This window comes from Hemicordylus capensis, chromosome 6 (genome assembly GCF_027244095.1).
Source record: "Hemicordylus capensis ecotype Gifberg chromosome 6, rHemCap1.1.pri, whole genome shotgun sequence".
Lineage (NCBI taxonomy): Eukaryota > Metazoa > Chordata > Lepidosauria > Squamata > Cordylidae > Hemicordylus > Hemicordylus capensis.
The window spans coordinates 64,156,826-64,445,183 of NC_069662.1; the positions used below are offsets into that span (position 1 = coordinate 64,156,826).

A 288,358-nucleotide genomic window follows, 5' to 3' on the forward strand; every position below is an offset into this window, starting at 1 on the left:
CCTTGGGAAGCACTAGGAGAGTGAGGAAGGGTGGAAGCAAAGGGCACCCCAAAAAGTTCAGCGGCTGAGGGAAGGAAGAATCAGTCCAAAGGACTAGTAGAGCCCTTCCTCTCTGGGCGGAGGAGAGCTGGTCTTGTGGTAGCAAGCATGAATTGTCCCCTTTGCCAAGCAGGGTCTGACCTGGTTTGCATTTGAATGGGAGACGTGTGAGCACTATAAGCTATTTCCTCAGGGAATGGGGCTGCTTTGGGAAGAGCACCTGCATGCTTGCATGCAGAACATTTCAAGTTATCTCCCTGGCATCTCCAAATAGGGCTGAGAGAGACTCATGCCTCTGTTCTTGGAGAAGCCACTACCAGTCTGTGTAGACAATCCTGAGCTAGATGGACTTGGTAGAAGGCAGCTTCCTATGTTCCTATAGAGATGTGGGAGAGATGACAGAAAGGATCTGAGTGAGTTCAGCTAGGAAAGGAAGGCCTGGTAAAAAAGAACCAGCAGGAGAATGAGGATAGGCGCAAAAGGCACTTAAGCTAGTTTGGGTGATGAGAGGAGGAGTAGTCAGTCCAAAGTTCTGGAGGAGAAGCAGGAAAGATGAGAGAAAAGACCAAGTGAGTTTGGGTAGGGGCAGAGGCGGATTAACGTAGTAGCAAATGTAGCATTTGCTACAGGCCCCGCGTTTTTGAGGGCCCCACACACCCGGCTTCCAACTAGGAATTAAAGTTAGAACTTTACCTGTTTTATTTGGTCCATGTTAGATAAAATATCCCTTTTCTGCTAAGTGTGTGTTTTAAGAGAAGGCCCAGCACAGAATCTGTCCAGTGGTTGTTGCTGGTGCCTACCACATTTTTCTTTTTAGAGTGTGAGCCTTTTGGAGACAGAGAAGCATCTATCCACTCTTTATTTTTCTATGTAAACCACTTTGAGAATTTTGATTGAAAAACAGTATATAAATGTTCACTGTTGTTGTAGTAGTGTGAGTTTGTGGCTTGGTCTCCCATACTCCAAAATATAGCAAATAAAAAAATTAAATTACTATGCAAGTAAATAATTTACGTTTTAATATTTATGTGCATTTTTTAAAAAAAGTTTAGGGCCCCTTTATAACATATGCTACAGGCCCCGCACTGGCTTAATCCGGCCCTGGGTAAGGGAGGAGGAACTGGCCAAAGAACCAGCCAGAGAGTGGAGGATGAGAGTGAAGGGCACCCAAGCAAGCTGGGATAGTAGGAAGAGGATGGCCCACTCTGGAGAACTAGCCAAGCATGAAACAGAGGGAGATGGGAGGAAAGGGTAATGAGGAAATTGAAAAGGAGGAAACTGAAAGGAGGAAATTGAGTAGAGGAGAAAGTTTCTTTTGCTAAACTGGGAAAACTGGCTAACTGTTATGTGCTGGAAGAGTGGAACTTAGGGTTTGGGCTATGCAAATAGCAGGGGAATGGTGGGAACCAGGAAATGGAGGTTGAGAAATCAGCAATAGCCAGGCTTGCAGGAGGTGAGGGCAGGACTCTTGCTGTCAGGGGAAGAGAGGGTGGGTGTGATGTGGTGGGTGTTCAGGCTGACAGAGGCAACAGAAGGGAACTTGTGGCTAGAGTCACCTGTACCAAAAGGGGGAACCGGGTGGGTACCCTTGGATGGGAAAAAATGGGAAAAATTCACTGCAACTCAGGTGATAAAAGCTTGAGTACAGCCCTGTGGTTGTGGCTTGCATTCTCCTGAGAGGATTGTCCACTCCCAATAGCAATGTTCTGCACACCAGCTTGTCTTACTCTGACAGCAGATCATGCTTATCATTAGTCCTTGTTTTTGGACTGCCATCTGCAGGTGCTGCCCTTTTAACCCAAGTGGAGGAGTTCACCACCCTCCCCACTTTCTTTGGTAAAAGATAGATCTTAAACAAACAAACCTTCTAGCCTAGCTGGCTGGTACTTCAAGTACACACACATACTTAGGAATGGGAAGGGGAGAAATGGTGAAGACTCCTGGGAACAAGAAAGGAAAGGTTCTCCCTATATTTAACTGTTCAGTGTGAAGGGAAGAGAAGCTGGGTTCTCAAGGATGAAACTAGGGTACAATGTTGGGGATGCAGAGGGGCTAACAGTCATCAAATGGGTCCCAAAGACTGTTCCCATTGGGGGCTTTAGGAGAGCTATTTTGTAGAGTAAAAATACACTAAATTGCCCCTCCAGCTTAAAGAATCATTTAATCTTTAATTCCATGGACAGCAATAGAACAATGGATTCAAAGGAACTAGAGATAAAAATGGGATTATTTGGGGAGTCAAATGTTGGCTTTAGAGATTTTACTGTGTTGGTCCTCAGGCTTAGAAGGATCCAAGGAGGATGACTGAGTGGCTTTAATGCCTCAGTGAGGAATGTAAGTACATGCTGGAAATGGAAACAAAGCCATGACTGCCTGGTTTGGAAGTCTCAGGAGTGCTTAATAGTGGTCATGAAGGAAGCCTGTTTTGGGGTGTTGGGGAGCCCTGTGTGGACTCCTGTGGGGATAGGACATGGTGGCCATGCTTCCTCCCTTCCCTTACTCCTTAGACTATTCTCTGCTTCAGTGGTAAAAACTCTTCCTTTCCTTGACTCTCTCTCAAACAGGACAGAATATGCTAGGCACCTCTGTAAGGATGCCAGGGAGTGTGTGCAAGGAATCCCACTTCTGAACCCTGTATCAACCTATTAAATAATGAACAAACAAAAAAAAGACTTGGGCTCAGTATGTTTATGAACCAGACATAGCAATAGCAATAGCAATAGCACTTACATTTATATACCGCTTTATAGCCAGAGCTCTCTAAGCGGTTTACAATGATTTAGCATATTGCCCCCAACATTCTGGGTACTCATTTTACCGACCTCGGAAGGATGGAAGGCTGAGTCAACCTTGAGCCCCTGGTCAGGATCGAACTTGTAACCTTCTGGTTACAGGGCGGCAGTTTTTTACCACTGCGCCACCAGGGGCTCTTAAAATTTTTAAAGAGTCCACATTTAATTAAACTTGAAAGCAGACACAGGGGACAAACATTCAGCACCTGGGGCAGGAGAGGGCTCTATTTCGGAACGGAAGGCCTGGTTTTGATCAGCTGCATCAAGCGCTGCAGCGACGCGTCTGGCTCCTGCTTTGGCAGCTCCTCTGTCATTTGCAGAACCTTCAGCCCAAGTTCGTGAGCCTTGGGTATGTTCTGACACAGGTAATGGAGCATGGCCAGAGTGTGGAGCACCTTGGCGATCTTATCCAGCTGCGGCCTGGCTGCCTGCTCTCGGATATCCAAGATGGCGCTCAGCACCTGAGACGCTTCCGTGCGCTGGCCTTCATCAAGCGTCTCTTCAGTGGGCTCCACTTCTTCAGACAGCACATCCACTTCGGGCGGAATTGTGAGCGTCTGGAATTGAGTGTCGATCAAGCGGCTGAAGTGCTTGTGCCAAATGTCCACCACCTCAGCAAACAGAGAGTGGGCCACATCCATTCTTTTCTGATGGAAGAAAATGTTGGCCATGTGGAAATAGCCTCCCGAGGCAGCAATGCCATTGGTCCTAAAGGCACAGCAGGCATTGTAAACGTCATTCGCCAGGTGGTACAAGGCGTCCTCGAAGTTCCCCCTGGCCGCGTGGAGGAGTCCCAGGTTGCGGTGCAGCTTTGACTGAATGGCGCTGCTGCAGCTGGCGTTCTTCAAGACGATCCACTGCGCTTGGGACAGGTACTCCTCTCCTTGGGCGACATGCCCGAGGCCCAGGCTCGCCTCGGCCAAAATAAGGAATGCCGGCACCAGTTCTGGAGAATGCAAGCCGTAAACGTTAATGTTGAATTTCAGCAAATGCAGTGCTGCCGGGATTTCAAATTTCAGACAGCCCAAGGAATGAGCAGTAACCTGCTCCATAGTATTGTTGCCACTGTAAAACAGCTTTCACAGAGGAAGCTACATGTGTTAATAACAATAACCATATAAATAAGACATATGAGCGAGGTAGATAAAAGTCTTGACCGCAGGTATTTCTAGCCATCTCTGCCTTTCATCACATGAGCACTACATCTCATCTTTTCCTCCTCTTATTTGAAATTTACAGCCTACAGTTGGCAAACAGAAAGAGGGGTTATTTCACTGCAGTTCCCATTAGGGGCTCTTCCTTGTAGGCTGCAGGTTTCTTGATGCCAAGGATAATTACACAAAAAGAAAAAATGCTGGAGCACAAGATGTACAGATCCAATTTCCCCAGGGCTATGCCCATCAAGAGTCAAATATTGAAGACAATCCGGCATCCAAGGTTTCTATGATTTAAAAATGTGTAGAATTATGGATAAAGTCACATGTAAGTGTCTTCTGATTTGAAAGGATTATGACAGAGTATGTTTTAACAAGTTTTTCTAGGAAGAATTAATCAGCCTACTTTCCTTTCACTGTCTTTATAACTGGACTAAGTTTGGTTCAGATTGAGGCCCACAAGTTAGATCTTTTGTGCCTCAAATGTTCATGTGTCCACCATCTTGGATCGGGGTGGATGATATTATTACAAACGACACCATTGAGGTGTCCCTATGTGTCACTCACTACAACTGTACCAAATTTGGTTCAAATCAGTTACAGTCCTCAAGTTAGTGCACTTGTGCCTCAAATGTTCACACACTCACCATCTTGGATCAGGGTGGATGACATCATCACAAACTACAGCATTGGGGCATCCTTATGTGTCCATACAGTTGTAGCAAATTTGGTTCAACTTGGTTAGACTGTCCGCAAGTTAGTGCACTTGTGCCCGAGAAGTTTACACATCCACCATCTTGAATCGGTGTGGATGACATCATCATGTGACAGCTGTAACAAATTTGGTACAAATTTGGTTCAAATTTGTAAAGCAGTTTACAAGTTAGGCCACTTGCACCTCAAAAGTTTACATGTCTGCCATCTTGAATTGGGGTGGATGACATCATCACAAATAACACCATTGAGGTATCTGTATGTGCCCCTACAGCTGCAGCAATTTTGGTTCAAATTGGTTAAGCGGTTCACAAGTTAGCCCACTTGCACCTCAAAGGTTTACCATCTTGAATCAGTATGGATGACATCATCACAAACTATGCCATTGAGGTGTCCCTGTGTGTCACTCACTGCAACTGCACCCTATTTGGTTCAAATGGGTTAGGCATCCACAAATTAGCCCACTTGCACCTCAGATGTTCACATGCTGCCATCTTGAATTTGAGTGGATGACATAATCATACACAATGCCATTTGGGTATCCCTATGTGTCCCTACAGCTGTAGCAAATTTGTTTCAAATCGGTTAGGCAGTTCATAAGTAAGCCCACTTGCGCCTCAAAATTTCACACGTCCGCCGTCCTGGATCGGGGTAGATGACATCATCACAAACTATGTCGTTGAGGTGTCCCTACAACTGTACCCGATTTGGTTCATATTGGTCTAGGCGTTGAAAAGTTGATGGGGGGGGGCACACGGATGGAAACATGGACACACAAACACATGGACACACACACACACACAGAAAGCTGGGTGATCTCATAAGCCTACTGGAAAGTCAGCTAAAAAAGCAAGTAATAAGCACTTTGGCTGAGATTGAACTGATGGAACTGAACCAGTCCCAGTTTGGGCAAACCGCTTCAGCAACAAATGCGTGGACGGGCAGGCGTAGTGAGAGAGGTAGAAAGCTTCTTACCTGTCTGATGAAGCTGCCAGTGCTGCTGCTACTCACCGCTGTTCACCCATTCTTGGCTTGCCTGCTGCTCACCCTCCCTTTCTTATTTAGGAAGCTGCCCATGCAGCAGCAGAGTGGCTCTGGCGCCCATGCATGCACAGACACCAGGCAAATAGTCTCTGCTCATCCATGGAGGCTGGAACCACTCCTCCACCATGTGGGTGGCTTCTTAAACAAGGAAGGGAGGGCGAACAGTGGGTGAGCCAGGGAGGGCAAGTGGTGGCAAGCATAAATGCCGGCAGACTTGCTGGTCCGCTAGGGAGTTTTCTACCTTTCTCACCACCCCCATCCAGCTGCCCCTTACCATTGCCACGGTCCCGCACCCCTGTACTTGTAAAGAGGAAACCTTACCGGATTTCCCTTTACAAGTTTAGCCACCCAAACCGCTTTGATCAAATGGACATGGACCAGCAGCACACAGTTTGGTTCAAATTTGAACCACAAGTTCTGGACCACAAGTTCTGGTTCATGCACCTGTAGAAAGTCATTGTGAATGGATTGTGGACATGTTGAATTTCTGCCTGGACCTAATTTATTACTTTAGGTGACATTTTAGAGAAGCACTGTGCCTTGAGCTTGTCCAGGCAGAAATTAATCAGATACATCTCTAGCACATAACTGGGGAATCTGCAACTTTCTGCCTGGACACATTGCTCTTGTACCCAATGTTAACTGAATGACCAAGTCAAAATGTGGGTGTATGGAGCTTAATTTGGGAAGCCAGCATAATATACACACTGTACAAAGTGTTTACTGCCTACATCACATGGAAGTTAACTCAAGCACCTCATTTTGCAATTTCCATAACTTTTGGAATATGTGTTAAAATGGTAAACACCTTAGCTCTCTTCTTAAACTGAAGTGTGTGTGAGAGAGATAATTGTATTAGTATTGCCTCAAAAGTGCTTCATGTTTAAAGTATTATTTGTTCACCTTGGGCCAATCTGACACTGACAAATGGTTCATATATCAGGAAATACCCTGAGAGGGAGAGGTTAGGCTATCGCACTTTGTATACATAGTGTCCTACAGAGGTGGCTGTAATGATGGCAATATATCAAGAGGCAATGCTGCTGTGGAAAACCAGAGCATTCCAAATTCCATGAACAAAGGTTATTTATTTCTGCTGTTTTGATAGGAGCTGCTGGAAGCATTTCCCCCCCAATGGGCCTAATGTGTCTCTGAAGGTTTTGGTTCTTGTCATATTTCTTACTCCAGCTAAAAATAAAAGTTGGTATTCATGTAGCTATACAGATAAATAGATTTCTTGTGAAGTCAATCAACTACTTTGGAACACTTATTTTTCCTCTGAATGGACTATAATGTGTCCTAAAATATTGTCAGAAGTTATCCTGTTAGTAAAGTGCCTTCGAGTCGGTGTCGACTCCTGGCGACCACAGAGCCATGTGGATTTCTTTGGTAGACTACAGGTGGGGTTCACCATTGCCATCTCTCGCACAGTATGAGATGAAGCCTTTCAGCATTTTCCTATATTACTCCCACCCTATATAGGTGTTTCCCTATAGTCTGGGAAACATACCAGTGGAGATTTGAACCAGCAACCTCTTGCTCCCTAGGCAAGTTACTTCCCCGCTGTGCCACTAGTAAACTGTGCTATTGGCTTAGCTCTTATTGAGGAGATAAGCCTTGGAGTTGTACCACTTCAGACCAAACATGAGGGCTCAGATGCTTCAATGCTTTTGCATACAAAAAAGAATAACCCTCTACATTAGGGGTGTGCACGAAATGATTTTTTGTGATTTGATTTGTACCCGAATCGAAACACCCCCGTTTCGATTTGTGTACGAATCTGACCCTTCCGAATCAGCCCAGATTAGATTTGGATCCGAATCCGAATCGATTTGGATCTGAAAAATGGGTCGTGGGGTCAAAAGAGTGGGGTGGGGTGGTAGTGCCTAATGGGTGGAGGCTACCACCTCAATTTAAAAAAAAATGGGCAAAGGGTTGATTTAATTTTTTTTCTTGAAGTTTATGTGTCTAAGATTTTTTTGATTTATTTATTTATTTATTTATTTTGCTATTAGGAGTAGCAAATGAGAGTGGATTCATGGTTTCTCATTGAAAATCTCATATGCAAACAGAGAATCTACACTCAGAACACTTCCAAAACAACAGAACCCAGTACACCATGGGTTATCAAGCCATGGGGGTGGTTGGCACCCTATGTTCACTATGCCACCACTCTCTCTGGGCCACCCAAGTGCCCCACATGTGCAATTCTGGGGCTGCTGAAACCTCCATTGTTCACTATGGGGGAAAAGAGTAAACTTCACTTCAAAAATCAAATAATATTGAGCCCTTTGCCCAATCACTCTGAAACATAGGTGGTAGCAGGCACCCATTGGGGCACTACCACCCAACCCACTCTTCCCTCTCCAAAATAACATCAACATCACACATCTACAACACCCGCAGAGCTTTGCAAAGAACAAGTTTTGGTCATGCATATTCACATCCCCCCCAGAAATGCAATTTATCCACACACAAAGTGTGAAACAACTAACAACAAACACCACACATAAGTTTTTAAACTCAATTGCTGCAACCCCAAAGCCCATGCTCCACTGCTGCAACCCCAGACCCTGTGCTCCACTGCTGCAACCCCAAAGCCCCACGCCCCTGCTGCCACCCCAGACCCCACACTGTGCTCCCCAACCCCAGACCCCGCGCTCCCCTGCTGGCCAATCTGCAGGCTGGAAGGGCCGGAAATTCAAACAGATGTCAAAACTCAAAATGAAGACTTAAGGAGAAAGATTTTTTTGTGATTGCAAAATGGAGTTCCAAAACAGCCGAAACAACAAAACGTTTTGTATCCAAAACAGGGATGTTTTGTTTTGGCTACAAAATTTTCTGTTTTAAGCATTGGGTGTTTTGTTTTTGCTACAAAACAGCCGAAACGGCCTGTTTTGTGCACAAAACATTTTGTATCTGAAACGAAACGCACATCCCTACTCTACATAGGGCAGGTTCAGATGAAACTTGGACCACTTGTGTAAATGCACGGGGAAGAGTGTGTCTTCCTCTGCACCAATCAAGTGCATGTACCATCCTCCAGTTGTCCAAATTGCCCCACCCACACAAATAGGCAATGTACTGGGCTGGTGGGGATAGACATGTGCACATGGTGGGGATAGACATGTGCACATGGTGGGGATAGACATGTGCACATCTCCTAGTCCCCTATGCTTTTACACCTGTTAATTTATGTCCAGACCAGACCAAAGAAAACTCAGGGAGAAAGCTGGGCTCAGCGATGCCATAGCTGATTCGTGCAAAGAGCAGGGGGCTGCATTAGAAGACCTACAAGGTCCCTTCCAGCTCTATGGTGCAGTTCTCTAAGTGCAGTAGCAGCTAGTGAGGCCTGCTCTAGCAGGGCTGGAGTGTTGAAGATGATGGGAAATAACTTTAAAACAGCTGAACTTACCCACTGACAGCACCCAGTATTCTCTGGGAACCAATGGTGGCTGACCCATCATCCCACGGGGAGGGTGCCCCAATCCTGCCATTTAGCTGGTGTCATTATGGCATACTGGCCTCTCAAATGGTCACCATGCATGCATGGAGGCCAGTTGAATAATGAAGGCAGGGCACCAGTCACATAGAAACAATGGAGCATGAGGGACAGTTGCTCCATGGTTGTGGGGCTTTGGCAGAGTGCCCACAGTCCACCCCCAACCTTGCAGTCTGCCCCTTCTAATGCTGCAGCCTGACCCCCATTGAGAGCCAGTGTTGTGTAGTGGTTAGAGTGCTGGACTAGGACGGGGAGACCCAAGTTCAAATCCCCATTCAGCCATGATACTAGCTGGGTGACTCTGGGCCAGTCACTTCTCTCTCAGCCTAACCTACTTCACAGGGTTGTTGTGAAAGAGAAACTCAAGTATGTAGTACACCGCTCTGGGCTCCTTGGAGGAAGAGCGGGATATAAAATGTAAATTAAAAAAAAAATTCTTGAAGCACCCAGGGGAAAATCTCACTGTGCCACTTTTTTCCCCTTCGGAGTACTCAGTCTCTTCCCTGCTGTGGGGTGGGGAAGGGTGGTGTGGGCTGACCAGTCAGAATGGCTCACAGCACATCTTTTGTTTGCCGTGATTTAGCCAAAAGCAGCCGTGATTTAGCCAAAAGCAGACTCATTCTAAAGAGAATGAAAAGCATGGAAAAAGGTGCTGGTGAGCAAAGGAAGGGATTGGATGGGAGTCGTGGTGGCAGTGGGTGAGTGGCTGCTCTTTGGAAAGGGAGTGGGTAGATCCTTCAGCTATGCTATGTGGCATTCTTAGCCAAGCTATCAATGTGATCTTTCTAATTCAAGTCTTTCCAGCACCACAAACTGATTCCAGGTTTGCCCAAGTTGGCCAGTCCTGCCAAGTACAACTCCTGGACCCAGCATTTTAAAGGAAAATAATGAAAAACATTGGCTTCTTCTAGGGGCGCTCTGCGAAATCCAGTAGATTTCCTATTTTGAAAAGGCAGGGCATATAGACCTATTACATAATGATCTTAATGAATCACTGATGGGGCATAGCAAGGTTGGAGTGGGCCTGGAGATGAGATTTTAAAATGGGCCCCTCACTGGTGATTAACAAAGGAGACTTTCAACCATGCAACGTGATCCTATGTATGTTTTCTCATAAATCCTTACAATTTGTCCAATCCACTTCAGTTTAAATATACATATTCCTCCCACATCTCTCTGCTCAAAACCAAAGCCCTATGCCCACTCATTCCAGGTGATCTAAAGGCTGGGGCTGAAATAAGGGTTTTTTAAAATGAAGGCAAAGGGCAGATTTTCCATATCGGGGTAGAACTAATCTTTTAAAAATAGTTTTTTTTTTAAATTAAAAAATCAAAATATATTTAAAACCAGCAAATTCCTCAATTTCTGAATTAAATATTCAGAGTAATTTCAATCTGCCCTAACCACCACCACCACCCATCTTATATTAAAGCTCTATGGCAAGCAATCCCTAAATATCCAAGGGGGGATAACCACAAAAGGAAATCACATCCTACCTCCACTACTAAGCCTGAGGTGTCAGAAGCTGAGCAGAGCTGTGGTGGGGAAGGGCAGCCAGCTCTGGCTTCCCTGCCCCCCGCCCTCCCTCCTTCCCTCCTTGCTGCCCGCCTGCTTGCCTGCACTCGAGTTCAAGCTTCAGGGAGGCCTGCACGGAGGCCTCTCTGGAAGCCCTGCCCACCTGCCGAATAGCTGATAGGTGGAGACTGAAGGGGCTGCAGCGGCTTGCAGGCTGCTTCACTCGCCTGGCCAGAGCAGGAGGGCTAGCAGGAAAGGGGGGCAGCAGACAAGGCAAGGGGGACTGGCTAAGGGGCCTTGGGGGGTCCTCCAGGCCCTGTGGGCCTAGAGACATTTGTCTCCCCTTGCCACTAATTATAACGTTTTGAGATATGTGATAAGTAAGTACACCTGCTTAGTAGAGTGTTCTGTGTAATTCAGAGGCTTGAATTCTTACAAATCAGCAAACAGTGGGCTCAGTTAGCATGTGTTCTGAGTTATCTATATTATTAATTCTTGGAATGTGTGTCCCAGCGCCCAGCTGATTGGCTGGGCGGCAGATGGGCCTGATTGGCTGAGGCGCACCCAGGAGGATTGGTCACCGCGGTGGCAGCAGGCCTGGCCACAGAGGCCAGAGGCAGCAGCAGGCCCAGCCCAGCTGCGGAGGCAAGGCCGGGGGGGGGGAGAAAGGGGGGCAGAAATGGCAGTGGGGAGGAGAGGCGGCTGGGCCTGGAAGTGGAGACAGGCAGAAGGTGGGGGGGGGGGAGAGGTAACTGCCAGCCCCAAAGAGCACACAGATGCTCTGTGAGGGGTTGGCTAGTTTTATTTATCTTGCCTAGACATGAAACTATTCTGTGGCTGAAGTTTCAAAAATCACTAGCTACATACACATTTATTAGCCTTTTTATTTACTTATTTACTTCATCTATATCATGCTCTGCCTCCAAGGATCTCAGAGAACCACACATGGTTATGTTTATCCTCACAAAACCCCTGTGAGGTACGTTAGGCTGAGAGATAAGTGACTAGCCCAGAGTCACCCAGTCAGTTTCGTGGCTGAAAGGGGAATTGAACTCAGGGCTCCCCTGATCCTAGTCCAATACTGTAAGCTTTTAAAAGGCTGAATGTATGTGTTTATCATAAATACACTTTTCTTTAAAAGTATTTATTCTTGTACCTGTGTCAGGTACAAGACCACAGGCACACAATATTGCACATGTCCTTAAAGATCTTCTGTGGCAAAGACATGGGGAGACACTGAGGCAGGGGAAGGGAAGGAAGGAAGGCAGGCAGGGGGCATGAACACTTTTCCAATCTTGTTCCTGGGTTCACTCCAACCTTGCTACACCCTTGCAGGGCACCCTCCCTGTGGGATGCTGAGTAGATCACTGCTGGTTCCCAGAAGATGTCAGGTGATCGGCAGCAGGTAGTTTTGACTGTTTTTAAAATTTTATTCCTCCACCCTCACAGCCTCCACTACAGCAGGTCTAACCAGACTGTTTTGTAAGGATGAACATTCAGTGGTAGAGCCCGGACACAAGTTTGACATCAGTGAGAAGTAGGCCACAGACTGTAGCAATGCCCAGACTTCGTATTCCAGTGCTTTATCAGCACATAGTCAAGGGCAAATTAAGGGCGCAGTTCAATTAAATCTGCAGGCAAAACCTCCAGCAAATCTAACGGTTGTGGGCTCCCAAACAGCATGCCAAGGCATATTAGTGTAAGGTATACTACTGAACAACAACAACCTCACTTTGGAAGGAACAGGTGATGTGGGTGTGTGGGAGAAGAAATGTGGTGGGAACCAGCTCCAGAGCAGGAGGGATGAATGCCACCGCTTCAGCAGATGGCCAGGGGTGTGGGGAGGCAGACTCAATGGTGGTAACAGCAACTAGTGATTCTCCTCCCATCCCTGTATCCAGGCTCAGGCACCAGTGTGCAGTCTTCTTGCTGCCCTCTCCTGCTGAAGCGGCAGCATTCCTCTTTGCTGGGCCTGAAAGGAGGAAGAAACACAGTGGAGGGGCTGGGGACCATGCAGTGTGTGTGAAGGAATGCCACCGCTTTGCCTGCTGCATGCAGGCAGCTGGGGAGAAAAAAACAATGTCATAGCAGGAAGGTAGGGAATCCTCTCCATTTGCTGAGGCTGGCTCCTGCCATTACTGATGTCTTCCTCTTGCCCTCTGGCCTGCACCTACTAAAGCAGCAGCATTCCTTTCCATTTCTTGGAGCTGGAAGGAACCAGTCCCCAGCAAGGCAGGGATGGGGGCGGTAGCAGGATTGGACTCCACTTTGGTGGTGGTGGGCTAAGTGCAGCAGCGGCACAAACCAGCCCTGGGAAATAGAGAGGAATGCCACAGTTTTGGTTAGTGCTGCTGCTGGAAGAAGCGTGGGCAGGGGAAGAAACACATTGGGAACCATCCCCATCTCCTTGTCCCATCCAGCACAAGTTGTGGTTGGCATCCACCATCCACTCACTGCCAGGGACTTGGGGTCAAAAGTGCTAGGCAGCAGGGGGCCTGATAGAGTGTACAGGTGCCAATGCCACCTGGATTTGTGCCCTGAAGTCTGGTAAGGAATATATATAAAATTAGATGTAGCAGTTCCACTTTCACTAGGTAAGAAATACTTTATCAGATAACACTTTCTGGCAGTATTACTTCAGTAGGGGGGAAATCATTTTTAAAATTATAGGACTGACCAATTTTCTTGAAATAAAAACACACAGTCTTGCCACCTTGTACTGCATGTGTGTCCAATTTCAGAATAGCCCAGCTATTCTGGAAATGTAAAGGTCTCAGCAAAAGTTGGGGTCATGTTGCACTTTTTTAATGAAGGCAAATGGCAGATTCCCTCACATGGGGGGGTGGAATGATGGTTTGGGTTGTGGGGTTCGGTTCTAGAAGTTTTTGTGATTTTTCTGCCATGAAACAAGCTGCTTATAGGACTTGGACTTTTAAAAAGCTTTCTTCCTGAGCTTGGGACAAGCTCCAGATAGTACATTTGTAATGTCACCATAAAACCACCTTTCTGTTGAGTCAAGATAAGGATGATGAAGGGTGCTAATAGAGGGCCCCCTCCCAAATGCTTCACTAAAAATCAATGCTTCAAAAATCAGTGCTTCAATGATCTGCTTCAATGTCAACACACAGAGTCCAGCTAACCTGTCCTACATCTGTGCCAAATTTCAGGATTCTAGGCCAAGCTATTATGGAAATATAAATGGGGACATCTTTTCCCTTGGGGAGAATCATGGGGCCCTCTTGGAGAGTGACCACACAGACCTGGGCCCCCAGGTCTGTGCCTAATGGGACCTCTGCTCATTAGTGGGTCATCCCTCTTACTTGATATATATTTTCATGAGTTTCTGCTCTGTGGTTGCCGGTTTTCTATTAGGAGGCAAAGCTATTATAGCCAAGCAGAAACTCAAGAAGGGGGTAACTATCTGAAAGTAGGTAGTTCTTACTCTTATATACTCTAAAAATCAACCTAATGGTAAGAGTAAAATATGTTTCCAGTTTTAAATAATAAAAAGTGTTCTACCATTATCAGAGCATTGAGAAACATGGTTATAGACGTAGTGGGGTGGTGAAGGGTGAATTACAAGTTTAGGTGAACTGTGAGCCAAGAAATCATAAGATTCAATAGCAAACAGATGATCTGTACATGCTTTCCTTTTAGAGTGCTGAACTAGAGTGCTGGAGACCCAACTTCAAATCCCCATTTAGCCATGATATTTGCTGGGTGACGCTGGGCCAGTCACTTCTCTCTCAGCCTAACCTACTTCACAGGGTTGTTGTGAGGAGAAACTTAAGTATGTAGTACACTGCTCTGGGCTTCTTGGAGGACGAGCGGGATATAAAATGTACATAATAATAATAATAATAATAGGTCCTTTATCAAAATTATTTCCTGTTGAGATGAAAGGAATTCTACACATGCATTCTGGCATAGATGTACAAACATTTGTTATAAAGATAGCATCCCTAACCTTTAATGGATTAGTCCATCCTGGCTTCAGCTTGTTCCAGAATAGGATCTGTTCAGTCCAAAGTTGCTTCTGGCACAAGGAGAAAGGCAGGCAAGGTGCAAGAATGATTTCATTATTTAATGGTCAGAAAACCTTCTGATTTAAGGCCAGAGTTAAAGCTATCTCAATATGGCTCAGGATCCACAAAGCAGGAAATTGGAACCTAACTCTCATGGCTTAACAGTTGTGCCACATGATCAGTAAAGATGTTGTGCAGTGTCACAAATTGTGCTCGCTTACAACGTGCCCTCCATGCACCTACACTTTTCCTTGGTCTTTGAGGTCCAAATCATGATGGGAGGGATGGAGTGCCTGGCACCAGCAAAGATGTCCTGCATGTTCCTTCTCCTGTACTGCCTTAGGAAGCATCTTTTTTGCTAGAGGAATTTTCTTTAGAGTTGCCCCATGGCATTTACTTCATTAGCTTGCAGGACAGGTTCTGCAGTTGGGAGGGGGCCCTCTATTAGCACCCTTCATAATCCACATCCTGACTCCTGAGGCTTTTGGAAGGGCAGTATAAACGTTAAAATCATCATCATCATCATCATCATCATCATCATCATCATCATCCCCCAGTGAGGCACTACCTTGGCATGGTTGTGGGGCTTGTGTGCTCTGAGGAAGGTGAGAGCTATGCCAGAGGTCCAACCATACTGAACAGGTCTCACCAGAGGAGCCAGACAAAGAGTGCCTCTCCCATCAACAATATGGTGAGACGTAACTTTAATAAATCTATAACGGATCGTTCATCGCCCAGGTCAACAAGGACCGCGCCAGTTGCTATAGTCCCTTTCATCTGGTGGCAAGTGGGCAACAGGACTCAGGATCTTCAGTTGAGCAACCAGGGCTGGAGACTGCAAGGTTACTGGAAGAAATGTCGCTTAACCAAAAAAAAAATATGAAAAATGCGAACAAGGAAATAATGATCTGCTATTACAAGTTTAGTCCAACTAGAAGAGGTTATTTAAAAAAAATGTACCACATTTGGAAAGAGAAGCATACAGATACAGAAATAACAGAACAAAGGCTAGCAGACCAGAGAAGATACATAATAAGAAATAAAGTATTCACAGGAGTTGAGCTAGAAGAACTGCAAAGAGCAACACAGGCTCAAGATATGGAAGAAGAATTAACACCAATTGAAGAAGTTGCTCAGGCACAGGTGGAGGAGCTGTTGGAAATAGAGGATGCCACTGTTACTGAACTGTTTCAAAATCAAAACCAGGCAACCGCCCCTTTGCCTTCACCTCAAAAACCCAAATGCCGTTTAAAAGAAAAGCAACAAGAACTAAAGCAAAAAATAACTGAGCACATGAACCAAACAACCACCAGGGTTCGACGTCCAGCTCTATAAACAGTTGCCAATAAACAACTTGCTCAGGCATTAAAAGATGTCAATGCTGCACTTGCAGAAATAACAAGCAATAATTTGCAAGAAACAAACCAACTAATGTACAGTGCAGCAACAATAACAACACAAGAGCTCGGATATAAGATCAGTGGACCTGTAAAAAAGAAAGCAGTACATCACCTAAATGGAAGATTAGATTAGAAAATAAAATCTCCAGGCTTCGATCAGATGCTAGTAAACTGAAAGATATGAAAGACACGAAGCTGAAGAATGAAAACACAAAACAGTATCTGATCCAAAAATACCACCTAGATTCAAGGAAAATTAGAGAAGTCCTGGAAATAATAAAGCAGCAAATAACAGCAGTGTCAAACAAGATTAGCAGGTATGAAGCCAGAATTACACAACACAGGCAGAATCTCCAATTTCAGTCGAATCAGAGACGTTTCTACCAAAGCATAGAAGAAGAAACTGCAAGAAACCTAGAAACACCAAATAAAGAAGAAACAGTGCAATTCTGGGGGAAATTATGGGACAATCGAATAGATTATAATAAAAAAGCAGGCTGGATGAAGGAGGTCAAAAATGTAACCAACAAATGCAAGATCTAATAATAACACCAGAATAAGTGAAAGAGCAAAGAAAATTAAAAATTAGACTGCAGGCGACGATGAACTGCATGGCTTTTGGCTTAAACACCTAACAAGCCTTCATAAACAACTATCAAAACAGTTCAATCACATTTTGCAAGGAGGTGATATTGAACAATGGCTAACAACTGGGAAAACTCATCTCATCATGAAAGACCCAGCAAAAGGTGCAGTTCCAAGTAATTATAGACCGATAACCTGCCTGCCAACCATGTTCCAATTATTAACTGGAATAATAGCAGATGAAGTCATACAACACTTATTAACTAACAAACAGCTTCCAGTTGAACAGAAAGGAAATTGCCCGAACACCAGAGGCACAAAAGACCAGCTGCTGATTGACAAAATGATTTTAGAAAATTGCAAGAGAAGAAAAACAAATCTAAGTATTGCATGGATTGACTACAAGAAAGCCTTTGATTCATTGCCTCACACATGGATACTAAAATGTTTAGAAACAACTGGTGTCAGCAAAAACATTCAGATATTTATTTTAAAAAGCAATGAGCATGTGGAGTACACAGTTAACACTCAATGGCGAGTTAGCATTGGCGAGTTAGCAGAGTTAGGTTAGCATTAGAAGAGGCATTTTCCAAGGAGACTCACTATGCCCCTGTTGTTTGTAATCGCCATGACCCCACTTTCACAAATATTAAACAAAACAGGCCTCGGATACCAAACATCTAAAACATCAAGTAAAATCAACCATCTGCTGTACATGGACGATCTGAAGTTGTATGGAAAGTCCCAGTCAGAAATCGAATCACTGCTAAGCACTGTCAGTACATTCAGTAGCGATATAGCAATGGAGTTTGGACTAGACAAGTGTGCTGCATTAATAATGAACAGAGGAAAAATAAGAAAAACAGAAGGAATAGAACTACCCAGTGGAAGCAAGATCAAGAACCTGGAAGAGAAAGCACATTACAAATACTTGGGCATTCTCCAGGCTGATAACATTGCACAGACTGCAGTTAAATGAAAAATAGGAAGTGAATACATCAGGAGAGTTAGAAAAATCCTAAAGTCCAAACTCAATGGCGGGAACACCATACAAGCCATAAGCACCTGGGCTATACCTGTGATCAGATACACTGCAGGGATAATAGACTGGACCCAGGCAGAGCTAGAGACTCTGGATCGTAAGACCAGGAAAATCATGACCATCAATCATGCTGTGCACCCCCGCAGTGATGTCGATACGCTATACCTCCCTCGCAGCTCAGGTGGAAGAGGAATGCTGCAAGTCCATCAAACAGTAGAGGAGGAGAAACGAGGCCTTGAAGAATACATAAAGGACAGTGAAGAAGATGCACTTCAAATGGTCAATAACGCGAAACTATTCAACACCAATGAAAGAAAGCAGGCCTACAGGAAAGAACAAGTCAAGAACCGAGCAGAAAAATGGAGAAATAAGCCCCTGCATGGTCAATATTTGCACAATATAAGTGGAAAATCAGACATCACCAAGACCTGGCAATGGCTTAAGAATGGCAACTTAAAGAGAGAAACAGAGGGTTTAATACTGGCTGCGTGAGAACAGGCACTAAGAACAAATGCAATAAGAGCAAAAGTAGAAAAGTCAACAACAAACAGCACGTGCCGCCTTTGTAAAGAAGCAGATGAAACAGTGGACCACCTAATCAGCTGTTGTAAAAAGATCGCACAGACTGACTACAAACAAAGGCATGACAAAGTAGCAGGGATGATACACTGGAACATCTGCAAAAAATACAAGCTACCTGTAGCCAGTATGAATTCATTCATTCATTCATTCATACTGTAGCCAAAAGTTGGTGGGACCATAAAATTGAAAAAGTGGTAGAAAATGAAGATGTAAAAATATTATGGGACTTCCGACTACAAACAGACAAACATCTGCCACACAATACACCAGATATAACTGTAGTGGAGAAGAAAGAAAAACAAGTCAAAATAATCGACATAGCAATACCAGGGGATAGTAGAATAGAAGAAAAAGAAATAGAAAAAATCACAAAATACAAAGATCTACAAATTGAAATTGAAAGGCTGTGGCAGAAAAAGACTAAAATAATCCCAGTGGTAATTGGCGCCCTGCTTGTAGTTCCAAAAGACCTTGACGAGCACCTCAACACCATAGGGGCTACAGAAATCACCATCAGCCAATTACAAAAAGCAATTTTACTGGGAACAGCCTATATTCTGCGACGATATCTGTAACAACTGACAATAAAATTCAGCCATCCCAGGTCCTTGGGAAGGACTTGATGTCTGGATAAAACAAACCAGTCAATAACACCTGTCTGACTGTGTAAACAAGAAATAATAATATATCTATATCTATATCTATATCTACACACACACACACACACATTTTTATATCCCGCTCCTAATCCAAGGAGCCCAGAGCAGCACACCACATCCTTAAGTTTCTCCTCCCAACCCTGTGAAGCAGGTCAGGCTGAGAGAGAAATTTCTACTGGCCCAGAGTCACCCAGCCAACATCATAGCTGTATGGGGATTTGAACCCGGGGCTCCCTGGTCCTAGTCCAGCACTCTAACCCCTACTCAAAATGCTTCATGGAGCTGACGTGAATGGACGTTAGTTACTGTCCTGTATCCTCCCATGTAAGCCCCCTCACAAAAGGAGATACATTTTTTACAAACATCACCCCTGAATAAATATTAGAAGCAGTGACTCGGGATTGAGGCTGCCTTAATGTGGGACCAAAAGTACTTCATAGCTGACTAAACAATTAGTTCATATATTCCCTCCAAAATGCCCCCAAAACTATTACATTTCATAGTATGACAGAGACCTGTTCACACACTTCACGCAGTATAAGTGTACAGGTGTTAAACATACATGATTATATTACGTGTGTGTGTGTGTGTGTGTGTGTGTGTGTGTGTGTGTGTATGCCGCACATGCGTGCAGTTAAAGTTGAGCTTGGCGACTGAACCCCTCAAAAGTTGGGTACCGTTTGTTTGCATTGACAAATTTGTGTTCCCTGACCGTGGAACAGGGTCCACACACATGTATCTTTGTGCATGAACAACCGGCGGGAACAACTCACGCAGCCGAGGCCGCCCACCAAACCTCCCAGCTGCCGCTGCTGCACAATGCCTCACAGCCCGCCAGAACGCAGGCCGGTACCCCCGCGGCCGAAGCTGCCGATCAAAGCTCCGCCTGCCGCTGGCCAGCAAGGACGGATGTGGCAGCTCCATTTCCACCACCGCCACTGCTGCCTCCAAGCCCACGGGCCTCCGAAAAACCATGCCGCTGTGGTCCTTTCTCTCGGCAGCCCGCTGCTCCGGCTCTATGTGGAACTGCTGCCGCCAGCAGACTCCCACAGCCCGAGGCCTGCTGGCCCAAAGAGGCTGCCAGGGTTGTCTTTGGAGGAGCCGCTCTAGCAAGCTCCTCCCTACTAGGAATCCAACGTTGAACTGAGCATTCAGGATGGGGAGCCACAGGAGCAGCAGCCTTAGCCCCTCCCCTCCAAACTCGGAGGCCCAATCATGGGCCTCCTGGGGCCATGCTAGGGGGCTGGGACAAATAGCCCTCCCCTCAGCATGAGGCCAGGAGAGGAGGCATTCTCTAACTTCTCATCTGGCTTTCCCAATATGTCCCACCCCCCGCTGCACACCCTGAGAGTTCACTTTCCATTACTAAAGAGACATTGCACTTCCAATAAAATTCAATGGCTGATATCACTGCTGATGTCACACTAGTGTCAAATTTCCCATAGGCTTTAATAGGGCAGAGAAACCTTAATAACCTTTGAACCACTGGTCAAAACTTCACCAGCAAACGAGTTCCTTCCTCGACAAGCTTGTCAGAGTACGTCAGTCTCCTCCCCGCCTCAAATTTGCAAGCATATTATGGTATGCTGTTCTAAAGTTTGGGGGCAAAGGGCCACAGTGTCAATTTTCAGTGCTTTTTTATCTGCTATGGCTGTGACATTTTAAAATCAGCTCTCCTTGAAATCCTGCACATTTGTAGATCTCATCAAGTAGATCTCACATGCCAAGTTTCAAATGATTATTTCAACATTTTTCATATTTATAGAATTATAGCAATAGAATTTTGATGCTTATAATGGCAGAGTCTTTCTTTTTTCTTTTTGCTACGTCTTAACTGAAGGGGCACTCCTGTACCCCCTTAATTAATTATTTCATACCTTTCCCCATCCTCCATGACCCCTGCCAAGTCAATGTGACTTCTCCAGTGTGACTTGGAGAAAAGACTGTACTCACTCCAGTGTCTGAAAAGACTGCACTCATCCAATGTCTGAATGCAAGTAGTAATAGATACGTACCTAGGAGCACCGTAAGCAAGGGTAAAGTGAAGCCATAGCCTAGTAAGGGCAAGGAACTATGGGCAAGGTGAAGCCAGAGCCTAGTAAGGGCAAGTTGAAGCCCTGCCCTTTGAAGGGCATGATGACATCACAGCAGGAAGGAGCCGAAAGCTTCTAACTAAGGGCAGGTTGAAGCCACAGCCTCGTAAGGGTATAGTGAGACCCTGTGGAGAGCCTCCACAGAACATGCCCAGGCAGACCCCCATGGCCAGGCATGTTCAGGCATGCCCAAAGCAGATGCAGAACAAACACCCATGTTTGGACATCCGCCCCCCACACACCCCAAACAGGTCTGTGTATGTTCAGACATGCACAGAGCAAGGGTTAGGCCAGGCCTGCACAACATAAGGCCCGGGGACCAGGGCCTCCTCAGGGACTTTTTTGTGGGTCCACTGATTGGCACAACTTGCAACAACAGCTGCATAAGTAAGTATGACTAGGATTGCAACATGAAATCAACAGCAATTGAGAGAGAGGAGAGGATTTTGCATTTGTTTGGGGCTGGCATTTTTTAAGGGAGATCTCACTAGATGCCCCAGTGACTGAGCAAGGACACAGGCTCTATTTTCTGGCCATGATCCTTAGTTAAAATTGTGGGTCCCTTGCCAAAGGGGGAAAGATCCACAACTACCTAATAATTGCTTGCATTAATATTTTTAATAATTAATTTTAATTCAATAATGTGCTGAAAATTGACCTTGACCCCTGAACACCATTGTGGTTGGTTCCAGCCCATCAAAACATTTGAATTGTGCACCCTCGGGTTAGCCCCAGAGCAGGTTTTTGTTGTTTTTTTAGAGAGAAAATAAAATGCTCTTCAGATTAACTAAATAGGGTATATTCTGGATTTTAAGAACCCATACACATTAACTTTGTACTATGGATTCAGAAGTTGAAAGTTTTCCCCCTTTTAAAAAGAAAAGTTGCCCTGCAATTAATGCTGGATCATCTTTTCTTTGTCTCTGTGATGAGGCTAGCCTGGAGTTTTATCCTGAGAGGCCCCTGAAACATCAGCCCTATCCATCCTCAGCACTGTACCTCAGCACTGAGGATAGAGAAAGCAATACAGACCCCAGCTTGATCTGATGACTGCCTCTATTTAATTGGGAGTTCTCAGTGAACTATTAATGCAATGTACATTATCTCTTAGTGCTAGACACTCTTACAGGTGTCTTTGTAGCGCAAGCATATCTTTAAAAACCACAGTTCTGTAGAGTGTGGTATCTCAAACTTTCTTTGAGTCTACTTCATCTACAAAGCCTAGACCTGTCCCCTAACTAGGATCTCTCTCCCTCCCCTTTCCATCTCTGACACAGTTTTGCACCTAGTCCTTGTCACTGTTTCTTTGCTTCCGTTTTTAACAAATCTCTCTCCCCCCCCCCCCGCTTCTTCCTACATCTCTAATATGAATTAGCCTGGATTAGGAATTAGCCCGAATAAGGACAATTATACTGACTCTGCTTCCTCTTACTAACCTCAACCTGGCCCATAGTTAACTAGGCTCTCCCCACCCCCACCCTGTGTTCTTGTCACTTTTAAACCATCTATATTTCCTTTGCCTCAGACCCTGTTTTTCACTCAATCCTTGTCAATGTCCCTTCTCCTCCGACACAGTTTCACAACTAGTCTTTGTCACTGTTTCTTTGCTTCTGTTTTTAACAAATCTGCCCCCCCCCTTCTTCCTACATCTCTAATATGAATTAGTCTGGATTAGGAATTAACTTGAATAAGGACAATTATACTGACTCTGCTTCCTCTTACTAGCCTCAACCTGGCCCATAGCTAACTAGGCTCTCCCTTCCCCCACCCTGTGTTCTTGTCACTTCTTAACCATCTAGATTTCCTTTGCCTCAGACACTGTTTTTCACTCAATCCTTGTCAATGTCCCTTCTCCTCTGACACAGTTTCACAACTAGTCCTTGTCACTGCTCTTAATCTTTCATTCTTGCTTGCTTGCTTGCTTTCTCTATCCTCAATAGGACTTAGTCTTGGTCAGTAATTTTGATGCATTTAATTAGAGTGCGTTAGTTGATTGCTAAAGAACCAGAACTCTCATTTCCTAGTGAATACACAAAATACAAACTTCGCCCCCCCAAGCGTCAGATAAACAGAAATTGCATCTGTCAGCCCACCTGTGCATGCACGCGCGCGCGCACACACACACACACATCAAAAGCCTCTAGTGGTCATAGATCTGATGAACACTTAACGGTTAGACCACACCATTTGAAGGGCCCAGTCCTTCCAGTTTTTTGGAGAACTGGTTAAAAAAAAAAAGCCTTGTTTCTTAGACAGCAAGGCATTGTCACTGCATAACGAAAGAGATCATGATTTTAGTGTTTTTAAGAAGCTGTACTTATCAGAATGTATGAAATTTTCCTACTTATACATCACACACAAAAAGCCTCAGACACTGTTTTTCACTCGATCCTTGTCAATGTCCCTTCTCCTCTGACACAGTTTCACAACTAGTCCTTGTCACTGTTTCTTTGCTTCCGTTTTTGACGGATGAATGAATGTATGAAATTGTCCTACTTGTACATCACACACAAAAGGCATTATTTATTTATTTATTTATTCATTCATTCATTCATCCGTCAAATATTCATTCATTCATTAAATTCCTATACCACCCTTCCAAAAATGGCACAGGGAGGTTTACACAGAGAAATAATAAATAAATGAGATGGATCCCTGTCCCCAAAGGGATCACAATCTAAAAAGAAACATAAGACACACACCAGCAACAGTCACCGAAGGTACAGTGCTGAGGATGGATAGGGCTGATGTTTCAGGGGCCTCTCAGGATAAAACTCCAGGCTAGCCTCATCACAGAGACAAAGAAAAGATGATCCAGCATTAATTGCAGGGCAACTTTTCTTTTTAAAAGGGGGAAAACTTTCAACTTCTGAATCCATAGTACAAAGTTAATGTGTATGGGTTCTTAAAATCCAGAATATACCCTATTTAATTAATCTGAAGAGCATTTTATTTTCTCTCTAAAAAAACAACAAAAACCTGCTCTGGGGCTAACCCGAGGGTGCACAATTCAAATGTTTTGATGGGCTGGAACCAACCACAATGGTGTTCAGGGGTCAAGGTCAATTTTCAGCACATTATTGAATTAAAATTAATTATTAAAAATATTAATGCAAGCAATTATTAGGTAGTTGTGGATCTTTCCCCCTTTGGCAAGGGACCCACAATTTTAACTAAGGATCATGGCCAGAAAATAGAGCCTGTGTCCTTGCTCAGTCACTGGGGCATCTAGTGAGATCTCCCTTAAAAAATGCCAGCCCCAAACAAATGCAAAATCCTCTCCTCTCTCTCAATTGCTGTTGATTTCATGTTGCAATCCTAGTCATACTTACTTATGCAGCTGTTGTTGCAAGTTGTGCCAATCAGTGGACCCACAAAAAAGTCCCTGAGGAGGCCCTGGTCCCCGGGCCTTATGTTGTGCAGGCCTGGCCTAACCCTTGCTCTGTGCATGTCTGAACATACACAGACCTGTTTGGGGTGTGTGGGGGGCGGATGTCCAAACATGGGTGTTTGTTCTGCATCTGCTTTGGGCATGCCTGAACATGCCTGGCCATGGGGGTCTGCCTGGGCATGTTCTGTGGAGGCTCTCCACAGGGTCTCACTATACCCTTACGAGGCTGTGGCTTCAACCTGCCCTTAGTTAGAAGCTTTCGGCTCCTTCCTGCTGTGATGTCATCATGCCCTTCAAAGGGCAGGGCTTCACTTTGCCCTTACTTAGGCTCCACCCAGGTAGTATAGGGCTCTTCATTGATATTCAAGCCCAAGAATTTCTGCATTGCTATGCGAGAGGGTTTCAGAGCTTGCACAAGTGCTGAATTCTAAAGGGAGAAAAGAAAAGACTATTAGTTTAATGCCATTTTTCACTCACACACACACACACACACAGAGAACCTCAAAACCTAGAATGTTAAATATACTTACCTGTAGCTCAGCTGCCATGGTTGCCAGGATATCTTGCCATATTTCCCTTGTCTCAGCTTGTTCTTCAGCATAGGTTTTGACAGGCAGTCCTTCTGGCTCATCATCTGAACTGGTGCTAATATAGCATTTTCTTTGCTTAGGTGTAGAATCTGGTTGATTTGTTGCCAAATTAGGGTTCTGAGGAGATTCCATAATCAAACCCACAAGCAAACAGTAGAATTGTTACCTTTATGCAATGGGGGCTATGCTGCAACCCTTGTAGGATGCTCAATGCAACAGCAACACTATAAGCATTGAACATCAGGGTAGGACCTACTTCCTAAAGGTCCTCACATGTCAGGTGGGTAGGCCTCATGGTACAGGAGGAGGGATGCTCTGGGCATGTTCTCTGGAGGGCTTTCAACTCCTCCCTGCTGTGATGTCATCATGCCCTTCAATGGGCGGGGCTTCAACTTGCCCTTACTAGACTCTGGCTTCACCTTGCCCATAGTTCCTTGCCCTTACTAGGCTATGGCTTCACTTTGCCCTTACTTAGGCTTCTCCTAGGTATGTATTTATTACTACTAATGCAGTCTTACGAGAGAATTAGGCAAACACAAGTAAACCAAGGAAAAGAGCAACCACCTGTCCCCTGTCTTCTTCTGATTTGTATGATTGCACCTGGTAATTAATTTCAGCAGAAATTCATTCTACTAAAGGAATGCCTGGAATCTGAATGGGAGAACAATATGCTAGATTTGTTGTGGTGTATGATAGTATAATTGTCTGTTACAGCAGCAAACAACACAGTCTAATTTCATCTCATTTTGTTCAAATACAGTGATTTTAAAAAATGCAGAGAAAAATACTAGGCAAAATAATTATATTTGATTTCCTGATCTGAGTTAAATACAGAGTATTAGCATCTATTATCTTATAAAGCTGACTGTAAAAAGTGAAGACGCTCATTATGAATACATGTGATTTCCCCCCTCGTTTTTACATGCAAATCTTCTTGCTATTGATGTATCTAAATCACTTATCAAGCCAACATTGCTTCAGCCTTGGATTTGCCTACATTGTCTGTAATGTGTGTCATTTCTGTTGTTTTTATAACCATTTTATTTATTTATTTATTTATTTATTATTGTTTATTTATTAGATTTATATACCGCCATTCCAAAATGGCTCAGGGCGGTTCACAACATGATAAAAACAAAACAAATTAACAATTAAAATCAAACTATTAAAACACAATAAAACCAATAAAACAGCTAAAAGCCCTGAAAATCAGGGCAACAGTTGAAAACAGTTGAAAACAGTTAATTTTTAATCAGGTTTGTTTAATGTCTTTTTTACCATCTTGTGTTTAAATTTTTGCTGTAAAGCGCCTTGGGATTGTTTTAATGAAAGGCGGTATATAAATTTAACTAACAAACAAACAATCACTCAATAATCAAGTGATGTATGCATGCATGCATCTGCACCAACTGCACATTAGTCAAATGTAGAGGAAAATACCTTTGTAGCTACCTCATGTTAATCTCAGGCTCCCAACTCCTCCCTCTCACCATTTAATGGTGAGAGGTTTTAAAAGGCTCTTGAGTAAACTTAGCAGTCACAGGATAAGGGGACAGGTTCATGTGTGGATTGGTAACTGGTTGAAGGACAGTAAAAAGAGGGCTGGAATAAACTGACATTTTTCACAATGGAGGGAATTAGGCAGCGGAGTCCCCCACAGTACTGGGACTAGTGCTCTTTAACTTATTCAGAAAATACCTAGAAGTTGGGGTAAACAGCAAAGTGACCAAATTTGCAGATGATACTAAACTATTGTTGTAAACTGCCCAGAGACGTAAGTTTAGGGTGGTATAGAAGTGTGTTAAATAAAATAAAATAAAAAATTTAGGATAGTGAAATCCATAATAGATTGTGAGGAGCTCCAAAAAGATCTCTCCAAACTGGGGGAGTGGGAGACAAAATGGCAAATGTGGTTCAATGTAAAGTGATGCATATGGGGGGGGACCCCAACTTCACATATATGCTAATGGGTTCTGAGCTTTCAGTGACTGACCAGGAGAGAGATCTTGGGGTTGTGGTGGACAGCTCAATGAAAGTGTCGACTCTGTGTGGCAGCTGTGAAAAAGGCCAATTCCATGCCAGGGATAATTAGGAAAGGGATTGAAAATAAAAATGCTAGTATTATAATGCCTTTGTACAAATCTGTGGTGTGACCACATCTGGAGTACTGTGTACAGTTTTGATCACTGTATCTTAAGGATATTGTAGAACTGGAAAAGTTACAGAAGAGGGCAACCAAGATTATCAGGGGCATGGAGCACCTTCCTTATGAGGCTAGGCTACATCATCTGGGACTATTCATTCATCCATTCATCATTGTTAAATTTCTATACCGCCTTTCTTTAAAATAATCTCTTTAGTTTGGAAAAGAGGGAACTAAGGGGAGACATGATCGAGGTATATAAAATTATGCATGGAGTGGAGAGGGTGGACAGAGAGAAATCTTTCTCCCTCTCTCACAACACTAGAACCAGGGGTCATCCCATGAAGGTCATGAAATTTAGGACTGACAAGAGGAAGTACTTCTTTACACAACACATAATTAATCTATGGAATTCTTTGCTATGGGATGTGCTGATGGCCACCAGCTTGGACAGCTTTAAAAGGGGCTTAGACAAATTCATGGAGAACTGGTCTATCAATGGCTACTAGTCTGGTGGCTGTGGGCCACCTCCAGCCTCAGAGGCACGATCCCTCTCAATACCAGTTGCAGGGGAGCAACAGCAGGAAAAAGGGCATGCCCTCATCTCTTGCCTGTGGGCTGCCCAGAGGTATCTGGTGGGCTACTGTGTGCAATAGGGTGCTGAACTAGATAGGCCTTGGGTCTGTTCCAGCAGGGCTGTTGTTATGTTCTTATGAAAAAAAACCACTCCAAAAATGAATTGCATTTCGATGGTGGGATGGTTTCCAATCCATTCCCATGTTAAGTCATTTGGGATAGGAGAGAACACCCTGTTTCTCAATGGAAACTTCAGATTTATTCCCCTTTGCAAACTCAAATGATCTTGAAAGATGATAGTGTCTGAAAATAGTCTGAGGCACTATATAGTAAGGCTGTGTACTTATAAAAAAAATCAGACCCAAAGCAAATCTGATCTGATCTTGAAAATTTCAGAATCAAGTTCCTGGGCCTCTGGATGTCAGGCTGAAGTCGGATTTTCTGGTTGGAAATCTGACTTAGCATTAGATTATTCCCCTTTGAGATCGATGGGAAAATGGAAAAAAAAATCATAAAAATAATGGGTTGGGCCAAGGACTTTGAAATTCAGCACAGATAAAGTAAAGGATGGAAGAACTCTGTGTAGTTAATTTGAAGTGAATCAGGAAATCCTACAAATTTTAATAGTTTAAAAAAACACACACACAAGGTGTTCTTGCACAAGAGCATAATTCTGACTATGGAAAAATTGTGTTCTTGCACAAGAAAAAATGTCTGCCATTTCCAACATAGTTCCACGCTCCTGAGTTAGGCCAAATGAAACCAGCTTCTCCCACAATCTCAGACATGGTCTTTGGAAGAAGTAGATCATTCAGAAGCACCTGATGTTACCAGGGTCTGTTGGGCATGTATTTACTACCATGGTCCATTTCTATGCGCCCATTCAGACATAACATGAAACTTTGGGTAGATAAACCTGTGGTTAATTTGTGAAGCTGGGAATCATCCCACAGACTATTGTCCAAGTCACACAGCCCCTGGATTCTGGGAAGAGGAACCCCCCTTCTTCCCAAGTCACCCAGGCTGCATCCCAGCAAGCTCCATTCCACTCACATCACCCCACTGTCTCCAAGGCATCAGCACCCTAGTGAAGCTGCAACCATTGGCCACAATGTTGGAGGGGCATGCCTGGTGTGATTGTGCCTTTTCACAATAGCTCCCCCACCTTTGGCAGGGCAAAGACATATTAAATAATTTTAATGAATCCTGGATCATTTGTACTTTTATTGGGGGAGGGAATCCCTTTCATATTTTTCATATCAGTGCTTATAATTCTGCTTCATATGGAGGTTTTTAATGTTAACCTATTGCCAAAATTTTCTGAAGGCAAAATACTGAGGTTTGAAAATTTGGACATGTATCTTTGTTGAAGATAATTTGTTTGAAGAGGCAGCTTGAAATTTGGCATTTTGTAGGCTAGGTTTGTAAAACACTTGGCACAAGAAGTAAGGACAGATTTTTCCAAATAACTTCATTGGGAATTACTTATGAGTCATTCATTAATTTTTAGTGTAGAACAAGAAATTTTACTGGCAAGATGATGACCTGCCAATATATGTTCTACAGCACCATCTATGGGTGTCATCTCTGTCCATTATATACTAACACTGATTTAAAATCACATCCCAGAATGTTCTTGATTGCTTTCCCTGCCTCTTCTAATAATTTTGAAATAGAATGTGGATGAGCATCACCCTGCTAGAATCCACCCCCTCATTAAGCACATATCCTCATCGTCATTTCCTTTCCATGGGGAACTGTAGTTATCTGAGAGAAAATCATAGCACTGTACCGAACTTCTGAGTGAAGAACTGTCACCTTCTATTGACTTGAGTAAAGGTTGTAAACTCTTCAGTCCAAGGAATGCTTTACCTCCATATTCTTCCAGAAAGTGGATTCCTTCCCTTTCTGATTTCTGCAGTTGAGATTTTGAAGTATTTAGCATTGTGACCCTACACACGTTACTTAGGCTGTGCCCTGAATCCTGAACTGAAGCAGGGCTGAGACAGACACACATAGCCACACTTGCCACAGGAGGTGCTTCCAGAAGAATGCTGTCCCCATTGCCAGGTGAGACAGACACAATCCTCAACTTGCAAGTTATAGCAGTCAGGAGATAGCTGGGGCGGAAACAGGATGTGGGTTTCAGCTGGGAGTAGGAGATGGGCAGAAAAGTAGGAGATGTTCAAAGTCAAAAGGTTTTTACTTGAAACAGGCCATTTTGAGTGTTTGAAGTGCAGAACAAAACCCCATTTTGTTGTTTCAATGTTTCGAGTGCCATTTTGGAGGCCTGTTTTTCTCTTGCGGGAGGTTTTTCACACATGGCTCTATGCCTTGGGGTATCTGAAGGGCGAATCTGCTTCACAGCAGATTCAAGGCATTTTAATTCGAGGGATTAGATGGACCATTCACATAGCCATCAGCACCTCCTTTGCATAGCCATCAGCACCTCCATCAACACCTTCAGAGAAAGCAGAAGCCCTGGAGTTTTTTTTCAAAAGCTTCTGGAAATAGAGGATTTTTTTACCCTGGGCATAACTCAGGCTAAGCCAGAAATTGCAGCCCCCCTTCGGAGAAAAACAAAGTCCTCTCTGTCCTGGTCCCTGATAGCCCACAAGGAGGTCAGGTTAAATCCAGCGAATATGTGGACTGGCACACTCCAATCAGGAATGGATTGGAGGTGGGGACCCTGTCAGTAAAACCTCCTGATTGGTTTTCTGGCACTGGCTTCCAACTGGCTTCCAATCTCCTTGCTTATTGGTTGCCTTTTTATCATACAAATCAAATGTTGTCATGGGTAACCATGCCCCCATTTGGCTGGTGGGGGGGTGAGGAAGGGGGAGCAAAGAAGGATTTTCAAAATGTATTTAAAGGGACTGGGAGGGAGGGAGAGGGAGAAAGCATGGAACCTTATAGTGTGCCTCTCTTGAAAAGGATACATAGGAGAGGAGGAAGGATCAAGAAACTGCAGTAGCAGAGAGCAGACAGCTGGTAGTAGACCCAGTGGAGGGAGGGAGGGAGGGAGGGAGAGAGAGAGAGAGAGATATTGCTGGCTGGCGTTCTATCTATCTATCTATCCTCACTTTCTTTTTGCAGTACCAACAAACTGCTTTTTTCTTTCTTTCTTTTTAAATTGTACCAGCAGCTCCAGTGGCTTTAACTAGGTGCTGCTCTAGATGTTATCTTCTTCTGTAGATTTTTCTTCTTCTTGTAGCCAGCCCCTGGTGGCTATAATAACTGGGGTGCTGTGATGACTGTTTTTCTTTCTTGTGCAGCCCCAAGCTGCACCTTTGCTGCTACTGTGTGCCTGGATTGGACTTCATTTCTTGTTTTTCTAGGCTGGTGTGTTCTATTACTTCTGTCTGGTCCCCAGCCTGGCAAGCTCTCTCTGTTTCCCTGGTGTTTTTTCTCTCTCTCTACCACACCCAGCTTTTTCCTTTTTGATAATTTGGGTGGGTGTGGGTTTGCAGTGGCAGGCACCCCCAGCTGTTGAGTCCCAGTGTCTGCTCAGCCTGAGTGCCTCTGGCCAAACTCCAGCAGAATACACTGGGTAATAAGCCCCTTCGGTTGGTGTAGGCCTGAACCAGACCGAAGCCATGTTACCTTTGATATTATGTCTGTGTAAGGGGGGCCTAGGGGAATCCTTATAAGGAGTTGCTTTTCTGTACCAAGGAGGGCCAGGAGAGACTAGATAAGAAGGTGATGAGGTATTCACTTTAAAGTACATGCGCAGAAGTTAGCTGGAAATTTACTGAAAGTCCAGACAAAGGAAAGGGGCAGTATCTCCTAGGTTATAAATATGTCATGCTTGTAAATGAATGGCGTCTTGGACTTGAGCGAGAGCTATCCAAGACCTTTGCTACTATAGAGCAAAATAAAGCCTTTTACATCCTTCTCGGCTGGTGAAGTATTTTGGCTACTGACCCAGAAAAGAACCTCTCTTTGTTGGGGTACAACAATCTTGGTGCCGTCGCGACTCGGATTGGGGCCACGTTCCCCACAGGGAAGTGGGCACCACTGGCTCCCTCTGGGCGGAAGGATCCCCGGCGAATCCGGACCGAATCGACGCAAGCCGGCTATACCTGCATCTTGCGGGACGTCGCATCGTGTCCGGACCGCCTGAGCTCCTCCACAAGCAGTGTGCCAGACAAAAGAGAAGGAAGGCATTGATGAGGAAGAAGCGCGCAAGGGTTAGAGTCCCAAGGAACGGGTGAGTGTTGTGCAAGCCTGGACACTATAGACAGCGCAGAGTTAGGGTCCTAATATAGTCCAGGTGCACAGGGTGGGTCAAAGTCCCACTTGGTTTGAGTCCCACTCACTGGGTTAATCCCACCCGCTGGGTTAAGAGTCCCAAGTCCCACATAGTGATGGGGAGAGCTCAGAGCAAATCGGGAGGGGAGTCATGTACCCCACTGGAATGTGTTTTAAAGAACTGGCAGGTTCTTACGGGCAGCGACCCGTTGGGGAAGAAGAAAATGATTAATTTTTGTCAAAACTCCTGGCCATATGAGTTAGAAAATGGGATCCAGAAGGATCCAAGGACTACCAAAATATTTTGCAGCTGCTTTTGTTTTATAGTTATGGTCTCGAGACCAGCTGATGAAGGGGGTGGGTTCTGGAAGACCACATTGGTCGGCGTCGGCAAGGTACCTGCCAGCCCACTAAAAAAAAAAAATCCCCCACCGTATGTTTTACTATCAGAAGATTATTCAGTTCTACCTGGGAAGTTTGTTTAATATTATATGTTCAAAGGTTTATGGAATGGAATTGAAAGAGGAAGGGATGACTGTATTTTGCTAAAATCATGGTGTCTGTGTCCTGTTTCCAAGGCTGCTTGTTGCTTCAGCTGAAAGAGGGTGAAACTGCATGCCCCCTCCTCCAGTTTGTTGCTGTTGTTGCTTAATTAGCTATTTTTAAAACTTAACCTCAGCTCTTTCTTCACTTATCCTGCTGTAATTGTTACCAAGCACTGCTCGGAGAGATAAAAGGTAGGGAGGAAGGAAGGAGAGAACTTAGGAGAGAAAAGTAATTCTGAATGGAATGTATTGCAATGTGGTTTGAAATCTGAAGGACAAAAGGAAAGTTTTTAACGGAATGAAAAATATGTAGTGTGGGTTGTGAGGTAGAAGGAAAGCTGATTTAAAGGTTGGAACTGGCATGTAGGAAAGGTTCTGTTTTGGATGATGTGTCTTAAGGAATGCAATCTGAGATAGGTTGGAAAAAACGTTGATTTATAGACAATTTTGCTAATGAATGTGTTTTCTTGGGGTTTTTTGTGTTCCGCTTGACTGGTTAACTTGCTCATGGGTTACGCCCTAAACAGGCTTAAATGTTATATCACAGTTTATTTTGTTTAAATGCAGTTTAAAATATGTAGCTGTTCATTTGTTGTGGTTTTAAAATGGTGTTTAAAATGTGAACTCCCCTGCTTCCTATCAAAATGTTTGTTTAAATGCTAACTGTGCCTGATGCTAATTTCAGGGGAGCTGTGTGTGTGTGTGTTTCTCCATTCCTGAAAACCTTATTTCTGTTAAGTTCTGTGTGGGATTCCACATTCTGTTAAAATACAGAGAGTATTCTGCCACTCATCTTGGTACAGGTGGGACTTTTGTTGTATTTGTGAAAGTGTTTTAGTGGCTGGGCTACAAATGTATATGCAGAAGAAAGGGCAAGTTCTGTCCACTCCATTCTCCCGATGTCAGGTTGTATGTGTCCTTCTTGTCATTCAGATGCAATTGTTTTTGCCAAATGTGATTTTACACTGTAGTACTGGCCTTTGGTGACTTCTTTATTACAAACCTGTAATACTTTCTTGAGCTAAAGGGAGGCTGGAGACAAGCTTTGTATAAATGTATGCTTTTAATTTTCTTTACGTTTTCTGTATGGCCTATGGCTGTAATGAAATTGTTTGAGTGTAAGTGTATAGGTACACCAAGCAGGTATATCTCCTTGAAAGGGAAAAAGGGGGCTCTTAGGCTCTAACTTTGTTTAAGTTGTTTTTGTATAGACTGTACATGGAAAAGTGTCTCCAACATGGAGTCGGTCAAATTTGGTAGACTATGTAGAGTGTAGTCTCCCCACTCCAAATATTGAGTGAGAAGGAAGATCTCTGAATGACAACTTGTTATTGTGGGTGAGAAGGAAAAAGGATTTTAAGTCAAATAGTCAAATGGAGTTATTGTTTTATATTTTTGCAATATGTATGAAATATTTCTGCTAATTGATTTTGATGTAAACTAAGAGTATTATCAATGGGTCTGAGGCTTCAAAATTTATAAATTTGTCCTACCACCAGCCCTGCTTTGCTTTCACAGGGAACTTTAGGACTCCATTGTTTATACCAAGTAGCAGAGAGTTCCAAATGACTGGTTTGCATTTTACCCGGAAAACCTCCCAGTTTTAAAGGGATCAAGTTTTTGTGTGTTATCGTAAAACCCATACCCTGTTTTTACAGCTCCTGATTAGAGATTTGATAATAAATTGTGTTTATCACAGGCTTCGCTCCTCTGCAAGACATTTTTTATTAAAGAAGCCTGTTTGTTTCATGAGACTTTAGATCTCGCAAAAGAGATTTTAAAGGTATAGTATTTTTGTTTGGGGCAAGGACTATTTCTTTTATATAGGTTTTTATGAGGATATTGTTGCCCTACCAAGCTTGCTAGTGATGAGGCTGAAGACGGAGAGCTGGAACACTACACGTGGCTTAGATGGGGACAGTGAAAATCCCAAAGGCCAGATGTCACTGACGAATCATGAAGTCAGATACACTGGATGGAGATTGATTGCCCTGACAGAAGTCTGTAAGTATGTAGGCAGCCAGCGTGGTGGTTAGAGTGCTGGGCTAGGACCGGGGAGACCTGAGTCTGAATCCTCATTCGACCATGGCACTTGTGACACTGGGCCACTTAACGGCCTGGCCTGCTTCGAAGGATTGTTGTGAAAAGAAAAAACTTATGTAGTACATGCTCTGGACTTTTCGGAAGAACAGCTGGATATTCGAGCACTGGAGTTTATGTTGTGGCCTCTCGAGTGATAAGACTATGTTTGACCTGTCAGATTTTAATGCCTTTTCAGTCACAAACCCACACGGGGGTATGGATGTGAACATTATTATTATTTTCCCTTTTGATTTTATTGTTTTTGCCTCCTGCTCAGGATTGCTCATCAGGTGAAGTACAAGCCCCAAATGAGGACATTATCCCCTGTTTTGGACTTCGGGGGGAGAAAAGAGGGCAAGCAGGAAAACAAAAACATAAATTGGAAAGAAAATGCCAAAAGATCAAATTGAAAATAGCCTCAGGTTTATTTATTGTATTGGACTACTCAGGAACTCAGTTTCAGCATGTTGTCCCTACCCAGGGGAGGGAAACTGGTAATTCATGCATCTGTCGTTTATTTCTAACATAAGCAGGATTGCCTTGAACTGTCTCTCCCGAGAGAGATGTCTTTCTGTTACAGACCAAAGCAGTGGTCAAGTGAGAGAGAGAGGAGCTTTCAGAGGACAGCAGTACAGGCCGGGCTAACCATCATCAGCAACAGCTGCTGCCTGAGTGGGGTTCCCCATCTGCATTCCCAGTCCAGGCCAATGATGACGGAACATCCATCGGCTGCCCTGTCTTGTGTTCGAGGAAAAGGCCGTGATTCAGGTTTCTTGTTCCTGATCCTCCTGCATCCCAGTGTTGTAGTTAAAGATTTGATGCCAAATATCTGAGGAAGGCCTGAAGGTTAACAGGCCAGCCAGATATTGAACTGCTAAAGTATCTGTTTTGTTGTTTATTTTTCTATGAAGATATAAGACATTATTTCAAATTGCCCATGGGGGGGAGCCAAGGCTCTCAAGCACATGGACATCCGAGCTTGTCTATGAACACTAGCCAAACAAGCCAATGCCATACAAGTGGATCAGAGGATATCCAGGATAGCCAAAATCCTGTGACACTGAACAAGACCAAAGACTCTTGGTTTTTAAATTCTAGGGCTTTCCATGGTTTCCTTTGGCCATGACAAACCCTAAAAGACACAAAAGGGGGGTGAGAGTTGATTTGATCCACTTTTTCATAGCAACTATGTACTATTTAGTCCTTAAACCATGACTGATGTAGTCAGAATCAGTCTCAGCATGTGTTAAAGACTGTGGCTGGTAAGTTCAAGTTTAGTGAACAAAACAAAGTTAAGGACACGAATGCTAACCTAAAGATTTAGGTTGGTTCAAACAAGACGAGGGATTGACGTATAGCCTGGTTAGTAGAGGAGTACGGACTGTGAAAAGGGGGGCTGAGGGGGATATGGAAGCTATTTCTTGTCCTGTTGGAAATGTGAAACCTATTTTTTCTGTTTTATCTACACTGTTGGGAGAATGAGCTCATCTTTTTGAGAAACGGAACTTATTTCTCATCTTTGCTATATAAACACGCTGCCGCACTGGAGTTTGAGAGCGTCAGCAGACCAGAACCTCTGTTTACCATGCAGCAGAACCCCTGTGATATATTGGATTTGTGGACAATGGGCGAGAAAGCAGTTATCACCCCTCTAGAATGGGATCTGTATTTTTATTAACCAAGCATGTTGTTATTATTTCAATCAGAGCAGAATGATCAAACTGGATTAACAAGAACTCAGAGACTTAGCTAGTGAAATACATATGAAACCAGACCCGGATTGGAACTTGTGGGATTGGTTAACAGGATGGTTACCCAGCTTTTCCTGAATAAAAGGATTGTTTATTTCTTTTGTTTTGCCTTTGTCTGGCAAGACACATTTAGAGTGATTGAATCCAGCCCACAATACTTTTGTTGTGCACATGAACTCCTTGCCCTCCAGGGCAGGAGAAGCAATCAATACAATATGAGTCAATACTTGCCTCAGGGCTAGGGTTGCCATGTCCCCCACAGTTTAGGGTAGTCCCCGGATTTTGGCTCCTCCACCCGGCTGCTGGATTCCACCCGGATTAACGTGATTTCAAATGAACTGCCTGGATTGCACTCTGAATCCGATCACATGGGAAGGCAGAGAAGGAGGGGAAAGTATACAAATCTGTCAAATAAATAAATACATAAAATGCAAATTAGTTGTGGCATAATTTACATAATATGCAAATTAGGACACCTGGATTTGATTGCACTCTGAATCTTATCATATGGGAAGGCAGAGAAGGAGGGGAAAGTATAAAAATCTGTCAAATACATAAAATGCAAATTAGTTGTGGCATAATATGTAAATTATGGGGTATTTCTATTTTTAAAATGTGCCCTGAGTAGGGGAACCGTATTCAAACTTCCCAAATCCAGGTGTCCTAATTTGCATATTATGTAAAATATGCAAATTAGGACACCTGGATTTGGGAAGTTTGAATACGGTTCCCCTACTCAGGGCACATTTTTTAAAATAGAAATACCCCAGCCAAGCCACAATGGTATAGGATTCTATTGGATTCTGGATGCTGGAGGATTTGGTTCAAGTGCCACTTGGACTCTACAGATTCCCATAAGCGTACTGTTGTTGCTGCTGCCCCTCTTGCTCTTTCTCTCCACTTCTACCCCACACTTTGCTCCAGAGAGAGAGGCCTGAGTGCCTAGCCATCATGCACCCAACATGCCCAGGAAGGATAGTAAACTAACTTCTCACCTCTTCCTAAGCTCTCCCTTCACTTCTTTTCTCTTTCTGCTTTCTACCCCACCCTCACCCCCCATTCTTCAGGCACTTTCCTGTTGCAAGCCTCTACGCAATTTTAAAACTCTAGGCATTTACTACAAGCCTTTATCAAGACTCCCATTTAGAACCTTAGCTAAAAATAATGGAAGAGCCTAACCAAATTTTGTTTTGCTTTCTGTATCACCAATTTTACCCTTAAATAAAACTTTGAACTGTATGGATGGATGGATTACATTTCTATACTGCCTTATCCATCCAAAGGCTCTGGGAAATGTACAACAACCAAAAACAAAAACAAACAAACAACTAAAGCAATCTGCTTAAAACAATATAAAAACAAATTTAAAAACAGTTTAAAATATTTAGGAACAATTTAAAAACCTTGGAAGGCAAGGCTAAACAAATAAGATTTTATGGCTCTCTTAAAAGCCAACAATGAACCCAAACTCCAAATTTCTGCAGGAGTGCATTCCACTGCCCAGGAGCAGCTGCAGAGAAGGCCCGGTTCCGAGTTGTCACCAGACATACCGGTGGTAGCTGGAGATGGACCTCTCCAGATGATGATGATGATGATGATGATTGATGACCTTAACATGTGGTGAGGATCATACAGAAGAAGGCTCTCTTTAAGGTAACTCATACATAAACCATTGAGGGCTTTAAAGGTAATAACCATCACTTTGTATTTTGCCCAGAAACATACTGGCAGCCAGTCGAACTGTTTTAAAACAGACATAATATGGTCTCTCCAGGTTATCCTAGAAACCAGTCTGGCTGCCACATTTTGAACTAACTGACATTTCCAAGATATGTACAAAGGCCCCACATAGAGCACATTGCAATCATCAAGCCTGGAGGTTACTTGGTGAAGCACCACTGTTTTGAGATTGGTCTCTTAAAGTATTGGATGCAGCTATTGAATCAACCGAAGCTGATGCAGAGCACACCTGGCCATATCCTCCACCTGAGATATCAGGGTAAGGCCTGGATCCAAGAGTACCCCTAAGCTGCATACCTGTTCCTTCTGGGGAAGTGTAACCCCATCTAGCACAGGAAGTTCTAATTCATCCCTCAAATTCCAATTCCTTACAATGAGCACCTCCATTTTGCTTGGATTCAGCTTCAAGTTGTTGTCCCTCATCCAGCCCATTACTGCATATAGGCTGGCATTTAGGGAACGAGTGCCATTTCCTGATGATGATGATGATGATGATGATGATGATGATGATGATAAGGTGTCATCAGCATACTGATAACACCCTGCTCCAAATATCCTGATGACCTCACCCAGCCAGAGGTGCACCTAGGTAATTTTGGAGCCTGGACTTAAAGGCCTTTGGAGCCCCACTCCCCTGCTGCCAATTAAGCATCATTTTTTAAACACGTAGGTTCTTTAGGGCACAAACCACACCACCTACTGCTAGTGCACAGCTGGTCCACCATGCTGCTGGACTGGGAAGCGGTGGTGATGCTGCTGCTTGGGTGGGGGGGTCCCCAGTCCAGCAGCATGGTCAACACTGTGGCTGGGGACAATAAGAATTGTAGTCCAATGGCAGCTGGAGGGCCAAAGTTGTGCAGTCCTGTACTGTACCTTATTAACTAGTAGGGAACCTTTTGTCTCTTCCTCAACCACTAATTAATTGGCTGGGTTGAACCAGCACTGAAGCAAGACTTCTGCTAAAGAACCTCAGGCAGAATTCATTTTTTAAAAAAAATTAGAATTGCTAACCCACTTTTGCATTTCAACACATCCTGAAAGCAAGGATATGCTTCCTTTAAAAGCCTAGACAGCCATCCCTCCTCCTGGTGATCCATGGCCACTACCAGGGCCAAGGGAGCTGGTAGTTCTGCCTCAGCATTCCACCCAGTGGCTCACAGAGGGCTTCCTTGGCACCATGCCAGGGTTACGGGAGGAGCCCATCAAGCCTGCAGCAATGTTGAGCCATGTGTTCTGCAGTACCTTAAGGAGCTGATGTCAGGCTGGGAGATGGAGCTGATCCAGTTTGGGACAATGCATTCCTCTCATACCCGACAAGCAGCGACAAGAATGAGATGGTGTTCTCCATGGCCAGGGATGTGGTAACAGCCCATTGCTCATGCCTGGCACTGACTTGGTAGAGCAGCTGGTCTTCCTGAAGGCCAACCTCCCCCAAAGCTGGCCATGGAGGGTGAATGACTCATGGTCACCCCCACCCCACCCACTGTAATTCCACTGGCAGCTTGCCCCACCTTGGCCAACCCCACAACCAGATATGTTACAGTCTCCTTGTTCATGCTGCTGACACACGCAGACACACCACCACCATGACCAATGATGAAATGGTGGACTGGTGCCCTGATGCATGAGTCAGGTCATCAGCTGGGGCCCAGCATCAATCTGAGGCCGTGGTATTATCCAGACACTGGCAGGCAGGCAGGCAGGCAGCAGTGTCACGGGATATGTGCTGGAGAAGAAAAGAAAGAAGAAGAGTTCTTTTCATCATAACTAACTCAGAAGCTATTCAGACGAGCAGAAAATAGGATTACCCCCTGAAAGGAGATAGAACCCTATTTTTATCTCATAGCAAACAGACGGGCACATGCTGCAGACCCAGCACAGAGTGTGAGCAACACACAATTAACATTTTGAGGTTCCCTCCAGCCCCAGGTAGCATTGTTGGTCCTCCAGCCACGCCCATGACGAGCAGTTCCCTGAGTGGATGGGGCAAGCACATGACCCAAGGAGACCACTCAGAGGGCTCCAAGCTGCAGTCCCGCTCTGCTGCTCCCTGATTGGTAGCCTCAGTTAACCTTTTCCTGGCAACTGCAGCACTGTCAAAGGCATTGAACCCTGTCCCCATGCCCAAAACACCCTGCTCACAACAAGGCAGGAGAGAGAAGAGAACCGCTGCAGCTGCCGCTGTCACAACCAGCAGACCAAAAGCCAACATGAACACACACAAACCCCAACACACACCCCAGATCCAGGAGGGACACAGCAGATGCCCCCTGGAGCAGTTGCCAGATGCCGCTGAGAGCAGCTGCCAGATGCCCCACAACTAGCCCAGGCACTAAGCTGGTGGCAAGGGCAATGAGATGTATCTCCTACCACCCCTGTCCAGTTGCTCCCCTGATCACAGTGGATGGGTAGACAAGCAGGCAATGGGGAGTGTGCACCTGCCCTCCTTGCCACATGTGCCACCACCCCCTTCACTCTTGCTGTGGCAGCCCCCATCCCACCGTACAAAAGCATGGCTTGGGAAGGCAGAAGGGGGAACCTGCCCACCCCCTCACCCTCAATGCAGCTGTGGCCTCTGTGGCCCCCCATCCCATTGTATAGTGTGTGTAGATGGTAAGAACCCCTTGCCCCCCCCCCGCCATAGCCAAGTGGCGACTCTGCCTCCCCATCAATCTGCCACTCCCTGGCAGCCTCCCAAATCTGCAACCCATTTTGGTCCTCTGCGCGTGCACAGAGGCCACTCATGTTACCAGGCGAGTGGGTGTAGGAGCTGCTCTGCCCACTGCTGAGCCCCCTGCGGCCACCACAAGCCCCCCGCCACCGCTGCCATTGCCACCATGAGGCTGAAACACTTTGCAAGTATCCCAATCACCATGTGCGCACCGCTCCCCCCACCACCGGGGCAGTGGCAGGCAGACCAAGAGCGGCTGCTGGGCTGACCCTCCACCTCCGTGACCCTTCCGTGGACAGTCTGTCAGTCCAGCGGTCACTCCTGTTCCACCACCCCACCACCACCATGGGATCTGGCTCCAGCCCCCCCCCCCCCCCCCACACACACACACAGTGGCTAGAATACTTGCAAAGATCAGCAGTTTGGCTCAGCGGTGGGTAGGTGATGCTGATGCTGAATATCCGTTCACCCACCCCATCCACTGGCCATATGCTACAGTCCCTCATGTTCGAGGGCCCCACACACTCCCCACATGGAGCACATTTCAACATCCCCTTGCGGGGTGCGAAGGGCTCCCTCTCCCGCAGCTGCGAGGTGTGAGGGCAGGAACATGGCCAGGGAGGAGAGCCCCATCCTCCAGTGGGATGCCGCAGAACGGCCCTGGTTAGCAGTGGCCAGTTCTGTTGCCACCGCCATGGCCCAGCCTGGAAGCGAGCATGACAGCGGGCCGAACCTCTGGGAGTCTCTGGAGGTGGGATGTGCGGAGGGCCCATTGTGCTTCGAGAAGGGGCTCCCCTGCCTGCAGGAAGGTCGGCCGGCCATCCCACCCGCTCCCTGGCTGTTGGAGACGTCGGACCCACCCAGAGCAGCCGCCGCCAGCTTGGGAAGGAGGAGAGTGTTGGCCAGACTGCTGCTGCTCCCTACCCTGCCTTTCCCTGGATTCTGAGAGGGGCAGGGACTTGATTCTTGGGCTGCTCCCTCAGCACCTCTGCTGAGTGCATCTCTAGCCCGATTCCCTTTGAACTGGCTCCCAGCAGCAGCTACAGCAGCAACACTCCCCCCCCTCCCCACAGGCACCAGGAAGGGGAGAGCAGCAGCCCCAACACCAGTGCAGTTTCCGCCTGGATAGAGCAAGGGTTCTGGAGATCTGAACTCAGGTCTCCCCAGTCCTAGTCCAGCACTCCTACCACTACACCACGCTGCAGGTAAGGGCAGCTGCAGGCAAGGGCAGGGACACTCCTGCTCTTGCCCAGTGACTTGCAGGGGACAGGAAGGAGCACAAAAATCCCCATTCAGCCATGATACTTGCTGGGTGACTCTGGGCCAGTCACTTCACTCTCAGCCTGACCTACTTCACAGGGTTGTTGTGAGGAGGAACTTGAGTATATAATACAGCGCTCTGGGCTCCTTGGAGGAAGAGTGGGATATCCTATATTATTAATTCTTCTAGATGGGCCATGCGCCCTGCGGGGCAGCTGGAAAGCAGTTTGACAGTTGGATCGGGGGCGCTGTGAAACAGCAGGGAGCTCGGAGGCTGGGGGCAGCTTCGGGAGCTGGACAGTTGGCTCTGAGGGCTGCGGGCAGCAGGGAGCAGGGAACTCAGAGGCTGTCAGGCGAGCAGGCGACAGTCCCTGGCAGTGGCAGGGGGAAGCAAGGACTGCGAGACAGAGATAGAAAGACGGAGGACAGAGAGCACGAGCGTGAGACTTGCGGGGGGGGGAGAGACTAGCGAGGTGCGAGCGGGGGTGGCGAGAGTGAGCAAGAGCATTGCGGGAGTGGCGAGAGACTTGCGGGGGGCGAGCAGGGGGCGAGAGTGAGTGAGATCATTGCGGGAGTGGCGAGAGACTTGCGGGGGCGAGCAGGGGGCGAGAGTGAGCGAGAGCGTTGCGGGAGTGGCGAGAGACTTGCGAGGGCGAGCGGGGGGGCGAGAGTGAGCGAGAGCATTGTGGGGGGGTGGCAAGAGCGAGCAAGAGTGTTGTGGGGGTGCAATGCCACAGGCCCAGTGCAAGACCACACAGATGCTCTGTGCAGGGTCAGCTAGTAAAATGTAAAACTTTACAATTGTTTTTATGCTTGTTTTATATATTTTTAGCTTGATGTTTTTATTGCTTGATGTTTTTATTGCTTTTATTGTATGTTTTAATTTTTGTAAACCGCCTTGGGGTTTTCTTTTAATGAAAGGCGGTATAGAAATGTAAAAATAAATAAAATAAAAAATAAAATGAATGAATAGTATGACATGTGTCTGTGCAACTATTCCCCTTAGGGGATAGGGCTGCTATAGGAAGAAGGATTTGAGCTCCCTGCCTGGCATCTCCAGGTCGGGCTGAGCAGGAATCCTGCGTGAGAGCCTCGGGAAGCCACTGCCAGTCTGTGTATAGACAGTACTAAGCTGGATGGACCAATGGTCTGACTCAGTGGACGACAGCTTCCTATGTTCATATTTTCCCTTGGGCTCATTTGCAAGGTGCCTGTCACTTTAAGAAAGTTGGAGCGAGTGCTGCTGAGAGCTGTGGCTGGCCAGGCTTTTCCCAAACATTCTGCTTGCCTTGCAGGGCACTCTGGTATCCTGGCTCTATGGTATCCCGGTGAAGAGTGGGGAAGGGAGCCTCAAGCAGCTTCCCACAGCATCCCGTGGCTCCACACGAGCACTGGGAGCGGGTAGGCAACCTCCCCTGGTTGCTGAACCTGGTTTTAGAGGAGGGGCTGGGAACTGGGTGACCCTCTTTTGACAGAGCCATGATTGGGAGCATGCTGAAGTTCCACACGGTAGTGCTAACCCCGCCTTCAGACCTCAAGCCCTGTTTTTGCTGGTCGTGAGAATAGCTTCATTGGGTGATGATAAGCACACCTGCCAGTGCTTCCATTTGGTTCCCTATTCCCTCCCATTCAAAGGCTCTTGCATAGTATGTAGGGGGGAAACTACTGAGGAAAAGTCAGGGCTGCTCCTATAAGGAGCATGCTCATCCTCCCTCTTTCTCTTGGCAGTACAGGATGAAGAATTGGGCCCAATGGGCCCAGTCCTCACTACTGCAGACAGAAGGTCTGGAGGTGAATGAGCAAGAGAATGAGACAGCTGCTTCCTGTACAAACAATCCCTCTTCCCATTTGAACATCTGTGCTCTTCCTCCATGTTGCCCTCACCCACGGAGAGAGGCACAAAAGTGGGCAGAAGCAGCAGTTTGCTCTTTCTTTCTTGGCAGTGTCATGGAGACCTATGCCACTCAGAGACAGACCACTGGAATCCTGGCAGAGCAAAAGCAATACACACAGGACTAAGCAAACAGCAAGACAAACTTGAAAGGAGGCAGATCATGTATAAGAATGCTGAACAGAAGGGAAACATGTCATTTATTTTTCTAAGTAAACCTCTATAAGAATTTTGGTCAAAGAGTGGTATATAAATATCCATAGTAGTAGACGTAGACAACTAGACAGTAGGTGCATGTACGGAGATCCTGCAAATTTTCATGCAACTAATGCAATGTTTAGTTTTACACTATGTATGTAGATAAGCCAACAAGAGAATCAAGTAGTCTTCCTTGAATCAGAACTCAATCAGTTTTCTTTCTCTAGTCCAATTCAAAGCACTGTGCAGTAAAAAGAAAAAGAAGAAAGAAAGAAAGAACGAACAAGCTAAATTATACATATGGGAAAGAATCACAAATAGATCCACTTGGTTAAGTGCTGATCACCATCTTGTTTTATTGTTTTTACCAATTAACAAAGGCCAAGAGCCTTTGAAACATCAACCATGATTAGCTGTGTCAACACTGTCATTACCAATGGAAAATGACAGTCCTGAGATTAAACTATTATTTCTTTATGAAGATGAGGAGTCACATTTACTTATAATTAGTATGCAAACTTAGAAGGGCCAGGCATTTGTATTGCTATTGCAAATTACTGCCAGAAAAAAACTTATTAACTGCAAATTAATATTTATGAGTTGGATGGGGAACTGAATTTAGGCTTTTTAAAAAAATAAAAAATTGTTTTCATAGAGGAGGGGTGTTTGAACTTATTTGAAGAAGGAGGATTAAAAATGTGCATCCTTGTCACACACTAGAACCGGTTACATATTTCCAGAACACTATAAAACCTGAATTATTTGTACTTTTCTCTGTTCTGAGTGTAATCTCCTGGGAGCACCCCACCAGCACAGCCCCATTGCACTTCTATATAAACATTCCTTACAAGCAGACAACAGAAGGGCTAGGATCCTTCTTTCTGCTTCCCAAGTTTTTTACTTGCATGGAGTTGAAAACAAACCAACAAAAAAACCTCTTGAGGGAAGTATTCAAAAATATGGCCTGTGATACAATTCATTCCACCACCTAAGAACTCATCCAACTCATTCTGCTTCAGATATAGATCTGGACCTAAACAAGAATACCTTCTGTCTCCCAAACTCCAACTTGGCAACACTCAAATCAAGCAGTGGAAGTATATGAACAACCTTCTCTTTGTAGGACACTAGTGAGTCAAGAATTCTAACCCAAATTATCCATGATCCTGGTGTGAAGTTAGGGTTCCAAATGAGAGCAATATTGTAATGACATTTTTGCAATGCTTAGTAGGCATGCGGCAGGCCTACTTCTGCAAGCTATGTGAGCATGCTCACATAGACCACATGTGCCTCTCTCTTGGATTGACAATTCCCTGTGCACTGTATAAGCCACCCGTACTCTCTCTCTCTCAGGTTATTGTTGATTTTTTTAAAAAAACAAAAAAACAACTGCTGCTAAATATTCAGATTATGCGCTGTTGTAATTATTGTTTCTTGTTTTTACAATGTGTTTTAAAAACACATTTTAAAGCAAGCATATCCTTGCTTTGAGGATATGTTGAAATGTGGAAGTGGGTTATCAATTCTAAAAAAATTTAAAAAATGAATTCTGCCTGAGGTTCTTTAGCAGAAGTCTTGCTTCAGTGCTACCCAGACAGTTAATTAGTGGTTGAGGAAGAGACAAAAGGTTTCCTACTAGTTAATAAGCACTTACTCATTTAGTAGAAAGGTTGATGATCTAACTAGCAATAATGAAGTGGAAAACTGAGTAGGCAGCCAGACTCAAGGCATAACAAATAGCAGCAGCAAAGTGCTATGACACAGTCCCTCAGCACCACCTCCTGGAATTGACTAGTACAGGGCTGCACAACTTTAGTCCTCCAGCTGTCATTAGACTACAACTCTTATTGTCCCCAACCACAGTGTTGATCAGGACTGTACAACTTTGGCCCTCCTGCAGCTATTGAACTACAACTCCCATAATCCCTAACTATTGACTAGTCAGGGATTATGGGAGTTATAGTCCAACAACTGCAGGAGGGTCAGAGTTGTAGGGATGTGCATAAAACCGGTTCTCCCGGTTCGGTTCGGGTCCGAACCGGGTCCGGACCGGACCGGGGAGGTTCGGTTTTGGTTTTGCCGGACCACCACCCCGGTCTGGTTCGGTTTCGAACCGGTTCGGATCCGAACCAAACCGGTTCGGATCACAAAAAGTGGCTGGTTTTGAAGGGGACATTGTGTTCTACCTGCCACCCAAATTTCAAGTCGATTGGACCTTCCTCTGATTTTTTACAAATTTTTTTTAAAAAAATTAATTCTTGCCCATAACTCACAATGTGGAGCCCTTAGGGGCAAAAAAGCTGGTGTGGGGGGTGTCCTCCACCCCAAAAATCCCAAGGCAATTGGTTGCTCCTAGTATTATTGGTGAATTTTTGAAGAAAATTTTTTTTCCATTGGCTGGAATGGGGGTTTGGGGCTGCCCCAGACCCGCCTCTGTGGGGTGGCAGCACCCCCAAAGTGGGTCCGGGGCCATGGCAAAAATGCCCTCAGTCCCTCCCTGCAATCCCCGTAGAGATAGGAGTGATGGTTCTGTTGTTTTTCTGAGGTGTTCTGAGTGTAGATTCTATGATAGCTAATGAGATTTCCAATGAGACACCATGAATCCACTCTCATTTGCTATCACAGAATCCACACTCACTCAGAACACCTCAGAAAAACAACAGAACTCCTATCTCTACAGGGATTGCTGGGAGGGACTGAGGGCATTTTTTCCATGGCCCCGGACCCACTTTGGCGGTGCTGCCACCCCACAGAGGCGGGTCTGGGGCAGCCCCAAACCCCCATTCTAGCCAATGGAAAAAAAATTTTCTTCAAAAATTCACCAATAATACTAGGAGCAACCCAACAATTGCCACCCCATCTTTTTGGCCCCTCTCTCTGGGCGCCCTAACACATAACACCTAGTCAGTCCATCTTAATGCCTACCTACTACCACCACTCCTATCCAAGCAAGTAAGAGGAGGACACTCAGAGAGACAACACCCACTCTCTGATCTAACAAAAAGGCCACTGCTGTGCTGCCTGCCAGCACAGCAGCAGCAGCGGAGCAGCACACTAAGCACAAGAGCAGCACACACAGAGAAGAAGCAGGAGGCGGAGCAGAGCAGCAGACCTGCCGCTCTGCATGATGGGTGATGTGACGCCCAAAGAAACCACCGCCTCACTCAGTGCCTGCCACTGACTAGGCCCGACAGACAGAAGCCAGCCAACCTGCTCTGCTCTGCTCTGCTGCTCCCCATGGATGATGCACACACACCCTACATCTGCATCCAAATTACCAGACCAGACCAAGTGCGCAGAGTCAGCACAGGCCAGCAGCCACCAGCCCAGCAACAGCAACAGCAACTACTGCTACCACCACAACCAGTGTTGCCGCTACAATAACATTCCCAGTCCAGTCACGCGTGCCACAGCCTGAGCCTAGCACACAGCCAACAGCTGCTGCCAGCCAGTGCCTGGCAAGCCCAGCCAACATGAGGAGGAGAGAGCTAACAAGTAGATGGCGCACGCACATCACCAACCCATCACGACGGCGCAACTGCAAGGGGAGAGGGCACAATTACAGGCAGGAGGAGGAGGAGGAGGAGGAGGAGGAGGCGGGCGAGGCAATCCTAGCACAGATTTGAAAGTTTAAAATCCACCAGGACATCTTCTAGAATCTAGACTTCTGTTTTTTCTACCACCAGCTGTAGTGTCTAGTTAGTCAGTGTGCTGTGCAGCTGAGCTGAGCTGAGCTGAGCTGCGTGTGAGGAAGGGTGATTGTAGCTAGTTCTTTAGTTTCAGCAGACTGAGCATTGAGCATGGGCAGTGGCCTTGGGAAGCAACACAATTACACGACACTCACCTGCTGCTGCTGGTTCTAGAAGTTGCCTCTTCTCGTCTTTTCACCTCTTCGTGTGTGTGTGTGTGTGTGTGTGTGTGTGCAGTGAGTGCATGCCTTTTGCCTTGCTGGAAAGAAATGCTTCTCTGGTCCACCACCACATATCTGCTCAAGGACACAGAGGCCCAAGGCAGAGGTGGTGGCACCAGTGTGAGTGCATGTGTGCTGGTGGTGTTTGCCACCACAGGTGTTTTGTGTGTGTATGTGTGCGCTGCTAGCTAGGAGGGGGGAGGGAGGCAGGGAGGGAGGCAGGGAGGCAGGGGGGAGGAAAGGGGAGGGGGAAAGGGATGTAGAGGGGATTGAAGGGGGGAGGGTCCGGCTCAGAGTTGGTCAGCCACATATTTGTGCACACACGTGCTCACGTGTGTGCTTCGGTGGGAGAGACCAGACTCTCATCATCTGCCAGACCGGGGTTGGGGGCAGGTGAGGCGGTGGTGGGCTGGAAGGGAGGGAGGATGGAAGGTGGTGAAGAGGAAGGGGAGAGGATGAGAGGGGAAGGATGGAGGGAGGCATGGGGGGGAGGAAAAAAAACATGTAGACAGACACACACCACACTACACACAGAAAGCATCCACACACAGAGACAGTGCTAGGCATCCATTCACACAGACAGACACACAACAGGAAGAGACAGACTGCGCCTGCACCACACACACACACACACACAGACCCAATTCCCCCCCTGCACAGTTATCAATCAATATGTTGTGTTGGCAGCCAGTTCATTGCTATTCTGATGGTTTTGGGTTTTTTGCCATCAGCCAACATCAACAGTGACCACAATCAAGATGAACATAAGATGATAATAATTCATTCGTTTCATTTGAAAAAATCACCCAATCATTTTCTCCATGTAAACCAAGCCCCCCACACATGATTTCTGGTAACATTTTCAATAAAATCAATTCATTTGGCATTCATCATTTTGTTCTCCCTCTGTCACCTTTTTTTCTTTCTTTTGCATAATTTTGAGGCTTGATTTTGACATGGGGTTTTTAAAGAAAAAATTATTTACATGTTTATTTACATACAGTATTTACATATCTACACTGCATTTTAGAACGTATACCCGCCGCTGCCGCTAAGTCTAGTACTCCGTGGGCTGTGCTACTTTGGGGGGGTGTGCCGTGCCCACGCCAGGTCCCCAAATGCTGACAGGTGGATAGATAAAGGGCCTGTGCTGGTCAGCATTGGGTTTCTTTTTAGGTGGGCGTGGGCATTGTAAACATCTGGCCAGTCGCAGCACTACAACTACTACTACCACTGCATCTCTGTGTGGGCACACTACACGCTGCGACTGGCTGGCACGGCTCAGCATCTGTCACGTCAGCTCAGCTAGAGGTGGAAGGGGGGAGGGTAGGGATAAGCACAGAGGTAGAGCCAGGCAGGTGACCAACCATGGGGCAACCCACGGTAATCACTCGCCCGGCTCAAACTCCAGCTTGGGGTAGCCCAACAGGGGGAGGTTCACCTTAAGGAAGACCAGCTGCTCCACCAGACCAGGGTCCAAGCGGGAGCGAGAGGGTGTCACCACGTCCCCGGCACGTGAAAACACCCGCTCGCTCTGGACACTGGTTGGGGGGCAGGAGAGGAGGCGCACAGCCACCACCGCCAGGTCCGGCCAGACTTGGCGGCGGCTCGCCCAGAACTGTGCGCAGTCCACGCCGTCTCCCTCCACAGGCTCCTCCAAGTACTGCGCAACGCATTGCTCAGCACTGGAGGGGGGCCTGGAAGGTCGAGCCTCCCCCATACCAGGCATGGCGCCATAGCAGAACCGCTGAAACCACTGGGCGGATCTCGAGTCGGTAGCAAATGGCTGCTGCGATGGTGCCGCCTGGGATGCCGCGCTGCTGGACTGGGAAGAGGGAGGGGAAGGGGAAGCTGACGCCGGCTGGCCGCCCATGCTGCTGCTGGGTGCGGGTTGGGCCGCGAGGGCTGCCCCCGCACCACTACCAACACCCTGGTCTCTGCGGGCCCTAGCGGCCTCCTCCTCCCTAACCTTCTCGACCAGGATGCCCTTCCACCTGGGCAACTCGTCGGCACTCACGGCATTGCCCTTGAGGGCTGGGTGACAGAGACAAGCGAGGACATACTCCTCCCTGTCTCCCAGCACATCAACGAGCCGCTTGTCAACCCCAGACCTCAGCCTCCCAGCCAGAGCACGACCCTCTGGCGTGGTCAGAGAGATATGGAGTCCACCCATCAGCTTCTCGAGACCAACAGCTGTGGGCAGCGCCTGGCTCAAGGGAGTGGTGTCGCCACACAAGCCCTTCGTGGCAAGCTGGAAGGGCTCGAGTGCCGACACCGCCTCAGACATCTGCTTCCACTCTGCGTTCGAGAAGTCGCAGACATCCAAGGACTCGTCCCTCGCCAGGGCGACAAGGGCTCTCTCCTGCTCCAACAGGCGCTGGAACAGGAGGAAGGTGGAGTTCCACCGCGTCTCCACATCCGTAGGGATGAAATGGAGAGGAAGGCCAAGGTCATCCTGCTTCTGGCGAAGCAGTCTCCTGGACTTCTCACTGCGGTGGAAGTGGGCGGCCAGCTTGCGGGACTTATCCACAAGCGTGGCCGTGGCAGCAACAGCAGCTGGGATGGGGCGGGCCCCCTTCTCCTGGGACGCCTTCAGCTCCTTAAGGCCAAGGGCGTCCCTGACGGTCAGATGGAGCGTGTGTGCCATACACCGTATGTTCACACAGTCCATGACTGTCTCGACAGCGGCGGTAACGTTGGCTCCATTGTCGGTGACAATGAAGCCGTGGGAGAGGTGTGGACACCCGCCAATCCACTCCTCTATCTGGCGGTCGAGTATGGCCGCCACCTCCTCCGCGGTGTGCCTCGTGTCCATCGTCTCCACGTGCAGGACGGCCCACCTGTGCCGTAGTGCAGCGGGAGCCGCGCCGGACCCGGAAGCATCGCCCGCGGAGGTCCCCTCACTCTCCGGTCCCCAGCAGTGGGCAGTGAGGGCCAGGAAAGAAGCGTGCATCCCACTGACACTGGTCCAGAGGTCAGTCGTGAAATGCACGCTTGTCCCGGCCGGAGCTGCACGCAGCTCGGCCGACACGAGCTCCCTGCACCGGCGGTACAGGGAGGGGACCACGTTCCGGCTGAACGTGGTCCTTGAGGGGATGACATATTCGGGAGCCAGGTATTGGAGAATCCGGCGGAAGCCGTTGTTCTCGACCACCTGAAACGGCTGGTCATCGGTGGAAATCATCTCCCCTATGAGGCGGGTGAGGTGATGATGGTCCACGCGAACAATACGCTGGCTGCCCGAGGACTGCGTCCACCGCTGGACGGGCAGTGTAGCCTGCCTGCTGGCTGGCACACTGCCGCTGCCCGCCCTAGTGGCAGATGCACAAGGCGCACTAGCGCTGCCAGCCTGTCCCCTGAGACCTGGGTGGTGACGCTCTAGGTGTCTCCACATAGGCGTCGTACCCAGGTGCGCAGGGTCCCTTCCACGGCTGACAAGCATCCTGCAGTGGACACAGCAGGCGTGGAATGGGTCATCTTGAGGGACCTCAAAATGCACCCATGCACCACTGCCCTTGGCCTCCTGCGCCCTGGGCGCCGTCCTAGGCCGTTTCTCGCAGGGTGGCTGCAGTCCTAGGGGGGGGCGGCCGCCGCTGCCTGCCCACTGCTGCCACCCAACCCGCCCCTTCCGCCCTCCACAGCGGAGGAAGGGCCCGGCTGAACTGGCATCGGAGAGGCAGGCCTCTCCTCCACCACCTCGCCAGACCGCTCCCCACCAGAGTGTCGGGCTTCACGAGGGGGGGCCCCACTGAGCGGCGAAAGGATAGGGGGAAGGGGCCCCAGAGGGAGGGAGAACCTGGCTGCATCGCTGCCAGCCGCACGGTCCTCACCGCCCTCTACCTGCTCTTCCAACTCCACAGTCTCCTCCACCTCAACAACTGGCGGTAGCTCAGCAGCACCTAGTGCCGCCGGCGAGGAGGGACCCGCCACAGCCCTAACGGTGCCTCTGCCTCTGCCGCGATTGGCGGCAGCAGGCGTGGGGAACTGAATCCTGCGCACCAAAGATGGGGCCGGAGCAAAGAATTCTCCAATGGGGAGAACTGGGGTGTCCTCAGGCTCCCCGCGTCCTCTCCCTCCCCGTGCCGCAGGCGCACCCCGCACCTGGCCTCTCCCACCTCTGCCTGCCAGCCTTGAGCGAGCCCTGCCCGCCACACGGCGCTCAGACATGCTGCTAGGTCAGAAGGAGGGAGACTTTAGGAGGAAGGCCAGACAGGGTCAAAAAAATAATTTGGAGGGGCTTAGGGGCCAAAAAAAAGGCAGCTGATTTGGAGGCGGCGGGGGGGGAGTTTGTTTTCAAAAAAGGAAGCCAATTGGGGGGAAAGGAAGACTTTTTGATATGGGGGGGGGAAGCCAATCGAAGTGAGGGGGAGGGTGTCCTTTTTGAATTTGGGAGTCAACCACCAAGCCAATTGGGGAGATGGGTCTGGGAGGGTTTTTTTAAAAAAATAGGGGGTTAAAGGGTGGAACCCCGGTGTGGGAGGGTGGCATGGGCAGTTGGGTGGAGTAGTTGTGGTGTGGGTGGCAAGTTTTTAACTTTTTTTGGGGGGGGGGAGTGGATGGGGGGAGGGCACAGCACCTACCGGGGGTGGGGGAGGGATGCAGTCAACGCTTGGGAACCTGCAGATCAAAGGAGGAAACCCTTATTTAGTGAACTTGAACACAAAGTGTGGGTTCTGGGGGGTGGTTCTCAAGTAATGCTCCTGTGGGGGGAGCATCAAACTCAATGCAGCCTATTTAGTGACTCTAAATTGCACACAACCAAAACCAGAACCCAGTCACACCAACACAGAGGTTGAACCCACCCACTCTGTGACTCTGCCTGCCCAATGCCATGGCAAGCAAGCAGCAGCAAACACTTGATGGCAGCCTCATGGATTGAACATCATGATCATCATCATACGTGTGTATTGGCCCAGCATGTAGTGGCAGCATCAGAGCCCAGCCGGACCCCACTCAGACTGCCCCAGAGGCAAGGAAGCACTCTGGCATGGCATGGGCCCAGCATGTAGTGGCAGCATCAGAGCCCAGCCAGGACCCCACTCAGACTGCCCCAGAGGCAAGGAAGCACTCTGGCATGGCATGGGCCCAGCATGTAGTGGCAGCATCGCATCAGAACCCTGGACCCCACTCAGACTGCCCCAGAGGCAAGGAAGCACTCTGGAAGGCACCTGTTCAAAAACCACCTGCAAGACGCATGCAATGCAACGCAACACACAGCAGCAATTTCTTTATTGGGCATGGGCATGAAGACACAAGTTTTACAACAGTACATCTCCTCTCCAAGGTTCCCTCCCTCCTCCCCACACCCAAATGCATTTCAGAATAGGGGTGTCCCTATTTAAAACCGCCAGCTAGGGAGAGAAAGGGGCAACAAAAGGTGCACAATCGCACACGCACTAACCCCTCTTCTTCCGGTCCTTCTCCTGCCGCTCACTGCTGGTCACGGATTCGCCGCCGCCAGCCAGCCACCCTGGGCTGGGACACAGCAGGGCGGCTGCACGAGGCACACAGGCAACCGGGGTAGTTCAACAACGATGGAGGGGCAGAAGTGAGGAGACAACACTATTTGTGTCGCTCAACTCACCCCCAAGCAGAGACAAAATCAACCAAAAACTATAAAAAGAAAAAAAAAAACCGATGGCAGCCGCCAGGTGGGTAGGCTACTGTGTGCGGCTGCAGCTGTGGGAGAGGAGGTGGAAAGTGAAGGGGAGCAGAGAGAGAAAAGACTAAGAGAGAGAGAAAAGAGAGGGGGGGCAGGGACAAAGAGAAAGAGAGGAGAGAGAGAGAAAAGAAAGAGAGGAGAAAGAGAGATGATAGAGAGAAAGAGGAGAGAGGAGAAGCGCAGCGCAGCAGGGAGGGGGGATTCAGGTGTGGGGGGAGGACACAGCAGTAGCAGCGGTCCAAAGAGGTGGGGGGAGCAGAGAGGGTGTGTGTGGTTGGGGGCTAGTGTGTGGCAGGGGGCCTGGGGTAAGTGGAGAGAGTCAGGGGCAAGGAGAAAAAGAGGTGGGGTGGGGGGAGCAGAGAGGGTGTGTGTGGTTGGGGGCTAGTGTGTGGCAGGGGGCCTGGGGTAAGTGGAGAGAGTCAGGGGCAAGGAGAAAAAGAGGTGGGGTGGGGGGAGCAGAGAGGGTGTGTGTGGTTGGGGGCTAGTGTGTGGCAGGGGGCCTGGGGTAAGTGGAGAGAGTCGGGGGCAAGGAGAAAAAGAGGTGGGGTGGGGGGAGCAGAGAGGGTGTGTGTGGTTGGGGGCTAGTGTGTGGCAGGGGGCCTGGGGTAAGTGGAGAGAGTCGGGGGCAAGGAGAAAAAGAGGTGGGGTGGGGGGAGCAGAGAGGGTGTGTGTGGTTGGGGGCTAGTGTGTGGCAGGGGGCCTGGGGTAAGTGGAGAGAGTCGGGGGCAAGGAGAAAAAGAGGTGGAGTTGGGGGAGCAGAGAGGGTGTGTGTGGTTGGGGGCTAGTGTGTGGCAGGGGGCCTGGGGTAAGTGGAGAGAGTCGGGGGCAAGGAGAAAAAGAGGTGGGGTGGGGGGAGCAGAGAGGGTGTGTGTGGTTGGGGGCTAGTGTGTGGCAGGGGCCTGGGGTAAGTGGAGAGAGTCGGGGGCAAGGAGAAAAAGAGGTGGGGTGGGGGGAGCAGAGAGGGTGTGTGTGGTTGGGGGCTAGTGTGTGGCAGGGGGCCTGTGGTAAGTGGAGAGAGTCAGGGGCAAGGAGAAAAAGAGGTGGGGTGGGGGGAGCAGAGAGGGTGTGTGTGGTTGGGGGCTAGTGTGTGGCAGGGGGCCTGGGGTAAGTGGAGAGAGTCGGGGGCAAGGAGAAAAAGAGGTGGGGTGGGGGGAGCAGAGAGGGTTGTGTGGTTGGGGGCTAGTGTGTGGCAGGGGGCCTGGGGTAAGTGGAGAGAGTCAGGGGCAAGGAGAAAAAGAGGTGGGGTGGGGGGAGCAGAGAGGGTGTGTGTGGTTGGGGGCTAGTGTGTGGCAGGGGGCCTGGGGTAAGTGGAGAGAGTCAGGGGCAAGGAGAAAAAAGGGTTGCGGTGGGGGGAGCAGAGAGGGTGTGTGTGGTTGGGGGCTAGTGTGTGGCAGAGGGGTGTTGGGGGGAAGGGGAGGGGGCAACAACAAACAGCAAAGGAGAAACTGGAACAACTCGGGCAGCAGCAGCGATTAGGCTGGATGGGGTGGTTGGGGGAGGAGCTGGGCCTGGGCTAGGGTCTGGGAGGAGGGAGGGTGGGGGGGCAGGCAGGGGGGGGAGGAGGAGGAGGAGGGTAGCAAAATATATAAAGCAATATATATCAAGAGAACACAAGCCAGAAGTTTAAAAAAAAAAATGAAAAGAAAGACTCTAACCAGCAGAAAAAACTTGGGGGTGGGGGTGTGGGGAGGGGGAACCAAACACAGACTCTGAGGGGGGCCACTAAGTGAACAGAGACAATGAAACCACAATTGCTGCAAATTAATAATAGCAAATGAATAAGTGGAACCAAGCAAAGAAAACTGGACTCTGTTTGGCAGCAGCAAACTTGGGAGAAGGCTGGATGGGGTGGGGTTGGGGTGGGGTGTGGTTGGACTTGGAGGGGCAAGTTGGGAGCAGGGAACCAAAACTGATTATATGGGACAACAAGAAACAACAACAGAATCCTCTGGGGGTGGGGGGGAGGGATTCAGGGAACCAACTCGCAGGGCAGCAGCAGTCAGCAGAAACAAACAAAATGGTACAATTTAAGCAAAACCAGCAAGCAATATATAAATGAAACCAATGCAATGCAATGTGAAAATCAAAAAGTTGGACAAAAACAAGGCAGGACAAAGAGCAATAATTAATGGAAGAAGTTTTAAAGCAATGAGGATGCAGTGGGTGGGAGTGGGGGAGGGGGAGGGTAGGCCCAAAGGATGAGAAGGGAAAGGGGGGGAGGGGGGAGAAAAGCAGACAGACAAGGAACAGGGAAAATTGGGGGAAATTAAGAAGAAAGTAAAGTGAAGTAACACACAGTATACAGACAAGAGACAGACAGAGAGAGGAGACACACAGAGAGTCACAAAGGGCAGGTGGACAAAGGATTAGACAGAGCACACACAGAGAGACACAGGACACAGTCAGGACTCACAGAGACACCAGAGCAGCCAGCAAAGGGCAAGCAGGTCTCAGAGATGATCCCACAACTGCAGCCAAGAGAAGTTTCCAGAGAAGAGGCTTGGGTTTATATAGGTTTGAAATTCCCTCCTTTGGGAGCCCCCACCTTTGCACTCCCCCCACGGCCAACAGGGTGCCAGCTCTCAACAGTGCAACAGCCAAGCAGCCTACCAGACCAAAGGACTCATTCTGGCCAATCAAGGATCAATAGCGCAGCCAATACAATGCCTGGAAATAGCATCACAAAATGGATGCAAGGAGGAGCAAAAGTTTCGGGAAGGAGACACAAAATGGAGGACACACTTGGAACTTTAAAGAGACACTCAGAGACTCAATTTCATTCCCGAACCGGTTCGGGAAACCCGAGCCGGTTCGGTACCGAACCGGCTCGAATTCGGTCCGGCTCGGTCCCGGAAGGGCCCGATTCGGTCCGGGATCGAGCCGCCGGATCCGGACCGGTTCGGGACGAACCGGTCCAGATCCAGACCGAACCGCACATCCCTACAGAGTTGTGCAGCTCTGGTCTAGTTAGTAGGAATGGAACCACCAGAGTGCTCCCAATAACTAATCTGCACAGATGGTCCAGATGAACACTATCAGTGGTGGTATAGAAAGCTGCTGAGAAATCCAACGGAATTAGCCAGATTGAATTCCCCCTGACCTCCTGGCATAGATCACCCATCAGGCTTAGGGTTAGGCAAGGCAGTCTCAGCTCCAAACCTAGACCTAAAACCAGATTTCGATAAGCATTGTCATTCAGGAGTATCTGGAGCTGAACAGCCATAACACCTTGCCAAAAAAGGGAAGGTTTGCAAATGAAAGACAATGATAAAGCATTATCAGCAAGGGCCAAGGATGATTTCTTTATGGCAGGAAGAGAACGTTAGCCTTGTAAGCAGACTGAAAAGACAGAGATTAGAGGACTCTGGCCCATTTTCTGAATGTGTGTTGAAATATCAAGCAAGCTTTATGAATAAGGTAAATAAACTTATATTACCGTATTTACCCAAATAGAAGATGATCCTGAGTTTAAGATGGCCCCCTTTTAAAATATGGCTTAAATAAATGAAGGTTATACTGTTTACCCCAAAGGAAGAGGATCCTGAAATTAAGATGACTCCCATCCCCAAATTCTAACATCAAAGAACCTGGGTGGAAAACCTAATCTTGGATTGAGGTAAATACAGTAATTATTTTACCTCTGTAAGTATTGAATGAAAAACAAAATCCTTGCCCCCAATGATGTTTTTTGCCACCTCCTTGCTCCCCCAAACCAGCTGTTCTAGTCGCCCCTGGAGTAGTCTGTGCTTGAAACGTGGTCAAAAGAGGACTCTTGTTCTCTTTTTTTTGAAGCTTTAAATTATGAATCTGCAAAGGAAGGAAGGAAGGAAGGAAGGAAGGAAGGAAGGAAGGAAGGAAGGAAGGAAGGAAGGAAATCACCCTAGATAAATGTCAAAACTCTAAATGGACTAACAAAAAATGTATCTTTTATGATATATAAAATAATTTTGTTTGTTTTATAGTGCAACAAGACCCTTTGTTGTTTTTCAATCTTATTGAAACTCTTTTAACGTATCTCAAAATTTCTCACTCAGTTTTCCTGTGAAGGAACCTCCAAACTAATGTTGAAACCTGTTTAGGTGAATTCTGATAACTACTAGGGATGAGTGGGACCTGCCTAAGAAATACTGCTAGTCATATCAGAACTTGAAATTCTTCCAGTGTTCTGCCTTAGGGTGGCCTTCTCCCCCTTAACTCAAGCAAAATTTTGGTTGACAACACCTATCTGTAACATTCTGTATAAAGATTTCAAATCAGAATTAAAACAAATATTTAAAAATTTCATATTCAAAATTTCAAATTTGACTTTGAATTTTAAATGTGAAATTTTGCTTCAAAATTTCAGACCTGCCTCTCAGCTTTTGGCATTCATTGAATGATACAATGTGATAACATCATCTGATGCAGGTACTCATTGATTGAAAAATGGCTAACAAGGAACAGTGCTCAGGAATGAATAAAAGACATGAAACAATACAATAGGAGAGATGTTTACAACTGCCACTGGAGTCATAGAATATGGGGATGGATGCTCATACGTCTTGGAAAATTGAGTCATTTATTTAAGATGAAATTTTCTAAAGTACTTAAGTGGCTTAATGGCTCGTGTGGCATGACTTCCAATTGAAAGTGTGCTACTAAATCATCTGGATACCTGAATATGGGTGTCTATTTAATCAAGGTGTGCCTGAGATAAATATTTGTTTCTAATGAATGCCCCTTACAGGCAAGAATCAGCCAAGTGAGAAGCAGTCTACACTGATAAACAAATATTTCAAATTCAGAATGAACAGAAATAATACAATGCAACCAAGGTGACACTAGGATAGCCAAGCATCTGAATGAGAAGTCAAAGCAAAGAATGCCCTAGGCTGAAATATGGTTGCAGCAAGCATTTACTGAATAATTTACAATAATGAATAAAAATCCAGCCCAAAACCAAATGTTTGTGCACAGGACTGTGTAAAACAAATACGAGAGAATGGAAGGGAGAGTATCTGACTACATGGATCAAATACTTAACTCATTTTAAAGAATGCAACATTGCATCTTATAATTCCATTCCAGCAGCATTTTACTTGGACATTTTTTTTATCTGAGGCTTATTCACAAAGGCAAGGATGTCACTTGCTTTTTCATCATTTACCTATTTGTAATAATCTGTATGAAATATACATTGGCTCTCAGCACTTAAACGTTGTGCTTTCAAGTCGGTGTCAACTCCTGGTGCCCATAGAGCCATGTGGTTTTCTTTGGTAGAATACAGGAAGGGATTTACCATTGCCATCTCCCGTGCTGTATGAAATGATGCCTTTCAGCATCTTCCTATATTGCTGCTGGTGTTTCCCATAGTCTGGGAACATACTAGCAGGGATTCATACTAGCAACCTCTTGCTCCCTAGGCAAGTTCCTTCCCCATTGCGCCCTTAGGATGCACTTAGGCCTCATTAATATGTTGGTGCAAGTGCCACTACTGCATGTATGTGTGGTGGAGTGGGGGGTGTCCCTTCCTTCACCATGCATCTAAAAGAGCATAGGCTTTGGTGGCTGGAGCTCCCTGTACCTGGGGTTCTTATTCATGTGATCTTGCCTCACTCAAAAATACGAATACAACAAACATTTATATACTGCTTTTCAACAGAAGTTTCCCAAAGCAGATTACATAGAAATAAATAAAGTAAATCAATCAATCAATAAATCAAATGGCTAAAGTGGCTCCCTGTCCCCAAAGGACTCACAATCTTAAAAAGAAACATAAGATAGACACCAGCAACTGGAGGGATGCTGTGCTGTGGCTGGATAGGGCCAGTCACTCTCCCCCTGCTCACTAAAGAAAATCACCACTAAAGGAACAAAAAATGAGTCAAGAACCCCAGACAAACAAAAAAGGAGATTCTATACCACACTTTTTTTAAGGTATGTGGTAGAGGAGAGGGGCAATCACACATTCAGTCACATCAATTGATGTGTTTTAGAAAACCAAAGTAACTCCATTTTACTTAGAATACCAAAGCATCTCCAAGTTTGCTTAGAAAACCTAATTCTAACTTAAAGTAACCCCAGCCAAGCTCAGAGACATACGGCCAATGTCATTATCTCTCTCCACTAAAATGTATCTATGAAACTTGGTTCTCACAAGATTCTCATTGTTCTTTGCTGACAAGTTAATAAAACAGGATGTAACCAAATAAGGAGTGATCACCAGATGAACAATGAATCATTCGCATGCGTACTAGATACTTAGTCCACCATTTTACTGCCACGTATACTATGTCAGCATCATTCAGATTGTCTGTATAAATGTAAGATGCACCTATAACCAATTTGTATTCAGTGTGGAGCGTGAGCCCCATTGTCTACCTGCTTCTGCAGAGCATTAAACCAAGCCTCTAATTGATTCCCACTGTGTCTGTTTGATTGGCTTAAGGCGGACCCAGGGACGAACTGAATTCACATCAACATCACACAGTCACACACTAAATCATGGCATAGGAAGCAGCCCTGCTGCTGGTAACATATGAACAAGGGCTAGTTAAATAAGTAAACAGACTCTGTTGAAAAGCCCTGGGTTTAAAGTGCTTTCAGAGGAACATGGTTGGAAAAGACACATTCTCATTGTTTGGAGCCTTCTGGCTGCCCTGACATACATCCATGGAGTCCCCTTCATAGAAAAGGCCGACACGCAGGCAGGCATTCAATTACTTCAGATGGTATACTGTTACCAGAACCTCTCACTTCACCATTTTGTAGTAAATTTGTAGTAAACTGTAGTAAATTGGACTTGAACCGAACTGGGCATGTTCAGTTTTGTGCCTCCTGAATAGATCCCAAGCTCTGCCCGAATTCAAACTGGTTCAGGGGTTCTAAGATTAATTTAAAAACAACAACACCTGGGGGTGCTGCTATGGCCTCAGGGGGGAGACTTTTGCATCTTTCCTTCACCCGCCGATCTTTCCCAACACTTCAAAGGTCTGTTTTGGTACATTTAGGGGGCCATTCCAGCCCTTCCTCTGGTGCTGGCAGCCATTTTGGCCTGTGGGCCAGGGCACATGCACAGCAGCCTCCAAAATGATCACCACCAACAGAGGAAGGGCCAGAAAAGCCCCCAAAGAGGCTGAAATGGCCCTTTAAAGAGCGGGGGAACGCCAGAGTGGGGAGGGGGAGGTGACACAGAGATAACACAGCTGCGGCAGCACCCTCAGACCCAGCGGTGAGTTCTACTTTAAAAACAACAACCCTGAACTGGCTCTCCCCATCAGCACCCTGGATTAAAGAGTTTGGATCAAGATTGACCACTGCATCCCCCAGAGCCTGCCCCTTATCTCAAGGCTGCAGTGGAAAGTACAGCTTTGATTTAAATCGAGCGGTGGGGGCTGGGATTCATCAAGCTACACTCCTTCATCAGAAATCCAATGGACAGAAGCCGGTCTGGCATCCAATTTCTTTCAGTTTTGATTATAATTAATGGTTAAAGTTCAAGAAGCTCACCTCTCAGCGTGATTAGTGATAAATTGCTGGAATTCTACCTGCTTTTGCTGTAAAGATTGGACAGATCTCAAGCCGATGCTGTGAAGTTGTCGTAAGTCTGCCAACTATAAATTAAGGATGGGTATTCAATCTGGGTACTAAATGCTGGAATTTAAAAATTGAACTGATGGCTAAAAGTTTCAAAACTTTAAAAAGCAAAGCAGTTGGATTTATTTATTTTTTAGTACCTCCTGAGAGAGTTTAACTCAAGGAACAAGTGATTTGCTGTTTGCTGTTGAATATGTCTATCATGAAGTGCACCAATCAGAGGAAGAAGGCAGATTATTGAACCATGGGAAAAATTAAACTGGCGGTGATAAGATAGAAGGGTTGCGGTCTGGAGCTGAGTCTATTTGGAAAATAATTGCAGGCCTCTACTTTCTTGGACAACAAGGAGGCTGAATCTTGCTGTAAGAGCTGTGTTGCTGGAGAAGTTGTAAATAATGCAAAAGGCAAAGCAGCAAAGCCAAACACAGACCCAAACGCAAACTAGGAGACTTTCTGTTCCAAACCCAGGCCTGGGTGAAGGAAAAATGTCTTCAGAGTTAAATGAGACACTAGTTGCTATGCAACAGTTACTAGAAGCTTATACTGGCACCCTCCAACAAGTAAGTCAGAATATACTTACAGAAGACAACAAAGAATTTAAAAGAAGGGTGGAAAGCCTGGAGCAAGACATGGGATCACTAAGAGATGACAGGGAAAAATTATTAGATCAGATGGCTTTGTTGCAACTGAGGCAAAAAGAGAGTTTCCTGAGGTTTAGAGGAATCCCAGAAAAAAACTGGTCAAGATATCAAAAAAGTGCTTAGGGAGGAACTTGCACTACTTTTGGGAATTTCAAGTGAAGAGATGGAACACCAGATAGATGCAGCTTTTTGTGTGAATTCTGAATATGCCACAACAAACAAATTATCTAGGGATTGCATGGTTCAATTCAACTCCAAATCAATTACAGAGCAGATACTGCAAGCACATTTTGTCAAAGCCCTTACCATTGAAGCTCAACAGGTAAAAGTTCTGAAAGAAATGCCATCCAGGATTTTAAGGAAACATAAGGATTACAAATTTTTAACAGATGCTTTAAACGTCAATGGAATACGTTTTAGATGGGAAGTACCTGAAGGGGTCTCCTTTTTCTACAAGGGGAAGAGGAATAGATTCACAGAGCTCCTCAAAGTGCAAGAATTTTGGCGGAAATAAAAAAAAGTTAACTTCTGAGCACCCAGTGCCTTCAACACATAATTCTAACTAGCTAAAATGGATTATAAAATAGCTTCATGGAATGTAAATGGATTAAATAACAAAACCAAAAAGGTAAACGTTTTTCATTTTCTTGAAAAACAAAACTTGGACATTGTATGCTTACAAGAGACACATATTAGAAAACAAGACAGAAAATATTTGGTTAATAAGGCCTTGGGACAAGAATTCGTTTCCTCTGACAAGAAAAAAAAAAGAGGGGTAATGCTTTACGTGAAACAACAATTTGAACCCAAGTTGATTTTTAAAGATGAAGAAGGTAGGGTGCTAGCTTTAGAAATCTTAGTTTCCGGAATCAAAACAGTGATATTGGAATTTATGCACCCAATGAAAAAAAAGTAGAATTTTATAAATATTTAGAACAGAAGATGGCTGAGTTATCAAATGCTAATTTAGTTTTACTGGGAGTTTTTAATGGGGTTGTCTCTACATCCTTGGATAGAAAATCTGATATGTCTGAAAAGAATCTGCAAGGCAGGCTACCTAAAGCTTTTTTTAAATTTAGTAGAACATATGGATCTCTACGACTTGTGGAGAATCAAAAATTCAAATGCAAAGGAGTGTACTTATTTCTCTGAAAGATATATATCTCATTCAAGGATAGATGTGTTCTGGACATCCAAATCTATTACGCCATGTATGAAAAGAATGGATATCTTGCCCAGAACCTTTTCAGATCATAATGCAATTTGCTTTACATGGAAGAAGAAGGGAACGGTTTCCTTTCACTGGAGACTGAATTGCTGAAAAAAGCGGAAGTTGTGGAGAAAGCAAAAAGGAAGTTAAAGGATTATTTTGAACTGAATTTAAACCAAGGAATGGACAATAAAATAGTTTGGGATGCAGGAAAAGCAGTTATGAGAAGATTTTTTATACAACAAAATGCATACTTTAAAAAACAAAGGGGACTGAAAAAAGAGGGGTTATTGATGGAGATTTCTAAAAAAGAAAGAGAACTTCTATGGGCTAAGGACAAGAAGAAGACTATTCAAGTCATTAAAGTACTTCAGCAGCAGCTCTCTATGCTACTATTCAATAAAATTGAACGGAACTTAAAATATGCAAAGCAAAAGTCATTTGAATTTGCAAACAAACCAGGCAAGTTGTTGGCTTGGAAAATTAGAAGTGAGAAAAAGAATAAGTACATATCCAAGATTTCAACAAAAAATGGGTTTTCCTATGATGAAAGGGAAATAAAAAGGGAATTATTTAGATACTATTCTGAATTATATAAAGGAAACTAAGTAGAAGATATAAAAATCGACAAATTTCTCAAGACACAAAATATTCCAAAACTTTCTAAGGATCATATAGAAAATATGAATGCACTGATATCAATAATGTAAATAACAGAAGTAATAAATCAAAGCAAAGCTAATAAGGCACCAGGGCCCGATGGGTTACCAGCTTCGTACTACAAATCTTTTAAAGATCAAATATTACAGCCTTTGCAATGGATGATGAATGATATTTTGCAAAGAGGAATTATGCCGGAGTCTTGGAAGTATGCCAATATTGCAGTAATTCCAAAACCGGATCAAGATTTAATGCAAGTCAAGAACTACAGGCCAATCTCACTCTTAAATAATGATTATAAACTTTTTGCTGCCATTTTGGCAAGGAGAATGAAGGTTGTATTAAGACTTTTTATTCATGGAGATCAAGCAGGCTTTTTGCCAAAACGGCAATTAAGAGATAATGTGAGAACAGTTCTGAATGTATTGGAGTATTATGAAAAACACAATGATAAACAGATGGCTATGATCTTTCTGGATGCAGAGAAAGCATTTGATAATGTCTCCTGGCAGTTTATGTGGAGACTACTGTAGTGGTTAGAGTGCTGGACTAGGACCAGGGAGACCCAAGTTCAAATCCCCATTCAGCCATAAAACTAGGTGGGTGACTCCAGAACCAGTCACTTCTCTCTCAGCCTAACCTACTTCACAGGGTTGTTGTGAAAGAGAAACTCAAGTATGTAGTACACCGCTCTGGGCTCCTTGGAGGAAGAGCGGGATATAAATGTAATAATAATGATAATGATAATAATAATAATAATGGGAGTTGGTAATAATTTTATTAGGGCTATTAAGACAATATATTCAGAGCAATATGCTAAAATTATTATAAATGGGGAACTATCAGATAACTGTAAAACACAAAAAGGAACTAGACAAGGTTGTCCACTTTCCCCATTACTTTTTATATTAGTACTGGAAGTGCTTTGTAGAAATATTAGAGAAGATGATCAAATACAATCCCGAAAGTTGGGAAACAGGAGTATAAACTTAGAGCCTTTGCGGATGATGTGGTGTTTTTTCTAGAAAATCCATTAGAGAATATCAGAAGACTCTTGCAAAAAATACAACCATTTGGCCAGCTGGCTGGGTTTTATATACAAAGGTGTTGACAAAAAATATGGACCAGAAATCTAATGATAGATTTTTTTGAAATAAGTGAACTGAAAGTGGAGAAGAAAATTAAATACTTGGGCGTCTGGTTGACAAACAAAAACTCTTTGTTGTTTTTAAATAATTATATCAAAATATGGAATACAGTAAAAACTGACTTGCAAAGATGGACTAGAATGAACTTATCTTTAATAGGAGGAATTTCAGTTGTGAAGATGAATGTTTTACCTAAAATGTTGTTTCTTTTTCAGACTATTCCTATAATTAATATGTTAACGTTTTTCAAGCAATGGCAAAAAGACATAACCACATTTGTTTGGCAAGGGGAAAGGCCAAGAATTAAATTTTAAAATTTAACAGATGCTAAAGAAAGAGGTAGTCTTACCCTGCCCGATTTAAGGCTGTATTTTGATGCTGTTTGTTTGACATGTTTAAAAGAATAGATAACATTAAGAAATCCTAGAATACTTGATCTGGAAGGATTTGATAGACGGTTTGGATGGCATTCATATCTGTGGTACGATAAAAGTAAAGTGCATAAAGATTTTCTTAATGACTATGTAAGAAGGAGTCTAATGAGAGAGTGGGTAAAATATAAAAAATGGTTGGGATCTAAAACTCCATTATGGCTATCCCCGATTGAAGCTTTAGCACGTAAAGAGACAAATATGCAATCTGAATGGGGTACCTATAGGGATTTGTTATGTTTCCAAGAAAAGGGCTGTAAATTAAAAAACCTAATCGAAGTACAAAATTTGGTTAGTAACTGGTTTCAGTACCATCAGTTAAATGAAATTTATAAGAAGGATCTTAAAGTTGGATTTGAGGATCAAATGTCGAGATTTGAGAAGAAACTGTGTAAAAACGATGAAAAATTAGGTTCTAAGATGTATAAGCTGTTGCTTTTGGAGGAGACAAGATGAAGTGGTTAAAACGACAATGATAAAATGGGCTCAAGATGTGGGTCATAATATAGATATGGCAGCTTGGGGAAAATTATGGAAAACTGATTTAAAGTTTACTGCCTGTTATACTTTAAAAGAAAATTATTATAAGATGATGTACAGGTGGTATTTGACACCCAAAAAATTAGCATTAATGTATAAAAATGTTCCAAACAAATGTTAGAAATGTGGACATTGTGAAGGAACTTTTTTTCATATGTGGTGGTCTTGCGGGAAGGCAAAGGCCTTTTGGGATATGATATATAATGAGTTGAAGAAAATTTTTTAAATGACATTTCTTAAGAGGCCAGAATCCTTCCTGCTGGGAATAATGCAAGGAGAGTTTTCCAGAAGAAACTTAACATTTTTTATGTATGCAACCACGGCGGCCAGAATAGTATATGCACAGGAATGGAAGGACAATGAAATGCCCTCAAAAGAAGATTGGTTGATAAAAATTTTGGAATATGCTGAGATGACAAAACTTACAGTACTGATAAGGGATGAAAACTTGGAATGTTTTAAAGAAGATTGGAAACCATTCTTACTATACTTAAAGAACTATTTGTCTAATACAGTACAGACCTTTCAGCAGGGTTTGAAATTTAGTAATAATAGCAGGTTGGGTAGAGTAAAATCGAGTTTGCAATGTGTAGGGTATATGTTTTGAATTACTATAGCAATGGTTGACTTGTATAGTTAATGAATCGCGCAGATTGGTGAGCGGGAAGTCAATATTTACTTAATTAGATGTAACGGGATTGTTAAGATATTGTAAAAACCAATAAAATTTTAAAGCAAAAAAAAAAGAACCCCTGAACCGGCTCCAAACTGGCCTGAAGGGTTCGACTCGAGGTCAAGCTAAACCACGCCCTGCCCAGCATGAGGGCAAGGCCTCGAGCCGGCCTAGTTCAATGGTGAACCAGCTCAACTTCGAGCCAGTTTGCACATCCCTATTAAATGAGGCTCTTCTTTGAGTCGCCTGCCCTTTGCAGGGTAGGAGAAGGCAACCAGAGATAGGGCCTCTTCAATGGCAACATTTATTTATTGAAACACGTTTACTGAAACACTCCCAAATGCTGAGTTGAAATGGAGACTTTTATGCTTTTGATGTCAGGCTTTTTATCTTGAAAACCTTTTTCAAGCAAACAGGCACCTATATTGGGCAGTAGTGATATAGGAAAGCGCTGGAGGCGGACAAACTCTTCAGTGACAATGACAAAGGCATCATTTCAAACTGAGCGGGAGAAGGCAATGGTAAACCACTCCTGTATTTTACCAAGAAAACCACATGGATAGACAAAATGGAATGATTGTCAATGTAGTGCCAGGTGATGGTCCCCTCAGGATAGATGGTACTCAACATGCTACGGAGGAAGAGCTGAGGATCTCTCAGAGTACCGATGGTGTTTATGATATGATTAGACTAAAGCCCTTTGGACATCTAGCAGCTGATTTTGCCGTGTGGGAAAAGAAAATCTGAAGCTGCAAAGACAAAATTACATTGGGAATGTGGAACATAAGAAGCATGAATATGGGAAAGCTTGATACAGTGAAAGATGAAATGAATTGACTACAGATTGACATCTTGGGCATCAGTGAATTAAAATGGACTGGAATGGGACACTTTCAGTCAGGAAATCATACCATTTACTATTCAAGACATGAAAACCAAAGAAGGAACGATGTTGCTTTCATAATCAGGAAGGATATAGCAATGGCAGTATTTGGGTACAATGAGGTCAGTGACCAGCTAATATCAATTAGATTTCATGGACAAGCCTTTAACATGACAGTTCTTCAAGTCTATGCCACAATGACTGATGCAGAAGAAGAGGAAGTTGATGAATTTTATGCTCAAGTTCAATCTGAAATTGACAGAACATGCAAGCAAGATGTGATGCTTGTGGTTGGAGACAGGAATGCCAAAGTTGGAAAAGGTAAGGAGGAAAACACAGTCAGCCTATATGGCCCAGGAAACAGAAATGAAGCAGGAGAATGACTTATTAGTTTCTGCCAAGCCAATGATCTCTTCATTGCTAACACATTCTTCAAACAACCAAAGTGGTGCCTATACACATGGACTTCACCAGATGGAGTACACAGAAATCAAATTGATTATATTATTTGTGCAAGGAGGTGGAAGACCTCAGTTATAACAGCAAAGACATGGCCGGGGGCCGACTGTGGAACAAATCACGAACTGCTCATGTGCAAGTTCCAAGTCAAGCTAAAGCAGAAAAACCAAGCTAGCCAGTTTCCTCAATATGATCTTGAGAACGTACCCACCATTTTCAAGGAGAACATCATGAACCACTTTGAAGTTCTGCACCTCATTGATAGGGAACCAGAGGAACTGTGGAATGAAATCAAAGAAGTTAAGGATGAATGTGAAAAGAGACTGCCAAAGACCAAGAAACAGAAGAAAGCAAAATGAATGTAAGAACAGATGTCGGAAATTGCCAAAAAGAGGAGAGAAGCCAAAGTCAAAAAAGATAATGACCTCAGAAAGGAACTTAATAGGGAAATTCAGAAAGCTGTTATAAGAGACAAGGAGCAGTACTACAATGATATCTGTAAAGACCTCGTGAATGGAAATAGACATGGAAATAGAAGGCAAGTTTTCCAAAAGATCTCTGAACTCAAAGGGAGGTTCCAACCTCGAATTGGTATATTAAGGGATGCCAAAAGACAGATAGTAACTGATTCAGAGAAGATCAAGCAGAGATGGAAGGATAGAAGATGGAAGATCAAGCAGAGATGGAAGGATTCTGTATATCAGGGATGTCAACCTCCAAGATACTCTAGAGGATATTCCCTACTTGCAAGTACCTCTAGTACGGGAAGATGAAGTTAGATCAGCACTCCGGTCATTACCAAGTCGAAAGGCTACAGGAACTGATGGAATGGCTACAGAAATATGGCAGGCAACAAAAGAAGAAAAGAAGAAAAAGAAGGCTCTAACCAAACTATGCCAGCAGATTTGGAGAACGACATAGTGGTCAACAGATTGAAAGAGGTCAGTCTGCATAACCACACCAAATAAAGGAGACTTAAAAAGATTGCACAAACCATCACACAATATCCTTAATTACACATGCTAGCAAAATAATGCTCAGGATCATCCAACGCAGATTAGAGCCCTACGTGGAAAGGGAAATGCTGGATGTTCAAGCTGGTTTCAGAAAAGGCCAAGGAACAAGAGACATCATTGCCGATGCACTCTGGATAATTGAGAAAGCCAAAGAATACCAGAAAGTAGTCAATATGTGCTTTCTTGACTACAGAAAAGCCTTTGATTGTATTGACCATGTCAAGTTGTGAATATCCTTAGGAAAATGGGTGTCCCAGAACACCTCATTGTTCTCATGAAACCTATACACAGGACAGGAAGCCACAGTACAGATGGAACATTCTGAAACTGACTGGTTCCAGATCGGCAAAGGAGTAAGACAAGGCTGTATACTTTCTCCTTATTTATTCAATTTATATGCTGAACAAATACTGAGAGAAGCTGGATTGGAAGAAGATGAGCATGGTTTTAAAGTTGGAGGAAGAAATATCAATAACCTGCGCTACTCTGATGACACCACTCTGATAGCTGAGAATGCGGATGGTCTGCAAGCTCTAGTAATGTATGTCAAGGAGCACAGTGAAAAAATTGGGACTATGACTAAATGTAAAGAAGACTGAACTAATGACGACGGTTACAGCAACGAGCCCCAGAACTGACAATGAAGACACTGAAGTGGTGGATAGCTTCTGCCTTTTAGGATCGACTGTCAACAGTAAAGGATCCAGCAGTCAAGAAATATGCGACAGACTAGCACTTGGTAGGGTTGCAATGAAGGAAAGGATATTTAGGTGCTGTCTACACCTACAAAGATTAGAATTGTTCAGACAGTGGTTTTTCCTGTGACACTCTATGGATGTGGAAGCTGGACTTTGAAGAAGCAAGATTGAAAAAGCATTGACACTTTTGAACTTTGGTGCTGGAGAAGACTTTTGAGGATACCATGGACAGCCAGGAAAACAAACAAATGGATAATAGAACAAATCCATCTAGAATTTGCACTTGAGGCAAATGACCAGGCTCAAACTATCATACTTCGGACACATTATGCGAACACCCAGCTCCCTTGAGAAGTCCATAATTCTGGGAAAAGTTGAAGGAAAGAGAAGAAGAGGATGACCAGCAGCAAGGTGGATGGAACTGATTACGATAGCAATGAATACACCACTGAAAGACTTTAAAGGCCGTTGAAGACAGATCATCCTGGAGACAATCTATCTATGTGGTCGCTAAGAGTCGACACTGACTTGACAGCACAATCAAGCAATCAATCAAGCAATTTACTGGGGGGGGGGGGTTGTACTTTATGTGCCCTGTTTTGAATTGAAGAGTGAGGTATTATAATTCTAGAAACATATGACACCAGGTGAAATCTATTCACCTGACGCAAATTCCTACCAGATCCAGTAACTACATGGCTAGATAATGGATACCTAGATGCCTGTTCAGACAATTAGCTTTTACTGACCTGAAGTTAGCAGAAATTTATGTCACTCAGCAAATTATCATGTTAGCAAATGGTCATGTCAGCAAATGATCAACTCTATATTGTCAAATGACAGCCTGTTATTAAACATATACATAACAAACATGACAGTTCCATCTGTGCTGTTAACATTTATGGTGGCTTGTTCATATATGCAAGTTCAAACATAAGCAAATGACATTCACTACGGCACCTTCAAGCTGAAGCTCTTTTCCAGTAAAACCCTACTTGAACCAATCTCTGCCTGCCTTTAGAAGGCATGGACAGACCTTCTTCTTTAGATGGCCTTTCAGGCTTTGAGCTGATTTGTTCTTGTAATCCACTTTCAGTTTTTTTAAATATCTGGTTGGAAGTTGAAAAAGATCTGAAAACCAGTTCCAGGAGGTTTTATCAGTGAACCAGAAGTGAGCCTGAACTCCAGGGATAACACATTATTCTGAGAGGTGGTGAGGGTGGTTCTCTGTTCCCACTAGATTTGCAGAATATTCAGGTATTGAGACCTTCTACAGTCTCGAATATTTACTTCTTTTCCAGTGCAATATCTTAGAAGCAATAGCAGGAGAGACTGGTAGGCAGATCCTAGAACTGGCAGCCCTCCTCATACTCAGGCAGAGCCTGCTCCACCCAAGTGGTATTTTGGGTTAATCCATTCCTTGATCCAGGCTAGCTTTTTTTTTTTTCACTGTGCTCCTTGACATACATTACTAGAGCTTGCAGACCATCCGCATTCTCAGCTATCAGAGTGGTGTCATCAGAGTAGCGCAGGTTATTGATATTTCTTCCTCCAACTTTAAAACCATGCTCATCTTCTTCCAATCCAGCTTCTCTCAGTATTTGTTCAGCATATAAATTGAATAAATAAGGAGAAAGTATACAGCCTTGTCTTACTCCTTTGCCGATCTGGAACCAGTCAGTTTCAGAATGTTCCATCTGTACTGTGGCTTCCTGTCCTGTGTATAGGTTTCATGAGAACAATGAGGTGTTCTGGGACACCCATTTTCCTAAGGATGGGGCTTTATTATTTGTTTGTTATTATTTATTATTTATTTGTTTGTTTATTACATTTATATACTGCCCCATCCAAATGACTCTGGGTGGTGCACAACAAAAATAAAACCCACAAATCATCTATCTATCTATCTATCTCTCTATCTCTCTATCTATCTATTGTTAAATTTATATTGTTATATTTATATAATTTAAAAACAATCATTAAAACCATCAACAATTAAAACATTTTAAATAGGGATGTGCATGAATTGATGTTTTTAGTTTGATTTGTACCCAAATCAAATCACCACCACCTCCATTTTTTTGGTTCTAAATCTCCCACCCTGAATCACCCCAGATTAGATTTGTACCTGAATTTTCTGAATCTGAATCGATTTGGGGCAAAAAAGGGTTCCAGTGGCAAAAGAGTGGGCTAGGTGGTAGTGCCCAATGGGTGGAAACTACCACCCAAATTTCAAAGAAATTGGACAAAGGGGTGATTTTAAATTTGTTTTCTGATGTTGACGTTTTTAAAGCTTTCCCCCATAGAGAATAATGGGGATTTCTGCAGCCTTATAGCTCCACGTGGGGGGCACCAGGGTGGCCCAGAGAGGGTTGTGGTGGGTGGTAGTTCCCAATGGGTTAAAGGAAGCTACCACCCATATTTCAAAGAAATTGGGCAAAGGGTTTTTTAATTATTATTATTTTTTGAAGTTGGCATGTCTTTGTGGCAGATTTAGAGCAGAAAAGAGATTTCAGGGGAAAGGAGTGGGTCAGGTGGTAGTGCTCCAATGGGTGCCTGTTACCATCCAGATTTCAAATAAATTGGTGAAGGGGGTGATCTTAAATTTTTTTCCTGAAGTTTGTATGTCTTTAAGCTTGCTCCCCCATAGGGATTAATGGGCAATTTCAGCAGCCCCATAACTCGACTTGCAGGGCTCCAGGGTGGCCCCAAGTGGGTTGTAGTGTGGTGCACATAGGGTGCCAACCACCCCCAAAGCGACAAACCCATTGGGCACTGGGTTTTGTTGTTTTCAATGTCTGAGGTGTTCTGATTGCAGATTCTCTGGTGATTTGTCTACAAATCACCCCAGTCAGCCAGATTCGGGTACAAATCATTTTGTACCCGAATGATTTTGCACATCCCTAATTTTAAATAGTTTAAAAACCCTGGAAGGCCAGGCCAAACAGGTATGTTTTAAGAGCTCTCCTGAAGCCCAACAATGAACTCAAACTACGGATTTCTTCCGGGAGTGCATTCCACAGCCCAGGAGCAGCTACAAAGAAGGCCTGCCTTATTTATTTATTTATTTATTTATTTATTTATTTATTTATTTATTTATTTATTTATTGCATTTCTATCCTGTTCTTCCTCCAAGGAGCACAGAGCGGTGAGTTCTTGAGTCACCACCAGATGTACCAGTGGTAAATGGAGACAGACCTCCAACAGTTACTTGTATTCCAGTCCTGGAGTAGAGGTGGGACTAACAAGAGTAGAGTAGGTGGGGCTAACAGGAGTAGAGACAGGGCTAACAAACAGCAAGAGTATTTGCCTCTTTGTACATAATGAAGCTATTCACACGTACAGCAAAACCGGGCTAAGGGAGAACATCTGTGTGGTTTCCAGTGGTGGCGTGGCAGTGGGCCATCTTAAGCAGCCTGCAGCTTAACCAAGGTTTCGTGCGTGAGCGCACACAAAAACCGGGCTTCACGATTGTGTGTCTGCTGCAGCTGTGGTGGACACACTCAGGGGAAGGCGGCTCCCAGTAATGCACTGCACACTCACATGGTTCATTATTGGGGCTCCAGGGGTGGGGCGCCACGCGGCAGTGCTTCTCTATGCCTGACCCCTGGATCGCTTGATCTGGGCAGCCCACAGTAATGTTGCAGCTCATGTGGGCAGCCGATCTGCCCACCAGAGATGGGAGAGTGCTTGTCTGTGGGGAGGGTAAAGCAAACCCTCTCTCCCGGGAGACCACCAAGAAGCTCTTCTCACCGATCATGAGAAGAACTTCAATATCTGTTTCATTAAACTGTTAATATTCCTGATTCGACTCCACAACTCTTTCCCTTGGATTCTACAACCCACAAACTGTTGTCCAGCAACAAGGTCTCCATTTGGAGGATTCTTGAACTAAGGCTGGAATATTTTTATGCTTCCTTGGCACTGTAATCCCTCCATGCCGCCATTCTACCATTCATCCTAAACAGGGTATTTTCCTGATTTCCCCCTATTCAAAAATAAACGGTTAAACATGTTTCAAGTGAATTATAGGAGTTTTTATCTATCTATCTATTTATTTATTTATTTATTTATTTTTATACTGCCCAAAACTTATGTCTTATTACTATTTTGATTTCATAGAGTTGCTTTCTAAGCATAAGAGTTCTATATTACTCAGCATGAAATTCATCAAAACTGCTTTTAATTGCCTGAACTGATTACTTAACCATTTTTTAAAAGTAGTAGCCCCAAAGTTACAAAGGATTAGGAGGACAGATCAAGAGGTTCACCCTTGTAAGTAGCTGGTGAACAGGCTATGCTCAAGCTTGCCACTCAGCATGCAAACTTGCAAACGTTAGCAAATTTTTCCCTTTTCTTGAACTTGTTGCCAGTGACCTTCCATACCAGTGACCTTCCAGTGAGCCAAATTGGCCTTGTGGACAGAATCTCCACATAGGCAGAAGTGGTAGTGCCTCCTTTCTTGTGCTGCCACTTTCTGGGGCAGTGCCATATGAGAAGATTGGATTTGGAATGATTTTTACTGAATAGCCTGGATTTCAGGAGGTTGGTTTGGGGGTACCAAAGAGAGCGATTTGACACAGTGAAGAACATTTTTCACCTTCTTAGCCACCTCATTCATATTACTGTAAATTTGCCTCCAGAGTTGCTCCACTGCATCTTCTTTTAAAAAGAATGTAGCATTCAAATGGGATTAATCCTGCAAGGCTAGTTTTTAGACTATCAAATTGGCCATACCAGAAAACCCTCCCTTCACTTCTTTTGACACCAACAGGTCCTTTTTGTACCTTTCTACTAAGTCATCCCCTTGAGGATGGTACAAAGAAAGAGTCTTGGGTCCCCATGGTTATGCAAAAATTGCTCCATTTCAAATGAAGTACGCTGTGTCCCATTGTTAGTTACTACTTCTTTAGGAAGACATTCCCTCATGAAAACTGCAGCCATGAACTTGGTCACCTTGTTTGTAGTAATGTTGTCAGCACATGAAACTTCTGGCTACCTGGAACAGTAATCCACCATCACTATAACAAATCTTTGCTTTGCGGGATGGTTATCAAAAGGCCCTATTATATCCAGAGCAAGTTTTTCCCAGGGACCATTGGGATACTTTATGGGATTAAAGTGGGTGGTAAAAGTATTCTACGATTTGTCACATACAGCACAAGCCATAAAGTGCCTGATTACATCCTCAATGTGTATGTCCATACCTGGCCACCAAAAACTTTCTCTGATTCGCCTTTTAGTCAAGTCATGCTCAGGTGACCTTCATGGACAATTTTGATCACCTTTGCTTGCAAGGACCCCTGTTTCAATAACCCTTTATATGAATTTGTACTAATAATCTTTTTATTTATGTATTTTAAAATTTTATTTCTATGTTGTGCTTGATTTCATTTAATTACTTAATGACTTGAATCTTACACAGTACAAATTTGGTCTATCAAAACAATGAGGATGAAAAGCATGCAGTTGGAAAAGAATGAGGAGGTACATGCTCAATCACCCCCTACTTCTGCATCACAGTTCAGATCAGGCCCCCACACAACTGTTATTTTAAAGTAAAAATAAATTCAAACTAGACAATGACCTTTTTAACCTTGTAGCTAGTTTGGCGGTAACAAAATCCTTTTGCTGCCATCATAATTTCTCTTATGTTTTACCCAAGCAGAAACCTTCAAATTTGCATTAAAATTTCATTTTCAGAAAAATCTGAAAGCAATTCTAAGGACCATACCTAAAGATAGGCACATTTAAACCAAGGAATGCATAGAATCAGATTCCTCCTTTGTTTGTTTGGAGAGGGAGAATCAATAGGACAGTTCCATTCTACAGAACAGTTTCTTACTGAAACATAGACTAAATACAACAAAGATTTCGTCTCCCATATTTTTGTGATGCCATTCTGCACTATCCTGCACTGTGCTATCCTGCACTGTTTGACATGGTTTAGGATATTGTATGTATAAATCAGCCACAGCAAATTATTTAATGACATATTAACTGTAGATTTTCATATATATTATAGTTCTTTGGCCAATGCCAAATGCATTTTTCAATAGCTTAATACATCCCAAAAGAACTAGAGAGCAAGTTCATTCATCCATCACTGAGGCATGAAGTGCTTTTGTGTTTCCTCTTTTTATTTTTATTAAAACCTTCAATCTACATGCATAGCACTAAATAAAAATCCCCAGGAGTGTTTTTCTACACAGTATTTTCAGCCCTCAGCAGGGTTGCCTTGCAGGGTTAGTCCATTTCTCTCGCCACCCCCATTGTTTTGCAGAGAGCAGGACATTCTCTGACGATAGGAAGAATTAACACTGAGCATATATGAACCTGTCTCATACTTAGTCAGACTATTGGTTCATTTACACCAGTATTGTCTACTCTGCCTGACAGCAACTCTCTGAGGTCTCAATCAGGGTTTTTTCCCAGCTCCACAAAGCCTCAGTAATAATATCTTTATTACAGTCACTGACCCATACAAAAAGTAATACATACAAACAGAAGATCACAGAATAAAGGGAAAAAAGTTATATAGAACAAACATCAATCAACACTACAAACAGAAAAAGTAGATTGCACCCCCCAAAAAAAGACACGGGACTTATATGAATAGTGAAAAAGGGCTACAATTTATTAAATAATTCAAACGCAACTGAATGGATACTGGGATTGGCTCTCCACACCCATAGTGCAGAAGCTAAAGGCATGCCCGCTCAGGGTGTGCCTTATCTAATTCCCACGGGCAAGCCCCAGTGCTCTAGAGCAGAAGCTGCCCATCTTAGCTGACCTATGGTCAGCTCTTTGCCCATAGCGGCACCACCCCAAAGCTGCCAAGCCTTTCTGAGGGGTGTTAGCTGACGAGTAGAGTGGGTCAGACCAGAGTTCCCTGGTCTGCCAAGCCTCTAGGGAGATAATACCTGAAGGTGCTCACTAAAAGCTCAATTGTTATTCCCCTCCACACTGTATCTGCCCACCAAACACACAAAACAGCAGCCAATCCCTTCCACAGGTCTTCAGGAAAAACCCTGCTGCCTTGCAGTGAAAGATGGACCCCATTACCCCTATACAATTCTGAAGAGGAAAAAACAATGTCAGGTTATGCTAGCCTCCCAACTCAAGGCCATGTCCAAAATGGGTCAGCATTGACTCCCCCCCCCCCCCCGCCCGAGCTCTATCAATCCTCCCTGGGTTCCTAGCCCCACTCCAAACTCTGTGCTGAAGCAGGTCAGACCATATCACAATCGGACCTGGGATCCACCTCTGGACAAAACCAGTGTTCGCTCAGGCCCTGTGAATGAGGGAAACCCTGACTGCATAAGTAAGTCATTCTCCCCCCAAGTGAATCAACAGAATGTCAGGCAGAGGATTATCCTCCAAAAACTCCTGCATAACAGGCAAAAAATTGGACAAATACCATACCCCACCAAGCGATCCACAAACTTGATGCAAGGAGAAGAATAACACCAGTGAGTACTTTCAAGGATCCAAATGCACATAGCTCCTGTACATGCTCAAACACCATCAGCTGACCAGCAAAACCCAAATGGGAAGCTGCAGAGGCAGTGCCAATGTGAAAAGAGTGCAGGGATAAGCGTTCCATTACAGGCCACTGCCAGGGCTCTGTGCACCACAGCCCAGAACTGGAATTGGGACAATGGTCTTCCATCCGCATGGACAAAACAGCAACCTCCACCAGACGCTTGCAGGGTCATATAATGCTCGAGAACCCCCATGGGGCACAACACAGGGTTGTCAGTCCTGTGTAACACAATCGAATGCCCCTGACCCTTGTGGTCTGTCTTAGAGAATCTCAACTGTATCTTAACTGATTCTGACTGAAAAACTAAGTCCCCCCACCCCACAACTGACCCTGGAGGGTGTATGCTCCCACCTCTTAGGAAAAAGCTCACCTGCTCTGAAAGCACCAAAAAATGTTATCACTGTGGCTGCCTGGAAGAGTGCATAAGGAGACAGGCAAATGGTGTTAAACTACCTGGTTGGACCCTGAACCACCTGTGGGGTAAGGGACTTACACTCATCTGGCCTTGCCAGCATCTCCTGAGACCACCCCTCCAGCATACGCCAGATCCTCAAGTCCCCTGTGTGGTCCTGTATCCCCTGTGCTTTGGCAAAGAAGACAAAGGGCGCAAGATGGCCTGCCAAGACCCTGCGACCTCCAATGCACCAGGTACTGCACGAGGTGTTCAGGGGGTGTAGGTCATACCTGCTCAATGCCTACCTGCTCCCTAACATCCTGGAAAGTCCTGCACTTTCTATTGTAGGTGGCCGGCATGTTCAGAGCCAAGGATGCAAAAATAGTGCTGTGCACCAAGGTGCCACAGCCAATCGGACATCAGGTCAGGCCGCAGCACTGTTCACGGTGCCAGCTGGTGAAAATGGTGCACCTGAAAATGAGACAGGGCATCCACCAAGCCATTCTGAACTCCAGGAACATGGTGTGCTATGAATAGGATGTTATGCCTTAAATAATTAAGCAAGAAGGCCCAGATGAACTCCATAACTCTAGGGGATTTAAAGGTTAGGTGGTTAATGACCTGTACTGTGGCCTGGTTGTTGTACTAGAACCTGACTGTGGAATCCCTAAAGAGGTCAGCCCAAATGTGGACTGCCACAACAATAGATAACAACTCTAGGAAGGCCAAGTCCCTGATAATGCCTGCAGCCACCCAAAGTTCAGGCCACCGTTCCATGATCCATCAGCCTACGAAGCCCCACCAAAGCCCAAGCCACCAGTAGCATCTGACTGGATTTGCAGATCAACTTCTAACAGCTGTGTGCCCTGCCAGAAAGAAACCTCATTGTACAAATCTATGAAGGGGAGGCCCAAAGATTAATGTCCGCTTCCACGGGGGCAGTGAGTGAAAATGGAGCTCGGGTATTCCCTTCATGGCATCACAGAGGAGTCTTAAAAAGGTCCGGCTGGGTGTCACCACCTTAGAGGCAAAATTGAGTTGCCCTATCAGTTTCTGAAGCTGTTTGAGTGTGACTTTCCAGGCTTGAGAATACTCGGCCAACAAAACCTTCAAAACCACTAGCTTTTCATGAGCACTCCGCCTGCATATCAAGCTGTTTGCTCAGGAACATGAATCTAACTGAACACCTCAAACACAGCACAGGGCACAAAGCAGCTGATCAGCAGAGCACAGTCTATATAATATTGGCCTTGAAAAATGAAGAACAGGAAGTCAAAATCTTTGGGATGCACTGGAAGCAAGTGAAAAGCAGATTCAATATCATGCTTCACTAGCAAGACCCCTTGCCAAAAGGACCATTTGCACAGATTCATCGAATGAGGTATATCTCACTGAGCAAAGCTCGGCTGGAATCCCATCATTCATAGAAGCCCCATGAGGAAAAGGCAGGTGATGTATCAGTCTGTATTTCCCTGGTGCCTTCTTCGGCACTACCTCTTCCATGCCTTGGATTGACTTCAAATTCGGTACTGATCTATGTTCCCTCAGGAAAGTGCAAGGGATCCTAAAACCAAACTGAAAACCTGCAAGCAGGTACTCAGCCCTCTCCCAGTGGGGGTAGTTATGCAACCAACAGATTGTCACATGAAGCTTAATTGGGCTGGGCCTCTTTTCCATTTCCACTGCCATGTGGCCCTCCAGCCCCTTTCTTGTGCCCTGCTGACTGGTCCCTAAAGCCGCCCTTGAACCTTCTGGTGCACGGGCAGTTGTTACCTGAATGCCCCCACCCCCCAGAAGCAGCAGTCATGCCTGAATCTTCAAGGCAAGCAGGAGTACTTTCCACTGCTATTAAATTCCCAGTATAGCAGAGGGTGAAAACCCTGAGCAGCTGCCTGTGGAGTAGCAGGAGCTGCAGATGCTTTTGAAATTATATGGCCAGTGCCGGAGGCCAGTGGTCACCCTGAATGGGCCTAGATGGTATCATTATCTGTAGCCACAATTCTTGGTGCTGCTTGTTCCACGGAATGGTGAGGTCTAATGCAGTGCACATGCAATGCGAGTGGTTGTACCACTCCCATGCATTGCCCACGGAGTCCATGTAGCCCTTATGGATGATGTCAAAATTCTTGTCTATGGCCAGGCCCTTAGCTGGCTGCACTTGCAAAACAACTCCCATAGACCGTGAAGGTCCAATTATTGGTCCAATTATGCTCAATAGGTTTTCTTTTTGATTTTTTAAGGTCCCTGGTCTGCTCCCCTTCCTTAATTACTGGTTCTGGTTCTGAAAGAGAAGCTGGAACACATCAACAAATTTGCCCCTCCAGATGCGTTCCTTCACTGCCGGCAAAAGGTGATCACCTAAAGGAAGGGACGTATCACCTAGCGGGTAATGTTCTTTAGATGGGGCTGGCACTGCTGTGGCAGTGGCCATGGTTGGAAGCCAGCCAGCTATGCCTGGTGAACTCATTCCCTGCCAAACCTGGTTACATGCGCCATAAGGCACCATATGGCCAAAGGTGCTTGGGAACTAACCAAAACGATGAGCTGGGACCCCATATGGCTGCATGCCCCAAGGCCAAAACCCCTGTGCAGACTCACCCCATCCAGTATCTCCAGTCTCTTGACCTTCCTCTCCAGATGTGTTCAGTTTTGGTGTGGCTCCTTCATTCTCCTGAGTCAGGTCCACAGGCGCAGGTGTTGGTTCCAGGCTTATCTGCTTCCAAGACTGCCAGTCTATCAGATAAAGCTTGCATGACTTTGGCTTTTTTAGCACCACAAGTGAGCTTTTTAGGCCCAGGTGGAATCCTGGAATCCTCACCCCCCCCATCTTTACCATCCGGAGGTGCACACTTTTCTTTTTCCAAAGCCTCCAAGTGAGCTATAAAGGCCCCGAGTTCTACCCATATCATTGTCCTCATCGGAGGAAGACTGAGGAGTAGGCCACCAAGGTGGCCTACGGGCCATTCCCCGGTCTTTCCTTTTGCTTTCTTTATCACCACCCCCAAATCAATTGAATTAAATAGCCATGTGTACCAGGCCCCACTCCTCCTGTTCAAGCAGGCCCTGGAGGAGTCAACCTCAGCTGCTGATCCCCTGACATTCCTGCTGCCACCTCTCACAGAAAGGCCAAATAAATGCTGCTCATGATCACTGCCGCGCCCAGGAGCGAAAAACACGCTGACCCCCAAAAGGCCATTCCAACTGCCTGCTCAGGACAGACTGAGGAGAGAGGACACCCAACGTTGGCAGCATGCTGTAAGTCCTGCCCCCTGTGACCCAGGAGCCAGTGGGCTCATGCTCCTTACAGGGGTAATGGGGCAAATGGGCCGTGCTGCCCATTTGAGCAGCGAGTGGCTGGATTAAATCAAATTGTATTAAACTCCTAATGAGCTCCTGACGAACTTTGTTGGCTTAAGCTGGTCTTGTGGTAGCAAGTATGACATCCCCTTTGCAAAGCAGGGTCGACTCTGGTTGCATATGAATGGGAGACTACATGTGTGTGCACTGTAAGGTATTCCCCATAGGGGGTGGGGCTGCTCTTGGAAGAGCACCTGCTTGCATGCATGCAGAAGGTTCTGAGTTCACTCCCTGGCATCTCCAAGTTAAGGCTGAGAGAGACTACTGCCTGAAACCTTGGAGAAGCCACTGAAAATCTGTGTGGATAATATTGAGCTAGATGGATCAAGGGTCTGACTCAGTATATGATACCTTCCTATGTTCCCATGTTCCTTATCGGAGTTTGAGAGAGGATGGCAGCATCCTTTTAATGAGGGATTTGCATTATTTTAACTTTACATACCAGAAACTTAAATTGGGGCATCATGCATGCATGTTTGACCACTATAAGTAAGGCACTATAATTCCACTACCGCCTCAAGTAGTACTAGTGCCTCTACAGTATAGAGCAGCAGTTCCCAACCTATTCCTTTATGTGGACCACCACATAGTCATCAAAAGCTTTTGCAGACCAACATATAAGTAAGCCGTTTTAGACATTTGTAATACAACCTATGAGAGTCAAACTTATATATCAAGGGATGTTAAAAATACAGCTATTTCCAATAACTTATTATGTTCACTCACAACATATCACATTCATCACAGTACATTTACCTGCAGCAGGCTTACCAGTGGGGGAAAGAAAAAGAGGTACACAGGATTCTGTTATTATGTTACCTGCAGTGCTCTCACGGACCACTAGTTGCCTATGGACCACAGCTTGGGAACCACTGGCATACCAACTATAGTTATTTCAACTATAAATGAAACTATTATCGAATCTCCCATTCCCTCCAACATTTATTTTATTTATTTATTTTTGCATTTTTATACCGCCTTTCGTTAAAAGATAGCCCCAAGGCGGTTTACAAAAGTTAAAAACATACAATAAAAACACAATAAAAACATCATGCTAAAAGTATAAAAACATATAAAAACATGTCAACATATCCTCTCTAATAAAACGCTTGGTGTCCGTTCGTGCCTTGCCTGTTCTGGGCATGCGCGGAGCGCATGCCCAGAACGCGCCGAGACAGAAATGGAGACAAGGACCAGGCCGCCATCTTGGCCGCTTCGCCCAGCTGCGGCAAGGCCAGAAGCGGCCACCACGAGGCAGGAGAGAAGCTGGCAGGGGGAAATGGCCGAGGCAGCGGCAGAGCTGCCGCCTCGCCAAGAGGAGACAGACACCGGGACCGGGGGCCGAGCGGAGGCCGTAAACAGCACTAAAAAGGAAATGCAGCCGCCACCGTTGCCGCCAAACTCCCACCCCCCCCCAACTTCCGAGACCACCTTACCCCGGCGGAACTCACACCCTCCTACCCAACTTCCAAGACCACCTTACCCCGGCCCATGTCAGTTGGGCGAAAAAAGTCCTTAATAGAAGAGGGAGAGAGGAGCTCGCAAACAGATCTCCTCTCTGAGCAAAGGCTCTGCCCGAACTGACACTATGGACGCGAAGGACCCAATAGGACGCGAAGGACCCAAAGTTCCGGAAGAGGCTTTGCAGAGAGAGGAGCTCTGCTTGCGAGTTCCTCTCTCCCTCTTCAATTAAGGACTTTTTCCGCCCAACTGACATGGGCCAGGGTAAGGGGGTCTCGGAAGCTGGGAGGGAGGGTGCGAGTTCGGCCAGGGTTAGGAGGTCTCGGAAGCTGGGAGGGAGGGTGGGAGTTCGGCAGCAACGGCGGCGGCAGCATTTTCCTTTTAAAAATTTAACCCAATAGAAAGGAAGAATGCTTAAAGGGGGGGGGAGCTAGCGCCCGTTGTTATAACGGGCTTTAAAATACCAGTAAAACATAAAACATATAAAACATGTCAACAATCAGTACACAAGCTGGGGCCATCAAATAGTGAATTTCCTCACTTTCATAGGCAACCATTACTGAATTGGGGTCATCCCTTATTGAAATTCCTCACCTGAATAGGCTACCACCACTGACACAGGCGAGCACCCAGGGTAGAGGTAAATGGTACGTGATGGACTCCATTAAGGGTGGTACTACATATAGAGAGAACACGGGGCTGCCACTGAAAACAGCATTCTGGTGTCAACTTCTCCCCCTCCATAATGTGCAGGAACATATCACCTGTCATGACATTCATTTTGCATTTCCCCGCTCTACATAACTGGCTGCTGCCAAAGGGACAAGGAAATGCAGAATATCATGACACAGATAGACAGACAAAACAGAGGGGGAAATCTTAACTCTTGGCAACAGCCATGGGTTTTAATAGGTGATTGAGTATATTGATTGAGGATGGAAACATCAGTCAATTTTTGGAACTTAGGCTTCGTCCAGAACCTGAAGTACAACTGGCAGAAGGCACTGCATGGTTAATCAGGCATGGGCAGAAGGTCAGGCTCCTAATATTTATACAAGGTTTGACCTGTCTAGAGGCTTCAAGGGGCTAATGCATCACACCCCAGGCTCTTGAAAATAAATAGCTCCCTAGGTTCATGCATAGCTTCCAAAGTAAGGCTCCCAGTTCAAGCCTGGGAGTTGCTTTCTGCCATGTAGTTAGGCAGTGGGCCAGTATGGAGTCAATTTCTCTTTCATGTGACTTACAGGGATTGGTTTTCTGTATTGAGCACATGCAGTCCTTGAGAAAATATTCCATTTGTACAAATGCAGAAATGAGTTCATGCCCAACATGTTGAATCTTGTGCAATCCAATAATTTCTTAAATATGGCTGCCTCTTTGAATCATCACTTTTCATTCTGCATGTGTCGTTGCAGGAAACCCAGCCAACTTTGGCAAGTTAGAGAGAAAATAAACACAGCAATTCTTGGAACTGCGAAAAAAAATTTATTCTTCAAGATTATACAGTATCAAGTTAAGACCTGTGGATTTTCATGGAATGAGGGGAGGGCAAAGAGCTTAAGTAATCAATCTGTAGGTATGGCACATCTCTCATGTCACTGACCCCCATTAGCATCAGTGAATAGCACATGCTCAACACAACTCCCACTCCATTTTACACATTAAAAAAGCTATGGTGAGATCAGATCAAGGGTCTACTAGTCTAGCATTCTATTTCCAACAGTGGTCAGTCAAAGGGCAGTGTTCTGGGAAGCTCACAGAAAAGACACATGAATGCAAAAGTCTTCTTACCCCATGGTGTTTATCCACATAATCTGGTTGGTATTCAGGGGTGTACTGTCCTCAAATTTGGCAGTTCCACGTGACTATTTGCCATGGTAGCTATATAGTCATGGACTTGTTGGTGTTAGCATGGCTAATAGCCAAGTGGAACCTTCAGATCCAGAGGTGGACTTAGAAAGCAGATGCTCTAAAGACCAGGTGCTTGAGACAAACAAAAGAAGAGATGCTTCTGCCTTCCCTGTTTCTGAACTTCCCAGAGGCATCTGGCTGGTCACTCACACCGACACACAAAGTCAATGAAATAGCAATAGTTGATAGGACCTTTGTTTTTAAATCGTAAACTCTTCATTCTGACACCCAACATCCCATATGGTTTATCTGCAGAGTGCAATTCTATGCATTTTAAACAAAAACTCAGCCTGCTTTTTTGAATCGACTACCATTTCTAATCTGACAAACATGTTGAGGTTTGTGATTATTTAGCAGAGCAACAACTAAACTCCACACTCTGTAACTGGAGTGGTAGCACAGAGGAAGTGTACTAGGCCCATAACCCTGTTGGGGTTTGTGATTATTTAGCAGAGTGCCAAGGAAGCTACCATTCCATTTATGTTGCAGCTATTTAAAGAACACGCATGGAGATCATTGCAGAGTCTAAAATAAATTGATTTATTGGCGAAGTACACTGAGACAAGAAATACCTAATCCTATCTATCAGCTACATAATGAATAGGTAGGGAGAGAGAGAGATGTTTCCATCTTCTCTCTCAGAGGAAAGGAAGAGGCCTGACTCACTGCAGGAAGTACCTGAGGAGTCAAAGCAGAGGCCATAGAGTAGAGGCAAGCAGGGACAGGTAAGGAGATCCTCACTAACTATCAATGCCCCTACTGGTCATTAGGATAGTAAGTGCAAAAGGCCGATGCACTGGAACTCCATTTCCAAGAAAACAACCTAGTGCAAATTCATCTTCAGCACCAGCATCTAATATTTATTTATTTAGTTATTTTCTTATTTATTTAATTAATTTATATACTGCCTGACTCCAAAGGCTCTAGGCAGTTTACAAAAATAAACACAATAAAACAGAATAAAATTATTAAACAATTAAAATTGAAAACATTCAAAGATTACCACTATTTTAAAAAAATGTAAAGAGCAATTAAAAAATTTAAACATTCAGAGATTATTAAAAGCTTGGCTAAAAAAGTATGTCTTGAGGGCTCTTTTAAAGGCTGGTAAAGATGTTAAGCCATGAATGTCTACAGGAGGCACATTCCATAGCCCAGGAGCAATTATAGAGAAGCCCTGCTGTTGAGTCACCACCAGATAAACTGGCAGTATAAAGAGATGGACCTCTCTTGATGATCTTAATGTGCGGTTGGGATCATGAAGAAGAAGGTACTCTACCAGGTAATATCTTACATATCTTAACAAACCTAAGCCCAGAAAAATAATTATCCAAGAATTATCAAAATATCAGATACCTCCTCCTTTCTTTTGCTGATGTGTGTGACCTTTTTTGCTGATGTGTGTGTGAAAGGCAGATACTTTCCTCAATATGCTTGTCCGAATCCCCCCACCTGTTTTTTCCACCTATCAGCCTTGCTCCTGCTACATATGGTCTGTGATTACTAACATATTTCATTTTATCTAACCCCAAATAAAAGGAAATAGTGAAACCAGGGGTCTAGTCAATGCACCTTGATAGTAACTTCCTACTTAAGCATTACTATTGCCCCCAACCTGCAGAGGAAGATGATGCGGCCTGAAAGACCAAGAGAAAGAGTGGCTGCATAGAGACTAAGCAAGCACAGGATATGGGACTGCAGAATGTGTTTACTTCTCTCATAGTGTGAGGTGAGGACCTTAACTTACAATTTCCATTTTTGGGGGGTTCATGTATGAATTTGTAATTTAAGTACCTAACATTTCTTCAAAACCAAAAGTTTTTTTAATCTTATAATTCATATGAACAGGGTCAAGTGACTTGTTTGAATATCTTTTTCTCTGTAAGATGAGGAGTTGATATTATTTCTGATGCATTTTATCAGCTCTTGTTGTCAAAACCAGAAGCAAAAAGGCCATGATGAATATGCATTGAGTAAGTGTCCTTGCTTACCACAGCACATCACAGCCCCAGAGTTAGCATTCTTATCTTGATTTATGACTACAGTCACCAGTCTTATCAAATTCAGCCACTGGAAAGGGGAGCTGTAACAACCTTGTCTTGCCTCACTGTTTTGAAGTGCTTTTCCTTCCTTTGTTTTGGTGTGTTTGTGTGTTCCCTGAAATGTTTATTGAAAGCATTTAGATGGTCTCCAAAGCATAATGGCTACTTCAGACACTAAACTGCTTATAGCTCCTCTAGGATGCTCAATCCTAGCCACTTGACGTGTAAGTGACCTTAGCTTCATTGATATTCGGTGAGCTGTGCCTCCCTTAGCTGCCTGGCTGTTGGTGAGCAGGTGGGAAAATGACCAGCGGAAAATGAATTGTTAAGACTGTTACTGAGAAAAGATTGATGCAATTAATTTTTCATTATGTACAGTGTCTGTGGATTGTAATCAGTTTGGATTGTTCCTCCTTTGAGACACAAGTAAAATGCAAATGGTTTGGAATGAAAGGAAACAGGGTTTTTTTTATGATGCATGGCACAATTTGGGACTGTGAAAAACAGTTTCTAATCAATAGGAATTGTGACAAATATTTCATTAATATATGCAGAGGTGAGCTGGATGTAAGTTGTGCTATACTGAAGCTATGTTGGTCTCCAGGGCCACAGAGCAAATAATTTAATTATCAAACAACTGGGAGCAAGCCAGAGTGCAAAGTGGCAGATCCTGCTATATAAAAGAAGCTGCAGGTTTGGGATAAGGCAAGGGGGAAACCTATAACCTTTCCCCCCACCCACTCTTTTTTTTCATATATAATTAAAACTAATTCTGATCACATTCTATTCCTTTTTTTAAAAAAAATTGTTATGAACAGCTCGTTGGAAATCTGAAATCTCTAACACCTTGGGTTGTAAGGAGAGCTGAGCTGAAACTACTCAGTGAGGCTGTTCTTACAAGCAGCCAAGCCCCAGCTTAAACAGCCAAGCCCATGGCTGCCCATGTGAACTGCCAGGATCCACACAGATCTCGGTGCTGTGGCAGTGCTAAGCCCAAAGCTGCAGCCCAGCTCTTACCCAAGGTTAGGAGAGCAAATGTGCCCTTAACCTCGGTTCCAGTATCATGTGCAGGATGAGCTGCTTGCAGTTCACACTAACACAGAGATGGGCACCTACAGCGACCATCCCCTGGGGGAATCCCCCAGTGCACTGCACTCAGACAAGTCCCTGCCTCTAGAGAGCAGAGAAGGTAGCAGTGCAGAGAGTCATCCGCGCTGCTCTCATCAATGCTGGTTGTGTGGGCACAGAGCTTGCATGCCACGGAAGCTCAGAGCATTCTCGGGGAAGGTAGGTTGGACCTTGCCTTCCCCTCTGCCTGCCTGCCTGCCTGACTGCACGCGAGTGCTGTCATGTGAATAGTCCCACTGGCTGACATCTGGATTAATGAAGCACTTGCACAATGAACAAAGTTGCTAGTGCAAGAAGAAGATCACATCACTATGCAAAATCATGCAAAATCATGGGGAAGCCAAGAATTGTGCTGTTGCCTTTTTGTGCAAAAGGTGCTTGCAAAAGCAAAAGAAAATTGTGCCATAGGTTGTGAACCTTGTTGTGTAAGTGCAAACATGTACATGCCAATGCAACACTAGTCTGGAATGCAAGCGCCAGAGTTAGTGCAAGAGCCTTGTACCAATGTAACCTGTTTATAAAAAGCTCTTTGTTAGTCTGGGTTGCAGCTACTGTATTTGTCTTTCAACTTTTGCTAATTTCAACTTTCTTTTTCTCTTGAAATCTCAATCCAGGTTCATTCTGGTTTGAGCCTCATGGGCTTTCATTGGTCCAGGTGCATCAGCATGTGATTAAGTACTGCAGTAATGGCCCAGCACTCCACATAACTTTACGTTGTAATTCTCAGGGTAAGCCCTTCATGATCATTGTTCTGTTCTTACATGCCGACCTGTTGACTATGTTCAACCAGCACAGAAATAATTTATGGAAGTCACTACTGACTAAGGATGAGTGAACCAGCTTGCTTCAAGCCAGACTCGACATCAAGCCGGCCCAGTCCGGGCGGTCCGGTCCAACTCGGGTATACTTGTGAAAGAGACTAATTGAGGATTCCCCTTGACAATTAAAGGGCATCTGAGAAGTGGCGGAGGTTCCTCCAAGCCCCCCTCCCCCCGACTCCCAAATGACATTCCACAGTTTGGTCTCCCCCCGACCCCCGCACCCACGACTTTATAAAGGGATTTTTTGCATTCAAATAGGGAAGCTCAGACAGGCTTGATTTCTTCAGGAAAAGTCTCTTTGAGTCTGTCTTCTATGCAACATGCTTCCATGGTGTTGTCAAAATAAATATGTTTTGAATGTCTACAATTTAAGAAAATGGCTCTTATTAGATTCTGTGGTGATGTCAGATTCAGATATGCTCTGTTCAATCAGAATGCTTGTGAGGGGAGAAAAATGGGGAGTGGAGCAACTGTGCAGAGAAGGAAGGGGCAGTAAACAGTGGTACCTGGTGTCCTCTGATCTTGTTTTTAGCCCTGGAAACAACAGAGAAGGGCCTATGTTAGGGCTAGTAAAATCTTTCCCCTCTCCTAGAGGAGAAATGTTTTGAAAGTAAAGGGCAAACAACTTGAATTGTTTAACTCATGTCTCTGAGGTAGGTAGAAAGAGGAAGATAGGCCACGGCTACCCTGACTGCTTCTATATGATAGTGGACTTCTCCTTCATTTTGCTTCATTTTACTTCAGAACTGCTAGGCCTCAGTGCTCCTGCTCAGCTTTTACCACCCTCCAACTTTTGACCTCACAAGGTGGAAGGGCTGCTAAGTTCTTTGTAAGGATCATAACTATGGAAACACAATTTAGCTAGGTCCTCCATGCCCCAAACCAGGGGGTCCTCCATGCCTTCTGAAGTAGCTGCACTCACCATTTGCTCAGAGACACGTTTCCAAATTCTTCTTAAACAATGCTGTAAGACTAATCCCCAGCTTTTGCTGTTGCTACCAGTCTGTGCAGATAGTGGATTGGAGCCTTGGGGACCAAGTCAAATTGTGTTTTCATGGTTATGCTTTTGTAGGCCAGTAGAATATCTCAAACTGGACATCAGGGTCTCATGACCCCATGGTGTGAACAGCATGGGCCATTGAATTTCCTCACTTCTTGGAGCTCACTTGGAGTTGCTACACCCATAACTATCTCTATAAAAGGCTTTTTACTTTAATCAAATACTTTTTTTTTGACAAAGCAGCTAATCAAATCTGGCCATAAATCCTCACCCATCAGAAAAACATAAAAACAAAAATTCTGAGAGGAGGTCCCAGATACATTTGCATCCCTTCCTTTGTTTTAAAATAGTTGTGTCCAATTTTTTCCAATTTTGTGTCCAATTTTCAAACAACCCTTTGAGGTGCAATAGGCTGAGGGGCAGTTATTGATGCAAGTTCATCTGAGTCAAGATTTAAAACCCAGGCATCTTCATTGGTCCAACTAACACTTAGCCACTGCACCACACTAAATAGCTGTAACATAACCTGTTAATCAAACGATTAACATAATCAAACGATCAGGACTCTCTAAAAACTATAATGGATCTTGTAAGAAATATTTGATATTTCTATGCCTGTAAGGTGTATGGGGACATTTTGATGCAACTTAAAGAACAGCTGAGCAAATATAAATCATTATGATGGTTCTTCTAGGAGTGTAAACCAAAAGTGATGCCCAAGGTGCTCGGATTTTTTAAAAAAATTGATATATATCTTAAAGTGTATGGATTTATGATCTGTGCTTTCATTCTGATAAAGTCCCTTGTTAAAATTATACTTCAGTGGGAAAAGTCTGAAATACGGAAATGCAGTGAACCAAGATCTCTCTGAAGTCAAAACTAGAAAAATGACAAAATGAGACTTTGAAGGGCAAAAAGAGGGCAGCAAAGGAGGGAGAAAATGTTCAAATGAGGTGAAAGGTGTGCTTTAAAAACATTAAAATCACACCATAAAGAAAATAAGCTTTTGTAGCAATGATAGACTGATGGCTTGAAGGGCAGAGGTGAGACTGTTACACTTCACAGCCCTGGGTTGACTTAAATTGCCTAATAGCCTTTTGTCCCAATTTCCCAGTCATTAATGTTTTCATTTGGTTCACTGCTGCCCTTATTCTCCTTTGGACACCAGTTTCTTCCTACTTCACTGTATCCTGAAAGTGGTGGATGAAACCTTTTTCTAAGCATATTTTTGCAATTATATCAAGTGATCACATACCTTTCCCCCCAGTTAAATAGCTCCTAGAGATACTTCTGAAATTCTCATCCACATTTATCTCCAGATTTTGAAGTTCCAAATTAGCTGGTTCTGTTTTCCAGTGTGAAATTGATGTATTTGCCATTGTTCCATATTTTACTTCCAAATTGTGTAGAGCATTGTGCATGCATTGTTTGCTGCAGTTTTCAGTTTCTTCAATACATGATAGTTTCTCCTCACCTCTACATTATCCATGTGCATGTGCACATTTATATAACACTACAAAAAGACAATCTGAATATGATTGTACACAAAATTGCATCAAGTGCCTTTTGGAGAGGAGTTTTGCCAATGCACATGTGCACTTGAATTACCTACATCAGTAACACACTGCACAGAAATAATCTCAATATGACCGTATGTACAATAATACCATGTTTACTTTTTTTGCACTGTTTTATCAAGTGCACATGCACATCAGTAATGCAGAGGTGAAGACACAGACACATGATCTGAAGGAACAGGAAGCTGTGACAAAATGCACATTCTCTAGTTCTGAAATGAATTTGGAAATTATCAGGTCTAATTAAAATTCAGTAGCTGGATGCAGGGCACAACAAACCAGAGAAGGAATCCCTTAATCTCAGATGTAACATCAGATTAAATACCATACAGTATTTCAGAATAATTTGAAAGTTATCATCATTCTTAAATGGAACCATTTTAAAATTATATTTATCACATGTATATGTTGCAGTGGCTTTTCATATGTCTGAGCAGGCAGTTTTCATGCTTAATCTTTAAAGGCAAAATTTTAGAAGATATTATTATTCATCAATTACCTTTCAAGAGTGGAAAACCAAATAAATAACATTAAAGAACTATGATCTGGAGGTGGGGGAGTTTGATATAACTCCCTTGTTATGGACAGATCATCATCTGGTGGGGTTTAGTTTGACTGCTTGGTCTGCCCTTGGCAGGGGTGGTGGACCAATTAGAATGGTCTGCCCCCAGAGACTTATGGATCCGCTTGGTTTCCAGACAGCCCTTGGGGAGTTTCCAGTGTCCAGAGCTGGCAACCCTGTCGAGGCCTTGGTAAATCTCTGGAATGGAGAGATAGCCCAGGCTGTTGACACGGTTGCTCCTAAACGCCCTCTCTGGCTTGGTGGAGCCCAATCTGCTCCTTGGTTTTCCTCGGAGCTTAGGGCAATGAAACAACTTGGATGAGAGCTAGAACAATGCTGGAGGAAGAGTCGTGACGAATCCGACTGAACACGGGCTAGAGCCCATTTTAGGGACTATTCTGTAGCACTGGGGGCAGTGAGAAACATTTTTTCTCCGCCTCCATTGCTTCTCAGTGCAAACCAGTGGAGCTGTTTTGTGTAGCAAAGACATTGCTGCACACATCCCCCCAGGTAATGGGGGAGGAATCATCTATAGCCTGTTATGATCAGTTTGCGTGTCACTTTGCAGATAAAGTTGCTCGTATTCATGCTGATCTGGACTTCAGAGTTTTGATAGTTCTGGCAGACATGCCTCTGGTACCATCTGGTCCTATTGTGTTGGATTCTTTTCAGTTGATGTAGCCTGAGGATGTGGACAAGATCCTGGGCAGTGTGCGGATGACATCGTGTGCTCTTGACCCTTGCCCTTCATGGCTAACAAAAGCTGCAAGAGAGGGGACAGGCAGATAGTTGGAGGTTATTATTAATACCTCATTAAGGGAGGGCACGATGCCATCATGCCTCAAGGAGGCGGTGGTAAGACCATTGTTAAAAAAGCCCTGCCTTGATCCCTCCAACCTGGACAACTATAGACCTGTGTCCAACTTGCCCTATTTTGGCAAGGTGATAGAGCGCGTGGTGGCATCCCAGCTGCAGAGGGTCTTGGATGATATGGATTATCTGGACCCTTTTCAATCTGGTTTCCACCCCAGATATGGGACTGAAACTGCCTTGGTCACTCTAGTGGATGACTTATGCCAGGAACTAGACAGGGGGAGTATGTCCCTGTTGGTTCTGCTGGACCTCTTGGCGGCATTCGATACCATTGACCATGGTATCCTTATGGACCGCCTCTCGAGTATGGGAATTGGAGGTACGGCATTGGAGTGGCTGCGTTCCTTTCTTGGGAGGAGGGTCCAGAAGGTGGTCCTGGGGGACTACTGCTTGGCCCCATGGCCATTGGCCTCTAGGGTCCTGCAGGGTTTAGTTTTGTCCCCCATGCTGCTTAACATCTACATGAAACGGCTGGGAGAGGTCATCTGGGGATTTAGACTGAGCTGTCAGCAATATGCAGATGACACTCAGCTCTATCTCTCCTTGTCACCTGATCCTAGGGAGGTGGTGGATGTCCTGAATTGGGGGCTGGGGGCTGTTATGGGTTGGGTGTGGGCTAATAAACTGAGATTGAATCCGGACAAGACGGAGGTAATGTTGGTCAGTAAGAGAGCCAATGAGGAGATTCTACCGGTTCTGGATAGGGTTGCACTCCCCTTGAAGGAGCAAGTACGCAGCTTGGGGGTATTACTGGATTTGGCTCTGCTTTTGGAGGCTCAGGTGGAGGCTGTGGCCAGGGGTGAATTTGCACGGCTTCAACTAGTGCACCAGCTGTGTCCATTTATGGAGAAGTCAGATCTGGCCACATTTACCCATGCCTTAGTCACATTATAGCTGGATTACTGTAACATGCTCTACGTGGGGCTGCCTTGAAGAATATCCAGAAACTGCAGCTAGTGCAGAATGCGGCAGCCAGGGTTTTGTCTGTAGCTGCCCGGTGGGAGCATATCACTCCCCTTTTGAAAGAGCTGCACTGGCTACCAGTTTGTTTCTGGGTCCAATTCAAGGTGCTGGTTTTGACCTTTAAAGCCTTTAACAGTTTGAGCCCGGGATACCTGAGGGGACCGCCTGCTCCCAAGGGTTGCTGCCCACTTGACAAGGTCATCTGAGGGGGCTCTGCTCTGGGTGCTGACAATGAAGGAAGCTCAGTTGTCGTGCACGTGGGACAGGGCCTTCTCTGTTGCTGCCCTCAGACTTTGGAATGCTCTCCTGGTGGCTTTTCGCTCCTTGGTCTACATCATGGCTTTTAGAAAGCATGTGAAGACTTGGCTTTTTACTCAGGCTTTTATGTGATTGTCTCCATTTGCTGCTTCTTTCTATATTGTATGGTTATTTTTATGTATGTATTTTACATTTTTTAAATTAGATCTGTTTTTATATTTTAGCATAATATTTTAATTGTAATTTTTATAGTCCTGTTTTAAATTTTTCTATGTCAACCACCTTGTGATTATTTTTAATGAAAGGGGGTATATAAATTTAATAATTAATAAATTAATAAATAAATAAGACAGATGCAGCCTACTCTGCTAATATATAATTTTGCAGACAAGCTTACAATTCCTAGTGCAGGATAATAAATGATGTATAATTTATTGAACAATCTTTGAGATTTAATTAATTAATTAATATAAATAAATAATGTTGAAGGGTTTTTTTTCAGTGTGGTGAAGATTAAGCTGCCATTTTCCTTGATTAATTTTCATTTTTCAAGTTCTATTAGCATTTCTATCAACCAATAGCACAATTATTTGAGAAATCCTGTTGTCCTATGTACTTCACATATGCCTATCCAAAATTTCAAGAATATCCCAAACTCATTTGTTTAAATTAAATAATATCATAACAGTTTTCCTTAGCCTAATGTAATGGGTTACACCCTTCCCTCATGGAGAAAGACTTATCAAGCTTGTTATGAATATCAAGTGGTATTATTCCATCTGATCTCTATTAAGCATGAGGCATATTTCCCAGGCACCAGGAGAACACAAATGCCAGGCATTACTGCAAATGAATGGGGAAAGGGAGAAACGGGAAAGGAAGAAGGGAAACCCTTGTTATATCAGCAGGAGCATAATAGCATAAAGTGTTGTCCTCAGTGGGCAGATACATATAACACACACACACACAATGCAAAAGCATACCCGCTTGACCACGAAGTACTCAAGGAGTTGCAAATGACTGCTCATAAAGTGTTCACCAGCTGTGTGCCTCTACCGCCTTCCCTTTCCCCTGACCTGAAGCCTGTATCTGGCAACTGTGGTGTTTATGGTTAATCAATTCCTTGATCCAGGCCAGCTTTTGAATGGGTCTTTAATCTATATAATTAATTCACTTGGCTGGCCTTGTGTGGAGATGTGTGGCTGGCTTTTGCGGCGGAACTCTCGCAATATGCTGCCTTCCCGGCGGGAGGACACTGGAGGATGACGGCCGGGCCCAGTCGCGGTGGGGAGGCGGCAGTGGCAGTAATGGAGGCAGAAGCAGCAATGGAGGTGACCCGCCCACCTGGCCGCAGTGGGGAGGCAGCGGCGGTGGTAATGGAGGTGGCAGTGGTGGTAATGGAGGCTGTGGTAATGGAGGTGGCCAGGCCCAACCATGGTGGGGAGGTGGTGGCGGCAGGCCCGGCCACGGTAAGGGAGGCAGTGGCGGCAGCGGGGGGCTGGCCTGGCCTGGCCCAACTCAGCCACAGTGAGGAGGAGGCCCTGCCCCCAGGAAGGGCCACCAGGAAGAGGAAGAGGTGCGGGAGAGGGAGAACTGCTGGCCCTGAAGAGCACACAGATGCTCTGTGTGGGGTTGGCTAGTATATTTGTATTCCAATCCTGGAGTAGAGGCGAGTTAACAAACAGTCAGCAGCAAGAGACTGAAAAGCAGTCTGCACTTGCCTCTCTGTACATACTGTCTATTTAATTAAACTATTAATATTCCTGATTCCACTCCACTGCCTTGTTCTTGCACACCACAACTCTTTCCCTTGGATTCTACAGCGACCGTGGGACAAAGGAAATGGGGAGTGATTGCATTTTTTTGCCATCTGTTATCTTGGCTTCCCCTAAGTTGCTCCAGGGTCTTTAAATTTCTATTTTAGAGCAGACCTAGCACAGTTTCAGCTTGAAAAATGAGGACACCCTTTCCACTGCCTTTTAGACCTGTGCAGTTGGATAAATCTGATAAGCATATCAGGCCAATAATACACATATCAGTATTATCTGGCAACAATTTTAGAACTGATAGGAGAGAACCCGGAGAATCTGAACTCTGAATCTTCCATCCTCTCAGTAAGGATGTCCATGGAACTGGTTTGAACAACTGGTGGTTCCACCGGTTTGAAGGTGGGGGGGGGGCATACCTTTAAGGGCTGGGAAGGATGCCTTTACCACTCCCACCATGTTTCCACCACTGGCGCGCTATTAAAAAATTCTCTGTCAGGGTGGCAGCGTACCTCCCTGCTGCCTTGGTGTCCTCCTTGGCCAAATGTAAAAGGAAGTACTCGGTGAGTGTGCTGGGTACTTCCTAAGGAGGAGTACACCGAGCACCAGAGGCCTGCCACCTGGCAGAGCAGGTCAGCAGCAGGAGCAGTGGGACCAGTACCAGAGCTTCTGATTGAGGTGTGGTGGTGTGGAGTGGCCACCCAGGGGAGCAGGGTTTGTGGCAGCAGTGGTGGGGCCAGCAACGGAGATCTCATAGAGACACAGCAGTGCAGCCCTGAGGAGGTCATCAGGCCAGAGTAAGCAGCGGGGAAGAGCTTTGCCATGCTCCCTCCCTCAGTGTTTTAAAAAACAATTAAAGATGCATCTATTTAGAGAGGCTTTTAAATGTTTTATCAGCTTTTTAAAATCAGCTGTAGGTTTCCTAGGAACAAAGAAACATAGGAAACTGCCATCACTGAGTCAGACCATAGTTCCATCTAGCTCAGTATTGTCTACACAGACTGGCAGCAGCTTCTCCAAGGTTGCAGACAGGAATCTCTCTCAGCTCTATCTTGGAGAAGCCAGGGAGGGAACTTGGAACCTTCTGCTCTTCCCAGAGCAGCTCCATCCCCTAAGGGGAATATCTTACAGTGCTCATACATCAAGTCTCCCATTCTTATGCAGCCAGGGTGGACCTGCTTAGCTAAGGGAACAAGTCATTGCTACCACAAGACCATCTCTTCTCTGTATAGTTCTTAGTTCTCCTCTATATAGTTCTTAATTCTTAGTTTTTCGCTTTTTACTTATGACTTTTAATTTGAAATTTTAAACATTTGTAATGTTTAAATGTGATTTTAGTCTAGTCTTTTAATTTTTATTAATTTTATTTTTTATTGTTTTATACTGTATCTATTTTATTAATGTGGTAAGCTGCCTCTAGTAGTAGTGTACTGGAAGGGTGTGGTATACATAATTTAAATAAATAAAATAAATTTAAAAAAATACATTTGAGTACAGAGAAAAATATTATGAACAGTGAGGCCAAAGGGCTATACAAAGCAAGAGGCAGAAGTAGGTCTGTTAAATTTCTTTATAGAGCAAACATGCATATCAGACAAAATCAGTGCTTGATTCACAACAGAAGTCATTGGTCATAATATATTTCTAGTTATGTTATGCTAATTTACACTATAAGAAAGAAACCCACACTTCCTATTAGCTCCAAATCAAATGGGATCATTCCAGGATTAAAGGAACAGGGAGTGTGGCAGTTTCCATCTCCCCACATTGAGTGGTATTGAGTGGTATTCCTTGAGTGGTATTCTGCAGAGAGAAGGAAATGTATGGTGACCCTTGGAACCTGGAGTCTTTCCATTTGCAGTAGCCTTTGGGAGGCTCCAAATCCTAAGGGCCACTTTGGGGGAGGGGGAAAACACTCCCTGTTCCTTTATTCCTGTGTGCTGCGCCTTCCCATTCTCTGGATATTAATGCTGCAATACGGATAATTAAAGTATATTTTTGGAAGGGTGGGGTTTGGTGGGATGGAATGGGGAGAGAGGGATGCCAATCAACTTCTCTGAGCTTATTTATTCCATTTATCATCCCACTTTAAAGTTTGTGCTTAAGGCCTAGGCCTACTGGAGAAGAACTGTGGGAAGCTTAGAAATTCACATCTCCTTTAGGGTAAGCTTTTTTGAGATTCTGGAGATCTTCTCTGACTCCAAGCTTGGAAATGTTTGCCAGCATCTCTAGTTCACATTTATGTGACATAAATAGTGGTAATGGTGCAGTGAAGATGCAGGGAGCGCAGGTACAAGATCTTTGATTGTGACATGTGTGGCATGATCAGAAAAGAGGATATTATATTTGCAAGTTGTTATTTGTAACTCAGTAACTCAGCTTTGCCTGCTGTGTTTGCTGTGAGCGGATCCTTGATACTTGAGGACCTTATCTCCTTGTTTGAAGTAGCTGTTAGACATTGTGTTGAGCTCTGCATATTCTGCTGTGTGTATTGTATTGTAGGGTAGATAAGACTGCTATGCGAAAACGAATGTATTACCAAATATGGAGTGGAACTTTCCTGAACTTTCCTGAAAGTATGTGAACTTTTCTATACCATGATTGGCTAAATGTTGATACCAAGGGGTGGAGAAAAATCTTTATAAACTCTTGTTAGTCTGTAAGAGGCACGCTCCCTGGATTTTCGCCAAGAGGCACCGAGGGTCGTCCTCAGCGCTGAGAAATAAACCTTTGTCTCTTTCACTATCCGTGTCGATGGTCATTTGCTCAGGTGACATTCTGGTGCCGTGATCGACTCGGATGGTCAAGCTGGTCAGTTGACCTACCCGAAGTGGACTCGAAGTCTGTCTTCCTGCCCCGCGAGGAACGACCCCCTCGGCGCCACTTCCTTTATTTGGAAGGAGAGGCTTGAAACTCGCGGAGCGTGCAGCCAGACTCGACTTCCTGACTGGGTGCGGAACGAGACACAACACAACGCAGGAGTGTCCGGACAGGTAAGGGCTTTTCGGACACAAGGGGTTGAAGTCCCGGCTGGGCCCGAGAGGGGAGGGTTTCACCATCTGAAGTCCCTCTGGTTGAAGTCCCCCTTGGGGTAGAACGTCGTCCAGTCTACCCGGGCCACTGTGAGGGGCGGCGGACACCGTCTCGCTAACGGCAACGGCTCGCCCTGGGAGAAGGGCGTATTTGGGAGGTCGAGGGTGGAAAGTTGATGAATGTTGAGTGATTGTGGAGAGAGTTTGCGTGGGGACCCACTAGGGGAAACCTAAACTGAGTGTGGACCTTGTCACTGGCAAGGCGGGACGCCCTATTAGGTTCATGAACCCGGCGACGGGAGTGGACTGAAACAGGCGGCGCGAATCTGGTGTTGGTGTCTTCCTACAAACGTCTAGACTAATTGGACCCCTTACCAATTGGTCGACCTCCTTTTCCCTTTTGTGTCTGTGTTTGAGAGTGGTGAGAAAAGAAGGAAAAGGGTTGAAAATGGGTGGGGGAGGTTCGAAACTCACCCCGCTGAAATGTATGTTAGAAAACTTTAGTAAAGGCTTTGACAGAGATTATGGAGATCCCCGCCCCACTCCAGGGTTGTTAAAAATACACTGTACTGAGGATTGGCCAGCCCAAGAGCCTGAATGGCCAGCTGAGGGATCTTTTGATTTAAAGTTAATTATGAAAGTCCATAAGACCGTGACAGACTACCATCCAGATCAATATCCATACATCGATCAGTGGATGTTAAATGTCATGGAACAACCGTCTTGGCTTAAGAAGTGTAAAGGGTGTGCAGGAGGAGAAGCGGTAGGGACATATGTAGTGAACCGATCTAGTAAAAGAAATAGGCAAAGACAAAATGCAGCACCCAGGGGAACCGTTGTCCCACCATCGGCTCCCCCATTGCCTCAGAAGAAGAAGGAAGTAGACCCAGAACCCTGTGAGGAGGAGGAGATGCCTCCGCCCTACAGACCCCTTTACCCAGAAGTTAAACAAAAGCCAGTTGAGCCTACTCAAATGGGGCTGAGAGATCTGCCCGCGCGCCAAGCCGAAAAAGCAGAGAAGGCGAAGCAGGCAGGAGAGATACGAGGGGAGAGTTCAGGGGAAGACCCGGAAGAGGGACTCTCAGCTTTTCCCATAAGGGTGACCAGAATACTGGAAGGAAAGGTTGACCAGAAACAATACCAGTATGTCCCTTTAACCTCAAGTGACTTGATTAATTGGAAAAGAACAACTAAGTCATTGAGTGAAGAGCCAGGAGAGATGATTAGTCTGTTTGAAACCCTGTTTGCTACTCATCGGCCCACATGGGGAGATGTGCAAACCCTTTTCAAGGCCCTGCTGTCCCCAGACGAGAGAAGCCAGGTTTTGGAGAACTATAGAAAGGTGCAAGAGGCTTATGCCGAGACAGAGCAGATGAACCTGGAACAGGTTCAGAAATCGTACCCATGGTGTGCTGATCCAAAGTGGGAATTGAAAGACGAAGAGGCTCACGGAAATTATTATAGGTTGGTAATGGCAGCTTTGAAGATGGCAGGGAGGAAGACTATTAATCTGACCAAAGTGGCCGAAGTCATACAGGGACAAGATGAGACCCCTGGGGATTACATGGAATGCCTGAAAGCCGCCTACCGGCAATGGACTACCATAGACCCAGATGACGAGGCCAATAGGAGACAGATTAATATGACCTTCATTGCCCAAGCACAGAAAGACATTAGGAAGAAGTTACAGAAGAGAGAGGAGGCGGAGGACATGGACGAGTCAATGCTTCTGGGTTTGGCCCGGAAAGTCTATGCCAATCGCGATCCTCCGGAAGAAAGAACGGCTACCGCAATGGCAGTGGCATTGAGAGGAGGTTTTGGAGGATTTGGAAGTAGAGGAAGAGGACGGGGACGGGGGCAGGAGGGAAGACAGCGGCAAGGACAAGGACGCGGAATGCCACTGTTGCAAGACCAGTGTGCATTTTGTAAGGAATTTGGGCATTGGCAGAGGGAATGCCCAAAGAAGGGACGCACACCACGATATGGAGAAGAGGAGGGGATAAGAGGGACTCGGAGATGGGAAGACAGGCAGCGAGCAGCAGCCGTGTTGCACACCAGAGGCCAATTAGACTGAGGGGGGCCGGGATCGGGACCTTTGAGCCTTTCCCCCGAGCCCATGGTACAGATGAAGGTTAATGGAAAGGCCACACCATTTATGTTGGACAGCAGAGCTACAGTGTCAATAATCCAGAAACCCTTGGGCTGCGAGACTGGCTTAAAGTTACCCATTCAAGGAGCCACGGGGGTGTCAAGTCCGCGGCCGATTTTCCGGATAGATGACTGCAAAATAGAAGGGGAAACGTTCCATCATGAGTTTATTTGGCTTCCAGATTGTCCAATGAATCTATTGGGAAGGGACATCCTGTGCAAATTACAAGCAACATTAACTTTTCAGAAAGATGGCACCTGTAATTTAAAATTACCTCCTAAGTGTAATATACAAATGCCAAAGGAAAAAGCATGGAGGTGGAAAGCCTGGTGGGACAGAGGGAGAGATCCCGAACCAGCAACACCTGAGACCCAAATAATGATGGTACAGGTCTCAGAGTTCCTGCCAGATCATGAGGTATGGGCAGAGAACGGAGGGATCGGAATGGCCCGGAACCACCCACCAGTATGGATCCAAGTTAAGCCAGGAGTAGAGCCTATAAATATTCCCCAATATCCCATCCCAGCAGAAAAAAGAAGGGGAATTAAAAATACATTCGAGGAATTCTTAGACCTCGGGGTCTTAACAGAATGCCGAAGCCCGTGGAACACCCCACTGTATCCAGTGGAGAAGAGTACCCCAGGACAATATCGCCCGGTGCAAGACTTAAGGGCAGTAAACACCAGAGTAGAACCAATGGCAGCTCTAGTAGTGGACCCATATACTCTTATGAGTTCAGTACCACGAGAAGCAGTTTGTTATACGGTCCTGGATTTGAAAGATGCTTTTTTCACAATACGATTATCAGAGAAATCCATTCCCATTTTCGCCTTGGGTCGGTCCAGATACGGGGAAAAGAACTCAAATTTCCTGGACCAGGCTAGCCCAAGGGTTTGTCCACGCGCCCTCAATTTTTTCAGAAGCGCTTGAGAAGGATTTAAGATCTATCCCAGTACCCGAGGGCAGCGCCATTTTGCAGTATGTAGACGACATCTTGCTGGCTACGCCTGATGAGAAGACATGCAGGGATTTAACCCTTAGGGTCCTTAAACACCTAGGGGGATGTGGCTACAAAGTCTCTCGCAGCAAAGCGCAGCTAGTACAAAAGGCAGTAAACTACTTGGGGTTTCGGCTAGAAAATGGACAGAGATATTTGTCCCAGGATAGAGTGCAAGCCATAGTACACATTGACCAACCCCAGACGAAGAAGGGACTTAGAACATTCCTTGGAATGACCGGCTACTGTCGGGTGTGGATTCCGGGGTACGCACAAATAGCACAACCCCTGTATGATGCTGTACGAGGGGAGGGCCCTCTGGACTGGGGAGAGGAGGAAGAGAGGGCTTTTCACACTCTTAAAGAAATGCTTACAAAAGGTCCGGCACTGGGTCTACCAGATCTCAAGAGCCCATTCAAGTTATATGTAATTGAACAAGGAGGAATAGCAAAGGGAGTGTTGACCCAGAAAGTTGGTCCAGCAACTAGACCTTGTGCCTACCTGTCTAAAAGGCTCGATGCCGTGGCGAGAGGCTTCCCGCCTTGCCTCCGCACTGCAGCGGCAGCAGCACTACTCTTACAAGATTCTAAGAAGTTAACATTCGGCAGTGAAACTACCGTGGTGACAATGCATTCTGTAAAGACCTTACTCAGAGAGGGAGCCGTCAAATGGCTCACAGGGTCCAGGCTGATGAAGTATCAACTGATGTTGTTAGAAGACCCAGAAGTCAAACTAGAAACCAGCCTAAACTTAAACCCGGCAACATATTTGCCAGAGCCAAGTGAAGGAAGCGACCCAGGACATGACTGTTGGATCCTAATACGGGAAACCTGGGCAGCCAGACCAGACCTACAAGCAGTCAGGATTAGCAACCCAGATATGGAGCTCTGGACAGATGGGTCATCCTTTGTAGAAGAGGGAGTGAGGAAGGCAGGCTATGCTATTGTAAACAACCATGAAAGCCTGGAAGCTGAGGCCCTGCCAACCGGAACTTCAGCTCAACTGGCAGAGCTAATAGCTGCAACTCGAGCATGTGAATTGGCCACGGGGAAAACCTGTAATATATTCACAGATTCAAAATATGTTTTCAACACTGCTCATGCACATGCTGCACTTTACCGTGAAAGGGGAATGGTGGACTCAAAGGGAGAGCCAATCAAATATAAGAAACAGATCTTGCAGTTTTTGGAAGCAGTATTGTTACCTAAAAGATTGGCAATTATACATTGTAGAGGACATCAGAAGACAAACACTGAAGAAGCCAAGGGGAATCAAAGGGCAGATAAAGCGGCAAAGGAAGCAGCTAGGAACAAGACTTTGATCATGACTGTTCTGTTCCCACCTCTCTCAGAATTGGAGGAAGAATGGGAATATGAACCAGAAGACCAGAGAACAGCAGAGGCAATGGGAGGAAACAAGAGTGAAGGGGCCTGGGTGCTGCAAGGGGGAAAGCTGTTAATTCCGAAGAGACACATATTAGGGATGGTAAAGGCATTACATGAGGGGTCACACATGGGGGCAGAAGCCATGTATGAACTGTTGAGGAAGAAATATTATGCACCCAACCTGTCACTGTACACCAGACAGGTTGCGAGGAAATGCACAACGTGTGCAAAGGTTAACCCGCGAGCGCAAGGCTCTCGGGAACAGGGGAATGTGGCAGTAGGAATAGGACCCATGGAAATAATTCAGGTAGATTTTACTGAAATGAGTAAATGTGGACAATATAAATATTTGTTAGTGATAGTCTGTACTTTAACCGGGTGGGTGGAAGCAAAGCCGTGCAAGGCTGAGAGTGCACAAGCGGTGGTAAAGTACTTGTTGAATGACCACCTACCTTTGTATGGGTTGCCGATTCAAATCAATTCAGACAATGGGAGTGCTTTTGTGTCAAAGGTTGTACAAATGGTGTCAAAGTCTCTAGGAATAGAATGGAAAACCCACACAGGATGGAGGCCTCAGAGTTCGGGAAAAGTGGAAAGGGCAAATCGGACTCTGAAGGATCAAATGACTAAGTTGATTGAACTCACCCAACTGAATTGGGTGACGCTGTTACCTTATGTATTGTTTAAAATGAGAAACACGCCGATGGGGAAAGACAAACTTACCCCGTTTGAAGCAATGTATGGGAGGGCCTCGCCAGTACTAAAGGGGGGAAGGGACCTATATGAGACAAAAACAGCTGAATGGGCAGCAATGCTCTCTCACATGCGCAAGCATTTATTGGAAAGGGTTCCCATCCCAATTATAGATCCAATTCATGACTTTGAGGTCGGGGAATGGGTCTGGGTGAAAAGGTGGAAGAAGGAACCCCTTAGGCCCCGTTGGGAAGGCCCTCACCAGATACTGCTGGTAACACCAACTGCTTTAAAATGTGCAGGTGTCAAAACCTGGATTCACCATACCAGGGTGAAAAGAGCTGACTCCCCGGAAAATTGGGAGATAGAACCGAAGGGGGGCCTCAGGTTTAGAATCAATAGGGTCCAGAAGACATCGTGAAGTAAAGAAGAACCCCCTGCTACACCCTACCGGTAATGGGTGCACGTCATCGCACGGGGCAAGATACCCTTGCTACCTCTGACTAAGTAAACAGAGGCACGTCATCGCACGGGTCAACGAGCATCGCCATGAGAGTCATCCAGATTATCCTGTCTTGCTATTTCCTTTATCTTTTCCACGTGCCTACTGAGGCCTTGCCTTTGGCTCCTATATCACACCCCAACATGTGGGTCCGACACGCGTATTATATGTTTCATATCTATGGAACCAATGCCTCCTTGATATATGAGCACCCTTTATCTGTATCTCACCTGTCCTTTTTGCCCACCCCCATCAATAGCCCGGAAACCATTGTAGGCCATTTGCAGAACCTTAAACGGTCCATGCTATTCACTGATCCCCCAGAAGAACTAAATGCAACGACCTTCCGTCTTCTACGGTATCGTCGTGCTCTCCCCGGCCTTTGTTTCTGCTGCCATAACTCTGGCGTTTGGGATAACAGATGGAAAGATCATAAAAAGGTGGACCACTGGAGGAAAGACGCAGGCAATTACTCAGGATGTACTGACCGATTTTATTTGCATGGAGAGTATAATAATTCCTACGTGTTTAATGTAACCGCTTTAAATGGCTCCCTAGATGATTTGTATACATCCTTCCCCATGTTCACGCCCAACTTGACTGGCCTCTCCGGGGCTTCCATTTGCAGCGGATGGCAAATCAAGGACCCCAATCTATGGTTTTTCTTTAACTCCACAGCCACGAATTATCATCCTGGCCAGTATCTGTGTGCGGCACTGGGCTACCTGACGCTTCCAGCACAGGTTGTGCCACCGATAACAACCCGCCCCAGCTCGCAACGAGCCCGAAGGGATGTCATGGGGCCGCAGTGCCAAGATGAGGTCATCGTGGGGCCTCAACTCTCTGAGGGCTCTTCAGGAGGGCGGGCTATGGCAGGTTTGCTTACTGGGCTCCTGACTCTTGGCTCTTATCCAGGAATTATAGCGCAGGAAAACCGGCGGTCTATTATTGGTCTCACATGCCGTTTAGAAAAGACCATCAATGCAACAGGTCATATAGTCCAAGACCTCCAGGAGGAACTAGCAGGCCTCCACCAGGACCAAATGCAGCTTAGATTTGCAGTAGACTTTCTGTTAGCTAAAAGTGGAGGATTCTGCACCTTAGTGGGCTCCTCCGGCTGTCAGGTACACTATCATGATTTAAATCGCACGATTGAAGATGAGCTTACTCACCTAAAATCCCTAATTGCAAATAACAAGTCAGGCACCTCGAACCCTTTCGCTGGGCTTTGGAGCTGGTTACCGGGAACTGATTGGATTAAGGGAATTTTGTTGAGCCTGTTAGGTCCCCTAATAATTGTATTACTGTGCATTTGTTGTGCTCCTTTTCTGTTGCAATGCACAACTAATCACTTCCAGCGCACGATGCATGGTATAGCCCAAACGCATGCCAAAGTTATGTATATGAAAATTGCCAATGAAGAAATAAGGAGGCTTGAGGAAGAACCTCGAATTTTGTAATTAGACGGTTCTTAAGGGGGGAGATGTGACATGTGTGGCATGATCAGAAAAGAGGATATTATATTTGCAAGTTGTTATTTGTAACTCAGTAACTCAGCTTTGCCTGCTGTGTTTGCTGTGAGCGGATCCTTGATACTTGAGGACCTTATCTCCTTGTTTGAAGTAGCTGTTAGACATTGTGTTGAGCTCTGCATATTCTGCTGTGTGTATTGTATTGTAGGGTAGATAAGACTGCTATGCGAAAACGAATGTATTACCAAATATGGAGTGGAACTTTCCTGAACTTTCCTGAAAGTATGTGAACTTTTCTATACCATGATTGGCTAAATGTTGATACCAAGAGGTGGAGAAAAATCTTTATAAACTCTTGTTAGTCTGTAAGAGGCACGCTCCCTGGATTTTCACCAAGAGGCACCGGGGGTCGTCCTCAGCGCTGAGAAATAAACCTTTGTCTCTTTCACTATCCGTGTCGATGGTCATTTGCTCAGGTGACATGATGGCCCCCATCACTGTTGCTGCAGCCAGCACCTGCCACTCACTACTCACTCACACTGCACCTGGTCAGCCATCGTGCTTCCCTTGGGGCTGCAAAGACCATTGGAGCCTACAAAGGTCGCATGCCTGGTGGTGGGTGCCTGGTGTCTGGAGGACCTAAGAAACATGGGTGAGGGCAATGGGGCAAGCCCCCAGAAGTCCCACAGTCGACAGTGGCCCAGAGACATTTGTCATTCTCTACCCCATTCCATTATAGCTATATGTCTGTATAGTGGAGTTTTGGTTCACTAAATACACTACATGTATGATCACTGTCCACAGGCCAATTACCTCTACATTCAATTTTACCAGGTTACAGATATTTGTCATAGTCTGGGAGCCAGGTGGGTTTGACCCTACTGCCTCATCACACACTGAGTAGAAGTGGTTTTTAGGTAAGCATAAATAGGACCATGAGTTTAGACTGGAGCACTGACAGGCCACTGGGAACAATGCAAGAAAGAAAGGGTGCAGGGACAAAGATGAGGGAAAGGAGAAGAGGCTCATCCCTACTAGGAATCAGCCATGCAACCATTTGGTCATGTTATGACCTTTTTGTGATCATTTGTTTCTGTCTGCTGCTTGTGTGGCTCTGTTTCTGTGTCACTTATAAGTCACATAAATAATGTCAAGACACATCAAATCCAAGAGCACTGCTGCAAAGAATAAGTGCCCTATAAAGCCATTCAGGCTTCAATTAGAAAGGCAAACTGCATGGAGCAGTAATAGGTTTACAGCACTATCAGCAGAACAAAGCTGAGTATATTTTCATCCACTCCCTTCTCCCAATCTTGGAAAGATGACAATTTGTCAAGTGTCACTGTAAATAATAAAGGAAGTAACAGACTATTCAACATGAATTAGTTCTTGCACAGTTTTACAGCAATTGTTTCTGCAAAAATGAAAACAGGAGCACAAAGTTTGGGGTGAGGTTTGTTTTCAGAGTTGTAACTGCTCCCTTCACTAATACCAAATTTCTGTCAGAACCAATGTTGCTCATAGCTCTCTGGCAATTTCACAGTCAGTCTATCCCAGTTAGATGCAAATGAACCTGGGCCAGAACTGATGTGGTGTCACAATGAGCCAACACCCCAAGACGCACCAGAAGTCAAACACATCACTCTTAGTAAGAAAGAAATAGAGGGGGGAAATGAAGAAGTATAGGAACACAGGGAAGAGAGCCACCATAGAGCTCTCTCCCAGGTGTGAACCCTGTTTCAGGAAACAACTCAATGGACTCATTTGCACATAGCAAAAAAAATGGAGTTGAAGGGGCCTCCTGTTTCATTTTCTGTGCGTCCAAATGCAAGCAACCGCAGTTTCACTGAAAAATGGACCATGGTTTATCTCCCTGGACTCTACTCTGGCTCAATGAATGAATAAGGGCATACCCCAGAATGCCCTTACTGGCTGTCTCTACCCCTAATACCCCTAGTGGCCAAAAGGGTTGCTGGTGCTAAGAGTCAGTGCTGTGCAGGAGCTGCATCTCCAACATAAACTTGGTATGAAACAAAGTAGCAAGTCATGAAGAAAGTTCGAGCTTTCACCTGATGAGCAGCAATCAAAGGAGAGGGGGACTCAACACTCTTACTGAGCTATATCTGACCAGTAGCTCCCCAAGCCCCTAAGGCATGTGAGGCAGGGATGACTTTCAGCTTGCCAATTGTAGTCATATAATAGTGTGGGTCATGAAAACATGGCTTTAGTGGAGAAGTTGTGAAGAATGCAACTGGCAACATCTCACTGGAAAAAATGGAGGATGATGAACATGACATCCATGTTCAGTTGTACATCTGAATGCAATTATATCATCTATCTGCATTTCATTACTTTCAACAGTATCTGTTCAATAGTTCAACAGTTCAATCCCACTGAGTTAAACTCCCAAGCATACACCCCAGGGGCACATGCCTCAAAACAACAACTTCAACAACAACTTCTTCTTCTTCTTCTTCTTCTTCATTATTATTATTATTATTATTTACACAGTCAGACAGGTGTTATTGACTGGTTTGTTTTATCCAGACATCGAGTCCTTCCCAAGGACCTGGGATGGCTCAATTTTATTATCAATGTTGTTGCTGTTATTATTATAGATATTGTCGTAGATATTGTCGCTCTTCCCAGTAAAGTTGCTTTTTGTAATTGGCTGATGGTGATTTCTGTGGCCCCTGTGGTGTTGAGGTGCTCTTTAAGTTGCTTTAGAATTGTACCTAGGGCGCCAGTTACTACTGGGATTATTTTGATCTTCTGCCACAGCCTTTCAATTTCAATTTGTAAATCTTTGTATTTTGTTATTTTTCTATTTCTTTTTCTTCTATTCTGCATCACCTGGTATTGCTATGTCAATTAATTTAACTTGTTTTTTCTTTCTTCTCAAATACAGTTATATCTGGTGTATTGTGTGGCAGATGTTTGTCGGTTTGTAGTAGAAGTAGTAGTAGTTGTTGTTATTTCTTGTCTTATCTTCTTGTTATTACACAGTCAGACAGATGTTATTGACTGGTTTGTTTTATCCAGACATTGAGTCCTTCCCAAGGACCTGGGATGGCTGAATTTTATTATTGTTTTAATATTGTTTTATTATTGTTTTAATATTAATATTGTTTTAATATTGTTGTTATTATTGTAGATATTGTCACAAAATATAGGCTGTTCCCAGTAAAGTTGTTTTTTGTAGTTGGCTGGTGGTGATTTCTTTGGCTCCTATGATGTTGAGGTGCTCTTCAAGTTTTTTTGGATTTGCACCTAGGGCGCTAATTACTACTGGGATTATTTTGGTCTTCTTCTGCCACAGCCTTTCAATTTCAATTTGTAGATCTTTGTATTTTGTGATTTTTTCTATTTCTTTTTCTTCTATTCTGCTATCCCCTGGTATTGCTATGTCGATTATTTTGACTTGTTTTTCTTTCTTCTCGACTACAGTTATATCTGGTGTACTGTGTGGCAGATGTTTGTCTGTTTGTAGTCGGAAGCCCCATAATATTTTTACATCTTCATTTTCTACAGTTTTTTCAATTTTATGGTCCCAACTATTTTTGGCTACAAGTAGCTTGTATTTTTTGCAGATGTTGCAGTGTATCATCCCTGCTACCTTGTCATGCCTTTGTTTGTAGTCAGTCTGTGTGATCTTTTTACAACAGCTGATCAGGTGGTCCACTGTTTCATCTGCTTCTTTACAAAGGTGGCACTTACTGTTTGTTGTTGATTTATCAACTTTTGTTCTTATTGCATTTGTTCTTGGTGCCTGTTATTGTGCAGCCATCCCAGGTCCTTAAACCCTCTGTTTCTTTCTTCAAGTTGCCATTCTTAAGCCATTGCCATGGCTTGGTGATGTTTGATTTTCCAGTTATATTGTGCAAATATTGACCATTCAGTGGCTTATTTTTCCATTTTTCTGCTCAGTTCTTGACTTGTTCTTTTTTGTAGGCCTGCTTTGTTTGATTGGTGTTGAATAGTTTCTCGTTATTGACATTTGAAGTGCATCTTCTTCACTATCCTTGATATATTCTTCAGGGCCTCTTTTCTCCTCCTCTACTGTTTGATGGACTTGTAGCATTCCTCTTCCACCTGAGCTGCGAGGGATGTATAGCCTCTATACATCACTGCGGAGGTGCAGAGCAGGATGGATGGTCATTATTTTCCTAGTCTTACTATCTAGCGTCTCTAGCTCTGCCTGGGTCCATTCTATTATTCCTGCAGTGTATCTGATAACAGGTATAGCCCAGGTGTTTATGGCTTGTATGGTGTTCCCAAGATTGAGTTTGGACTTTAGACTATTTCTAACTCTCCTAATGTATTCATTTCCAATTTTTTCTTTTAACTTTATCATTTTTTATTTCTTGTTTACACAGTCAGACAGGTGTTATTGACTGGTTTGTTTTATCCAGACATCAGGTCCTTCCCAAGGACCTGGGATGGCTGAATTTTATTGTCAATTGTTATAGATATCGTCGCAGAATATAGGCTGTTCCCAGTAAAGCTGCTTTTTGTAATTGGCTGATGGTGATTTCTGTGGCCCCTATGGTGTTGAGGTGCTCTTCAAGGTCTTTTGGAACTGCACCCAGGGCGCCAATGACCACTGGGATTATTTTCGTCTTTTTCTGCCACAGCCTTTCAATTTCAATTTGTAGATCTTTGTATTTGGTGATTTTTTCTATTTCTTTTTCTTCTATTCTGCTATCCCCTGGTATTGCTATGTCGATTATTTTGACTTGTTTTTCTTTCTTCTCGACTACAGTTATATCTGGTGTATTGTGTGGCAGATGTTTGTCTGTTTGTAGTCGGAAGTCCCATAATATTTTTACATCTTCATTTTCTACAACTTTTTCAATTTTATAGTCCCACCAATTTTTGGCTACAGGTAGCTTGTATTTTTTGCAGATGTTCCAGTGTATCATCCCTGCTACTTTGTCATGCCTTTGTTTGTAGTCAATCTGTGCGATCTTTTTACAACAGCTGATTAGGTGGTCCACGGTTTCATCTGCTTCTTTACAAAGGCGGCACTTGCTGTTTGTGGTGGATTTTTCGACTTTTGCTCTTATTGCATTTGTTCTTAGTGCCTGTTCTTGTGCAGCCAGTATTAAACCCTCTGTTTCTTTCTTCAAGTTGCCATTCTTATGCCATTGCCAGGTCTTGGTCATGTCTGATTTTCCACTTATATTGTGCAAATATTGACCAGGCAGTGGCTTCTTTTTCCATTTTTCTGCTCGGTTCTTGACTTGTTCTTTTTTTGTAGGCCTGCTTTGTTTGATTGGTGTTGAATAGTTTCTCATTATTGACCATTTGAAGTGCATCTTCTTCACTGTCCTTGATATATTCTTCAAGGCCTCTTTTCTCCTCCTCTACTGCTTGATGGACTTGCAGCATTCCTCTTCCACCTGAGCTGCGAGGGAGGTATAGCGTATCGACATCACTGCGGGGGTGCAGAGCATGATTGATGGTCATGATTTTCCTGGTCTTACGATCCAGAGTCTCTAGCTCTGCCTGGGTCCAGTCTATTATCCCTGCAGTGTATCTGATCACAGGTATAGCCCAGGTGTTTATGGCTTGTATGGTGTTCCCGCACTGAGTTTGGACTTGAGGATTTTTCTAACTCTCCTGATGTACTTACTTCCAATTTTTCTTTTAACTTCAGTGTGTGCAATGTTATCAGCCTGGAGAATGCCCAAGTATTTGTAATGTTCTTTCTCTTCCAGGTTCTTGATCTTGCTTCCATTGGGCAGTTCTATTCCTTCTGTTTTTATATTTATTATTATTATTATTATTATTATTATTATTATTATTATTATAAATAATAATACCCCACCCCTCCAATACACTACTGCTTGGGGTGGCTCACAACCTTAATACAATAGATACAATGTTAAGTAAAAGATTAATAAAATTAAATAAGTTTAGCAAGACATTGCTAAAACCACATTGGTTTTTTTAAAAAAAAAATTCAAATTAAATATTATTAATAAAAAGTGAAAAACATAGAACTAAAAAACTAATAAACCTACCAGATATAAGCAGCAGACAAAAGATTAAAAATATGTGTTTTTAATAGTAAGTAAGTAATTTTATTACGTTCCTTAGCCCAGCTTAACTTTTGAAATAATACATTTATAATTTACAAAATATTCAAATTGCTAATACAAGCTCTATGAAGTTTGGATGCAACAAAACAAAACTTGGCCACATTGATAGAAATAACAGATTTAAAATTTGACAGCAAAAATTCAAATAAAATTGATCCGTATGGCCAGGATGATTCTTTAACAGAGGAGCAATAAACTTAATACAAGCATCCCTATAAAATTGACAATACAGAATAACATGAACAACTGACTCTATATCCCCTGAGCCACAAGGGTAACAACGCAATGCATATGGAACTCATTTATATTTCCCATCTAGCAGTGCAGAGGGAAGTGCATTCAAATGGGCAAGGGTCAATGCTGTCCTAAACTTAGCAAAAAACATATGATCTAAATAATCAGATGGTTTGTGGCTGAAGTTTTGAGAGCCTAGATAGATTCCCCTTGGTAGTCAAGCATACTCCTCCTGCAGATCTATGTCCAATAGTTGTTGCCTAACAAAACATATCGCCTGATCTAAACCCCTCCCCATGAGGTTTTCTTGGGACGTGCCCAGTTGATGCAATTTCATTTTCAGAGCTATTTCTCATTTAGATGTAAAGCTGTCAATTAACACTAAAGGTGATAAACTGACAGGGAAGAAAACCAAATGTGGCCAGAATTTGATTATACAAAACAAGATTTTCATTTTCAAGGTGGTAACCCCAACCTCTCTATGAAGAGCCTCTGGGGGCTTGAAGGATGGCCCTTAAGAATTTAGTTTGAACTGCTTCTAATACTGAAACATTATCAAAAGGCCCAATTTGTGTGCCATAAAGAATTTGAGGGTATATTTTGGCCTTCAATAATTTGACAGCTGCTGGGACAAAAAGAGCACCTCTCGAGAAGTAAAAAGATTTAATCACATTTGCTGTCTGTTGGGCACTGTGAGAAACAAAGCAAAGGCGAGCTTTCCAGAATCTGCTGGAATGAAATACAAGCCCTAAATACTTGAAAACCTTGACCTGCTCAATATTATGTCCATTTATGTACCATTGTATGGGTTGGGGGGCATTTTGCAAAAACCAGTCTTGGTATAGTTTACCTCCAAGGCCTCCTTCACAGTATAGACACTCAGGGAAGTTAATGCATGGCTTAACACTATCTTGGTTTGAGATAATAGGACAATATCAACAGCATAAAGCAGTAACGAAACATGCCTATTTGCAAGTTTAGGGGGATGATGTGTTTTTAATTGTTCTTTAAAAACCACTGAGGGAGGGAACATGGTGAAGCTCTTTGGGGAGGGTGTTCCAAAGCTGAGAGGCTGCAACCAAAAAGGTCCTGTCTCTAGTCCCCACCAAGCAGATCTCTGTTAGAGGTGGGGCCTGATATGCTGAGTGGAGATTCATATGGGTGGTCCAGCAGGTAACCCATCCCCAAGTTTTAAAGGTCAAGACCAGCACCTTGAATCTAGCCCAGAAGCAGAATGGTAACCAATTATACTATCAAGGATAATGACTGAAAATGATATCAAGTTATTGAAAGTTATCCCAATTTTAAGCATATCAGTCCTCCATAAAGCCAACTTATTGATCAACCCAAGAATTCACACAACACTCTATATTCCCAGAGGAAGACAGGGTTAAAATAGGAACTGCAAGGATATTTATATCTATGTAAACTGCTTTTGGAACTTTTGTTGAAAAGCGGTATATAAATATTTGTCGTATTCGTATATTTATCGCTTCTAAAAAGATCAGCATCAAAATAGCAAGCTGAGTGCATAAACATTAAAACTAAACACCAGTTTGAAATATGCAGAAGCATCAATGAAGCATTTCTGACCACGTACAGAACATACTATACTAAGGACTGACCCTTAGTGAATTTGCCCTATTAAGGACATTAACTTTCTGGCAATAAATACCGTGCAATAATGAGTGAGGTTGAGGTGTTCCAAACTGGATTAGGGATCAGGAGGACCTGTCCCTAGACTTTATATTTGGCAACCCACATTTACACTTCACTTATTTATATATATATGCAAAAGTCAGCAAGAAAAGTTCTCTTTTGTTGCTGGTGATATAATGGTGACTTTGTTCAAGAGTTGTGTCTTCACCAGACCCATCACACATAACAATTTTCATAATATATTGGACAGAAACAGATCCTGTGTCTCCCTTGCCTCTCCTCCTTAACGGATACCATTCTCTCTAATTCTCCTTGACATTTGCTCATTTACTATTGTGCTTGACTTTATTAACGGCTAAGCTTCTGTCAGCCTGTCAAAACAGTTTCTCATCAACTGTTGGGCAGCAAAGAAATTGAAAAGCAAATTGGCCAATGACAAGTATGGTGTCTCTCCAAATGCCTACTGTTTTCCTGGGTACCTGATATGACATGATGGCACATTTAGTCACAGTATTCTAGTCCGAGCATTTCCCTGCTTTTTCTGTCAAGACACAATGAAAACATAAATGAAAAGGGGTACTATACCATTTTCTCAGAGAATCATGGAAGCATTAACATAAAAGGCTGTTCTCACGAGCAGCCTAACTCCGGACACAGCAGCCGGACATCCTGGGTTAGGCTGCTCATGTGCAGCACTGGGAGCCATGTGGATCCTGGAGCTGCCTGCCTAACCTCATTTTTAAGCCCAGGCTTTAGCCGAAGTTAAGGATCATGTGTGTGCCCAGGCTGCTTCAGAGCACACACAGAGTGCACACAGAGATGGGCACCTAGAGCACTCGTCTCATAGAGGTATTCTCCAATGCACTGCATTCATTGTGGGACACATGGAGGCTGGGACACATCATCCTGGTTTCCGGAGATCCACACTGCATGCAGCAGCATGGATTGTGTGGGAATGTGGTCCGTGCTCCCAACAAGATTGCAGGATCATCACTTGTTGCCATTAAAAGCCTTCGGGGTAGCAGCGTATCTCCCTGCCCCCCCCTTCCCCTCCTCGGCCAGAAGTGGCTGGAAGTACGAGGTGCGTGTGTGCCTGTCACATGCGCGTGTGTGCATGTCAGACAGGTGCACATGCACATGCGACGTGTGCACACGCACCTGGCACTCCTGGCTGAGGAGGGGGAAGGGATGGCAGGTAATTATGCTGTCGCCGCGAAGGCTTTTAATGGCAATGAGTGCCAGTAGGGAGAAAGCGGTGGGAGGGGTAAGTGCACCCTCCCGCAGTGGCGTATCTAGGGAAAATAGCGCCCAGGGCAAGCACTGAAATTGCGCCCCCCCATCCAAACATCTGACACCCATCTTTCAGATAACTCTCTCAGCCTCATTCCCCTATTTGCAAAATGTGCACATTAACAGGATTACCTAATTCTATAACTGTAGGAAGAAGAATGTTTTCAGCGGTAATATCTCCAAATACTATAGCACTATAGTGGCCCATCTCATAAGCATATTATGGAGAAGCATTTATTTACGCATTACATTTATAACCCGCCTTTCTTCCATCATGGAATTCCAACTATATATGTGGTCAGTGTTCCCTCTAACACGGATTCCCAGATGTTGTTGACTACAACTCCCATATTCCCCAGCTGTGATGGCTTTTGCATAGGGATTATGAGACCTGTAGTCAACAACATCTGGGAACACTGCATGGGGTTCCCAAGTGATTACCCATCCAGGCACTGACTACAACTGGATCTGTTTAGCTTCAGCAAAGGGGTTGTATTATATGGCCTCAGCCCATGGGATGGAGTAGAGAATAGTGCTGCAGTACTCTGTACACTTTGCACAGAATTCACAAGGAAGATGCTAAAGGGCCAATTAGCATGTAGGAAATGACACTATCTTGGGGTACTGGGGGTGGTTTGAGTGTGTGTGTGTGTGTGTGTGTGTGTGTGTGTGTGTTTTGCTGAGTTTCTTATAGCTTGAACACATGAGAGGCAGAAATTCAATAAGTACAGCTTTTTCTAGCATGAAAGTATAGTTCCAAGAAATCTGCATCTATTGAATTTTTTACCTGTCATGAAGACACAGAATCTCTCTTAGGAAACAGGTGGCAGCCCTATTGATTTCAGGTATGGTAAAAGAAATCGTTGTTACAGATAGTCTTATATTTTAAAAAAGGATGGCTTAGTATTTCTTATATGTACATGCTCATATTCATACATGATCTCTACCTCAGACATACACATGCAATAATGATATAATCTATATAAACACAACCTCCCTGTGTTTTCCCACCACTCCTTATTTCAGAGGCTCTTCTTAACGCAATTTCAAAGACACTAACAATCCCCAAAGCAACCAGCCACATTCTATATTTCTAGAGCATCTTTACGTCCAACAACCAATCCTGAACTCTAGCAAAGCAACCTGAGCTTGTTCACTGGGTATAACTTCTCACACAAAGCTAATTCAAACCAATTTCAGGTTTAGAAACTATGGAGGTTCAGATAAAGGACTTGAAGCAAATGCTCTTCTCATCAATAGTTTTGATAATGTCTCTTGTTTGCGTGTACTTAGAAGACCTGACTACACATGCGTAAGAAATTATTTTCTGCCACTTTTCATTGTTTACTCTCTGGGTTAGTCACAAACTACTCCAAAAGGGGTAAACTGCCGAGAGAGAGTCAAGTTTGCCTGTACTCTCTGCCTAGGGGATACTAGAGTTGCAAGCTAGAAGCGTTACAGGAAAGCATAAACCCGCTCATTCTCCACCCCTTTTTCCCCCTGTTGCAAAGTTCCGGTGCTTTTGTTTAAGAGCCACACAAGCTCAACTCAGCACTGAATTTGCATTGCAAGTGCTGAGGAAAACTTCATGACTAGCTCACTCCCCCTCCCCCACGAGGAGCCAGAAATGCTCCCTCCTCCCCCCCCCCCTCCTTTCTGCCAGTTGCAGCTCCCTCGCCTCGCCTTCCCTCCCCTGCGCCCCAGCTACTGTCTGCTGGGACTCACCAGGCTGCAGCAGAAGCTCAGGGTTTCTCTGCGTCCAGCTGAGCTCTCTCAGAGGTGGCTGTTGCCGCTGCTTCTCTCCCGCCCGCCCTTGCATGCACAGACAATCACACAGACATCAACAGGGAGAGCAAAATCGAGGAAGACATCCACTTGGCGTTCACACACACATCTTGTTTTGCCAGCAACTCTATCCTTCCTTGGAAGCTGTTTACAAGCTCCCAGACTCCTCCAATCACCCTTCTTTCAGAAATAAAGCCAACCAAAAAACAGAACCAAGAATAAAGCAAAGCACCTATTTTATTTAGCTGAAAGGCAACTCTGAAATGCCCCTGCCCCAAAAGACATCAGATCTGCAGCAAGGGAAACTGGGAAAGAGAACGGGGATTAGATATTGGGGGTGAAGGGGTCCGTTTTTGGAGTGATTTTTAAAATGCAAATAAGTATAAGCATTTAATCTATAGCTAAGCTAATTTACTGGGAACCCCCACTTTAGGAACTATGAGGGCTTGCAAGGATTTAATACGGACAACGTTTTTAAAAGGAGGGAGCGGTGAAGGGATTTGCTCGCTGAGTTTGGAAAGCAGTAGGGAGCAGCTGCTTGTCTTTAGCAAAGAACAACCTTTTATAAACCAAGTCCAGGTGTGTTCCCCGCAAGCACTGGGGGTATTTCTGACTAGCAAACCAGCTACTCTGGAGAAAGGGAGGAAAGCTCAGGCTACAGTTTAAAAAGCAAGCTGATGTTGCGCACGCCTTCTGCCCTGCCCCGGCAGCAGGTCTCTCTCTGTCCCACGCTTGCTCTCCCAAAGGCCCCCCCGCCCTCTTTCATATATGATCTTTGCCGGTTATAATACATTTGAGCCTTTGGGGAAGCGGAAGGAGGAAAATGCTATCCAGGACTGGGACAGAAGTGAGCTGCAAGGCAAAGCAGCAGGGTAGGGCACCTGGCGCGACACACTGACTGAGACATTATGATTCGAGGAGTTTACTACTTACTGGAGAGTCAGTCAGTGTGTAATGCAGCCGGGACGAACGGCACTTCGGCGGCGGCAGCACAGCAGCACTCAAAGAACAGGCAGCCAGCACGCCAATTAGACATGGTGAGCAGCTACAAGGGACTGAGTCAGGCGGGCAGAGTGCAGACTGGCGGAGGCACTCAGAGCAGCCTGCAGCGGCGCAGTGGGAAGGTTCAAGTTGGAAGGAGAGGAGGAGCAGCGCCGCGAGCGGGGGAAGAAGGAAGCGGAAGTGCCGCTTGCCCAGCGGGCTTTGTCCGCCCTCTGCATGGGGCGTGCCAGTGAATAGGTGCCCCGCCCGCTGCAGCCATAACCCGCTGCGCCTGCGTGAGTGGGGGGTGGGGTGGCTGGGCACAGGTGCCGCCCGGAGCCGGACTCAGGAGAGACGCCGGTGGTGATGTGAGCAGTGGGCCCGCTAGTGCACTGGGGGTTTTGGGGGGGCGGGGAGGGGGGAGCCGCGCTGCTGCCCTGAAAATTTTTGTTGGGGAGGGAAGGAGGGGATCGGGGCGGGGGGGTCATGGCACTTTTTGGCGCCCCCCCACTTGACCCGCCAAGTGGCGCCTGGGGCACATGCCCCCCCTGCCTCCCCTATCATTACGCCCCTGCCCTCCCGCACCCTTAAAGTGGCACCCCCGCCACCTTTGAACTGCCCCGCCACGGTTCCGTGTACATCCCTACTCAGAGCAGAGCCTTTGAAGAAGATCTTAAGGTCCTAGCTGGAATATATGAGGCAAGATAGCCTCACATACAATGCATTGCAATTTACTCCCGTCATCAAGGGGCCTTTTTCAGGGCGAGACATGATGTACTGACCTCTGCTGTGCTTTCTGGGAGATTTTTGAAGGTCCCAAGGAGTGACAGACTTTGTCCTTGCAGTTTAGGGGATGTTGAAAATGTACATCATGTTATATTATGTTGCTTATTCTATAAGGACATACGGCAGACTTTATTAACTCCAATTGTATTATCTTTACCTGGTCATTCAGAAGAATTTTATGTTGCTTTCTTGCTTGCAGACAAAATTCCCTCGATTATGTATAAGGTGACTGAGTTTTGCTCTATTGCTATTAGGACTCAACAGCAACTAATTTCCTGTCCTGTCTTGGTTTGGTTTCAGATTCTTGGTTCGGTTAAGATATTGAACAACTATTTTTATATGTAAATGGGATTAGTTCTCCTTCTGATTATTACCATTGTTATTTTATGTATTCTTTTTATCCGTACTTTTCTGTAAAGTTTTAAATTGCATTTGCTGATCTTTGATTGTTGATAGCAATAAACTAAACTAAACTAAACTAAACTATGCATTGCAGTACTCTAAGCAAGAGGTTACCAGAGCATGAGTGACTGTGGTCCTAGCCAGCCCCAGCACAGCTTTCCTTTAGTGCTCCTCCTGATGTCTATCTTATGTTTCTTTTTAAATCGTGAGCCCTTGGGGGAAAGGGCAGAGGCATAACTAGGGAAAACGGCGCCCAGGGCAAGCACTGAAATTGCCCCCCCGCCGTGCCCCCCGCCGCCACCCCCCCAACATACATCTGACTGACACACATGTTTCAGAAAACTTTTATTTTAAAAATTTAAAAAATTACAAAAATTACCAAAAATTTCAAAATGCGATAAATAACCAAAAATGTGATAAATAACTAGTGGAAGTGTAGAGGAACTGATGATTCTAGCATGAAATAGTTTTCCATTGTAATGGGATACTTAGTTCTGTTTGGATCTCGAGCAGGCCTGCTCAACCTAGGCCCCCCAGCTGTTTTTGAACTTCAACTCCCATAATCCCCAGCCACAGTGGCCAATAGCCAAGGATTGTGGGAGTTGTAAGCCAACATTTGCAGGAGGACCGAAGCTGAGCAGCCCTGAAGAAGATGCACGCATTTCATGGTTGTTTGTGAGCTGTAATTCTACTTGGTCAAATAAATAAATGCATACTTTCTCTTTTTTACTCTAAAAATCTCATCAGTTTGTAATCTGGTAGAAGTTGTAACTTGGTTTTAAAAATAGTTTGCAAGATCAGTAGCCAAAGTTACTGATAGTTTCAGTTCATTCACTTTGTTGGTCAGTATTTTTGCTGGTAAGAAACCAAGGTCTGCATGTTTGTGTTGGGTTCATAAGATGCTTCAGTTTTAAAATAACTGGTCACTTCAGCAGATGCTGTACTATTTTTTTTTAATATAATTAATAATATTCCTTTTTTAAAAAATGAGTTGAAACAATTTTCTTCTGTTTTAAAGGTAAGCTGGTGGGAGCTCTGAAAAATATTGAGGTTCCGTCACTGAATTTTAATATGCAGAATTCCTTCCAAAAATATTTTAAAAACAGTACTGTTACCTGATCAAGTGACCACTACACGGATAGTGAAGGAAGCAAGTTTATTTCTCAGCGCTGAGGACGGCCCCAGTGCCTCACGGCAAAGATCCAGGGACGCGCCCTCTAACAGACTAGCAAGAGTTTATAAAGATTTCTCTCCTCCCTTTGGCATCAACATTCTGCCAATAATAAGCATCAAAGGAAATTACACACAAGTTGCATTTGGTTATACATATTTGGTAATACCTTTCCGTACATGCGTAGATCACTTGTTTTCAAGCAGATTACAGATGTTTCCTCAAAGCAAGCCAGCTAGTTCAGTTTGGTTACTCAAGTTCCTCTTTCTATAGGGTACACATGCATACAAGCTCTTGGCCTTGGCCGTCTCTAACTTGTTATTTTCCACTCTTTGTGGTTTTGTTACTAAATATGTCCCTTGCATGCTGTGAGGGTAATTTAGAGAGAGAGAAAGGCTGCAACACAAAATGGCTTTAGCATACAAAATGGAGTAATTCATGCCACAGTACTGTGCTGGTGATTGGTAAAGAAATGATTAGTGTTATGAAATACGGATAGGTTTTTTTTAAGATTTTCTTCATACAAATGCAAATTATTAGCAAAATTAAATGGGTGGTGTTCAAGCACACTTCCCAGGCATGGGAAGAGATGAGGGGTAAAGACGTTTTCCCTGTATCCACTTGGAGGCTTCCTAGAAGCCTCTACCAGCAGTCCTTTTGCCTCTGTGGAGAGAAGCTTACCTGAGCAGAGCAATACTTGTGGTGTAGTTGATACACTGATAGTCAGTCTTTGCTTTCAGTGATAGGCTACTGAGAGATTTGCAGGAGTAGGAAACTGGGAGAATGATTAGACCTCATATTTTTGTAAGATTTCTAGCGTATCAATTGTAAACACTCATAAGCAAGTCCTATTGATTTTAAGCTGAAAAGGATGCTGACAATGGAAACCTAAACAAATCCTAGAGCCACGCAGAGCTCCTTTTATAGCAACATCCTCTTATTCACCTAAGACACGACACGACAGAGAAGAGAACACACACACACACAGAGTGCCCTCTTTTTGCTACACGGAAGGTGTGGGTGGCATTCGAGGGTTGTGATTTTCTTTTTGCGCCGTGGAAACCATCTAACCAGTCCCTAGTATGCAAATGCTCTTTCCCCCCCCCACCCGTTCAGCATATCGTTAAACTTATTGGCGAGGAGGACGATCTGCGTGCATTTCTGAGCAGGTGGAGGAAAGAGCAGAAGGCGGCGGGGCGGCGGGGGGTGCGAGCGAGCAAGCGAGCGCGTTCTGCAAAGCCAGCCACATTTTGGAAACTGCCTGGGTTTACTGTAAAAACAAAACAGCCCCCCCCCAACCACCCTCCCCTGACACTTGGTATTCGGGACACACACACCTTGTCTACCGGCGGCCTCTCCACCACGCTCCGAATCCTTTCTTGTCGTCCGTGCCGCCTGCCTACGCCAGCCCCAGCAACGCTCTCCTCCGTGCCACGTGCAGAAGGCGAGCCGAGCTGGGAGGACGGACGCACGCATGCGCAGCGCGACTCGGCACGCCGGCCGAGACACGTGTGCGTGCATCGTGACTAGAAACCCTCACCCTGGCTGGAAAGCCATTAGAGGGCCTCTTTCTGGCCTGCCGATAAGTTCTGTCGAGTTTCGACAGTGAGCATTAAACTAGGCGCCCGCGGCGCCCGCCGCCAAGCCAGGCCAGTAGCAATGGGGGGGGCACCGTGCGGAAGGGACCGCTCGTGGGGGAGGGGGCGCCGGCGCTCCCTTGACTGCTGCTGCTGAGCCGGAGAAATTTTTATTTTAAAAAAAAAATTAAAAAAAAATTGGGATCGGCGGGGGTCATGGCGGTGCCCCCACGTGACCCGCAAAGATGGCGCCGGGGGCACGTGCCCCCCCACCCCCCTATCGTTACGCCTCTGGGAAAGGGAGCCATTTTATTTATTTTTATTTCTCTATGCAAACTGCTTTGGGAACTTTTGTAGAAAAGCAGTATATAAATATTCATCATCGTCTAACTGAAGAACCCCCAGCTCTCCCCAGGTTCACATCCTCATGCAGGCACATAGTTAAGCAGCTAAAAATGTACCACCAGCAAGCAGAGTAGAGCTCTTGCCCTCGTGGTTCCTGAAGGGGCCACCAAATAGGCAACCCCACTGTCTAGGTCACCATGCTATTTTATACTGCCAGCCCTGGAAATGATGCAAGGCCCAGCAGAAACTGCTGAGTCAGCACTCTGGGCCCTCCTGGAAGCTGCAGCTCTGCCACCAGCAGAGAACATAAGGACAGCCCTGCTGGATCAGGCCCAAAGCCTATCTAGTCCAACATCCTGTTTCACACAGTGGCCAATAAGATGCCTCTGGGGAGCCCACAAGCAGGAGGTGAGGGCATACCCTCTTTCCTGCTGTTGCTCCCCTGCAACTGGCTTGCAGCATTGTTGATCTCAAACAGAGAGATCAACAGAAATGTGCGAAACATTTCAGGTACACAACGATCTGTACTCAAATCTGCCTGTTTTGGGCGATGTGTATACAAAACATTGATGAATCCACTCTCAGTTGCTACCAGAGAATCTCCTCTCAGAACACCTCAAAAACAACAACCCATTGGGCACTACCACCCACCACAACCCACTCTGGTCCACCCTGGTGCCACCACACACACACCCCGGGGAGTTATAATGAAGGCTGCTGAAATCCCCATTATTCCCCATGGGGAAAAGCTTAAAGATGCATAAAATTCAAAAAATAAAAATAAAAATCACCCCTTTGCCCAATTTCTTTGAAATTTGGGTCATAGTTTCTATCCATTGGGCACTACCACCCACCCCACTCTTTTGGCCCCAGGACCCTTTTTTAAAATCCAAAATGATTCAGATTCAGAAAATTCGGGTCCAAATCGAATATGGGGTGATTGGGGGCGTGTTCAGAATCAAAACAAAAACAAAACAAAACAAATTGAGGTGTTTCAATTCAGGTACAAATCAAAACAAAAAAAAATCAATTCATGCACATCCCTAGTAGCTACTGGTACTCACTACAAGCTCTACTCACCAGGAGTAGAGTACTCACCATAACCTCTACTCACTGAAGCTCTTCTCACGATTGGTGAGAAGATCTTGTTCCAGGTCTGTGAGGAGAGTGGGCTTAGCCAAAACAACCCATCCCTGATGTTTGTGCACATTTGCCTTTGTCTTTTGTTTCCTCCCCTAACCTGCTTTTCACCCAACACACATTTTTGAAAGAGAGGAGAAAACATGTTTGTTTAAAGACACTTTTCTGCCTTCCTAAAAAACTATTAACACATCCATAATACATTTTCCCCCTTATCATGGGCCCACCCACCTCATACGCATCTAATCACATGGACGGAGTTCATCCAAACCATAATTTAATGTGCATAATGTAATATGCAGTTTGAATATTACATCTAAAATCTATAATTACTAAAATTGTTCATTGAGGGTCAGTTCAGATGAATTCCTTCATGTGGTTTGTTATAGGCGTGCGGGGGGGCTTTTTCACACTCATGCTCCCCCACCCCACCCCATGCGACACAAATTTAAGGGACTGATTTGGAGTATTGTGAGAACAAGCCCTTACTTCTTCCTGTTGGTTGCCTTCAATCTGTGGAAAAATAAACAACACATAAAATGTTATAATAGTCTGAAAGGCAAGACTATTTTATGTTTTAGTTTCATTGTTTGCAGGATTTTATAGCAGGATTTGAGCAGAAGGTCTCCTACACAACCTCCTGAGGATAATCATTCGCAATGTATAAAAGCCCTATCCAAGAAGTCTGAGAAAGCTTAGTCTCTTCCCTGTGTAATAGCAGGTTTTAAGGGAAAACCTCTTGATACAGATGTACGGTGCATCATGCAGTAAATCAGGACTCCTTATGACAGCTGCAAGGAAAGTGATAAAAAAATTAAATGGGATGACATTCATGAAGTCTGCATTTTCTGTTGCCTAGGCAAGCAGCACACTCTAATGGAATTAAGTGAAATAACATGTTTTTTGGTATAAATTCTAAATACTAAATCTTTGGTATAATAAATCCTAATTTATCTTTTTTTTTTTTTTTTTAAACCTTTTTAGGGAGTTTAAGCTAAATCTAGCATTTTTCCAGCTTTAGATTCATTCTCTTGATTACTTGGTGTTTTTGGAGGTGTTGCCAACAGATTAAAAGATTTTTATTATCTGGATAAGGCAATTGATTTAGAATTTAGAACTGAGAGCCAGCGTGGTGTAGTGGTTAGAGTGCTGAACTAGGACCGGTGAGACCCGAGTTCAGATCCCCTTTCAGCCATGATACTTGCTGGGTGACTCTGGGCCAGTCACTTCTCTCTCAGCCTAACCTACTTCACAGGGTTGTTGTGAGGATGTAATACACCACTCTGGGCTCCTTGGAGGAAGAGCGGGATATAAATGTAAAAATAATAAATAATAATAACCAATTCGGGAGAAGTTTATGAATAAGCATTACTCTTGGTTAAAATGTCTTCAGTTTCAGTCCTTTATTTTACACCCTGATATAGTAAAGCAGGCCAAAAGGAATTTGACTATGTTTGAGGAATTAATATTAAAAGCTTCAGAAGATTCTAAGGGATTTATTTCTAGATTATATGAGATTCTAATATTTCAAACATCTGATCCATTAATTGGCCTTAAGTTGGCCTGGACCTACTACAAACTATTAGCGACTCATACTGAAATGGAAGCTGATGTTTTCTACCTCTTCCCGAATTAAAGAGAATTTTGTTAAGATTTTTCACAGGTGGTATTTGACCCCTTGCAGATTATCCCACATTAATAAGAGTTTGTCCCCGCTATGCTGGAACAGCTGTGGAAATAGGGGAACATACTTCCATTTATGGTGGTCTTGTCCCAGTATTTTCTGCTTTTGGACAGAGGTATTTTTTAGAAATGGGTAAAATTACACAACAGAGGTTATATATGAGACCAGAGTTGGCTCCGTTAAATGTATTTTCGGGAGCTAATTTGGCATTATTGTCTAAGGATCTTATAGTTTTCATGTTAACTGCGGCTAGATTATCCATTGCACAATACTGGAAGCAAAAAACCATGTCTTTGACATCTTGGTATCAGTCTATGTGGCATATTGCTATATCTGAAAAATTGACCCATATTATTCGTCTTCAAGCTGATCAAGCTAATTCTAACGATTTTTTCATGATATGGTCAGATTTTATTCTGTTCACAAATCAAGATAATTTTAGCCATTCTCCTCCATCTAATTATTTACATATCTGGAAGGATGGTTAATGGATGTAATTATGTATCAGTTTTACTATTTACGTTTATGTATTGTCTTATTAAATTAATTAAAAACCCTCTGTGTGTGTGTGTGTGTGTGTGTGTGTGTGTGTGTGTGTGTGTATGTATACACACACACACAAACCTATCCGTATAGAAATAATGTTTTGTGCTAAATTTTAAAACAGTTAAACCTGTCAGTATAGAAATTTCTCCTCACACTCCCTCCATAGGCCTCCAGCATGAAACACTTTATCAAAAGTATTGGAGGCAACCAAATTGGAGCTGCCACACCCACACCCTCTGCAAACCAAAAGTTTTTTGCTTTATTTAAATTTGCCTGCTTTTTAAAATGGAGGATCCCATATGCGCCACACTTAATAGAAGTGTGTTCAGTACAAGGAAAGTGGAAACTCTGCACATATGTGAACGCTTGGTTTTAAAAGAAGACACAACCTTATTTGACAAACATGGCACATGCAGCAAACTGCTAGACTAACATGGAGGGGGTCATGATTTCTAGGGATGATTTATTGACCTCAATTCGAAAACGGCAAAATTCCATTTTGAGAAACAACAACCCTGTCTTAGTGGGCACATATAATGCTGAATTTTATTTTATCAACTCCTGTCTGCAACACAGAGGGTGGCCTGTGACACCCTTTCCCTGACTAGTGCCCCTACCCCCTGAAGTGCTTTATAATTTAAATTATATATTTAAATGTTAATAAGTGCAGTTGCCAGGCAGAAAGGAAGTGTAGTTATCGAGCTCTGGTGCATGTTATCATTTATGCATTACTGTTATCCCTGGATATAAACTCTATAGAAAGGACAGGGAGGGGCGACTTGGAAGTGGAGTAGCACTGTATGTTAAAGAAGAGATAAAATTTAACAAGCTAGAAAACCTAGGAGGACTGGAATCCTACACAGGAACCCTGTGGGTGACAAGGCCTGAAAGGAAATGTGCTACTGGGAATGTGCTATCGCCCTCCAGATCAAAACTCTGACAGTGACTGGGAGTTGCAGGAGGAAAGCAGGGAGGCATCAAGGAGAGGCAGGGCAATAATAATGGATGGCTTCAATTACCCACACATGAACCTGGTAAATTCGTAGTCAGGTAATGACAAGGAGGTTGGATTTCTAGATATTCTGAATGACTGTGCCCTAGAACAGTTGGTCATGGAACCGACCAGAGAGAAGGCAACCTTGGACTTAATGCCGAGTCCAGGACCTGGTGTGTAATGTCAGTGTCATGGACCTTTTAGGGAACAGTGACCATAGTGCGATCAAATTCAGCATACATGTGGGGAGAGAATCACCAAGGAAGTCTAACACAGACATTTTGAATTTCAGAAGAAGAAACTTCTCCAAAATGAGGAGTATGGTGAAAAGAAAAATGAAAGGGAAAATCAGGAGATTCACTTCGCTCCAGAATGCATGGAGTTTACTCAAAATCACAATACTAGAAGCCCAGTTAGAATGTATACCAAAAAAGGAGGAAAGGTATCACTAAGTCCAGGAGGATGGCTAACAGGTAAAGTCAAGGTAGCCATAACGGAAAAGAAGACTTCCTTCTGAAATTGGAAGGCCTGCCCAAGTGGAGAGAAAAGAAAGGAACACAAACTCTGTCAGAAGAAATGCAAGGTGACAATGAGGGAGGTGAAAAAAGAGTTTGAGTAACATTTAGCTAAAAGCATCAAGGGGAATAACAAAAACTTCTTTAAATATATCAGAAGCAGGAAACCTACCAAGGAGACCACTGGACCGTTAGACAATGAGGGAGTGAAAGGGATTATTAAGGAGGATATGGAGGATGCAGAGAAGCTAAATGAGATTTTTTTTGCATCTATCTTCAGGGCAGAGGACACTGAGCATATACTTGATTCTGAACCAGGCTTTTTGGGGACAGAGGCTAAAGAACTGAATCTGATAGAAGTGTCAAGAGACATTCTAGACTGTCTGAAAAAATTAAAAACTAGCAAATCAACAAGCCCGGATGGCATCCATCCAAGAGTCCTTAAAGATGTGAAATTGTCAACTCTTTGCAAAATTATATAACTTATCCCTACAATCAGGCTCTGTACCAGAGGACTGAAAAGTAGTAAATGTAACACCAATTTTCAAAAAGGGATCCAGGGGGAATCTGGGAAATTACAGGCCGATTAGTTTAATGTCTGTTTCAGGAAAATTGATGGAAAGCATTCTCAAGGATAAAATTGTTAAGCACATAGAAGAACAGGCCCTGCTGGGGGAGAACCAGCATGGCTTCTGCAAAGGTAAATATTCCCTCATGAACCTTTTGGAGTTCTTTGAGAATATCAACGAGTGTGTGGATAAAGGTGATCCAGTTGGTACCTGGACTTCCAAAAAGCTTTCGACAAAGTTCCTCATGAAAGACTCTTGAAAAAATCTAGCAGTCATGGGATAAGGGGACAAGTACATGTGTGGATTGTTGACTGATTGGAGGACAGGAAACAGAGGATAGGTATAAATTGAGAGTTTTCTCAATGGACGGAAATAAGCAGTGGGGTTTCCCCAGGGATTTGTACTCAGGATGGTGCTTGTTAGCTTATTCATAAATCATCTAGAAGTTGGGATAAGCAGTGACAACAAACTTTGCAGATGACAACAAACTATTTAGGGTAGTGAAATTCAAAACAGATTGTGAGGAGCTCCAAAAGGATCTCTCCCAACTGGGTGAGTTGGTGACAAAATGGAAAATGTGTTTCAATGTTGGCAAGTGATGCACATTGGGACGAAAAACCCCAACTTCAAGTATACGTTTATGGGATCTGAGCTGTCGGTGACTGACCAGGAGAGGGATCTTGGGGTAATGGTGAACAGCTTGTTGAAAGTGTTGACTCAATGTGTGGCAAATGTGAAAAAAGCCAATCCCATGCTAGAGTTCTTTGGAAAGGGGATTGAAAATAAAACGGCTAATATTATAATGCCCTTATACAAAACTAGGGTGTGGCCACACCTTGAGTACTGCATACAGTTCTGGTCACCACATCTAAAGAAGGACAATATACAGGTGAAACTCGGAAAATTAGAATATCGTGCAAAAGTTCATTGATTTCAGTAATGCAAATTAAAAGGTGAAACTGATATATGAGACAGACGCATTACATGCAAAGCAAGATAAGTCAAGCCTTAAATTGTTATAATTGTGATGATCATGGTGTACAGCTCATGAAAACCCCAAATCCACAATCCCAGAAAATTAGAATATTACATGGAACCAAGAAGACAAGGATTGTAGAATAGAACAATATTGGACCTCTGAAAAGTATACAGTGTACTGTGCTTGATTGGCCAGCAAACTCGCCTGACCTGACCCCATAGAGAATCTATGGGGCATTGCCAAGAGAAGGATGAGAGACATGAGACCAAACAATGCAGAAGAGCTGAAGGCCGCTAATGAAGCATCCTGGTCTTCCATAACACCGCATCAGTGCCACAGGCTGATAGCATCCATGCCACGCCGCATTGAGGCAGTAATTGCTGCAAAAGGGGCCCAAACCAAGTACTGAATACATATGCATGCTTATACTTTTCAGAGGTCCGATATTGTTCTATTCTACAATCCTTGTCTTCTTGGTTCCATGTAATATTCTAATTTTCTGGGATTGTGGATTTGGGGTTTTCATGAGCTGTACACCATGATCATCACAATTATAACAAATTAAGGCTTGACTTATCTCGCTTTGCATGTAATGCGTCTGTCTTTTGCACGATATTCTAATTTTCCGAGTTTCACCTGTAGAACTGGAAAAGGTGTAGAAGAGGGCAGCCAAGGTGATCAGGGGCCAAGAGCTCCTTCCTTATGAGACAAGGATACAACAGTTTAGCTATTTAGTTTAGAAAAAAGACAACTGCAGGAGACATGATAGAGGTCTATAAAATCATGCATGGTGTGGAGAAAATGGATAGAGAGAGAAATTTCTCCCTCTCACTTAACACTAGAACCTAGGGTCATCCCATGAAATTGATTGCCAGGAAATTTAGAACCAACAAATGGAAATACTTTTTCACACAATGCATAATCAACTTGTGGAATTCTCTGCCACAAGATGTGGTGACAGCCAACAACCTGGATGGCTTTAAGAGGGGTTTGGATAACTTCATGGAGGAGAGGTCTATCAAAGGCTACTAGTTGTAGGGCTATAGGCCACCTCTAGCCTCAGAGGCAGGATGCCTCTGAGTACCAGTTGCAGGGGAGTAACAGCAGGAGAGAGGGTATGCCCTCAGTTCCTGCCTGTAGGCCTCCCAGCAACATCTGGTGGGACACTGTGTGAAACAGGATGCTAGACTGGATGGGCCTTGGGCCTGATACAGTAGGGCTGTTCTTATGTTTTATCTAGTCTAACTAGTCCAGCAACCTGGAGGCAGGGATGGTGGATATAACCTTGTTACCAAGTGAGAAGTTTTAGGTTTTAAAAAGTAGGACCAGTAACTAGCTATTCTTTCTTTGTGCTGGATTCTGCATAATGGCTACATAGGAAACAGGTCAATTCCTTAAGGGCCCAAGACAGTGCCATCCCAAGACAGTGGCATGAACAAAGGACTGCTATAACATGTATGTTTTCAGCCCCTGCATGATAACTCCTGTGAAGAAAAAAGTATTTCCTGTTGAATTGGTTTTTCATCCTCTCCAACCCATCTCCCCCTCCCCAACCTATCACAGTTGGAATGCTGTTTTAAAAATAAGACCTTTGGTGGAGCAAGAGCATTAGGCCCTGGATATTTACAAGAATGTCTTCTTTGCCATGAACTCCACTTCCAACTGAGATCATCTCAAGAGGTTCGTCGGCAGTTGCCACCATCTCGTCTGGTAGTTGCTCAGGGATGGGCCTTCTCCATTCCTGCCCCAAGGCTTTGGAATGCACTCCCTGCTGAAATAAGAGCCTGCCCATCTCTGGCAACCTTTTTAAAGGCACACTTAAGACACACTTAAGACACACAAGCTTTTAATTAGATAACGTTTTAATAGTTTTTTTTTATCATTGTTGTAAATTTTAAATTATTGTACTGTTTTTATTTTGTTTTATTTGTATAGTTTTATTGTAAACTGCTCAGACGTAGGTTTGGGGCAGTATAGAATATGCAAAATAAAATAAAATAAATGGGCCTCATGCCCTCATTAGCAAGAGAAACCCACAAACATGGCTAGAGCAAATGCAATCATCCCAACTTTAAAGCACTTTCCACTCATGTCTTCTATTTGTTTTTAGGCTGTTTGGAACATGATACATGTTTGGGCACAGCAGTTAAGCAGTATTACTCCTCACTAATAGGGATGTGTGAACCGGTTCGAATTTGAACCAGTTCAATTCCGAACCAGGGTGGTTTGAAGGCTTGAATTCGAACCGAACCAGCCATCAGGTTCAAGCTGCAGGTTCAAATTTGAACCGAACCAGGGGGTGGTTTGATTCGAACTGGATTGAACTGGTTTGGACATCCAAAAATTGGTAGGATGGTAGCTGGCATCCAGGGGTACCTGCCACCCAAACCCCAAAGCAATCGGACACTCGTACGATTTTTTATGAATTTTTGAAAAATATTTTTATTTTTTTCTTGAACCAGCCCATTATTCCTTATTGTGGAGCACCCATGGGTGCCAACAACCACCCAAACCCCAAAGCAATCAGACACTCCTACGATCTTTTATGAATATTTGAAATATTTTCAATTATTTTTCTCATAGAGTATAATGGGACCAGAACCAGCCCATTTCCCCTATTGTGGAGCACCTAGGGGCACAAAAGTGGGGTGGGTGGTAGAAACCCAGGGGTGCCTACCACCCACAAAACCCAAAGGCAATTGGACACTCCTCTGATTATTGGTGAATTTTTAAAGTATTTTTGAATTCCTCATAGAGAATAATGAGGATTGCAGCAAATGTATAGCTTCATGTCGGGGAGAAAGGGGTGACCTAGAGTGGAGTGTGGTGGGTGGTAGTTCCCAGGGTGGGCAAGAAAGCTATCAGAATTATTTGAAAGGAATTGGGCAAAGGGCTGATTTTTAAGTGATTTTTGAAGTGTATGCGTCTTTAAGGTTTTTCTCCATAAAGAAGCATGGAGGTGTCAGCAAATGTATAGCTTCACGTTGGGGGCAAAGGGGTGGCTTAGAGCAGAGTGTGGTGGATGGTATTTCCCAAGGGGGGCCAGGAAGCTATCAGAATTATTTGAAAGCAATTGGGCAAAGGGCTGATTTTTAAGTGATTTTTGAAGTTTATGTGTCTTTAAGGTTAGCAGATGAGAGTGGATTCATGGTTTGTCATTGAAAATCTTATGTGCTATCAAAGAATCTACACTCAGAACACCTCAGAAACAACAAAACCCAGTACCCCATGGGTTACCAACCCATGGGGGTGGTTGGCACCTTCTTTGCACTAGACCACCACTCACTCTGGACCACCCCAGCACCCCGCAAGTGGGTTTAAGGTTTTTCTCCATAGGGAAGAATGGAGGTTTCAGCAGCCCCATAACTGCACTTGGGGGGTGCTGGGGTGGCCCAGAGCGAGGGTGCCAACGACCTCCATGGGTTGCTAGCCCATGGGGTACTGGTTTTTGTTGTTTCTGAAGTGTAGATTCTTTGGTAGCATATAAGATTTTCAATGACATACCATGAATCCACTCTCATTGCTAACCTTAAAGAAAGAAAAAATTCAAAAATCACTTAAAAATCAGCCCTTTGCCCAATTCCTTTCAAATAATTCTGATAGCTACCTGGCCCCCCTTGGGCACTACCACCCACCACTCTGCTCTTAAAATCATTAAAAAAAACATAGGGGTGTCCAATTGCTTCGGGGTTTGCATGGTTGTTTGCGTGGTTGTTTGCATGGAATAATGGGCTGGTTCGAGTCCCATTATACCTGATAAGAAAAAAATTAAAATATTTTTCAAAAATTCATAAAAAATCGTACGAGTGTCCGATTGCTTTGGGGTTTGGGTGGCAGGTACCCCTGGGTGCCAGCTACCATCTTACCAATTTTTGGATGTCCGAACCAGTTCAAACCGAACCAGGGGGAGGTTCGAACAAAACCAAAACCGAACCACCCCCTTCTGTTTCAAACCTGGTTCGAATTCAAACCGAACCGGGCAAACCGGTTTTGTGCACATCCCTACTCACTAACAAATTAAATTGCTAAATAGACTTGGGCTGAGTGTTTTACTCTAATAGGTTATGCAGTTCTTCTGGCTGGTTCACTACTGAAAGAGTTTGATTATTGCTATTGGGGTAACTCGCACAGAAGTTAGGTTCAAAGTTTTATGCATAGATTTCCTTAATAACCTCAGCCAGAGACGTCTTACTTAAGAACAAGTCTTTATTTCAGAGCTTACTACAATTCAAACTGTAAGCCAGGACAGTTAATTCAATTGGTATGAGGGACCAGACATGCCTCTGTCTGGTGAAGATCTGTGCAAGGACCCTGTTAATTAATTTTCTAAGTATTAATGACAATAGTTGTTTATTACTTTCTGATTGGATCTTTACACGTTTACGCACATGACCAGCTCCCTAAAAATGTGTGTGTGTGTGTGTGTGTGTGTGTGTGTGTGTGTGTGTGTGTGTGTGAGAGAGAGAGAGAGAGAGAGAGAGAGAGAGAGAGAGAGAGAGAGAGAGAGAGAGAGAGATCAGTTAATCCCGTGATTTCTGAAATCTGAAATGGTATCATGTGGGAACGATTTTTATTTATTTATAGAAAACATTATCCCTTCTTTATGCCAGTGTTCAATATGGCTAACAAAAGAGTTAAAAACAAGCAAACCAAATAATCAGATAAAAACATGTAATCAAAGTAATTATTAAATAGAGTAATCACAAAAGCACATACCTGTAGTATCCGCATGTCCTGCACATTCCACCACTAGCTGAAGTATGACCTTCATACGCAGGAGATGGCCTTCTCTGTGGCAGTGCCCAGGGTGTGGAGCTCCCTACCCAGGAAATGTGCCTCCTTCATTCTTTCTATTGGTTTTGAAATCTCCTGGCATTATATCTGTTGAGGTTGACTTTTTATCTCAGATGCTGGTATTAAGTTTTGCTGCCTCTACTTTTACAGGTGAAACTCGGAAAATTAGAATATCGTGCGAAAGTCCATTAATTTCAGTAATGCAAATTAAAAGGTGAAACTGATATATGAGACAGACGCATTACATGCAAAGCGAGATAAGTCAAGCCTTAATTTGTTATAATTGTGATGATCATGGCATACAGCTCAGAAAACCTCTGAAAAGTATAAGCATGCATATGTATTCAGTACTTGGTTTGGGCCCCTTTTGCAGCAATTACTGCTTCAATGCGGCATGGCATGGATGCTATCAGCCTGTGGCACTGATGCGGTGTTATGGAAGACCAGGATGCTTCATTAGCGGCCTTCAGCTCTTCTGCATTGTTTGGTCTCATGTCTCTCATCCTTCTCTTGGCAATGCCCCATAGATTCTCTATGGGGTCAGGTCAGGCGAGTTTGCTGGCCAATCAAGCACAGTACACTGTATACTTTTCAGAGGTCCAATATTGTTCTATTCTACAATCCTTGTCTTCTTGGTTCCATGTAATATTCTAATTTTCTGGGATTGTGGATTTGGGGTTTTCATGAGCTGTATGCCATGATCATCACAATTATAACAAATTAAGGCTTGACTTATCTCGCTTTGCATGTAATGCGTCTGTCTCAGTTTCACCTTTTAATTTGCATTACTGAAATTAATGGACTTTTGTACAATATTCTAATTTTCCGAGTTTCACCTGTATTTCCAGGTGTCCTCATGAGGATACTCTTTCCATGGTCCATATGGGACCTCTTTAGTTGTTCTTAGCCTAAGTTTTATGATCTCCTCAACTATTGATTTTTAACTGGCCTTTGTTTAAATATCTATTACTCTAATATCTGCTCAATTGCAGTCATACATTTTTCAAGCAGGAATTATGCCTTTTCATATTTCTCACTGGGAGCCATTTGTTGGAAAGCACTCATGTTTGAAAGTCATGTCAGAGAAAAGACTAATGTTCAAGCCTTTTCTTTGATGTGGTTTTTATGCTGGCACAATATTTACAGGTATGAACCAATGCTCAGAAATGCATGTTGGAAGAAAAGGGAGATTATGCAGTGGTAAAGCTTTTAATCCTGATTTTCTTGAACGGGATACATTTAAATCAATGGCCAAACCTCCCCTCTTGTACTGTGAGAAATGGACTTTAATTAATGCCTAAAATGTGCACACTAAGCTGATATACTGGAGCCATTCAAACCTAATCTCTTTTATATATATATATATATATCCATCCTAAATGTACCCAAGGCTAATCCCTTGCGTTGCAACTCTCACGAGAGCAGATGCCTGGGGGATAGCAAGGGGGACAGGAGGCAATGGTGGCAGAAGACCGGCCTGGGCCAGCCGCCAGTCAGCCAGAGGAAGCAGCGGCAGCAGGCTGGCCTGGTCCTGGCCTGGCTGCTGGTCGGCCAGAGGAGGCAGTGGCGGGCGGGCTTGTCCCTGGCCCAGCCACCTGTCAGCCAGAGGTGGTGGCGGCCTGGCCTGGCCCAGCCACCAGGAGGTGGGAGGAGGAGGCAGTGGCGGCGGGCCAGCCTGGCCCTGGCCCGGCTGCTGGTCAGCCAGAGGAGGAAGCGGTGGGCTGGGCTGGCCTGGCCCAGCTGCCCGCTGGGAGGAGGAGGCAGGAGGAGGTGGTGGGCCAGCTTTCCGGCTGGCCCACAAGACAGAAAGCACGGGGTCGGGGAGATAGGAAGCCATCCAGCCCGTGTGTGTGTGTGTGTGTGTGTTGGAAAGCAGCCAGAAAGCTGGGCATGCAGGCATGGTGGTGGTGGGGAACAATGGAGGTGGGTGGGCCAGCTGGAGCCACAGATGCTCTGTGCCTGGCCCAGCTAGTTAGAGATATTTTATGACCACATACATGAGAAAAACATATAGAGGCATCTGTAGGAGTTTAGGTAGTAAACTGGGTAGACAGTTTAGCTAATACCAATAACCCCTTTTGGTTCAGTGTGGTTATAGCATGTGACAGATATTACTCCCCCAGCTCCAAAAGAGCTTTGTGTAAGAGCTTGATAGTTCCCAACTACATGTTGCCTGGGAGTTTGTTCATTGTTGGCTTCATTCTTGTTGTTGTTTTTTAATTGATATACAGCTTCAGGGGGATGTGGGTTTCTCATAACAGTGGCACTGGAAGAGGGGCTGTTCTTTAATTCTTTCCTTGTGCACTTTTTTGAGGGGGGGCAGGGATATACAGGATACCAAACCAAGCATTTAGAGAAGAGCAATGGAATTTGCAGTTTGGTCAATACATGTGGGGACTAATCCGAGCATCAACTGAAGAATATTTGTTTCTTCCCTAAGAGTTACATATGGCCAACGATGAGAAATTTGAGTACTGTGGAGATGTAGTGATAATCATTTGGAAAGTTGATGCAATTGTATGCCAACTGCTAGCATGCTAACGGTACACACAAGTGAGCTGAAGCATATACTGGGGTACTTTAAAAAGATATGAGTGCACATGGAATGCTTGTATGGGTAAGCACTTTACCCAAGGACTGCATCACATCTGTTTCAATACTAAACTCCTGCCCTACAAGTGAGAGAGTTTACTTCTTCTCAGAAGGAATGAAACAGCTGCAGTCAACTGACAAGAGGAGGGATGTGCCGGGATGATCCCAAACACTATTTAGATTTTAAATACACTTGTTTAGCAGATGCTGGGGTGAAGGTGGACTCCACTTAGTGCAGCTGCCATATTGTGCTGTAATAATCATCCTTGATGCTCTTTTATCTTAGGCCCATGTTGTTTAGGAAGAAGAGTAGAAACATTTCCATACCATTATAATAATTAGGAGATGTTATTAATATAACGTAAAGACAATAATAAGCCAGCATGCACCATGAAGATTGCATTATGAAATTAACTACTCTGATTGGGGTCAACACACGAGGTGAGGTTTGCACAGCATTTAAGGAACAATTGCTTTCTATGGGTATTCCACAGTCAAAGACACAAAAATCTGAAGTATGTGTTTTGCATTTATTGGCTCCTGTCCTTGCATTCATATGCTAAAATCCCTGATAAACACCACTTGTCTAAAAGAAAATTGAAATCGCTGAATTGAAGCAGATCTGGATAATGAGGTATTATTTATATATTCTGTAAATGTTCCAATTATTCTTGTCGCTTTAGAAATTCCACTGAAACAAGCAGCAGCAGCAGCAAAAAAAAAAAGTGGATTTTACAAAGTCAGTTTTCATCTTCCAGGGGCTGCTGTCTTTCCCCCCTTAGGAGAAATGGATAGGGCTTGATTATAGTCCTCTTTGTGAATTTGCAACTTCTCTTTATTGGTTTTTTCCCTCTTCAGTATTCAGATCTTTTTCAGAGCGTGTTGCCCTTCTATGTGGCAGACACCTGCTTCCAATTCATTGCCTCTAAATAGATCTTAATGTGGTTTTGTTGTATCACTGTAGCCTCAGTGTTTATATATCTTTCCTCAGTAACTGCGGAATACATAAAATGGAATGCTGGGAGGATGGGCTCAGGACTGATGTCAGAAATGTTGCTTATGCAGAAAGGATGCAACAAATGCTTGCTGATTTAACTGTGATAGCCTCTTCCCAGGTGAGGAGAAGCCCTGCATTCTTTGGACTGGTACTCAGTAATACATTTCCAGAGGGGAGCCTATTTCCCTCCCTGGTACATGAGGTCCAGCAGGCACTAATAGCATCAATAAGTCTTATAATACTACTACAATTATTTATATACAGCTCTTCAACCAAAGTTCTCAAAGTGTTTTATACAGAAAAATAAATAATACATAAATAAGATGGTCCCCTGTCCCCAAAGGGATCACAATCTAAAAAGAAACATGAGGCACACAGACACACACACCCCACCACCAGCCACTGGAGGGATGCTGGTGAAAAAGACTCCCTACTTCCTCTTCAGTGTCTCTAATAAGCATTGCCACCAAGAGGGTTCCAGGGTTGACTTGAGAAAGGCCTATGCCCTGTTTAAGGAAAAGAGCAGAAGATAAGCTGCAGAATGCAGATGTTTGAACATAGGAACATAGGAAGCTGCAATATACTGAGTCAGACCATTGGTCTATCTAGCTCAGTATTGCTTACACAGACTGGCAGCGGCTTCTCCAAGGTTGCAGGCAGGAATCTCTCTCAACCCTATCTTGGAGATGCTACCAGGGAGGGAACTTGGAACCTTTTGCTCTGGCTTCATCCCCTGAAGGGAATACCTGACAGTGCTCACACATCAAGTCTCCCATTCATATGCAACAAGGGCAGACCCTGCTTAGCTAAGTGGACAAGTCATGCTTGCTACCACAAGACCAGCTCTCCTCTTGTTAAGCTTTTCTACGTTTGCTGAGTAAGCTGTAACTAGCTAGCGAAAGTCTGGAACGGGAAGACTTAAAGAGGTATAGACCAGGATAACTCAAGACCACCTCAAGGGTATAGACCAGAGTCCTCCCAGAATCATCTCTTCCCATATCAACCTGACTGAGTGAGATAAGCCTCAAAGATCCTGTTCTAGGTTTCGATCCTATCAGAGGTGTGGTGGGTGTGGAATCACGAGAAAGGGCCTTCCCTGTGGCAGTGCCTTGCCTGTAAAACACTCTCCCTAGCAAGACTTACCTGGCACTGACCTTGTTTTCTTCTGGGTGGAGGTGAAGACATGTTATTTGCCCAGGTCTTTAATACTGTTTTTGTTTTAACTGGCTTTTTATTTCATGCTGTTTTAATGTATTGATAGATATTGCCATTTGTAATTATTGTAAACCTCTCTGAGAGGTTTTTAATCTGATGGATAGGATAGAAATATAAAAAACAAATACAAAATATAAAGAACATGATAAGATTCAGGGATAAGATTGCCCCCATATCCCAAGGAAGACAGGACACACATATGTGGGTTGAACTAGAGCCACACTTTATTTAACTACATAAAACTGGGGGGAAATGCAATGAGACAAACTAATCTACAGTGCGGACACTCCAACTCCTAACAGGGGCTTTCAGTCTCCTAGCAAATGCTGTCAGCCCCCGCAGACTGTTGGGTGAAGCAACTGAGCCAGGGGAAGGCCAGCAGCTTCAGCCACCTGGCCTATTCCCAGCGAAACAGTTTACTGTGTCAAGGAAGTGGCTGTCTGGGTCATACCCCTACGGGTGTGCATAAAACCACTTGGCCTAGTTCGGTTTGGGTTTGAACCAGACCCAAACCAGATTGGGCCAGTTTGTTTTTTCCTCCTTTGAAACCCACTCCCTCCCCCCGCCCCGATTAGGCTCAGTTGGGTCTGCAGAGGTTTCCCCTCCCCTTGCTGGCCTTCCTCATTTTAAAAAATCACCCGGTTTGGGCATCTTCAGCCCTTTCCGGCCACAAAACCCTGGAGAGTTGTTTCATGAATCACCTTTCACTCAACAATGATGCCTCCAGCTGGACACTGATATAGACCTTACCTGCAACCCAGCCCATGTGTGACCAGACTCCCACCTATAGAATTCCCCTAATCATCAGTGAAGAATAGGCAAAAAAAAATTTCAACCAACAGCCAATCAGGCTGCAAACCAAAAAATCCTACTTGGCCCCAAAAGCGACTAACTAATCTCTCAATGGAACACAAGAGGGTGGGCAGGAACCCAGCAACTGAATGGGCTGAGAGGGAGGAGGGAGGAGCTGCACTATGATGGATGTCGTGGCACTCTCCACCCTGATTGGCCGGATAGGCTGACCAGCACGAGGCAAGGGCAGACAGATCATGTCCGTCCTGCCTTTCCTAGGCAGGGAGCACCCTACAGCTTGGAGTGTCGGGTGTAATGGCATTTCACTCATTAAGTGAAATAAATGTCTAGATAGCCAAGTTTAATCTCACATGTGTATGCATGGTATAAACTTATTGGAAAGCCATGACAAATAACTGCTTCCATACACATGAATACTGAGTAAAATACAGATAAACTAGCTGGGCCAGGTGCAGAGCATCTATGCCTCTTGTTTGGCCCAGCCGTTTTCTCCCACCCGCCACTGCCACCGTTGTTTTCTCACCGGCCGCCCACCAGCGCTTACTTTCCCACGCACCTGCCAGCTGCCTCCGGCCGGCCTGCCACCAGTTCCTCCCGCTGGCGTGGCTTTGCGTCCTCGTCCTGCTGGCGCGGCTCCACCAGCAGGCCACCTCTGCCAACCGCCATGGCTGTTTTCTTCCCCATCCCTGTGGCTATCCAGCAGAGACAACTCTCTCACAAGAGCTGCCACGCATGGGATTAGACATGGGTGCATCTTAGAGAATTAAATATATAGATAGCAAGTAAAATAAAATACAGATAAGCCTGATGATCAGATAATATTGCTTCCATGTACGTTGTCTGAAGTTTCTTTCATGGTCATAGTGTTAATGCTGCAAGAGTGTTAATACTTCTAAGTGTTGCCCATGGTCAGGAAGCACTCTGTAAAAGAAGAAACATGTTACCAACTCTCAGAAACATGTTCCTGATCTTACAGAGTGCTTCTGACGTGCAGGCACTCACTCCTATTAACTAATCCATCACTCCTGCACAACAGCTTGAGCACAAGAAGCCCATCAGCATTATTTGAGGGCTCCTGCAGCGGTCCCACAGACCCTACTAATATTCACACTTTATTAGTCAGGATTAGTCAGAGGCACTGACTGACTGCTGTCTTTGCCTCTGCCCCACCTTTCCTCAGGTGTGTGTAACATCTCCTTGGGCTGCTCCTGGGGCTTTGGCTGCTGCTGCTGCTATATAGGGCAGGCTATCCCAGGGGCGCGAGCCTCTTGGCGCGAGCCAAAGGGCGAGAGCACAAGGGCTCTCGTCCTTGTGGCTCTCTGCCGTGGGGTGAGCTGCCTGAGGCCCAGAAGATCTCTCTCCTTCTGCCCTGAAGATCCGTCTTCCCACAATTAAGAAGTCAGCAGGAGACTACGCAAGCCTGGTTTTGTTTTGTTTTTTAATTAAGCCAAGAAGCCGTGGTGGGTTAGTCTGGGGAGATGTGTCTGGGAGAGCAAAAATGTGGGTCTGGAGTGGGGGCAGCAATATCACAGGTAGCGGGCAGAGGGAGGTATGGCGGTGGGAGTTGGGCAGGCCGTTACAGGGGGAAACGGTCCAGGCAATTGAGGCCTGTTCCTTTTTCCGGCCCTTCTCCCAACCCTCTGACCCTAGGGAGCTCTGAGAACACTCCTTCGAGGATTAGGGTGCTGCTGCTGAATGCCAGGTCAGTTAACGCAAAAACATCTCTCATCCACGATCTGATTGTGGATGAGCATGCTGACCTGGTATGTGTGACGGAGACCTGGTTGGATGCGCTGGGCGGGGTCGGTCTCTCTCAGCTTTGTCCTCCAGGTTTCCAGATCGTGCAGCAGCCCCGCCTCGAGGGTCGGGGAGGAGGCGTTGCAGTCATCTTTCAAGAGACCCTCTCCGTTTCCAGGTGCCCAGTCAGGCAATCTCAGAATTTCAAGTGTTTGTCCTTGAGGGTGGGCCTCTGAGATAGGCTGGGGATTCTGTTGGTGTACCGACCACCCTGCTGCACTTCAGTCTCCCTACCTGAGCTGGCGGGGGTGGTCTCGGAGGTGGCCTTGGGTTCCCCCAGGCTTATTGTTTTGGGGGATTTCAATGTTCACGCTGAGGCCCCCCTAGTGGGTGCGGCTCAGGATTTCATGGCCTCCATGGCAACCATGGGCCTGTCTCAATTGGTATCGGGCCCTACCCACGTGGCAGGACACACTCTGGATCTGGTTTTTGCCGACCGGGAAATAAATGATCTGGAGGTGGGGGAATCTGAGACTACTCCCTTGTCATGGACAGATCATCATCTGGTGGGGTTTAGTTTGACTGCTCCGTCTGCCCTCTTAATCGGGTGGTGGGCCGATTAAGATGGTCCGCCCCCGGAGGCTTATGGATCCGCTTGGATTTCAGACGGCCCTCGGGGAGTTTCCAGTGTCCAGAACTGGTGACCCTGTCGAGGCCTTGGTGGATCTCTGGAATGGAGAGATGGCCCGGGCTGTTGACATGGTTGCCCCCAAACTCCCTCTCCGGCTTGGTCGAGCCCGTTCTGCTCCTTGGTTTTCCTCGGAGCTTAGGGCGATGAAGCAACTCGGACGACGGCTGGAACGACGCTGGAGGAAGAGTCGTCACGAATCTGACTGAACACGGGCTAGAGCCCATTTTAGGGACTATGCCGTGGTGGTGGGGACGGCGAAGAAATGCTTTTTCTCCGCCTCCATTGCGTCTGCTCAGTGCAGACAAACAGAGCTGTTTCGTGTGGTAAAAACCTTGCTCCACACATCCCCCTGGACAATGGGGGAGGAGTCATCTACAGCTCTTTGTGATCCGTTTGCCTGTCGCTTTGCAGATAAAGTTGCTTGCATCCGTGCTGACCTGGACTCCAGAGTTTTGGCAGTTCCGGCAGACGTGCCTTTGGTACCATCTGGTCCCGTTGTGTTGGATTCTTTTTGGTTGGTGCGGCCTGAGGATGTGGACAAGATCCTGGGCAGTGTGCGGGCGACTTCGTGTGCTCTTGACCCTTGCCCTTCATGGCTAATAAAAGCTGCCAGGGAGGGGACAGGCAGATGGCTGGAGGTGATCGTTAATGCTTCATTAAGGGAGGGCAGGATGCCATCGTGCCTTAAGGAGGCGGTGGTAAGACCTCTATTAAAAAAGCCCTCCCTTGATCCCTCCAACCTGGACAACTATAGACCTGTGTCTAACCTTCCCTTCTTGGGCAAGGTGATAGAGCGTGTGGTGGCGTCCCAGCTGCAGAAAGTCTTGGATGATACGGATTATCTGGACCCTTTTCAATCTGGCTTCCGCCCCGGGTATGAGACTGAGACTGCCTTGGTCGCTCTAGTGGATGACCTATGCCGGGAACTAGACAGGGGGAGTGCGTCCCTGTTGGTTCTGCTGGACCTCTCGGCGGCGTTCGATACCATCGACCATGGTATCCTTCTGGGCCACCTCTCGAGTATGGGAATCGGAGGCACTGCGTTGCAGTGGTTCCGGTCCTTTCTTGAGGGGAGGGTCCAGAAGGTGGTGCTGGGGGACTACTGCTCGGCCCCGTGGCCGTTGGCCTGTGGGGTCCCGCAGGGTTCGGTCTTGTCCCCCATGCTGTTTAACATCTACATGAAGCCGCTGGGAGAGGTCATCCGGGGATTTGGACTGAGTTGTCAGCAATATGCGGATGACACTCAGCTCTATCTCTCCTTGTCATCTGATCCTAGGGAGGCAGTGGATGTCCTGAACCGGGGGCTGGAGGCCGTGATGGGTTGGATGTGGGCTAACAAACTGAAATTGAATCCGGATAAGACGGAGGTACTATTGGTCAGTAGGAGAGCCAATTGGGATGAGGAGATTTTACCGGTTCTGGATGGGGTTGCACTCCCCTTGAAGGAGCAAGTACGCAGCTTGGGGGTACTACTGGACCCGGCTCTGCTTTTGGAAGCTCAGGTGGAGGCAGTGTCCAGGGGTGCCTTCGCACGGCTTCGGCTGGTGTGCCAGCTGCGTCCCTTTCTCGAGAAGGCAGATCTGGCTACGGTTACCCACGCCGTAGTCACATCGCGACTGGATTACTGTAACGTGCTCTACGTGGGGCTGCCCTTGAAGAATATCCGGAAACTGCAACTAGTGCAAAACGTAGCCGCGAGGGTTTTATTCAGAGCTGCCCGTTGGGAACATATCACCCCCATTTTGAAAGAGCTGCACTGGCTACCGGTTCGTTTCTGGGTCCAATTCAGGGTGCTGGTTTTGACCTTTAAAGCCCTAAACGGTTTGGGCCCGGGGTATTTGAGGGACCACCTGCTCCCAAGGGTTGCTGCCCGCTTGATGAGGACATCTGAGGGGGCCCTGCTCCGGGTGCCGACAATGAGAGAGGCCCGGCTGTTGTGCACTCGGGACAGGGCCTTCTCTGTTGCTGCCCCCAGACTCTGGAATGCTCTCCCAGTGGCCATTCGTTCCTCGGACCCCATCACGGCTTTTAGAAAGCTTGTAAAGACTTGGCTTTTTACCCAGGCTTTTACATAATTGTTTTTACTGCTGCTTCTGGGTGTTTTTATTTGTTGTATTGTTTTATGCCTGTTTTTATATGTTTTTATACTTTTAGCATGATGTTTTTATTGTATGTTTTTAACTTTTGTAAACCGCCTTGGGGCTATCTTTTAACGAAAGGCGGTATAAAAATAAATAAATAAATAAATAAATAAATAAATAAATAAATAAATAAATGGTAGCCACTCTTAAGAATTATTACAAAGGGGATTGAAAATAAAGAAGAATTCACAATGCCATCTTATAAATTTATGGTAAATCCACATTGCAGATAATACACATAGTTCTTGCCCCATCTGAAAAAGGATGTGACAGAGCTAGAAAGGGCACAGAAAGGAGCAAATATTATCAAAGGGTTGGAAAATATTTCCTACGTGAACATGCTAAGGAGGTTAGGTTATACTTCCAATGTTGTTTAGAAAAAGGGAAGGGGAGATGACTGCACCAGCTTCAAAATTCTGAATAGTGTGGGAGAATGAATAGAAAAAAATAGACTGTTTTGCTGTTGGGCTCTTACGAGGGTGGTGGTGCAGTTGCTATCAGGACAAGGGCTTAAATGTCATTTAAAGGGATTGAAATACCCTTTCCCTGCCGAGGGTGCATGGTCCATTCCCAAAAGGCACGATTGCTCTTGGCATGCCCACTTGAAGATCATTGTCAATGGCTGCCACCCTGAAGACATTCCAACACCTTGCCCACAGTCTGGTGATGCAAGCACTATGGAGCTTGCTGGGATGTGGTCTCGGCGAATCAGGAAGAGGGAGTAGCTCCCCTGCTTTGAAACAGGAGTTTGCTGAGCTATGGTTGGACAAACGTCTGTAATGATATTCTTGGTTACAAAAATTAACCTCAGGTGCATCTACCTCATCTACCTGAGGTTTGCCATTATGTGCAAATGTGGTTCCCTCTCTCTTTCTCTCACACCTTTTCTCTGTCTCACTCACAAACACACACACAAAATTCTAGAACTTGGGGTCATTCAAAATTGCTTTGAAGTAGATTCAGGAAAAATGAAAGGTAGCATTCCTACTTACAACACATAATTAAACTTACAAAATTAATTGCCTCAAGATGTAATCATGGTCATTGCCTGAAGGTGTAAATACACTTCACATTGGGATATGTTGATCAATACTTACTGTACACTTCATTAGTTGTGTAATTGGATTGACACACATAAAATCTAGGTTTGCGTGTACTATTGATTGGACAAAAAATGGATTATTCAGGGATGTGAAAACCAGCACCATGATGGGGCGGATCATGTGAGAAGATGTCACCTGTTGAAACAAATGTGTATACTGTAGCTGCTATACCCCCAATACTATCAAGAACTACTCTCACTTTAAAAGATGGATCCTTCATACCAGTCATGTAGCATTGTGGGGCACCTCCCTCCCTTTGGGGTATATAAATGAGTTTTGCAATGAAAAAACTTGGAACAATATGTTTCTGAATGAGGAAGCTTAGTGAAGGGTGTCAATCCTCAGCCTATCCGACCCCATCATCAATTTCTTTTCTGAAAAAAGAAAGAAAGAAAAACAACATCTGGTCTCAGGGTTATCCCATGCCCTTCAGGTTATAAAGAAATATAATAGGAAGTAGCATGTACTTTTGTGGCCTCACAATATCCCCTACTTTGGGAATTGTCTGTGGTGAAGCATGGTGGTTTAGGTGTCAGAAAACACATGGATTAGAGGGACAGAAATCATGGAATGAGACAGTGACCATCCTGTTTTGTAGCTGCTGTAGCATATCTCTCTGTTGTTCAACATTAGGGATAAGAAGATTTCTCTTGTCCTGTTCCTTGGTCTAGTGGATTCACCCTGTTCTGTCTTCCATTACTCCTGAATTCCAGATAAACTAGGAGAATTTCTAACATTAATTCCTGAATTGCAACATGTAACATTTGCCATAGCTTTAGGTTCCTTCAGCTTATTTAGGCCACCTCTGCTCTGCATTACTAATGCACAAGTGTGCATTAATAAAACATAAAATACTGATGTAATCCATCTTGATATGCATATGATTGCATTAAGATTATTTATGTGTGGCATTTTACATTTCTGCGCATTATTATTTTATTATTTTACATTTTATATCCTGCTCTTCCTCCAAGGAGCCCAGAGCGGTGTACTACATACTTGAGTTTCTCTTTCACAAGAACCCTGTGAAGTAGGTTAGGCTGAGAGAGAAGTGACTGGCCCAGAGTCACCCAGCTAGTATCATGGCTGAATGTGGATTTGAACTCGGGTCTTCCCAGTCCTAGTCTAGCACTCTAATGGAAAATGCACTGAAAGAACTGAAAACTGGGGCAAAAGCAGCATTCTAGGGGGAACCGTAGAAATATGGAGGATTCCCAATACACTTGGGATAATTCCCAAGACTACAGAAACAGGTCCTTCAGAACTTCAAAACCCAGGGAGACATTTGGATAAGGAGAACCTCGACATGATCTCTATTAAATAAATCCCTCTTATTTCTGAAACCTCCTAGGCAGGCGAGAAGTTTAGTATTGATAACTTGGAGTATGCACTTTCCCCTGAAAACAATGTTGCCTATTTATCAGACATTTCAATTTGTAATGCAATATGAACTTGACTTTGCTTTAGACAGACAGTGCAGCTGGAGGGTAAAGATACAGCTAGATGCTGGTGAGGAAGACAGAGAACAAGAGCAGAATGTCAGCAAGATTCTTTCCCTCTGTGTTTTGAATCATTGAATAATGATTCAAAATTATTCTTTGAACAATAAATGTTGATACTCATACATGCATTTTCCCCTCTAATGCGAGTTTGTGTTCAATATTTTCAGGATTGTTGTATCTTGTCTTCCTCCATCATACTGTAATAATGTGCATATACATCAGAATAGACAGGTATAGAATTGCTCCCCTGTAAGTTATAGACAGTAAAGTACTTCAGTCCAGTGCACTAACTGTAATTCAAGCATCGCAATACAGTTGCTGTGGCAGTCTGCTTGTTCATACTTTGGGGTAATCAAACTAAATTTTCATTTGATCTCAGACATTTGTATTTAGGGGGTTTCTAATAGTATTCCCTACTTCTTTGAAACATGAACAAATTTTAGAGTGACAGGGGTGGTCTAGGGAGCTCCAATTCTCTGGTCTGAATATAGACTCCTTCCCACTGCCCCCCCCCCGCCATGGGCAAACACTACAGTATCTGTCAGGTCCATCCTGGGTACTTTGAAGTTTGCCTGTTATGCCAGCTAGTTTGGATTGTGAGCACAGCCCAGTCATGCATTAGTATGTCAAAGCAGCATCCTACATTTTGATGGTGAAAACTCTATTTGAAGTTTGACATGCTTGCTGGTGTAGGTCTCTGCAGGCATCTGAACTTCATGCTGTCATTCCAGATGTGCATTGTCTCTATAGAAATGCAATTTCACAGTCATTAAACATTTCAAGTTCACCGAGTGCTAATTATAGCAGAGAGCATGACAGCAGAAGCTTCAAAGCCCTAGTGGACAGGAACACCTATTGATCACCCATTTGATTTGTATTACCTAAATGTTGAGCTGCCTTACTGCCTGCTGTTATATAATTTGTCTGAATTTTTCTTGTCACTAGCCCATCATAATAAATCTGTCACTGCCTGTTTTCCCAATGGATGTTACTTAAAGCCCCTCTTTTGTGTTTTCCAAGAGAACTCAAACAACCTGCACTATTTCAGCAAATCTAATGTAGCAAATCACAATGTCCAAGAGGACCCAATTTAAATTCACATTACAATATATTTTACATTCTAATCCTACACTTCACAATTTAGGTGGTGGTGAACATAAATTATGACATCATAAAATGTACATTTAAAAATGCATTGTCATTGTGAAGCACATGCTCATTGTGATATCACATTTCAGTGTGCTTTATATTTTGTCTGGTTTCCTGGAAAGTGAGTACAGGAGTTCATGTGATGTCCAAGCTGTAACACAGAATTGTGCCCAAAATGTGCACACCAACTTTCATGTTGATAATTCAGTTTCAAGGGAGACAACATGTTGGTTGGTTGGTTGGTTGGTTTGGTTGGTTGGTTGGTTGGTTGGTTGGTTGGTTGGTTAAGTGCCATTGAGTCAGTGTCAACTCTTAGCAACCACATAGATAGATTCTCTCCAGGATGATCTGTCTTCAACTTGGCCTTTTAGGTCTCTCAGTGCTGCATTCATTGTTGTCATAATTGAGTCCATCCACCTTGCTGCTTATCATTCTCTTCTCCTCTTTCCTTCAACTTTTCCCAGCAGTATGGACTTCTCAAGGGAGCTGGGTTTTCACATAATGAGGCGAGTCTCATGATCGGTGAGACTCAACTAGAGCGGGTTTGCTTAGCCAGCTCTCCCTGCAGACAACCAGATGGGAAGCCCTGCACAGCCGGATCAGCCACCCACACGACTGCCGGCTCCGTCACGGAGCTGGCAGGGGCTTGGGAGTTCAGGGGCTGCACGGCCCCTGGAAGTTCCAGCATGCTCTGCGCAAGCGTGCAGAGCATGATGGAGAGACCCTTGAGCCAGGAGGGTGCTTTTTAGCCTCCCAGTCGGGGGGGGTCTCTTTGTGAGTTGGAGCCACGGCGCAGCAACACACGATCCAGAAACCCTAACCTGGGCTAATGGGAGGGCTTCGCAAGCAGGTTACCTGCTTTGAGGCAACCAGGCTCACCTGTGTGCTCGGTGGTTCTCACGTTCTGCTAAATTTGGGCTAGGCTCCCCTAGCCCGATTTTAGCCGATGGTGAGAAAAGCCTCAATGTGTCCAAAGTATGAAAGTTTGAGCCTGGTCATTTGTGCCTCGAGTGAAAATTCTGGATTGATTTGTTCTATGATCCTCAAAAGTCTTCTCCAGCACAAAAGTTCAAAAGCATCAATACCTTTTCTGTCCTGCTTCTTCAAAGTCCAGCTTTCGCATCCATAAAGTGTCATGGGAAAAACCATTGTCTGTATGATTATAATCTGTGTAGGTATAGTCACGTTGTGGTTAGGCCTTCATTGCAGCCCTACCAAATGCTAGTCTGTGGTGTATTTCTCAACTGCTGGATCCTTTACTGTTGATGGTCGATCCTAAAAGGCAGAAGCTATCCACCATTTCATGTCTTCATTATCAGTTCTGAGGCTGGTTGCTGTACCTGATGTCATTAGTTTAGTTTTCTTTACATTTAGTCATAGTCCCATTTTTTCACTGTGTTCCTTGACTTTCACTACTGGAGCTTGTAGATCATCTGCATTCTCAGCTATCAGAGTAGTGTCATCTACACGTTATTGATGTGTCTTCCTCCACTTTTAAAACCATGCTCATCTTCTTCCAATCCAGCTTCTCTCAGTATATCTTCAGCATATAAACTGAATAAATAAGGAGAAAGTATACAGCCTTGTCTTACTCCTTTGCTGATCTGGAACCAGTCTATTTCACCATGTTCTGTCTGGACTGTGGCTTCCTGTCCTGTGTATAGGTTTCATCAGTGTGTGCAAAAATCAGTGTGTGCAATCAGTGTGTGCAAAAAAGGCAATTAAAACCGAAGACCTCAGCTACTTGGTCAATTGCAAGCAAGTTGCAGTGCTCCATCTAATTTGAGCAGGATAATCTGGAAGTTGGCGTTCAGTGTGAAATAATTCTCCATTTACTCAGTTTACCATGCTCTTCTAAAAACCTTAATCTGCAATGTTTATATTGCTGAACCTGTCCAAGCTCTGGCTGGCCCCATTCCCAGCTGGCTTCATTGGCTGTGTGTTTTTTCTGTGCTCTCCCTCACTCAGAGCCAGCGCTTCATTGTCAGCTGGAAAATGAGCTCCAGAGGGCCACGTGGGCCCTTCCAGGTGTTGGCCACACCACCTGCATGTGACATCACACAGGTTACAAGGGAGAGAACAAAGAGAACGCCCAGCCAAGGAAGCTGGCTGGGAATGCAGCTGGCTTGGGGGAAGGGAGCCGAGTGGCTCCCAGATTGTGGGAGTCTCATTTCTTTGTACATGTCCACCCAATTATAGCTCCATCCCTCGGTATGTGTGCTAGGGAACACAACACACACAGAAAAACAGAGGCACTGAGGTGGTAGATGGAAAGTATCAAATGTAACGCCGATTTTCAAAAAGAGATCCAGGCACAATCTGGGAAATTACAGGCCAGTTAGCGTAACGTCCGTTCCAGGCAAATTGATGGAAAGCATCCTCAAGGATAAAATTGTAAAGCATATAGAAGAAAAGGCCCTACTGGGAGAGAACCAACATGGCTTCTGCAAAGGTAAATCTTGCCTCATGAATCTTTTGGAGTTTTTTGAGAGTGTCAACAAGTATGTGGATCAAGGTGATCCAGTTGACATAGTATAACTGGACTTCCAAAAACCTTTTGACAAAGTTCCTCATCAAAGACTCTTGAAAAAATCAGCAGTCATGGGATAAGGGGACAAGTGCATGTGTGGATTGCTAACAGGTTGAAAGACAGGAAACAGAGGGTAGGTATAAATGGAGTGTTTTCACAATGGAGGGAAGTAAGAAGTGGGGTCGCCTAGGGATCTGACTGGTGCTTTTAAATTTATTCATAAATGATCTAGAAATTGGGGTAAGCAGTGAGGTGGCAAAATTTGCAGATGATACCAAACTCTTTTGGGTAGTGAAATCCAAAATGGATTGTGAGGAGTTCCAAAAGGATCTCTCCAAACTGGGTGAGTGGGCGACAAAGTGGCAAATGCAGTTCAGTGTTGGCAAGTGTAAAGCATTGGGATGAAGAATCCCACCAAGTATATGCTGATGGGATCTGAGCTGTCGGTGACTGACCAGGAGAGGGATCTTGGGGCTGTGGTGAACAGCTCATTGAAAGTGTCGACTCAATGCGTGGCTGCTGTGAAAAAGGCCAATTCCATGCTAGGGATCATTATTTATTTATTCATTCATTCATTCATTCATTCATTCATTTGATTTATATCAAAGGAAGGATTTATATCATTAGGAAGGGAATTAAAAATAAAACTACTAATATTATAATACCCTTATACAAAACTATGGTGTGGCCACACCTGGAGTACTGCATACAATTCTGGTCACCACATCTAAAGAAGGACAATAATAGAACTGGAAAAGGTGTAGAAGAGGGCAACCAAGGTGATCAGAGGCCTAGAGCACCTTTCTTATAACCATAGAGGAGAGGTCTATCAACAGCTACTAGTTGGAGGCCTATAGGTCACCTCCAGCCTCAAAGGCAGGATGCCTTTGAGTACCAGTTGAAGGGGAGTAACAGCAGGAGAGAGGGTATGCCCTCAACACCTGCCTGTAGGCTCCCAGTGGCATCTGGTGGGCCACTGTGTGAAACAGGATGCTGGACTAGATGGGCCTTGGGCCTGATACAGTAGGGCTGTTCTTATGTAGAGGCATGAGTTACAACAATATTCTAGAAACAAAAGCTATCAATATGTCATCAAGTGCTGATGTAGTGCTGTGGTTAAGAGTGTGATCTGAATCCTCTTCTTTAAATCTCAGGTCAGCCATGAACTCATAGGTAGTCTGAAACAAAGCTAAGATAATTACTATCTACTCTACAGGGCTTTGGTAAGGATGACTGTGACAATGTATTTGATGGAGTACTTTAAAATGTGTGCTATAAATGCTAAGTATTGTCATCAGTCTTCCTTTATTCTAACCCTAGTGTTCTGCTTAGACTGGTATATATACCAGCTTTCATGTCAGTGCATCAATCTATCCTCCATTCTCTAACAAGTGGGTTCATTAAGGTGGCATACATCAGCCAACCATATCTTGACCATTCCTTGCCCTCTATTAGAGTTGATGAAGAATGATGCCAGACATGTTCAGAAGGATAAGCCTGTGTTATGAATTGGGGTAGATATAAAATAATTGTTGCTGTATATTGTCTCCATGCCAGGTGCTGGTGATAGTTTATCATGGAGTAAAAGTCAATATGAATCAGCCTCTTCCTGCCAGCATGATAAGATGTACCTCTAAAGTGCCACTGTTACAATTGGCAGACATGCCAACAAGGCTTTCAATCCTTTTTTTAACAAGGCGTGTTTGAGCATGATTCACTACTATTTGCATATTGTCCTATGGCCATGGTTCTCTTTATGATCCTATAGAAGTTGTTGAATGCGCAGAGCTTAGATTTCTTCCCTTCCATCCTTAGTACATAAGAAAATACATGTTTGCTCACAGATCATTAGCTTTGATTGGTATTTGAAGGGCTGTGCACATCCAGCAGGCTGTTGGTGATAGGTAGGATAATATGAAGATTTTGGAATTGACATAAGGAGAGATGATGTGTAAGAGATGCTGATTGTGTACACTCCGATAAAAATGTCAAAATAGGGTACAAATAGCAAATCTGGTTAGTTTCTACCCTATTTATACTCTCAAATTCTCCATCCTATTACATTCTTAATGCGTTTCTCTGCCTTTATGCAAGAGAGTGTGTGGTTGACTATATGGGATTGCAGACAATCACCGAGGTATGTTCTGGGTGCAGCTTCTTTGCCGCAGCCTGGCTTCTTAATGAAGCATGAAGCATTTAGGGCTATTTCATTGGCTGAGGATGTGGGTGTGCAAAGTCTGGTGAGCTATTGCTCACTGATATCTGAGAGGTAACCCTTCCTGCCTGCCTCAGAGCATGGTATCTGTTTTGGCTGGTTACCCTTTTGGAGGCAGGATAGGATTTTATTTTTACCCTACTTGAATTGACTGGTGGTGAGGATCTTTTTTGCTTTCCCTACACTGTGCTCTATAGTTAGTTAGTCCCTTTCCTGGTCACAACTGCAGATACAGTGTGGAAATTTAAGCTACTGGATTGATGAACACCCTAAAACATGCACTTGGCAGAAAGAAGAGTCCTTAATCAGTCCCTAGATGCTTGATGGCTTAGGGAATGCCTGGTAAGGCATTGCCAACGTTAAAGATTTGCCAGCTTGTAGTAGGGCGGGCAGTGATGCCTGCTGCAGATGCCTTCACCCCTTTGGTTGGCTAGGATGAGCAGCAATTGGCCATTGGGCCATAATGCTGTTTTGAGCTGGGATGTGTCACCTGATGTAATGTGATATAGGTATGGATTCACACCTTGGGTGGCGAGTAATTAATCCCTGCACTGTAAGAGGGTGGAGAGCCAATCCATTATTGTTGTTTAATTGGATATTATTTGAATAAAGTTGTGGCCCTCTCCTGCAAGTAATACTTTGCAAGTATTCTAGCCGCCATGTGTGCAGCCGGAGGGTGGGGTTTGAGCCTGAGCAGGCCTCTCCCCATGGCGGCAGTGGGCAGAGCAGGAGCAGACACAGGGCTGACCATCCACTCAAGGGTCGCTGAGGTGGATGGTCAGCCCAGAAGCCGCTCCCTCTCTGCCCGCTGCCACCACCACAAGGGGAGGGAGGCCTGCTCAGGCTTACACCCCCCCCCCCCACACACACACACACACAGGCACACACATGGCAGCTAGAATACTTGCAAAGATCGGCAGTTTGGCCTCACGGCAGCAACAACAGCAGCAGGAGGATGCTCTCAACAGCGGCAGTGGGGAGGCTCACAGTGCTGGCGGTGGGGGACTCATAGTGGGGACCTCGCGGTGGAGGCTGTCCCAATTACTAGATGCACCACTGCGCATAAGTACAATGCATGTTGAAGACCAGAGTGGTGGTCCTCACAGCCACTGTGGTCACCTCCCTTAAGCCATTCAGCTCATCTGAAACCATAGCCCAGCCACTGGAAGACATTACTTCCAGTAATGTCTTAATTACTTCCAGTAATGTCTTAATGAAAATCCTAGAAGCTGGAAGAAGCTTCAGGACATTCAAAGGGGTATAATCTGCCCCACCCCCCACCAGTTTGTTGTTCAAATAGGTTCAGCATCAGCAGTACAACATTGTTCAAAACAGCATGCAACTTCATGTCACTAGGGATATGCAAACCGGTTCAAATCTGCAGACTATTACTTTTCCTGCAAGGGAACACACTGTGCACTGATAACCTTAATTGCTTAATGACTGACATGAGGTCAGCAATTTGGTCAGTGAAAGTGTTTCTGCAAAATCTGCAGCAGCAACCTGCAAAATGGAAGAAAAATATAAATACCTTTAAAAATCCATTTCTTAAGAACTAAAAATCCCAGGGACTTAGGGGTGCCTGGCATGGCTTGAGGCCATCCCTGCCGTGCCCACAGATCCACTTTGTGGTGCCCTGCCAAGGGGGCAGGTTCGGGGCAGCCCTAAATCCCCATTATTCCCTATGGGGACTTTTAAAAGAAATTCACCATTCATAGTAGGGGCACCCAAATGCCTTGGATTTGGGTGGGTGGTCGGCACCCCTGGGTGCCTACCACCCACCCATCCCTTTTGTGCCCCTGGGTACTCCACATAGGGAATAATGGGCAATAATAAAAACATTTCAAATATTCATTAAAAATTGTAGGAATGTCCAATTGCTTTGGGGTTTGAGTGGTAGTTGGCACCCATGGGTTTTGGAGGCTCAAACCAGTTCAAAAGAGTTCAAACCTGGTTCAAATTTGAACCAAACTGGGGTGGGGTTTGAGCAAAACCAAAATCGAACCACTCCACCCTGATTCAAACCCAGTTCAAATCTGAACCAAACCAGGCAAACCAGTTTTGTGCACACCCCCGAAAGTGGTCACCTGCTCTCCAAAGTGTCCGCTTCCACACATACCCCAGGTTCTGGCCAGCCCAGCAGTGCATTCAACCCCACCTGTATGTTGGGAGTATAACAGCAGGGGGTGCTGCTCCAGGTTCCAATGTAAATTAAGTCACGCCAGCAGTTTATGTGGAGCCAAACATCCCAGCTCCTCCTGTAGTAGGGCAAGGGACTGGATCTCAGGGTTTAGGGGTTGTGCAGCCAACCAGAAGAGAGGCAATCCCCCCAGAACAGCTTCGGGTAAAAGGGCCCAGGCCAATTAGATTAGAAGTATTGACGCAGCTATTGGCAGATTACCTGGACCTCCGGGCAGCTGCGTACTTGGGGGGGGGGGTTCACGGCGGTTTTAGGATCACCTCATCCTCTGGGGGGAGGCAGCAGTGGCCAACAATTTACGTTAGGTGAGGGGCATGGAGGAGGTGGTGCTATGTAAAATTAGAAAGGAAGTAGCATCGGGTAGGGTATTGGGCCATTTTGACAGCTCTCCTTTTCCTAATTTGTGGGTCTTTCTTTTGAGGGTGGTCCCCAGAAAGACGACCGGCAAGTTTCGCTTGACCGGCAAGTTCACCACCTGTCCTACACTAAGGGGTAATCAGTTAATGATGGGATCCCAGAGCACCTGTGTTAGGTACAGTATATCTCTTTTGATGGGGGGGGTTCGCGACAGTTGGTCAGTGCTCAGGATGGTCAGGGGCTGTGGCACTGGGGCCTTGCTGGAGAAGTGCAACATAGAGTCTGCCTTCCATCTCCTGCCTGTTCACCCTTTAGACTTTGAACTGCTGGGCTTTGCATTTGTGGCTAAGTTTTACTTTGTCAGGGCGCTCCCTATGGGCTGCTCAGTCTCATGCGCTGCTTTTGAGGCTTTCAGCACCTTTTTGGAGTGGGCACTGCAAGCATCATGTCCACAGTGCATTTCCTAGACGATTTCCTTTTTTCCGGGTCGGGGGCTGTTGAAGTTTGTCACCATTTGCTGGACACTTTTGCCAGGCTGTGTAAGAACTTAGGTGTGCCTCTGGCCAAGTGTAAGACTGAGGGGCCCACCACAAGACTGTCTTTCCTAGGCATTGAGCTAGATACTGTGGCTGGGTTCAGTCACCTCCCGGAAGATAAGCTGGAGGTGCTGAGTGGTTTGCTCGCTTCATTGCTTTCAGCAAGAAAGGCCACCCTTAGGGAACTGCAGGTGGTGATTGGCCACCTTAACTTGGTGTGCAGGGTCATTGCTCCAGGGTGGCCCTTTTTGAGGCACCTGTGCGATGAGTTAAGTGGCCACATCATAGGGTGCACATCAAGGAAGTTATATGTGCTGACCTGGCAGTGTGGGCTATATTCTTGAGGGAGTTCAATGGGGTATCATTCTGGCACGTGGAGCAGCTCTTGGAAGCTGAACTTGGTACTGGCTACAGTACCTGGTACTACCCCTGTCTACTACAGGGGTAAATGGTGCACCACCCGGTGGCCTTTGCAGTGGGTTATCGGTGGGGTCACCTCACGTTCTTGGAGTTATTCCCTATCATCATAGTTGTCCACCTATGGGTGGAGGAGTTTTGTGACTCCACCATACGTTTTTGGTGTGACAATCAGGCAGTGGTCCAAGTAGTGAAGCTCCATCACCCAGGGTGATGGAGCTCCTGCGTGCCTTTGTTCTAAGGTGCCTACAATACAACATCCTATTCCCAGCGCGGCACATGCTGGGGCTTATGAATGACATTGCTATCTCGTTTCCAGTAGGGATGTGCAAAATTTTTCAGGCACAGATCGATCTGTGCTCGAAACAAGCAATTTCGGGTGATTCGGCACCAAGCCGAATCACCCCCGATGCACCCCGAAATTTTTCGGGGCCAACCCGAATCACCCCTGTTTCGGGAAAAAGATTTTCGGGTGGCCCGAAAAATTCGGACCTCCGTTTTGGTGCCAGCAGCCTCCATTTGCTTCCAGCAGCCTTGCCTTCTTCTTCCCCCTCCATTTTCGGTATGACGTTTCTTTGAATTTCCCGCCTTTTTGCCTCCATTCATTCCAATGCAGAAATTGCTTCCTATTGAAATTGAAATGTTCCTACCTGCAGAGAAATGGCCATATAGAGTGTTGATTAGTAAATCACACCCTCCCATTGGCCAGGTGGAGGTGGGGGAAGGGTCAAGGTGGGGGTGATTTTTGGAGGGCTTTGCAGGAGGGTATTTAAGGGGCCACTGGTAGCCATTTTCTTCCTTTCTGCTGCCTTGTGTGGGAGAAGAGAGAGCTCTGCTGCCCTGTGCTTACCCAGCCTTGCCTCCATTTTGCCTGGTGATTTCTGTGTGGGTGCTATTTTTCAGCATTTATGCCATAGATCTGCCTTGCTGGTTGCCTGCCTTTCCTTTCCTGCTTGATTTATTTTATTTTAAAAGAAATTTTTTTTAAGAAAGAGAGAAGAAGGGGAGAATTTTCTTTTCAGAAAAACCTCTGACATTCAAGCCTTGTCTTTTTTTCATCCTCTTTTTGATAAGAAGAGAGGAGGAGGAGGAGAATATTTTTTAAACCTCTGCCTTTTTCATTCTTTTTTTGAGAGAAAAGAGAAGAGGGTTGATTTTTCTTTTGAAAAAAACTCTTTCAAGACCAAGGCCTTTCTTTCCAGCCTAGCCGCATTTTCCTCTCTTTTTTGCAGAAAAAAAACCTCTGGCAGTTGCAAGGCCTTGTCTTTTTTATCCTTTTCTTGAGAAAAAGAGGAGAGGAGGAGGGGGAATTTTTTTTCCCAAGAAACCTCTGCCTTTCTTGCAGAGGCACACCTCTTTCTTTTTCATCCTTTCTTGGGAACAAGAGAAGAGGAATAGAATTTTTTAAAAAACATCTGCCTGGCTGCAACGCCAGCCTGCAGCCCTTGGTAGAAAAGGAGGTGTGTGTTTTTTTCCTTTTAAATTCCCCCCACCCCTGATTTTTTGCAAATTTTTCCTGCTTTGGAGAGAAAAATCATCATTCATCTTCTTCATCACTGCGGCCTGTCCCTGCCTGCCTGCACTCCAGGCCCGCCATCCTCCTGTGACCAGACCCTCAGAGGTGGACTACAGAGACCCAGCGTTGGAGAAGCCTTCTCCTGAGTGAGAGTGGCCCAGCCATTTATATTTTACACATGCACACACCACACACCATCTCACACACACACACACACACACACACACACACACGGCTTTCTAATCTGTAGTCTCCCTTTAATTGTGTATTTGGGGTTTATTGTTTTATCCCTGTTTTGAGGGAGGTTAAGGTTTTGGGGGGTTTAACTTTTCTCTAAAAGTTTTGTGATAGTTGGAAGATTGGGTTTTAAATAAATAGGGTTTCTTCAGTGTGTGTAGCCTTAGAGTCTTCTTTATAGGCTAGATCCCGTTAGCTAGCTATTTTAGGAGGTTCAACTGTAGAGTAGACTGGAAGAGTAGCCTAGTAGTGCTGCTATAATTATTTTCTCCCCTCCCAAGCATTTTTTTTAAAAGAGGAAAGGAGCCTGGGCCTGTCCTGGTGCTTGCTTGCGCTAATAAAGGGTAGCCAATTATTAAGCCGTCTCATCAGCACTGCCTCTTTTGTGTTGCTGCTTTTTCAAAAATATTTTTTAAGCCCCTAGCTGCCCACTGCCTCCACCCAGTCATTTCTTTTCCCAGCCTTGTGGTGACTTGAAACACGCATTGCTTGATTGACTTGTGTGGGGGGGGTGCAATTCAGTTACTTTTTCATCTAGTTTGCCTGTGATATTGATATTGATATTATTGGATTTTGATAGATTTTTGTTACTGTAACTTCCATTCAAGGACCACAGAGAGTAACTTTCCCTGTTGTTGGTGGTGTGAGTGCTTTGATACATTTGATTTTGTAACTGTTCCATTGCAAGGGGCCACAGTCAGAGAAAGAATAACTTTCCCTTTTGTTGAGTGCACTGTGCCAGCCTAAAAGAAGTCCTCCACCGCCCTGCACCTGTGCACAGCAGCTAAGCTAAGATTATTATATTGTTCTGTGGCACACCCTGCTTCTGTTGTATCACGCATCTAACTCCCAGTCCCAGTCCCTCTGTGTGATACATTGCACGGCAACTTCTGAGATCTTGCCAGCAACAGCATTTGTGCCAACAAGCCTTAAGCAAGGAGGCACTCAAGTCACCACAGCACAGCATCCACTGTTTCTGCCCCCTGAGACAAATACACCCCCACTTCTTCACGTTTTAAAAAGACGTTTAAAAACGTTTTAAAGAGTTTCACGTTTTAAAAAGTTTTTTAAAGTTTTTAAAATTTTTAAAAAACAATGGTTGGGAGGGCAGCAGGAAGAGGGAGTGCGCAAGGAAGCGGGAGGCTTGTCCTCCCTGCAGCTGGTCGTGGCAGGGGGCGGCCACAGGGGCCTACTCCCCAAGTCACCCCTGGCCCTGCTTCGGTGCGCAGGCTGGACTTCTTCTCGAGTCAGCCTGGCCCTATGCCAGGGCCTGCGGCCGGGCAGAATTTGGGGGGGGGCTCCCAGATTGCCAGGGAAGAAGATCTTCCTGTGGCAGCTGAGGAGGTGGTGCTGGTGGAGGAGGTTGGCAGTCCAGCCAGATCCACCTCACCAACCTCCCAAACGGTCACTGTGGGGGGTGGGGGGGGCAGGCCATCTGAGGAGGCTCAGGAGGAGGGAAGATCTCCTGCCCCTGGGCCTTCCCAGGCCAGCTCTGAGGGTGGTGGTGGTGGTATGCCCGAGAAGGAACCAGCAAAGCTGCCACCAAAAAAAGTGACCTCGTGTCGCTGGGGAGTCTGGCAGTGTGGTCTGGGATCACTTCGAGCTTCGCCCTGGTGATCCCAGCCATGATGAGTGCACCCACTGCAAGGCACTGGTCAGCAGAGGCAAGGACCCTATGCACTTCACAACCTCGGGTCTGTGGTCGCACATGCGCCGGCGGCACCCAGGTGTGGAGACCTCTGCTGGCACTGGCAGTAGGTCCGGTGCCTCAGCAAGTAGCAAAGGCAGTGGTAGTGACAGCAGCAGCAAGCAGCCAGCGGCTCCTGCCCACAGGCAGGAAAAACTGACCGATCGTCAACAGTGGGTGCAATCTCTTGGAAAGCGGTCTGATCGCCCAAAACCTCATCTCGTGACTCGGGCCATTGCTGAGATGGTCGCTTTGGATGACCAGGCGTTCTCCATTGTAAAAAATGTCAGCTTCCGCCGTCTGCTCCAGCTGCTTTCTCCAGAGTACAAGATCCCCTCAAGGACCACTTTCAGCAGGAGGGTGGTCCCCTCCTTGTACTGTGCATGCAGGGGGGCTGTGTTGGCCCGGCTGCGTGCAGCTGGGCCCAACACCAGTGTGCATTTCACTGCAGATATCTGGACTAGCCGCAGTGGGCTGCACACTGCCTTCATGTCCCTGACAGCCCATTGGTGGGGGCATGGGGGTGAGGGGACATCTGGCTCTGCTGGTGCTGTATCCAGCTCCTCCCATGCATGCACGCCTTCTTGGGCAGTGTTGCATGTGGAGTCGATGGATACAGGCCACACGTCAGATGAGTTGGCTTCCATCATGGACCGACAGGTGGTGGGTTGGCTGGCCGGGGAGCCAAACCTCCGCCGAGGTTTCATGGTGACGGACAATGCAGCTAACATTGCCAAGGCAGCTAGGCAGGTTTACGGTGTGAACATCGCTTGTGCTGCGCACACCTTGAACCTGGTGGTGCAGGATGCGCTTGGGCTCAAGGAGCCGTCGAAGCCCAAGCAAAAGCAGGGTCATAGTGCAGCTCAAGATCCTGCTGCTCCTGTGGCCACTCTTGTGGAGCGTTGTCGCAAGGTGGCGGGCCACTTCCACTGGAGTGAAGTGGCAAGGCGCCAGCTCAAGGCCAGGCAGATTGAGCTGGGCCTGCCTGAACACCTAATCCCCCAGGATGTTCCTACCCGGTGGAACTCCACTTTTCTCTTGCATGAGCAAGAGGGAGCACTCAACAGCCTGGGGACACGTGGTTGCTTGGAATTGTGCAAGTCTCTCTATGATGACTGGCCGATCATTCGCAAGCTGGTCTTAGTACTCCAGCCATTCTATTCTGCAATGAGCGACTTGTGTACTCAGACCGCCACGCTGAGCCAGGCTTTGCCCGCTGCTATTCTCCTGGAGAAGGCAATGAGCGATCTCCAGACCACTCTGACTACTGGGGTTGCAATTGCCCTGGCAGGTCGGTTGAGGACTGGGGTAGTTGAGCAGCTCAAGAGACCATGGGGTGCATCTGCATGGCATGTCCTGGCATGCATTTGTCAGGACATTAAGGATTAAGGGCAGGATTAAGGGCAGGATTAAGGGCAGCGCTGTGCCTCCTGGCAAGCTGCCCAAGTGGAGGGGCCTCCTGGTCGAACACGTGAGGCATGAAGAGGAAAGGAGGCTAGGGCTAGGTGATGCAGCAGGCGGCCAGGAGGAGGGGTCTGGGTCGCAGCCTGGCAGTGCGCATCCCACCCCCAGCAGCAGCAGCAGCAGCAGCACTGCCACCACCCCCATTTCTTCCCAGTCCAGCGGCGTGGTTTCTCCGGCTGTGTCACCAGAAGAGCAGCCAGTGCGACCTCGAACCGCCACCCAGTGGATCAGGGCTATTCTGGTCTCATGCTGGGGAGACGGGCGGAGCCTGTCCCTCGCCCCAGCCGTGCTGAGCAGACTGTTCTGCAGTACCTGGAAGAGGAGACGTAAGACGAGGAGAGTGAGCCATTCTTATTTTGGGCAATGCGTCGCAAAGTCTGGCCGGACTTGGCGGCCGTTGCTGTGCGGTGCCTCTCTTGCCCGCCAACCAGTGTCTTGAGCGAGAGGTTGTTCTCCATGGCCGGGGACATGGTGACTCCTCTGCGCTCACGCCTGGATGCTGAGTTGGTCGAGCAGCTCATCTTCTTGAAGGCGAACCTCCCCCTGCTGGGCTACACCGAGTTGGCCGTGGAGGGAGAGTGACTCGCGTCACACACACCCCATGCAGTACCTCCCACACCACGGCAGTTCATCCCGGCCAAAAGATGTGTCACAGTCCATCCCTCCCTGCCCCTTAGTGGTGCTGGCACATCCAGACACGCATGCATACACAGGCACCACTGCACTGTCAGCCTGGGATGGTGGACTGCTTCTGTCCTGGAAATCAGGGCTAGGGCAAGTGAGTGCTCCCTGCATCAGGGAGGGGTTATCACACAGATGTGGCAGAGAGAGACTACAACTCCCATTTCCCACTGTTGCGATGGCTGGCCACCATCGAGATTAGGGACAATTGGAGCTGTAGTCGCTGTCTTTGCAGAAGAAATCTGTGGTGGGCCCGTCCCTTTGGCAGGAGCACCCACTTGCCCACTCCTGAAGAGGGCAAGAGGGCAGCACACCATCCATCCACGACCTCAGAGACAGGCTGCTGCTGCGTGTGCGTGTGTGGGGGGCACAGTCGGGATTGGAAGGGTCATCCCTGGGGGAGAGTAGTACCTCTGCGCAATGGCGTGCGCTCATGTGGATCACATCTCTCTCTCTCTCTCTCTCTCACACACACACACACACACACATATGGGTAGGGGGGCACACACTGTCACTGAGAGGGCTTGCTAATTGCTAGCTTTTGCTTGCCTTGCCTGCTTAAAACTGTCATTGCTTCCTCCCATGAACAATTGCATTGAAGCTGAAATCTAAAAATGTCTGTCTGATGATGCATTTCTCAATGTAATGTTGTGATTATTTCTGATTTTGGTTTGCTGGTCTGGTGTTCTTAATCTTCATGCTCTTCTCTGTTCAAATCCAAAAATGTGGCTTGGTCTACTAAACTATAGGTTGTCAGTGACATTGCCTGCTCTGCTGCTGCCCGTTTTTTCTGCCCATGACGAGTACTACTGTGCCTGAAGCGGCAGCACATAAACACATGCACACACACCCCAAAAGCTGTGTCGCCAATGATGAGCTTGATGCTGGTGCAGCCCTCACACAAATGTCTGTCTCACGCTGACAGAGAGAGCACACATTGCAACCTGAGGTGACACAGCCAATTTTTCGGCCCTAACCCTCTCGCAGAGCGAGCACACCCGCACACAGCAAATAATGGCATACTACTTGTCCTGTCACTGTGATTGCACAGTCTTTCTGCCCAGTCTCAGCGGTATGCATTGGGAATGCAATCCACAAAAGCCTGCCAAATCTAGTTTGCTTTGTTGCAGAGCCAGAGACCTCTTTGTGGTGTGGTGTGGTGTGGTGTGGTGTGGTGTGGTGTGGTGTGGTGTGGTGTGTTGTGGTGTGGGGCCTGGCAAAGGACAGGACAGGTGCAACTCACTGTGTCTGTGCGTGTGTGGGGGGATATATTTTATCCAATGAAAATGGGGTCATATTTGAGAGTTGACAGCATTTTATTTGAAGATTGCTTTCCTATATATAGTTGTGCAGTGCAGTGCACTGCACAGTGATCACATGCCACAGGTTGCAGAAAAGAAGTGCCCTAAAACGTGCGTGCCGCCATTGTTCTCTGCCATCATCATCCATGCATCACTCTTCAAAGTTGTGTGGGCGCTAGGAGGGGGCAACATGCCAAGCCTTGCTGCTCCACTTTCAGAATGTTGTTTTGCATCCTCCTCATGCTATGCGTGTTCCTGGCTGTGCCTCTCTGTTGACTGTGGTGGACAAAAAAAGTTTGGAAGAGGGTCAGGGCAGGGCACTGTTGTTGGACTTAGGTCCGGCCTAGCTCGTCTTCTGCTCTACTGCTGCACCTGCGTGACATCATCATGCTTGCTGTGGATAGCTAACTTTTTGGTTAATTCCTGAAGTGTTGTTGGTGGTGTGTGTCTTGGTGGCAGAAAGTGGGATCTGGGGCAGAAGAGTGGGGTGGGGTGGTATCGCCTAATGGGTGGAGGCTGCCACCCCAATTGCAGGGGGATTGGGCAGAGGGCTGATTTTTTGAGAATTCCAGAGAGTTTTATTGTCTATGGGGCAGATTGGGGCAGAAAGTGGGATCTGGGGCAGAAGAGTGGGGTGGGGTGGTATTGCCTAATGGGTGGAAGCTGCCACCCCAATTGCAGGGGGATTGGGCAGAGGGCTGATTTTTGGAGAATTTCTGAAGTTTGAGCGTTTTTAAGGTTTCCCCCCTTTAAGTACAGTGGTCCCTCGACTTACGAACTACTCGACATAAGTATTTTTCGAGTTACAAACCGCAGTTTTAGATCCGGTTTTAGATGCGGTTTTTTCGACTTACAAATTTTTAGATGGGGTTTCCTCGACTTACGAATTTTACATGCGGTTTCCTTGACTTGCCTGCCTGTTTACTGCCTGTTTATTATTGAAAAGAAATGTTCCTGTGCAGTTTGCAAGCCTTACTGGGGGTCTGGGTCTTTTTTCTAGGCTCCGGAACGCATTAATCCGTTCCCAATGCATTCCTATGGGAAACCGCTTTTCGACTTACGAACTTTTCGACTTACAAATGTGCATTCGGAACGGATTAATTTCGTAAGTAGAGGGACCACTGTATAATCGATTCACGTCGGGGGGGAAAGGGGTGGCCTAGAGTGGGGTGGGGCTGGTGGTGGTGTGGGGTAGGGGCGAGGGAGCTACCTGAATTTTTTCAAAGGATTTGGGCAGAAGGCTGATTTTTGGTAATTTCATTTGTTGGAGTTTTGTTGCTTCTGAGGTGTTCAGAGTGTGGATTCTGTGATAGCAAATGAGATTTAATGACACACCATGAATCCACTCTCATCTGCTATCATAGAATCTAAACCTTTAAGATACGTGAAATTCAACAATTCCCCCAAAATCAGTCAAAAATCAGTGGAGCGTGGGCTTGGAGGTCGCAGCAGTGGAGCACAGAGTTTGGGGTTGCAGCAGCGGAAAGTAGGCTTGGTGGTTGCAGAAGTGGAGATTGGCTTGGGTGTTTCAGCTGTGGAGAATCGGTTTGGTGGTTGCAGCAGTGGAGTATGGGCTTTGGCGTCAACGCAGTGGAGCACAGGCTTGGGGGTTGCAGCAGTGGGCAGTAGGCTTTGTGGTTGCAGCAGTGGAGATTGGCTTGGGGATTGCAGCAGTGGAGCATGGGCTTGGTGGTTGCAGCAGTTGAGAGTGGCATTGGGGTCGCAGCAGTGGACAGTAGGCTTGGTGGTAGCAGGAGTGGAACATGGGCTTGGTGGTTACAGCAGTGGAGCATGGGCTTTTGAGGTTGCAGCTGTGAACATTATGCTTGGTGTTTGCAGCAGTGGAGATTGGCTTGGGGTTGCAGCAGTGGAACATGGGCTTGGTGGTTGCAGAAGTTTAGCGTTAACTTGGGGTTGCAGCAGTGGACAGTAGGCTTGGTGGCTGCAGAAGTGGAGATTGGTTGGGGTTTGCAGCAGTGGAGCATGGGGGTGGTGGTTGCAGCAGTTGAGAGTGGGCTTGTGGGTTGCAACAGTGGAGCATGGGCTTGTTGGTTGCAACATTGGAGCGTGGGCTTGGAGTTGCAGAAGTGGACAGTAGACTTGGTGGTTACAGCAATGGAGATTGGCTTGGGGATTGCAGCAGTGGAGATGGGCTCGGGGGTTGAAGCAGTGCACAGTAGGCTTGGTGGTTGAAGCAGTGGAGATTGGCTTGGGGGTTGCAGCATTGGAGCATGAGCTTGCTGGTTAAAGCTGTTAAGATGGGCTCAGGGGCTGAAGCAGTGGAGTGTGGGCTTGGAGGTTGTAGCAGTGGAGCATGGGGTTTGGGGTTGCAGCAGTGGAGCACCGGCTTGGGGTTTTTAGCAATTGACAGTAGGCTTGGTGGTTGCAGTAGTAGAGATTGGCTTGGTGGTTGCAGCAGTGGAGATGGGCTCGGGGGTTGAAGCAATGGATATTGGCTTAGAGGTTGCAGCAGTGGAGCATAGGTTTGGTGGTTGCAGCAGTGGACAGTAGGCTTGGTGCTTGCACTGCTCAGGGGTTGAAGCAGTGGAGTCTGGGCTTGGAGGTTGCAGTAGTGGAGATTGGCTTGGGTGTTTCAGCTGTGGAGAATTGGCTTGGTGGTTGCAGCTGTGGAGCATGGGCTTGGAGGTTGCAGCTGTGGAGCATTGGGTTTGGGGTTGCAGCAGTGGAGCAAGGGCTTTGGGGTTTCAACAGTGGATGGTAGGCTTGGTTGCAGCAATGGAGATTGGCTTGGGTGTTGCAGCAGTGGAGCATGAGCTTGGTGGTTGCAGCAGTGGAGATGGTATCAGGGGTTGAAGCGGTGGAGTGTGGGTTTGGAGGTTGCAGCAGTGGAGCATGGGGTTTGGGGTTGCAGCAGTGGAGCACGGGCTTGGGGGTTGTAGCAGTGGACATTAGGCTTGGTGTTTGCAGCAGTTGAGATTGGCTTGGGGGTTGCAGCAGTGGACTAGGCTTGGTGGTTGCAAAAGTGGAGATTGGTTGGGGTTTGCAGCAGTGGAGCATGGGGTTTGGGGTTGCAGCAGTGGACAGTAGGCTTGGTGGTTGAAGCATTGGAGAATGGCTTGGGGTTGCAGCAGCGGAGATGGGCTCGGGGGTTGAAGCAGTTGAGTATGGGCTTGGAGGTTGCAGCAGTGGAGCATGGGGTTTGGGATTGACGCAGTGGAGCACGGGCTTGGAGGATGCAGCAGTGGACAGTCGGCTTGGTGGTAGCAGCAGTGGAGATTGGCTTGGCGGTTGAAGCAGTGGCGCATGAGATTTGGGATTGCAGCAGTGGAGCACGGGCTCGGGGGTTGCAGCAGTGGACAGTAGGCTTGGTGGTTGCAGTTGTCGAGATTGGCTTCAAGGTTGCAGCAGTGGAGCAAAGGTTTTGGTGTTGCATCAGTAGTTTCTGCGTTGGCTTGGGGTTTGGCTTGGGGGTTGGCTTGGGAGTTGGCTTGCGGGTTGCAGCAGTGGACAGTAGGCTTGGTGATTGCAGTAGTGAGATTTGCTTGGGGGTTGCAGCAGTGGAGCATGGGCTTGCTGCTTGCAGCAGTTGAGATGGGCTCACGGGTTGAAGCAGTGGAGCATGGGCTTGGGGGTTGCAGCAGTTGAGCGTGAGCTTGGGGATTGCAGCACTGAACAGTAGGCATGGTGGTTGCAGCCATGGAAATTGGCATGGGGGTTGCAGCAGAGGAGCATGGGCTTTTGGGTTGCAGCGGTGGACAGTAGGCTTGGTGGTTGCAGCAGTGCAGATTGGTTTAGGGGTTGCAGCAGTGGAGCATGGGCTTGGTGGTTGCAGCAGTGGAGATGGGCTCACGGGTTGAAGAAGTGGAGTTTGGGCTTGGAGTTTGCAGCTGTGGAGCATGGGGTTTTGGGTTGCAGCAGTGGAGCACGGGCTTGGGGGTTGTAGCAGTGCACAATAGGCTTGGTGGTTGCAGAAGTGGAGATTGGTGGTTGCAGCTGTTGAGCGTGACTTGGGGTTGCAGCAGTGGACAGTAGGCTTGGTGGTTTCAGCAGTGGAGATTAGCTTGGGGGTTTCAGCAGTGGAGCATGGGCTTTGGGGTTGCAGCATTGGAGCACGGGCTTGGGGGTTGCAGCAGTGGAACTTGGGCTTGATGGTTGCTGCAGTTGAGCGTGGGCTTGGGGGTTGCAGCAGTGGACAGTAGGCTTGGTGGTTGCAGCAGTGGAGATTGGTTGGGGGTTGCAGCAGTGGGCTTGGTGTTTGCAGCAGTAGAGATCGGGCTTGGGGGTTGCAGCAGTGGAGCATGGGCTTGGTGGATGCAACAGTGGAGCGTGGGCTTTGGGGACTGCCGCAGTGGAGCATGGGCTTTTTTCGTTTAGCAGTGGAGATGGGCACTGGGGTTGAAGTAGTGGAGCACTGGCTTCGGGGTTGCAGCAGTGGACAGAAGTCTTGGTCATTGCAGAAGTGGTGATTGGCTTGGGGGTTTCAGCACTGGAGAATGGCTTGGGGGTTGCAGCAGTGGAGTATGGGGTTTGGGGTTGCAGCAGTGGAGCATGGGCTTGGTGGTTGCAGCAGTGGAGATGGGCTCAGGGGTTGAATCAGTGGAGTGTGGGCTTGGAGGGTGCAGCAGTGGAGCATGAGGTTTGGGGACAGCCCTGCCGCACCCCCGACCGAAGGGCGATCGAGAGACCCCTCCATCCGTTGACCTGCGGCGTCGCCTTTGCTCTGGCATATAGCATCTTGATCCAGCCTACGAACCTGGAAGGGATGCCCTTTGCTCTCAGCATGTTCCACAAAAAGTCATGGTGGACTCTATCAAAAGCTTTGACTTGGTCGATGAGCAGTAGGTGTCCCTTCCAGCTTTTCCTCTGTAGAGAACTAAAACATTCCCTTAGGAGACAAAGGGAGTCCGTCATCTCGCAGCCTGGCACCGCACTTGTTTGGAATCTGTGAATCAGTTTATATGCTACTAGTGCTAGTCTATCGTTGAGGACTTTTGCCAATATTCTATCATCAACGTTAGTCAGTGTAAAGGGCCTCCAATTTTCTGGCAAGGTGGTGTCTCCTCTCTTTGGAAAGAATAGCAAGAGTCCGTCACCGAAGGATTGGCCCAAAAAACCAGTCTCCAAGCAGAAATTGAAAAGCTTCACCAACGCTGGGATCAATAATTCTGTAAAGTCTTTGTAAAAACACCACGGCAGCCCGTCCGGGCCCAGGGCTGCAATAATTGCATCATCAGATAGTTGACTAGCAGAGAAAGACCTTAGCTTTTTCCCTAAAGTTTGGGTTCTCTCTTCTTCCTCTCCCCCAAGGGCCGACGTTCCCTTGCCCTTAGAAACCGTTGTGTCGAGGCCGTTCCTGCTGCCATCTCAAGGTTTGCTTCTCTGCTTGGCCTCCTCTGTCTCTCCTGTTGCATTTCCTGTCTTTGCTCCTGTCGTTGCGCCCTCAGCTTGCCCGACTCTGCTGCCTTTGCTGCCTTGGCCGCCTGTTCTTGGTTAATTTTATTATAGTGGGCTTCAGGGCACCAGAAGTAGGTGTGTCCAATCCCCAAGCACAAGTTGCACCTAATACTCTTGTGGCAGTTTATCGTGCTATGTCCCCATACCCCGCATTTAGAGCAGAGCGACGTATGGCAGTTTCTCCTCAGGTGGTCATACGCTCCGCAATGGTAAGAGGCGGGTGGTTGTCCACTGTATCTAAGGCTGGCTCTATCCGAACCAAGAAAAAAGTACTTCGGAAGGTACCAATTGGGGATCAGTACGAAGAGATACTATGCACCTGTACTCGCCCGTCCAGATGCCGTACTGGTCCTTACGCTCATGAGGTCCCAGCAGAACCGTCACGTGCCTCTCAAGCCAAATGGATACGTCCTCTGTGGGCACGACTGTGGTCCTGAAAGTGATGGTCAGCACTCGCGTGTCAGCTTTAAACAGGGGGACCAACTGAAACCCTGTCAGGAGGTTAGGAAAAAGTTTGTCGACGATCCTGCAGTTTGACCAGTACCTATGATAGGCCGCTTGATGCCTCAAGCAGACATCGATTTCGTTTGACGCATCCAGTTGAATGATGGCCCGTAGCCACGGAATCGGAAAGTCCATGGCCTCCATGATCACTTTTTTAATAACATAGTCTCTGGTCGCTTTGTTTTCATCACCGCCAACGTACCGCATCCTAATTACCAAACGCTTCTTGGGATCTTCATCTTCTGTGATGGTGTCAGGTATTGCGGCCATTGCCTCATCTTCAATCTCAAAATGCACTTGTGGGTCAGAGAGTCCATCTCCCGATGTTCCTGGTGTACTCTTTCCTCTCCTTGTTGTATTAAAACGCCTATTTTTCCCCGGATCTGCCATGGAGGCAAAGGAGCGAGGGATTACCGTTTCCTTCGCCGCGATGGCCGATGTCTCCTGTAGGGCAGGTTTCTTCGGTATTGAGCTCTCTCAAGATGTCGGGTCTCAACCTGCTCGGATGCAGAGGTCAGCTCTGCTGAATCGACTCTTCTTTTTGTCGAAGTCTTCGGGGCTATCAGGGTAGCTGTTGAAGTTGCCACTATTGTTGAGATGTTCTTAGATCGCGCGCCTTCTGCCTCATACCTTTTCACATCTAGAGTTTCCTCTTGGGCTTCTACTGCTATATGCTGACTCCCTTGCATGATTTGAGGATGTTTCTGAGATGGCCCAGGGGCTTCCATTTCATCTTGGTGTTGTCCACTCAATTTGGAAAATGAAGATGCTGTCTCTTGTGCTTGGAAGCCCTCCTCGGGCATTGCTTGTCCAAAGGATGCAGATGTAGATTCTCGCCTAGCCTTTTTCGCTAAGCTCCCCATGCAATCAGGGTGAGATTTCTCTATGACACCTCCTACTGTTGTCTGCTGACACAGTCCACTTTGGTTCCCCAGAAGATCCTTGGTTAACATAACCTTGGGGGTGGTTACAACAGAAGCTGCTTCTTCTGGAGGGTCTCTTCCTTCCAATCCAGCTAATACTTCTTTTGGGGGCAAGTCTTTAAATTGTTTAATTGCATCTTTCTTCATCCTCACATGTTGCTTCAGGAACGTGGTGATGGTATAGAGCCAGTCCGCGCACTGGCTAATGGACATTGGAGGGTCATTTTCTTTTATCCTCTCTGAGAAGGGTGCAGCACACTGATGACCCGCATCACCAACAGCAGATTTAGTCTATAGAAGGCGAACCAGTCCCTGAATCTCTTTCAATAAATTAATATCGCTTAACCACTCCAGAAATAGGAGAGGTTTCATGGTGGTCTTCCTCATCTTTGGTATTTTCATAGTCATCATTTTGCCCAGAATAGTTAGGCTTGTCGCCACTGCGATCGCCACTTTATGTTCTGATTTGATTTCCTCTCCCAGGAGCCAGCGAGAGATCAAATCGTGGTCTTTCCCTAACCTCCTCCACTGTTCAGAAGTACCTTTCTTCTTCCAAGATGTGGATGCTATATTCACTTTTGGCAAAGTTATATGGGCCATCAGAAATGCCCAAAATTCGAAAAGTTCAATTGGTTGTAATTCCTTTGTCAATAGAATGCCCGATATATCCTTAACATCTTTATTCAGAAATTCTTGCCATTCAGAAGCGGAATACGTTCCTTCATGTTTCAGAACTTTTAAGGCTTCTGATTCCAAAAATACAGTGCAATGTAGAAAATCATCAGTCTTCACGCTATCTTCTTCAATTGGGAGTTGCATCCCTCGTGAGGATATAGGGTTTTCATTTTCCTCTTCATCTTCCTCATCATCAGTGGAAAAAAGTCCAAAGTTATCATCTTCTTTCAAGGATTGCACACCAGACAGGCTAGAATCCTCATCCTCTGATTGAATATTTTCACTAGTTACAACAATTTCTTCCAGCCCTTGCACAACGCTGCCATCTGGTGGCAGGAAAACTGGTTCACAGTCTGCTGGTGTTATTGCTGCAATAATTGCATCATCAGATAGTTGACTAGCAGAGAAAGACCTTAGCTTTTCCCCTAAAGTTTGGGTTCTCTCTTCTTCCTCTCCCCCAAAGTCCTGTGCTTGGAAACGGGCCTTCTGACCCAGGCTTTTAATTGGTGATCGATCCCGTTCACCTTCAGTAAATAATTCCAAGCTTTGAGTTCTAACCAATGGTGCAGAACTTTGCAAAAACATCCTCTTTGAAATCTCTGAAATTTTCACACACTCTTCCCCCATATTCACACTAAGAGATCCCTTGGGTGATGGGGGAACAAAATCAAAAGCTGATAGGTACTTGCTGGTTGAGTCGTATAAGGATGGCAACAGATTCTCTCTTGTCTGCTTTCCATACCTCTGCTGCACAGGGGAGATTGGGGAAAAATTGGCCCAAATTCCCCCTCCTTTTTGGGGTTCCTCCTGCTGAAAATCTCCCCCTCCTTCATGAACATCTCATGCACAAGGGTCTTGGGGTGCTATCGCTGCAACCCCCACCTCTCTGGGGTCTGTTGTTTTCGGGTGACACGATGAGGTCAAGTCTATCCCCAGGAAATCTAGCCCTATGTTACTCACTGGTCTGGAATTTCCAGCATGATCAATAGGCCTCTCCAAAGAAGTTTCTGTACCTTGAGAACCATTTGGGCTAGAAGTGTGGGGGTAGTCTCTTTCTGGCTCTCTAGCTGTCTTCTTACTCTTCTGATCCATCTTTGCCCCCCAAAGGGGCATAACAAGCGTTTTTGGGGAAATCCTCCAGGAGCCTGGGGGTTACAGCAGTGGACAGTAGGCTTGGTGGTTGTAGCAGTGGAGCATGGGCTTGGTGCTTGCAGTAGTTGAGCGTGGGCTTGGGGGTTGCAGTAGTGGACAGTAGGCATGATGGTTACAGCAGTGGAGCATGGGGTTAGGGGTTACAGCAGTGGAGAACAGGCTTGGGGTTGCAGCAGTGGAGCATGGGCTTGGTGGTTGAGCAGTGGAGATGGGCTCAGGGGTTGAAGGGGCTTGGAGGTTGGGCTTGGAGGTTGCAGCAGTGGAGCATGGGCTTTGGGGTTGCAGCAGTGGAGATTGGGCTTAGTGTTTGCAGCAGTTGAGAGTGGGCTTGCGGGTTGCAGCAGTGGACAATAGGCTTGGTGTTTGCAGCAGTAGAGATTAGCTTGGGGGTTGCAGCAGTGGAGATTGGCTAGGGGGTTGCAGCACTGGATCATGGGTTTGGTAGTTGCAGCAGTGGAGATGGGCTTTGGGGTTGAAACAGTGGAGCACGGGCTTGGGGGTTGCAGCAGTGGAGCATGGGCTTTAGGGTTGCAGCAGTGGAGCATGGGCTTGGTGGTTGAAATAGTGGCGCGTGGGCTTGGGGGTTGCAGCAATGGACAGTAGGCTTGCTGGTTGCAGCAGTGGAGATTGGCTTGGGGGTTGCAGCAGTGGAGATTGGTTTGGGGATTACAGCAGTGGAACAAGGGCTTTGGGGTTGCAGCAGTGCAGCATGGGCTTGGGGGTTGCAGCAGTGGAGCATGGGCTGGGTGGCTGCAGCAGTTGAGCGTGGGTTTGGGTGTTGCAGCAGTGGACAGAAGGCTCGGTGGTTGAACAGTGGAGTGTGGGCTTGGAGGTTTAAGCAGTGGAGAACGGGCTTGGGGGTTGCAGCAGTGGAGCATCGGCTTTGGGGTCGAAGCAGTGGAGCGTGGGCTTGGAGGTTGCAGAAGTGGACCATGGGGTGTGGGTTTGCAGCAGTGGAGCACAGGCAGAGGCATAACTAGGGAAAACGGCGCCCGGGGCAAGCACTGAAATCCCCCCCCAACATACATCTGACTGACACACATGTGTTTTTTCCTCACAACAACCCTGTGAAGTTGGCTTGTATCTCAAACATCAGAATTATGATGCAATGAATGATGATACATCCTACATGTATCATACATCCTACATTACGTTTTGTGTGTGTGTGTGTTAGAGCTCGAGAGCGCGCGCAAAACGTGTTTTTGACAAGCTTATTACTAAGTTGCTTCTCTCTCTCTCTCTTTCTCACACACACACACACACACATATTACAGGAATAAATTAAAAATAGAGGTAGAATCATGAACTTATTGAGAGGATATAGAGGAATAAGCCCTTATATGCATCATTATGGCTAAGGGACATCCGACAGAGACACAGGAGTTTCCCTTCACAACAACCCTGTGAGGTAGGTTAGGCTGAGAGAGAAATGACTTGCCCAGAGTCACCCAGCAAGTCTCATGGCTGAATGGGGATTTTTTGAACTCAGGTCTCCCCAGTCCAAGTCCAGCACTCTAACCACTACACCACGCTGACTCTAATGAAGATCCTCCAGCACAATTAAAATCACAGCCAGTGGCTGAAGAGGAAACACAAAACAATAGCATCTCTCTAGATGTGCATATTATTTTGGTGTTGCAACCAGCTTTTGTTCAGGTCTAATGTTAAAATCCTTCACATTTCAAATGGCCCTTGACAGCCCAAAGTATTGTCAGCAACTTACATGCTCCAATTTCAGAGTGCAAGAACACATCCTTTTGCAATCCTCTCAACCCCCACCCCACCCCACATTTCTAGATTATTAGAGTAACAATATCAATCAATCAATAAAATTAAATTAAATTAAAGTGAAATTAATAAAAAATGAATTTAATCAAAATTTAACTTTTGACATTCTGGCAGGCCAAGAATAATTTAAATTAATATGAAATAAATTTAATTAAAATTCAATCTAATAAAATAAATACAAGACAATCTGTACAAAATACATTATGAAATGCATTGTTCTCCCTATCCATCTTTGCCAAATCATCATCACACTGAACTTGGAGCACTTGTAAGGAAAAAAATTAGAGTCATTTTTCTCATATTTTTGGATAAGTGGGTACTGCAGCTAATTATTAATTTCTAAGCAGCCACTCCTTCCTACCCTCACCTCTGCCTTCGGAAAGATCTAATTTTCCTGTCTCTTTTTTTGACACTTTGAATCCAGGTCTGTGCAGAGGCGTAACTAGGGAAAACGGCGCCTGGGGCAAGCACTGAAATGGTGCCCCCTGCGCCCCCCCCCCCACATACTACATTATACTTAGGTTTTTCCTCACAAGCGCCCGCCGCCGCCGCCAAGCCAGGCCACTGACTGGCCGCCAGGCGCCAGCAAAGCAATGTGGGGGGGGGCGCGGGCGGCGCGGAAGGGACTGCTCATGGGGGAGGGGGAGCTAACGCGCTCCCTTGACTGCTGCAGCGCTGCTGCACTGAGCAGGAAACATTTGTATTAACAAAAAAATTTAAAAAAAATTAAAAAAATTTTTTTTGTCATGGCGGCGCCCCCCACGTGACCAGAAAAGATGGCGCCTGGGGCACGTGCCCCCCCTGCCCCCCCTATAGTTACGCCTCTGGGTCTGTGTGCTGGGGAGAGTTCATAAAACTCTTATTTCATTGTTAAATCAACATATTCATTGCATGTCTTTTCCCTGATGGTATATTGTGTGAATCGTTAGAGTTGAAAAAGAGCCATTGATTCCCAACCGTGAATGAGGCGGCATGAGGACTCAACTTTCACCTGCCTCCTCAGTCAGTTAGCAATGTATCGAAAATGCAAGCAGAAAACACGTTAAATTAACTGTTTGCTAATTCCCCTGGCCTCCCTCCGCTGTGATCCCCCCTCCCCTTGTCAGTTTGACCCTCAGAAATTACCATATATTGCAAGTTTCAAAGCACAGTGCTTAATGATTTGAAACTGTGCCTACACGCTTCTCTTCCAGGCCCTCAGTCAGAGAAGCCCTTTTGCTCAGGTTTCAAAAGAGCGGGAGGCTGCAGCCAGAGGCATTCCCGCCGGCGCGAGACAGAGGAGGAGGGAAACGGAGAAGGCTTGTTGAGGAGAGAGAGAGCGAGATACAGAGGAGGAGGCTTGGGAGAGAAGGAGGAAATGGAGGAGGCTTGTTGGGAAAGAGAGTGAGCGCGCAAAATAGAACTTGCCTTCTGCCTTGAGAGAAACTGGCTGGCTGGTTAGTTCCCTCGCGGAGAGAGACGCTGCAGCCTGCATGCATGTGCCTTCTGAGCAACAACACCTTCCCCTCGCCGACGCCTGGGCAGTCTATTGCGGGCGGAGGACAGCTGCCTGGGTCGCAATGCGCCCCGCGGCGCCGCCACTGACTCTGCCTTCCTCCTTCCTGCATGTGTGGCCCCCGCCTGGACTAGCAAGGGCAGTCTATTGAGGCTGCCAGCTACCTGGGACTGGGTCGTAATTCACCCCTCTCCGCTGCCACCGCCGGCTCCGCTCCTCCTTCTTACTTCCTCCTGCATGTGTGGCCCCCAGATTAGCAGGCAAACCACGTGACGTGGTTGATCCCCACACCACCAGGCGCTAGCCAATGGGAGAGAGCTGAGTGCACGCTGGAGATCTCTCTCGCAACTCGCGCCAAGTTGCCTGCCAACGCCGAAGCTGCAATTTGCAAAGCAGACACTACAAACGGCAAACGCAGCGGCGGCACCCACCGCCCAGTGCCGGAGCTGGCGCCGGGACTGGGGGAGGGGGAGGGGGACCGCTGCACTGCACTAAAAAAAATTTTTTTTCTAAAAAAAAAATTCCCCCCCCACGAAAACAGCAGGGGATCTTCGGGGGTACTTTTTGGCGCCCCCTAGGGGGTGGCGCCCGGGGCACGTGCCCCCCTGCCCCCCTATCATTACGCCTCTGAGCACGGGCTTGGGGGTTGTAGCAGTTGAGAGTCGGCTTTGGGGTTGAATCAGTGGAGCACAGGCTTGGGGGTTGCAGCAGTGGAGATTGTTTGGGAGTTGCAGCAGTGGAGCACGGACTTGGGGGTTGCAGCAGTGGACAGACGCTCGGTGGTTGCAGCAAGGGAGACTGGGCAGTGGAACATGGGCTTGGTGGATGCAACAGCTGAGCGTGGGCTTGGGGTTGCAGCAGTGGACAGTTGGCTTGGTGGTTGGAGCAGTTTAGCTTGGCTTGGAGGTTGCAGCAGCGAAGCATGAGCTTGGTGGTTGCAGCAGTGGAGATGGGCTTGGGTGTTGAAGCAGTGGAGTGTCGGCTTGGAGGTTGCAGCAGTGGAGCATGGGCTTTGGGATTGCAGCAGTGGACAGTAGGCTTTGTGGTTGCAGCAGTGGAGATTGGCTTGGGGGTTGCAGCATTGGAGTTGGGCTCGGGGGTTGAGGCAGTGGACAGTAGGCTTGGTGGTTTCAGCAGTGGAGATTGGCTTGGGGGTTGAAGCAGTGGAAAATGGGCTTTGAGGTTGAAGCATTGGAGAATGGGCTTGTGTGTTGCAGCAGTGGACAGTAGGCTTTGTGGTTGCAGCAGTGGAGATTGGCTTGGGGTTTGCAGCATTGGAGTTGGGCTCGGGGGTTGAGGCAGTGGACAGTAGGCTTGGTGGTTTCAGCAGTGGAGATTGGCTTGGGGGTTGAAGCAGTGGAAAATGGGCTTTGAGGTTGAAGCATTGGAGAATGGGCTTGTGTGTTGCAGCAGTGGACAGTAGGCTTTGTGGTTGCAGCAGTGGAGATTGGCTTGGGGTTTGCAGCATTGGAGTTGGGCTCGGGGGTTGAGGCAGTGGACAGTAGGCTTGGTGGTTTCAGCAGTGGAGATTGGCTTGGGGGTTGAAGCAGTGGAAAATGGGCTTTGAGGTTGAAGCATTGGAGAATGGGCTTGTGTGTTGCAGCAGTGGACAGTAGGCTTGGTGGTTGCAGCAGTGGAGATTGGCTTGGGGGTTGCAGCACTGGAGCATGGGCTTGCTTGTTGCAGCAGTGGAGATGGGCTCGGGTGTTGAAGCAATGGAGTGTGGTCTTGGAGGTTGCAGCACTGGAGCATCGGGTTTGGGGTTGCAACTGTGGAGCAGTAGGCTGCAATAGTCCACTGCTGCAACCCCAAAGTTCTTGCTCCACTACTGTAACCCGAAGCCAATCTCCACTGCTGCAACCCCCAAGCCCATTCTCAACTGCTGAACCCACCAACCCAATACTCCACTGCTGCAACGCCCAAACGATCTCCACTGCTGCAACCACCAAGCCCATACTCCACTGCTGCAATGCCCAAACGATATGCACTGCTGAAACCACCAAGCCTACTTTCCACTGGTGCAACCCCCAAGCACGTGCTCAAGTGCTGCAACCCCCAAGCCCGTGCTCCAGTGCTGCAACCCTAACCCCATGCTCCACTGCTGCGACCTCCAAGCCCACACTCCACTGCTTCAATCCCTGAGCCCATCTCCACTGCTGCAACCACCAAGCCCATGCTCCACTGCTGCAATGTCTAAGCCAATCTCCACTGCTGCAACCACCAAGCCCATGCTCCACTGCTGCAACGTCTAAGCCAATCTCCACTGCTGCAACCACCAAGACTACTGTCCACTGCTGCAACCCCCAAGCCCATGCTCCACTGCTGCAACCCCCAACCAATCTCCACTGCTGCAACCACCAAGCATACTGTCCACTGCTGCAACCCGCAAGACCACGCTCAACCTGCCAGAATATACCTGGTAGTGCTACTGTATTCTAGTGTATTTCAAATGTCCCAGAATACACCTACTGTATCCTAGTATATTTCAAACCTGCTAGAATATACCTGGTGTAACCTATTGTATTCTAGTGTATTTCCAATCTTCCAGAATACACCGACTGTATTCCAGTGCATTCTATTGTATTTCAAACCTGCCAGTATTGCAAATCTGCCAGAACACACCCACTCTATTCTAGTGTATTTCAAATCTGCCTGAATACACCTACTGTAGCCTACTGTATTGTAGTGTATTTCAAATCTTCATGAATACACCTACTGTATTCTAGTATATTTCAAATCTCCCAGAATACACCTACTGTTGCCTAGTGTGTTTTAAATCTGCCAGAATATACCTGGTGTAGCCTATTGTATTCTAGTGTATTGCAAATCTGCCAGAATACACCTACTGTATTCTGGAGTATTTCAAATCTGCCTGAATACATCTACTGTATTCTAGTGTATTTCCAATATGCCTGAATACATCTAGTGTATTCTATTGTATTTCAGATCTGCCAGAATATACCTGGTGTAGCCTATTGTATTCTAGTGTATTTCAAAAATGCAAGAATACACCTACTGTATTCCAGTGCATTCTATTGTATTTCAAAAGTGCCAGAATACACCTAGTATATTCTAGTGTATTTAAATTCTGCCAGAACACACCTTGTGTAGCCGACTGTATTCTTGTGTATTTCAAATCTGCCAGAATATAACTGGTGTAGCCTACTGTATAGGTGTAGGTATATAGTGTAGGTGTGTATAGTATAGGTGTGTACACCTACACTACAATGTACACTACACTGTATAGTGTACAGTGTACACTGTGTACACTACTCTGTATAGTGTAGGTGTGTATCAAATCTGCCTGAATATACCTGGTGTAGCCTACAGTATTCTAGTATATTACAGATCTGCCAGAATACACCCACTGTAGCCTCATGTGTTCTTGTATATTTCAAATCTGCCAGAATACACCTACTGTAGCCTACTGTATTCTAGTGTATTTCAAATCTGCATGAATACACCTACTGTATTTTTTTTTGATTATTTTTTAATTAATTTTAACAATAATCTTAACATTAACATTCACAACAAATAAACAAATACGGACTCACACCTCCTCGTGAATCATCAGCTATAGAATTAACCCTTGCTATAATAATAATTCAAAACATAAATTTAAACCTTACAAACACGATTTTAATCTACCCAACCTGCAATTATTACTAAATTTCAAACCCTGTTGTATTATCAATAGTAGGAAAATAGTTCTTTAGATACAACAAGAATGGTTTCCAATCTTCTTTAAAACATTCTAAATTTTGGTCTCTTATCAATATTGTAAGTTTTGCCATCTCCGCATATTCCAAAATTTTTATCAGCCAATCTTCTTTTGAAGGCAGTTCATTGCTCTTTCATTTCTGTGCATATATTATTCTGGCCGCCGTGGAAGCATACATAAAAAATGTTAAATTAGTTGTAGAAAATACTCCTTGTGTTATTCCCAGCAGGAAGGATTCTGGCTTCTTAGGAAATGTCATTTTAAATATTTTTTTAACTCATTATATATCATATCCAAATAGGCCTTAGCCTTTCTACATGTCCACCACATATGAAAACAGGTTCCTTCAGAGTGTCTACATTTCCAACATTTGTTTGAAACATTTTTATACATTAGTGCCAGGGTTTTTTTTGTGTCAAATACCATCTATACATCATTTTATAGTAATTTTCTTTTAAAGCATAACATGCAGTAAACTTTAAATCAGTTTTCCATAATTTTTCCTAGGTTGCCATTTCTATATTGCATCCCACATTTTGAGCCCACTTTACCAAGTCATTTTAATCACTTCGTCTCTTGTCTCCTCCAAAACCAAGAGTTTATACATTTTAGAAACTAATTTTTCATCATTTTCACATAGCTCCTTCTCAAATCTCGACATCTGATCCTCAAATCCAACTTTAAGATCCTTCTTATACATTTCATTTTGCTGGTGATACTGAAACCAATCTCTAACCAAATTTTTTACTTCAGTTAAACTTTTTAGCTTACAGTCCTTTTCTTGAAAATATAACAGATCCCTATAAGTACCCCATTGCAATTGCATATTTACTTCTTTACGTGTTAAAGCTTCAATTGGAGATACCCATAACGGAGTTTTAGGTTCCAGCCATTTTTTATATTTTAGCCACACCCTCATTAGACTCCTTCTTATCATCATCATCATCATGTTTATTTACGGTCATAGACCAAAATTTACATACCTAATAATACACATAATATATACATAATATAATCAGGAACATGGACTCATCCTAATCAGCAGTTTCCCGTTTGGATAATCTGGTTTACCATCTGTTGTCTAGCCTTCTTAGCTGCCTCACAGAACTTAGCAACTTTAAATGTTACTTCCTCCTTCTGATCTGAGAGCAGATAGTTGACGTAAAATGCATCTGTATGACCTGGGAAATCAGTCAGTAATGAGGAAATATAACAAGTTCGTAAGTCCCTATAGAAGAGACAGCGGAGTAAAATGTGAAAGATAGACTCCTGTTCTCCAGAGCCACAAGGGCATAGTCTCTGTTCTTTTGGGATCCCTCTAAATTTACCTTCTAGTTCAGCTGAAGCTAGCACATTAAATCTGGCCAGTGTAAACATCCTGTGATACTTAGTAATGGTAATCTTACCCAGGTAATTCGCAGGTTTAGTGTTATACATTTGTAGACCGACTCCTTCTTACATAGTGATTCAGAAAAACTTTATGTATTTTACTTTTTTCATACCACAAATATGAATGCCATCCAAACCTTCTATCAAATCCTTCCTAATCAAGTATTCTAGGATTTCTTAATGTTATCCATTCTTTTAACCACGTCAAACAAACAGCATCAAAATACAACCTTATGTCTGGTAGGGTAAGACCACCTCTTTCCTTTGCATCTGTTAAATTCTTAAAATTAATTCTTGGTCTTTTCCCTTGCCAAACAAACTTAGTTATGTCCTTCTGCCATTGCTTAAAACAAGTAAAAGTGTTGATTATAGGAATAGTCTGAAAAAGAAATAACATTTTTGGCAAGACATTCATTCATTTAGCCTATTGTATTCAAGTGTATTTCAAATATGCAAGAATACACCTACTGTATTCCAGTGCATTCTATTGTATTTCAGATCTGCCAGAATACACCTTCTGTAGCCTCCTGTATTCTAGTGTATTTCAATCTGCCAGAATATACCTGGTGTAGCCTACTGTATTCTAGTGTATTTCATATCTGCCAGAATGCACCTACTGTATTATAGTGTATTTCAAATCCGCCAGAATATACCTGGTGTAGCCTACTGAATTTTAGTGTATTTCAAAAGTGCCAGAATACACCTAATCTATTCTAGTGTATTTAAAACCTGCCAGAATACAGCTTGTGTAGCCGACTGTATTCTAGTATATTTCAAATCTGCCTGAATACACCTACTGTATTACAAATCTGCCTGAATATATTTGGTATAGCCTAGAGTATTCTAGTGTATTTCACTGGTGCCAGAATACACCTACTGTAGCCTCATGTATTCTAGTACATTTCATATCTGCCAGAATATACCTACTGTATTTTAGTGTATTTCAAATCTGCCAGAATATACCTGGTGTAGCCTATTGTATACTAGTGTATTTCAAATCTGCCAGAATACACCCACTGTAGCCTCCTGTACTCTAGTGTATTTCAAATCTGCCTAGAATACATCTACTGTAACCTACTGTGTTCTGGTGTATTTCAAATCTGCCAGAATGCACCTACAGTATTCTAGTGTATTTCAAATCTGCCAGAATATACCTGGTGTAGCCTATTGTATTCTAGTGTACAGTATTTTAAATCCGCCAGAATATACCTGGTGTAGCCTACTGTATTTTAGTTTATTTCAGAAGTGCCAGAATACATCTACTCTATTCTAGTGTATATCAAATCTGCCTGAATATACCTGGTGTAGCCTACAGTATTCTAACGTATTAACAGATCTACGAGAATATACCCACTGTAGATGTTCTAGTATATTGGTATATATATGTTCTAGTATATTTCATATCTTCCAGAATACACCTTCTGTATTCTAGTGTATTTAAAATCTGCCAGTATACACGTACTGTAGCCTAGTGTGTTTTAAATCTGTATTTCAAATCTGCATTTCAAATCTGTTTTTCAAATCTAGTGTATTTTAAATCTGCCAGAATATAACTGGTGGTGCCTACTGTATTGTAGTGTATTTCAAATAAGCCAGAATATACCTACTGTATTCTAGTGTATTTCATATCTGCCAGAATACACCTACTGTAGGCTCCTGTATTCTAGTGCATTTCAAATCTGCCAGAATACATCTAATGTAGGCTCCTGTATTCTAGTGTATTTGAAACCTTCCAGAATATACCTGGTGAAGCCTATTGTATTCTATTGTATTTCAAATCTGCCAGTATTTCAAAATATACCTTCTGTATTCTAGTATATTTCGAATCTCCCAGAATACACTTACTGTAGCCTAGTGTGTTTTAAATCTGACAGACTATACCTGGTGTTGCCTACAGTATTGTAGTTTATTTCAAATCTGCCAGAATATACATACTGTATTCTAGTGTATTTCAAATCTGAAAGAATACACGTACTGTAGGCTCCTGTATTCTAGTGTATTTCAAATCTCCCAGAAGACACCTACTGTATCCTAGTGTATTTCAAACCTACCAGAATATACCTGGTGTAGCCTATTGTACTCTATTGTATTTAAAATCTGCCAGTATTGCAAATGTGCCAGAATATACCTACTGTTGTCTCATGTATTCTAGTGTATTTCAAATCTGACAAAATGCACCTACTGTAGGCTCCTGTATTCTAGTGTATTTCAAACTTGCCAGAATATACCTGGTGAAGCATACTGTATTCTATTGTATTTCAAACCTACCTGAATAAACCTACTGTATTCCACTGCATTCTATTGTATTTCAAATCTGCCAGTATTGCAGATCTGCCATAATACTCCTTCTGTATTCTAGTGTATTTCAAATCTGCCAGAATACATCTACTGTAGCCAAGTGTTTTTTAAATCTGCAAGAATATACCTGGTGTTGCCTACTGTATTGTAGTGTATTTCAAATCATCCAGAATATACCTAGTGTATTCTAGTGTATTTCAAACCTAACAGAATATACCTGGTGTAGCCTATTATACTCTATTGTTTTTATAATCTGCCAGTATTGCAAATGTGCCAGAATACACCTACTGTATTCTAGTGTATTTCAAATCTGCCTGAATACATCTAGTGTATTCTAGTGTATTTCAAATCTGCCAGAATATAACTGATGTAGCCTACAGTATTCTAGTGTATTACAGACCTGCCAGAATACACCCACTGTAGCCTCATGTGTTCTAGTATATTTCATATCTGCCAGAATATACCTACTGTATTCTAGTGTATTTAAAATCTGCCAGTATACACCTGGTGTAGCCGTGTAATTCAAATCTGTATTTCAAATCTGCATTTCAAATCTGGAGCACGGGCTTGGGGGTTGCACAGGGGCGTAACCATAGGGGGCGGGGGGGCACGTGCCCTGGGCGCCACTTGCTAGGGGGCGCCAAAAAGTACCAAAAAGTGCTAGGGGGCGCCAAAAGTAAAATTTCTTTTTAATGTGATTTTTTGTGTGTGTGCACTGCAGCAGTCCAAGCAGTCCCCCTCCCACTTCCCCGGTCCCGGCGTCCCCCCCCCCATTTCTCCTCAGCTCCAGCACTGCTGATGCTCAATCCCTGCCCCGCCCCGCCACCCGTCACGCATGCGTGTCGGGAGGCCTCCTTCGCGGGGCCGCTCATGGTAACGTCGGGCGAGGTTGCCGCCGCGGCTGGACTCTCGGGCGGTGGCGGCTGCTGCTGCTTCGCTTCTGCCGCAGCCCGCCGGCACCTCTGCAGAACAGCGCTGCTGCAGCTCCTCTGCATCCGCCGCCTGCTGGGTCCCAGTTGGGTTTGGCTCACCACCGGACTCCATCCCAGACTAGCCCTGCGGTGCCGCTTTAATCCCCACCCGCACGTGACGCCGGGCAGCGGAAGCAGCTCGGGGCCCAGACGTGGGGAGCAAGGAGGCGACAGGGGCAGAGGGGCGGCGTGGCGTGGATCTATGCACTGACTGGCCGGCTCCGGGGTAAGGAGCTCAGCCTCAGACGGGGGACCGAGGGTCAGTGCACGCCCCGGTGGGTTGCCGCATAAGCAGAGAAGCCCGAGAAGCAGAGAAGTTGCAAAGGAAAAGCTGCCTGCAGCCGGATCTTTGGCACGTAGTTTTTTCCAAATTCATTCAGGTCCAAATGGCTTACTCCGAAGTAAATGGGCGTGGCAGGTTGAAGCCACAACGCAACCCGAACCCCTGCACGTTTTCTCAGAATTGTCCCATTGTGTTCGATGGGAGGGACTGACACTCACTCTTAAGTTAAAAAGTTCGGAAGTTTTCGCAGCCCAGTCTGTTTACTCACAGGTAAGTCCTACTGAGTGCAGTGGGACTTTACTTATTACTCTTACATAACTCTGTGACTGCAGCCTTAATTCGTTCGGTTAACTGATGAAAACTCACTTTGACTGAAAAGGCACCGCTGATTACTTGGAGGACAATACTCTCCCCCTCCCCCAAAGTTAGCCGTTTTTAATTTACAAACGTATCAAAACTGCTGATGGCAGAGACTATCTGCAAGAAGCATTTATCCTTCATTTTTACCCAGAGGGAATATCTCTCCTAAGATGGGACATCCTTTGACAGAGGCATATGCCATTTAATGCATATTTTTCAAACCATTGTCTTTTAGTCATATGTAGATTGATACTGATTTGAGTAATCAATTTAAGATTAATTTACTTGGGTAAAGCTGCAGCAAGAGTACATACTACAACTGCATTTGTGTGGCACAAGCCTCTGTATCAGGGATTCTCCATCACAGGTCCCCAGATGTCATTGGACTACAAATCCCATCATCCCCATCCACAGTGACTGATGGGAGTTGTAGTCCAACAACATCTGGCGACCCGAGGCTGAGAACCCCTCTTCCACATGTTTACTTGAGTGGAAGTAAGTGCCACTGAGGGATGGTGGGAGTTGGGGCAAGATACCGAAACCCTGCTCTGTATGTTCACTTGGAAGTAAGTGCTGCTGAATTCCACAGCTTTTGCTCCCATGCATGTAACTTGGGTCCCACTGGACATAGCTGGTTTTGTGGATTGCTGCAGAAACAATTTTGGTTTTGCACATGTTGTTGTGAGACAATATGGACAACTCTTTTGAAGAATATGGTATTTGGCAAACAGTACAGTTACAATATGCCTGCGCTCACCTTAAGAGATAACTGTGCATTTATAACTGTAAAGTATTTGAATTCTTTCCCTTAGCCTACAGATAGATCCATTCTTATTCTTCTTAGAATGGTTGTAATATTTTTTGGAAACAAATAATTAATATCTTTGTACCAGTAATATGAAATAGACAACCATATAGGAATCTTTTTGAAAACTGAAATATTCCATATTATTAAAATATATCTAACCTGAGATGTAAGAGTACATCACTAGCTGTGTTGTGAAACCAAACCACCATGCTGTTGTAGAAAGAATCCTCCATGGTATGTGTGTCAATCAGATGTGGGCTTGGAGGTTGAAGCAGTGGAGCATGGGGTTTGGGGTTGCAGCACTGGAGCACGGGCTTGGGGGTTGCAGCAGGGGACAGTAAGCTTGGTGGTTGCAGCAGTTGAGTGTGGGCTTAGGGTTGCAGCAGTGGACAGTAGGCTTGGTGGTTGCAGCAGTGGAGATCGCTTGGAGGTTGCAGCAGTGGATCACGGGCTTAGGGGTTGCAGCAGTGGACAGTAGGATTTTTGGTTGCAGAAGTGGAGATTGGCTTGGTGGTTGAGGCAGTTCAGTGTGGGCTTGGGGTTGCAGCAGTGCACAGTAGGCTTGGTGGTTGCAGCAGTGGAGATCGCTTGGAGGTTTCAGCAGTGGAGCATGGGCTTGGTGGTTGAAGCAGTTGAGTGTGGGCTTGGGGTTCATGCAGTGGACAGTAGGCTTGGTGGTTGCAGCAGTGGAGATGGCTTGGAAGTTGAAGCAGTGGAGCATGTGCTTGGTGGTTGCAGCAGTTGAGTGTGGGCTTGGGGGTTGCAGCAGTGGACAGTAGGCTTTGTGATTACGACAGTGGAGATTGGCTTGGGAGTTGCAGCAGTGGAGATCACTTGGAGGTTGCAGCAGTGGAGCATGGGCTTTGGGGTTGCAGCAGTGGAGCACAGGCTTAGGTGTTGCAGCAGTGGACAGTGGGTTGGGTGGTTGCAACAGTGGAAATTGGTTGGGGGTTGCAGGAGTGGAGCATTGGCTTGGTGGTTGGAGCAGTGCAGATGGGCTCGGGGGTTGATGCAGTGGAGTGTGGGCTTGGAGGTTGCAGCAGTGGATAATGGGATTTCGGGTTGCAGCAGTAGAGATTGGCTTGGGGCTTGCAGCAGTGGAGATCGCTTGGAGGTTGCAGCAGTGGAGCATGAGCTTTGGGGTTGCAGATGTGGAGCACAGGCTTGGCGGTTGCAGCAGTGGATAGTAGGCTTGGTGGCTGCAACAGTGGAGATTGGCTTGGGAGTTGCAGGAGTGGAGACTGGCTTGCGGGTTGCAGCAGTCCAGCATGGGCTTGGTAATTGCAGCAGATGAGCGTGGGATTTGGGGTTGCAGCAGTGGACAGTAGGCTTGGTGGTTGCAGCAGTGGAGATGGGCTCGGGGGTTGCAGCAGTGGAGCATTGGGTTTTGGGTCTATTTATTTATTTATTTATTTAGCACATTTTTATACTGCCCTAGTTGCAGCAGTGGAGTACGGGCTTGGGGGTTGCAGCACTGGTGAATGGTTGGGGGTTGCAGCAGTTGAGTGTGGGCTTGGGGGTTGCAGCTGTGGAGATTGGCTTGGGGGTTGCAGCAGTGGAGCATGGGATTGATGGTTGCAGCAGTTGAACGTGGTCTTCGGGGTTGCAGCAGTGGACAGTAGGCATGATGGCTGCAGCAGTGGCGCATGGGTTTTGGGGTTGCAGCAGTGGAGCATGGGCTTCGGGTTGCAGCAGTGGAGCACGGGATTGGGGGTTGACTGTAGGCTTTGTGTTTGCAACATTGGAGAGTCAGCTTGGGGTTGTAGCAGTGGAGCACGGGCTTCGTTGATGCATAAGTGGAGCGTGGGCTTGGGTGTTACAGCAGTGGACAGTAGGCTTCGTGTTTGCAGCAGTGGAGATTGGCTGGGGGGTTGCAGCAGTGGAGCATGGGCTATGGGGTTGAATCAGTGGAGCATGGGCTATGGGGTTGCAGCAATGGAGCACTGGCTTGGGGGTTGCAGCAATGGAGATTGGCTTGGGTGTTGCAGCAGTGGAGCAAGGGCTTGGTGGTTGCAGCTGTTGAGAGTGGACTTTGGGCTTGCAGCAGTGAGCAGTGGGCTTTGTTGTTGCAGCACTGCAGATTGGCTTGGAGCTTGCAGCAGTGGAGCATGACTTGGTGGTTGCAACAGTGGAGATGGGCTCAGGGGTTAAAGCTGTGGAGTGTGGGCTTGGAAGTTGCAGCAGTGGACCATGGGGTTTGGGGTTTGAGCAGTGGAGCACGAGCTTGGGCAGGGATTCTAGTTTAAACTAGTTTAGTGAACTAAAAGTATAAATACATCTAGGCATAAAATTCATTTGTACAACTGCTTCCTTACCCCACAAACTCAGCGGAAGGTCAGCCCAGCGGAGGAAGTCGATCTTCATTATCTGAGTTAGTTTTGACAAAGAGAATAGGTTGTTTAGTAATTCGAATACCTAAGTCTTTCACAAAGTGTGTTTTACAAGTAGAGGGCCAGGGCATATGCCTATGAGAGTGGGGCCATTTCCCAAAGTACACGGCACACTTAATTTCGCATCCAGAGCGTTCCCCAAATTGGTATAGTAATTCCACAAGTCTACTTGTGAATCTGGCGACAGGGGTCTACTCACGAGTAAGTTGATGGGGTCTACTCGTGAGTAAGCCAAGGGGGTGCTACACCCGTGAGTCAGCCGACCGGGTCTACTCGTGAGTAAACTTACCTGGGTCTACTCGTGAGTAAACTGCAGGGGTTTACTCGTGAGTAAGCCAACTGCGTCTAGTCATTTGTCACTGAGGGGCTTGGTCTACTCCTGAGTAGCCGATGGGGAGGCCTACAGTACTCTTTTAAAAGTCCTTTTGTATTTTCTTACAGCCATGATTTCTGCAACTGGGTAACCACAATGCTTACTGCGTGCAACCCAATGTGATCTGGTGTGCTGTCTGACGTGTTCTTGCAACTACTGAGTATTTCTACTTGTAACTAAAAGCTGAAAACTAATTCAAACTAGTTTAGTGAACTAAAAGTATAAATACATCTAGGCATAACATTCATTTGTACAACTGCTTGCTTACCCCACAAACTCAGTGGAAGGTCAGCCCAGCGGAGGAAGTCGATCTTCATTATCTGAGTTAGTTTTGACAAAGAGAATAGGTTGTTTAGTAATTCGAATACCTAAGTCTTTCACAAAGTGTGTTTTACAAGTAGAGGGCCAGGGCATATGCCTATGAGAGTGGGGCCATTTCCCAAAGTACATGGCACACTTAATTTCGCATCCAGAGCGTTCCCCAAATTGGTATAGTAATTCCACAAGTCTACTTGTGAATCTGCCGACAGGGGTCTACTCACGAGTAAGTTGATGGGGTCTACTCGTGAGTAAGCCAAGGGGGTGCTACACCCGTGAGTCAGCCAACAGGGTCTACTCGTGAGTAAACTTACCTGGGTCTACTCGTGAGTAAACTGCAGGGGTTTACTCGTGAGTAAGCCAACTGCGTCTAGTCATTTGTCACTGAGGGGCTTGGTCTACTCCTGAGTAGCCGATGGGAGGCCTACAGTACTCTTTTAAAAGTCCTTTTGTATTTTCTTACAGCCATGATTTCTGCAACTGGGTAACCACAATTCTTACTGTGTGAAACCCAATGTGATCTGGTGTGCTGTCTGACGTGTTCTTGCAACCACTGAGTATTTCTACTTGTAACTAAAGCTGAAAACTAGTTCAAACTAGTTTAGTGAACTAAAAGTATAAATACATCCAGGCATAACATTCATTTGTACAACTGCTTGCTTACCCCACAAACTCAGTGGAAGGTCAGCCCAGCGGAGGAAGTCGATCTTCATTATCTGAGTTAGTTTTGACAAAGAGAATAGGTTGTTTAGTAATTCAAATACCTAAGTCTTTCACAGAGTGTGTTTTACAAGTAGAGGGCCAGGGCATATGCATATGAGAGTGGGGCCATTTCCCAAAGTACATGGCACACTTAATTTCGCATCCAGAGAGTTCCCCAAATTGGTATAGTAATTCCACAAGTCTACTTGTGAATCTGCCGACAGGGGTCTACTCACGAGTAAGTTGATGGGCTCTACTCCTGAGTAAGCCGAGGGGGGTGCCATACCCGTGAGTGAGTCGACTGGGTCTACTCGTGAGTAAACTTACCTGGGTCTGCTCGTGAGTAAACTGCAGGGATCTACTCGTGAGTAAGCCAACTGCGTCTAGTCATTTGTCACTGAGGGGCTTGGTCTACTCCTGAGTAGCCGATGGGGAGGCCTACAGTACTCTTTTAAAAGTCCTTTTGTATTTTCTTACAGCCATGATTTCTGCAACTGGGTAACCACAATGCTTACTGCGTGCAACCCAATGTGATCTGGTGTGCTGTCTGACGTGTTCTTGCAACCACTGAGTATTTCTACTTGTAACTAAAGCTGAAAACTAGTTCAAACTAGTTTAGTGAACTAAAAGTATAAATACATCTAGGCATAACATTCATTTGTACAACTGCTTGCTTACCCCACAAACTCAGCGGAAGGTCAGCCCAGCGGAGGAAGTCGATCTTCATTATCTGAGTTAGTTTTGACAAAGAGAATAGGTTGTTTAGTAATTCGAATACCTAAGTCTTTCACAGACTCTGTTTTACCACTAGAGGGCCAAGGAATATGCCTATGAGAGTGGGGCCATTTCGCAAAGTACATGGCACACTTAATTTCGCATCCAGAGAGTTTCCCAAATTGGTATAGTAATTCCACAAGTCTACTTGTGAATCTGCCGACAGGGGTCTACTCACGAGTAAGTTGATGGGGTCTACTCGTGAGTAAGCCGAGGAGGTGCTACACCCGTGAGTGAGTCGACTGGGTCTACTCGTGAGTAAACTTACCTGGGTCTACTCGTGAGTAAACTGCAGGGGTCTACTCGTGAGTAAGCCAGCTGGGTCTAGTCGTTTGTCAATGAGGGGGTTGGTCTACTCCTGAGTAGCCGATGGGGAGGCCTACAGTACTCTTTTAAAGGTCCTTTTGTATTTTCTTACAGCCATGATTTCTGCAACTGGGTAACCACAATTCTTACTGTGTGCAACCCACTGTGATCTGGTGTGCTGTCTGACGTGTTCTTGCAACCACTGAGTATTTCTACTTGTAACTAAAGCTGAAAACTAGTTCAAACTAGTTTAGTGAACTAAAAGTATAAATACATCTAGGCATAACATTCATTTGTACAACTGCTTGCTTACCCCACAAACTCAGCGGAAGGTCAGCCCAGCGGAGGAAGGCGATCTTCATTATCTAAGTTAGTTTTGACAAAGAGAATAGGTTGTTTAGTAATTCGAATACCTAAGTCTTTCACAGATTCTGTTTTACCACTAGAGGGCCAGGGCATATGCCTATGAGAGTGGGGCCATTTCCCAAAGGACATGGCACACTTAATTTCGCATCCAGAGCGTTCCCCAAATTGGTATAGTAATTCCACAAGTCTACTTGTGAATCTGCCGACAGGGGTCTACTCACGAGTAAGTTGATGGGCTCTACTCGTGAGTAAGCCGAGGGGGGTGCCATACCCGTGAGTGAGTCGACTGGGTCTACTCGTGAGTAAACTTACCTGGGTCTGCTCGTGAGTAAACTGCAGGGGTCTACTCGTGAGTAAGCCAACTGCGTCTAGTCATTTGTCACTGAGGGGCTTGGTCTACTCCTGAGTAGCCGATGGGGAGGCCTACAGTACTCTTTTAAAAGTCCTTTTGTATTTTCTTACAGCCATGATTTCTGCAACTGGGTAACCACAATGCTTACTGCGTGCAACCCAATGTGATCTGGTGTGCTGTCTGACGTGTTCTTGCAACTACTGAGTATTTCTACTTGTAACTAAAAGCTGAAAACTAATTCAAACTAGTTTAGTGAACTAAAAGTATAAATACATCTAGGCATAACATTCATTTGTACAACTGCTTGCTTACCCCACAAACTCAGTGGAAGGTCAGCCCAGCGGAGGAAGTCGATCTTCATTATCTGAGTTAGTTTTGACAAAGAGAATAGGTTGTTTAGTAATTCGAATACCTAAGTCTTTCACAAAGTGTGTTTTACAAGTAGAGGGCCAGGGCATATGCCTATGAGAGTGGGGCCATTTCCCAAAGGACATGGCACACTTAATTTCGCATCCAGAGCGTTCCCCAAATTGGTATAGTAATTCCACAAGTCTACTTGTGAATCTGCCGACAGGGGTCTACTCACGAGTAAGTTGATGGGGTCTACTCGTGAGTAAGCCAAGGGGGTGCTACACCCGTGAGTCAGCCAACAGGGTCTACTCGTGAGTAAACTTACCTGGGTCTACTCGTGAGTAAACTGCAGGGGTTTACTCGTGAGTAAGCCAACTGCGTCTAGTCATTTGTCACTGAGGGGCTTGGTCTACTCCTGAGTAGCCGATGGGAGGCCTACAGTACTCTTTTAAAAGTCCTTTTGTATTTTCTTACAGCCATGATTTCTGCAACTGGGTAACCACAATTCTTACTGTGTGAAACCCAATGTGATCTGGTGTGCTGTCTGACGTGTTCTTGCAACCACTGAGTATTTCTACTTGTAACTAAAGCTGAAAACTAGTTCAAACTAGTTTAGTGAACTAAAAGTATAAATACATCTAGGCATAACATTCATTTGTACAACTGCTTGCTTACCCCACAAACTCAGCGGAAGGTCAGCCCAGCGGAGGAAGTCGATCTTCATTATCTGAGTTAGTTTTGACAAAGAGAATAGGTTGTTTAGTAATTCGAATACCTAAGTCTTTCACAGACTCTGTTTTACCACTAGAGGGCCAAGGAATATGCCTATGAGAGTGGGGCCATTTCGCAAAGTACATGGCACACTTAATTTCGCATCCAGAGAGTTCCCCAAATTGGTATAGTAATTCCACAAGTCTACTTGTGAATCTCCGACAGGGGTCTACTCACGAGTAAGTTGATGGGGTCTACTCGTGAGTAAGCCGAGGAGGTGCTACACCCGTGAGTGAGTCGACTGGGTCTACTCGTGAGTAAACTTACCTGGGTCTACTCGTGAGTAAACTGCAGGGGTCTACTCGTGAGTAAGCCAGCTGGGTCTAGTCGTTTGTCACTGAGGGGGTTGGTCTACTCCTGAGTAGCTGATGGGGAGGCCTACAGTACTCCTTTAAAGGTCCTTTTGTATTTTCTTACAGCCATGATTTCTGCAACTGGGTAACCACAATTCTTACTTTGTGCAACCCAATGTGATCTGGTGTGCTGTCTGACGTGTTCTTGCAACTACTGTGTATTTCTACTTGTAACTAAAAGCTGAAAACTAGTTCAAACTAGTTTAGTGAACTAAAAGTATAAATACATCTAGGCATAACATTCATTTGTACAACTGCTTGCTTACCCCACAAACTCAGCGGAAGGTCAGCCCAGCGGAGGAAGTCGATCTTCATTATCTGAGTTAGTTTTGACAAAGAGAATAGGTTGTTTAGTAATTCGAATACCTAAGTCTTTCACAAAGTGTGTTTTACAAGTAGAGGGCCAGGGCATATGCCTATGAGAGTGGGGCCATTTCCCAAAGTACATGGCACACTTAATTTCGCATCCAGAGCGTTCCCCAAATTGGTATAGTAATTCCACAAGTCTACTTGTGAATCTGCCGACAGGGGTCTACTCACGAGTAAGTTGATGGGGTCTACTCGTGAGTAAGCCAAGGGGGTGCTACACCCGTGAGTCAGCCGACCGGGTCTACTCGTGAGTAAACTTACCTGGGTCTACTCGTGAGTAAACTGCAGGGGTCTACTCGTGAGTAAGCCAACTGCGTCTAGTCATTTGTCAGTGAGGGGCTTGGTCTACTCCTGAGTAGCTGATGGGGAGGCCTACAGTACTCCTTTAAAGGTCCTTTTGTATTTTCTTACAGCCATGATTTCTGCAACTGGGTAACCACAATTCTTACTGTGTGAAACCCAATGTGATCTGGTGTGCTGTCTGACGTGTTCTTGCAACCACTAAGTATTTCTACTTGTAACTAAAGCTGAAAACTAGTTCAAACTAGTTTAGTGAACTAAAAGTATAAATACATCCAGGCATAACATTCATTTGTACAACTGCTTGCTTACCCCACAAACTCAGTGGAAGGTCAGCCCAGCGGAGGAAGTCGATCTTCATTATCTGAGTTAGTTTTGACAAAGAGAATAGGTTGTTTAGTAATTCAAATACCTAAGTCTTTCACAGAGTGTGTTTTACAAGTAGAGGGCCAGGGCATATGCATATGAGAGTGGGGCCATTTCCCAAAGTACATGGCACACTTAATTTCGCATCCAGAGAGTTCCCCAAATTGGTATAGTAATTCCACAAGTCTACTTGTGAATCTGCCGACAGGGGTCTACTCACGAGTAAGTTGATGGGGGTCTACTCGTGAGTAAGCCGAGGAGGTGCCACACACGTGAGTCAGCCGACCGGGTCTACTCGTGAGTAAACTTACCTGGGTCTACTCGTGACTAAACTGCAGGGGTTTACTCGTGAGTAAGCCAACTGCGTCTAGTCATTTGTCACTGAGGGGCTTGGTCTACTCCTGAGTAGCCGATGGGGAGGCCTACAGTACTCTTTTAAAAGTCCTTTTGTATTTTCTTACAGCCATGATTTCTGCAACTGGGTAACCACAATGCTTACTGCGTGCAACCCAATGTGATCTGGTGTGCTGTCTGACGTGTTCTTGCAACTACTGAGTATTTCTACTTGTAACTAAAAGCTGAAAACTAATTCAAACTAGTTTAGTGAACTAAAAGTATAAATACATCTAGGCATAACATTCATTTGTACAACTGCTTGCTTACCCCACAAACTCAGTGGAAGGTCAGCCCAGCGGAGGAAGTCGATCTTCATTATCTGAGTTAGTTTTGACAAAGAGAATAGGTTGTTTAGTAATTCGAATACCTAAGTCTTTCACAGAGTCTGTTTTACCACTAGAGGGCCAAGGAATATGCCTATGAGAGTGGGGCCATTTCCCAAAGGACATGGCACACTTAATTTCGCATCCAGAGAGTTCCCCAAATTGGTATAGTAATTCCACAAGTCTACTTGTGAATCTGCCGACAGGGGTCTACTCACGAGTAAGTTGATGGGGTCTACTCGTGAGTAAGTCGAGGGGGTGCCACACCCGTGAGTGAGTCGACTGCGTCTACTCGTGAGTAAACTTGCCTGGGTCTACTCGTGAGTAAACTGCAGGGGTCTACTCGTGAATAAGTCAACTGGGTCTAGTCGTTTGTCACTGAGGGGGTTGGTCTACTCCTGAGTAGCCGATGGGGAGGCCTACAGTACTCTTTTAAAAGTCCTTTTGTATTTTCTTACAGCCATGATTTCTGCAACTGGGTAACCACAATTCTTACTTTGTGCAACCCCAATGTGATCTGGTCTGCTGTCTGACGTTTTCTTGCAACCACTGAGTATTTCTACTTGTAACTAAAGCTGAAAACTAATTCAAACTAGTTTAGTGAACTAAAAGTATAAATACATCTAGGCATAACATTCATTTGTACAACTGCTTGCTTACCCCACAAACTCAGCGGAAGGTCAGCCCAGCGGAGGAAGTCGATCTTCATTATCTGAGTTAGTTTTGACAAAGAGAATAGGTTGTTTAGTAATTCGAATACCTAAGTCTTTCACAAAGTGTGTTTTACAAGTAGAGGGCCAGGGCATATGCCTATGAGAGTGGGGCCATTTCCCAAAGTACATGGCACACTTAATTTCGCATCCAGAGCGTTCCCCAAATTGGTATAGTAATTCCACAAGTCTACTTGTGAATCTGGCGACAGGGGTCTACTCACGAGTAAGTTGATGGGCTCTACTCGTGAGTAAGCCAAGGGGGTGCTACACCCGTGAGTCAGCCGACCGGGTCTACTCGTGAGTAAACTTACCTGGGTCTACTCGTGAGTAAACTGCAGGGGTCTACTCGTGAGTAAGCCAACTGCGTCTAGTCATTTGTCAGTGAGGGGCTTGGTCTACTCCTGAGTAGCTGATGGGGAGGCCTACAGTACTCCTTTAAAGGTCCTTTTGTATTTTCTTACAGCCATGATTTCTGCAACTGGGTAACCACAATTCTTACTGTGTGAAACCCAATGTGATCTGGTCTGCTGTCTGACGTGTTCTTGCAACCACTAAGTATTTCTACTTGTAACTAAAGCTGAAAACTAGTTCAAACTAGTTTAGTGAACTAAAAGTATAAATACATCCAGGCATAACATTCATTTGTACAACTGCTTGCTTACTCTACAAACTCAGTGGAAGGTCAGCCCAGCGGAGGAAGTCGATCTTCATTATCTGAGTTAGTTTTGACAAAGAGAATAGGTTGTTTAGTAATTCAAATACCTAAGTCTTTCACAGAGTGTGTTTTACAAGTAGAGGGCCAGGGCATATGCATATGAGAGTGGGGCCATATCCCAAAGTACATGGCACACTTAATTTCGCATCCAGAGAGTTCCCCAAATTGGTATAGTAATTCCACAAGTCTACTTGTGAATCTGCCGACAGGGGTCTACTCACGAGTAAGTTGATGGGGGTCTACTCGTGAGTAAGCCGAGGAGGTGCCACACCCGTGAGTCAGCCGACCGGGTCTACTCGTGAGTAAACTTACCTGGGTCTACTCGTGAGTAAACTGCAGGGGTTTACTCGTGAGTAAGCCAACTGCGTCTAGTCATTTGTCACTGAGGGGCTTGGTCTACTCCTGAGTAGCCGATGGGGAGGCCTACAGTACTCTTTTAAAAGTCCTTTTGTATTTTCTTACAGCCATGATTTCTGCAACTGGGTAACCACAATTCTTACTTTGTGCAACCCCAATGTGATCTGGTCTGCTGTCTGACGTTTTCTTGCAACCACTGAGTATTTCTACTTGTAACTAAAGCTGAAAACTAATTCAAACTAGTTTAGTGAACTAAAAGTATAAATACATCTAGGCATAACATTCATTTGTACAACTGCTTGCTTACCCCACAAACTCAGCGGAAGGTCAGCCCAGCGGAGGAAGTCGATCTTCATTATCTGAGTTAGTTTTGACAAAGAGAATAGGTTGTTTAGTAATTCGAATACCTAAGTCTTTCACAAAGTGTGTTTTACAAGTAGAGGGCCAGGGCATATGCCTATGAGAGTGGGGCCATTTCCCAAAGTACATGGCACACTTAATTTCGCATCCAGAGCGTTCCCCAAATTGGTATAGTAATTCCACAAGTCTACTTGTGAATCTGCCGACAGGGGTCTACTCACGAGTAAGTTGATGGGCTCTACTCCTGAGTAAGCCGAGGGGGGTGCCATACCCGTGAGTGAGTCGACTGGGTCTACTCGTGAGTAAACTTACCTGGGTCTGCTCGTGAGTAAACTGCAGGGGTCTACTCGTGAGTAAGCCAACTGCGTCTAGTCATTTGTCACTGAGGGGCTTGGTCTACTCCTGAGTAGCCGATGGGGAGGCCTACAGTACTCCTTTAAAGGTCCTTTTGTATTTTCTTACAGCCATGATTTCTGCAACTGGGTAACCACAATTCTTACTGTGTGAAACCCAATGTGATCTGGTCTGCTGTCTGACGTGTTCTTGCAACCACTAAGTATTTCTACTTGTAACTAAAGCTGAAAACTAGTTCAAACTAGTTTAGTGAACTAAAAGTATAAATACATCCAGGCATAACATTCATTTGTACAACTGCTTGCTTACCCCACAAACTCAGTGGAAGGTCAGCCCAGCGGAGGAAGTCGATCTTCATTATCTGAGTTAGTTTTGACAAAGAGAATAGGTTGTTTAGTAATTCAAATACCTAAGTCTTTCACAGAGTGTGTTTTACAAGTAGAGGGCCAGGGCATATGCATATGAGAGTGGGGCCATTTCCCAAAGTACATGGCACACTTAATTTCGCATCCAGAGAGTTCCCCAAATTGGTATAGTAATTCCACAAGTCTACTTGTGAATCTGCCGACAGGGGTCTACTCACGAGTAAGTTGATGGGGGTCTACTCGTGAGTAAGCTGAGGAGGTGCCACACACGTGAGTCAGCCGACCGGGTCTACTCGTGAGTAAACTTACCTGGGTCTACTCGTGACTAAACTGCAGGGGTTTACTCGTGAGTAAGCCAACTGCGTCTAGTCATTTGTCACTGAGGGGCTTGGTCTACTCCTGAGTAGCCGATGGGGAGGCCTACAGTACTCTTTTAAAAGTCCTTTTGTATTTTCTTACAGCCATGATTTCTGCAACTGGGTAACCACAATGCTTACTGCGTGCAACCCAATGTGATCTGGTGTGCTGTCTGACGTGTTCTTGCAACTACTGAGTATTTCTACTTGTAACTAAAAGCTGAAAACTAATTCAAACTAGTTTAGTGAACTAAAAGTATAAATACATCTAGGCATAACATTCATTTGTACAACTGCTTGCTTACCCCACAAACTCAGTGGAAGGTCAGCCCAGCGGAGGAAGTCGATCTTCATTATCTGAGTTAGTTTTGACAAAGAGAATAGGTTGTTTAGTAATTCGAATACCTAAGTCTTTCACAGAGTCTGTTTTACCACTAGAGGGCCAAGGAATATGCCTATGAGAGTGGGGCCATTTCCCAAAGGACATGGCACACTTAATTTCGCATCCAGAGAGTTCCCCAAATTGGTATAGTAATTCCACAAGTCTACTTGTGAATCTGCCGACAGGGGTCTACTCACGAGTAAGTTGATGGGGTCTACTCGTGAGTAAGTCGAGGGGGTGCCACACCCGTGAGTGAGTCGACTGCGTCTACTCGTGAGTAAACTTGCCTGGGTCTACTCGTGAGTAAACTGCAGGGGTCTACTCGTGAATAAGTCAACTGGGTCTAGTCGTTTGTCACTGAGGGGGTTGGTCTACTCCTGAGTAGCTGATGGGGAGGCCTACAGTACTCCTTTAAAGGTCCTTTTGTATTTTCTTACAGCCATGATTTCTGCAACTGGGTAACCACAATTCTTACTTTGTGCAACCCAATGTGATCTGGTGTGCTGTCTGACGTGTTCTTGCAACCACTAAGTATTTCTACTTGTAACTAAAGCTGAAAACTAGTTCAAACTAGTTTAGTGAACTAAAAGTATAAATACATCCAGGCATAACATTCATTTGTACAACTGCTTGCTTACCCCACAAACTCAGTGGAAGGTCAGCCCAGCGGAGGAAGTCGATCTTCATTATCTGAGTTAGTTTTGACAAAGAGAATAGGTTGTTTAGTAATTCAAATACCTAAGTCTTTCACAGAGTGTGTTTTACAAGTAGAGGGCCAGGGCATATGCATATGAGAGTGGGGCCATTTCCCAAAGTACATGGCACACTTAATTTCGCATCCAGAGAGTTCCCCAAATTGGTATAGTAATTCCACAAGTCTACTTGTGAATCTGCCGACAGGGGTCTACTCACGAGTAAGTTGATGGGGTCTACTCGTGAGTAAGTCGAGGGGGTGCCACACCCGTGAGTGAGTCGACTGCGTCTACTCGTGAGTAAACTTGCCTGGGTCTACTCGTGAGTAAACTGCAGGGGTCTACTCGTGAATAAGTCAACTGGGTCTAGTCGTTTGTCACTGAGGGGGTTGGTCTACTCCTGAGTAGCCGATGGGGAGGCCTACAGTACTCTTTTAAAAGTCCTTTTGTATTTTCTTACAGCCATGATTTCTGCAACTGGGTAACCACAATTCTTACTTTGTGCAACCCCAATGTGATCTGGTCTGCTGTCTGACGTTTTCTTGCAACCACTGAGTATTTCTACTTGTAACTAAAGCTGAAAACTAATTCAAACTAGTTTAGTGAACTAAAAGTATAAATACATCTAGGCATAACATTCATTTGTACAACTGCTTGCTTACCCCACAAACTCAGCGGAAGGTCAGCCCAGCGGAGGAAGTCGATCTTCATTATCTGAGTTAGTTTTGACAAAGAGAATAGGTTGTTTAGTAATTCGAATACCTAAGTCTTTCACAAAGTGTGTTTTACAAGTAGAGGGCCAGGGCATATGCCTATGAGAGTGGGGCCATTTCCCAAAGTACATGGCACACTTAATTTCGCATCCAGAGCGTTCCCCAAATTGGTATAGTAATTCCACAAGTCTACTTGTGAATCTGCCGACAGGGGTCTACTCACGAGTAAGTTGATGGGCTCTACTCGTGAGTAAGCCGAGGGGGGTGCCATACCCGTGAGTGAGTCGACTGGGTCTACTCGTGAGTAAACTTACCTGGGTCTGCTCGTGAGTAAACTGCAGGGGTCTACTCGTGAGTAAGCCAACTGGGTCTAGTCATTTGTCACTGAGGGGGTTGGTCTACTCCTGAGTAGCCGATGGGGAGGCCTACAGTACTCTTTTAAAAGTCCTTTTCTATTTTCTTAAAGCCATGATTTCTGCAACTGGGTAACCACAATTCTTACTTTGTGCAACCCAATGTGATCTGGTGTGCTGTCTGACGTGTTCTTGCAACCACTGAGTATTTCTACTTGTAACTAAAGCTGAAAACTAGTTCAAACTAGTTTAGTGAACTAAAAGTATAAATACATCTAGGCATAACATTCATTTGTACAACTGCTTGCTTACCCCACAAACTCAGTGGAAGGTCAGCCCAGCGGAGGAAGGCGATCTTCATTATCTAAGTTAGTTTTGACAAAGAGAATAGGTTGTTTAGTAATTCGAATACCTAAGTCTTTCACAGACTCTGTTTTACCACTAGAGGGCCAGGGCATATGCCTATGAGAGTGGGGCCATTTCCCAAAGGACATGGCACACTTAATTTCGCATCCAGAGCGTTCCCCAAATTGGTATAGTAATTCCACAAGTCTACTTGTGAATCTGCCGACAGGGGTCTACTCACGAGTAAGTTGATGGGGTCTACTCGTGAGTAAGCCAAGGGGGTGCTACACCCGTGAGTCAGCCGACCGGGTCGACTCGTGAGTAAACTTACCTGGGTCTACTCGTGAGTAAACTGCAGGGGTTTACTCGTGAGTAAGCCAACTGCGTCTAGTCATTTGTCACTGAGGGGCTTGGTCTACTCCTGAGTAGCCGATGGTAGGCCTACAGTACTCTTTTAAAAGTCCTTCTGTATTTTCTTACAGCCATGATTTCTGCAACTGGGTAACCACAATTCTTACTGTGTGAAACCCAATGTGATCTGGTGTGCTGTCTGACGTGTTCTTGCAACCACTGAGTATTTCTACTTGTAACTAAAGCTGAAAACTAGTTCAAACTACTTTAGTGAACTAAAAGTATAAATACATCTAGGCATAACATTCATTTGTACAACTGCTTGCTTACCCCACAAACTCAGCGGAAGGTCAGCCCAGCGGAGGAAGTCGATCTTCATTATCTGAGTTCGTTTTGACAAAGAGAATAGGTTGTTTAGTAATTCGAATATCTAAGTCTTTCACAGACTCTGTTTTACCACTAGAGGGCCAAGGAATATGCCTATGAGAGTGGGGCCATTTCGCAAAGTACATGGCACACTTAATTTCGCATCCAGAGAGTTCCCCAAATTGGTATAGTAATTCCACAAGTCTACTTGTGAATCTGCCGACAGGGGTCTACTCACGAGTAAGTTGATGAGCTCTACTCGTGAGTAAGCCGAGGGGGGTGCCATACCCGTGAGTGAGTCGACTGGGTCTACTCGTGAGTAAACTTACCTGGGTCTGCTCGTGAGTAAACTGCAGGGGTCTACTCGTGAGTAATCCAACTGGGTCTAGTCATTTGTCACTGAGGGGGTTGGTCTACTCCTGAGTAGCCGATGGGGAGGCCTACAGTACTCTTTTAAAAGTCCTTTTGTATTTTCTTAAAGCCATGATTTCTGCAACTGGGAAACCACAATTCTTACTTTGTGCAACCCAATGTGATCTGGTGTGCTGTCTGACGTGTTCTTGCAACCACTGAGTATATCTACTTGTAACTAAAAGCTGAAAACTAGTTCAAACTAGTTTAGTGAACTAAAAGTATAAATACATCTAGGCATAACATTCATTTGTACAACTGCTTGCTTACCCCACAAACTCAGCGGAAGGTCAGCCCAGCGGAGGAAGTCGATCTTCATTATCTGAGTTAGTTTTGACAAAGAGAATAGGTTGTTTAGTAATTCGAATACCTAAGTCTTTCACAAAGTGTGTTTTACAAGTAGAGGGCCAGGGCATATGCCTATGAGAGTGGGGCCATTTCCCAAAGTACATGGCACACTTAATTTCGCATCCAGAGAGTTCCCCAAATTGGTATAGTAATTCCACAAGTCTACTTGTGAATCTGCCGACAGGGGTCTACTCACGAGTAAGTTGATGGGGTCTACTCGTGAGTAAGTCGAGGGGGTGCCACACCCGTGAGTGAGTCGACTGGGTCTACTCGTGAGTAAACTTACCTGGGTCTACTCGTGAGTAAACTACAGGGGTCTACTCATGAGTAAGCCAACTGGGTCTAGTCATTTGTCACTGAGGGGGTTGGTCTACTCCTGAGTAGCCGATGGGGAGGCCTACAGTACTCTTTTATAGGTCCTTTTGTATTTTCTTACAGCCATGATTTCTGCAACTGGGTAACCACAATTCTTACTGTGTGCAACCCACTGTGATCTGGTGTGCTGTCTGACATGTTCTTGCAACCACTGAGTATTTCTACTTGTAACTAAAGCTGAAAACTAGTTCAAACTAGTTTAGTGAACTAAAAGTATAACTACATCTAGGCATAACATTCATTTGTACAACTGCTTGCTTACCCCACAAACTCAGCGGAAGGTCAGCCCAGCGGAGGAAGGCGATCTTCATTATCTAAGTTAGTTTTGACAAAGAGAATAGGTTGTTTAGTAATTCGAATACCTAAGTCTTTCACAGATTCTGTTTTACCACTAGAGGGCCAGGGCATATGCCTATGAGAGTGGGGCCATTTCCCAAAGGACATGGCACACTTAATTTTGCATCCAGAGAGTTCCCCAAATTGGTATAGTAATTCCATAAGTCTACTTGTGAATCTGCCGACAGGGGTCTACTCACGAGTAAGTTGTTGGGGTCTACTCTTGAGCAAGGTGAGGGGGTGCCACCACCCGTGAGTCAGCCGACCCGGTCTACTCGTGAGTAAACTGCAGGGGTCTACTCATGAGTAAGCCAACTGGGTCTAGTCATTTGTCACTGAGGGGGTTGGTCTACTCCTGAGTAGCCGATGGGGAGGCCTACAGTACTCTTTTAAAAGTCCTTTTGTATTTTCTTACAGCCATGATTTCTGCAACTGGGTAACCAAAATTCTTACTGTGTGCAACCCAATGTGATCTGGTCTGCTGTCTGACGTGTTCTTGCAACCACTGAGTATTTCTACTTGTAACTAAAGCTGAAAACTAGTTCAAACTAGTTTAGTGAACTAAAAGTATAAATACATCTAGGCATAACATTCATTTGTACAACTGCTTGCTTACCCCACAAACTCAGCCGAAGGTCAGCCCAGCGGAGGAAGGCGATCTTCATTATCTAAGTTAGTTTTGACAAAGAGAATAGGTTGTTTAGTAATTCGAATACCTAAGTCTTTCACAGACTCTGTTTTACCACTAGAGGGCCAGGGCATATGCCTATGAGAGTGGGGCCATTTCCCAAAGGACATGGCACACTTAATTTTGCATCCAGAGAGTTCCCCAAGTTGGTATAGTAATTCCATAAGTCTACTTGTGAATCTGCCGACAGGGGTCTACTCACGAGTAAGTTGATGGGGGTCTACTCGTGAGTAAGCCGAGGGGGTGCCACACCCGTGAGTCAGCCAACCCGGTCTACTCGTGAGTAAACTTACCTGGGTCTACTCGTGAGTAAACTGCAGGGGTCTACTCATGAGTAAGCCAACTGTGTCTAGTCATTTGTCACTGAGGGGCTTGGTCTACTCCTGAGTAGCCGATGGGGAGGCCTACAGTACTCTTTTAAAAGTCCTTTTGTATTTTCTTACAGCCATGATTTCTGCAACTGGGTAACCACAATTCTTACTGTGTGCAACCCAGTGTGATCTGGTGTGCTTTCTGACGTGTTCTTGCAACCACTGAGTATTTCTACTTGTAACTAAAGCTGAAAACTAGTTCAAACTAGTTTAGTGAACTAAAAGTATAAATACATCTAGGCATAACATTCATTTGAACAACTGCTTGCTTACCCCACAAACTCAGCGGAAGGTCAGCCCAGCGGAGGAAGTCGATCTTCATTATCTGAGTTAGTTTTGACAAAGAGAATAGGTTGTTTAGTAATTCGAATACCTAAGTCTTTCACAAAGTGTGTTTTACAAGTAGAGGGCCAGGGCATATGCCTATGAGAGTGGGGCCATTTCCCAAAGTACATGGCACACTTAATTTCGCATCCAGAGAGTTCCCCAAATTGGTATAGTAATTCCACAAGTCTACTTGTGAATCTGCCGACAGGGGTCTACTCACGAGTAAGTTGATGGGGTCTACTCGTGAGTAAGTCGAGGGGGTGCCACACCCGTGAGTGAGTCGACTGCGTCTACTCGTGAGTAAACTTGCCTGGGTCTACTCGTGAGTAAACTGCAGGGGTCTACTCGTGAATAAGTCAACTGGGTCTAGTCGTTTGTCACTGAGGGGGTTGGTCTACTCCTGAGTAGCCGATGGGGAGGCCTACAGTACTCTTTTAAAAGTCCTTTTGTATTTTCTTACAGCCATGATTTCTGCAACTGGGTAACCACAATTCTTACTTTGTGCAACCCCAATGTGATCTGGTCTGCTGTCTGACGTTTTCTTGCAACCACTGAGTATTTCTACTTGTAACTAAAGCTGAAAACTAATTCAAACTAGTTTAGTGAACTAAAAGTATAAATACATCTAGGCATAACATTCATTTGTACAACTGCTTGCTTACCCCACAAACTCAGCGGAAGGTCAGCCCAGCGGAGGAAGTCGATCTTCATTATCTGAGTTAGTTTTGACAAAGAGAATAGGTTGTTTAGTAATTCGAATACCTAAGTCTTTCACAAAGTGTGTTTTACAAGTAGAGGGCCAGGGCATATGCCTATGAGAGTGGGGCCATTTCCCAAAGTACATGGCACACTTAATTTCGCATCCAGAGCGTTCCCCAAATTGGTATAGTAATTCCACAAGTCTACTTGTGAATCTGCCGACAGGGGTCTACTCACGAGTAAGTTGATGGGCTCTACTCGTGAGTAAGCCGAGGGGGGTGCCATACCCGTGAGTGAGTCGACTGGGTCTACTCGTGAGTAAACTTACCTGGGTCTGCTCGTGAGTAAACTGCAGGGGTCTACTCGTGAGTAAGCCAACTGCGTCTAGTCATTTGTCACTGAGGGGCTTGGTCTACTCCTGAGTAGCCGATGGGGAGGCCTACAGTACTCTTTTAAAAGTCCTTTTGTATTTTCTTACAGCCATGATTTCTGCAACTGGGTAACCACAATGCTTACTTTGTGCAACCCAATGTGATCTGGTGTGCTGTCTGACGTGTTCTTGCAACTACTGAGTATTTCTACTTGTAACTAAAAGCTGAAAACTAATTCAAACTAGTTTAGTGAACTAAAAGTATAAATACATCTAGGCATAACATTCATTTGTACAACTGCTTGCTTACCCCACAAACTCAGTGGAAGGTCAGCCCAGCGGAGGAAGTCGATCTTCATTATCTGAGTTAGTTTTGACAAAGAGAATAGGTTGTTTAGTAATTCGAATACCTAAGTCTTTCACAAAGTGTGTTTTACAAGTAGAGGGCCAGGGCATATGCCTATGAGAGTGGGGCCATTTCCCAAAGTACATGGCACACTTAATTTCGCATCCAGAGCGTTCCCCAAATTGGTATAGTAATTCCACAAGTCTACTTGTGAATCTGCCGACAGGGGTCTACTCACGAGTAAGTTGATGGGGTCTACTCGTGAGTAAGCCAAGGGGGTGCTACACCCGTGAGTCAGCCAACAGGGTCTACTCGTGAGTAAACTTACCTGGGTCTACTCGTGAGTAAACTGCAGGGGTTTACTCGTGAGTAAGCCAACTGCGTCTAGTCATTTGTCACTGAGGGGCTTGGTCTACTCCTGAGTAGCCGATGGGAGGCCTACAGTACTCTTTTAAAAGTCCTTTTGTATTTTCTTACAGCCATGATTTCTGCAACTGGGTAACCACAATTCTTACTGTGTGAAACCCAATGTGATCTGGTGTGCTGTCTGACGTGTTCTTGCAACCACTGAGTATTTCTACTTGTAACTAAAGCTGAAAACTAGTTCAAACTAGTTTAGTGAACTAAAAGTATAAATACATCTAGGCATAACATTCATTTGTACAACTGCTTGCTTACCCCACAAACTCAGCGGAAGGTCAGCCCAGCGGAGGAAGTCGATCTTCATTATCTGAGTTAGTTTTGACAAAGAGAATAGGTTGTTTAGTAATTCGAATACCTAAGTCTTTCACAGACTCTGTTTTACCACTAGAGGGCCAAGGAATATGCCTATGAGAGTGGGGCCATTTCGCAAAGTACATGGCACACTTAATTTCGCATCCAGAGAGTTCCCCAAATTGGTATAGTAATTCCACAAGTCTACTTGTGAATCTGCCGACAGGGGTCTACTCACGAGTAAGTTGATGGGGTCTACTCGTGAGTAAGCCGAGGAGGTGCTACACCCGTGAGTGAGTCGACTGGGTCTACTCGTGAGTAAACTTACCTGGGTCTACTCGTGAGTAAACTGCAGGGGTCTACTCGTGAGTAAGCCAGCTGGGTCTAGTCGTTTGTCACTGAGGGGGTTGGTCTACTCCTGAGTAGCTGATGGGGAGGCCTACAGTACTCCTTTAAAGGTCCTTTTGTATTTTCTTACAGCCATGATTTCTGCAACTGGGTAACCACAATTCTTACTTTGTGCAACCCAATGTGATCTGGTGTGCTGTCTGACGTGTTCTTGCAACTACTGTGTATTTCTACTTGTAACTAAAAGCTGAAAACTAGTTCAAACTAGTTTAGTGAACTAAAAGTATAAATACATCTAGGCATAACATTCATTTGTACAACTGCTTGCTTACCCCACAAACTCAGCGGAAGGTCAGCCCAGCGGAGGAAGTCGATCTTCATTATCTGAGTTAGTTTTGACAAAGAGAATAGGTTGTTTAGTAATTCGAATACCTAAGTCTTTCACAAAGTGTGTTTTACAAGTAGAGGGCCAGGGCATATGCCTATGAGAGTGGGGCCATTTCCCAAAGTACATGGCACACTTAATTTCGCATCCAGAGCGTTCCCCAAATTGGTATAGTAAGTCCACAAGTCTACTTGTGAATCTGGCGACAGGGGTCTACTCACGAGTAAGTTGATGGGGTCTACTCGTGAGTAAGCCAAGGGGGTGCTACACCCGTGAGTCAGCCGACCGGGTCTACTCGTGAGTAAACTTACCTGGGTCTACTCGTGAGTAAACTGCAGGGGTCTACTCGTGAGTAAGCCAACTGCGTCTAGTCATTTGTCACTGAGGGGCTTGGTCTACTCCTGAGTAGCTGATGGGGAGGCCTACAGTACTCCTTTAAAGGTCCTTTTGTATTTTCTTACAGCCATGATTTCTGCAGCTGGGTAACCACAATGCTTACTGCGTGCAACCCAATGTGATCTGGTGTGCTGTCTGACGTGTTCTTGCAACTACTGAGTATTTCTACTTGTAACTAAAAGCTGAAAACTAATTCAAACTAGTTTAGTGAACTAAAAGTATAAATACATCTAGGCATAACATTCATTTGTACAACTGCTTGCTTACCCCACAAACTCAGCGGAAGGTCAGCCCAGCGGAGGAAGTCGATCTTCATTATCTGAGTTAGTTTTGACAAAGAGAATAGGTTGTTTAGTAATTCGAATACCTAAGTCTTTCACAGACTCTGTTTTACCACTAGAGGGCCAAGGAATATGCCTATGAGAGTGGGGCCATTTCGCAAAGTACATGGCACACTTAATTTCGCATCCAGAGAGTTCCCCAAATTGGTATAGTAATTCCACAAGTCTACTTGTGAATCTGCCGACAGGGGTCTACTCACGAGTAAGTTGATGGGGTCTACTCGTGAGTAAGCCGAGGAGGTGCTACACCCGTGAGTGAGTCGACTGGGTCTACTCGTGAGTAAACTTACCTGGGTCTACTCGTGAGTAAACTGCAGGGGTCTACTCGTGAGTAAGCCAGCTGGGTCTAGTCGTTTGTCACTGAGGGGGTTGGTCTACTCCTGAGTAGCTGATGGGGAGGCCTACAGTACTCCTTTAAAGGTCCTTTTGTATTTTCTTACAGCCATGATTTCTGCAACTGGGTAACCACAATTCTTACTTTGTGCAACCCAATGTGATCTGGTGTGCTGTCTGACGTGTTCTTGCAACTACTGTGTATTTCTACTTGTAACTAAAAGCTGAAAACTAGTTCAAACTAGTTTAGTGAACTAAAAGTATAAATACATCTAGGCATAACATTCATTTGTACAACTGCTTGCTTACCCCACAAACTCAGCGGAAGGTCAGCCCAGCGGAGGAAGTCGATCTTCATTATCTGAGTTAGTTTTGACAAAGAGAATAGGTTGTTTAGTAATTCGAATACCTAAGTCTTTCACAAAGTGTGTTTTACAAGTAGAGGGCCAGGGCATATGCCTATGAGAGTGGGGCCATTTCCCAAAGTACATGGCACACTTAATTTCGCATCCAGAGCGTTCCCCAAATTGGTATAGTAAGTCCACAAGTCTACTTGTGAATCTGGCGACAGGGGTCTACTCACGAGTAAGTTGATGGGGTCTACTCGTGAGTAAGCCAAGGGGGTGCTACACCCGTGAGTCAGCCGACCGGGTCTACTCGTGAGTAAACTTACCTGGGTCTACTCGTGAGTAAACTGCAGGGGTCTACTCGTGAGTAAGCCAACTGCGTCTAGTCATTTGTCACTGAGGGGCTTGGTCTACTCCTGAGTAGCTGATGGGGAGGCCTACAGTACTCCTTTAAAGGTCCTTTTGTATTTTCTTACAGCCATGATTTCTGCAGCTGGGTAACCACAATGCTTACTGCGTGCAACCCAATGTGATCTGGTGTGCTGTCTGACGTGTTCTTGCAACTACTGAGTATTTCTACTTGTAACTAAAAGCTGAAAACTAATTCAAACTAGTTTAGTGAACTAAAAGTATAAATACATCTAGGCATAACATTCATTTGTACAACTGCTTGCTTACCCCACAAACTCAGTGGAAGGTCAGCCCAGCGGAGGAAGTCGATCTTCATTATCTGAGTTAGTTTTGACAAAGAGAATAGGTTGTTTAGTAATTCGAATACCTAAGTCTTTCACAGACTCTGTTTTACCACTAGAGGGCCAAGGAATATGCCTATGAGAGTGGGGCCATTTCCCAAAGGACATGGCACACTTAATTTCGCATCCAGAGAGTTCCCCAAATTGGTATAGTAATTCCACAAGTCTACTTGTGAATCTGCCGACAGGGGTCTACTCACGAGTAAGTTGATGGGGTCTACTCGTGAGTAAGTCGAGGGGGTGCCACACCCGTGAGTGAGTCGACTGCATCTACTCGTGAGTAAACTTGCCTGGGTCTACTCGTGAGTAAACTGCAGGGGTCTACTCGTGAATAAGTCAACTGGGTCTAGTCGTTTGTCACTGAGGGGGTTGGTCTACTCCTGAGTAGCCGATGGGGAGGCCTACAGTACTCTTTTAAAAGTCCTTTTGTATTTTCTTACAGCCATGATTTCTGCAACTGGGTAACCACAATTCTTACTTTGTGCAACCCCAATGTGATCTGGTGTGCTGTCTGACGTGTTCTTGCAACCACTGAGTATTTCTACTTGTAACTAAAGCTGAAAACTAATTCAAACTAGTTTAGTGAACTAAAAGTATAAATACATCTAGGCATAACATTCATTTGTACAACTGCTTGCTTACCCCACAAACTCAGCGGAAGGTCAGCCCAGCGGAGGAAGTCGATCTTCATTATCTGAGTTAGTTTTGACAAAGAGAATAGGTTGTTTAGTAATTCGAATACCTAAGTCTTTCACAAAGTGTGTTTTACAAGTCGAGGGCCAGGGCATATGCCTATGAGAGTGGGGCCATTTCCCAAAGTACATGGCACACTTAATTTCGCATCCAGAGAGTTCCCCAAATTGGTATAGTAATTCCACAAGTCTACTTGTGAATCTGCCGACAGGGGTCTACTCACGAGTAAGTTTATGGGGTCTACTCGTGAGTAAGTCGAGGGGGTGCCACACCCGTGAGTGAGTCGACTGGGTCTACTCGTGAGTAAACTTACCTGGGTCTACTCGTGAGTAAACTACAGGGGTCTACTCATGAGTAAGTCAACTGGGTCTAGTCGTTTGTCAATGAGGGGGTTGGTCTACTCCTGAGTAGCCGATGGGGAGGCCTACAGTACTCTTTTAAAGGTCCTTTTGTATTTTCTTACAGCCATGATTTCTGCAACTGGGTAACCACAATTCTTACTGTGTGCAACCCAATGTGATCTGGTCTGCTGTCTGACGTGTTCTTGCAACCACTGAGTATTTCTACTTGTAACTAAAGCTGAAAACTAGTTCAAACTAGTTTAGTGAACTAAAAGTATAAATACATCTAGGCATAACATTCATTTGTACAACTGCTTGCTTACCCCACAAACTCAGTGGAAGGTCAGCCCAGCGGAGGAAGGCGATCTTCATTATCTAAGTTAGTTTTGACAAAGAGAATAGGTTGTTTAGTAATTCGAATACCTAAGTCTTTCACAGACTCTGTTTTACCACTAGAGGGCCAGGGCATATGCCTATGAGAGTGGGGCCATTTCCCAAAGGACATGGCACACTTAATTTCGCATCCAGAGCGTTCCCCAAATTGGTATAGTAATTCCACAAGTCTACTTGTGAATCTGCCGACAGGGGTCTACTCACGAGTAAGTTGATGGGCTCTACTCGTGAGTAAGCCGAGGGGGGTGCCATACCCGTGAGTGAGTCGACTGGGTCTACTCGTGAGTAAACTTACCTGGGTCTGCTCGTGAGTAAACTGCAGGGGTCTACTCGTGAGTAATCCAACTGGGTCTAGTCATTTGTCACTGAGGGGCTTGGTCTACTCCTGAGTAGCCGATGGGGAGGCCTACAGTACTCTTTTAAAAGTCCTTTTGTATTTTCTTAAAGCCATGATTTCTGCAACTGGGTAACCACAATTCTTACTTTGTGCAACCCAATGTGATCTGGTGTGCTGTCTGACGTGTTCTTGCAACCACTGAGTATATCTACTTGTAACTAAAAGCTGAAAACTAGTTCAAACTAGTTTAGTGAACTAAAAGTATAAATACATCTAGGCATAACATTCATTTGTACAACTGCTTGCTTACCCCACAAACTCAGCGGAAGGTCAGCCCAGCGGAGGAAGTCGATCTTCATTATCTGAGTTAGTTTTGACAAAGAGAATAGGTTGTTTAGTAATTCGAATACCTAAGTCTTTCACAAAGTGTGTTTTACAAGTCGAGGGCCAGGGCATATGCCTATGAGAGTGGGGCCATTTCCCAAAGTACATGGCACACTTAATTTCGCATCCAGAGAGTTCCCCAAATTGGTATAGTAATTCCACAAGTCTACTTGTGAATCTGCCGACAGGGGTCTACTCACGAGTAAGTTTATGGGGTCTACTCGTGAGTAAGTCGAGGGGGTGCCACACCCGTGAGTGAGTCGACTGGGTCTACTCGTGAGTAAACTTACCTGGGTCTACTCGTGAGTAAACTACAGGGGTCTACTCATGAGTAAGTCAACTGGGTCTAGTCGTTTGTCAATGAGGGGGTTGGTCTACTCCTGAGTAGCCGATGGGGAGGCCTACAGTACTCTTTTAAAGGTCCTTTTGTATTTTCTTACAGCCATGATTTCTGCAACTGGGTAACCACAATTCTTACTGTGTGCAACCCAATGTGATCTGATCTGCTGTCTGACGTGTTCTTGCAACCACTGAGTATTTCTACTTGTAACTAAAGCTGAAAACTAGTTCAAACTAGTTTAGTGAACTAAAAGTATAAATACATCTAGGCATAACATTCATTTGTACAACTGCTTGCTTACCCCACAAACTCAGTGGAAGGTCAGCCCAGCGGAGGAAGGCGATCTTCATTATCTAAGTTAGTTTTGACAAAGAGAATAGGTTGTTTAGTAATTCGAATACCTAAGTCTTTCACAGACTCTGTTTTACCACTAGAGGGCCAGGGCATATGCCTATGAGAGTGGGGCCATTTCCCAAAGGACATGGCACACTTAATTTCGCATCCAGAGCGTTCCCCAAATTGGTATAGTAATTCCACAAGTCTACTTGTGAATCTGCCGACAGGGGTCTACTCACGAGTAAGTTGATGGGCTCTACTCGTGAGTAAGCCGAGGGGGGTGCCATACCCGTGAGTGAGTCGACTGGGTCTACTCGTGAGTAAACTTACCTGGGTCTGCTCGTGAGTAAACTGCAGGGGTCTACTCGTGAGTAATCCAACTGGGTCTAGTCATTTGTCACTGAGGGGCTTGGTCTACTCCTGAGTAGCCGATGGGGAGGCCTACAGTACTCTTTTAAAAGTCCTTTTGTATTTTCTTAAAGCCATGATTTCTGCAACTGGGTAACCACAATTCTTACTTTGTGCAACCCAATGTGATCTGGTGTGCTGTCTGACGTGTTCTTGCAACCACTGAGTATATCTACTTGTAACTAAAAGCTGAAAACTAGTTAAAACTAGTTTAGTGAACTAAAAGTATAAATACATCTAGGCATAACATTCATTTGTACAACTGCTTGCTTACCCCACAAACTCAGCGGAAGGTCAGCCCAGCGGAGGAAGTCGATCTTCATTATCTGAGTTAGTTTTGACAAAGAGAATAGGTTGTTTAGTAATTCGAATACCTAAGTCTTTCACAAAGTGTGTTTTACAAGTCGAGGGCCAGGGCATATGCCTATGAGAGTGGGGCCATTTCCCAAAGTACATGGCACACTTAATTTCGCATCCAGAGAGTTCCCCAAATTGGTATAGTAATTCCACAAGTCTACTTGTGAATCTGCCGACAGGGGTCTACTCACGAGTAAGTTTATGGGGTCTACTCGTGAGTAAGTCGAGGGGGTGCCACACCCGTGAGTGAGTCGACTGGGTCTACTCGTGAGTAAACTTACCTGGGTCTACTCGTGAGTAAACTACAGGGGTCTACTCATGAGTAAGTCAACTGGGTCTAGTCGTTTGTCAATGAGGGGGTTGGTCTACTCCTGAGTAGCCGATGGGGAGGCCTACAGTACTCTTTTAAAGGTCCTTTTGTATTTTCTTACAGCCATGATTTCTGCAACTGGGTAACCACAATTCTTACTGTGTGCAACCCAATGTGATCTGGTCTGCTGTCTGACGTGTTCTTGCAACCACTGAGTATTTCTACTTGTAACTAAAGCTGAAAACTAGTTCAAACTAGTTTAGTGAACTAAAAGTATAAATACATCTAGGCATAACATTCATTTGTACAACTGCTTGCTTACCCCACAAACTCAGTGGAAGGTCAGCCCAGCGGAGGAAGGCGATCTTCATTATCTAAGTTAGTTTTGACAAAGAGAATAGGTTGTTTAGTAATTCGAATACCTAAGTCTTTCACAGACTCTGTTTTACCACTAGAGGGCCAGGGCATATGCCTATGAGAGTGGGGCCATTTCCCAAAGGACATGGCACACTTAATTTCGCATCCAGAGCGTTCCCCAAATTGGTATAGTAATTCCACAAGTCTACTTGTGAATCTGCCGACAGGGGTCTACTCACGAGTAAGTTGATGGGCTCTACTCGTGAGTAAGCCGAGGGGGGTGCCATACCCGTGAGTGAGTCGACTGGGTCTACTCGTGAGTAAACTTACCTGGGTCTGCTCGTGAGTAAACTGCAGGGGTCTACTCGTGAGTAATCCAACTGGGTCTAGTCATTTGTCACTGAGGGGCTTGGTCTACTCCTGAGTAGCCGATGGGGAGGCCTACAGTACTCTTTTAAAAGTCCTTTTGTATTTTCTTAAAGCCATGATTTCTGCAACTGGGTAACCACAATTCTTACTTTGTGCAACCCAATGTGATCTGGTGTGCTGTCTGACGTGTTCTTGCAACCACTGAGTATATCTACTTGTAACTAAAAGCTGAAAACTAGTTCAAACTAGTTTAGTGAACTAAAAGTATAAATACATCTAGGCATAACATTCATTTGTACAACTGCTTGCTTACCCCACAAACTCAGCGGAAGGTCAGCCCAGCGGAGGAAGTCGATCTTCATTATCTGAGTTAGTTTTGACAAAGAGAATAGGTTGTTTAGTAATTCGAATACCTAAGTCTTTCACAAAGTGTGTTTTACAAGTCGAGGGCCAGGGCATATGCCTATGAGAGTGGGGCCATTTCCCAAAGTACATGGCACACTTAATTTCGCATCCAGAGAGTTCCCCAAATTGGTATAGTAATTCCACAAGTCTACTTGTGAATCTGCCGACAGGGGTCTACTCACGAGTAAGTTTATGGGGTCTACTCGTGAGTAAGTCGAGGGGGTGCCACACCCGTGAGTGAGTCGACTGGGTCTACTCGTGAGTAAACTTACCTGGGTCTACTCGTGAGTAAACTACAGGGGTCTACTCATGAGTAAGTCAACTGGGTCTAGTCGTTTGTCAATGAGGGGGTTGGTCTACTCCTGAGTAGCCGATGGGGAGGCCTACAGTACTCTTTTAAAGGTCCTTTTGTATTTTCTTACAGCCATGATTTCTGCAACTGGGTAACCACAATTCTTACTGTGTGCAACCCAATGTGATCTGGTCTGCTGTCTGACGTGTTCTTGCAACCACTGAGTATTTCTACTTGTAACTAAAGCTGAAAACTAGTTCAAACTAGTTTAGTGAACTAAAAGTATAAATACATCTAGGCATAACATTCATTTGTACAACTGCTTGCTTACCCCACAAACTCAGTGGAAGGTCAGCCCAGCGGAGGAAGGCGATCTTCATTATCTAAGTTAGTTTTGACAAAGAGAATAGGTTGTTTAGTAATTCGAATACCTAAGTCTTTCACAGACTCTGTTTTACCACTAGAGGGCCAGGGCATATGCCTATGAGAGTGGGGCCATTTCCCAAAGGACATGGCACACTTAATTTCGCATCCAGAGCGTTCCCCAAATTGGTATAGTAATTCCACAAGTCTACTTGTGAATCTGCCGACAGGGGTCTACTCACGAGTAAGTTGATGGGCTCTACTCGTGAGTAAGCCGAGGGGGGTGCCATACCCGTGAGTGAGTCGACTGGGTCTACTCGTGAGTAAACTTACCTGGGTCTGCTCGTGAGTAAACTGCAGGGGTCTACTCGTGAGTAATCCAACTGGGTCTAGTCATTTGTCACTGAGGGGCTTGGTCTACTCCTGAGTAGCCGATGGGGAGGCCTACAGTACTCTTTTAAAAGTCCTTTTGTATTTTCTTAAAGCCATGATTTCTGCAACTGGGTAACCACAATTCTTACTTTGTGCAACCCAATGTGATCTGGTGTGCTGTCTGACGTGTTCTTGCAACCACTGAGTATATCTACTTGTAACTAAAAGCTGAAAACTAGTTCAAACTAGTTTAGTGAACTAAAAGTATAAATACATCTAGGCATAACATTCATTTGTACAACTGCTTGCTTACCCCACAAACTCAGCGGAAGGTCAGCCCAGCGGAGGAAGTCGATCTTCATTATCTGAGTTAGTTTTGACAAAGAGAATAGGTTGTTTAGTAATTCGAATACCTAAGTCTTTCACAAAGTGTGTTTTACAAGTAGAGGGCCAGGGCATATGCCTATGAGAGTGGGGCCATTTCCCAAAGTACATGGCACACTTAATTTCGCATCCAGAGAGTTCCCCAAATTGGTATAGTAATTCCACAAGTCTACTTGTGAATCTGCCGACAGGGGTCTACTCACGAGTAAGTTTATGGGGTCTACTCGTGAGTAAGTCGAGGGGGTGCCACACCCGTGAGTGAGTCGACTGGGTCTACTCGTGAGTAAACTTACCTGGGTCTACTCGTGAGTAAACTACAGGGGTCTACTCATGAGTAAGTCAACTGGGTCTAGTCGTTTGTCAATGAGGGGTTGGTCTACTCCTGAGTAGCCGATGGGGAGGCCTACAGTACTCTTTTAAAGGTCCTTTTGTATTTTCTTACAGCCATGATTTCTGCAACTGGGTAAGCACAATTCTTACTGTGTGCAACCCAATGTGATCTGGTCTGCTGTCTGACGTGTTCTTGCAACCACTGAGTATTTCTACTTGTAACTAAAGCTGAAAACTAGTTCAAACTAGTTTAGTGAACTAAAAGTATAAATACATCTAGGCATAACATTCATTTGTACAACTGCTTGCTTACCCCACAAACTCAGCGGAAGGTCAGCCCAGCGGAGGAAGGCGATCTTCATTATCTAAGTTAGTTTTGACAAAGAGAATAGGTTGTTTAGTAATTCGAATACCTAAGTCTTTCACAGACTCTGTTTTACCACTAGAGGGCCAGGGCATATGCCTATGAGAGTGGGGCCATTTCCCAAAGGACATGGCACACTTAATTTTGCATCCAGAGAGTTCCCCAAATTGGTATAGTAATTCCACAAGTCTACTTGTGAATCTGCCGACAGGGGTCTACTCACGAGTAAGTTGATGGGGTCTACTCGTGAGTAAGCCGAGGAGGTGCTACACCCGTGAGTGAGTCGACTGGGTCTACTCGTGAGTAAACTTACCTGGGTCTACTCGTGAGTAAACTGCAGGGGTCTACTCGTGAGTAAGCCAGCTGGGTCTAGTCGTTTGTCAATGAGGGGGTTGGTCTACTCCTGAGTAGCCGATGGGGAGGCCTACAGTACTCTTTTAAAGGTCCTTTTGTATTTTCTTACAGCCATGATTTCTGCAACTGGGTAACCACAATTCTTACTGTGTGCAACCCACTGTGATCTGGTGTGCTGTCTGACGTGTTCTTGCAACCACTGAGTATTTCTACTTGTAACTAAAGCTGAAAACTAGTTCAAACTAGTTTAGTGAACTAAAAGTATAAATACATCTAGGCATAACATTCATTTGTACAACTGCTTGCTTACCCCACAAACTCAGCGGAAGGTCAGCCCAGCGGAGGAAGGCGATCTTCATTATCTAAGTTAGTTTTGACAAAGAGAATAGGTTGTTTAGTAATTCGAATACCTAAGTCTTTCACAGATTCTGTTTTACCACTAGAGGGCCAGGGCATATGCCTATGAGAGTGGGGCCATTTCCCAAAGGACATGGCACACTTAATTTTGCATCCAGAGAGTTCCCCAAATTGGTATAGTAATTCCATAAGTCTACTTGTGAATCTGCCGACAGGGGTCTACTCACGAGTAAGTTGATGGGGGTCTACTCGTGAGTAAGCCGAGGGGGTGCCACACCCGTGAGTCAGCCAACCCGGTCTACTCGTGAGTAAACTTACCTGGGTCTACTCGTGAGTAAACTGCAGGGGTCTACTCATGAGTAAGCCAACTGTGTCTAGTCATTTGTCACTGAGGGGCTTGGTCTACTCCTGAGTAGCCGATGGGGAGGCCTACAGTACTCTTTTAAAAGTCCTTTTGTATTTTCTTACAGCCATGATTTCTGCAACTGGGTAACCACAATTCTTACTGTGTGCAACCCAGTGTGATCTGGTGTGCTTTCTGACGTGTTCTTGCAACCACTGAGTATTTCTACTTGTAACTAAAGCTGAAAACTAGTTCAAACTAGTTTAGTGAACTAAAAGTATAAATACATCTAGGCATAACATTCATTTGAACAACTGCTTGCTTACCCCACAAACTCAGCGGAAGGTCAGCCCAGCGGAGGAAGTCGATCTTCATTATCTGAGTTAGTTTTGACAAAGAGAATAGGTTGTTTAGTAATTCGAATACCTAAGTCTTTCACAAAGTGTGTTTTACAAGTAGAGGGCCAGGGCATATGCCTATGAGAGTGGGGCCATTTCCCAAAGTACATGGCACACTTAATTTCGCATCCAGAGAGTTCCCCAAATTGGTATAGTAATTCCACAAGTCTACTTGTGAATCTGCCGACAGGGGTCTACTCACGAGTAAGTTGATGGGGGTCTACTCGTGAGTAAGTCGAGGGGGTGCCACACCCGTGAGTGAGTCGACTGGGTCTACTCGTGAGTAAACTTACCTGGGTCTACTCGTGAGTAAACTGCAGGGGTCTATTCGTGAATAAGTCAACTGGGTCTAGTCGTTTGTCAATGAGGGGGTTGGTCTACTCCTGAGTAGCCGATGGGGAGGCCTACAGTACTCTTTTAAAGGTCCTTTTGTATTTTCTTACAGCCATGATTTCTGCAACTGGGTAACCACAATTCTTACTGTGTGCAACCCACTGTGATCTGGTGTGCTGTCTGACGTGTTCTTGCAACCACTGAGTATTTCTACTTGTAACTAAAGCTGAAAACTAGTTCAAACTAGTTTAGTGAACTAAAAGTATAACTACATCTAGGCATAACATTCATTTGTACAACTGCTTGCTTACCCCACAAACTCAGCGGAAGGTCAGCCCAGCGGAGGAAGGCGATCTTCATTATCTAAGTTAGTTTTGACAAAGAGAATAGGTTGTTTAGTAATTCGAATACCTAAGTCTTTCACAGATTCTGTTTTACCACTAGAGGGCCAGGGCATATGCCTATGAGAGTGGGGCCATTTCCCAAAGGACATGGCACACTTAATTTTGCATCCAGAGAGTTCCCCAAATTGGTATAGTAATTCCATAAGTCTACTTGTGAATCTGCCGACAGGGGTCTACTCACGAGTAAGTTGTTGGGGTCTACTCTTGAGCAAGGTGAGGGGGTGCCACCACCCGTGAGTCAGCCGACCCGGTCTACTCGTGAGTAAACTGCAGGGGTCTACTCATGAGTAAGCCAACTGGGTCTAGTCATTTGTCACTGAGGGGGTTGGTCTACTCCTGAGTAGCCGATGGGGAGGCCTACAGTACTCTTTTAAAAGTCCTTTTGTATTTTCTTACAGCCATGATTTCTGCAACTGGGTAACCACAATTCTTACTGTGTGCAACCCAATGTGATCTGGTCTGCTGTCTGACGTGTTCTTGCAACCACTGAGTATTTCTACTTGTAACTAAAGCTGAAAACTAGTTCAAACTAGTTTAGTGAACTAAAAGTATAAATACATCTAGGCATAACATTCATTTGTACAACTGCTTGCTTACCCCACAAACTCAGCCGAAGGTCAGCCCAGCGGAGGAAGGCGATCTTCATTATCTAAGTTAGTTTTGACAAAGAGAATAGGTTGTTTAGTAATTCGAATACCTAAGTCTTTCACAGACTCTGTTTTACCACTAGAGGGCCAGGGCATATGCCTATGAGAGTGGGGCCATTTCCCAAAGGACATGGCACACTTAATTTTGCATCCAGAGAGTTCCCCAAATTGGTATAGTAATTCCATAAGTCTACTTGTGAATCTGCCGACAGGGGTCTACTCACGAGTAAGTTTATGGGGTCTACTCGTGAGTAAGTCGAGGGGGTGCCACACCCGTGAGTGAGTCGACTGGGTCTACTCGTGAGTAAACTTACCTGGGTCTACTCGTGAGTAAACTACAGGGGTCTACTCATGAGTAAGTCAACTGGGTCTAGTCGTTTGTCAATGAGGGGTTGGTCTACTCCTGAGTAGCCGATGGGGAGGCCTACAGTACTCTTTTAAAGGTCCTTTTGTATTTTCTTACAGCCATGATTTCTGCAACTGGGTAACCACAATTCTTACTGTGTGCAACCCAATGTGATCTGGTCTGCTGTCTGACGTGTTCTTGCAACCACTGAGTATTTCTACTTGTAACTAAAGCTGAAAACTAGTTCAAACTAGTTTAGTGAACTAAAAGTATAAATACATCTAGGCATAACATTCATTTGTACAACTGCTTGCTTACCCCACAAACTCAGCGGAAGGTCAGCCCAGCGGAGGAAGGCGATCTTCATTATCTAAGTTAGTTTTGACAAAGAGAATAGGTTGTTTAGTAATTCGAATACCTAAGTCTTTCACAGATTCTGTTTTACCACTAGAGGGCCAGGGCATATGCCTATGAGAGTGGGGCCATTTCCCAAAGGACATGGCACACTTAATTTTGCATCCAGAGAGTTCCCCAAATTGGTATAGTAATTCCATAAGTCTACTTGTGAATCTGCCGACAGGGGTCTACTCACGAGTAAGTTGTTGGGGTCTACTCTTGAGCAAGGTGAGGGGGTGCCACCACCCGTGAGTCAGCCGACCCGGTCTACTCGTGAGTAAACTGCAGGGGTCTACTCATGAGTAAGCCAACTGGGTCTAGTCATTTGTCACTGAGGGGCTTGGTCTACTCCTGAGTAGCCGATGGGGAGGCCTACAGTACTCTTTTAAAAGTCCTTTTGTATTTTCTTACAGCCATGATTTCTGCAACTGGGTAACCACAATTCTTACTGTGTGCAACCCAATGTGATCTGGTCTGCTGTCTGACGTGTTCTTGCAAACACTGAGTATTTCTACTTGTAACTAAAGCTGAAAACTAGTTCAAACTAGTTTAGTGAACTAAAAGTATAAATACATCTAGGCATAACATTCATTTGTACAACTGCTTGCTTACCCCACAAACTCAGCCGAAGGTCAGCCCAGCGGAGGAAGGCGATCTTCATTATCTAAGTTAGTTTTGACAAAGAGAATAGGTTGTTTAGTAATTCGAATACCTAAGTCTTTCACAGACTCTGTTTTACCACTAGAGGGCCAGGGCATATGCCTATGAGAGTGGGGCCATTTCCCAAAGGACATGGCACACTTAATTTTGCATCCAGAGAGTTCCCCAAATTGGTATAGTAATTCCATAAGTCTACTTGTGAATCTGCCGACAGGGGTCTACTCACGAGTAAGTTGATGGGGGTCTACTCGTGAGTAAGCCGAGGGGGTGCCACACCCGTGAGTCAGCCAACCCGGTCTACTCGTGAGTAAACTTACCTGGGTCTACTCGTGAGTAAACTGCAGGGGTCTACTCATGAGTAAGCCAACTGTGTCTAGTCATTTGTCACTGAGGGGCTTGGTCTACTCCTGAGTAGCCGATGGGGAGGCCTACAGTACTCTTTTAAAAGTCCTTTTGTATTTTCTTACAGCCATGATTTCTGCAACTGGGTAACCACAATTCTTACTGTGTGCAACCCAGTGTGATCTGGTGTGCTTTCTGACGTGTTCTTGCAACCACTGAGTATTTCTACTTGTAACTAAAGCTGAAAACTAGTTCAAACTAGTTTAGTGAACTAAAAGTATAAATACATCTAGGCATAACATTCATTTGAACAACTGCTTGCTTACCCCACAAACTCAGCGGAAGGTCAGCCCAGCGGAGGAAGTCGATCTTCATTATCTGAGTTAGTTTTGACAAAGAGAATAGGTTGTTTAGTAATTCGAATACCTAAGTCTTTCACAAAGTGTGTTTTACAAGTAGAGGGCCAGGGCATATGCCTATGAGAGTGGGGCCATTTCCCAAAGGACATGGCACACTTAATTTCGCATCCAGAGAGTTCCCCAAATTGGTATAGTAATTCCACAAGTCTACTTGTGAATCTGCCGACAGGGGTCTACTCACGAGTAAGTTGATGGGGTCTACTCGTGAGTAAGTCGAGGGGGTGCCACACCCGTGAGTGAGTCGACTGGGTCTACTCGTGAGTAAACTTACCTGGGTCTACTCGTGAGTAAACTGCAGGGGTCTATTCGTGAATAAGTCAACTGGGTCTAGTCGTTTGTCAATGAGGGGGTTGGTCTACTCCTGAGTAGCCGATGGGGAGGCCTACAGTACTCTTTTAAAGGTCCTTTTGTATTTTCTTACAGCCATGATTTCTGCAACTGGGTAACCACAATTCTTACTTTGTGCAACCCACTGTGATCTGGTGTGCTGTCTGACGTGTTCTTGCAACCACTGAGTATTTCTACTTGTAACTAAAGCTGAAAACTAGTTCAAACTAGTTTAGTGAACTAAAAGTATAAATACATCTAGGCATAACATTCATTTGTACAAATGCTTGCTTACCCCACAAACTCAGCGGAAGGTCAGCCCAGCGGAGGAAGGCGATCTTCATTATCTAAGTTAGTTTTGACAAAGAGAATAGGTTGTTTAGTAATTCGAATACCTAAGTCTTTCACAGATTCTGTTTTACCACTAGAGGGCCAGGGCATATGCCTATGAGAGTGGGGCCATTTCCCAAAGGACATGGCACACTTAATTTTGCATCCAGAGAGTTCCCCAAATTGGTATAGTAATTCCATAAGTCTACTTGTGAATCTGCCGACAGGGGTCTACTCACGAGTAAGTTGTTGGGGTCTACTCTTGAGCAAGGTGAGGGGGTGCCACCACCCGTGAGTCAGCCGACCCGGTCTACTCGTGAGTAAACTGCAGGGGTCTACTCATGAGTAAGCCAACTGGGTCTAGTCATTTGTCACTGAGGGGGTTGGTCTACTCCTGAGTAGCCGATGGGGAGGCCTACAGTACTCTTTTAAAAGTCCTTTTGTATTTTCTTACAGCCATGATTTCTGCAACTGGGTAACCACAATTCTTACTGTGTGCAACCCAATGTGATCTGGTCTGCTGTCTGACGTGTTCTTGCAACCACTGAGTATTTCTACTTGTAACTAAAGCTGAAAACTAGTTCAAACTAGTTTAGTGAACTAAAAGTATAAATACATCTAGGCATAACATTCATTTGTACAACTGCTTGCTTACCCCACAAACTCAGCCGAAGGTCAGCCCAGCGGAGGAAGGCGATCTTCATTATCTAAGTTAGTTTTGACAAAGAGAATAGGTTGTTTAGTAATTCGAATACCTAAGTCTTTCACAGACTCTGTTTTACCACTAGAGGGCCAGGGCATATGCCTATGAGAGTGGGGCCATTTCCCAAAGGACATGGCACACTTAATTTTGCATCCAGAGAGTTCCCCAAATTGGTATAGTAATTCCATAAGTCTACTTGTGAATCTGCCGACAGGGGTCTACTCACGAGTAAGTTGATGGGGGTCTACTCGTGAGTATGCCGAGGGGGTGCTACACCCGTGAGTGAGTCAACTGGGTCTACTCGTGAGTAAACTTACCTGGGTCTACTCGTGAGTAAGCCAACTGGGTCTAGTCGTTTGTCACTGAGGGGGTTGGTCTACTCCTGAGTAGCCGATGGGGAGGCCTACAGTACTCTTTTAAAGGTCCTTTTGTATTTTCTTACAGCCATGATTTCTGCAACTGGGTAACCACAATTCTTACTGTGTGCAACCCAATGTGATCTGGTGTGCTGTCTGACGTGTTCTTGCAACCACTGAGTATTTCTACTTGTAACTAAAGCTGAAAACTAGTTCAAACTAGTTTAGTGAACTAAAAGTATAAATACATCTAGGCATAACATTCATTTGAACAAATGCTTGCTTACCCCACAAACTCAGCGGAAGGTCAGCCCAGCGGAGGAAGGCGATCTTCATTATCTAAGTTAGTTTTGACAAAGAGAATAGGTTGTTTAGTAATTCGAATACCTAAGTCTTTCACAAAGTCTGTTTTACCACTAGAGGGCCAGGGCATATGCCTATGAGAGTGGGGCCATTTCCCAAAGGACATGGCACACTTAATTTTGCATCCAGAGAGTTCCCCAAATTGGTATAGTAATTCCATAAGTCTACTTGTGAATCTGCCGACAGGGGTCTACTCACGAGTAAGTTGATGGGGTCTACCCGTGAGTTAGTCGAGGGGTGCCACACCCGTGAGTGAGTCGACTGGGTCTACTCGTGAGTAAACTTACCTGGGTCTACTCGTGAGTAAACTGCAGGCGTCTACTCGTGAGTAAGCCAACTGCGTCTAGTCATTTGTCACTGAGGGGCTTGGTCTACTCCTGAGTAGTCGATGGGGAGGCCTACAGTACTCTTTTAAAGGTCCTTTTGTATTTTCTTACAGCCATGATTTCTGCAACTGGGTAACCACAATTCTTACTGTGTGATACCCACTGTGATCTGGTGTGCTGTCTGACGTGTTCTTGCAACTACTGAGTATTTCTACTTGTAACTAAAAGCTGAAAACTAGTTCAAACTAGTTTAGTGAACTAAAAGTATAAATACATCTAGGCATAACATTCATTTGTACAACTGCTTGCTTACCCCACAAACTCAGCGGAAGGTCAGCCCAGCGGAGGAAGTCGATCTTCATTATCTGAGTTAGTTTTGACAAAGTGAATAGGTTGTTTAGTAATTCGAATACCTAAGTCTTTCACAGAGTCTGTTTTACAAGTAGAGGGCCAGGGCATATGCCTATGAGAGTGGGGCCATTTCCCAAAGTACATGGCACACTTAATTTTGCATCCAGAGAGTTCCCCAAATTGGTATAGTAATTCCACAAGTCTACTTGTGAATCTGCCGACAGGGGTCTACTCATGAGTAAGTTGATGGGGTCTACTCGTGAGTAAGCCGAGGAGGTGCTACACCCGTGAGTGAGTCGACTGGGTCTACTCGTGAGTAAACTTACCTGGGTCTACTCGTGAGTAAACTGCAGGGGTCTACTCGTGAGTAAGCCAACTGGGTCTAGTCGTTTGTCACTGAGGGGGTTGGTCTACTCCTGAGTAGCCGATGGGGAGGCCTACAGTACTCTTTTAAAGGTCCTTTTGTATTTTCTTACAGCCATGATTTCTGCAACTGGGTAACCACAATTCTTACTGTGTGCAACCCAATGTGATCTGGTGTGCTGTCTGACGTGTTCTTGCAACCACTGAGTATTTCTACTTGTAACTAAAGCTGAAAACTAGTTCAAACTAGTTTAGTGAACTAAAAGTATAAATACATCTAGGCATAACATTCATTTGAACAAATGCTTGCTTACCCCACAAACTCAGCGGAAGGTCAGCCCAGCGGAGGAAGGCGATCTTCATTATCTAAGTTAGTTTTGACAAAGAGAATAGGTTGTTTAGTAATTCGAATACCTAAGTCTTTCACAAAGTCTGTTTTACCACTAGAGGGCCAGGGCATATGCCTATGAGAGTGGGGCCATTTCCCAAAGGACATGGCACACTTAATTTCGCATCCAGAGAGTTCCCCAAATTGGTATAGTAATTCCATAAGTCTACTTGTGAATCTGCCGAAAGGGGTCTACTCACGAGTAAGTTGATGGGGTCTACTCGTGAGTAAGCCGAGGGGGTGCCACACCCGTGAGTGAGTCGACCGGGTCTACTCGTGAGTAAAACTACATGGGTCTACTCGTGAGTAAACTGCAGGGGTCTACTCGTGAGTAGGCCAACTGCGTCTAGTCATTTGTCACTGAGGGGCTTGGTCTACTCCTGAGTAGCCGATGGGGAGGCCTACAGTACTCTTTTAAAGGTCCTTTTGTATTTTCTTAAAGCCATGATTTCTGCAACTGGGTAACCACAATTCTTACTGTGTGATACCCATTGTGATCTGGTGTGCTGTCTGACGTGTTCTTGCAACTACTGAGTATTTCTACTTGTAACTAAAAGCTGAAAACTAATTCAAACTAGTTTAGTGAACTAAAAGTATAAATACATCTAGGCATAACATTCATTTGTACAACTGCTTGCTTACCCCACAAACTCAGCGGAAGGTCAGCCCAGCGGAGGAAGTCGATCTTCATTATCTGAGTTAGTTTTGACAAAGAGAATAGGTTGTTTAGTAATTCGAATACCTAAGTCTTTCACAAAGTGTGTTTTACAAGTAGAGGGCCAGGGCATATGCCTATGAGAGTGGGGCCATTTCCCAAAGTACATGGCACACTTAATTTCGCATCCAGAGAGTTCCCCAAATTGGTATAGTAATTCCACAAGTCTACTTGTGAATCTGCCGACAGGAGTCTACTCATGAGTAAGTTGATGGGGTCTACTCGCGAGTAAGCCGAGGGGGTGCTACACCCGTGAGTGAGTCGACTGGGTCTACTCATGAGTAAACTTACCTGGGTCTGCTCATGAGTAAACTGCAGGGGTCTACTCATGAGTAAGCCAACTGGGTCTAGTCATTTGTCACTGAGGGGCTTGGTCTACTCCTGAGTAGCCGATGGGGAGGCCTACAGTACTCTTTTAAAAGTCCATTTGTATTTTCTTACAACCATGATTTCTGCAACTGGGTAACCACAATTCTTACTGTGTGCAACCCAATGTGATCTGGTCTGCTGTCTGATGTTTTCTTGCAACCACTGAGTATTTCTACTTGTAACTAAAAGCTAAAAACTAGTTCAAACTAGTTTAGTGAACTAAAAGTATAAATACATCTAGGCATAACATTCATTTGTACAACTGCTTGCTTACCCCACAAACTCAGCGGAAGGTCAGCCCAGCGGAGGAAGGTGATCTTCATTATCTAAGTTAGTTTTGACAAAGAGAATAGGTTGTTTAGTAATTCGAATACCTAAGTATTTCACAGAGTCTGTTTTACCACTAGAGGGCCAAGGCATATGCCTATGAGAGTGGGGCCATTTCCCAAAGGACATGGCACACTTAATTTCGCATCCAGAGAGTTCCCCAAATTGGTATAGTAATTCCACAAGTCTACTTGTGAATCTGCCGAAAGGGGTCTACTCACGAGTAAGTTGATGGGGTCTACTCGTGAGTAAGCCGAGGGGGTGCCACACCCGTGAGTGAGTCGACCGGGTCTACTCGTGAGTAAACTTACATGGGTCTACTCGTGAGTAAACTGCAGGGGTCTACTCGTGAGTAGGCCAACTGCGTCTAGTCATTTGTCACTGAGGGGCTTGGTCTACTCCTGAGTAGCCGATGGGGAGGCCTACAGTACTCTTTTAAAGGTCCTTTTGTATTTTCTTACAGCCATGATTTCTGCAACTGGGTAACCACAATTCTTACTGTGTGATACCCACTGTGATCTGGTGTGCTGTCTGACGTGTTCTTGCAACTACTGAGTATTTCTACTTGTAACTAAAAGCTGAAAACTAGTTCAAACTAGTTTAGTGAACTAAAAGTATAAATACATCTAGGCATAACATTCATTTGTACAACTGCTTGCTTACCCCACAAACTCAGCGGAAGGTCAGCCCAGCGGAGGAAGTCGATCTTCATTATCTGAGTTAGTTTTGACAAAAAGAATAGGTTGTTTAGTAATTTGAATACCTAAGTCTTTCACAAAGTGTGTTTTACAAGTAGAGGGCCAGGGCATATGCCTATGAGAGTGGGGCCATTTCCCAAAGGACATGGCACACTTAATTTTGCATCCAGAGAGTTCCCCAAATTGGTATAGTAATTCCATAAGACTACTTGTGAATCTGCCGACAGGGGTCTACTCACGAGTAAGTTGAGGGGGGTCTACTCGTGAGTAAGCCGAGGGGGTGCCACACCCGTGAGTGAGTCGACTGGGTCTACTCGTGAGTAAACTTACCTGGGTCTACTCGTGAGTAAACTGCAGGGGTCTACTCATGAGTAAGCCAACTGGGTCTAGTCATTTGTCACTGAGGGGCTTGGTCTACTCCTGAGTAGCCGATGGGGAGGCCTACAGTAGTCTTTTAAAAGTCCATTTGTATTTTCTTACAGCCATGATTTCTGCAACTGGGTAACCCCAATTCTTACTGTTTGCAACCCAATGTGATCTGATCTGCTGTCTGACGTGTTCTTGCAACCACTGAGTATTTCTACTTGTAACTAAAGCTGAAAACTAGTTCAAACTAGTTTAGTGAACTAAAAGTATAAATACATCTAGGCATAACATTCATTTGTACAATTGCTTGCTTACCCCACAAACTCAGCGGAAGGTCAGCCCAGCGGAGGAAGGCGATCTTCATTATCTAAGTTAGTTTTGACAAAGAAAATAGGTTGTTTAGTAATTCGAATACCTAAGTCTTTCACAGACTCTGTTTTACCACTAGAGGGCCAAGGCATATGCCTATGAGAGTGGGGCCATTTCCCAAAGGACATGGCACACTTAATTTCGCATCCAGAGAGTTCCCCAAATTGGTATAGTAATTCCACAAGTCTACTTGTGAATCTGCCGAAAGGGGTCTACTCACGAGTAAGTTGATGGGGTCTACTCGTGAGTAAGCCGAGGGGGTGCCACACCCGTGAGTGAGTCGACCGGGTCTACTCGTGAGTAAACTTACCTGGGTCTACTCGTGAGTAAACTGCAGGGGTCTACTCGTGAGTAGGCCAACTGCGTCTAGTCATTTGTCACTGAGGGGCTTGGTCTACTCCTGAGTAGCCGATGGGGAGGCCTACAGTACTCTTTTAAAGGTCCTTTTGTATTTTCTTTAAGCCATGATTTCTGCAACTGGGTAACCACAATTCTTACTGTGTGATACCCACTGTGATCTGGTGTGCTGTCTGACGTGTTCTTGCAACTACTGAGTATTTCTACTTGTAACTAAAAGCTGAAAACTAGTTCAAACTAGTTTAGTGAACTAAAAGTATAAATACATCTAGGCATAACATTCATTTGTACAACTGCTTGCTTACCCCACAAACTCAGCGGAAGGTCAGCCCAGCGGAGGAAGTCGATCTTCATTATCTGAGTTAGTTTTGACAAAAAGAATAGGTTGTTTAGTAATTTGAATACCTAAGTCTTTCACAAAGTGTGTTTTACAAGTAGAGGGCCAGGGCATATGCCTATGAGAGTGGGGCCATTTCCCAAAGTACATGGCACACTTAATTTCGCATCCAGAGAGTTCCCCAAATTGGTATAGTAATTCCACAAGTCTACTTGTGAATCTGCCGACAGGGGTCTACTCACGAGTAAGTTGATGGGGTCTACTCGTGAGTAAGCCGAGGGGGTGCCACACCCGTGAGTGAGTCGACCGGGTCTACTCGTGAGTAAACTTACCTGGGTCTACTCGTGAGTAAACTGCAGGGGTCTACTCGTGAGTAGGCCAACTGCGTCTAGTCATTTGTCACTGAGGGGCTTGGTCTACTCCTGAGTAGCCGATGGGGAGACCTACAGTACTCTTTTAAAGGTCCTTTTGTATTTTCTTACAGCCATGATTTCTGCAACTGGGTAACCACAATTCTTACTGTGTGATACCCACTGTGATCTGGTGTGCTGTCTGACGTTTTCTTGCAACCACTGAGTATTTCTACTTGTAACTAAAGCTGAAAACTAGTTCAAACTAGTTTAGCGAACTAAAAGTATAAATACATCTAGGCATAACATTCATTTGTACAACTGCTTGCTTACCCCACAAACTCAGCGGAAGGTCAGCCCAGCGGAGGAAGGCGATCTTCATTATCTAAGTTAGTTTTGACAAAGAGAATAGGTTGTTTAGTAATTCGAATACCTAAGTCTTTCACAGAGTCTGTTTTACCACTAGAGGGCCAAGGCATATGCCTATGAGAGTGGGGCCATTTCCCAAAGGACATGGCACACTTAATTTCGCATCGAGAGAGTTCCCCAAATTGGTATAGTAATTCCACAAGTCTACTTGTGAATCTGCCGAAAGGGGTCTACTCACGAGTAAGTTGATGGGGTCTACTCGTGAGTAAGCCGAGGGGGTGCCACACCCGTGAGTGAGTCGACTGCGTCTACTCGTGAGCAAACTTACCTGGGTTTACTCGTGAGTAAGCCAACTGCGTCTAGTCATTTGTCACTGAGGGGCTTGGTCTATTCCTGAGTAGCCGATGGGGAGGCCTACAGTACTCTTTTAAAGGTCCTTTTGTATTTTCTTACAGCCATGATTTCTGCAACTGGGTAACCACAATTCTTACTGTGTGATACCCACTGTGATCTGGTGTGCTGTCTGACGTGTTCTTGCAACTACTGAGTATTTCTACTTGTAACTAAAAGCTGAAAACTAATTCAAACTAGTTTAGTGAACTAAAAGTATAAATACATCTAGGCATAACATTCATTTGTACAACTGCTTGCTTACCCCACAAACTCAGCGGAAGGTCAGCCCAGCGGAGGAAGTCGATCTTCATTATCTGAGTTAGTTTTGACAAAGAGAATAGGTTGTTTAGTAATTCGAATACCTAAGTCTTTCACAAAGTGTGTTTTACAAGTAGAGGGCCAGGGCATATGCCTATGAGAGTGGGGCCATTTCCCAAAGTACATGGCACACTTAATTTCGCATCCAGAGAGTTCCCCAAATTGGTATAGTAATTCCACAAGTCTACTTGTGAATCTGCCGACAGGGGTCTACTCATGAGTAAGTTGATGGGGTCTACTCGCGAGTAAGCCGAGGGGGTGCTACACCCGTGAGTGAGTCGACTGGGTCTACTCGTGAGTAAACTTACCTGGGTCTACTCATGAGTAAACTGCAGGGGTCTACTCATGAGTAAGCCAACTGGGTCTAGTCATTTGTCACTGAGGGGCTTGGTCTACTCCTGAGTAGCCGATGGGGAGGCCTACAGTACTCTTTTAAAAGTCCATTTGTATTTTCTTACAACCATGATTTCTGCAACTGGGTAACCACAATTCTTACTGTGTGCAACCCAATGTGATCTGGTCTGCTGTCTGACGTTTTCTTGCAACCACTGAGTATTTCTACTTGTAACTAAAGCTGAAAACTAGTTCAAACTAGTTTAGTGAACTAAAAGTATAAATACATCTAGGCATAACATTCATTTGTACAACTGCTTGCTTACCCCACAAACTCAGCGGAAGGTCAGCCCAGCGGAGGAAGGTGATCTTCATTATCTAAGTTAGTTTTGACAAAGAGAATAGGTTGTTTAGTAATTCGAATACCTAAGTATTTCACAGAGTCTGTTTTACCACTAGAGGGCCAAGGCATATGCCTATGAGAGTGGGGCCATTTCCCAAAGGACATGGCACACTTAATTTCGCATCCAGAGAGTTCCCCAAATTGGTATAGTAATTCCACAAGTCTACTTGTGAATCTGCCGAAAGGGGTCTACTCACGAGTAAGTTGATGGGGTCTACTCGTGAGTAAGCCGAGGGGGTGCCACACCCGTGAGTGAGTCGACCGGGTCTACTCGTGAGTAAACTTACATGGGTCTACTCGTGAGTAAACTGCAGGGGTCTACTCGTGAGTAGGCCAACTGCGTCTAGTCATTTGTCACTGAGGGGCTTGGTCTACTCCTGAGTAGCCAATGGGGAGGCCTACAGTACTCTTTTAAAGGTCCTTTTGTATTTTCTTACAGCCATGATTTCTGCAACTGGGTAACCACAATTCTTACTGTGTGATACCCACTGTGATCTGGTGTGCTGTCTGACGTGTTCTTGCAACTACTGAGTATTTCTACTTGTAACTAAAAGCTGAAAACTAGTTCAAACTAGTTTAGTGAACTAAAAGTATAAATACATCTAGGCATAACATTCATTTGTACAACTGCTTGCTTACCCCACAAACTCAGCGGAAGGTCAGCCCAGCGGAGGAAGTCGATCTTCATTATCTGAGTTAGTTTTGACAAAAAGAATAGGTTGTTTAGTAATTTGAATACCTAAGTCTTTCACAAAGTGTGTTTTACAAGTAGAGGGCCAGGGCATATGCCTATGAGAGTGGGGCCATTTCCCAAAGGACATGGCACACTTAATTTTGCATCCAGAGAGTTCCCCAAATTGGTATAGTAATTCCATAAGACTACTTGTGAATCTGCCGACAGGGGTCTACTCACGAGTAAGTTGAGGGGGGTCTACTCGTGAGTAAGCCAAGGGGGTGCCACACCCGTGAGTGAGTCGACTGGGTCTACTCGTGAGTAAACTTACCTGGGTCTACTCGTGAGTAAACTGCAGGGGTCTACTCATGAGTAAGCCAACTGGGTCTAGTCATTTGTCACTGAGGGGCTTGGTCTACTCCTGAGTAGCCGATGGGGAGGCCTACAGTAGTCTTTTAAAAGTCCTTTTGTATTTTCTTACAGCCATGATTTCTGCAACTGGGTAACCCCAATTCTTACTGTTTGCAACCCAATGTGATCTGATCTGCTGTCTGACGTGTTCTTGCAACCACTGAGTATTTCTACTTGTAACTAAAGCTGAAAACTAGTTCAAACTAGTTTAGTGAACTAAAAGTATAAATACATCTAGGCATAACATTCATTTGTACAATTGCTTGCTTACCCCACAAACTCAGCGGAAGGTCAGCCCAGCGGAGGAAGGCGATCTTCATTATCTAAGTTAGTTTTGACAAAGAAAATAGGTTGTTTAGTAATTCGAATACCTAAGTCTTTCACAGACTCTGTTTTACCACTAGAGGGCCAAGGCATATGCCTATGAGAGTGGGGCCATTTCCCAAAGGACATGGCACACTTAATTTCACATCCAGAGAGTTCCCCAAATTGGTATAGTAATTCCACAAGTCTACTTGTGAATCTGCCGAAAGGGGTCTACTCACGAGTAAGTTGATGGGGTCTACTCGTGAGTAAGCCGAGGGGGTGCCACACCCGTGAGTGAGTCGACCGGGTCTACTCGTGAGTAAACTTACCTGGGTCTACTCGTGAGTAAACTGCAGGGGTCTACTCGTGAGTAGGCCAACTGCGTCTAGTCATTTGTCACTGAGGGGCTTGGTCTACTCCTGAGTAGCCGATGGGGAGGCCTACAGTACTCTTTTAAAGGTCCTTTTGTATTTTCTTTAAGCCATGATTTCTGCAACTGGGTAACCACAATTCTTACTGTGTGATACCCACTGTGATCTGGTGTGCTGTCTGACGTGTTCTTGCAACCACTGAGTATTTCTACTTGTAACTAAAAGCTGAAAACTAGTTCAAACTAGTTTAGCGAACTAAAAGTATAAATACATCTAGGCATAACATTCATTTGTACAACTGCTTGCTTACCCCACAAACTCAGCGGAAGGTCAGCCCAGCGGAGGAAGTCGATCTTCATTATCTGAGTTAGTTTTGACAAAGAGAATAGGTTGTTTAGTAATTCGAATACCTAAGTCTTTCACAAAGTGTGTTTTACAAGTAGAGGGCCAAGGCATATGCCTATGAGAGTGGGGCCATTTCCCAAAGTACATGGCACACTTAATTTCGCATCCAGAGAGTTCCCCAAATTGGTATAGTAATTCCACAAGTCTACTTGTGAATCTAGAGGGCCAAGGCATATGCCTATGAGAGTGGGGCCATTTCCCAAAGGACATGGCACACTTAATTTCGCATCGAGAGAGTTCCCCAAATTGGTATAGTAATTCCACAAGTCTACTTGTGAATCTGCCGAAAGGGGTCTACTCACGAGTAAGTTGATGGGGTCTACTCGTGAGTAAGCCGAGGGGGTGCCACACCCGTGAGTGAGTCGACTGCGTCTACTCGTGAGCAAACTTACCTGGGTTTACTCGTGAGTAAGCCAACTGCGTCTAGTCATTTGTCACTGAGGGGCTTGGTCTATTCCTGAGTAGCCGATGGGGAGGCCTACAGTACTCTTTTAAAGGTCCTTTTGTATTTTCTTACAGCCATGATTTCTGCAACTGGGTAACCACAATTCTTACTGTGTGATACCCACTGTGATCTGGTGTGCTGTCTGACGTGTTCTTGCAACTACTGAGTATTTCTACTTGTAACTAAAAGCTGAAAACTAATTCAAACTAGTTTAGTGAACTAAAAGTATAAATACATCTAGGCATAACATTCATTTGTACAACTGCTTGCTTACCCCACAAACTCAGCGGAAGGTCAGCCCAGCGGAGGAAGTCGATCTTCATTATCTGAGTTAGTTTTGACAAAGAGAATAGGTTGTTTAGTAATTCGAATACCTAAGTCTTTCACAAAGTGTGTTTTACAAGTAGAGGGCCAGGGCATATGCCTATGAGAGTGGGGCCATTTCCCAAAGTACATGGCACACTTAATTTCGCATCCAGAGAGTTCCCCAAATTGGTATAGTAATTCCACAAGTCTACTTGTGAATCTGCCGACAGGGGTCTACTCATGAGTAAGTTGATGGGGTCTACTCGCGAGTAAGCCGAGGGGGTGCTACACCCGTGAGTGAGTCGACTGGGTCTACTCGTGAGTAAACTTACCTGGGTCTACTCATGAGTAAACTGCAGGGGTCTACTCATGAGTAAGCCAACTGGGTCTAGTCATTTGTCACTGAGGGGCTTGGTCTACTCCTGAGTAGCCGATGGGGAGGCCTACAGTACTCTTTTAAAAGTCCATTTGTATTTTCTTACAACCATGATTTCTGCAACTGGGTAACCACAATTCTTACTGTGTGCAACCCAATGTGATCTGGTCTGCTGTCTGACGTTTTCTTGCAACCACTGAGTATTTCTACTTGTAACTAAAGCTGAAAACTAGTTCAAACTAGTTTAGTGAACTAAAAGTATAAATACATCTAGGCATAACATTCATTTGTACAACTGCTTGCTTACCCCACAAACTCAGCGGAAGGTCAGCCCAGCGGAGGAAGGTGATCTTCATTATCTAAGTTAGTTTTGACAAAGAGAATAGGTTGTTTAGTAATTCGAATACCTAAGTATTTCACAGAGTCTGTTTTACCACTAGAGGGCCAAGGCATATGCCTATGAGAGTGGGGCCATTTCCCAAAGGACATGGCACACTTAATTTCGCATCCAGAGAGTTCCCCAAATTGGTATAGTAATTCCACAAGTCTACTTGTGAATCTGCCGAAAGGGGTCTACTCACGAGTAAGTTGATGGGGTCTACTCGTGAGTAAGCCGAGGGGGTGCCACACCCGTGAGTGAGTCGACCGGGTCTACTCGTGAGTAAACTTACCTGGGTCTACTCGTGAGTAAACGGCAGGGGTCTACTCGTGAGTAGGCCAACTGCGTCTAGTCATTTGTCACTGAGGGGCTTGGTCTACTCCTGAGTAGCCGATGGGGAGGCGTACAGTACTCTTTTAAAGGTCCTTTTGTATTTTCTTACAGCCATGATTTCTGCAACTGGGTAACCACAATTCTTACTGTGTGATACCCACTGTGATCTGGTGTGCTGTCTGACGTGTTCTTGCAACTACTGAGTATTTCTACTTGTAACTAAAAGCTGAAAACTAATTCAAACTAGTTTAGTGAACTAAAAGTATAAATACATCTAGGCATAACATTCATTTGTACAACTGCTTGCTTACCCCACAAACTCAGCGGAAGGTCAGCCCAGCGGAGGAAGTCGATCTTCATTATCTGAGTTAGTTTTGACAAAGAGAATAGGTTGTTTAGTAATTCGAATACCTAAGTCTTTCACAAAGTGTGTTTTACAAGTAGAGGGCCAGGGCATATGCCTATGAGAGTGGGGCCATTTCCCAAAGTACATGGCACACTTAATTTCGCATCCAGAGAGTTCCCCAAATTGGTATAGTAATTCCACAAGTCTACTTGTGAATCTGCCGACAGGGGTCTACTCATGAGTAAGTTGATGGGGTCTACTCGCGAGTAAGCCGAGGGGGTGCCACACCCGTGAGTGAGTCGACCGGGTCTACTCGTGAGTAAACTTACCTGGGTCTACTCGTGAGTAAACGGCAGGGGTCTACTCGTGAGTAGGCCAACTGCGTCTAGTCATTTGTCACTGAGGGGCTTGGTCTACTCCTGAGTAGCCGATGGGGAGGCCTACAGTACTCTTTTAAAGGTCCTTTTGTATTTTCTTACAGCCATGATTTCTGCAACTGGGTAACCACAATTCTTACTTTGTGCAACCCACTGTGATCTGGTGTGCTGTCTGACGTGTTCTTGCAACCACTGAGTATTTCTACTTGTAACTAAAGCTGAAAACTAGTTCAAACTAGTTTAGTGAACTAAAAGTATAAATACATCTAGGCATAACATTCATTTGTACAAATGCTTGCTTACCCCACAAACTCAGCGGAAGGTCAGCCCAGCGGAGGAAGGCGATCTTCATTATCTAAGTTAGTTTTGACAAAGAGAATAGGTTGTTTAGTAATTCGAATACCTAAGTCTTTCACAGATTCTGTTTTACCACTAGAGGGCCAGGGCATATGCCTATGAGAGTGGGGCCATTTCCCAAAGGACATGGCACACTTAATTTTGCATCCAGAGAGTTCCCCAAATTGGTATAGTAATTCCATAAGTCTACTTGTGAATCTGCCGACAGGGGTCTACTCACGAGTAAGTTGTTGGGGTCTACTCTTGAGCAAGGTGAGGGGGTGCCACCACCCGTGAGTCAGCCGACCCGGTCTACTCGTGAGTAAACTGCAGGGGTCTACTCATGAGTAAGCCAACTGGGTCTAGTCATTTGTCACTGAGGGGGTTGGTCTACTCCTGAGTAGCCGATGGGGAGGCCTACAGTACTCTTTTAAAAGTCCTTTTGTATTTTCTTACAGCCATGATTTCTGCAACTGGGTAACCACAATTCTTACTGTGTGCAACCCAATGTGATCTGGTCTGCTGTCTGACGTGTTCTTGCAACCACTGAGTATTTCTACTTGTAACTAAAGCTGAAAACTAGTTCAAACTAGTTTAGTGAACTAAAAGTATAAATACATCTAGGCATAACATTCATTTGTACAACTGCTTGCTTACCCCACAAACTCAGCCGAAGGTCAGCCCAGCGGAGGAAGGCGATCTTCATTATCTAAGTTAGTTTTGACAAAGAGAATAGGTTGTTTAGTAATTCGAATACCTAAGTCTTTCACAGACTCTGTTTTACCACTAGAGGGCCAGGGCATATGCCTATGAGAGTGGGGCCATTTCCCAAAGGACATGGCACACTTAATTTTGCATCCAGAGAGTTCCCCAAATTGGTATAGTAATTCCATAAGTCTACTTGTGAATCTGCCGACAGGGGTCTACTCACGAGTAAGTTGATGGGGGTCTACTCGTGAGTATGCCGAGGGGGTGCTACACCCGTGAGTGAGTCAACTGGGTCTACTCGTGAGTAAACTTACCTGGGTCTACTCGTGAGTAAGCCAACTGGGTCTAGTCGTTTGTCACTGAGGGGGTTGGTCTACTCCTGAGTAGCCGATGGGGAGGCCTACAGTACTCTTTTAAAGGTCCTTTTGTATTTTCTTACAGCCATGATTTCTGCAACTGGGTAACCACAATTCTTTCTGTGTGCAACCCAATGTGATCTGGTGTGCTGTCTGACGTGTTCTTGCAACCACTGAGTATTTCTACTTGTAACTAAAGCTGAAAACTAGTTCAAACTAGTTTAGTGAACTAAAAGTATAAATACATCTAGGCATAACATTCATTTGTACAATTGCTTGCTTACCCCACAAACTCAGCGGAAGGTCAGCCCAGCGGAGGAAGGCGATCTTCATTATCTAAGTTAGTTTTGACAAAGAAAATAGGTTGTTTAGTAATTCGAATACCTAAGTCTTTCACAGACTCTGTTTTACCACTAGAGGGCCAAGGCATATGCCTATGAGAGTGGGGCCATTTCCCAAAGGACATGGCACACTTAATTTCGCATCCAGAGAGTTCCCCAAATTGGTATAGTAATTCCACAAGTCTACTTGTGAATCTGCCGAAAGGGGTCTACTCACGAGTAAGTTGATGGGGTCTACTCGTGAGTAAGCCGAGGGGGTGCCACACCCGTGAGTGAGTCGACCGGGTCTACTCGTGAGTAAACTTACCTGGGTCTACTCGTGAGTAAACTGCAGGGGTCTACTCGTGAGTAGGCCAACTGCGTCTAGTCATTTGTCACTGAGGGGCTTGGTCTACTCCTGAGTAGCCGATGGGGAGGCCTACAGTACTCTTTTAAAGGTCCTTTTGTATTTTCTTTAAGCCATGATTTCTGCAACTGGGTAACCACAATTCTTACTGTGTGATACCCACTGTGATCTGGTGTGCTGTCTGACGTGTTCTTGCAACTACTGAGTATTTCTACTTGTAACTAAAAGCTGAAAACTAGTTCAAACTAGTTTAGTGAACTAAAAGTATAAATACATCTAGGCATAACATTCATTTGTACAACTGCTTGCTTACCCCACAAACTCAGCGGAAGGTCAGCCCAGCGGAGGAAGTCGATCTTCATTATCTGAGTTAGTTTTGACAAAAAGAATAGGTTGTTTAGTAATTTGAATACCTAAGTCTTTCACAAAGTGTGTTTTACAAGTAGAGGGCCAGGGCATATGCCTATGAGAGTGGGGCCATTTCCCAAAGTACATGGCACACTTAATTTCGCATCCAGAGAGTTCCCCAAATTGGTATAGTAATTCCACAAGTCTACTTGTGAATCTGCCGACAGGGGTCTACTCACGAGTAAGTTGATGGGGTCTACTCGTGAGTAAGCCGAGGGGGTGCCACACCCGTGAGTGAGTCGACCGGGTCTACTCGTGAGTAAACTTACCTGGGTCTACTCGTGAGTAAACTGCAGGGGTCTACTCGTGAGTAGGCCAACTGCGTCTAGTCATTTGTCACTGAGGGGCTTGGTCTACTCCTGAGTAGCCGATGGGGAGACCTACAGTACTCTTTTAAAGGTCCTTTTGTATTTTCTTACAGCCATGATTTCTGCAACTGGGTAACCACAATTCTTACTGTGTGATACCCACTGTGATCTGGTGTGCTGTCTGACGTTTTCTTGCAACCACTGAGTATTTCTACTTGTAACTAAAGCTGAAAACTAGTTCAAACTAGTTTAGCGAACTAAAAGTATAAATACATCTAGGCATAACATTCATTTGTACAACTGCTTGCTTACCCCACAAACTCAGCGGAAGGTCAGCCCAGCGGAGGAAGGCGATCTTCATTATCTAAGTTAGTTTTGACAAAGAGAATAGGTTGTTTAGTAATTCGAATACCTAAGTCTTTCACAGAGTCTGTTTTACCACTAGAGGGCCAAGGCATATGCCTATGAGAGTGGGGCCATTTCCCAAAGGACATGGCACACTTAATTTCGCATCGAGAGAGTTCCCCAAATTGGTATAGTAATTCCACAAGTCTACTTGTGAATCTGCCGAAAGGGGTCTACTCACGAGTAAGTTGATGGGGTCTACTCGTGAGTAAGCCGAGGGGGTGCCACACCCGTGAGTGAGTCGACTGCGTCTACTCGTGAGCAAACTTACCTGGGTTTACTCGTGAGTAAGCCAACTGCGTCTAGTCATTTGTCACTGAGGGGCTTGGTCTATTCCTGAGTAGCCGATGGGGAGGCCTACAGTACTCTTTTAAAGGTCCTTTTGTATTTTCTTACAGCCATGATTTCTGCAACTGGGTAACCACAATTCTTACTGTGTGATACCCACTGTGATCTGGTGTGCTGTCTGACGTGTTCTTGCAACTACTGAGTATTTCTACTTGTAACTAAAAGCTGAAAACTAATTCAAACTAGTTTAGTGAACTAAAAGTATAAATACATCTAGGCATAACATTCATTTGTACAACTGCTTGCTTACCCCACAAACTCAGCGGAAGGTCAGCCCAGCGGAGGAAGTCGATCTTCATTATCTGAGTTAGTTTTGACAAAGAGAATAGGTTGTTTAGTAATTCGAATACCTAAGTCTTTCACAAAGTGTGTTTTACAAGTAGAGGGCCAGGGCATATGCCTATGAGAGTGGGGCCATTTCCCAAAGTACATGGCACACTTAATTTCGCATCCAGAGAGTTCCCCAAATTGGTATAGTAATTCCACAAGTCTACTTGTGAATCTGCCGACAGGGGTCTACTCATGAGTAAGTTGATGGGGTCTACTCGCGAGTAAGCCGAGGGGGTGCTACACCCGTGAGTGAGTCGACTGGGTCTACTCGTGAGTAAACTTACCTGGGTCTACTCATGAGTAAACTGCAGGGGTCTACTCATGAGTAAGCCAACTGGGTCTAGTCATTTGTCACTGAGGGGCTTGGTCTACTCCTGAGTAGCCGATGGGGAGGCCTACAGTACTCTTTTAAAAGTCCATTTGTATTTTCTTACAACCATGATTTCTGCAACTGGGTAACCACAATTCTTACTGTGTGCAACCCAATGTGATCTGGTCTGCTGTCTGACGTTTTCTTGCAACCACTGAGTATTTCTACTTGTAACTAAAGCTGAAAACTAGTTCAAACTAGTTTAGTGAACTAAAAGTATAAATACATCTAGGCATAACATTCATTTGTACAACTGCTTGCTTACCCCACAAACTCAGCGGAAGGTCAGCCCAGCGGAGGAAGGTGATCTTCATTATCTAAGTTAGTTTTGACAAAGAGAATAGGTTGTTTAGTAATTCGAATACCTAAGTATTTCACAGAGTCTGTTTTACCACTAGAGGGCCAAGGCATATGCCTATGAGAGTGGGGCCATTTCCCAAAGGACATGGCACACTTAATTTCGCATCCAGAGAGTTCCCCAAATTGGTATAGTAATTCCACAAGTCTACTTGTGAATCTGCCGAAAGGGGTCTACTCACGAGTAAGTTGATGGGGTCTACTCGTGAGTAAGCCGAGGGGGTGCCACACCCGTGAGTGAGTCGACCGGGTCTACTCGTGAGTAAACTTACATGGGTCTACTCGTGAGTAAACTGCAGGGGTCTACTCGTGAGTAGGCCAACTGCGTCTAGTCATTTGTCACTGAGGGGCTTGGTCTACTCCTGAGTAGCCGATGGGGAGGCCTACAGTACTCTTTTAAAGGTCCTTTTGTATTTTCTTACAGCCATGATTTCTGCAACTGGGTAACCACAATTCTTACTGTGTGATACCCACTGTGATCTGGTGTGCTGTCTGACGTGTTCTTGCAACTACTGAGTATTTCTACTTGTAACTAAAAGCTGAAAACTAGTTCAAACTAGTTTAGTGAACTAAAAGTATAAATACATCTAGGCATAACATTCATTTGTACAACTGCTTGCTTACCCCACAAACTCAGCGGAAGGTCAGCCCAGCGGAGGAAGTCGATCTTCATTATCTGAGTTAGTTTTGACAAAAAGAATAGGTTGTTTAGTAATTTGAATACCTAAGTCTTTCACAAAGTGTGTTTTACAAGTAGAGGGCCAGGGCATATGCCTATGAGAGTGGGGCCATTTCCCAAAGGACATGGCACACTTAATTTTGCATCCAGAGAGTTCCCCAAATTGGTATAGTAATTCCATAAGACTACTTGTGAATCTGCCGACAGGGGTCTACTCACGAGTAAGTTGAGGGGGGTCTACTCGTGAGTAAGCCAAGGGGGTGCCACACCCGTGAGTGAGTCGACTGGGTCTACTCGTGAGTAAACTTACCTGGGTCTACTCGTGAGTAAACTGCAGGGGTCTACTCATGAGTAAGCCAACTGGGTCTAGTCATTTGTCACTGAGGGGCTTGGTCTACTCCTGAGTAGCCGATGGGGAGGCCTACAGTAGTCTTTTAAAAGTCCTTTTGTATTTTCTTACAGCCATGATTTCTGCAACTGGGTAACCCCAATTCTTACTGTTTGCAACCCAATGTGATCTGATCTGCTGTCTGACGTGTTCTTGCAACCACTGAGTATTTCTACTTGTAACTAAAGCTGAAAACTAGTTCAAACTAGTTTAGTGAACTAAAAGTATAAATACATCTAGGCATAACATTCATTTGTACAATTGCTTGCTTACCCCACAAACTCAGCGGAAGGTCAGCCCAGCGGAGGAAGGCGATCTTCATTATCTAAGTTAGTTTTGACAAAGAAAATAGGTTGTTTAGTAATTCGAATACCTAAGTCTTTCACAGACTCTGTTTTACCACTAGAGGGCCAAGGCATATGCCTATGAGAGTGGGGCCATTTCCCAAAGGACATGGCACACTTAATTTCACATCCAGAGAGTTCCCCAAATTGGTATAGTAATTCCACAAGTCTACTTGTGAATCTGCCGAAAGGGGTCTACTCACGAGTAAGTTGATGGGGTCTACTCGTGAGTAAGCCGAGGGGGTGCCACACCCGTGAGTGAGTCGACCGGGTCTACTCGTGAGTAAACTTACCTGGGTCTACTCGTGAGTAAACTGCAGGGGTCTACTCGTGAGTAGGCCAACTGCGTCTAGTCATTTGTCACTGAGGGGCTTGGTCTACTCCTGAGTAGCCGATGGGGAGGCCTACAGTACTCTTTTAAAGGTCCTTTTGTATTTTCTTTAAGCCATGATTTCTGCAACTGGGTAACCACAATTCTTACTGTGTGATACCCACTGTGATCTGGTGTGCTGTCTGACGTGTTCTTGCAACCACTGAGTATTTCTACTTGTAACTAAAAGCTGAAAACTAGTTCAAACTAGTTTAGCGAACTAAAAGTATAAATACATCTAGGCATAACATTCATTTGTACAACTGCTTGCTTACCCCACAAACTCAGCGGAAGGTCAGCCCAGCGGAGGAAGTCGATCTTCATTATCTGAGTTAGTTTTGACAAAGAGAATAGGTTGTTTAGTAATTCGAATACCTAAGTCTTTCACAAAGTGTGTTTTACAAGTAGAGGGCCAAGGCATATGCCTATGAGAGTGGGGCCATTTCCCAAAGTACATGGCACACTTAATTTCGCATCCAGAGAGTTCCCCAAATTGGTATAGTAATTCCACAAGTCTACTTGTGAATCTAGAGGGCCAAGGCATATGCCTATGAGAGTGGGGCCATTTCCCAAAGGACATGGCACACTTAATTTCGCATCGAGAGAGTTCCCCAAATTGGTATAGTAATTCCACAAGTCTACTTGTGAATCTGCCGAAAGGGGTCTACTCACGAGTAAGTTGATGGGGTCTACTCGTGAGTAAGCCGAGGGGGTGCCACACCCGTGAGTGAGTCGACTGCGTCTACTCGTGAGCAAACTTACCTGGGTTTACTCGTGAGTAAGCCAACTGCGTCTAGTCATTTGTCACTGAGGGGCTTGGTCTATTCCTGAGTAGCCGATGGGGAGGCCTACAGTACTCTTTTAAAGGTCCTTTTGTATTTTCTTACAGCCATGATTTCTGCAACTGGGTAACCACAATTCTTACTGTGTGATACCCACTGTGATCTGGTGTGCTGTCTGACGTGTTCTTGCAACTACTGAGTATTTCTACTTGTAACTAAAAGCTGAAAACTAATTCAAACTAGTTTAGTGAACTAAAAGTATAAATACATCTAGGCATAACATTCATTTGTACAACTGCTTGCTTACCCCACAAACTCAGCGGAAGGTCAGCCCAGCGGAGGAAGTCGATCTTCATTATCTGAGTTAGTTTTGACAAAGAGAATAGGTTGTTTAGTAATTCGAATACCTAAGTCTTTCACAAAGTGTGTTTTACAAGTAGAGGGCCAGGGCATATGCCTATGAGAGTGGGGCCATTTCCCAAAGTACATGGCACACTTAATTTCGCATCCAGAGAGTTCCCCAAATTGGTATAGTAATTCCACAAGTCTACTTGTGAATCTGCCGACAGGGGTCTACTCATGAGTAAGTTGATGGGGTCTACTCGCGAGTAAGCCGAGGGGGTGCTACACCCGTGAGTGAGTCGACTGGGTCTACTCGTGAGTAAACTTACCTGGGTCTACTCATGAGTAAACTGCAGGGGTCTACTCATGAGTAAGCCAACTGGGTCTAGTCATTTGTCACTGAGGGGCTTGGTCTACTCCTGAGTAGCCGATGGGGAGGCCTACAGTACTCTTTTAAAAGTCCATTTGTATTTTCTTACAACCATGATTTCTGCAACTGGGTAACCACAATTCTTACTGTGTGCAACCCAATGTGATCTGGTCTGCTGTCTGACGTTTTCTTGCAACCACTGAGTATTTCTACTTGTAACTAAAGCTGAAAACTAGTTCAAACTAGTTTAGTGAACTAAAAGTATAAATACATCTAGGCATAACATTCATTTGTACAACTGCTTGCTTACCCCACAAACTCAGCGGAAGGTCAGCCCAGCGGAGGAAGGTGATCTTCATTATCTAAGTTAGTTTTGACAAAGAGAATAGGTTGTTTAGTAATTCGAATACCTAAGTATTTCACAGAGTCTGTTTTACCACTAGAGGGCCAAGGCATATGCCTATGAGAGTGGGGCCATTTCCCAAAGGACATGGCACACTTAATTTCGCATCGAGAGAGTTCCCCAAATTGGTATAGTAATTCCACAAGTCTACTTGTGAATCTGCCGAAAGGGGTCTACTCACGAGTAAGTTGATGGGGTCTACTCGTGAGTAAGCCGAGGGGGTGCCACACCCGTGAGTGAGTCGACCGGGTCTACTCGTGAGTAAACTTACCTGGGTCTACTCGTGAGTAAACGGCAGGGGTCTACTCGTGAGTAGGCCAACTGCGTCTAGTCATTTGTCACTGAGGGGCTTGGTCTACTCCTGAGTAGCCGATGGGGAGGCGTACAGTACTCTTTTAAAGGTCCTTTTGTATTTTCTTACAGCCATGATTTCTGCAACTGGGTAACCACAATTCTTACTGTGTGATACCCACTGTGATCTGGTGTGCTGTCTGACGTGTTCTTGCAACTACTGAGTATTTCTACTTGTAACTAAAAGCTGAAAACTAATTCAAACTAGTTTAGTGAACTAAAAGTATAAATACATCTAGGCATAACATTCATTTGTACAACTGCTTGCTTACCCCACAAACTCAGCGGAAGGTCAGCCCAGCGGAGGAAGTCGATCTTCATTATCTGAGTTAGTTTTGACAAAGAGAATAGGTTGTTTAGTAATTCGAATACCTAAGTCTTTCACAAAGTGTGTTTTACAAGTAGAGGGCCAGGGCATATGCCTATGAGAGTGGGGCCATTTCCCAAAGGACATGGCACACTTAATTTCGCATCCAGAGAGTTCCCCAAATTGGTATAGTAATTCCACAAGTCTACTTGTGAATCTGCCGAAAGGGGTCTACTCACGAGTAAGTTGATGGGGTCTACTCGTGAGTAAGCCGAGGGGGTGCCACACCCGTGAGTGAGTCGACCGGGTCTACTCGTGAGTAAACTTACCTGGGTCTACTCGTGAGTAAACGGCAGGGGTCTACTCGTGAGTAGGCCAACTGCGTCTAGTCATTTGTCACTGAGGGGCTTGGTCTACTCCTGAGTAGCCGATGGGGAGGCGTACAGTACTCTTTTAAAGGTCCTTTTGTATTTTCTTACAGCCATGATTTCTGCAACTGGGTAACCACAATTCTTACTGTGTGATACCCACTGTGATCTGGTGTGCTGTCTGACGTGTTCTTGCAACTACTGAGTATTTCTACTTGTAACTAAAAGCTGAAAACTAATTCAAACTAGTTTAGTGAACTAAAAGTATAAATACATCTAGGCATAACATTCATTTGTACAACTGCTTGCTTACCCCACAAACTCAGCGGAAGGTCAGCCCAGCGGAGGAAGTCGATCTTCATTATCTGAGTTAGTTTTGACAAAGAGAATAGGTTGTTTAGTAATTCGAATACCTAAGTCTTTCACAAAGTGTGTTTTACAAGTAGAGGGCCAGGGCATATGCCTATGAGAGTGGGGCCATTTCCCAAAGTACATGGCACACTTAATTTCGCATCCAGAGAGTTCCCCAAATTGGTATAGTAATTCCACAAGTCTACTTGTGAATCTGCCGACAGGGGTCTACTCATGAGTAAGTTGATGGGGTCTACTCGCGAGTAAGCCGAGGGGGTGCCACACCCGTGAGTGAGTCGACCGGGTCTACTCGTGAGTAAACTTACCTGGGTCTACTCGTGAGTAAACGGCAGGGGTCTACTCGTGAGTAGGCCAACTGCGTCTAGTCATTTGTCACTGAGGGGCTTGGTCTACTCCTGAGTAGCCGATGGGGAGGCCTACAGTACTCTTTTAAAGGTCCTTTTGTATTTTCTTACAGCCATGATTTCTGCAACTGGGTAACCACAATTCTTACTGTGTGATACCCACTGTGATCTGGTGTGCTGTCTGACGTGTTCTTGCAACTACTGAGTATTTCTACTTGTAACTAAAAGCTGAAAACTAATTCAAACTAGTTTAGTGAACTAAAAGTATAAATACATCTAGGCATAACATTCATTTGTACAACTGCTTGCTTACCCCACAAACTCAGCGGAAGGTCAGCCCAGCGGAGGAAGTCGATCTTCATTATCTGAGTTAGTTTTGACAAAGAGAATAGGTTGTTTAGTAATTCGAATACCTAAGTCTTTCACAAAGTGTGTTTTACAAGTAGAGGGCCAGGGCATATGCCTATGAGAGTGGGGCCATTTCCCAAAGTACATGGCACACTTAATTTCGCATCCAGAGAGTTCCCCAAATTGGTATAGTAATTCCACAAGTCTACTTGTGAATCTGCCGACAGGGGTCTACTCACGAGTAAGTTGATGGGGTCTACTCGTGAGTAAGCCGAGGGGGTGCCACACCCGTGAGTGAGTCGACTGCGTCTACTCGTGAGCAAACTTACCTGGGTCTACTCGTGAGTAAACTGCAGGGGTCTACTCGTGAGTAAGCCAACTGCGTCTAGTCATTTGTCACTGAGGGGCTTGGTCTATTCCTGAGTAGCCGATGGGGAGGCCTACAGTACTCTTTTAAAGGTCCTTTTGTATTTTCTTACAGCCATGATTTCTGCAACTGGGTAACCACAATTCTTACTGTGTGATACCCACTGTGATCTGGTGTGCTGTCTGACGTGTTCTTGCAACTACTGAGTATTTCTACTTGTAACTAAAAGCTGAAAACTAATTCAAACTAGTTTAGTGAACTAAAAGTATAAATACATCTAGGCATAACATTCATTTGTACAACTGCTTGCTTACCCCACAAACTCAGCGGAAGGTCAGCCCAGCGGAGGAAGTCGATCTTCATTATCTGAGTTAGTTTTGACAAAGAGAATAGGTTGTTTAGTAATTCGAATACCTAAGTCTTTCACAAAGTGTGTTTTACAAGTAGAGGGCCAGGGCATATGCCTATGAGAGTGGGGCCATTTCCCAAAGTACATGGCACACTTAATTTCGCATCCAGAGAGTTCCCCAAATTGGTATAGTAATTCCACAAGTCTACTTGTGAATCTGCCGACAGGGGTCTACTCACGAGTAAGTTGATGGGGTCTACTCGTGAGTAAGCCGAGGGGGTGCCACACCCGTGAGTGAGTCGACTGCGTCTACTCGTGAGCAAACTTACCTGGGTCTACTCGTGAGTAAACTGCAGGGGTCTACTCGTGAGTAAGCCAACTGCGTCTAGTCATTTGTCACTGAGGGGCTTGGTCTATTCCTGAGTAGCCGATGGGGAGGCCTACAGTACTCTTTTAAAGGTCCTTTTGTATTTTCTTACAGCCATGATTTCTGCAACTGGGTAACCACAATTCTTACTGTGTGATACCCACTGTGATCTGGTGTGCTGTCTGACGTGTTCTTGCAACTACTGAGTATTTCTACTTGTAACTAAAAGCTGAAAACTAATTCAAACTAGTTTAGTGAACTAAAAGTATAAATACATCTAGGCATAACATTCATTTGTACAACTGCTTGCTTACCCCACAAACTCAGCGGAAGGTCAGCCCAGCGGAGGAAGTCGATCTTCATTATCTGAGTTAGTTTTGACAAAGAGAATAGGTTGTTTAGTAATTCGAATACCTAAGTCTTTCACAAAGTGTGTTTTACAAGTAGAGGGCCAGGGCATATGCCTATGAGAGTGGGGCCATTTCCCAAAGTACATGGCACACTTAATTTCGCATCCAGAGAGTTCCCCAAATTGGTATAGTAATTCCACAAGTCTACTTGTGAATCTGCCGACAGGGGTCTACTCACGAGTAAGTTGATGGGGTCTACTCGTGAGTAAGCCGAGGGGGTGCCACACCCGTGAGTGAGTCGACTGCGTCTACTCGTGAGCAAACTTACCTGGGTCTACTCGTGAGTAAACTGCAGGGGTCTACTCGTGAGTAAGCCAACTGCGTCTAGTCATTTGTCACTGAGGGGCTTGGTCTATTCCTGAGTAGCCGATGGGGAGGCCTACAGTACTCTTTTAAAGGTCCTTTTGTATTTTCTTACAGCCATGATTTCTGCAACTGGGTAACCACAATTCTTACTGTGTGATACCCACTGTGATCTGGTGTGCTGTCTGACGTGTTCTTGCAACTACTGAGTATTTCTACTTGTAACTAAAAGCTGAAAACTAATTCAAACTAGTTTAGTGAACTAAAAGTATAAATACATCTAGGCATAACATTCATTTGTACAACTGCTTGCTTACCCCACAAACTCAGCGGAAGGTCAGCCCAGCGGAGGAAGTCGATCTTCATTATCTGAGTTAGTTTTGACAAAGAGAATAGGTTGTTTAGTAATTCGAATACCTAAGTCTTTCACAAAGTGTGTTTTACAAGTAGAGGGCCAGGACATATGCCTATGAGAGTGGGGCCATTTCCCAAAGTACATGGCACACTTAATTTCGCATCCAGAGAGTTCCCCAAATTGGTATAGTAATTCCACAAGTCTACTTGTGAATCTGCCGACAGGGGTCTACTCATGAGTAAGTTGATGGGGTCTACTCGCGAGTAAGCCGAGGGGGTGCCACACCCGTGAGTGAGTCGACCGGGTCTACTCGTGAGTAAACTTACCTGGGTCTACTCGTGAGTAAACGGCAGGGGTCTACTCGTGAGTAGGCCAACTGCGTCTAGTCATTTGTCACTGAGGGGCTTGGTCTACTCCTGAGTAGCCGATGGGGAGGCCTACAGTACTCTTTTAAAGGTCCTTTTGTATTTTCTTACAGCCATGATTTCTGCAACTGGGTAACCACAATTCTTACTGTGTGCAACCCACTGTGATCCGGTGTGCTGTCTGACGTGTTCTTGCAACCACTGAGTATTTCTACTTGTAACTAAAAGCTGAAAACTAGTTCAAACTAGTTTAGTGAACTGAAAGTATAAATACATCCAGGCATAACATTCATTTGTACAACTGCTTGCTTACCCCACAAACTCAGTGGAAGGTCAGCCCAGCAGAGGAAGTCGATCTTCATTATCTGAGTTAGTTTTGACAAAGAGAATAGGTTGTTTAGTAATTCGAATACCTAAGTCTTTCACAGAGTCTGTTTTACCACTAGAGGGCCAAGGCATATGCCTATGAGAGTGGGGCCATTTCCCAAAGGACATGGCACACTTAATTTCGCATCCAGAGAGTTCCCCAAATTGGTATAGTAATTCCACAAGTCTACTTGTGAATCTGCCGACAGGGGTCTACTCACGAGTAAGTTGATGGGGTCTACTCGTGAGTAAGCCGAGGGGGTGCCACACCCGTGAGTGAGTCGACCGGGTCTACTCGTGAGTAAACTTACCTGGGTCTACTCGTGAGTAAACGGCAGGGGTCTACTCGTGAGTAGGCCAACTGCGTCTAGTCATTTGTCACTGAGGGGCTTGGTCTACTCCTGAGTAGCCGATGGGGAGGCCTACAGTACTCTTTTAAAGGTCCTTTTGTATTTTCTTACAGCCATGATTTCTGCAACTGGGTAACCACAATTCTTACTGTGTGATACCCACTGTGATCTGGTGTGCTGTCTGACGTGTTCTTGCAACTACTGAGTATTTCTACTTGTAACTAAAAGCTGAAAACTAATTCAAACTAGTTTAGTGAACTAAAAGTATAAATACATCTAGGCATAACATTCATTTGTACAACTGCTTGCTTACCCCACAAACTCAGCGGAAGGTCAGCCCAGCGGAGGAAGTCGATCTTCATTATCTGAGTTAGTTTTGACAAAGAGAATAGGTTGTTTAGTAATTCGAATACCTAAGTCTTTCACAAAGTGTGTTTTACAAGTAGAGGGCCAGGGCATATGCCTATGAGAGTGGGGCCATTTCCCAAAGTACATGGCACACTTAATTTCGCATCCAGAGAGTTCCCCAAATTGGTATAGTAATTCCACAAGTCTACTTGTGAATCTGCCGACAGGGGTCTACTCACGAGTAAGTTGATGGGGTCTACTCGTGAGTAAGCCGAGGGGGTGCCACACCCGTGAGTGAGTCGACTGCGTCTACTCGTGAGCAAACTTACCTGGGTCTACTCGTGAGTAAACTGCAGGGGTCTACTCGTGAGTAAGCCAACTGCGTCTAGTCATTTGTCACTGAGGGGCTTGGTCTATTCCTGAGTAGCCGATGGGGAGGCCTACAGTACTCTTTTAAAGGTCCTTTTGTATTTTCTTACAGCCATGATTTCTGCAACTGGGTAACCACAATTCTTACTGTGTGATACCCACTGTGATCTGGTGTGCTGTCTGACGTGTTCTTGCAACTACTGAGTATTTCTACTTGTAACTAAAAGCTGAAAACTAATTCAAACTAGTTTAGTGAACTAAAAGTATAAATACATCTAGGCATAACATTCATTTGTACAACTGCTTGCTTACCCCACAAACTCAGCGGAAGGTCAGCCCAGCGGAGGAAGTCGATCTTCATTATCTGAGTTAGTTTTGACAAAGAGAATAGGTTGTTTAGTAATTCGAATACCTAAGTCTTTCACAAAGTGTGTTTTACAAGTAGAGGGCCAGGACATATGCCTATGAGAGTGGGGCCATTTCCCAAAGTACATGGCACACTTAATTTCGCATCCAGAGAGTTCCCCAAATTGGTATAGTAATTCCACAAGTCTACTTGTGAATCTGCCGACAGGGGTCTACTCATGAGTAAGTTGATGGGGTCTACTCGCGAGTAAGCCGAGGGGGTGCCACACCCGTGAGTGAGTCGACCGGGTCTACTCGTGAGTAAACTTACCTGGGTCTACTCGTGAGTAAACGGCAGGGGTCTACTCGTGAGTAGGCCAACTGCGTCTAGTCATTTGTCACTGAGGGGCTTGGTCTACTCCTGAGTAGCCGATGGGGAGGCCTACAGTACTCTTTTAAAGGTCCTTTTGTATTTTCTTACAGCCATGATTTCTGCAACTGGGTAACCACAATTCTTACTGTGTGCAACCCACTGTGATCCGGTGTGCTGTCTGACGTGTTCTTGCAACCACTGAGTATTTCTACTTGTAACTAAAAGCTGAAAACTAGTTCAAACTAGTTTAGTGAACTGAAAGTATAAATACATCCAGGCATAACATTCATTTGTACAACTGCTTGCTTACCCCACAAACTCAGTGGAAGGTCAGCCCAGCAGAGGAAGTCGATCTTCATTATCTGAGTTAGTTTTGACAAAGAGAATAGGTTGTTTAGTAATTCGAATACCTAAGTCTTTCACAGAGTCTGTTTTACCACTAGAGGGCCAAGGCATATGCCTATGAGAGTGGGGCCATTTCCCAAAGGACATGGCACACTTAATTTCGCATCCAGAGAGTTCCCCAAATTGGTATAGTAATTCCACAAGTCTACTTGTGAATCTGCCGACAGGGGTCTACTCACGAGTAAGTTGATGGGGTCTACTCGTGAGTAAGCCGAGGGGGTGCCACACCCGTGAGTGAGTCGACCGGGTCTACTCGTGAGTAAACTTACCTGGGTCTACTCGTGAGTAAACTGCAGGGGTCTACTCGTGAGTAGGCCAACTGCGTCTAGTCATTTGTCACTGAGGGGCTTGGTCTACTCCTGAGTAGCCGATGGGGAGGCCTACAGTACTCTTTTAAAGGTCCTTTTGTATTTTCTTACAGCCATGATTTCTGCAACTGGGTAACCACAATTCTTACTGTGTGATACCCACTGTGATCTGGTGTGCTGTCTGACGTGTTCTTGCAACTACTGAGTATTTCTACTTGTAACTAAAAGCTGAAAACTAGTTCAAACTAGTTTAGTGAACTAAAAGTATAAATACATCTAGGCATAACATTCATTTGTACAACTGCTTGCTTACCCCACAAACTCAGCGGAAGGTCAGCCCAGCGGAGGAAGTCGATCTTCATTATCTGAGTTAGTTTTGACAAAAAGAATAGGTTGTTTAGTAATTCGAATACCTAAGTCTTTCACAAAGTGTGTTTTACAAGTAGAGGGCCAGGGCATATGCCTATGAGAGTGGGGCCATTTCCCAAAGTACATGGCACACTTAATTTCGCATCCAGAGAGTTCCCCAAATTGGTATAGTAATTCCACAAGTCTACTTGTGAATCTGCCGACAGGGGTCTACTCATGAGTAAGTTGATGGGGTCTACTCGCGAGTAAGCCGAGGGGGTGCCACACCCGTGAGTGAGTCGACCGGGTCTACTCGTGAGTAAACTTACCTGGGTCTACTCGTGAGTAAACGGCAGGGGTCTACTCGTGAGTAGGCCAACTGCGTCTAGTCATTTGTCACTGAGGGGCTTGGTCTACTCCTGAGTAGCCGATGGGGAGGCCTACAGTACTCTTTTAAAGGTCCTTTTGTATTTTCTTACAGCCATGATTTCTGCAACTGGGTAACCACAATTCTTACTGTGTGATACCCACTGTGATCTGGTGTGCTGTCTGACGTGTTCTTGCAACTACTGAGTATTTCTACTTGTAACTAAAAGCTGAAAACTAATTCAAACTAGTTTAGTGAACTAAAAGTATAAATACATCTAGGCATAACATTCATTTGTACAACTGCTTGCTTACCCCACAAACTCAGCGGAAGGTCAGCCAAGCGGAGGAAGTCGATCTTCATTATCTGAGTTAGTTTTGACAAAGAGAATAGGTTGTTTAGTAATTCGAATACCTAAGTCTTTCACAAAGTGTGTTTTACAAGTAGAGGGCCAGGGCATATGCCTATGAGAGTGGGGCCATTTCCCAAAGTACATGGCACACTTAATTTCGCATCCAGAGAGTTCCCCAAATTGGTATAGTAATTCCACAAGTCTACTTGTGAATCTGCCGACAGGGGTCTACTCACGAGTAAGTTGATGGGGTCTACTCGTGAGTAAGCCGAGGGGGTGCCACACCCGTGAGTGAGTCGACTGCGTCTACTCGTGAGCAAACTTACCTGGGTCTACTCGTGAGTAAACTGCAGGGGTCTACTCGTGAGTAAGCCAACTGCGTCTAGTCATTTGTCACTGAGGGGCTTGGTCTATTCCTGAGTAGCCGATGGGGAGGCCTACAGTACTCTTTTAAAGGTCCTTTTGTATTTTCTTACAGCCATGATTTCTGCAACTGGGTAACCACAATTCTTACTTTGTGATACCCACTGTGATCTGGTGTGCTGTCTGACGTGTTCTTGCAACTACTGAGTATTTCTACTTGTAACTAAAAGCTGAAAACTAATTCAAACTAGTTTAGTGAACTAAAAGTATAAATACATCTAGGCATAACATTCATTTGTACAACTGCTTGCTTACCCCACAAACTCAGCGGAAGGTCAGCCCAGCGGAGGAAGTCGATCTTCATTATCTGAGTTAGTTTTGACAAAGAGAATAGGTTGTTTAGTAATTCGAATACCTAAGTCTTTCACAAAGTGTGTTTTACAAGTAGAGGGCCAGGGCATATGCCTATGAGAGTGGGGCCATTTCCCAAAGTACATGGCACACTTAATTTCGCATCCAGAGAGTTCCCCAAATTGGTATAGTAATTCCACAAGTCTACTTGTGAATCTGCCGACAGGGGTCTACTCATGAGTAAGTTGATGGGGTCTACTCGCGAGTAAGCCGAGGGGGTGCCACACCCGTGAGTGAGTCGACCGGGTCTACTCGTGAGTAAACTTACCTGGGTCTACTCGTGAGTAAACGGCAGGGGTCTACTCGTGAGTAGGCCAACTGCGTCTAGTCATTTGTCACTGAGGGGCTTGGTCTACTCCTGAGTAGCCGATGGGGAGGCCTACAGTACTCTTTTAAAGGTCCTTTTGTATTTTCTTACAGCCATGATTTCTGCAACTGGGTAACCACAATTCTTACTGTGTGCAACCCACTGTGATCCGGTGTGCTGTCTGACGTGTTCTTGCAACCACTGAGTATTTCTACTTGTAACTAAAAGCTGAAAACTAGTTCAAACTAGTTTAGTGAACTGAAAGTATAAATACATCCAGGCATAACATTCATTTGTACAACTGCTTGCTTACCCCACAAACTCAGTGGAAGGTCAGCCCAGCAGAGGAAGTCGATCTTCATTATCTGAGTTAGTTTTGACAAAGAGAATAGGTTGTTTAGTAATTCGAATACCTAAGTCTTTCACAGAGTCTGTTTTACCACTAGAGGGCCAAGGCATATGCCTATGAGAGTGGGGCCATTTCCCAAAGGACATGGCACACTTAATTTCGCATCCAGAGAGTTCCCCAAATTGGTATAGTAATTCCACAAGTCTACTTGTGAATCTGCCGACAGGGGTCTACTCACGAGTAAGTTGATGGGGTCTACTCGTGAGTAAGCCGAGGGGGTGCCACACCCGTGAGTGAGTCGACCGGGTCTACTCGTGAGTAAACTTACCTGGGTCTACTCGTGAGTAAACTGCAGGGGTCTACTCGTGAGTAGGCCAACTGCGTCTAGTCATTTGTCACTGAGGGGCTTGGTCTACTCCTGAGTAGCCGATGGGGAGGCCTACAGTACTCTTTTAAAGGTCCTTTTGTATTTTCTTTAAGCCATGATTTCTGCAACTGGGTAACCACAATTCTTACTGTGTGATACCCACTGTGATCTGGTGTGCTGTCTGACGTGTTCTTGCAACTACTGAGTATTTCTACTTGTAACTAAAAGCTGAAAACTAGTTCAAACTAGTTTAGTGAACTAAAAGTATAAATACATCTAGGCATAACATTCATTTGTACAACTGCTTGCTTACCCCACAAACTCAGCGGAAGGTCAGCCCAGCGGAGGAAGTCGATCTTCATTATCTGAGTTAGTTTTGACAAAAAGAATAGGTTGTTTAGTAATTCGAATACCTAAGTCTTTCACAAAGTGTGTTTTACAAGTAGAGGGCCAGGGCATATGCCTATGAGAGTGGGGCCATTTCCCAAAGTACATGGCACACTTAATTTCGCATCCAGAGAGTTCCCCAAATTGGTATAGTAATTCCACAAGTCTACTTGTGAATCTGCCGACAGGGGTCTACTCATGAGTAAGTTGATGGGGTCTACTCGCGAGTAAGCCGAGGGGGTGCCACACCCGTGAGTGAGTCGACCGGGTCTACTCGTGAGTAAACTTACCTGGGTCTACTCGTGAGTAAACGGCAGGGGTCTACTCGTGAGTAGGCCAACTGCGTCTAGTCATTTGTCACTGAGGGGCTTGGTCTACTCCTGAGTAGCCGATGGGGAGGCCTACAGTACTCTTTTAAAGGTCCTTTTGTATTTTCTTACAGCCATGATTTCTGCAACTGGGTAACCACAATTCTTACTGTGTGATACCCACTGTGATCTGGTGTGCTGTCTGACGTGTTCTTGCAACTACTGAGTATTTCTACTTGTAACTAAAAGCTGAAAACTAATTCAAACTAGTTTAGTGAACTAAAAGTATAAATACATCTAGGCATAACATTCATTTGTACAACTGCTTGCTTACCCCACAAACTCAGCGAAAGGTCAGCCCAGCGGAGGAAGTCGATCTTCATTATCTGAGTTAGTTTTGACAAAGAGAATAGGTTGTTTAGTAATTCGAATACCTAAGTCTTTCACAAAGTGTGTTTTACAAGTAGAGGGCCAGGGCATATGCCTATGAGAGTGGGGCCATTTCCCAAAGTACATGGCACACTTAATTTTGCATCCAGAGAGTTCCCCAAATTGGTATAGTAATTCCACAAGTCTACTTGTGAATCTGCCGACAGGGGTCTACTCACGAGTAAGTTGATGGGGTCTACTCGTGAGTAAGCCGAGGGGGTGCCACACCCGTGAGTGAGTCGACCGGGTCTACTCGTGAGTAAAAATACATGGGTCTACTCGTGAGTAAACTGCAGGGGTCTACTCGTGAGTAGGCCAACTGCGTCTAGTCATTTGTCACTGAGGGGCTTGGTCTACTCCTGAGTAGCCGATGGGGAGGCCTACAGTACTCTTTTAAAGGTCCTTTTGTATTTTCTTACAGCCATGATTTCTGCAACTGGGTAACCACAATTCTTACTGTGTGATACCCACTGTGATCTGGTGTGCTGTCTGACGTGTTCTTGCAACCACTGAGTATTTCTACTTGTAACTAAAAGCTGAAAACTAGTTCAAACTAGTTTAGTGAACTAAAAGTATAAATACATCCAGGCATAACATTCATTTGTACAACTGCTTGCTTACCCCACAAACTCAGTGGAAGGTCAGCCCAGCGGAGGAAGTCGATCTTCATTATCTGAGTTAGTTTTGACAAAGAGAATAGGTTTTTTAGTAATTCGAATACCTAAGTCTTTCACAGAGTCTGTTTTACAAGTAGAGGGCCAGGGCATATGCCTATGAGAGTGGGGCCATTTCCCAAAGGACATGGCACACTTAATTTTGCATCCAGAGAGTTCCCCAAATTGGTATAGTAATTCCATAAGCCTACTTGTGAATCTGCCAAAAGGGGTCTACTCACGAGTAATTTGATGGGGTCTACTCGTGAGTAAGCCGAAGGGGTGCCACACCCGTGAGTCAGCCAACCCGGTCTACTCGTGAGTAAACTTACCTGGGTCTACTCGTGAGTAAACTGCAGGGGTCTACTCGTGAGTAGGCCAACTGCGTCTAGTCATTTGTCACTGAGGGGCTTGGTCTACTCCTGAGTAGCCGATGGGGAGGCCTACAGTACTCTTTTAAAGGTCCTTTTGTATTTTCTTAAAGCCATGATTTCTGCAACTGGGTAACCACAATTCTTACTGTGTGATACCCACTGTGATCTGGTGTGCTGTCTGACGTGTTCTTGCAACTACTGAGTATTTCTACTTGTAACTAAAAGCTGAAAACTAGTTCAAACTAGTTTAGTGAACTAAAAGTATAAATACATCTAGGCATAACATTCATTTGTACAACTGCTTGCTTACCCCACAAACTCAGCGGAAGGTCAGCCCAGCGGAGGAAGGTGATCTTCATTATCTAAGTTAGTTTTGACAAAGAGAATAGGTTGTTTAGTAATTCGAATACCTAAGTATTTCACAGAGTCTGTTTTACCACTAGAGGGCCAAGGCATATGCCTATGAGAGTGGGGCCATTTCCCAAAGGACATGGCACACTTAATTTCGCATCCAGAGAGTTCCCCAAATTGGTATAGTAATTCCACAAGTCTACTTGTGAATCTGCCGAAAGAGGTCTACTCACGAGTAAGTTGATGGGGTCTACTCGTGAGTAAGCCGAGGGGGTGCCACACCCGTGAGTGAGTCGACCGGGTCTACTCGTGAGTAAACTTACCTGGGTCTACTCGTGAGTAAACGGCAGGGGTCTACTCGTGAGTAGGCCAACTGCGTCTAGTCATTTGTCACTGAGGGGCTTGGTCTACTCCTGAGTAGCCGATGGGGAGGCCTACAGTACTCTTTTAAAGGTCCTTTTGTATTTTCTTACAGCCATGATTTCTGCAACTGGGTAACCACAATTCTTACTGTGTGATACCCACTGTGATCTGGTGTGCTGTCTGACGTGTTCTTGCAACTACTGAGTATTTCTACTTGTAACTAAAAGCTGAAAACTAATTCAAACTAGTTTAGTGAACTAAAAGTATAAATACATCTAGGCATAACATTCATTTGTACAACTGCTTGCTTACCCCACAAACTCAGCGGAAGGTCAGCCCAGCGGAGGAAGTCGATCTTCATTATCTGAGTTAGTTTTGACAAAGAGAATAGGTTGTTTAGTAATTCGAATACCTAAGTCTTTCAGAAAGTGTGTTTTACAAGTAGAGGGCCAGGGCATATGCCTATGAGAGTGGGGCCATTTCCCAAAGTACATGGCACACTTAATTTCGCATCCAGAGAGTTCCCCAAATTGGTATAGTAATTCCACAAGTCTACTTGTGAATCTGCCGACAGGGGTCTACTCACGAGTAAGTTGATGGGGTCTACTCGTGAGTAAGCCGAGGGGGTGCCACACCCGTGAGTGAGTCGACCGGGTCTACTCGTGAGTAAAAATACATGGGTCTACTCGTGAGTAAACTGCAGGGGTCTACTCGTGAGTAGGCCAACTGCGTCTAGTCATTTGTCACTGAGGGGCTTGGTCTACTCCTGAGTAGCCGATGGGGAGGCCTACAGTACTCTTTTAAAGGTCCTTTTGTATTTTCTTACAGCCATGATTTCTGCAACTGGGTAACCACAATTCTTACTGTGTGATACCCACTGTGACCTGGTGTGCTGTCTGACGTTTTCTTGCAACTACTGAGTATTTCTACTTGTAACTAAAGCTGAAAACTAGTTCAAACTAGTTTAGTGAACTAAACGTATAAATACATCTAGGCATAACATTCATTTGTACAACTGCTTGCTTACCCCACAAACTCAGCGGAAGGTCAGCCCAGCGGAGGAAGGTGATCTTCATTATCTAAGTTAGTTTTGACAAAGAGAATAGGTTGTTTAGTAATTCGAATACCTAAGTCTTTCACAAAGTGTGTTTTACAAGTAGAGGGCCAGGACATATGCCTATGAGAGTGGGGCCATTTCCCAAAGGACATGGCACACTTAATTTCGCATCCAGAGAGTTCCCCAAATTGGTATAGTAATCCCACTAGTCTACTTGTGAATCTGCCGAAAGGGGTCTACTCATGAGTAAGTTGATGGGGTCTACTCGCGAGTAAGCCGAGGGGGTGCTACACCCGTGAGTGAGTCGACTGGATCTACTCGTGAGTAAACTTACCTGGGTCTACTCGTGAGTAAACTGCAGGGGTCTACTCATGAGTAAGCCAACTGGGTCTAGTCATTTGTCACTGAGGGGCTTGGTCTACTCCTGAGTAGCCGATGGGGAGGCCTACAGTACTCTTTTAAAAGTCCTTTTGTATTTTCTTAGAACCATGATTTCTGCAACTGGGTAACCACAATTCTTACTGTGTGATACCCACTGTGACCTGGTGTGCTGTCTGACGTTTTCTTGCAACTACTGAGTATTTCTACTTGTAACTAAAGCTGAAAACTAGTTCAAACTAGTTTAGTGAACTAAACGTATAAATACATCTAGGCATAACATTCATTTGTACAACTGCTTGCTTACCCCACAAACTCAGCGGAAGGTCAGCCCAGCGGAGGAAGTCGATCTTCATTATCTGAGTTAGTTTTGACAAAGAGAATAGGTTGTTTAGTAATTCGAATACCTAAGTCTTTCACAGAGTCTGTTTTACCACTAGAGGGCCAAGGCATATGCCTATGAGAGTGGGGCCATTTCCCAAAGGACATGGCACACTTAATTTCGCATCGAGAGAGTTCCCCAAATTGGTATAGTAATTCCACAAGTCTACTTGTGAATCTGCCGAAAGGGGTCTACTCACGAGTAAGTTGATGGGGTCTACTCGTGAGTAAGCCGAGGGGGTGCCACACCCGTGAGTGAGTCGACTGCGTCTACTCGTGAGCAAACTTACCTGGGTCTACTCGTGAGTAAACTGCAGGGGTCTACTCGTGAGTAAGCCAACTGCGTCTAGTCATTTGTCACTGAGGGGCTTGGTCTATTCCTGAGTAGCCGATGGGGAGGCCTACAGTACTCTTTTAAAGGTCCTTTTGTATTTTCTTACAGCCATGATTTCTGCAACTGGGTAACCACAATTCTTACTGTGTGATACCCACTGTGATCTGGTGTGCTGTCTGACGTGTTCTTGCAACTACTGAGTATTTCTACTTGTAACTAAAAGCTGAAAACTAATTCAAACTAGTTTAGTGAACTAAAAGTATAAATACATCTAGGCATAACATTCATTTGTACAACTGCTTGCTTACCCCACAAACTCAGCGGAAGGTCAGCCCAGCGGAGGAAGTCGATCTTCATTATCTGAGTTAGTTTTGACAAAGAGAATAGGTTGTTTAGTAATTCGAATACCTAAGTCTTTCACAAAGTGTGTTTTACAAGTAGAGGGCCAGGGCATATGCCTATGAGAGTGGGGCCATTTCCCAAAGTACATGGCACACTTAATTTCGCATCCAGAGAGTTCCCCAAATTGGTATAGTAATTCCACAAGTCTACTTGTGAATCTGCCGAAAGGGGTCTACTCATGAGTAAGTTGATGGGGTCTACTCGCGAGTAAGCCGAGGGGGTGCTACACCCGTGAGTGAATCGACTGGGTCTACTCGTGAGAAAACTTACCTGGGTCTACTCATGAGTAAACTGCAGGGGTCTACTCATGAGTAAGCCAACTGGGTCTAGTCATTTGTCACTGAGGGGCTTGGTCTACTCCTGAGTAGCCGATGGGGAGGCCTACAGTACTCTTTTAAAAGTCCATTTGTATTTTCTTACAACCATGATTTCTGCAACTGGGTAACCACAATTCTTACTGTGTGCAACCCAATGTGATCTGGTCTGCTGTCTGACGTTTTCTTGCAACCACTGAGTATTTCTACTTGTAACTAAAGCTGAAAACTAGTTCAAACTAGTTTAGTGAACTAAAAGTATAAATACATCTAGGCATAACATTCATTTGTACAACTGCTTGCTTACCCCACAAACTCAGCGGAAGGTCAGCCCAGCGGAGGAAGGTGATCTTCATTATCTAAGTTAGTTTTGACAAAGAGAATAGGTTGTTTAGTAATTCGAATACCTAAGTATTTCACAGAGTCTGTTTTACCACTAGAGGGCCAAGGCATATGCCTATGAGAGTGGGGCCATTTCCCAAAGGACATGGCACACTTAATTTCGCATCGAGAGAGTTCCCCAAATTGGTATAGTAATTCCACAAGTCTACTTGTGAATCTGCCGAAAGGGGTCTACTCACGAGTAAGTTGATGGGGTCTACTCGTGAGTAAGCCGAGGGGGTGCCACACCCGTGAGTGAGTCGACCGGGTCTACTCGTGAGTAAACTTACCTGGGTCTACTCGTGAGTAAACGGCAGGGGTCTACTCGTGAGTAGGCCAACTGCGTCTAGTCATTTGTCACTGAGGGGCTTGGTCTACTCCTGAGTAGCCGATGGGGAGGCCTACAGTACTCTTTTAAAGGTCCTTTTGTATTTTCTTACAGCCATGATTTCTGCAACTGGGTAACCACAATTCTTACTGTGTGATACCCACTGTGATCTGGTGTGCTGTCTGACGTGTTCTTGCAACTACTGAGTATTTCTACTTGTAACTAAAAGCTGAAAACTAATTCAAACTAGTTTAGTGAACTAAAAGTATAAATACATCTAGGCATAACATTCATTTGTACAACTGCTTGCTTACCCCACAAACTCAGCGGAAGGTCAGCCCAGCGGAGGAAGTCGATCTTCATTATCTGAGTTAGTTTTGACAAAGAGAATAGGTTGTTTAGTAATTTGAATACCTAAGTCTTTCACAAAGTGTGTTTTACAAGTAGAGGGCCAGGGCATATGCCTATGAGAGTGGGGCCATTTCCCAAAGTACATGGCACACTTAATTTCGCATCCAGAGAGTTCCCCAAATTGGTATAGTAATTCCACAAGTCTACTTGTGAATCTGCCGAAAGGGGTCTACTCATGAGTAAGTTGATGGGGTCTACTCGCGAGTAAGCCGAGGGGGTTCTACACCCGTGAGTGAGTCGACTGGGTCTACTCGTGAGAAAACTTACCTGGGTCTACTCATGAGTAAACTGCAGGGGTCTACTCATGAGTAAGCCAACTGGGTCTAGTCATTTGTCACTGAGGGGCTTGGTCTACTCCTGAGTAGCCGATGGGGAGGCCTACAGTACTCTTTTAAAAGTCCATTTGTATTTTCTTACAACCATGATTTCTGCAACTGGGTAACCACAATTCTTACTGTGTGCAACCCAATGTGATCTGGTCTGCTGTCTGACGTTTTCTTGCAACCACTGAGTATTTCTACTTGTAACTAAAGCTGAAAACTAGTTCAAACTAGTTTAGTGAACTAAAAGTATAAATACATCTAGGCATAACATTCATTTGTACAACTGCTTGCTTACCCCACAAACTCAGCGGAAGGTCAGCCCAGCGGAGGAAGGTGATCTTCATTATCTAAGTTAGTTTTGACAAAGAGAATAGGTTGTTTAGTAATTCGAATACCTAAGTATTTCACAGAGTCTGTTTTACCACTAGAGGGCCAAGGCATATGCCTATGAGAGTGGGGCCATTTCCCAAAGGACATGGCACACTTAATTTCGCATCGAGAGAGTTCCCCAAATTGGTATAGTAATTCCACAAGTCTACTTGTGAATCTGCCGAAAGGGGTCTACTCACGAGTAAGTTGATGGGGTCTACTCGTGAGTAAGCCGAGGGGGTGCCACACCCGTGAGTGAGTCGACCGGGTCTACTCGTGAGTAAACTTACCTGGGTCTACTCGTGAGTAAACGGCAGGGGTCTACTCGTGAGTAGGCCAACTGCGTCTAGTCATTTGTCACTGAGGGGCTTGGTCTACTCCTGAGTAGCCGATGGGGAGGCCTACAGTACTCTTTTAAAGGTCCTTTTGTATTTTCTTACAGCCATGATTTCTGCAACTGGGTAACCACAATTCTTACTGTGTGATACCCACTGTGATCTGGTGTGCTGTCTGACGTGTTCTTGCAACTACTGAGTATTTCTACTTGTAACTAAAAGCTGAAAACTAATTCAAACTAGTTTAGTGAACTAAAAGTATAAATACATCTAGGCATAACATTCATTTGTACAACTGCTTGCTTACCCCACAAACTCAGCGGAAGGTCAGCCCAGCGGAGGAAGTCGATCTTCATTATCTGAGTTAGTTTTGACAAAGAGAATAGGTTGTTTAGTAATTTGAATACCTAAGTCTTTCACAAAGTGTGTTTTACAAGTAGAGGGCCAGGGCATATGCCTATGAGAGTGGGGCCATTTCCCAAAGTACATGGCACACTTAATTTCGCATCGAGAGAGTTCCCCAAATTGGTATAGTAATTCCACAAGTCTACTTGTGAATCTGCCGACAGGGGTCTACTCACGAGTAAGTTGATGGGGTCTACTCGTGAGTAAGCCGAGGGGGTGCCACACCCGTGAGTGAGTCGACCGGGTCTACTCGTGAGTAAACTTACCTGGGTCTACTCGTGAGTAAACGGCAGGGGTCTACTCGTGAGTAGGCCAACTGCGTCTAGTCATTTGTCACTGAGGGGCTTGGTCTACTCCTGAGTAGCCGATGGGGAGGCCTACAGTACTCTTTTAAAGGTCCTTTTGTATTTTCTTACAGCCATGATTTCTGCAACTGGGTAACCACAATTCTTACTGTGTGATACCCACTGTGACCTGGTGTGCTGTCTGACGTTTTCTTGCAACTACTGAGTATTTCTACTTGTAACTAAAGCTGAAAACTAGTTCAAACTAGTTTAGTGAACTAAACGTATAAATACATCTAGGCATAACATTCATTTGTACAACTGCTTGCTTACCCCACAAACTCAGCGGAAGGTCAGCCCAGCGGAGGAAGGTGATCTTCATTATCTAAGTTAGTTTTGACAAAGAGAATAGGTTGTTTAGTAATTCGAATACCTAAGTCTTTCACAGAGTCTGTTTTACCACTAGAGGGCCAAGGCATATGCCTATGAGAGTGGGGCCATTTCCCAAAGGACATGGCACACTTAATTTCGCATCCAGAGAGTTCCCCAAATTGGTATAGTAATCCCACTAGTCTACTTGTGAATCTGCCGAAAGGGGTCTACTCATGAGTAAGTTGATGGGGTCTACTCGCGAGTAAGCCGAGGGGGTGCTACACCCGTGAGTGAGTCGACTGGATCTACTCGTGAGTAAACTTACCTGGGTCTACTCGTGAGTAAACTGCAGGGGTCTACTCATGAGTAAGCCAACTGGGTCTAGTCATTTGTCACTGAGGGGCTTGGTCTACTCCTGAGTAGCCGATGGGGAGGCCTACAGTACTCTTTTAAAAGTCCTTTTGTATTTTCTTACAACCATGATTTCTGCAACTGGGTAACCACAATTCTTACTGTGTGCAACCCAATGTGATCTGGTCTGCTGTCTGACGTTTTCTTGCAACCACTGAGTATTTCTACTTGTAACTAAAGCTGAAAACTAGTTCAAACTAGTTTAGCGAACTAAAAGTATAAATACATCTAGGCATAACATTCATTTGTACAACTGCTTGCTTACCCCACAAACTCAGCGGAAGGTCAGCCCAGCGGAGGAAGGCGATCTTCATTATCTAAGTTAGTTTTGACAAAGAGAATAGGTTGTTTAGTAATTCGAATACCTAAGTATTTCACAGAGTCTGTTTTACCACTAGAGGGCCAAGGCATATGCCTATGAGAGTGGGGCCATTTCCCAAAGTACATGGCACACTTAATTTCGCATCCAGAGAGTTCCCCAAATTGGTATAGTAATTCCACAAGTCTACTTGTGAATCTGCCGACAGGGGTCTACTCATGAGTAAGTTGATGGGGTCTACTCGCGAGTAAGCCGAGGGGGTGCCACACCCGTGAGTGAGTCGACCGGGTCTACTCGTGAGTAAACTTACCTGGGTCTACTCGTGAGTAAACGGCAGGGGTCTACTCGTGAGTAGGCCAACTGCGTCTAGTCATTTGTCACTGAGGGGCTTGGTCTACTCCTGAGTAGCCGATGGGGAGGCCTACAGTACTCTTTTAAAGGTCCTTTTGTATTTTCTTACAGCCATGATTTCTGCAACTGGGTAACCACAATTCTTACTGTGTGATACCCACTGTGATCTGGTGTGCTGTCTGACGTGTTCTTGCAACTACTGAGTATTTCTACTTGTAACTAAAAGCTGAAAACTAATTCAAACTAGTTTAGTGAACTAAAAGTATAAATACATCTAGGCATAACATTCATTTGTACAACTGCTTGCTTACCCCACAAACTCAGCGGAAGGTCAGCCCAGCGGAGGAAGTCGATCTTCATTATCTGAGTTAGTTTTGACAAAGAGAATAGGTTGTTTAGTAATTCGAATACCTAAGTCTTTCACAAAGTGTGTTTTACAAGTAGAGGGCCAGGGCATATGCCTATGAGAGTGGGGCCATTTCCCAAAGTACATGGCACACTTAATTTTGCATCCAGAGAGTTCCCCAAATTGGTATAGTAATTCCACAAGTCTACTTGTGAATCTGCCGACAGGGGTCTACTCACGAGTAAGTTGATGGGGTCTACTCGTGAGTAAGCCGAGGGGGTGCCACACCCGTGAGTGAGTCGACTGCGTCTACTCGTGAGCAAACTTACCTGGGTCTACTCGTGAGTAAACTGCAGGGGTCTACTCGTGAGTAAGCCAACTGCGTCTAGTCATTTGTCACTGAGGGGCTTGGTCTATTCCTGAGTAGCCGATGGGGAGGCCTACAGTACTCTTTTAAAGGTCCTTTTGTATTTTCTTACAGCCATGATTTCTGCAACTGGGTAACCACAATTCTTACTGTGTGATACCCACTGTGATCTGGTGTGCTGTCTGACGTGTTCTTGCAACTACTGAGTATTTCTACTTGTAACTAAAAGCTGAAAACTAATTCAAACTAGTTTAGTGAACTAAAAGTATAAATACATCTAGGCATAACATTCATTTGTACAACTGCTTGCTTACCCCACAAACTCAGCGGAAGGTCAGCCCAGCGGAGGAAGTCGATCTTCATTATCTGAGTTAGTTTTGACAAAGAGAATAGGTTGTTTAGTAATTCGAATACCTAAGTCTTTCACAAAGTGTGTTTTACAAGTAGAGGGCCAGGGCATATGCCTATGAGAGTGGGGCCATTTCCCAAAGTACATGGCACACTTAATTTCGCATCCAGAGAGTTCCCCAAATTGGTATAGTAATTCCACAAGTCTACTTGTGAATCTGCCGAAAGGGGTCTACTCACGAGTAAGTTGATGGGGTCTACTCGTGAGTAAGCCGAGGGGGTGCCACACCCGTGAGTGAGTCGACCGGGTCTACTCGTGAGTAAACTTACCTGGGTCTACTCGTGAGTAAACGGCAGGGGTCTACTCGTGAGTAGGCCAACTGCGTCTAGTCATTTGTCACTGAGGGGCTTGGTCTACTCCTGAGTAGCCGATGGGGAGGCCTACAGTACTCTTTTAAAGGTCCTTTTGTATTTTCTTACAGCCATGATTTCTGCAACTGGGTAACCACAATTCTTACTGTGTGATACCCACTGTGATCTGGTGTGCTGTCTGACGTGTTCTTGCAACTACTGAGTATTTCTACTTGTAACTAAAAGCTGAAAACTAATTCAAACTAGTTTAGTGAACTAAAAGTATAAATACATCTAGGCATAACATTCATTTGTACAACTGCTTGCTTACCCCACAAACTCAGCGGAAGGTCAGCCCAGCGGAGGAAGTCGATCTTCATTATCTGAGTTAGTTTTGACAAAGAGAATAGGTTGTTTAGTAATTTGAATACCTAAGTCTTTCACAAAGTGTGTTTTACAAGTAGAGGGCCAGGGCATATGCCTATGAGAGTGGGGCCATTTCCCAAAGTACATGGCACACTTAATTTCGCATCGAGAGAGTTCCCCAAATTGGTATAGTAATTCCACAAGTCTACTTGTGAATCTGCCGACAGGGGTCTACTCACGAGTAAGTTGATGGGGTCTACTCGTGAGTAAGCCGAGGGGGTGCCACACCCGTGAGTGAGTCGACCGGGTCTACTCGTGAGTAAAAATACATGGGTCTACTCGTGAGTAAACTGCAGGGGTCTACTCGTGAGTAGGCCAACTGCGTCTAGTCATTTGTCACTGAGGGGCTTGGTCTACTCCTGAGTAGCCGATGGGGAGGCCTACAGTACTCTTTTAAAGGTCCTTTTGTATTTTCTTACAGCCATGATTTCTGCAACTGGGTAACCACAATTCTTACTGTGTGATACCCACTGTGACCTGGTGTGCTGTCTGACGTTTTCTTGCAACTACTGAGTATTTCTACTTGTAACTAAAGCTGAAAACTAGTTCAAACTAGTTTAGTGAACTAAACGTATAAATACATCTAGGCATAACATTCATTTGTACAACTGCTTGCTTACCCCACAAACTCAGCGGAAGGTCAGCCCAGCGGAGGAAGGTGATCTTCATTATCTAATTTAGTTTTGACAAAGAGAATAGGTTGTTTAGTAATTCGAATACCTAAGTCTTTCACAAAGTGTGTTTTACAAGTAGAGGGCCAGGACATATGCCTATGAGAGTGGGGCCATTTCCCAAAGGACATGGCACACTTAATTTCGCATCCAGAGAGTTCCCCAAATTGGTATAGTAATCCCACTAGTCTACTTGTGAATCTGCCGAAAGGGGTCTACTCATGAGTAAGTTGATGGGGTCTACTCGCGAGTAAGCCGAGGGGGTGCTACACCCGTGAGTGAGTCGACTGGATCTACTCGTGAGTAAACTTACCTGGGTCTACTCGTGAGTAAACTGCAGGGGTCTACTCATGAGTAAGCCAACTGGGTCTAGTCATTTGTCACTGAGGGGCTTGGTCTACTCCTGAGTAGCCGATGGGGAGGCCTACAGTACTCTTTTAAAAGTCCTTTTGTATTTTCTTACAACCATGATTTCTGCAACTGGGTAACCACAATTCTTACTGTGTGATACCCACTGTGACCTGGTGTGCTGTCTGACGTTTTCTTGCAACTACTGAGTATTTCTACTTGTAACTAAAGCTGAAAACTAGTTCAAACTAGTTTAGTGAACTAAACGTATAAATACATCTAGGCATAACATTCATTTGTACAACTGCTTGCTTACCCCACAAACTCAGCGGAAGGTCAGCCCAGCGGAGGAAGTCGATCTTCATTATCTGAGTTAGTTTTGACAAAGAGAATAGGTTGTTTAGTAATTCGAATACCTAAGTCTTTCACAGAGTCTGTTTTACCACTAGAGGGCCAAGGCATATGCCTATGAGAGTGGGGCCATTTCCCAAAGGACATGGCACACTTAATTTCGCATCGAGAGAGTTCCCCAAATTGGTATAGTAATTCCACAAGTCTACTTGTGAATCTGCCGAAAGGGGTCTACTCACGAGTAAGTTGATGGGGTCTACTCGTGAGTAAGCCGAGGGGGTGCCACACCCGTGAGTGAGTCGACCGGGTCTACTCGTGAGTAAACTTACCTGGGTCTACTCGTGAGTAAACGGCAGGGGTCTACTCGTGAGTAGGCCAACTGCGTCTAGTCATTTGTCACTGAGGGGCTTGGTCTACTCCTGAGTAGCCGATGGGGAGGCCTACAGTACTCTTTTAAAGGTCCTTTTGTATTTTCTTACAGCCATGATTTCTGCAACTGGGTAACCACAATTCTTACTGTGTGATACCCACTGTGATCTGGTGTGCTGTCTGACGTGTTCTTGCAACTACTGAGTATTTCTACTTGTAACTAAAAGCTGAAAACTAATTCAAACTAGTTTAGTGAACTAAAAGTATAAATACATCTAGGCATAACATTCATTTGTACAACTGCTTGCTTACCCCACAAACTCAGCGGAAGGTCAGCCCAGCGGAGGAAGTCGATCTTCATTATCTGAGTTAGTTTTGACAAAGAGAATAGGTTGTTTAGTAATTTGAATACCTAAGTCTTTCACAAAGTGTGTTTTACAAGTAGAGGGCCAGGGCATATGCCTATGAGAGTGGGGCCATTTCCCAAAGTACATGGCACACTTAATTTCGCATCCAGAGAGTTCCCCAAATTGGTATAGTAATTCCACAAGTCTACTTGTGAATCTGCCGAAAGGGGTCTACTCATGAGTAAGTTGATGGGGTCTACTCGCGAGTAAGCCGAGGGGGTGCTACACCCGTGAGTGAGTCGACTGGGTCTACTCGTGAGAAAACTTACCTGGGTCTACTCATGAGTAAACTGCAGGGGTCTACTCATGAGTAAGCCAACTGGGTCTAGTCATTTGTCACTGAGGGGCTTGGTCTACTCCTGAGTAGCCGATGGGGAGGCCTACAGTACTCTTTTAAAAGTCCATTTGTATTTTCTTACAACCATGATTTCTGCAACTGGGTAACCACAATTCTTACTGTGTGCAACCCAATGTGATCTGGTCTGCTGTCTGACGTTTTCTTGCAACCACTGAGTATTTCTACTTGTAACTAAAGCTGAAAACTAGTTCAAACTAGTTTAGTGAACTAAAAGTATAAATACATCTAGGCATAACATTCATTTGTACAACTGCTTGCTTACCCCACAAACTCAGCGGAAGGTCAGCCCAGCGGAGGAAGGTGATCTTCATTATCTAAGTTAGTTTTGACAAAGAGAATAGGTTGTTTAGTAATTCGAATACCTAAGTATTTCACAGAGTCTGTTTTACCACTAGAGGGCCAAGGCATATGCCTATGAGAGTGGGGCCATTTCCCAAAGGACATGGCACACTTAATTTCGCATCGAGAGAGTTCCCCAAATTGGTATAGTAATTCCACAAGTCTACTTGTGAATCTGCCGAAAGGGGTCTACTCACGAGTAAGTTGATGGGGTCTACTCGTGAGTAAGCCGAGGGGGTGCCACACCCGTGAGTGAGTCGACCGGGTCTACTCGTGAGTAAACTTACCTGGGTCTACTCGTGAGTAAACGGCAGGGGTCTACTCGTGAGTAGGCCAACTGCGTCTAGTCATTTGTCACTGAGGGGCTTGGTCTACTCCTGAGTAGCCGATGGGGAGGCCTACAGTACTCTTTTAAAGGTCCTTTTGTATTTTCTTACAGCCATGATTTCTGCAACTGGGTAACCACAATTCTTACTGTGTGATACCCACTGTGATCTGGTGTGCTGTCTGACGTGTTCTTGCAACTACTGAGTATTTCTACTTGTAACTAAAAGCTGAAAACTAATTCAAACTAGTTTAGTGAACTAAAAGTATAAATACATCTAGGCATAACATTCATTTGTACAACTGCTTGCTTACCCCACAAACTCAGCGGAAGGTCAGCCCAGCGGAGGAAGTCGATCTTCATTATCTGAGTTAGTTTTGACAAAGAGAATAGGTTGTTTAGTAATTTGAATACCTAAGTCTTTCACAAAGTGTGTTTTACAAGTAGAGGGCCAGGGCATATGCCTATGAGAGTGGGGCCATTTCCCAAAGTACATGGCACACTTAATTTCGCATCGAGAGAGTTCCCCAAATTGGTATAGTAATTCCACAAGTCTACTTGTGAATCTGCCGACAGGGGTCTACTCACGAGTAAGTTGATGGGGTCTACTCGTGAGTAAGCCGAGGGGGTGCCACACCCGTGAGTGAGTCGACCGGGTCTACTCGTGAGTAAACTTACCTGGGTCTACTCGTGAGTAAACGGCAGGGGTCTACTCGTGAGTAGGCCAACTGCGTCTAGTCATTTGTCACTGAGGGGCTTGGTCTACTCCTGAGTAGCCGATGGGGAGGCCTACAGTACTCTTTTAAAGGTCCTTTTGTATTTTCTTACAGCCATGATTTCTGCAACTGGGTAACCACAATTCTTACTGTGTGATACCCACTGTGACCTGGTGTGCTGTCTGACGTTTTCTTGCAACTACTGAGTATTTCTACTTGTAACTAAAGCTGAAAACTAGTTCAAACTAGTTTAGTGAACTAAACGTATAAATACATCTAGGCATAACATTCATTTGTACAACTGCTTGCTTACCCCACAAACTCAGCGGAAGGTCAGCCCAGCGGAGGAAGGTGATCTTCATTATCTAAGTTAGTTTTGACAAAGAGAATAGGTTGTTTAGTAATTCGAATACCTAAGTCTTTCACAGAGTCTGTTTTACCACTAGAGGGCCAAGGCATATGCCTATGAGAGTGGGGCCATTTCCCAAAGGACATGGCACACTTAATTTCGCATCCAGAGAGTTCCCCAAATTGGTATAGTAATCCCACTAGTCTACTTGTGAATCTGCCGAAAGGGGTCTACTCATGAGTAAGTTGATGGGGTCTACTCGCGAGTAAGCCGAGGGGGTGCTACACCCGTGAGTGAGTCGACTGGATCTACTCGTGAGTAAACTTACCTGGGTCTACTCGTGAGTAAACTGCAGGGGTCTACTCATGAGTAAGCCAACTGGGTCTAGTCATTTGTCACTGAGGGGCTTGGTCTACTCCTGAGTAGCCGATGGGGAGGCCTACAGTACTCTTTTAAAAGTCCTTTTGTATTTTCTTACAACCATGATTTCTGCAACTGGGTAACCACAATTCTTACTGTGTGCAACCCAATGTGATCTGGTCTGCTGTCTGACGTTTTCTTGCAACCACTGAGTATTTCTACTTGTAACTAAAGCTGAAAACTAGTTCAAACTAGTTTAGCGAACTAAAAGTATAAATACATCTAGGCATAACATTCATTTGTACAACTGCTTGCTTACCCCACAAACTCAGCGGAAGGTCAGCCCAGCGGAGGAAGGCGATCTTCATTATCTAAGTTAGTTTTGACAAAGAGAATAGGTTGTTTAGTAATTCGAATACCTAAGTATTTCACAGAGTCTGTTTTACCACTAGAGGGCCAAGGCATATGCCTATGAGAGTGGGGCCATTTCCCAAAGTACATGGCACACTTAATTTCGCATCCAGAGAGTTCCCCAAATTGGTATAGTAATTCCACAAGTCTACTTGTGAATCTGCCGACAGGGGTCTACTCATGAGTAAGTTGATGGGGTCTACTCGCGAGTAAGCCGAGGGGGTGCCACACCCGTGAGTGAGTCGACCGGGTCTACTCGTGAGTAAACTTACCTGGGTCTACTCGTGAGTAAACGGCAGGGGTCTACTCGTGAGTAGGCCAACTGCGTCTAGTCATTTGTCACTGAGGGGCTTGGTCTACTCCTGAGTAGCCGATGGGGAGGCCTACAGTACTCTTTTAAAGGTCCTTTTGTATTTTCTTACAGCCATGATTTCTGCAACTGGGTAACCACAATTCTTACTGTGTGATACCCACTGTGATCTGGTGTGCTGTCTGACGTGTTCTTGCAACTACTGAGTATTTCTACTTGTAACTAAAAGCTGAAAACTAATTCAAACTAGTTTAGTGAACTAAAAGTATAAATACATCTAGGCATAACATTCATTTGTACAACTGCTTGCTTACCCCACAAACTCAGCGGAAGGTCAGCCCAGCGGAGGAAGTCGATCTTCATTATCTGAGTTAGTTTTGACAAAGAGAATAGGTTGTTTAGTAATTCGAATACCTAAGTCTTTCACAAAGTGTGTTTTACAAGTAGAGGGCCAGGGCATATGCCTATGAGAGTGGGGCCATTTCCCAAAGTACATGGCACACTTAATTTTGCATCCAGAGAGTTCCCCAAATTGGTATAGTAATTCCACAAGTCTACTTGTGAATCTGCCGACAGGGGTCTACTCACGAGTAAGTTGATGGGGTCTACTCGTGAGTAAGCCGAGGGGGTGCCACACCCGTGAGTGAGTCGACTGCGTCTACTCGTGAGCAAACTTACCTGGGTCTACTCGTGAGTAAACTGCAGGGGTCTACTCGTGAGTAAGCCAACTGCGTCTAGTCATTTGTCACTGAGGGGCTTGGTCTATTCCTGAGTAGCCGATGGGGAGGCCTACAGTACTCTTTTAAAGGTCCTTTTGTATTTTCTTACAGCCATGATTTCTGCAACTGGGTAACCACAATTCTTACTGTGTGATACCCACTGTGATCTGGTGTGCTGTCTGACGTGTTCTTGCAACTACTGAGTATTTCTACTTGTAACTAAAAGCTGAAAACTAATTCAAACTAGTTTAGTGAACTAAAAGTATAAATACATCTAGGCATAACATTCATTTGTACAACTGCTTGCTTACCCCACAAACTCAGCGGAAGGTCAGCCCAGCGGAGGAAGTCGATCTTCATTATCTGAGTTAGTTTTGACAAAGAGAATAGGTTGTTTAGTAATTCGAATACCTAAGTATTTCACAAAGTGTGTTTTACAAGTAGAGGGCCAGGGCATATGCCTATGAGAGTGGGGCCATTTCCCAAAGTACATGGCACACTTAATTTCGCATCCAGAGAGTTCCCCAAATTGGTATAGTAATTCCACAAGTCTACTTGTGAATCTGCCGAAAGGGGTCTACTCACGAGTAAGTTGATGGGGTCTACTCGTGAGTAAGCCGAGGGGGTGCCACACCCGTGAGTGAGTCGACCGGGTCTACTCGTGAGTAAACTTACCTGGGTCTACTCGTGAGTAAACGGCAGGGGTCTACTCGTGAGTAGGCCAACTGCGTCTAGTCATTTGTCACTGAGGGGCTTGGTCTACTCCTGAGTAGCCGATGGGGAGGCCTACAGTACTCTTTTAAAGGTCCTTTTGTATTTTCTTACAACCATGATTTCTGCAACTGGGTAACCACAATTCTTACTGTGTGCAACCCAATGTGATCTGGTCTGCTGTCTGACGTTTTCTTGCAACCACTGAGTATTTCTACTTGTAACTAAAGCTGAAAACTAGTTCAAACTAGTTTAGCGAACTAAAAGTATAAATACATCTAGGCATAACATTCATTTGTACAACTGCTTGCTTACCCCACAAACTCAGCGGAAGGTCAGCCCAGCGGAGGAAGGCGATCTTCATTATCTAAGTTAGTTTTGACAAAGAGAATAGGTTGTTTAGTAATTCGAATACCTAAGTATTTCACAGAGTCTGTTTTACCACTAGAGGGCCAAGGCATATGCCTATGAGAGTGGGGCCATTTCCCAAAGTACATGGCACACTTAATTTCGCATCCAGAGAGTTCCCCAAATTGGTATAGTAATTCCACAAGTCTACTTGTGAATCTGCCGAAAGGGGTCTACTCATGAGTAAGTTGATGGGGTCTACTCGCGAGTAAGCCGAGGGGGTGCCACACCCGTGAGTGAGTCGACCGGGTCTACTCGTGAGTAAACTTACCTGGGTCTACTCGTGAGTAAACGGCAGGGGTCTACTCGTGAGTAGGCCAACTGCGTCTAGTCATTTGTCACTGAGGGGCTTGGTCTACTCCTGAGTAGCCGATGGGGAGGCCTACAGTACTCTTTTAAAGGTCCTTTTGTATTTTCTTACAGCCATGATTTCTGCAACTGGGTAACCACAATTCTTACTGTGTGATACCCACTGTGATCTGGTGTGCTGTCTGACGTGTTCTTGCAACTACTGAGTATTTCTACTTGTAACTAAAAGCTGAAAACTAATTCAAACTAGTTTAGTGAACTAAAAGTATAAATACATCTAGGCATAACATTCATTTGTACAACTGCTTGCTTACCCCACAAACTCAGCGGAAGGTCAGCCCAGCGGAGGAAGTCGATCTTCATTATCTGAGTTAGTTTTGACAAAGAGAATAGGTTGTTTAGTAATTCGAATACCTAAGTCTTTCACAAAGTGTGTTTTACAAGTAGAGGGCCAGGGCATATGCCTATGAGAGTGGGGCCATTTCCCAAAGTACATGGCACACTTAATTTTGCATCCAGAGAGTTCCCCAAATTGGTATAGTAATTCCACAAGTCTACTTGTGAATCTGCCGACAGGGGTCTACTCACGAGTAAGTTGATGGGGTCTACTCGTGAGTAAGCCGAGGGGGTGCCACACCCGTGAGTGAGTCGACTGCGTCTACTCGTGAGCAAACTTACCTGGGTCTACTCGTGAGTAAACTGCAGGGGTCTACTCATGAGTAAGCCAACTGGGTCTAGTCATTTGTCACTGAGGGGCTTGGTCTACTCCTGAGTAGCCGATGGGGAGGCCTACAGTACTCTTTTAAAAGTCCTTTTGTATTTTCTTACAACCATGATTTCTGCAACTGGGTAACCACAATTCTTACTGTGTGCAACCCAATGTGATCTGGTCTGCTGTCTGACGTTTTCTTGCAACCACTGAGTATTTCTACTTGTAACTAAAGCTGAAAACTAGTTCAAACTAGTTTAGCGAACTAAAAGTATAAATACATCTAGGCATAACATTCATTTGTACAACTGCTTGCTTACCCCACAAACTCAGCGGAAGGTCAGCCCAGCGGAGGAAGGCGATCTTCATTATCTAAGTTAGTTTTGACAAAGAGAATAGGTTGTTTAGTAATTCGAATACCTAAGTATTTCACAGAGTCTGTTTTACCACTAGAGGGCCAAGGCATATGCCTATGAGAGTGGGGCCATTTCCCAAAGTACATGGCACACTTAATTTCGCATCCAGAGAGTTCCCCAAATTGGTATAGTAATTCCACAAGTCTACTTGTGAATCTGCCGAAAGGGGTCTACTCATGAGTAAGTTGATGGGGTCTACTCGCGAGTAAGCCGAGGGGGTGCCACACCCGTGAGTGAGTCGACCGGGTCTACTCGTGAGTAAACTTACCTGGGTCTACTCGTGAGTAAACGGCAGGGGTCTACTCGTGAGTAGGCCAACTGCGTCTAGTCATTTGTCACTGAGGGGCTTGGTCTACTCCTGAGTAGCCGATGGGGAGGCCTACAGTACTCTTTTAAAGGTCCTTTTGTATTTTCTTACAGCCATGATTTCTGCAACTGGGTAACCACAATTCTTACTGTGTGATACCCACTGTGATCTGGTGTGCTGTCTGACGTGTTCTTGCAACTACTGAGTATTTCTACTTGTAACTAAAAGCTGAAAACTAATTCAAACTAGTTTAGTGAACTAAAAGTATAAATACATCTAGGCATAACATTCATTTGTACAACTGCTTGCTTACCCCACAAACTCAGCGGAAGGTCAGCCCAGCGGAGGAAGTCGATCTTCATTATCTGAGTTAGTTTTGACAAAGAGAATAGGTTGTTTAGTAATTCGAATACCTAAGTCTTTCACAAAGTGTGTTTTACAAGTAGAGGGCCAGGGCATATGCCTATGAGAGTGGGGCCATTTCCCAAAGTACATGGCACACTTAATTTTGCATCCAGAGAGTTCCCCAAATTGGTATAGTAATTCCACAAGTCTACTTGTGAATCTGCCGACAGGGGTCTACTCACGAGTAAGTTGATGGGGTCTACTCGTGAGTAAGCCGAGGGGGTGCCACACCCGTGAGTGAGTCGACTGCGTCTACTCGTGAGCAAACTTACCTGGGTCTACTCGTGAGTAAACTGCAGGGGTCTACTCGTGAGTAAGCCAACTGCGTCTAGTCATTTGTCACTGAGGGGCTTGGTCTATTCCTGAGTAGCCGATGGGGAGGCCTACAGTACTCTTTTAAAGGTCCTTTTGTATTTTCTTACAGCCATGATTTCTGCAACTGGGTAACCACAATTCTTACTGTGTGATACCCACTGTGATCTGGTGTGCTGTCTGACATGTTCTTGCAACTACTGAGTATTTCTACTTGTAACTAAAAGCTGAAAACTAATTCAAACTAGTTTAGTGAACTAAAAGTATAAATACATCTAGGCATAACATTCATTTGTACAACTGCTTGCTTACCCCACAAACTCAGCGGAAGGTCAGCCCAGCGGAGGAAGTCGATCTTCATTATCTGAGTTAGTTTTGACAAAGAGAATAGGTTGTTTAGTAATTCGAATACCTAAGTCTTTCACAAAGTGTGTTTTACAAGTAGAGGGCCAGGGCATATGCCTATGAGAGTGGGGCCATTTCCCAAAGTACATGGCACACTTAATTTCGCATCCAGAGAGTTCCCCAAATTGGTATAGTAATTCCACAAGTCTACTTGTGAATCTGCCGAAAGGGGTCTACTCACGAGTAAGTTGATGGGGTCTACTCGTGAGTAAGCCGAGGGGGTGCCACACCCGTGAGTGAGTCGACCGGGTCTACTCGTGAGTAAACGGCAGGGGTCTACTCGTGAGTAGGCCAACTGCGTCTAGTCATTTGTCACTGAGGGGCTTGGTCTACTCCTGAGTAGCCGATGGGGAGGCCTACAGTACTCTTTTAAAGGTCCTTTTGTATTTTCTTACAGCCATGATTTCTGCAACTGGGTAACCACAATTCTTACTGTGTGATACCCACTGTGATCTGGTGTGCTGTCTGACGTGTTCTTGCAACTACTGAGTATTTCTACTTGTAACTAAAAGCTGAAAACTAATTCAAACTAGTTTAGTGAACTAAAAGTATAAATACATCTAGGCATAACATTCATTTGTACAACTGCTTGCTTACCCCACAAACTCAGCGGAAGGTCAGCCCAGCGGAGGAAGTCGATCTTCATTATCTGAGTTAGTTTTGACAAAGAGAATAGGTTGTTTAGTAATTTGAATACCTAAGTCTTTCACAAAGTGTGTTTTACAAGTAGAGGGCCAGGGCATATGCCTATGAGAGTGGGGCCATTTCCCAAAGTACATGGCACACTTAATTTCGCATCGAGAGAGTTCCCCAAATTGGTATAGTAATTCCACAAGTCTACTTGTGAATCTGCCGACAGGGGTCTACTCACGAGTAAGTTGATGGGGTCTACTCGTGAGTAAGCCGAGGGGGTGCCACACCCGTGAGTGAGTCGACTGGATCTACTCGTGAGTAAACTTACCTGGGTCTACTCGTGAGTAAACTGCAGGGGTCTACTCATGAGTAAGCCAACTGGGTCTAGTCATTTGTCACTGAGGGGCTTGGTCTACTCCTGAGTAGCCGATGGGGAGGCCTACAGTACTCTTTTAAAAGTCCTTTTGTATTTTCTTACAACCATGATTTCTGCAACTGGGTAACCACAATTCTTACTGTGTGCAACCCAATGTGATCTGGTCTGCTGTCTGACGTTTTCTTGCAACCACTGAGTATTTCTACTTGTAACTAAAGCTGAAAACTAGTTCAAACTAGTTTAGCGAACTAAAAGTATAAATACATCTAGGCATAACATTCATTTGTACAACTGCTTGCTTACCCCACAAACTCAGCGGAAGGTCAGCCCAGCGGAGGAAGGCGATCTTCATTATCTAAGTTAGTTTTGACAAAGAGAATAGGTTGTTTAGTAATTCGAATACCTAAGTATTTCACAGAGTCTGTTTTACCACTAGAGGGCCAAGGCATATGCCTATGAGAGTGGGGCCATTTCCCAAAGTACATGGCACACTTAATTTCGCATCCAGAGAGTTCCCCAAATTGGTATAGTAATTCCACAAGTCTACTTGTGAATCTGCCGAAAGGGGTCTACTCATGAGTAAGTTGATGGGGTCTACTCGCGAGTAAGCCGAGGGGGTGCCACACCCGTGAGTGAGTCGACCGGGTCTACTCGTGAGTAAACTTACCTGGGTCTACTCGTGAGTAAACGGCAGGGGTCTTCTCGTGAGTAGGCCAACTGCGTCTAGTCATTTGTCACTGAGGGGCTTGGTCTACTCCTGAGTAGCCGATGGGGAGGCCTACAGTACTCTTTTAAAGGTCCTTTTGTATTTTCTTACAGCCATGATTTCTGCAACTGGGTAACCACAATTCTTACTGTGTGATACCCACTGTGATCTGGTGTGCTGTCTGACGTGTTCTTGCAACTACTGAGTATTTCTACTTGTAACTAAAAGCTGAAAACTAATTCAAACTAGTTTAGTGAACTAAAAGTATAAATACATCTAGGCATAACATTCATTTGTACAACTGCTTGCTTACCCCACAAACTCAGCGGAAGGTCAGCCCAGCGGAGGAAGTCGATCTTCATTATCTGAGTTAGTTTTGACAAAGAGAATAGGTTGTTTAGTAATTCGAATACCTAAGTCTTTCACAAAGTGTGTTTTACAAGTAGAGGGCCAGGGCATATGCCTATGAGAGTGGGGCCATTTCCCAAAGTACATGGCACACTTAATTTTGCATCCAGAGAGTTCCCCAAATTGGTATAGTAATTCCACAAGTCTACTTGTGAATCTGCCGACAGGGGTCTACTCACGAGTAAGTTGATGGGGTCTACTCGTGAGTAAGCCGAGGGGGTGCCACACCCGTGAGTGAGTCGACTGCGTCTACTCGTGAGCAAACTTACCTGGGTCTACTCGTGAGTAAACTGCAGGGGTCTACTCATGAGTAAGCCAACTGGGTCTAGTCATTTGTCACTGAGGGGCTTGGTCTACTCCTGAGTAGCCGATGGGGAGGCCTACAGTACTCTTTTAAAAGTCCTTTTGTATTTTCTTACAACCATGATTTCTGCAACTGGGTAACCACAATTCTTACTGTGTGCAACCCAATGTGATCTGGTCTGCTGTCTGACGTTTTCTTGCAACCACTGAGTATTTCTACTTGTAACTAAAGCTGAAAACTAGTTCAAACTAGTTTAGCGAACTAAAAGTATAAATACATCTAGGCATAACATTCATTTGTACAACTGCTTGCTTACCCCACAAACTCAGCGGAAGGTCAGCCCAGCGGAGGAAGGCGATCTTCATTATCTAAGTTAGTTTTGACAAAGAGAATAGGTTGTTTAGTAATTCGAATACCTAAGTATTTCACAGAGTCTGTTTTACCACTAGAGGGCCAAGGCATATGCCTATGAGAGTGGGGCCATTTCCCAAAGTACATGGCACACTTAATTTCGCATCCAGAGAGTTCCCCAAATTGGTATAGTAATTCCACAAGTCTACTTTTGAATCTGCCGACAGGGGTCTACTCATGAGTAAGTTGATGGGGTCTACTCGCGAGTAAGCCGAGGGGGTGCCACACCCGTGAGTGAGTCGACCGGGTCTACTCGTGAGTAAACTTACCTGGGTCTACTCGTGAGTAAACGGCAGGGGTCTACTCGTGAGTAGGCCAACTGCGTCTAGTCATTTGTCACTGAGGGGCTTGGTCTACTCCTGAGTAGCCGATGGGGAGGCCTACAGTACTCTTTTAAAGGTCCTTTTGTATTTTCTTACAGCCATGATTTCTGCAACTGGGTAACCACAATTCTTACTGTGTGATACCCACTGTGATCTGGTGTGCTGTCTGACGTGTTCTTGCAACCACTGAGTATTTCTACTTGTAACTAAAAGCTGAAAACTAGTTCAAACTACTTTAGTGAACTAAAAGTATAAATACATCTAGGCATAACATTCATTTGTACAACTGCTTGCTTACCCCACAAACTCAGTGGAAGGTCAGCCCAGCGGAGGAAGTCGATCTTCATTATCTGAGTTAGTTTTGACAAAGAGAATAGGTTGTTTAGTAATTCGAATACCTAAGTCTTTCACAAAGTGTGTTTTACAAGTAGAGGACCAGGGCATATGCCTATGAGAGTGGAGCCATTTCCCAAAGGACATGGCACACTTAATTTCGCATCCAGAGAGTTCCCCAAATTGGTATAGTAATTCCACAAGTCTACTTGTGAATCTGCCGAAAGGGGTCTACTCATGAGTAAGTTGATGGGGTCTACTCGCGAGTATGCCGAGGGGGTGCTACACCCGTGAGTGAGTCGACTGGGTCTACTCGTAAGTAAACTTACCTGGGTCAACTTGTGAGTAAACTGCAGGGGTCTACTCGTGAGTAAGCCAACTGGGTCTAGTCGTTTGTCACTGAGGGGGTTGGTCTACTCCTGAGTAGCCGATGGGGAGGCCTACAGTACTCTTTTAAAGGTCCTTTTGTATTTTCTTACAGCCATGATTTCTGCAACTGGGTAACCACAATTCTTACTGTGTGCAACCCACTGTGATCCGGTGTGCTGTCTGACGTGTTCTTGCAACCACTGAGTATTTCTACTTGTAACTAAAAGCTGAAAACTAGTTCAAACTAGTTTAGTGAACTGAAAGTATAAATACATCCAGGCATAACATTCATTTGTACAACTGCTTGCTTACCCCACAAACTCAGTGGAAGGTCAGCCCAGCAGAGGAAGTCGATCTTCATTATCTGAGTTAGTTTTGACAAAGAGAATAGGTTGTTTAGTAATTCGAATACCTAAGTCTTTCACAGAGTCTGTTTTACCACTAGAGGGCCAAGGCATATGCCTATGAGAGTGGGGCCATTTCCCAAAGGACATGGCACACTTAATTTCGCATCCAGAGAGTTCCCCAAATTGGTATAGTAATTCCACAAGTCTACTTGTGAATCTGCCGACAGGGGTCTACTCACGAGTAAGTTGATGGGGTCTACTCTTGAGTAAGTCGAGGGGGTGCCACACCCGTGAGTGAGTCGACTGCGTCTACTCGTGAGTAAACTTACCTGGGTCTACTCGTGAGTAAACTGCAGGGGTCTACTCGTGAGTAAGCCAACTGCGTCTAGTCATTTGTCACTGAGGGGCTTGGTCTACTCCTGAGTAGCCGATGGGGAGGCCTACAGTACTCTTTTAAAGGTCTTTTGTATTTTCTTACAGCCATGATTTCTGCAACTGGGTAACCACAATTCTTACTGTGTGATACCCACTGTGATCCGGTGTGCTGTCTGACGTGTTCTTGCAACCACTGAGTATTTCTACTTGTAACTAAAAGCTGAAAACTAGTTCAAACTAGTTTAGTGAACTGAAAGTATAAATACATCCAGGCATAACATTCATTTGTACAACTGCTTGCTTACCCCACAAACTCAGTGGAAGGTCAGCCCAGCAGAGGAAGTCGATCTTCATTATCTGAGTTAGTTTTGACAAAGAGAATAGGTTGTTTAGTAATTCGAATACCTAAGTCTTTCACAGAGTCTGTTTTACCACTAGAGGGCCAAGGCATATGCCTATGAGAGTGGGGCCATTTCCCAAAGGACATGGCACACTTAATTTCGCATCCAGAGAGTTCCCCAAATTGGTATAGTAATTCCACAAGTCTGCTTGTGAATCTGCCGACAGGGGTCTACTCACGAGTAAGTTGATGGGGTCTACTCGTGAGTAAGTCGAGGGGGTGCCACACCCGTGAGTGAGTCGACTGCGTCTACTCGTGAGTAAACTTACCTGGGTCTACTCGTGAGTAAACTGCAGGGGTCTACTCATGAGTAAGCCAACTGGGTCTAGTCATTTGTCACTGAGGGGCTTGGTCTACTCCTGAGTAGCCGATGGGGAGGCCTACAGTACTCTTTTAAAGGTCCTTTTGTATTTTCTTACAGCAATGATTTCTGCAGCTGGGTAACCACAATTCTTACTGTGTGCAACCCACTGTGATCTGGTGTGCTGTCTGACGTGTTCTTGCAACCACTGAGTATTTCTACTTGTAACTAAAAGCTGAAAACTAATTCAAACTAGTTTAGTGAACTAAAAGTATAAATACATCTAGGCATAACATTCATTTGTACAACTGCTTGCTTACCCCACAAACTCAGCGGAAGGTCAGCCCAGCGGAGGAAGTCGATCTTCATTATCTGAGTTAGTTTTGACAAAGAGAATAGGTTGTTTAGTAATTCGAATACCTAAGTCTTTCACAAAGTGTGTTTTACAAGTAGAGGGCCAGGGCATATGCCTATGAGAGTGGGGCCATTTCCCAAAGTACATGGCACACTTAATTTTGCATCCAGAGAGTTCCCCAAATTGGTATAGTAATTCCACAAGTCTACTTGTGAATCTGCCGACAGGGGTCTACTCACGAGTAAGTTGATGGGGTCTACTCGTGAGTAAGCCGAGGGGGTGCCACACCCGTGAGTGAGTCGACTGCGTCTACTCGTGAGCAAACTTACCTGGGTCTACTCGTGAGTAAACTGCAGGGGTCTACTCATGAGTAAGCCAACTGGGTCTAGTCATTTGTCACTGAGGGGCTTGGTCTACTCCTGAGTAGCCGATGGGGAGGCCTACAGTACTCTTTTAAAAGTCCTTTTGTATTTTCTTACAACCATGATTTCTGCAACTGGGTAACCACAATTCTTACTGTGTGCAACCCAATGTGATCTGGTCTGCTGTCTGACGTTTTCTTGCAACCACTGAGTATTTCTACTTGTAACTAAAGCTGAAAACTAGTTCAAACTAGTTTAGCGAACTAAAAGTATAAATACATCTAGGCATAACATTCATTTGTACAACTGCTTGCTTACCCCACAAACTCAGCGGAAGGTCAGCCCAGCGGAGGAAGGCGATCTTCATTATCTAAGTTAGTTTTGACAAAGAGAATAGGTTGTTTAGTAATTCGAATACCTAAGTATTTCACAGAGTCTGTTTTACCACTAGAGGGCCAAGGCATATGCCTATGAGAGTGGGGCCATTTCCCAAAGTACATGGCACACTTAATTTCGCATCCAGAGAGTTCCCCAAATTGGTATAGTAATTCCACAAGTCTACTTTTGAATCTGCCGACAGGGGTCTACTCATGAGTAAGTTGATGGGGTCTACTCGCGAGTAAGCCGAGGGGGTGCCACACCCGTGAGTGAGTCGACCGGGTCTACTCGTGAGTAAACTTACCTGGGTCTACTCGTGAGTAAACGGCAGGGGTCTACTCGTGAGTAGGCCAACTGCGTCTAGTCATTTGTCACTGAGGGGCTTGGTCTACTCCTGAGTAGCCGATGGGGAGGCCTACAGTACTCTTTTAAAGGTCCTTTTGTATTTTCTTACAGCCATGATTTCTGCAACTGGGTAACCACAATTCTTACTGTGTGATACCCACTGTGATCTGGTGTGCTGTCTGACGTGTTCTTGCAACCACTGAGTATTTCTACTTGTAACTAAAAGCTGAAAACTAGTTCAAACTACTTTAGTGAACTAAAAGTATAAATACATCTAGGCATAACATTCATTTGTACAACTGCTTGCTTACCCCACAAACTCAGTGGAAGGTCAGCCCAGCGGAGGAAGTCGATCTTCATTATCTGAGTTAGTTTTGACAAAGAGAATAGGTTGTTTAGTAATTCGAATACCTAAGTCTTTCACAAAGTGTGTTTTACAAGTAGAGGACCAGGGCATATGCCTATGAGAGTGGAGCCATTTCCCAAAGGACATGGCACACTTAATTTCGCATCCAGAGAGTTCCCCAAATTGGTATAGTAATTCCACAAGTCTACTTGTGAATCTGCCGAAAGGGGTCTACTCATGAGTAAGTTGATGGGGTCTACTCGCGAGTATGCCGAGGGGGTGCTACACCCGTGAGTGAGTCGACTGGGTCTACTCGTAAGTAAACTTACCTGGGTCAACTTGTGAGTAAACTGCAGGGGTCTACTCGTGAGTAAGCCAACTGGGTCTAGTCGTTTGTCACTGAGGGGGTTGGTCTACTCCTGAGTAGCCGATGGGGAGGCCTACAGTACTCTTTTAAAGGTCCTTTTGTATTTTCTTACAGCCATGATTTCTGCAACTGGGTAACCACAATTCTTACTGTGTGCAACCCACTGTGATCCGGTGTGCTGTCTGACGTGTTCTTGCAACCACTGAGTATTTCTACTTGTAACTAAAAGCTGAAAACTAGTTCAAACTAGTTTAGTGAACTGAAAGTATAAATACATCCAGGCATAACATTCATTTGTACAACTGCTTGCTTACCCCACAAACTCAGTGGAAGGTCAGCCCAGCAGAGGAAGTCGATCTTCATTATCTGAGTTAGTTTTGACAAAGAGAATAGGTTGTTTAGTAATTCGAATACCTAAGTCTTTCACAGAGTCTGTTTTACCACTAGAGGGCCAAGGCATATGCCTATGAGAGTGGGGCCATTTCCCAAAGGACATGGCACACTTAATTTCGCATCCAGAGAGTTCCCCAAATTGGTATAGTAATTCCACAAGTCTACTTGTGAATCTGCCGACAGGGGTCTACTCACGAGTAAGTTGATGGGGTCTACTCTTGAGTAAGTCGAGGGGGTGCCACACCCGTGAGTGAGTCGACTGCGTCTACTCGTGAGTAAACTTACCTGGGTCTACTCGTGAGTAAACTGCAGGGGTCTACTCGTGAGTAAGCCAACTGCGTCTAGTCATTTGTCACTGAGGGGCTTGGTCTACTCCTGAGTAGCCGATGGGGAGGCCTACAGTACTCTTTTAAAGGTCTTTTGTATTTTCTTACAGCCATGATTTCTGCAACTGGGTAACCACAATTCTTACTGTGTGATACCCACTGTGATCCGGTGTGCTGTCTGACGTGTTCTTGCAACCACTGAGTATTTCTACTTGTAACTAAAAGCTGAAAACTAGTTCAAACTAGTTTAGTGAACTGAAAGTATAAATACATCCAGGCATAACATTCATTTGTACAACTGCTTGCTTACCCCACAAACTCAGTGGAAGGTCAGCCCAGCAGAGGAAGTCGATCTTCATTATCTGAGTTAGTTTTGACAAAGAGAATAGGTTGTTTAGTAATTCGAATACCTAAGTCTTTCACAGAGTCTGTTTTACCACTAGAGGGCCAAGGCATATGCCTATGAGAGTGGGGCCATTTCCCAAAGGACATGGCACACTTAATTTCGCATCCAGAGAGTTCCCCAAATTGGTATAGTAATTCCACAAGTCTGCTTGTGAATCTGCCGACAGGGGTCTACTCACGAGTAAGTTGATGGGGTCTACTCGTGAGTAAGTCGAGGGGGTGCCACACCCGTGAGTGAGTCGACTGCGTCTACTCGTGAGTAAACTTACCTGGGTCTACTCGTGAGTAAACTGCAGGGGTCTACTCATGAGTAAGCCAACTGGGTCTAGTCATTTGTCACTGAGGGGCTTGGTCTACTCCTGAGTAGCCGATGGGGAGGCCTACAGTACTCTTTTAAAGGTCCTTTTGTATTTTCTTACAGCAATGATTTCTGCAGCTGGGTAACCACAATTCTTACTGTGTGCAACCCACTGTGATCTGGTGTGCTGTCTGACGTGTTCTTGCAACCACTGAGTATTTCTACTTGTAACTAAAAGCTGAAAACTAGTTCAAACTAGTTTAGTGAACTAAAAGTATAAATACATCCAGGCATAACATTCATTTGTACAACTGCTTGCTTACCCCACAAACTCAGTGGAAGGTCAGCCCAGCGGAGGAAGTCGATCTTCATTATCTGAGTTAGTTTTGACAAAGAGAATAGGTTTTTTAGTAATTCGAATACCTAAGTCTTTCACAGAGTCTGTTTTACAAGTAGAGGGCCAGGACATATGCCTATGAGAGTGGGGCCATTTCCCAAAGGACATGGCACACTTAATTTTGCATCCAGAGAGTTCCCCAAATTGGTATAGTAATTCCATAAGCCTACTTGTGAATCTGCCAAAAGGGGTCTACTCACGAGTAAGTTGATGGGGTCTACTCGTGAGTAAGCCGAAGGGGTGCCACACCCGTGAGTCAGCCAACCCGGTCTACTCGTGAGTAAACTTACCTGGGTCTACTCGTGAGTAAACGGCAGGGGTCTACTCGTGAGTAGGCCAACTGCGTCTAGTCATTTGTCACTGAGGGGCTTGGTCTACTCCTGAGTAGCCGATGGGGAGGCCTACAGTACTCTTTTAAAGGTCCTTTTGTATTTTCTTAAAGCCATGATTTCTGCAACTGGGTAACCACAATTCTTACTGTGTGATACCCACTGTGATCTGGTGTGCTGTCTGACGTGTTCTTGCAACTACTGAGTATTTCTACTTGTAACTAAAAGCTGAAAACTAGTTCAAACTAGTTTAGTGAACTAAAAGTATAAATACATCTAGGCATAACATTCATTTGTACAACTGCTTGCTTACCCCACAAACTCAGCGGAAGGTCAGCCCAGCGGAGGAAGGTGATCTTCATTATCTAAGTTAGTTTTGACAAAGAGAATAGGTTGTTTAGTAATTCGAATACCTAAGTATTTCACAGAGTCTGTTTTACCACTAGAGGGCCAAGGCATATGCCTATGAGAGTGGGGCCATTTCCCAAAGGACATGGCACACTTAATTTCGCATCCAGAGAGTTCCCCAAATTGGTATAGTAATTCCACAAGTCTACTTGTGAATCTGCCGAAAGAGGTCTACTCACGAGTAAGTTGATGGGGTCTACTCGTGAGTAAGCCGAGGGGGTGCCACACCCGTGAGTGAGTCGACCGGGTCTACTCGTGAGTAAACTTACCTGGGTCTACTCGTGAGTAAACGGCAGGGGTCTACTCGTGAGTAGGCCAACTGCGTCTAGTCATTTGTCACTGAGGGGCTTGGTCTACTCCTGAGTAGCCGATGGGGAGGCCTACAGTACTCTTTTAAAGGTCCTTTTGTATTTTCTTACAGCCATGATTTCTGCAACTGGGTAACCACAATTCTTACTGTGTGATACCCACTGTGATCTGGTGTGCTGTCTGACGTGTTCTTGCAACTACTGAGTATTTCTACTTGTAACTAAAAGCTGAAAACTAATTCAAACTAGTTTAGTGAACTAAAAGTATAAATACATCTAGGCATAACATTCATTTGTACAACTGCTTGCTTACCCCACAAACTCAGCGGAAGGTCAGCCCAGCGGAGGAAGTCGATCTTCATTATCTGAGTTAGTTTTGACAAAGAGAATAGGTTGTTTAGTAATTCGAATACCTAAGTCTTTCACAAAGTGTGTTTTACAAGTAGAGGGCCAGGGCATATGCCTATGAGAGTGGGGCCATTTCCCAAAGTACATGGCACACTTAATTTCGCATCCAGAGAGTTCCCCAAATTGGTATAGTAATTCCACAAGTCTACTTGTGAATCTGCCGACAGGGGTCTACTCACGAGTAAGTTGATGGGGTCTACTCGTGAGTAAGCCGAGGGGGTGCCACACACGTGAGTGAGTCGACCGGGTCTACTCGTGAGTAAAAATACATGGGTCTACTCGTGAGTAAACTGCAGGGGTCTACTCGTGAGTAGGCCAACTGCGTCTAGTCATTTGTCACTGAGGGGCTTGGTCTACTCCTGAGTAGCCGATGGGGAGGCCTACAGTACTCTTTTAAAGGTCCTTTTGTATTTTCTTACAGCCATGATTTCTGCAACTGGGTAACCACAATTCTTACTGTGTGATACCCACTGTGACCTGGTGTGCTGTCTGACGTTTTCTTGCAACTACTGAGTATTTCTACTTGTAACTAAAGCTGAAAACTAGTTCAAACTAGTTTAGTGAACTAAACGTATAAATACATCTAGGCATAACATTCATTTGTACAACTGCTTGCTTACCCCACAAACTCAGCGGAAGGTCAGCCCAGCGGAGGAAGGTGATCTTCATTATCTAAGTTAGTTTTGACAAAGAGAATAGGTTGTTTAGTAATTCGAATACCTAAGTCTTTCACAGAGTCTGTTTTACCACTAGAGGGCCAAGGCATATGCCTATGAGAGTGGGGCCATTTCCCAAAGGACATGGCACACTTAATTTCGCATCCAGAGAGTTCCCCAAATTGGTATAGTAATCCCACTAGTCTACTTGTGAATCTGCCGAAAGGGGTCTACTCATGAGTAAGTTGATGGGGTCTACTCGCGAGTAAGCCGAGGGGGTGCTACACCCGTGAGTGAGTCGACTGGATCTACTCGTGAGTAAACTTACCTGGGTCTACTCGTGAGTAAACTGCAGGGGTCTACTCATGAGTAAGCCAACTGGGTCTAGTCATTTGTCACTGAGGGGCTTGGTCTACTCCTGAGTAGCCGATGGGGAGGCCTACAGTACTCTTTTAAAAGTCCTTTTGTATTTTCTTACAACCATGATTTCTGCAACTGGGTAACCACAATTCTTACTGTGTGCAACCCAATGTGATCTGGTCTGCTGTCTGACGTTTTCTTGCAACCACTGAGTATTTCTACTTGTAACTAAAGCTGAAAACTAGTTCAAACTAGTTTAGCGAACTAAAAGTATAAATACATCTAGGCATAACATTCATTTGTACAACTGCTTGCTTACCCCACAAACTCAGCGGAAGGTCAGCCCAGCGGAGGAAGGTGATCTTCATTATCTAAGTTAGTTTTGACAAAGAGAATAGGTTGTTTAGTAATTCGAATACCTAAGTATTTCACAGAGTCTGTTTTACCACTAGAGGGCCAAGGCATATGCCTATGAGAGTGGGGCCATTTCCCAAAGGACATGGCACACTTAATTTCGCATCCAGAGAGTTCCCCAAATTGGTATAGTAATTCCACAAGTCTACTTGTGAATCTGCCGAAAGGGGTCTACTCACGAGTAAGTTGATGGGGTCTACTCGTGAGTAAGCCGAGGGGGTGCCACACCCGTGAGTGAGTCGACCGGGTCTACTCGTGAGTAAACTTACCTGGGTCTACTCGTGAGTAAACGGCAGGGGTCTACTCGTGAGTAGGCCAACTGCGTCTAGTCATTTGTCACTGAGGGGCTTGGTCTACTCCTGAGTAGCCGATGGGGAGGCCTACAGTACTCTTTTAAAGGTCCTTTTGTATTTTCTTACAGCCATGATTTCTGCAACTGGGTAACCACAATTCTTACTGTGTGATACCCACTGTGATCTGGTGTGCTGTCTGACGTGTTCTTGCAACTACTGAGTATTTCTACTTGTAACTAAAAGCTGAAAACTAATTCAAACTAGTTTAGTGAACTAAAAGTATAAATACATCTAGGCATAACATTCATTTGTACAACTGCTTGCTTACCCCACAAACTCAGCGGAAGGTCAGCCCAGCGGAGGAAGTCGATCTTCATTATCTGAGTTAGTTTTGACAAAGAGAATAGGTTGTTTAGTAATTTGAATACCTAAGTCTTTCACAAAGTGTGCTTTACAAGTAGAGGGCCAGGGCATATGCCTATGAGAGTGGGGCCATTTCCCAAAGTACATGGCACACTTAATTTCGCATCGAGAGAGTTCCCCAAATTGGTATAGTAATTCCACAAGTCTACTTGTGAATCTGCCGACAGGGGTCTACTCACGAGTAAGTTGATGGGGTCTACTCGTGAGTAAGCCGAGGGGGTGCCACACCCGTGAGTGAGTCGACCGGGTCTACTCGTGAGTAAACTTACCTGGGTCTACTCGTGAGTAAACTGCAGGGGTCTACTCGTGAGTAGGCCAACTGCGTCTAGTCATTTGTCACTGAGGGGCTTGGTCTACTCCTGAGTAGCCGATGGGGAGGCCTACAGTACTCTTTTAAAGGTCCTTTTGTATTTTCTTACAGCCATGATTTCTGCAACAGGGTAACCACAATTCTTACTGTGTGATACCCACTGTGACCTGGTGTGCTGTCTGACGTTTTCTTGCAACTACTGAGTATTTCTACTTGTAACTAAAGCTGAAAACTAGTTCAAACTAGTTTAGTGAACTAAACGTATAAATACATCTAGGCATAACATTCATTTGTACAACTGCTTGCTTACCCCACAAACTCAGCGGAAGGTCAGCCCAGCGGAGGAAGGTGATCTTCATTATCTAAGTTAGTTTTGACAAAGAGAATAGGTTGTTTAGTAATTCGAATACCTAAGTCTTTCACAGAGTCTGTTTTACCACTAGAGGGCCAAGGCATATGCCTATGAGAGTGGGGCCATTTCCCAAAGGACATGGCACACTTAATTTCGCATCCAGAGAGTTCCCCAAATTGGTATAGTAATTCCACAAGTCTACTTGTGAATCTGCCGAAAGGGGTCTACTCACGAGTAAGTTGATGGGGTCTACTCGTGAGTAAGCCGAGGGGGTGCCACACCCGTGAGTGAGTCGACCGGGTCTACTCGTGAGTAAACTTACCTGGGTCTACTCGTGAGTAAACGGCAGGGGTCTACTCGTGAGTAGGCCAACTGCGTCTAGTCATTTGTCACTGAGGGGCTTGGTCTACTCCTGAGTAGCCGATGGGGAGGCCTACAGTACTCTTTTAAAGGTCCTTTTGTATTTTCTTACAGCCATGATTTCTGCAACTGGGTAACCACAATTCTTACTGTGTGCAACCCAATGTGATCTGGTCTGCTGTCTGACGTTTTCTTGCAACCACTGAGTATTTCTACTTGTAACTAAAGCTGAAAACTAGTTCAAACTAGTTTAGCGAACTAAAAGTATAAATACATCTAGGCATAACATTCATTTGTACAACTGCTTGCTTACCCCACAAACTCAGCGGAAGGTCAGCCCAGCGGAGGAAGTCGATCTTCATTATCTGAGTTAGTTTTGACAAAGAGAATAGGTTGTTTAGTAATTCGAATACCTAAGTCTTTCACAGAGTCTGTTTTACCACTAGAGGGCCAAGGCATATGCCTATGAGAGTGGGGCCATTTCCCAAAGGACATGGCACACTTAATTTCGCATCGAGAGAGTTCCCCAAATTGGTATAGTAATTCCACAAGTCTACTTGTGAATCTGCCGAAAGGGGTCTACTCACGAGTAAGTTGATGGGGTCTACTCGTGAGTAAGCCGAGGGGGTGCCACACCCGTGAGTGAGTCGACTGCGTCTACTCGTGAGCAAACTTACCTGGGTCTACTCGTGAGTAAACTGCAGGGGTCTACTCGTGAGTAAGCCAACTGCGTCTAGTCAT

At 45.2% G+C, this 288,358-nt stretch overlaps 1 protein-coding gene across 4 annotated transcripts; it reads right to left on the reverse strand.

Moving 5' to 3' along the window:
• Positions 1-2,975: 2,975 nt before the first annotated feature.
• Positions 2,976-116,751, reverse strand: LOC128330273 (zinc finger MYND domain-containing protein 12-like). Of its 4 annotated transcripts, XM_053262865.1 has the most exons (3): positions 11,151-11,168; positions 4,633-4,816; positions 2,976-3,777 (listed from the first exon to the last, which is right to left on the reverse strand). In XM_053262865.1, exons 2-3 carry the CDS (start codon positions 4,658-4,660, stop codon positions 3,056-3,058), a joined length of 750 nt encoding a protein of 249 aa, XP_053118840.1. In that variant the 5' UTR covers positions 4,661-4,816; positions 11,151-11,168; the 3' UTR covers positions 2,976-3,055. The 4 variants fall into 4 exon arrangements, 2 of the variants coding, with proteins under 2 accessions (XP_053118840.1, XP_053118838.1); XM_053262863.1 differs by lacking the exons at positions 4,633-4,816; positions 11,151-11,168 and adding an exon at positions 116,643-116,751; XR_008310030.1 differs by lacking the exons at positions 4,633-4,816; positions 11,151-11,168 and adding an exon at positions 10,742-10,971 and having other exon boundaries at positions 3,643-3,777.
• Between the last annotated feature and the right edge of the window lie 171,607 nt (positions 116,752-288,358).

What these genes read in the sequence shown, in the direction of transcription:
- LOC128330273 (XM_053262863.1), bottom strand. Translation starts at nt 116,736, where the DNA reads ATGCAAGGGCGGGCGGGAGAGAAGCAGCGGCAACAGCCACCTCTGAGA. An exon ending in TGAGCTTCTGCTGCAGCCTG is followed by an intron (nt 3,778 to 116,642) that starts GTGAGTCCCAGC and finishes TGCATTCTCCAG; the next exon opens with AACTGGTGCCGGCATTCCTT.